Source organism: Alligator mississippiensis, chromosome 2 (genome assembly GCF_030867095.1).
Source record: "Alligator mississippiensis isolate rAllMis1 chromosome 2, rAllMis1, whole genome shotgun sequence".
Classification (NCBI taxonomy): domain Eukaryota; kingdom Metazoa; phylum Chordata; order Crocodylia; family Alligatoridae; genus Alligator; species Alligator mississippiensis.
The window spans coordinates 163035823-163284278 of NC_081825.1; the positions used below are offsets into that span (position 1 = coordinate 163035823).

Consider the following 248456-nt stretch of genomic DNA (forward strand, 5'->3'; position numbering starts at 1 on the left):
AAAGCTTTGAAAGATAATGTCTCTTTCTTGCCCGGTACCACACACACCCAGTGGTCACTGGACTGATGCCTCCATTCCCAGTCCCAATTTTAAAGATTATGATGCTTTCTGAAATTTTAAGAAATTCTGCTTTCTAATTTAAAAAGGGAAATACCATATTTACTCAAATACAAGATGAGGTTTCCCCACCAATTGGCATCCCCCTGTCTTGCAATTGCATACAAGGAAATCTCACTAAATACATTATCTACCATTAAACTGCAGCCAAAAAAACCCATGTTTTAAAAAACCCAAGGAAATGATCCTTTGGGCACAGAGGGAGATGATCCTAATGCAAGGAAAAAGAGGATAAGGGGCCAGGAGGCATCCTTGGCTGACCAGAGAAATCCTGGGCAGCCTGCGGACTAAAAGGAGAGCATATAAAAAGTGGAAACGGGGAGAGATTACCAAAGAGGAGTATACCTCCTCTGCTCGCACTTGTAGGGAGGCAGTTAGACAGGCCAAAGCTACCATGGAGCTGAGGATGGCAACCCAAGTAAAGGATAACAAAAAATTGTTTTTTAGATACATAGGGAGTAAAAGGAAGGCCCAGGGTGGAATAGGACCCCTACTAAATGGGCAGAAGCAATTGATGACAGACATGGGGGACAAGGCTGAACTCCTCAATGAGTTCTTTGCCTCAGTGTTCCTAAGCGAGGGGCAAGACAAGGTTCTCACTGGGGTTGTAGAGAGGCAACAGCAAGGCACCAGACTGTCATGCGTAGACCCTGAGATGGTGCAGAGTCACTTGGAGGAACTGGATGCCTTTAAGTTGGCAGGCCCAGATGGGCTCCATCCGAGGGTACTGAAGGCACTGGCTGACACCATTGCACAGCCACTGGCGGGAATATTTGAATACTCGTGGCACACGGGCCAGGTCCCGGAGGACTGGAAAAGGGCCAATGTGGTCCCCATTTTCAAGAAGGGGAGGAAGGAGGACCCAGGCAACTATAGGCCAGTCAGTCTCACCTCCATCCTAGGCAAAGTCTTCGAAAAAATTATCAAGGCTCACGTTTGTGAGAGCCTGGCAGGACAAATTATGCTGAGGGGAAACCAGCACGGGTTCGTAGCAGGTAGATCATGCCGGACTAATCTAGTCTCTTTTTATGACCAGGTTACAAAACACCTGGACACAGGAGTAGGGGTTGATGTCGTATACTTAGACTTCAGGAAGACCTTCGATACGGTATCCCACACCATACCGGTGAACACATTAAGAGGCTGTGACTTAGATGACTACACAGTCCAGTGGGTGGCAAATTGGCTAGAGGGTTGCACCCAGAGAGTTGTAGTGGATGGGTCGGTATCGACCTGGAAGGCTGTGGGCAGTGGGGTCCCGCAGGGCTCGGTCCTTGGACAGATACTCTTCAATATCTTCATCAGCGACTTGGATGAGGGAGTGAAGTGTACTCTGTCCAAGTTTGTGGATGACACAAAACTGTGGGGAGAGGTGGACATGCCGGAGGGCAGGGAACAACTACAAGCAGATCTGGACAGGTTGGACATATGGGCGGAAAACAACAGAATGCAATTCAACAAGGAGAAATGCAAAGTGCTGCACCTAGGGAGGAAAAATGTCCAGCTTACTTACTGCCTAGGAAATTACCTGCTTGGTGGAATGGAATTGGAAAGGGATCTTGGAGACCTAGTGGACTCCAAGATGAACATGAGTTGGCAGTGTGACGAAGCCATCAGAAAAGCTAATGGCACTTTATTGTGCATCAGCAGATGCATGACGAACAGATCCAAGGAGGTGATACTTCCTCTCTATCAGGCGCTGGTCAGACCGCAGTTGGAGTACTGCGTGCAGTTTTGGGCACCGCACGTCAAGAGGGATGTGGATAACCTGGAGAGGGTCCAGAGAAGGGCCACTCGTATGGTTAAGGGCTTACAGGCCAAGCCCTATGAGGAGAGACTAGGGCACCTGGACCTCTTCAGCCTCCGCAAGAGAAGGTTGAGAGGCGACCTTGTGGCTGCCTATAAGTTCATCACGGGAGCACAGAAGGGAATTGGTGAGGCTTTACTCACCAAGGCACCCCTGGGGGTTCAAGAAATAATGGCCACAAGCTAGCAGAGAGCAGATTTAGACTGGACATTAGGAAGAACTTCTTCACAGTTAGAGTAGCCAAGGTCTGGAATGGGCTCCCAAGGGAGGTGGTGCTCTCCCCTACCCTGGGGGGTCTTCAAGAGCAGGTTAGATAAGCATCTAGCTGGGGTCATCTGAACCCAGTACTCTTTCCTGCCTATGCAGGGGGTCGGACTCAATGATCTATTGAGGTCCCTTCCGACCCTAGCATCTATGAATCTATGAATCTATGTGCTCAGCAATGGAAACCAACTATGAAGCTAATGAAAAGCAGCCAGCACTGAGCATGACTTTTAAAACACATGGCCTTTATTGGGCAAACATACTAATGGGAAGGTTTTTTTAGCCCTTTAAAAATGGGCCAGTGTTCTCTCTACAGCAAACTGGCACTGGGTCTGGAGGTACTACAATAGCAGGCCAGCACCAGAAGGGCCACAGCCAGGCCTGACACCCTCCCCTCAGTGCCAAAAATATTTGATCTTAGCCAAAAAGCCACCCTAAAATTTTTATTTTTATTTTTGCAATTATATATATAATTATATATATATCTCCAGTCTCTAATCTCATTCCTTGGAGATCTCAAAATAGCAGAGACTTCCTATGCCTGAAGAAGGGTACTTGTTCACTCATCATTGTATTCATCATCCTCTCATCAACTTCGTCCTTATCTTTGTCATCTTTGTCATCCTTGCTGCTCTCTTTGGAGGGCTTGCCTCTGAAAAGTCTATGCCAGTCCCCTCTCTTCCATATGAGGTCCACCATCTCTTTCCCATGGTCTTCTCCCATCTTCCTATAGTACCAGTACATCTCACTCACTCACATTTTAATACAGCCCTTGACTGGGAAGTTTGTGCATCTGTTTATGAGCAAGTTCCTTGTCTTCCACAGGGTGTACCTGAAGCAGGAGATTAATTGGTCAAAGTGGGCTGGCAGGACCCCTTGCTGCTTAGTCAAGTGCCTGTACAAAACCACATCTCTGGTCAGGATTATGAACACTGTCACCACCAGGAGGATTACGCATACTCTCTTCCACACCTCTCTGGTGTATGGACAATCCCAGAAGAGGTGGTCTATTGTTTCTGCCTCCCCACTGGCAGGATTGCCTGGGGCAGTTAGATGGACCACTCTGCTCCTCACTGTTTTTCCATGCCCTCATGAGGAGTGCCCAGTGGGCTACCTGCCTGTTCAAGTCTCTGTGCTCCTTCTTCAGGTCCTTGTGGAAAATTCACTCCCACACGGCCTGGCAGCAGTCACAAGCTAGTAGGTCCATGGGCAATATGCTATCTCTTGCCCTTACCACCTCCTGCATCTTGTGGTGGTTTGCCAGCATCACTGGGGCATCATGGTGCAGTTTATATTTGTCCCAGAGCATTTCAGGATCCTTTAGAACCATAGGAACTCTATGGGCTCACATGGGTCATTGTGTACAGCCCCCACTGTTGCAGTAGTTGCCCTGAAAAATACTTTACAAACTGTGAGGCAGAGCCATATTGCTACCCAGAGCATCCACAGGTGACAGATAATGGAATGACCTTCAGGGAAAGTTAGCTGTGAAATAAGCAGGAGTAACTCTAATGAATAAGCAGTCATGGACGAAGCAGCAGCAACGTCACCTGCATGTGGTGAGGACAGCAGACAGCAATGGTTTCCCTCCTGAAAAGCCACGTATATCCTTTGACAGTGCTGTGACATGGTGAGTACAGGTCGCCACTATAACAAGTCTGCCCGGCCTCCAGCCATGGGTCTACAAGTCCTCAACAATGGAGCAAGTGGAAGATGTTACAATCAAAATGACTGCAAAGGCAGATGAAGGCTGCAGTGGAACAAGATTCCCAGTTGTCTGGTCTCCTTGCCATTGAATCAAGGTCCCATTCTGTCAAAAGCCACTTGGAAGCTGATGTGCACAGGAGTCTTCCATGAAAACAGAAGCTAATCATCCTCGACTGTGAGGGATTGCCAAAGACTTTACAAAGCAGGCTGTTTTGGATTCTGACCCTGTTGCCAATTTGCAAATCTGTCTCACCTACTTGGCCTAGAGGAACAGAAAGATGTCTGGCACTCCTCTGACTAAGCTAGTGCATCCCATCTCAATAAGATGCATGGTAGGAGCCATTAAACATAGTCCCCTTCACTGCCAACTCTTTCAAGTTATGGTGAGCTATTACATGCCATACAGTTTGATCTCCTCTTCACTCTCTTCACAGCTTAACTGTGCCTTTCTTTCCCATTCCCAATGATTCCTGTTTCTTCACCAGCCTTAAATGCCTGGCAAACATCACCAAACAAGGCCCCGACACTTGACCCAGAATCCCCCTGTTGCTACTGCTTTCAGTCTGTTACATGATTAGTGTGGCACCACTTTTCATAAGGTGAAGCCAGACCAGATTGCCCTACACCCTTGGGCACATCCAAACACATGCACATGTGTGGCTTGCAACACTGCAGATCCATTTGTGGCACGGCAAACCACACACACCACACACACAGGTATTCACCACACTGCTAATTTGCAGTGCAGTGGGGTTTTTTGATACCAGGAGATCCTGGTGTCAAAAAATCCCGCGCCAGAAAAAAGTGAGGTGGTGTGTGTGGCGGCAGCATGTACTGCCTGAAACTGGGGCCTAGGTGGCCAGAGGCACACTCCAACTCCCAGCCAAGCTCTATGCTCCCAGATTGCGGCTGCTGCTGCTGCCCCAGAAAGCCCCCAGGACCCCAGGTAAGGCTTCTGGGGCTAGCCCAGTTACTGGCCCAGCTTCCCCTACCCCACCTAAAGCATTTTCCCCATGCTAACCCTACATGTAGGGGCATGCACTGGGGCAAAAAGGAGCAGCACAAATTTGTGTTGCTGCTTTTTTCCCTGCAGTAAGTGCATACCCCTGCTCATAGGGACATGGCCTATCTGTATGTAATTGTTTGGAGTATCTCAGGACTCGTGATAAGAACACTTGGTTCTGGCCGTGAGTGGAGATGAATTAGAACATGGATCCTTTGTGGCAGGTATGTGGAGTGTACACACATACTGAGTTGTGCTGATTTGTGGGATCACCATGCCTTGAAATACTGTTGATTCTGGTGGGCCCCAGCTGAATGAACTATGTGATAAACTGTGTCTTCTGCTTTGGACTAATATCATGTATAGTTTGTACTGCATATAACTGGGTGTATCTACATGAGATGTTTACTGTGGAGCTGACTAATTAGCTACGCAGTAAACATCTCAGGGTCTACACTTTCACCTCTATTAGGGTGCAGGAAACTAATAACTCTACAGCAGGGTAGTACTTCTAAATAGAATCATAGAAACATAGAAAATTAGAGTTGAAACGGACCTCAGGAGGTCATCTAGTCTAACCATCTGCTCAAAGCAGGACCACCCCCAACTAGATCATCCCAGCCAAGGCTTTAATACATGTACTACCCTGCTGCAGAGTTTTTTTGTGTACAGCAGCACACATGTAGACACTGATACAGCTGGCTGGAGCTCAAGGGTGCTTCTGTGTGGGGTTTGCCTGCTGGCTAATCGAGTACTGAAGCACCCTCATGCCCCAGGCAGCCCCTCCACAGCACATTAAGTCTGGTTGGAGCAGCTCAGAGCTAGCAAGCTGATCCCCAGGGCCCCCTGCCAGCTGGGACTTCTCCAACCTGGCTCCACGTGCTGCACATGGATATATTCCAGAGCTGATTGCTCCAGAGTTAATCACTCATGTGTGGACAGTCACATGACACACCCGGAAGCAAAAAACTCCAGAGCAATAAGCTCTGGATTATTCATGTCCACTCATTGTACATGTAGATGTTCAGTAGCCCAGTAGATTGCCCAGTAAATGCTAAAGTGCTTCTCAAAAGTGTGTTTATAAAGTACCTGTGCTAAAACCTGCAGCAGTTTAAAAAAAAGAGACATGCACATCTACACAAAACACTTAATGAGCAGAAGACTAATTCTACTGCGCATTAGTGTGGCAGGCAAAGCCCGTGCTAATACGCTAATGTGCAGTAGATTGTCTAATGCTCAATAGCATCACAAAAAAACTGTTCAGCTGTGCTAATGTGCAGTAGCACTGATTACAATGCATTAATTTAGTACCTGTCATTACAGGTACTAAACTTAATGTTTCATAATTACAGCACATTAATGAACATGTAGATGCGCCTAACATGCATCAATTCTGGATGAGCTAAGTGGACACTGTATGCAAATTGCTAGAGCCATGTTTAATTTCAAGGTTATTGTTTTCAAATTTGCTTCTCACTTCTATGTGCTCAGGGAGAGCAGGGTCTGACAAAAAGAAGAGGGGGAAAAGGCTATTAGGGGAAAAAGTTGGAGGGAAACAGAGATTATAGGGCTATCTGATCCCCTAGATTTATTTCCTTGCTGTAGCAGTGGGAAGGGAACATATTCAAGACAAACCTCCAATAATTGGATTCTATACCTGGAAAATTATAACAAAATTATACATTTTCCATATATAGAATATAATTATTGGGAGGTCATCTTATAGTCATGTAAATATATGATAATAGTTAAGCAGGTTTTGTTTTTAAAACAGAACGCCACTTGGAATGAAACAGGGAAACTTCTCTATTGTTAAAAAAAATAATCTATCATCTGAAGAAGGCTTGATGAAGTCTCACTGATCATAATGCAGTTGTCAGGCAAGGAAATAAACCTTTGTCCATCCTTAAGGAATTCACAAAAAATGCAATACTTAAAGATAAGCCAATAATTGCAATGCTGGCATTAAACTTGTAAGTATCTTACCTCATCATCAAAAATAGGGTTGATGTTAGCACTTTAGGAAAATCCATGATTAAGTTAGTGTGAAAGTGCTTATTAGTAGGTTACTGAAATACTCTAGCAACTAGGATAAAAGCAGCCTCAGCAAGCAAATGGAGATGAAGTACTGTAATTTTCTATCAGTCACTGTCTGGTTGAGTTTAATAGAAATCACATTTGAAAACCTCTTATTAACATTTGCTTTAGCATTCTCTTTTTGTTTCTTTTTAGTTTTTCCTCCCAGACAACATCTTTGAGTGCTAAGCGTTTTTATTGTATGTGAAATTGTTCAGTGTTCTACTAAGAGAAGAAAGAATTTGCATTTTGTTTCATACATTGTATATAAAGGCAAAACCTCAAAATTTAACAATAGAACAAATAAGTTCATTGGAACATAACCTATTCCACTGGTGCCTGTGGAAATCTCTGTTCTCATGAAAGAAGCAAGGGGTTTTTGGTAATATATTATTGGACAAATTGGACTAATGGGTGTTCTGAAGAAATTTATGCCCAAAGCATGTCTAATATCTCTCCCAGTGATACAATTGATCCAATAAAAGATATCACCAAAGAAACTCTTGGTTCTCATGTATTTCCTGGACCATCATGGCTACAGAAACACTTCAATCTCTTCTCATGAGAGACAGCTACCAAAGCTAGTCATTGCATCAATCCTACAATAACTGTCTCAGGCTTACAAAAGCTCATGGTATACACCTCTGATTTAGTCTATGAGGTGCAAATCTACACTGCCTTCTGCCAGACTCAGTTTGGCAAGCTAGGGATTTAGGTTCATGTTAGTATAAAGCATAGAGTTGGGAAGACATTAAAAATATGAGGATCTCAGAATTCTTTTGATTGATTTACCCAAGTTTCCAGCAGCTGGATAGACCTGTAAACATGCTCCAACAGTCCAACTGGTGAAAAAAACTTCCAATAGGATGTTTTTTGTCAAAAGATGTTGTTCAATTGAGCTTGAAATTTTCTGTGAAAAGGGTCAATTACAAAGTGCAATTGGAGTTGCAGCTAGAAAGGGATACGAAGGGTAACAAGAAGGGTTTTTACAAATATTTTAGCAATAAGAGGAAGATCAGGGAAAGTGTGGGTCCCTTACTGAATGGGGGAGGCAATTTAGTGACAGATGATGTGGAAAAGGCTGAAGTTCTTTTTTACCTCAGTTTTCACAGGAAAGATTAGCTCCCAGACTACTGCACCTGGCAGCACAGTTTGGAAAGCAGGTGCACAGCCATTAGTGGTGAAAGAACAGGTTAGAGACTATTTTAAAAAGTTGGATGTGTACAAGTCCATGGGGCTGGATGTGATGTGGCCAAGGGCACTGAAGAAATAGGGTGATGTGATGGTAGAGCCACTGACCATTATCTTTGAAAACTTATGGTGATTGGAAGAAGTCCCAGATAATTGGAAAAGGGCAAATATCTTTAAGAAAGGGAAGAAAGAGGATCCAAGGAACTACATACTGGTCATTCTCACCTCAGTCCCTGGAAAATTCATGGAACAGGTCCTTAAGGAATCCATTTCTAAGCAGTTAGAAGATAAGAAGGTGATTAGGAACAGTCAGCATGGATTCACCAAGGACAAGTCATGCCTGACCAACCTGCCTTCTATGATGAGATGACTGGCTCTGTGGACACAAGGAGCACAGTGAATGTGATATACCTTGACTTTAGCAAGGCTTTTCATACCATCTCCCACAACATTCCTGCAAGCAGTCTAAGGAAATATGTGTTAGATGAATCGACTGGAAGGTGGATAGAAAACTGGCTGGATCATCAGGCTCAAAGGGTAGTAATCAATGGCTCAATGTCTAGCTGGCAGCCAATATCAAGTGGAGTGCCCCAGGGGTCAGTCCTGGTATCAGTTTTCTTCAATATATTCATCAACGACCTGGAAGATGGGATGGAGTGCACCCTCAGCAAGTTTGCATAAGATACCAAGGTGGGAGGAGTAGTAGATACACTAGAGGGTAGGGCTAGGATTCAGAGAGACCTTGACAAATTGGAGGACTGGACCAGAAGAAATCTCATGAGGCTCAATAAGGACAAATGCAAGGTCCTGAAGTTAGAAAAGAACAATCCCATGCACCAGTACAGGCTGGGGATCAACTGGATAAGCAGTAGCTTTGCAGAAAAGGACCTGGGGGTTACAGTAGTCAAGCAGATAAATATGAACCAATAGTGAGCTCTTCTTGCAAAGAAAGCAATAGCATACTGGACTGCATGCCAGCAGATCAAGGCAAGTGATTCTTCCCCTCTATTTGGCACTGGTGAGGCCACATCTGGAGTACTGTGACCAGGTTTGGGCCCCCCACTTCAGAAAGGATGTAGACAAATTGGAGAGAGTCCAGCAGAGGGCAATGCAAATAGTTAGAGACTTGGGACATGTGACTTAAGAGGAGCTGCTGCAGGAACTGGGTTTATTTAGTCTGGAGAAGAGAAGACTGAGCACAGATTTAATAACAGCCTTCACAGTGAAAGGTAATTCCAGAGAGGATGAAGCTAGACTGTTCTCAGTGGTGGCAGATGACAGAAGAAGAATAAATGGTTTCAAGTTGCTGCAAGGGAAGTTTAGGTTAGATATTAGGAAAAATTCTCTCACCAGGAGGGTAAGAAAGCACTGGAACAGGCTACCCAGAGAGGTTGTGGAATTTCCATCCTTGGAGGTTTTTAAGACCTGGGCAGACAAGCCTCGGCTGGGATGATATAGTTGGGGGTGGCCCTACTTTGAGCAGGGGGTTGGACTCCTGAGGCCCCTTCCAACCCTAATTGTCTATGATTCTATACCAACAAATTAGTTGACTGGCTTAACAAAAGTTTAATCTATCAGACTAATAACTTGATTGCCTCTATAACTTTTGAAAATGGGACTTGGACATTTTTTTTTTAATTCTACCTAGGAGATTGTATACAAAAATACAAAAAGCAGCACCAATATACATGTCACTATTCTGAAAAGATGGAATACAAGAATAAAAATGTGCCATTGTTACGAATGGATTTCGAATATGTTCTTTTCCTTGAGTGGCTCATGGTTTCCCAAAAGTATAGATTGCTGACTTGGTGCATCTGTGCCCCACAGATACATGTCACCATCCAACAGAAGAAGAAAAAGGCTGATCCTTAGTGTGACAAGAGAGAGGTACCTCCCAGAATCCTCTTTCCTGTCAGCTCCCTGCTCCTGTCTTCTCATACACTCCCAAGAGTGCAGGGGAAACAAGGATTACTATTGTGAGCGGCTTTGCCCAAATGCATGCTAAATTAAGCCTTCTTGAACACTCCTGACTGCTTGGGACAGGCTTCATAATCCATTCATTTGCAAAAAAAACCAAAAAACCCTGAATTTTGTTTATTGTGAGAACCATAACTTTGATTTTAGTATATTTCTAATGTCAGCCATCATAACAGGGTTATTTGCATAAGGTGAGGAGGAGGGAATGGGGGTTGTTTTAGGGATATGTGGTATTTATGAGAAGGGATCCTGGTTTTCTCTGTTTAAAAAAAATCACAAATTCTCTGATTAAAAAACCCAAAATCCACATTTTTCTGTGATTAAAATGAAACACCACTATATATATATAGGTATCAGTTTACACAATGTTTTATTGATACATTTACAATTTTATAGCAATTTGGCAGCCTGCCAGTGCCTCAATCATAATACTGAATTCTAAATACCTATATATTTTGGGATTTGATTTTGGTTTTTTTATCAGTCAGAGCTCCCCCTACCCCCTTCTCTCACCAGGATGGGAGTCCAGCTGTGGCTGTCTGCCTCCTCCTTCCCACCCACCCCCTTTGGCTCTGAGCTGCCCCAATATACTGGTACCCTACCCCTGCCTATGCCGCTGTCCCTCACTCCCAAGCCAAACCCGCCCCCCTTCCCCAGCCTGCTGGTGCCCCTCACTCCTGACCCACAGCCCCCTGGCTCTGCCAGTGCCTCTCACTCCTGACCCATAATCTCCTGACCTACTGCTGCTCTTCACTCCCAACCCACAGCCCCCTGGCCCTGCCAGTGCCCTTCACTCCTGACCCACAACCCCGCTGCCCCCAGGCTCCAACCTCCCCAGTGTATCAAGAAGAGGGAGGGTATGTGGTGAAAGGAGGGTGTGGGCACAGGTGACACGTGGGGGGGACGGGAGGGCACAGGCAATGCATGGAGGCAGGCACAGATGATACATAGGGAGGGCATGTGCCCCCCCCCACAGATTTCTGCACCCACAGTGGGGTGCAGGGCGTGGGGCTGCAGCCTGGCCAGACTAGCTCCAGGCAGGAGTCGCCTCTGCAGTTCAGCAGGTGGGACCCAGCATGGAAGGGAGCACCATGCCACCATGACCTCCAAGTCTGCCAGCTAGCCCCATACTGAAGCACCCTTGTGCCACAGCTGCCCCTCCATAGCACATTGAGCTGAGCAGGAGTAGCCCCAAGTTAGCAGGCTGAACCCCTGCCAAGGGTGTGCCACTCTGGTTCAACATGCTGCAGTCCCTGGTGCATGTGTAAATGCTGTGCCTGGGAGCAATACATTCCAGCACACATTGCACTGGAGTTTATTCTATCAAATTACTTTCATGTATAGATTTGCTCTGTGTTGCAGTAAAATCCAACTCACAGCAAGAGCTGGTAAGAGCAATGGCCATTTCTCAGCAACATTTCCTCAGAATATCTTCTCAAATATGTATCCAGTTGACACTTCCTGTAACTGCAATTGCCATATAGTGGCAACATAGCACCTAAGGCACTGACACTGATGCTAAGTGGCATCAACTGTACTAGCTTTCTAGCATTTCAGGGTAGAGCTAGTTGGTTTTGCAGTTCAGCTCTAGATGGCAGTATATCTACAGTCAAGAAGCAAAAGAAAAAAATGATTTCAGACTTCATGGGAGGATACTTGCCCTTGGTAGCACCACAGACACTTGAGCGATTCAGCTGTGCTCAGTCAATAGAATTCGAAACTGATTTGGCTAATTTGACCTGAGACACGAAATAAAGCGCAGTCTACAAATGCCTCCAAAGATGGGGCTCTGCTACACAATTTATGGCAATGGGGGATTGCTCTCAGGCTTTCCCTCTAGCTTGCTTCTTTGGCCTTTTGGCTACGGCAAGTGAAACTAGGGGGCATCTGAACTCCAAGGCCGCCAGGCTTGGGGCTTGCATGTAGGATGCCTGCCATGGATTTGGAAGTATCAGAAGCCCCAGACTGAAGAGTCTGAGAGGTAGGATACTTACCAGAGGTAGTGGCATATACACTTGAATGATTGAGCTCTGCTTAGTTTAAATTTGGAAATGATTTGACCTTGGGAGCTAAATAAAAAAATGTTTTCTTGTGGTGGGTTCCCATCAGCATGTTTGCCCCATATGGGCCCTCTATTTTATAGTCATGCTCAGTTAATCCACCTCAAAGTTGGTTTCCATTACTGAGCACATGCTGCTTTTAACAACAGTTCAAAGATAGGCAATGTATTTAATGTGGTATCCTTGTAAGTGAATGTAAGCTGAAAGGCTTGTTTCTCCATGCTGATTGGGGAAAAAAGGCTCCTCTTATATTTGAGTAAATACAGTATTGTAGCTGGGATAAAGTTAGACAAGCTTTCAAATGTGAATGTAAGACATTCTTCCCTGAAAAAGCTTCTCTAGCTTTATCCCAACTACATAGTTAGTCTAATAAAAGATGGCACCCTAAGAAATCCTTGTCTCCAGAATCCATGCAACAGTTCTTTTAGTTCTGACATTCCTAACCTTCTATTTCCTGGATAAGAGAAAAAGGCGAAGACAGCTAGAACTAACAGAAAATAGCTTTTATTTTTCCTAACAGTAGGACAATGAGACAGGGAATGAAAACATTTCCCATAATGTTCCCTCACATCCTTGTTCTAACAAACTTTTCAGGATATGCTGCAAAGCTTATCTCTTCTCTCAAAATTAAAGGGTTTGCTGTGGCTGGTTGTGAGCTTATTCTGTCATTTTATAGTTAGGATGCTTCTGTGTACAGTGTTTAAAAAATCTTGCTGTAACAGGTGCCGGGCCCCAGGGGTAGTCATGACACCCTCTGGCAGTCGCAGCTCCCGCTGCACCCCAGCTTTCTGGATATCCTCCCCTTCTTCCTGCCTCCCACACCTTGCTGTAAACATTTAACTTGGAAGCAAACCAGGGATCCCAGAGTGAGCCTTTCTATACCAACAGCCTATGCTCTAGTAAGCAAATAACCTTAAGGCAGGGGCGGGCAATTATTTTTGGCCGCTTACTGAGTTTTGGCAAGCCATTGAGGGCCACGTGATAGGCAGCCAGGGGCAAATATATATTAATTTTCTTAATTTTTAGGGGATCCGTGGGCTGGATAGAATGGCCTGGCTGGCCGCATCTGGCCCGCGGGCCACATTTTGCCCACCCCTCCCTTAAGAGCTAATTTCATGGCCTCAAACCTTCCCTGTAGCCACACCCATGCCTCACAGATGTTACCATAAATCATACACTGGGCCTGATAGCCCAGTCTGTCAATCAATTAATCCATTTAACCTGCCAGGCCCCTGGCCCTGGGCAAGACTCTCTTCTCTCCAGGCCCCTTGTGCCTGCCCTAGGCTTCAGCCCCTCTCCAGGTGTTACCCCACTTGGCTTAAGCCTAGTTGGCTCTACAGTGGCCTAAGACTTCTGCATTTTGGGCCCCTGGCCCTATCTCCACCCTGCTTTGGCTAGACTTCAGTCTCTCTCTCTCTCTCTCTCTCTCTCTCTCCCCCTCTCCAGGTTGAAACTTGCTTCCTGGTCCCCACATACGTGCACCTTGCCCAACCACTGACAGGGCTGAAAGCAGTCATGTGTCACTCAAGCACTGCTGGGTCTCTAGTCCACTAGTCCCAACCCAAACCACCAGTATAAAACCCCAAACTGAAAGCAAACACCCTGGCTATAACTGAAAGACTCCAAGCCTATGGAATGTATAACAAGCTTCGCTGCTGCCCTGGCTCACATTCCCTAGTGTAACAGAGCCTGGGACTCTCTGTTCCTTTAAAGGTAAAAGCAGCCCAGCCAGGGAGCTCTGCAGACCAGGCAGGGCACAGCATGAGACAATTAGCAGGCACCTTCCAGCAGCCCCGGGAAGTCTGCTGACTAGAGGGGGGCAGAGCCCTGGGAGCATATAAGCCTGACACTTGGGCTAGCAGGCTAGTTTCTCCCTGGAAGCTGCAAGGCAATGGGATCCTGCCCAGGATAGCTACCTGGGGATGCCAGGCTGACTGCTATGATGCCTGTAAGAACAGTGAGAATTGGAGAGCTCACAAGGAGCCCAGACTGGAAGGTATGCTAGCTGAGAAGTGAGGAAAGGTTTTCCCTCTTAAAGGGGCAGAGGGCTGTTTCCCTGTTACATTATGTTATGTTACGTTATATTATGTTATAGCCTGGGGGGTTATGTTTATGTTGTATTTACACTCGTGGTTAGGGTTGGGACTATATGGGCAGTATAAGGAGGTCCCATTAGTACCCGAGGGGCACACAAACATCTTGAGACCTGCCAGGGGCAGGCTCAATGCACAAGTGACTGTTGAGCTCAGAAAGGGGCCTGGTGCCCGAGAGGGGCACAGCCACACAGGGGCCTGGGACCCAACAGACAGGAGCCTGGGGCACAGTGCCTGGAGGGGACAAACTAGAGCAAGTGCCTCAAAGCCAGGCCCAGGCTAAAAGGCCTAACAAGAGGAGAGGGGTGGAGGCTGAAGCCCCAATAAGTGAACAATGTTACAATAACACCTGAGAGGCTTGGGGCATGGAGTAGGGAGGATTGGAGCCATGCAATTAGCCCATAAGGCTTTAGGTGCCTGAGACCAGCACAGCCATAGAGACACCCAGTGAGGGGCCCAGGACTAGTAGAGGCCAGTGCGGGTCCAGTTGAACTATAATCATTATTATTATATTTCCATCATGGCATGGTGGGCAAGAAGGGAAGGTGCTCTAGTGGTGGAGCAAGCCACAGTTGCAGAGTTATCATGGCGCGTAACAGCCACCCCAGGACCCTGACATGATACACCTGGCAACCCTTCACTGCCTTACTTGGACCCCTGGCAGCTCAGGAGTCATCCGAGTACTCTCCTGCAGCCTTCCCAGTCAGGAGCTCCTTCCCCTGCAGCTTACAGGGCCAGCCTGACTGATTGGGCTCAGACACTGGCTGCATCTGCCTCCTCTGTCCTGCCCTATCTGGTCATGTGACTCTGTAGGCACTCACAGCGCTCCCCTTCTGTGTCTGCTTACCTTCCTGCTCTTAGCTCCACTGTCTGCAGCCCTTTGCTTCTGGGCTGCCTCCCCATGTGCCTTGGTGAAGTTTATTGCCCTGTCTCTACTCCCTGGGTGAGTTACCCTCCCAGGGTTGACCTATATCTGTATCTAGCAGTCTGTCTGTTTATGGGCAGCCAGTGCATTAGCCAGCTTCCTGACTGCCAGTCTTCCTTGATCCAGCTCGATCTGCTACAGCAGTGGTCTCCAACATTTTTAAGTAGGAGATCACCCTTGGCATTTAAAAACAACCCAAGATCTACCGTGCACTGCTAGTCCAAAAAATGGGACCCTACAAATTGGGTTACACAAATGAGAAAGTAAGAAGCAGAATCTGACCGTTAATAAGTTAGGTTCTTCCATGTTTTAACGAATTGGGGCTCTCCTGTCCCCTAGCTTTGCTGCCAGTCTAAACTGCCCTACCAGTTTGCTTACTGATAATAATAGAGATTTATTGAGGAACCTACATTTATGGGGAAAATGTAGTCCCTACCCCTGCAATTGTTTTTTTGCAGAAGGACCCCTGAACATATGCTGAGATCCCCAATGTGGATTAAAATGGCTTGCAAAAAAAACAAATCACAACAGAAGGATGTGTCCTCAATAAGTAGAATGTCACTGGTAACTGGTAGAATTGCTAGTGTTGCAAGTTTGCAGTGCTTGTGTTTTTAATTATATGAAAGGAAACACAGCTATAACAATCTTAATGAAGTGATGAAAAACATGCTAAAGTACATGCAATATAGAGCCATATTGATCACGTTATGGTCAGATTTTCCATTCATTGACTGATTACATTAGTTCCTTAACCAGCACCCTGGATTGCTCAGAAAGACCTGTAACAGAACAAAAAATAAACCATGACTGGAAGAAAAGAAGTCTCTACTGTTGAATCTGAAGTGTGGCTCTTTCATAAGGTATAGATTTTTTCAGAATACCCATACTCCATAGTAAACAGGGAACCCTCCACAGGCATCTAGTGCTTGGAGACAAATTTGGTTATAAAAATAGATTAAATGGAAAGACACTGAGACTTCTTTATGTTAAATTTTGTTCTTCTGCTGTGTAACCAAGATATAACCTGACAAACCCGGATTCCATTTCCTCAGAAGTGCTTTGTATGCCTGTCTGTGGCCCCATTTAACACGTTTATATTGATGCACCAGGACTAGCATGCTGCCCAGTATTTCATTTGTATGTTTTGGGAAGTGTGAAGATTTCAGAACTACTGCTGAATTGGAGCAAAACAGTTTAACTAACATGTTTAATTTGCAAGAATTGCCAAATTTTTGGAAACTAAATTCTTGCAGCAATTGTTCAAGTGCCTCTAAAGTTCAGTGTCAGAAAACAGAATGCATCTGTTTCCTCCATGAATCGTCATGTAGTAGTACATTGTGGTCTAGTCACAGCAAACAAACCAAATTAGTCTGTTAGAATCCACATCTCATATATTTTATTTCATCATTTCATGGTGTTTAATTTCTCTCAAACATGGCTCCCAAGCAAACTATTTAAAAAATAGTTTAAAACAACTGAAAGCATTTGTTTCCAGAAAGGGGCCCATCAGTAGAATGCTATCAGAAATATTCTTGATTATCAGGGATTTGGGTTTTCCCTGACAAAAAAAATCACAAATCCTCTGATAAAAAAATGTGCATATTCTCTGATAAACCCCCCCAAATCCACAATTTAAATGAAACACCACTATAGATGTATGTATGTATGTATCAATTGAACACAATGTTTTATTGATATATTTACCATTGTAAAGCAATTTGGAAGCCTACCACTGCCTCCATAACCATAGTAAAATAAATTCTAAGTATCTATATGTTTTGGTATTTAATTTTGGGTTTTTTATCATAGAAAATCAGAGCTCACCCTGCCCTCTTAGCTCACTAGGACACAGGTCCAGGCCCCTTACTCCCAAGCCACAGCCCCTCAGCCCTGCTGGTGTCCCTCATCCCCTACCCACAGTCCCTTACCCCTCCCCCAGCTCTGTAGGAGGGGGCACCCTGCTACCAGGGCTACAGTACAAGGGACCTGGATCCACAGCCCCCTACCCCCTGCAACAGCCTTTGTGCCCTGGCTGCTGCCCTCAGGAGGCTGCTGTGGCCCAAGCAGGGAGCCTGGGTCTCCCTCGGGCAGCATGGCCCGAGCAAAGCCTATAGGGATGGGTGGGGGGGTGTTGCAGGCTGCCTGCTGCAGGCTTGGGCAGGAGGGTGGGACCTCCTCACCACTGTGTGCACTCCTGGGGAGGCAGGGACTCATGCCTCCCAGATCTATGTGCGGGGCAGGTGTGGGGGTTAGGTGCAGGCTGCCCACTGTGGGCTTGGGCTCCCCACTCTGCTACCCTCTCCGGGGGCCTCTGTGACCCAGCAAGCAGGACCCAGCACAGCAGGGCAGAGCAGGGCTGAGTGGGAAGGCTCCTTGCCATGGTGAGACCCACGTTGCCCTGGCAAAAGAGCAGCTCCCACAGGTTAAGTCTGGTGGGGTGCCCCCTGCCTGACAGGCCACTTCCTCCCACTCCCCCCAGCCCCTTACAGGCTGTAACTCTGCCAGCCGGCAGAGAGCTCTTTGCAAAACAGCAAAATCCACGTGTTTTTCTGTCAAAATGAAAAATCATTGTTTTTTCTCTGGTAAAAAGGAAAATCTGTGGTTTTTTCCATGTGTGATGATAGGGAGTACACACTTCCTGAGTAACCCAAGATCCCTGGTTGATTCAGAATGGACCGAGCAGAGAGTCCCAGGAAAAAAGGAAAACTTACCTTCAGGGCTGGGAGAGCCAGAGCTGCGGCAACACGCGACGCCACCACTGTGATTTTTAAAGACCCCTGTCAATTAACCTAGGCAGTGCCCGGCTGATGAGGTTAGGCACAGTTGCCACTGCAGGGAATTTAAAAAGCACTCAGAGTACCAGTGGGGAGCAGGGGGAGAGGAACTGCCTCCTGGCCAGCAGAGGCCAAGGCAGGAGCGGCCTCAAGATACTGGGCCAGGGAGGCACTTGAGCCACAGGTACCCTGCTAGCCCAGGGCAGGAAAGCCCTACCAGTGATGAGGGGAGACAACAGCTCCAACACTGTTCAGGGACTATTCCTTGAAAAAGGGAGTAAGGGACACTCATTCACTCATTCAGGGGCTTATTGAGCCTGGAATAGACAGTCCATCCAGAGTGGAGGCTTTTTTGTTTCCTTAGTATTATTTCTTTTGACTGAAGTTGGTAAGGCCACAAAGCCAGGGTACCTGTGCCTCTGAGTTAGGGCCAGTCATGAGCCTACCTCTCAGAGTGCCAAGGGTAGGCATACGGCCAAGCAGGGCAATAGAGACTGTATAGACGGAGGCAGCAACCCCTGAGAGGTCAATGTTGGGTCAACAGCCAGCAACCACTGGAGGATCGGACAAGGCCAGAGGTGCCGCAAATGTCTTCAATGCCTCAACACCGATGGTTTGTGTGTGGCCAGGGTGTAGGAGAGGTGGAGCCCCAATGTCAACCACATCCAAACCATGAGTACCCCTAACAGGGACCTCTGTACTGACATCACTGAACCCCTCCTTAGAATAATATTAACACCAAGTCATGGCAAATGAGGGGAGGAGAGCTCACTTTGGGTACTCTCAAAGTCGGTCGCTGGTTAGGCTGTGGTGCAACACCATGGGAAACAGAAAACTCAGATCCCTGTTGATTATACATGATCTAGAAATAATCTAACTATGAACTTCATAACAGTTTGGCCTTTGAAAGGCTATTAGGAGTAATAAGCAGTCAAAACTCGCTATTATATTTTTCTCACTAACATAAAAGTATGATTTTGAATATAAGCAGGAAGCAGATATGTTTAAGTAGGTGACATTTTACATGTCAGTTTGTATTACTTAGTCAAATACAGGTTCATCTGCTAAGAAGGTTTACCTGGCTAAAGACAAGGTGACGGGATGGAAAACCTGTGATTGAGCAAAGAACAGAAACATGTGCAAGCTTGTCCTACAGTGATTTGCTGCTCCAGGTTTCTAGTCTTAAACCTCTGTTAAAGACATGAGTCATAGTCTGCCTTAGTGGTACTGGTGCAATCCTCATGAAGTCATCATGTGCTGTATTTTCATGAAAAGTTACTGGTGAGATTTTCCTGCAATTTGAGGTGAGACTGTCCTCCTTTCTCATGCATCCTGATTAATCCATGGAATTAGAATAGTTTTTTCACAAGAATATTGTTGTTGTATGTTTGGAGAGAACAACATTAACACCAGTAGAAAGAGTTTTAGCATATAGTAAAGAAGCCAAGATACTTTAATTTCAGTAACTTCAAAGGAATTGCTGTAGCCATAGTGGTGTCTGACATTTTCAGATCATATTGGATCGTATCAGTATGCATGGGGGTGGATTTATCTAGGTCGTGGTGATGAAAGGCGTTGGAGTTTCATGTTTCAGCAACTTCCGGGTTTATTTTCCTGCTTAGCATTTCTGTTTCAACTTGTGCTGTTTCAATTTGTAATCAGAACATCTTTCTGGAGTGGAGCAGGGAGTTCTTTTTTCCATTTGTATAAAGTTCTATTTTTTTAGCCAATAACCAGTAAGGTTGTGTTGTTTTGTCACAGAAAATTTCGACAAAAAGTCAAGGATGAGTCATGGATTAAACCTGGCCTTATCTATTCTGGTTTCAGGGTTATTTTACACTCTCAGAGCACTCCTGAGTGAAAACAGTGCTTCAAGGCCAGACTGTTGATAGCAAGCAGCTAAAAGGAGCTGCTTCTTGCAAGCTGGCAAAACACTTGGTGGTAGCAGTTCAGTTTTTATGCTTGATGTGGTAGGTATTTGAGGCACCCATAACATTGATTTTGCAGGTCATCATGGTGCCAAGAAGAGAAGGAGAGCTTTGCCATTTAACAGAAGCAGGGACAGGAGCTTTGTTGCTTAGTTTTCTGTTGGCCTTTCTGCAAGAAAAAAGAAATAGGAGGGGTATATTTAAAAGACACTCCTTAGATATTCCATATAAGGGAAGAGAGGAGATATGACAGAGTGAAATTGCTCACTAGCAATTGTAATTCTCCCCTCCGGCCTTTTTCTCCCATTTCTGTCTTATCCGTCTTTCTAGTTTATTGTTGATTACCTTACAATGTTTCTCATCTGTTCAGGGACAACCCAGCCCATTTTTTATGATGAAGGAATTATTAAAATCTTGTTATGCCTCTTGCTGGCCAGCAGGTGGAGTCCAATGAGCTCAGAGCAAAAAAAAAACCCCCAAAAACTCCAACAGAAAACAGTTGTAAAATGGGTGTGGGGGGGACGAGAGGGAGAGAAGTTAGTTGTATTCTGACTAGGGGGACAGGCATAATTATCGATAAGTAGTAGGGCTTCCTTTTCTGAATACTACTAATCTATACTGCAGATTGTGGTATAAGGATGCAGTTAGAGGAGCTAGATAATAATGTGCTTATTTTCAGGACCCAGGCTCTATCTAGAGTTCTGAGTGATTATACAAGATTATGCAGGAAACCCAATAACGAACCCAAATCCCAATGTATGTTCCAGATACCAGACTAGCCTCACAGGACAGCTGAGGCTAGTAACACCGATTATTAAAGTCACCCAATACACCCCATTATAGAAAGTGTTTTCAGTTCCTTACAAGTTTTGCAAATTTTAGTTGCTTAGGCTGAAATGTTCCCAGCTCAGTGTCTGTATCAGGCTAACTTCTTTGGGGGAAAAAGAGACAAGATTGTAGGAGGAAAATGAGGCTAAGGAAACAGGATAAACCTGCTCTAAGGATGAAAATGGATTGTACATAGGGTGATCACCTTTTCAAAATGCAAAAGTGGGACATATATCATTTCTAAAAAATCAAAGGGTAGGTATTGTATATGCACACATTTTATTTTCTATATTTAATAATGATCATTAAAAATTAAATATAAACTTACTAATGTGTCTTGTTCTTTACTGGGGTGTACTTGGTAGCCGTGTTAGTCTGAGACAAAAAGACATACAAAAAACTAGAACTCTTCATAGTTTCATAGTTGGTAGGGTCAGAAGGGACCTGAGCAGATCATCAAGTCCGACCCCCTGCCATGGGCAGGAAAGAATTCTGGGGTCAAATGACCCCTGCAAGGTGTCTATCTAGCCTTCTTTTAAAGACCTCCAGAGTAGGAGCAAGCACCACTTCCCTTGGAAGTTTGTTCCAGATCCTAGCCACCCTGACAGTAAAGTAGTGCCTCCTGATATCTAGCCTGAATCTACTTGCAGTCAACTTATGACCGTTATTCTTTGTTACTCCAGTAGTGCTCAGGGGGAACAGGGACTCTCCCATTGCCTGCTGGTCTCCTTTGGCCAGTTTACAGACGGCCACCAGATCCCCTCTCAGCCTTCTCTTGTGGAGGCTGAACAGGTTCAGGTCTCATAGCCTCCCCTCGTAGGGCCTGCCCTGCTGCCCCCTGATCATGCGAGTGGCCCTCCTCTGGACCCTCTCGATGTTGTCTGCATCCCTCCTGAAGTGCGGCACCCAGAACTGGATGCAGTACTCCAGCTGCGGCCTGACCAATGTCATATAGAGGGGGAGGATCACCTCCTTGGACCTGCTCGTGATCCATCTGTGGATGCATGACAAGGTGTAGTTAGCCTTCCTGACTGAGTCCCCACATTGGCAGCCCATGTTCATCTGGGAGTCTATAACGACTCCAAGATCCTTTTCTGCCTCTGTACTGACGAGAAGGGAGTTCCCCAGCCTGTAGGTATGCTGCTGGTTCTTTCTCCCCAGGTGCAGTGCCCTGCACTTGTCGGTATTGATTGTCTTGGTTCCAAAATGATACTTTTGTAACCAGGGCGGTACTCTAAGAGGTACCCCCTCTCCAATTGGAGGGATCGAAGCAGGTGCACAAGCACTGTGGGAGATGTAGGGACTCTCCTCCCCCTATAGAGCAGAGCCAGACCACCAATGGGGACTTAACCATATACCTTTTAATGAAAGAACAGTACTGGGAACATAACAGGCATAAACCAGGGGGTATAGGGGACACTACAATGCCCCAAGGGGCAGGATTCAACAAAGGTAAACACTTACAATCATGGACAAAAGACAGGGTTAACAAAATATAAAACACAAACAGCAGAACAAACAATACTGGTTGGGGAAATACAAAAAGGCACAAAATACAAAATGTCAACTGTAGGAAATAAAGGACCTAGGTACCTGGAGGGGGAGAAAGGGGGAAAATACAATGGCCCCTTTCCACTGCAAGAAGATTTTCTCCTTGTCAGCTCACTCACCCCAAGTCATCCCAGCTGGAACTTGAGCTCAGATCTCCCACATGGTAGGCAAAAAAAAGCTACCACACAGCCACTAGGGCCAGTACCACCTCCGAAGTGCTACGGGTCTTGACCTTCCCAGAGCCCCAGCCTCACGTCACGCTGCCTGGCCTCTTATTGGAGGAGCGGGAAGCAGAGCTGGGAACCTCTCGGGTCGCTGCTCAGATCCTTGCTAGATCTGGGGAGCCTCTCCTGCTGGCCACAGACTCTGGTAGGTGATGCTAGAGCCCAGCGGGGAGCCTCTCCTGCCGCCTGCACACCGCACTGCTGTGGGTCCAACTGCTGTCTGCAGGTCCCACTCCTTCAGGTTCTTCTGGGGCAACTGCTCCCACCCTGCTGCCCAGCTCTTGCCAGCTCTTTGAAGCTCCTTCCTTGTGGTCCCTCACTGGTCTCTCCCTTGAGTCAGCTGCACTGACCCTTTTATCCCCCTCCAGGTGACCCCAGGGGCCAATCAGGGAACATGGACAGTGAGTCTCTGGGGCCTGATTGGTGAGGAAAGGGAATCCCAAGTCCTCCAATCATCTTTTACCCCTTCAAAACCCCTGGGCCAAAATATTACCAGATTGGTGTGGAAAGGGAATCCCAAGTTCTCCAATCATCTTTTGCCCTTTCAAAACTCCTGGGCTAAGTAGCTGCCAGCTAGCCCGTCACACCTTTTATTAGACCAACTGGAAAATGGCAAGAAAATTGTCCTTTTCTGCAGGCTTTCGGGATCAAATTCCCTTCGTCAGGCTCTGGGAAAAGTGTAGATGGCACAAGATGGTAAAAAGTCCCCATAAGTAGGAAATAAACTTCATTTTTGCACAGAGGGAGCTGAAAATGGAAGGCTGTCCCTCTGGGTCCATGAGAACATCTTTGTGAGCTGTGTTGAGTAGCTCTTTGATGTGTTGATCAGGTAGAATTCCTTCCCTGGAGGTGTCAGATGGCAGCCAGAGAGGTGAAAAAACTTCCTTGTTGTTCTGCAATGAAGTTTAAGATCCAAAATCAGCTAAAATTAGGCATCTTCCATGTTTCAGGGGTGTACTTGGTAGCCATGTTGGTCTGAGACAAAAAGACATACAAAAAACTAGAACTCTTGGTTCCAAAATGATACCTTTTATTAGACCAACTGGAAAATGGCAAGAAAATTGTCCTTTTCTGAGAGCTTTCAGTTTCAAAGTCCCTTCGTCAGGCTCTGGGAAAAGTCTTCCATCTTCAGCTCCCTCTGTGCAAAAATGAAGTTTATTTCCTAGCTATGGGGACTTTTTACCATCTTATACCATCTACACTTTTCCCAGAGCCTGATGAAGGGACTTTGATCCCAAAAGCTTGCAGAAAAGGACAATTTTCTTGCCATTTTCCAGTCAGTCTAATAAACGGTATCATTTTAGAACCAAGAGTTCTAGTTTTTTGTATGTATTTTTGTTCTTTACAGGACTTTAATCCACCAGATTGTTTTGCAAAAGTTTTGTGTTTTTTGTGGTAAAAAGGTACAGTTCTGTGGCAAATGTAAAAAAACAAATAAATAAATCCAGAAGTGTTCATTATTATTTAAATATGTGCTTCCTGTCGGATCTTGCAGATTCCAAGAGTTTGCATCCCCAAAACAAATTTGTTTCATGCACTGTTTTATGATACTGGGACAATAAATTGACATTGGCTACACCACATATCTATAATTCTGGGTCTGTGTTAGCATTGTGAATGATGCAGTAGAGGTGGGGCTGTGCACTACACTATAGTTGCTATGGTTTGACAGTTGCTAAGTGGTAAATATGAACTGTGTCAAGAGGAATCCGTGGCAAATGCTGTCCTGGAGTCGTTCAGCCTGGGACCAGAACTGCATATTTACATGTCAGGACTGTGCCGCCCAATTGGGGACAGGTGGTCACATTAATTGTACAGGGATTGTGTAGGGTCTGTAGAATCCCTGTTTCATTTGTTTCAGAATTTTAGAGATGTGTAATGCAGGGGTGAACAACATTTTGTCACCTTAGTCAAAATTTTGTCACAGTAGTTTGAAGCTTGCAACCTGGCCCTCTGCAGGGAAATGAAAAATAGGCGTGAGAGCAGCAGGGAGGGCTGTGGAGAGGGGTGCACGTGGCTCAGGACACATGGCTCAGGACACCTATGTGCTGCCCAGTCCTTTGTGCTGCCCCCAGCTGAATCCAACCTCTTCATGGACCAGCTACAACCCAAGGGCCATAGGTTGCCAACCCCTGAGTGAAACAGGGGATTGTCAGAGGAGACAGGCCAGGGTCAGGGTTGCCAGTTACATTCTGGATCATGGGCAACTGGTGCCTCTTGAGTCTGGTGGGGCACCCACAGAAGTCGCTGGTGGCATTGGTGGTGGGGACAGGACTGGTGAGTACCCACAGAAGCTGCTGGCAGTGGCAGCAGCAGGGATGGGGCTGGTGAGCACCCACAGAAGCCGCTGGCAGGGGCTGGCAAGCACCTGCAGAAGCCACTGGCAGCATCGGCGGCATGGACAGCCCTGTCAGGGCAGGCACATGCGCCCCCCCCCTCCCCCCCACCCCCACCCCATGCCTCCCCTACCAGTCTCTATGTTTTGGATGCTTGTATCCTTGCCTGTGTCACAGAGTTCCTGTCACCATGCTGTGTCACTTAAATGAACATCACTTAAACCAGTATTTTCTCAAGTGGTCAGTGTTCCTCATTTTGGGTACTATACTTGAAACACTGCGGTGTGATTTGCTAAAGCAATCATAACTGAAAATGAAGAAAATAGGAGGTGTAGTATGAACATGTAAAGAGCTATGTAAACCTAACTACTGTGAAAAATTAAATCTTAAGTGTCTCAGCCTGAGCACTCAGAATTAGTCTATACTTGTTATCTTATTCTCTCACTGCTTCAGTGCCCCATCCATAAAATGAAGATGATACTATCCCCTTTCTTCCTGCAGGTGTTGTGGAAAGAATTTCATTAATACTTGTGGGATGCTCAGACATAATAGTGATGAATGCCACAAAAAAGCCCATGAGGAACTGAGTAAGTCTGTCTTCACAGCAGCATTTCAATAATAAGTAAAGCATGAGGCATACTGAAGCAAATACATATTGAACAATAACAGTAAAGCTAAGTTCTGAATCTCTACTTATTCAGTGAGAACTGTCATCCTATGGACCACCAAGCAGTGCTAAATTTAGCAAAAATATGCAGCAATGGTTGTGAGGTTGTACTGATCAATTGTATTTACTTAACAACATAGGGCTAAGCAGAATAGGAGTCATAGTTGGACTACTATCACTTTGGAAGACATTTAGAAGTAATTAGGGCTACTTGACTACCTATTTTCCTTCCAGGTTACTAGGAAAAAGGCAGAAACCTATGAAGTATTGATCAGAATACTTGAGTATTAGCTTGAGCTGTGATTTATGGTCTGATCCTATATAGTGCAGTTGGTCAAAAATCTCCTACTGACTTCAGTGAGTATTGAATTGAGTCTTTGCTGCTGGTATGGTATTTGGTAGTGGTGCATCACTCCCTTTTCTCTCTAGGGAAGGAAAGAACGAAATAAAGAACCATGTTATAGAGATGCGTATCTGAGGCACATGCTTCCTGCGGCTATTCTTCCTTACACACCACTCACAATCAGAGACTTGTGCCTAAAGTTAAGTTAGCCCTTAAGAAATGCCAGATAATTTCTAGCATTTTGAACTAGCTAAATTACTGACTTGTCTAGAAGTATGTATGATAATTTCCAGGTCTCCAACAAATCCTGCTGGAGTACTGTATGTAGTCCTGTAGGTTCTTAAATAATGTACATCGTAGCATGTATGGCTTCAGGTGCCTACATCAATGAGATAACAGCATACTTTTATTTATAAAATGCTATATGCACTCAGGTAGGTGTTCAAGGAGCTATGTAATATCATGAAAACAGTACTGGAATGAATTAGTAGGGACCAAGGGACTGAGATATTGTAAGAATAAAATCTTCATGGCCTATTTAACTAAATCATAGTAGAGAGATCCCTGAATGGTAAGGGGAGTCTAAACACAGAAAGTTGATGTGTCACTTTATCATGAACAAATGTCCAAAATGCTGAGCATGGGGAAATTCAGAGTTTCTACCTACTGGGCCAGATCTTCATGTCCATGAACACTGCAAATAGCCAAGCTAGGTAGCAGCCAGAGATGCCAGAGGTTCCTGAGAAGGGTCCCCTTTAGGTTATATAGTATCTGCAGTCATCTGCAGTGCTACTAGCTCTTTGTAAATGTTTTATAAAGCACTCAATCCTAGAGGCATGCTAGTTGAGCCCCATTTTGCTTCTTTTTTATTTAAGTTTCTAGTCCTCATGTTTGCAGAGAAAAGCTTGAATTTATGACCCATGGACAGGATGGAGAGGCCAACCTGTGGCACAGATTCCACTAATGGCACAGGCAGCTTCTGTGTATGGCACAAGGCAGACTGAGGAGGGAGCAGGCAGTAGAGCAGCAGATAGGACAGAAAGCGGAGTAGGAGATCAAGCAGGGAGCACAGGGCAGGAAGCAGAAAACAGAGGATGAGATTGCGCAGGGAGCACAGAACAGGGAGCAGGAAGCTGAGCAGTAGATTGGGCAGAGGAGGTAGATGAGAGTGGCACTCAGGGAAGATGCAGAGCTAATTTTTAGCACACCTGGCAAAAAGATTAGCCCCCACTACTCTAAAGGCTGAAAAGCTAGAAGGCAAATAAAAAGAACACTTTTTAAAATAATGATTCTAAAGCCAATCCCATGATTTTGAGAAGCTGACACATAATTTTGGAATGCTTAGGATAGCTACTGAAACTATTAGCTCAGTGAACTCAACTAAGGTGCAGGGGCACCCAGGGATGCCTCAAGATAAGCAGATAAGAGTAGGCTCAGACTCAGTCCCTGATTAGGTGTTCCCCCGCCCCTACTGCACAGCCCCTCTGGAAGGAGGTAGATACTGTATGTTGGGATATGTTGGGTTTTGAAATGGGGTGCCACTCAAGTCACAAAAGTTATGGAGGGGTATCTTAAGTCTAATGAGAGATACTTTGAATCTACTGAGCAGTGCCTTGAGTCTAAAAAGGTAGAAAACCACTGAAACAAAGTGCTGCCTGTGCACAGTAGTACTTAAAGATATATGTTGACTCTTCTGGGCCTGATCAAGTTTTGGAACAGGCTCCCTAAAGAAGTTGTGGAATCTCCATCCTTGAAAATTTTCAAAAGCAGGTTAGCCAGACACTTGGCTGGGATGATCTTGCCCTGAGCAGGGGACTGGACTAAATGAGCTTGTGAGGTCCCTTCTAGTCCTACTTTCCTATAAGCCTATGATATCTGGGATCTTTCATATTGCAAAATGAAGTGCTCGGCATGGAATGCACCCCTTGTGCAGCTTCCCAATGCTGTCTGTTCATTCTTGTACATTAGAACCACACAAATTGCATTTGTCAGGAAGTGCTCCAAGGCTGCAGAGCTTTTTCCTTAATCACCAGCTCTGCTCCCATTTAAATCAATAAAAATTTGCCACTAATTAAAATAAAAATAGCAATGAGTCCTCACCATGCTATCTAAAGGAGTGCCTTTGGGCACAGCAGGTTGTTGGCAATATAGCATTGTAAATGTGCCTAGAGGGTTTACTAGTCATGCCAAAATCTTTCTTAGAAACCTACATTCTCAGGCTGCAGCTGGAGTACTGCAGCCAGTTTTGGGCACCGCACTTCAAGAGGGATGTGGATAACCTGGAAAGGGTTCAGAGGTTAAAGGCTGACAGGAAAAACTCTATGAGGACCGACTGAGAAACCAGAATCTCCATAGCCTCTGCAAGAGAAGGCTGAGAGGTGATCTTGTGGCCGTCTACAAACTCATTGGGGGAGGACAGCAGGAAATAGGGGATACAATGTTTACCAAGGCGTCCATTGGGGTTACTAGAAACAATGGCCACAAACTGAAGGAGAGCAAATTTAGATTGGACATCAGTAAAAAATAGTTTACAGTGAGGGTTGCCCAAATATGGACTACGCTTCCAAGGGAGGTGGTGGTGTCCCCTTCCTTGGAGGTATTTAAGAGGAGATTGGACAAACACCTGGCTGGGGATATCTGACCCAGCACTCTTTCCTGCCTGGGGCAGGGGGTTGGACTTGATGATCTAATAGGTCCCATCCAACCCCTAAAAATCTATGAAATCTATGAACTCTATAAATAAAACAAAATTAAGACTTTAAATTTCCATTTTCCTACCTTCAGGTCAGTGGCATACACACAAAAAAACAAAAATGGCCTGGTTCTGACCCTCACTACTTCCCATCCAACTTGCTGTTCACAAGCAACAAAATGAAAAACTGAATATGGAACCAGAATGAGGAGAACCCATACATAGTCCCTTTCTGTGCACAGTAAAACAAAGAAACTGTGCTCTCCCTCATCACGGATCCTCTTTCTAATAGGTATGTACCCATGTAATTGTTACCTTGTTCCTATTCTCCCATCTTTTGGTCTAATCTACCTGTTGCGTCTTTTTATACCCAATTCTCATGATTTTATCTCACAATACCTTATTTTTAAAAGCTTTACTGATGCAGAGCAAAAATTGGAAATAAGAGTTTTAGGAGCTCAAAAAAAATAGGGTAAATAAAACAACCCCAAAGTTGTCATGAGGTAAGGGAGGAAATGTAAGAAATGATGATTCAACCTCAGTCACTAGCTCTTTTCAATAAAAGTCACAGACATGACATTAAGCACTACTCTTTGACTACTTCCTTTATCTGCTGCCTACGAGTAGGTCATTTAGTGATCAACATTTCAAAGAGATTTCCTGTAACTGTTTTACTAAGAAGGCAGAACTTATTTGCAAAAGTGTGCTAATAAATGTGTTGATAATACAAGGTTTGGCAGTATTGTCAATAAAGAAAAGGTTTGGAATATCATACAGGAAGAACTGGAGGATCATGAAGACTCAATCCAGAGTAATAGAAATAGGATTAAATTCAACACTATTGTACAGAGCAACATCCAGAACTGGACTGGTAAGTCTAATATCACAGTGCTGCAAAGTGTTTTTATTCTTTATTGTGCCTGCCTTTTCCTTAGACTGAAAGAAGAATGCACTTCCTTCAAAAACTTATCCAAGTCTATCCCAACCATTCACTTGGTCCAAAACAAGAATTCACCCACAAAAATCCTTGCTCCTTCCTTGTTTCCTATACTGTCACAACTACAACATCACTCCAACACTGCTAGCAGTTCCTAAGTAGTCCATATCTTTTGCGCCTTGGGCCTGTGGGAAGCAAGTCACCTGGAGAACCATTGCAGGGTCCTAGTTTACTTTCCAAAGGGAATATACACATGTAAATAACTTATTCACAGTAGATCATTTATAACTTGCAGAATTTCTGGGAGAATTATTATGAACATCTCCCATCTTCCCTCCCCATAGAGAAAGAGAAGAGGAAAAGAGATGGTCTGCACGAAATTTCAGCAGCCGCTGCATTTCAGAGGTGTTTTGGCCCGTTTTGGCACCCGAAACACCACATCCAAAATGAAATGGAAGGCTCTGGAACATCTCCGAAACCAAATGAAACCATCCAAAATGTTTCAGAAATGTTTCAGATGTTTTGGAATGCTTCGGAGGTGCCCCCAGGGAATAGTCCGGCACAGCCCCACAGCTCTCCTTTTAAAGTGCCAGGAGGCTGGGGCTGGGCAGGGGATGAGGCTTCTCCCCTGCTGGGGCAGAGGTAGGCACAGCTGGAGGAGCTGCAGGAGAAGCCCCCATGGCTGCCATCCCTGGCTCCATCCCCTTCCCAGCCCCAGTCTCCGGCCACTAAAAATAAAATTTTTTTTAAACCCCCACACTTACTGGATACAGGGCCTCTGGAGGCTTATGGCAGAGACCCCCATGTCATGTGGCGCAGTGGGGAGCAGCAGGGATCATCCCCCTGCCTGACACCTGCACAGCAGCTGTCGCATCACATGGGTGTAGCGCAGCTTATCAGGGTACCGCGTGCTGTCTGGGAGCTGAGGTGACTCCAGCAGTCAGCTGCAGCCCGGCACCGCTCACCCCCAGTGTCCCCAGCTCCCAGACAGCATGCAGTGCCCTGCTGAGCTGTGCTGCACCTGTGCCATAGGACAGCTGCTGTGCAGGTGCCAGGCAGGGGAGGCCATCCCTGCTGCCCCCCCCCACTGCCCTGTACTGTGCAGGGGGGCTCTGCCACAAGCTCTCAGAGGCTCTGATCACTGCTGCTGCAGTCAGTGAGTGCAGGACTTTTTTTTTTTTTAAGTGCTGGGAGGCTGGGGCCTGGCAGAGGATGGGACTGGGCAGGGCATTCATGGGGACTTCTCCTGGGCCTCCCCCAACCAGGGCAGAGGCAGGCACAGTCAGAGGAGCCATGGGAGACCTTGCAGCCACCCGGCCGTGCCTGCCTCTCCTGGGCTGATCTGAATCTCTGAATCAGCACTGAAACTCGGAAATAGATTCAGCCAAATCAAAACAGAACAGTGATCCAAAACACTGAAATGAATCACTGTCCTCCAAAACGGTTGAATCCAAAACAGAAACAAAATATAGCCGTTTCACACGGCCCTAAAAAAGAGTATCTAACCCTGACATCCATAGGTCCCACATTAGCTTGACTAGTTCAGTCTTCAGCCCCAGAACATAATATACCTCACCTTATGCTAGAGATTCAACAGCAGTCACAGTTCCCAAAAGAATGTCCAAGACTCCTCCGCAGGTGTTCAAGGAGAGAAGAGAAGTCTTGGCTTGTGTAGATTCCATCTCCCAGCTCTATCCAAGACACTTTCAGGTACGTTATCCTAAATTTAGCATGCATTAGGGAGTGCGCCTATACCTGTGCACCCTTAATGTGCTTTAAAAATGGCAAATTTAGGTGCAAATAGTTAAAGCGCATTAATGAATGTGTAGACACATTAAAGCATTAATGCTCTTTAATGTCTGCACATGTAGATGCCTACCTAAACCCGCTTAATGCATATTAAGTTAATGTGTATTAAATTTAGACATGCTTAAATGCATGTGTAGACATGCCCAAAGTGTTGGAATTTAAGGGGGTTTACAGACATGCTCCAGGAGGTGGGAGAGGGGGGCACTTTAATTAGTGCAGGTCCAAAAGCTGTGCTAATTAAAAGTGCCTGGAGCATCACGTGTATTAGCATCCTTGCACTGAAAAATGGTGGTGGGGTGCTTTGAAATAAAGTTTGTCAAACAAGCTTTAGTTTAAAGTGCCCCACTGCCATTTTTCAGTGCAGGGACACTAATACATGTGATGCTGGAGTCTGCTGAAGCACAGTTATTTCCATGGTCTAGCAGATGTGATTAATCAAGTCTACTACAGCATGTCAGAGCAGCCTCACTGCATGTATGTAAGTGCCCTAAGTGAGGGGCGTACGTGCTGTGGCATCTATCCTTTGATACATAAGTATGCCAAGGGAAGGTCAGAGGTAAAAGTGTTGTTGGAATGTCCAGTGTGAAAGTTCTTAATCAGATTTATTTTCTAATTTCAAGAACAACAAAAAGTACATTTGGAATAAAAAATAAGTGGACACATTAGCTGTAGTTACACAGGAGAATAATATATGCTTATATATCTCTTATCTATTAAAATATCTGAGCACCCAGTAATAAAAATGCCAATCAATATGCAATTGAAAGTCCTACTTCCACCTGCTTATGATATCATATCCAGAGACTCACACCATTAAAGACTGCTTACAAAAGTTATCAATCACACTGTAACTTTAAGCACTTTACACAAAGTGCTAAGTGTCATCAAACCTAACACACGTGCAGCTCCTGTGCATGGGAGCTCAGCGCTCCCATGCATTGACAGATACCAGGTGGCAGAGGGCAATATCATCTGCTTTGTAAGCTGGCCAAGGCTCTGAAAGCCCACCCCACCCCCACTGGCTGCCCTTGCTAGTGGGATTGCTCTGGGGGCTTCTGCACCCCCAGCACCAGTGCCAGCAGGCACCAGGGACCCTCTTCCTGGGAAGGACTCAGCAAGGCTGCCCCACACCCCAATTGCTGACTCAGTCGCCCCCTGCTATCCCCCCAACTCACCCACAAGGATGTAGCTGTTAAGAAGCAGGGGCCAGTCTCTCCCTCCCTCCATGGCTGCACAGGGAAGAGAATCTCTTCCTCCTCCTTGTGGCAGACCAGGGGCATGACAGGTAACCCTCACAGGAATAGGTATACAACTTCCCTAAGGTGCTCTAAAGCAGAGTTACATGATTAAACAAGGGTTGCTTTTTCAAACAATCGTCCATTTTAGAAGCGCTCTGCAGCCATGCACATGTTTTAGGTCATGGCTGTAGAGTTCTTTCAGGAGCCAGATCATGCAAAAAATATAACTTCTGTCAGTGCCCAAAGAGAGAAAAAAAAAACCTAACCTGCCTAACTAGTTGTCCCTCTTTGTATATTTGTACATACTCTTTGCATGAAGATGAAAGCATTGCATTTGTGATGGGCTAGCTGGTAGTAATTTAGCCCAGGGGTTTTGAAAGGGTAAAAGATGATTGGAGGACTTGGGATTCCCTTTCCTCACCAATCAGGCCCCAGAGATTCACCCTCCCTGCCCCCTGATTGGCCCCTTGGGTCACCTGGAGGGGGAGAAAAGGGGCAGCGGGGCTGACTTAGGGGAGACTAGTGAGGGACCACAAGGAAGGAGCTTCAAAGAGCTGGGCCAGCAGGGCAGGAGCAGTTGCCCCAGAAGAGCCTGAAGGAGTGGGACCTGCAAGCAGCAGTTGGACCTGCAGCAGTGCGGCATGCGGCTGGCAGGAGAGGCTCCCCGCTGAGCTCCAGGATTACCTATGAGAGGCTGTGGCCAGCAGGAGAAGCTCCCCAGCTCCAGCAAGGATATGAGCAGTGATCTGAGAAGTTCCCAGCCCTGCTTCCAGCTTCTCCAGCAAGAGGCCAGGCAGTGCGACATGAGGCAGGGGCTCCGGAAAGGTCAAGATCCCTAGCAGCTTAGCATGGTATCAGCACTGGTGGCTATGTGGTAGAGTTTTTTTCCCTACTGCATGGGGAAATCTGAGTTCAAGTCCCAGCTGTGATAAATTGGTGTGAGTGAAGTAACACAAGGAAATTCTTGTTGCAGTGGAAAGAGGTCGTTGTGTTTTCCCTCTTTCCTCCCCCTTCAAGTACCTAGGCCCTATATTTCTTGTTATTTGTCACTTTTTATTTTGTGCCTTTTATATTTTGCCAACCAGTATTGTTTGTTCTGCTGTTTGTGTTTTATATCTTGTTAACCCTGTCTTTTTTGTCAACCAGATGAATGTGTTTAACCTTTGTTGAATCCTGCTCCCTCGGGGTGTTGTAGTGTCCCCTATACCCCTGGTTTATACTGGTGATGTTCCCAGTACTGTTCTCTCATTAAAAGGTATATGGTTAAGTCCCCATTAGTGATCTGGCTCTGCTCTATAGGGGGAGGAGGGTCTCTACACCTCCCACAGTGCTTTTACACCTGCTCTGATCCCTTCAATTGGAGAGGGGGTACATCTTGGAGTACTGCCCAGGTTACACATTCAAAAGCTTGTCAAATTCTATCCCAATTATGCAGTTGGTCCAATAAAAGGTATCACCCTATGAAGTCTGACTCCCTTACAACATTGAAGTCACCCAGGGTAGAAAGCAATTCAGGCTGTTTCACAGTGATATTCTGGTTGTCCAGTGTAGTTCAGGAGCTATGAGAAGGTCCATAAATATTTTGGATACTTTTCTTTTTCTTGCTACTAAATGTATCTAAAATTTAGAATGGATGATGATATGGTTAGTGATAGTCCTTGGTTCCTGAGGGATACCATTGCAGACATGGACCTGCTCCAAAAAAGTTCGGTCTGCCACCCAGATTAAATTTACCCCTGTGTCAGAGGAAAGTAGTTGTCAGCTACAGTCTTCGTCCTGAAGTATTAGGTGATATTTTAGCTATCCTGTGCCTAGGCCATCAAGCACAAGTCTGATGTATACTTTGATAGCCAATATCCTGAAGAGAACACTGAAATGTTTTGTACTAACTAGAGTTCTGAAGGTTTAATACGCAGGGGACATGTCTACATGTGAAATTAATTTGACTAAATAAACTCTAGTACAGTTCACACTGGAGTTTATTGCTCCCGGGTGCTGCGCTTACATGTGCGCCTGGGACTGCAGCTTGTTGAGCTGGGTTGGAGCAGTCCTGGCTGGCAGGGAGCCCAGGGGGTCAGCCTGACAGCTCAAGGCCTCTCTGGACCAGCTCAACATGCTGCAGAGAGGCTGGCAAGGGCACAATAGTGCTTCAACACAGGGCTAGGTAGCAGGCAGCCCCTGCACTGAACACCCTCATGCTCCAGCCAGCCCAGTCAGTATCTATACATGTGTTGCAGCACATTAAATAACACTGCCAAGGGATAGGATGTGTTAACAAGTACTAACCTACAGTGGCGTTTATTAGTTTACTGTGGCCTAATAGGGCTGCACATATAAAGACTTTACTGTGGGGCTAATTAGGCAACTTTGCAGTAATGTTATGTGTAGATGCACCCAGGTAGACCAATTGTACTGCTATAGTGCAGCTGAGAGATAATGAGGCCATGAATAAGTGAGACCAGGTCATTATCTGCCAGGAAGGGACAAAATCTCATAGCCAACTAAAAATAATAGAAGGAAATACTTGTGGATGCTGCTGTATGAGATTTTAGTATCAGCAAGGAAACCAAAAGTAATCCTAAACTACAAATTAAATTGATTGGCTGTGAGTGTGTGCTGTGGCAATTTGGCCCCGTGAACTCTGACATATGGATGTCTGTGTACCACATTCAAAATGAAGTCTGCAGTCTGGCTTATCTGATTGACTTGTGTTCTCCTTTTACTTCCATGTTGGATTGAAATTCAAAGGAGTGGTAACGGAGGCCTAAGAAAAGAGGGTTTTAAAACCTTGATGATCCTCTAATCCAGGGGTTTTCAACCTTTTTTAATAAGCATATCCCCGAGGGCTAGATGCAGAGCGGGGGGGAGGGGTTGGCAGTTGGCTAGAAGAGGAGTGATGGCAGCACAGGGTGGTGTGTGGTGTTGGCAACCTCCACGTACAAGCTTCCCCCCACCCCCATGTCCATTCGGCCAGGCAGTGCCTATGCAGCCTGCAGAGGGGTGCCACTGCCTTCACCCCACGCCCAGCCCTGCTCCTGGGAGGCGGTGGCATGGGGTGGCCGTGCTCCATCCCCACCCTCCCACACGTTCCCCCTAGGGTCTTCCCAAGTACCCCCGGGGGTATGCATACCCCTGGTTGACAACCCCTGCTTTAATCGTATAATTCCCCCCACCCCCCGCCCCATGGACAACTCAGTTTTTCAAGTCAGAACTTCTGACAAGTAGTTATGCAACCAATCATCTAGTGGGAGATTTTGAGCCCCAAAACAGGGGGGTCACCTGACAAAAGGGAGTGAAGTTTATAAACAAGGGTTTCTTTTGAGGTTTCCTCCCCTCCTGTTTCAGTCCTGAAGTCATGTGCAGGAGGGGAAGAAGAATCCTAGACACCTAATAAAGTAACTCCAAGACCTGATCAAAGGTAAGGAAACTGAGAGGAGGAAATATGTACTAGTGTTTTTATTATTTAGTATAGGGCTATTGTTTAATATATGCCATGTGTACTCTAAAGTAAAGAGCAATTGTTACATATTTTTAAAACGTTGTGTGTCTGTTTGCTATAACTATCTCACGTTCCAGGAGAGGTGAACTGTAACCTAAAATGTCCAAAAGGTAGAACACAGCCAAAAACCTATGCTAAAGTAGTGGGAAGTGTAAGGGAATTAGCACTAATTACAGGGTCTAGATCTTTCAACTCCAGAGGTTTATCTGCCACAGGACATGTAAGAAAAGGACCAATATTCTCTGACAGCAACAGACACAAACCTTTGTCTAGTGGCTGGAAACTATTCAGTCTCAGGAAGCTTAAAATCCAGGGGCAACAAGGGCGGGGGGGAGGTTTTAGAGGGCTATAGCCTCCCCAAAATTCATCTTAGTCCCCCTTTAGCCACCCCGTCCCAGTGCTGCCATCCACCCACCCTGTGCAGCTGAACCCACAAAGGTGCAGCACTCCTGGCCGGGGGGGGCTGGCCCAGGGCTAGGCTCGGCCAAACTGGGAGGCTCCACCCCTCCCAGCACTGCTGCTACCGCCACCAACCCCACACAACTGAGTCCATCCCGCTCCCACCTATTCCGGGCCCAGCACAGGCCCAGCCCCCACCTCCACCTCCGGGAAGACCAAAAAAATACAAAACAAACAAACTGGTAAACATCCAGCCAGGATTACCTAGGACATGTATCTTCAACTAAAAGAGACTATTCTCTGCTTGTAAACTCTTCAAATTGGTTTCCCCTACCCTCTTCCCAGCATCATCTATCTCTTGCCAGGGTTCAGCTTTGGCCAGGTGTTCCTTATTCATGAGCTAATCTCATTCAAGCCCTAGACTAGCCCAGTGTATAGTCCTATGTGATGAAAGGTAGCTCAGGTTTCATAGATGCTAGAGTTAGAAGGGACCTCAACAGATCATCAAGTCTGACCCCCTGCCTGGGCAGGAAAGAGTGCTGGGGTCAGATGACCCCAGCCAGATGCCTATCTAGCCTTTTCTTAAACACCCCCAAGGTAGGGGAGAGCACCACCTCCCTTGGAAGCCCATTCCAAATTCTGGCCACCCTTACTGTGAAGTTCTTCCTGATGTCCAGCCTCAATCTGCTGTCTGTCAGTTTGTGACCATTGTTCCTTGTTACCCCAAGAGGCGCCCTGGTGAACAGAGCATCTCTGATTCCTTGCTGCGCCCTGCTAATGAATTTGTAGGCAGCCACAAGATCACCTCTCAGCCTTCTCTTGTGGAGGCTGAAGAGATCAAGGTCCCTTAACCTCTCCTCATAGGGCTTGGCCTGCAAACATTTAACCGTACGAGTGGCCCTCCCCTGGATCCTCTCGAGGTTATACACGTACTTCTTAAAGTACAGCTTCCAAAACTGGACACAGTACTCCAACTGTGGTCTGACCAATGCCGCATAGAGGGGAAGTATCACCTCCTTGGTTCTATTTGTCATGCATCTGGTGATGCATGATAACGTGTGGTTAGCTTTGCTGATGATTTCATCACACATGACTCATGTTCATCTTGGAGTCCACTATGACTCTGAGATCCTTTTTCGCTTCTGTGAGGGTCATTCCCCAGCCAGTAGGTGTGCTGGATATTTTTATGCCCTAGGTGCATCATTCTGCATTTGTCCTTGTTGAACTGCATCCTATTGTGTTCTGCCCACTTTTCCAACCTGTCCAGGTCCGCCTGCAATCGTTCCCTACCCCCCAGTGTGTTCACTTCATCCTACAATTTAGTATCATCCACAAACTTAGACAGAGTACACTTCACATCCACATCCAAGTCACTGATGAAGACATTGAAGAGTACAGGTCCAAAGACCAAGCCCTGTGTGACCCCACTGCCCATATCCTTCCAAGTCCATACTAACCCATCCACCACCACGCTCTGGGTGCCATCCCCCCAAGCCAATTTGCCACCCACCGGACCATGTAATCATCTAAGTCACAGCCTCTTAATTTATTTATGAGAATGGAATGAGATACCATATCAAAGGCCTTCTAAAATCCAAGTAAATGACATCCACCTCTACTCCTGCATTTAAGCGTTTTGTGACCTGGTCATAAAAAGAAACCAGATTAGTCAGGCATGATCTCCCTGCTATGAATCCATGCTGGTTGACCTACTGCATTATTTTTCCTGCTGGACTCTCACAAATATGATCCTTAATAATTTTGTCAAAGACTTTTCCAAGGATAGAGGTGAGACTAACTGGCCTATAATTACTCAAATCCTCCTTCCCCCCCTCCTTCAAAACAGGAACCACATTGGCCCTTTTCCAGTCCCCCAGGACTTGACCAGAGTGCCACGAGCACTGAAACAGCCATGCCAGTGGTTCTGCTATAACACCAGCCAATTCCTTCAGCATCCTCAGATGCAGCTCATCCGGGCCTGCTGACTTAAACACATCCAGTCCATCCAAGTGACTGCACCAAGTCAACATCAACAGTTGGTGGGCTGGTGTCCCTCTGATGCCTAAGAACCCATTGGGAGACTTGTCTTGTCCCTTGTTCAAGAACACTGAGGTAAGAAACTCATTAAAGAGCTCAGCCTTGTCTACGCTGTCTGCTACTAATTCCTCCTGCTTGTTCAGTAGGAGTCCTATGCTGCCCTGTGCCTTCCTTTTACTCCCTATATACCTAAAAAAAAGACTTTTTGTTGTTTTTTAATTTCTGTTGCCAGTCTCAGCTCTGTAGTTGCTTTGGCCTTTCTAACTGGCTCCCTGCAAGTACAGGCCAAGTAGGTATACTTCTCCTTGGTAGCTTCCCCCTGCTTCCACTGCCTACATGCCTCTTTTTTTTTTTTTTTTTTTTGCCCTTAGGCTTCCCTGGATTCCTCTGTTTAGCCAAGGAAGTTTTTTGGCCCCTTTCCCCACTTTCCCTTTCAATGGGATTGTCTCCCTCTACGCCCGAAGGATTGTTTCCTTTAGGAACGACCACCCTTCCTGGACTCCCATCTCGCCAATACTCCTATCCTACAGTGTGTCATTGACTAAACTCCTGAGCACACTGAAGTTCGCCTTCCTAAAGTCAAGCACTTCCAGCCTACTAGTTATCTTTCCCACCCTATGCCGTATGGTGAATTCGATTGATTGATGGTCACTGTCCCCAAGGTGACCACGAATCTGCAGCTCCGCTACTAGGTCATACCCTGTAGCCAACACCAAGTCCAGCAAGGCATTCCTCCTAATGGGACCATATACCTCCTGTGTTAGGTGAAGGTCCTGTACGCAGGTTTAGAACCTACGCGAATGGTTGGATTTGACTGACTGCTCCTTCCAGCAGATGTCAGGGTAGTTTAGGTCCCCCATGACAACCACATCCCTAGACTGTATGGCCTTTAAGACCTGCCTCAAGAATTCCAAGTCTAGCTCTTCCTTTTGATGTGGTGGTCTGTAGCAGGTCCCCACCACCAAGTCCCTTTCCCCCCGACCTCCTTGTATCTTAATCCATAATACCTCAACTTTTCCCTCCTCTGATCCCATTTGATTAAAGTAGATGTACAGTGCTCCTTACAATAGAGAGCAAACCCCACCCCCCTTTCCTCCCTACTCTGTCCCATCTGTACAACCTATAGCCCTCAATGGATGCTGCCCAGTCATGGGTAGGGTCCCACTAGGTTTCCATTAGCTCCACTAAATCTAGGTTATTGTTTGCAAGCAGGAATGCCAGTTCCTCCTGCTTGTTCCCCATGCTTCTAGCATTAGTACAGAGTTAGCATTAGTCTAGTATAGAGCAGGGGTAGGCAAAGTTTTTTGGCTGGAGTGCTGAAAAAACCACATTGTCTACCTTAGAAGGTGTCGGAGTGCCAACATGCCGGAGCTCAGAGCAGCTGTTTGCAGCCTCCTGGCTGCAGCCAGCCCACAGAGCCTGGTCTGCTTGCAGCAGGGCTTGCAGCCTCCCAGTCACCTGCTGGGAGCAGGCTGGGCTCCATGGCTGGCAGCAGCTGCTTAGAGCCCAGGCTGGCGGTGGTGTGCCGAGCAAAATGGCCTTGCATGCCATGCTCGGCATGCATGCCGGGGGTTGCTGATCCCTGGTATAGGGCTTTAGCATTAGTATAGTATAGGGTTGTGCTAGCCCTGAATACATGTTTGTCCATTTTGTCTAGTGGTTACCTGCACATTTTGAAAAGAACCAGAGATAGAAATGGTAATTGTGGGACTCCACAAATTGAGGGGTCAAGTATCGGAGATGAAGGTTCCCATCACAGCTCATCAGATGCTTCCCACCCAAAAATATTTAAAGTATTATAGTGCTTTACTTATGACTTTGGGTACCTCTTTCAACCATTTCTTTTGTTTCAATAGATACATTAAGAACACCAAAAACTATTTTTAACAACTTATCTGTCTTTCTTATAGCTCTATATTGATAGAGGAACTGATTCACCCTTGCTTAACATTTCGTACTCAAGTACTGACCCATCATTCTTAAAGGTAGGAATTCAATTTCTTTATTGTAAACATCACAACTTTATCTCCACTTGATGTAAGATTCTTGTTAGAACTACCTAGAAATAGAAAAATGAGAGCATAGTTAATTAAAATATAAAAACTAGTAGTGGAATTGGTCTGGTATTATGCAAATAATAACTAGCCAAACACAATAAATATGCTTAAAATGTGTTGAATATAATGTATATACCCTAGAAACTCTTTGGTCCCCATCCCCCCAACCAAGAAAAGTCTACAGACCTTATTATTCACCCTAATACAATTTGCTCTGGGCCACAGTGATTATGCAAACAAACAGGAAACCTGTTCTAACTCAATGTCTAGTGGTTCTTCTAATATTTCTCTTCAGGTGGTATAAAGTGAGCTAGGCTACCTCCATTTTAAGAGAGTTGGCCCAGCAGGTATGTCAGGGGTGCGGCGAGATCAGGGCCAGGCAATTATTTCGGCAGGAGAGCCGTTTAGTGAGTTTTGGTAAACTGTCAAGGGCCACAAGGATAGCCCCACCCCTTGACAGGTGCCTCGCCCACTGGTCACTATCTTGGAACTGAAAGTCCCATCCCCTAACCCTCTGACCTTTGCCACCCAAAGTCCCTCACCTTCCCCCTGGAAGTACATCTTTTGGGAAGGGGGTTAGCCATCTTGGAACCAGAAAAAAACCCCAAATTATATTTTAAAAATCAAACATCTGCAATAACATATTTTTATTTTATTTTTTAAAAATATTTTTGTCCCGATTTTGTGTGTGTATGCGCTGTGTACATAGAGGTGATTGCATAATAGCTCAAAATGAAGTCTTACTCTTGTATATTGTGGTGGGGGGTGGGGAGGGGTGTGGGGGAGTTGTGTAACATCGACATCAACACTTGGGAGACCCTTGCTCAGGACCAACCAAAATGGAGGAAGGCTCTTTGGGAGGGACCACAACACTTTGAAACAGCTCGTCGACAGGCAGAAGAGGAAAAGAGGAACAGGCTAAAAGGACATCAGAACATCCAACGCAGCAACACAGTGCCCATCCCTCCTGGAAACACCCGTCCTCACTGCAACAAGATATGTGGATTTAGAATTGGGCTATGGAGCCGCCTGCGGATTCACTATTAAGAGGCTTAGAAGACAATCTTTAGCATTTGTGAGTGATCAGCCATCATCATCAGAATATATATTTACTTATATAGAGAGGCATAAATATTTTTGGAAAAAAAACCCATGCAGAAGATCCCTTGCAAGATTGGGACCTTGCGGTCTGATATTGCTTCCTCTGAAGTTAAAGACAAACCATCCATTGACTTCAACAGTAGAGGACTGGGCTGTAAGACAATGAAAGTTATCTTTTTTTTTTAAAGTAAAGTGAACCAAATCCTCCATGGAGCAGGCACAGGATATAAGTTAGAGGCTAAGTGTTAGGGGCTGAAGCTATTAATAATTTTCTTTTAAAACTCAATCTGCTCGGTTTGTTTTAACTCTTATTTCTATGCCATCATGTCTGATGTTCCAGTACTTGTTCATTCAAGTTCTGCCTGTGAGTAGCTGTGACATGGCAGCTTTTCTTTCAACTGAATCTCTCTGAAACATTTCTCATCTTTTAAATCTATATTAAACTCCTTCATTCAGAGCCCTGGGGCCAAAATCTTTATACTGTTTTTACTCCAGTGAATTCAGTGTACTAACTTTGTACTTCCACAAGGGAGTTCAGATTCCTGTCATGGGACTGAAAAACTCCTCAGAATTGATTATTTCTCTTAGAAATGCTAAAACAATGAAAGAGTTTGTGAAAAATTCCATTTTCAGAATTGCATGATGAGTCAAGAGAACAGTTTGAAAAGAGAAATTCAGGGTCTTTATCTGTAAATGATTTCAGTTCCCTTATCAAAAACACAGAGAAAAAAAATTGTGGGTCATGCGGGATTTTTGGAAACAGCCTTGAAAGTAATGCTAAATGAGTATTAGAGATGGGAATGAGCCACAAAATTTGGCTGAGGGAACGCTATCCAAACCCACATCTGGATTTTAAATTTGGTCAACCATAGATAGCCACAAGATTTCAATCCAAACCTCTGCTGAGAAGAAATTATGACACCTTTCCTCCTCTGTACCTTCCTACTGCTGTACCTCTGCAAAAATGTGATTCATCATTGATTGAATGTAGCATTTTGGCTGATTTCTGCTCCGGTTCTGGAAGAGATCCATGTTTCAGTGTTAAAGAGGCAAGATCCACAGTTTTGTACACTGGCTATTAATTCATTGTTTAAAATCTTTTTCCATCCCACTGCTGTACCCAGTCCCCTGCCATGCAGGGAGGGGCACTTGCTCAAAAGAAAGAAAAGTTTATTTCCCTCAAAAACTTCCCACTGTTGCTTGTACTTGCTCAGCTGCACCAGAAGTAAAAGAACCACCCCAGATTTTCAGGAACAGTCCCAAACATCATGGTGGTGCCAAAGCAGAATAGAAACAGTACGATTGGGTCATACTGTGCCCCTGGCTAATTAGCTTTGTCAACGCTGCATGAATGCAGCTATAGTAATTAGCGATGCCATGAAGTGGAGTTAAGTAGCTTGGATACAGAAGAGTGCCATGTAAGTACAGCTCTGCTGCTTCCGGTTCAAGAGGTTTCCCTGGGCAGAGTCCATAACACTCCAATATTGCAGCACATGATTTAAAATAGACTTTTTTTCTCTTTGTGGCAGGAGAGGATTTTCCTGTAAGTGTGGACCAGAAGAGGGGGTAAACCACTTCCAGTTCCAGAGGCCTGCAGAGCATCCTAGATTTTGCTTCATAAAAGTTCATATCAGCATCAAGACCCTCAGTATATTATCAATGATTATTTTTACTTTAAAAGGGCCAGGCAGCTGGGGAGAGAGGGGGGGTCTGTTGTGCTAAGTGCTGTACAAATGTATAGTAAATGCTAGTCTGTGCCACACAGACTATTGCAACCCCAGTTGCCCTCCAGCTCCAATGCCTCTTTTAGCATTTTTTGAGTAGATGATGCTTTAACTGGCACCATACTAAAACGGGTGCAATGTTAGCAACAGTGGGGGCAGTGCCTGCATGTTTTTAAATGCCTAGTACTTGTGCCCTCACACAGCTCCCTTTGAGCTGCAAAACGTGTTTGCTGGGGTGAGCAGTTCCTGCTCCTGTGGAAGCCAGATTGTGTTCTGGGGGGATGTAACCAGCTTCTTCCTCTCTAGGGTTTTCCCTGGGGAGGGCGGGGGGGGGGGGGTAGAGTTTCTCTCATCTGGCACTAGGGTGGCCGTCATAGAGGACAGTCCGGTTGTGCTCTATTGATACAAAGCCCTTTTTGTCCTGTATTTTCCTCCCAAAGAGGACAAATAGAGGACAAAATGGAGCGATCATTCACCAACTGTGCCCTTCACAAACTATGGTTTTATTTGTCGTACCAATTCTGGGCCTCCTTAATTAGGACAAATAGAGGACGTAAAGGTGTATCAATAGAGGACAGAGTAGCAGAAAACCTGAGTGTCCCCTATCCGGCGCAGACTGTTTCCTCTCTGGGCGGTAAGCGACTGGCCCGGGTTTGACTCCCTTCAGAAGAGGCCGGGACACCCTCCCACACCCGGGGAAGTGGAGGTAGCCCGGCTTGAACCCGGGCGGCACAAGGAGCTTGCGGGACCCTGCGGGATCCGGGACGAGCGGCTTTGCCGGGTCGCAGCAGCACCCCCTGAGGCGGTGGCGGCGGCAGGCGTCCTGCCCCCTCTCTCCCCCGGCCGCCGCCTCCGCCGCAGCCGCTCGCTTGGTCTCGAGACGTCAGCGGGAATTTCCAGCCAGGAAGTGAGAGGGGCGAGCAGCTGGGGCCGCGGAGCAGGAAGCGGCGCTGCGCGCACACACTCGGGCACACGGGCACGGCGGCGGGCGGCGCTCACAGGGCGGCGGCCGCGGGTCCCGGCCGGCCGGCGGCGGCGAGCGGCTCATGGCGCGGCGCTGAGCCCGCGACAGACGGGACGGGACGAGCGGAGCGGAGCGGAGCGGAGCGGGGGCCTCTTCCCCGCGCCCAGGCAGGGTGAGTACGCAGCTGTGCCCCGCCAGCGGGGAGCCGGGGTCACTCCGGATCGCGGGCGCGGGGCTGTGAGGAGCGGGGGGGGGGGGGTCACGTTGGCCGGGAGGGTGCCCTGAGGGCGAGGGGGGCGGGCAGCGCGCCCGGCCCGGCCCGGCCCGGCCCGCTTCCTCCCTTGGCGCAGCCCGGCCTGGGGCCGCCCCCGGCCCTGGGGAGGGAGGGGCTGTGCCCGAGCCGAGGGTCTGGGGTTGTCATCGCCGCCGCCTCTTGCTGCTGTGTATGTCTTTCTTTTTGATATTTTTATTTTGTTTTTTGCTTGTAATTGTGTAACTTCAGAAATCCCTGTGTTTAGTTGCTGTGTCATGACGCAATTTGTGGCTGCTGATCCTGGCGGCCAAGATGCACGCAGGGGTTTTCCCCCCTGCCTTCATGGGGATGCTTGTGGGGCTCTTCTGAGCCAGGTGGGAAGAGATGGGCAGGCATACAAAGCCCTGCCAAGGGTAGGGGGCAAATCAAGGGGAGAAGGAAACGCTGGATGTATTACTGGCCTCTGCCTCCTTCCACATGCCCCCCTCAGGGGGTCCTTTCTTTGGGTGGCATCTTCTACTGGACCCACTGTGTCAGTGGGATCAAGAGACACCAGCTTTTGAATATAAGGCACTCTGTTTCAGGTAATGGTCATACTGGCAGGTGGGTCAGGAAAACCAGTTCAAGTGCAGTAGTGGCACCCCTGAAGCCTGCTGCTGGCAAAGCCCAAGTGTCGCACGTGAAATGGAGCAAGCTGTGGTCTTCGCAAACTATGGTTACCTTCGTCACGCCAGTTGTGGGCCTCCTTGATTCACAGAAAACCACTACAGTGCCAGCTGTGTAGATATTCTGCATAAGGGAGGAGAAAAGGGGTGGATGCAAAGTCCTGCCAGGTACAGGAAACAAAACAGCTGAAGTGGATGCATACCACTTTTCCACCCTTTTTCTCCTCCTTTGCTCAGGATATCTATAGTTCTGGCACTGTTGCAATTTTTTTCCCTGTGGATTAAGGAGACCCAGAATTGGTACAACAAAGAAAAGCATAGTGTGTGAAGGCCACAGTTTGTGAACAATTGCTCCATTTTTGTGTGACGTTCTGGCTTTTCCTGCAACAGCCTTCAGGGGCTCTGCTGTTGTATCTGATTTGGTTTTCCTGACTAACCTGCCAGTTGAAAGTATAACTGTGACTTAAAGTGGGATACTTTGTGTTTTGAAAGCTTGTCTAACTGTATCCCAGTGATGCAGTGTGTCCAGTAGAAGATGCCTCCCAAAGAAATCTGGGCCTCTAGTGTAACTGTAAACATTGGTGGTGAAGTAGCATGGGAAAACCCTAATAGTGAGCGAGAACCATGAAAGGTCTCTGTTGCAAATACAGGGAAGATTACAAGCAGTTTTACAGCTGGTAGCTGGCAAGGGTTTAAGGGCATCCACAGTACTAGATAGAAATGAAATACTCTTTCCATGATGGAGACTAATATCTGACACTTTGTTGCTATTATAGCTGACCCTAACACATGGAAGGTTCAGTTCCACATTAGTTTTTCTGCTCTGTCATTAAATGTTTTCTTCATTTGAACATAAAGACACACACACAATTTTATGTTCAAATGAAGAAAAAAAACTTAATACTGCTTCCTCCAGGACAATGGCAAAGCAAGAAGAAAAAAAAAAAATGCAGAACTGAACCTTCCAAATATATAAAATAGATATTATTTCTTTAGCCTGGACTCCATTTTGTATACAAATACAGGCAATGGGCCTGATCCTACAAAAGCTTTTACATGTACAACTTTATTCACATGTTTAATTGTATACCCGTGTAAGTGTTTGCAGGATTGGAGCTTTACAAATAAAACCTGTCTGTTAATTCAAAAGCATATTTCTGTTTTCCAGTTTAAAAAAAAGTTAAATATTGAAGACACAAATCTTTACAAAAAAGTAAAGTTTGAGAAGAAAATAGAGATGTTATTTAACATGGCATAGAGCACAATAAGCTTCGATTAATTTGTCACTGGTTTAATTTGCCCTTTGGTTCCCTTCTCCCCCTGTTATCCAGTTCTAAAAGTTGGTCATTACCAGATAACTTGTCATTATTTCTATTCACATTGCAGTGACAAGTTAATTAGAGTTTACTGTAAATAGGAGTATTTAACTGTATGGTTTAAAAAAAAAAAAAATCCCTTTTATTGTTTTCTCTATCATTTTCTTTCCAAGACAGAAATCCGAACAGATCTTAGAGAGCATGATTCTTCATTCTGGCACATCAGATTTACACTGAAATAATGGAGTTAAAAATATGGCCTTAACATTTTTTAGCTGTTTGTTTATTGTTTTTTTTTGAAGTTCTTAAACTTTTTTTTGCTGTGTATTACAGATTCGTTTAGCTTTGTAAACATACTAGTCAGAGTTACTTTCTCTGGGTAAAAACCCATACTTTTGTAATTTGAAGAGAAGATAAAACTGTTCAGATTTGGTTCCCTGTAATCTATGTTAATGAATGATCAGTAAGTTAGTTGCTAAAATGCTGGAACAAAGCACTTTATAAAACCTGGATGCAGCCTCTCAACTACTATAAAATGTTATAGTTCAGTGACAGTGATCTCAAAGATAGTGAAATTATGACAATATTGACCAGCTAGGGATCTTCACATAATATTTTTACATGTGAATTTCCTTTACCCCTCTATTACCTTTGGTTTATTGTTTGCAAGACTGAGTAATTTAGTTATAAAAGGTTTTCAGTTTAACAAGAGAAAAGCCTTCCTTTCCTGTCCACACTCCCATTGAAAGAAAATGATCAACAGTAAAGTCAGCACAAAGTAAATTAATTTCACTAAGAAGTAATGAATAAACACTAAGCTGTTTAAGATAATGAAACCAAGAATGTGTTTTTCATTTTGGTTGGAGTTGCTTATCTGAAAAGTACGGTCTTCAGAGAAGTAATCTGCAACTGATAGAGACTGTTAACTACAAAAAAAAAAAAAAAAGTCAACAGAAGACGAGTTGAGCCATTTTAGAGTGGAAAAAGTGCTTGTGATGGAAAACAGAAAATGAGGAAGGAACTGAAAAAGCCATGGAGAGCACTATTTTAGATCCACCTTTCTAAATGTTCCTACTTTTTCAGTGCTGATTAGCAATTGTATCTTTACAAAGAACTTCAGATCTCAAAGCCAATGTTAAATGAATACTGGAGGTTTTGTGAAAAGTAAAGTTCAGCTTTCTGTTACATTGTTTTAATTACTTCCTATATGTCACTGCCTTATACAAGCTCCATGGGAAAGCCCAGAATGTGTCCTTCAGTGTACCTAGTAACACTATCTCCAGAGCACAGAACTGGAAGCTTTTGAGTTTTGAATGTTAAGAGGGTTATCAAGCATGTTCAATAATGATTGAGATTCATAAGTTCAGTTATGAACTCAGGGCCAAGTTCTTTCTTTTAGATGATACATATCTAATCTTACCATCATGATGGAGGTTGAAAAGAAAGCTGAAAAAAATATACCAATATACTTTTATTAATTTGTATTTCAGTGTTTGTTGTAAGGGATGCTGCTGTTCTGAAAAAATTCTATACTATAAGCTTTGGTCATGCTATCATTCTGTCTGTTGAATTATCATGAGCCTTGTTAGACCACTTCAACCAGAAACCAAATCTAAATAAACAAACTTCCACCCCATGGAATTATTTTATTAGCTATATCTTAACTAATTTTCAAGTCAAATGTCTCTTCATGAGCAATAGAACCTTAAAAGACTTAATTAGCCAACAAGGAAGTGTCTAAAGATAAAACTGTATCTTCAGTTTATTGATGGCTTCTTCCTGCTCCAAACACTAACATAACACCCAAAAAAAAGCTGAAAGGTTCAAGGTATAACAAATGAATTATAGATGAAAGTGACTTAAACCTGAATGCCTCTATAACCAAGGTATCTTTAGGGCCAAAAAATTGTTGGTAGGCATTAGATGAGGAAAAAAAAAATCTATTTTTAACAAAATCATATTGACATCTGTCACAGCAGGGTCCTACAGGAGGGCCGTGACCTCCTTAAGGCCCCCTTCCTCCATGCGAAGTCGGCCCAAGGGCACCCTCGGATTCTCGCCCGCCACGTCTTTGATGTTCACATAAGGTTGGGAGGCTGCCTTATGTCTCCTTGGACACAGTTATTTCTGGCCCTGTGAATTCCCGGACCCCTTATGGGTTCTGCTCTACCATGGGTGCTTCCTGGGCACCCTAGCCTTATGGGCTATGCGTGGCTCCAACCACCCCTTATACCATGCCCCAAGCCTTGCAGTTGGAATAGACATTGTTTGGTCTCTGTCTAAACTCACGCCCGCATGTCTCGGGCCTTCTCGGTACCACCGCCCATCTCTCCAGGCCTTCTCGGTACCGCCGCCCCTTCCTGGGGCTCCCTGTGCCCACTCTGGGCCTTCTCAAAATGCTGCCTCTCTCCTGGGGCTCTCCATGGCCGCACTGGGCCTTCTCAGTCAAATTGCCCACTCCTAGGGCTCTTCGTGCCCCCTTCTCTGGGGCCTTCTCTGCACTGCTGCCTTCTCCTCGGGCCTTCGTAAGTGCTGCCCCCTCTTGGGGCTCACCACGCCTGCACTGGGCTTCTCAGTAGTGCCCCCTCCTGGGGCTTGCTACTCTCTGTACCGCTACCCTCTTCTCTAGGACCTTCTCTGTACCGCCCCCTTTCTGGGGCTCACCATGCCCGCACTGGGGCTTCTCAGTAGTGCCCCCTCTCTGGGGCTCACCACACCCACACTGGGCTTCTCACTAACACCCCCACTCTGGGGCTCACCACACCCACACTGGGGCTTTTCAAACACCCCTCTCTGGGGCTGGGGTCTAAGCACCCCATAAACTGTGCCCCTACTGGCACTGGGATCCCCACACTACTGTGGGTCTCCTATGAGGCCTCCTCCAACCCCTAATAGCCTCACCCAAACCACTGGTGTAACAACAACACAAACTCAAGCCTCTTGGCTACAACTGAAATATAAGCTACCTGGCTGTAACAACATTGCTCAGACATTTTGGAGCTGCTCCCCTTTACTCTGCTAGCAGTACCTCCAGTCAGACTTCTCCTCACATCATTGCTCTAGGAGCTCCTCTCTCTCTGGCTGCTGGCAGGAAATTGCCTTTGGCTTCAGCCCCTGGGCTTTATAAGAGCCAGGACTTGCCCCTTACAGCCAGCTGACCGCTGGCAGGTGTGGGTCGTTTGCTGACTCCCGTTGTCCGGGCAACCCACAGCTGTGCTCCTTATTCCCTGCTAGGGCTCTTTCTCTAGCAGTTTCCACCCTCTAGGAGCAGGGCACCTCACTGCTCTGCGACAACATCTGTGACTAGTTCCCTTAGTCAAGCAAGGCACTGCTCACTATTTTAAGTGAACTATTTAAGTTAACATACCTTGCTAAATCAAATCCTGCTTTGACAATTTCATTTGAGAACCAAGAAATGAATAAGCCTATTGCAAATTATTCTGATTAGAGATAACATTCCTTAACTAGGATTGAGACAACCTGGTAGACCAAGAATTGTGATTAAACTTTTACTGCTATCTCTTTGCTTATTCTTTTTGTAAACATCATTGTAGTGAAACCCAGTATCAAATTAAATTTATTCCTTTAAAGCGCAAAATTATTTAGGTAAAGTACTATAAACTATATTTATCAGTTAGTCCATGAAGCAAACTTTATTTGTGTCAGCACGTTAAAAATAAAATAAGTCCCAGGTCTGATAACATTCTTTAATATCAGATTTCATGTAACTGGTAAACAGTTGGAAAGTTAATAAAATAAAACAGGAAAAAACTAGCATGATTTTTCCATTCTTATTGGAAATGTTGTGAAATACTGTATGTTTAACATGACATTGTGTGACATTAAGGACGAAAGAATTTTTGTTGTTAGTTTTTAATTAATGTTTAAATTTCAAACCATCTGAATGCTGTCTCTTGATTTTATTTCATTTTGTGTTTTTAAATGAAGGCTTCTACCCATTCAAAACCCACGTATTTTAAAAATGCTGTCATGTTGCTGCCTCAGTCTTCCAGTATTGTTTGCTGATCAGCATGGCACCATGACTAGCCAGGAGGCCAGTACTTTACATTTTCAACTTGCAAACAAATTGCCACTGAATCTGTCATCAGAACAATTACAGAAAGGAACTAATACTTTTATGGGGAGGGGGCTGTGGCCAGGTCCTGGCAGACCGCTGAGTATGACTGGGAGGAGTTTAAACCTCCACACTGGCCTGCATGGTCTCCAGCTGTGGTATGCCTGGAGGGAGAAGGGGGAAGCAGCCCTTTCCAGGCTTGTTCCCGAGTGCAAGGTGTGGCTAGATGCTAGCCCTGGACAGCAGCATGAAGTGAAGGATAAGGGGGGGGGGGACTATACCCCCTCCCCTCCCCTTTGCTACCGGCACAGGACCCCAGCCAGGGTCTGCCTAGCATTTTCTCACCCTTTGAGTGGCAGGGGGCACAGCCAGATGCTGGCCCCAGGCAGTAGCCTGAGGCTGGCATCTGGCTATGCCAGGGACGGGCAATTATTTTGGGTGGAGGGCCACTTACTGAGTTTTGGGAAGCCATCAAAGGCTGCATGACAGGCAGCCAGGAGCAGATAAATATTCATTTTGTAAATTTTTTAGGGGCCTTGCGGGCCAGAGAGAATGGCATGCAGGGGCCCCATTTTGCCCACCCCTGGGCTATGCTCTTGCCATTTGAGTGGTGGGTGGGGGGAAAAAGCCAGACAGACCTTGGCTGGGGTCCCATGGGAGGATGGGAGAAGATTGGATTAAACCTCGCTGCCCTGCCTCGCCCTGCCAGCCCCAGCCAAGGTGTGGCCACACCCCTTGCTCTCTGCTGCTGCAAGGAGCAGGACAGGCAAGGCAGAAGTAGCAGTCCCTCTCCACGCAGACCCAGGCTGGGGGTGTCATGGGCCATAGAAGGGGCTTAACCCTCCCCCCCCCCGCCTTAGCCTGCCGGCCCACACTCCTGTCTCCACTCCAGTGGAAGAAAAGTCTGGCAGGGGCTGCTCCACCCCACCAGGCAGACCAGGATGTACCCACAGCAGGGTTTTCCACCCCCACGCCCTTGTCAGCCAGCCCTCACTGCTCCGGCTAGAGAGCAGAGGGACGGGACCAAACCTGCTCTACTCAAGCAGACAGCACAGCCAAACCCAGGGCTGGAAAGCATCTTGGGATGCTGGGGGACTGTGATTTAACTTGAACCAGCAAGGGGTCTGGGACCCTTCCATAAACTGGTTAGATCTAAATCTGATACTACATTCAACCAGGTTTCTCTTAAACCAGTTTGGGCTATTTTGAAACTGGTTTATGTGCACTGAACTTCTGTTCTGTTACAGGTTTAAACCAGTTTCTGATCACTTAAATTGGTTTATTTGTAACTTCTGTCCCTAGCCCCGCTTACACAAGTAAAATAGCCACTGGTACAATGTAGTTGCTGTTTGTCAAATAAATCCAATTGTTATTAAATATTTCTCTAAACACAGTTATTGTTCCTTGTAGGAAGAGGAGGTTTTTTTCAAGAAGAGGGTGGTACCCAACAGTTTCTATGGGGAGGAGTTGTGCGCTGTAAGCACTTTTGAAAATCTGGCCTGTAGTCTCCGTTAGCTATTTTATTTCCTGAAGTGATTTTATTACAGACTTTCTGTAGTTCATAATTTTATAGATTTGAGGCTAGACAGCCCTTCTGTCTAACAGTTCCTTGGTTGAAGGTAATGGTGGTGTTTAGAAGTGTATGAAGTTATTTTAAGATTCCAAATCAAGAGGAAAAGTAATTTCTGCCTAACGTAGTTTCAGCTTGAAAAGTGTACAGCCAAAATCTCCTGAGTCCTACCCAACAGAAAATAATAAGCATGTCCTTGTTATTAACAAGGAAAAGTAGATGATATTGGTATATTTAAAAACATGTGACATCATTTAGATACCTTAACATATATGTTGAGTAGGTTTGTAGGAGATTGCTGAAATGTAGCAAACTAAGTTTTTGAACTCCCAAGAACAGCACTGGCTACTGCTTTGTAATGGCATATAACACTTTTAATGGCATATAACATTTTCTTTTGGAAGACTAGCATTACTAAAACTGCGTTTTCAAAATAAAACAAAAATTAATACTGAAATAATAATTAAAGGTGCATGACAGTCTGCTAAGTTAAAATACACTGCTAATTTCACAGTTACATTCTGTAATGGGTTAGAACTAGTTTCAAATATTACAGCTGGCTCATGTCAAGTTTCAGAAATGTCACCTTCTTTTTGGTTAGTGTTTTTCTTTCCTTTCTTGTTGTTTACATGAATATCTGACACAATAAACAATAATGAAACTGATTGTGTACAAAATGCTCTTGTATATACAAAGCAATAACGCCTAATATTGAGGTTTGTAATTTCTCAGTTTCAGTAATCATGGGGTTTTTCATCTGTAACAAGAGTAGCTAGCTGCACATAAAAAGAAAAAAAAAAGAACTCTGCAACTTTACAGTATTCCCAAAGTCATGTCTCAGGAATATTTGAATGATTTCATCTTATTCTGCCATTATCAAAGAAATGTAAGAAACAATGTACATTATTAGTATTCTCTGCATTGTTCTACCAGTGATAACAATGAGGGAAGTACATGACACTGGTAGATAGATGATGGCTTTTATAATGTTTTTTACCTAGACCTGCTTGAAAAGGTGTGGACAACTATCTTTGTTAAAAAGTCAACAACTGCTTGGAGCCTTGTCAGTGACAGTGCTTCCAATCTTGCTGCACAAGGGTTAGCAAAGGAGGAATTTCTTTCCAGGGAAAAAAGGAAGCCTGGCATACAGACAACCTTTAGGTTCTAATATCAATAGGATTTTGGCTTAAATTACGAGAAGTGAATTTCTCCACATAACATTTGTCCGGTATATGGGTTGTTGAACTTTCCCTTTGTATATCTTCTCCAAATACTTGAAGATTTATGTGCATGGACTCACTTGGTCACTGGGCTGAAATGGTTACCTCTGTACAATTTCAAATTTACTTCTGGAAAACATAGATTATGTAAAGCAGAGAGAAAAATCAGCACCAAGGATGACACTGAAAGTACAGCAGAAAGAAAGAGATCCTAATGCAGAAGGAAAAGATATGGCATGGAGTATTGAGTGAGGATTGTACTGTAAAACAGCTGTTATTTATGTCTGCAGATATCACTGTTACTACAGAGTTTTTGAGCACACAATGGGCACCTTTCCAAAACCCTAGTTATCAGTAAGGAAATAAGAAGCCCGCCATAGTTCAGTGTTGTTGTGTAGTGCAAGATAATCTGTGTGTCTAGTATAACTCCTGCGATTTTCATTTCCCTTGTTTGTCTCTCTCCCTGTAATCCTTCTTATTTTAGTAAGCAAAAGAAGCCTGTTAATTAACTAGGTTAATAATTAGAGTTGCTTGGCTTTCACAGTTACTTTTAAGATCTAGAATGTACATGTAAAAATAAAGGGGTAAGCAAACCAATTTGTAAAGAAAAAAAGAACATACAGGTTTGAGCATTTCTCAACCTTGACTAAAATCATTAAGCACTAGAAAACTTGAGAAAAGACTGCTTTCAAGACATCCAGACAGATGAGGTTGATGGTTGTGGCTGTTTGTTTGTTTTCTTTTGTTTTTTTTGGCTTGATTTATTTTCTGTGGTCTGCTTCTGAAAGAGGAGATGAGATTTGTTTTTTCTCTACTAGCAAGTAGAATAAAGCAAGCTTTATATAAAGTTTTATGGAATTTATACAGGTGGTCATCTTTCTCATCAAGCGTCTAAAACTGTTCTCAGGTTTTTTGTGGCAGGGTTATGGTTATCTTTCTAAAAGTCTATGAATAGAAACTATTCCCCATTATATTATATAGACTTTCAAAGTAGTTTCTCTAGAACTCATTAATATCTGTAAAGCCTTGTTAATTCTCTCTCTGTTAAAGTCTTCTGGGTTTTTTAAACAAAGTGGACAATCTGTCCTTAAGTCGGTTGTTACAGTGAACTGAATATAAGTATATCTGACTAGGAGTAATTCCAGGAGGGATAGAATGGAAGAAATTTGTTTCTAAAATAAAATAGCAGCAGAAATTTCTGACCAGGCAGAGTTTGCAGGTTGATTCTCTGAAGAGGTCCTTAGAATCAGGTTGTATTAGTTCATTCTTAGCTGCTCTGATGTAGTTTAGGTGTTTCCAGAGGAAATTTAAAAGAGAGATGTAGATATAGACACAGACCCAGGGAGAGGGATATAAGTGTTGTTCAGCACTTTTACATGAATAGGCAGATCTTCAGGAGTTAAACCCTTAGGATGTGTTGAGGGGAAGTTGGTAGATCTGTTCTGTCTTTCTAAAACTGACCTCTAAATTACATTCAGACCAATTATACTTAAAGAGAGTGGATGAAAAGCAGAGGCTTTATCTAGGATCTTCTTAAAGGTTAGTGTAAAAGAAGCATGTATTACTTGGTGGGGGGCAGGGTTCTTTTGTTTCAGGTCCCATTGAAGGGTGGGTCCCAACCATAATTTTATTTTTATTTTTTGCTTTCACTTTCATAAATGAAGTTTAGATCATAATTAAGATTTATTTTTTAGATGTTGTCTTATTTGGAGGAATGAGATTTTACAGTGAATTAGTATAAATTGCCTATATACATCCTGTCAGCAAGGCCAGTCATGAGTTTAAAAGTGATAGATGGACATGAAGTTAAAAGAAAAAAAGTTTGAAAAGCTACATATTTGCTGGAGGAGAAGGTATTTGTAAATATTTTCTGAAACTATTGGTTAAGCAGCATCTGAATAATTATCCATCATAGATAGTTAAAGTCCACTTCCTCCCAGAAACCCATGTCAAGTTTAGCTGGAAAAATATGTTAAAAAAAAAAAAGCTTAAAAAAAAAAAAAGCCCAATACTTCCCCCCCTAGCAACAAGTCCAGTCCCAAGTGTATGCACTGAGGTGACTGCTAATATGTAGGAGGGAAATATCAAACCCAGTAGGTGTGGCTGGGTGAAATTAGCCACTATAAAAGCATAAGCTATAATGAACAAGATAGAGGAAGTATTGGTGTTGTCTGGAGGGGCAGGTCTTACTTATTTGTAATAGGAAATCACATTTAGGTCTTGTGTATACTTGGTGTTACTGGGGAATAGCATTTTAAAAACAGATAACTAAGTAGAAAGTAGTCACTCTTATGCTAGAATAAGATTATTCAGACAAGGAGTAAATTAACTTTCAAATGTAAACATGTCCCAAATCCTCAAACACCAGAAGGTATTCAAAGTGCACTCATCTACAACATTCCTTAAGCTATATTTAAGCCTTATGTGGCATATCCTGCCCTCATTTAGAATCATGGGATTTCCTCTTTGGTGTACATAGTAAATGTGTTTGCCACTTGATTATTTAATGCCAAAAAAGCCACTTCGTGTGACCTTTGATATCCTTTAATCTCCCTCCCTATTCAGCACTCCCCTTCACCTGAACCTATAAATAAATCCAAAAAAGCAAATGTTCCTCTTTGCTTTTTCAAAGTTCTAGGGTAGCCAAGCTGCTGCTTTGTCCCACAGCAACACAGAACCTCAGCATAGATGGCCTAGGCTGTAGGTGATTCATAGCAAGCTACCATGGAACTCAGATACTTAGTAGGGTTAGGTTCCACAACCCTTGCAATGGTAAGAGTTATAAACAACTGTTCAGAACTGTGAGGTGATCCCACTCTTTGGTGCAGATTTTATTTTCAAAAAGTGTTGCCTTTCCAGTCAGCAGTGTGAGGCCACATGGCTGTGTGAGCTCCAGCTGAATGGAGAATTAGCGCCCTTTGAAGTAAAAGCTGCAGCAAGCAAGTTGTGTGGCTCAGCAACCCGCTACAAATTTAGCAAGTTGCAAACCACGTGGATACAAGTGATCCAGGTTCTACTGTACCTGGCTTTCAGGGACCAAGTTCCCTTTCCATTCAGCACAGTGTTAAATGCTGTTCCTTCACTTTCTTAAGAAGAAATCAAAGGAAAATTTTGTGAGTTCCCATTCAAGGGAATAATTCAGAAATAGTGTGTTTTTGGTTGAACAATTCAGAGACTTTCAGTCCTCCTCGTTGACATTTAAGCTATCTCCTGATTTGTACCCATGGGTCAAGCTCAGTATTTCTGTCATGGTCAAGGTGCTCAATGTATCTGGGCCCAAATTATCTAAGAGCTTGTGTAAAGTTCCATGAAGATTCCTGTTGACATTTTTTTTGTTAGGTGCAATTTAAAGTTAAAGCACAGAGTTAAAGCTCATCTTTACTGGAATCAGATCTTTCCTGGGGACTGGGCCCAACTGTAGTATGAAATCCTATCGGATGCAGGACCATCAGAGGTTTCAGTGCCTTCCATTGCAAGTACAAGGTGCCTTTCTTCAGCCTGTGTTCCCTGATACAAACACATCATAACATTAAAAAAAACAAGCAAAACTTCCTAAACAAAACAATACATTGCATGTGCACCATTCCTCCTGAGAGAATGTATGAATGCACTAGGGATGTGATAGGTTAAATGTTTAAATGATAAATATATTCATACTGGTAATGAATTCCTAGTTAACATCAGCATGGGGTGCAGTCTGGTGGGGAAAGGAAGTGGCGTGGTGCCACAGGAACAGGAAGGTGGTAGGGTGGACAGGCAAGCAGGAGGAAGGGGGGGGGCAGGAGTGGGGCAAGGAGGGACTAGTTTCCATAGCTAGCCTGGTTCCTCCCTCCCAGCATGCCAGTGGCTGCAGTGGGCTGGGAAAGTTCCTTGCCTGCTATTGCTGGCCACAGCTTCACATAGGCTATGCTGTCTGGTGAGGCTTGTTGCTGCCACTTCCCTTCCTGTCAAAGGTGCCAGAGAGCAGCTCCTAGCAGCAGCTGTTTCTGAGCAAGTCTGTGCATGGCCCCTGGCTCCCCACACTACTGGGCAGGTGGCTACAACTCCTTCCCTGTGGCAGGCCAGGGCAGGGCAGGCACCAGTCAGGGACTCTGCATCAGTCAGCATGGAAGGTACATATTATCAGTTAACTATTTAACTGATATAATTAGAAGAGGTTAAATGGATAATTCCACCCCTAGAATGAACCAAACATGGTGTCACTAATATCAATCACTTAATTGATTCAAGAAAGGGTCTTGGGTCCTATAGAAATACAGGCTATGAAAGAGTGTGTAAGCTGTGTGAGGGAGCTGGAGATGGAAGGCTATCTGGGTCCATGAGAGTGTGTGAGCTGTGCTGAGTAGCTACTCAACACAGCTCACACACTCTCATGGACCCAGAGGGACAGCCTTCCATCTCTAGCTCCCTCTGTACAAAACTTAAGTTTATTTCCTATCTATAGGGACTTTTTACCATCTTATACCATCTACACTTTTCCCAGAGCCTGATGAAGGGACTTTGATTCCGAACAATCCAGGACAATTTTCTTGCCATTTTCCAGTTGGTCTAATAAAAGTGTTCTAGTTTTTTGGTTTTTGTATGTCTTTTTGTCTCAGAATAACACAACTACCAAATACACCCCTGAATTAAATGAAGAGGCACCTGTGTTTCTTTTAACAAAGAACCTTAGAATGACAGCATCTGTGTGTGCATAACCACACTGCATTACAGTATATACCCAGATTCTTATTGAACACATCTACATGAGATGCTGGCTGCGCAGTAGCCGAATAATACTGTACAGTAGCGCATCACAGAACTAACTGCTAATATGCTGTTGCACAGTATTATTAGGCTACTGCACAGTTGCATCACATAAAAGGTGTTCGTCGGCACTACTGTGCCGTAACTCTGGTTACTGCGCATTTATTTAGTACTTGATTATACAAGTACTAAATAAATGCGCAGTAACCACTGCACAATAGCATCTCATGTAGATGTACCCACTGTGAAGCAAAATATTCTTTGATCTCATGTTGGGATCTAAATGGCTAGTCCTTAGTTTATCCAATAGAAGGAAAACAAATATTTCAGTAAGGCAGTCTTAAATAACTCCTTTAGGTAAATTAAAAGCTATATTTCAAGGTATGTTTTAATTTTTAATAGGTAAGTCCTATAAATGGGAGTGGTTTGGAAAATTTGGTGCCCCTGCTTTTGTTTTAAGTCATATATGATTAAAGTTCTAAATATAGCTTCTAGATGCAACAGATATTACCAGGAAGCAGAAAAAAAGAGAAAAAATAACCACATTTCCCTCCCCATAAAGTTCTGCTGAATTAAGAATAAAGCCAGATTCACTGTTAAATTGTGGCTGTCTTGCATCATCCCAGTAAGGCAAAGCAGCTGTGACCTTTTTAGGTAGCCTGCTGAAATGGGATAGCGCAAATTAGCCAGAATGTGTTGTGAATATAACTTAGAGGGTTTACTGAAAAGCTGAGAGACATTGTTTATGAATGGGTAACTCCACAGTCTTGCAAAGGGAGATACATACCATAAAGAACAGTTAAGGCTTGCATCCTTGGCAGCTTGTCAGACTGTTTCCATCTCACTACCTGGACCCCAGGGGAGTAGATCATTTTGCTCAGTGTTTTGCTTAGGAGGAACTTGGATTAATAATTAGCTTGAAGGTGAGAGTATTTTCACCCAAATGAAAAAATGGTTTCAGAGTCTTGGAACCAATTTTCATTCCACTTCATTGTGGCAGCATAGTTTGAAGGTGCATTTACCTGGGTTGCTTACATAAGTTGGGGAAAAGCATTTCTGATGCTTACTGAAACCTTGGCCTTGAACTCTTCTGGTTATCCTTTTTTTAGCTTCTAAATTTCTAACTAGGAAGGAATCATGCCAAAAATGAATCATTAATTTATAGGAAGGTATTAGTCATAGATGAGCTATAGTCTTCATTTGATCTGTAATTGTAAAATCAAAAAAAAATCTTCTGTATAACTTTTTAATGAATTGTTTTAGAATTATCAATCGCATTAATAAAAAATAGAACAGAGACCTGTTGCATATCAAGAGTTTTCTGTACAGATACTCTACCAATTATTTTCCAAAAAAGGCTGATGATGGTAGCAAATCTTTAATATAAGCAGGAAAAATAACGTTTAGCACAGTGTCTTTCATGATGCTATGTTGTTGGCTGACGTTGTTACCATCCTGCTACAAAAAAATACTGATTATCAACCACTGCATGTGTGACAATAACTTCTATTGCTATTCATGCTATTCATTTTTGGCTGCATACTATTACCAGTTATTTGTTGTCTGACCAAAGATGTGGCATTACATGTACCCCCAATTTTAGAATTATACTTCTTCAGAGTTGGAGTTATAAGGTGAAAAATGTATTTGTACACCCAAGTGAGGATGTAGTTTCACCATAATGAACATCCTTTTCCCAAAGGGAAAGTTTCCCTGTCGTGAACGCTTTCTATTTTTTTCTTGTTTTATTTTATCTCCTTTCTTCTAGTCATAATGGATGGCTGACCATAGTTCTTTGGAGCCTGATAAGTAACCAGGTTTAATTTTTGTATTCTAATTTTCATTTTCAGTCCCCACTTCTCTAATTTATGCAAAGGTTACCCAGTGACCCATTTCCTCCTTACCGATTCTTAATCATTTCCCACATTCTTTTGTGTATCAGTAGAGTCTCACAATTAGGTTATACTTCATTGGAAAACATTCTTAATTAAAATTATGATGTAAAATGATCATCCGTTGACTCCTCCTTATCTTTCTAAAATAATTACCTTAACCCATAACGTTTGTTTGTTTATATGTTACACTCACAATGACTGTTTTCGAATTGATATGTTTCTGTAATTACAATTGTATTCTCATATATTTTTGAGAGGTGCTTTTCTTTAACATGATACACTTACAGTTCTGGCAGTTATGCCAGAAAGAATTAAGACTCCTCTTTTTTACTTCTAGGCCTTGCCACTAACTTGCTGTATGGCCCTGGGATAGTTACATAGGTTTCCAACAGTCTCAAGCAGCTTTGGGTTCTTACAGTAAGATGTCTGGGAACTGATTTTTAGAAATGCTGAGCACTTACAGCTCCCCTTGACTACTGGAATTGTGGATGCTCAGTAGGTGTGGTTTCAATTTTTCATATTGGACCTCTGGAATCAGAAATACCAAAACTGATAAACACTCTTGAAAAATTGGGCTGTTACCCTTTCTAGGCCTTAGATTTCCCAAATTTAGTTGTAGTCCTCTAGGGTACAATGAGGCTTAATTTGTGAATGCTTTAAGATTTTTTGGAAGTTTGGCTCTACCGAAGCACAAAATATTATAATTACTGGAATATATTAATAGTTTTGCAGAGGCCCAAATATGTGTGAGGTAAAAAGGGAAAGGAAAACTAATTCCTGGAATTACAGTGAAGGGATGAATTTTGATGAAGGCTTTGGCTGGGATTTTCAGTTAAATGGGTGCTGAAAGCAGAGAATCCCAGCCTCTGTCCTTATGCATTCCATTATATGTGCTGAGAAATTTTAGGAGTATTAAGACAACTAGTATTGCTGCAGTGAGATCACTAAAGCTCAGAAAAACTATCTTTGCACTATGAATACATGTGATGTGTTTTCAGTTTATAATGCAATAAAGTTGTTTTTGATACAAGTATTGTTATTGTTGCTTGATGAAAAAATGTCAGTCAGTGAACAGCCATTCTCTTTCTGCTTTCATCATTTCAGCACTTAACATGGCAGAAGATCCCTATATCATGGGAGTGTCTGATCCTCAAGTAAGTATAAGAACACTTCTTATTTGCTCAGATTATGCCAGAAATACACACATTTCTTTTCCTTGACTATCTTAGCAGTTTGTTGTGGGTTCATTCTGTATTACCTAATCATTCAAAAACCTTAACAGCATCAGCAGGATAAATATCAACATAACTTAATATCAAGATCCTGTGTCAGTAGTACGTAATTTACGCCCATGACAATTCCAGGCCTTTGACAGTACAAGTGTAAAGTGTCGTTAGTACAAAAGAGAATTTGGCCATTAGGGCTGCTTGCAAATTTTTTTTTAAAAACCCTGCTTTACCGGAAGAAGCAGCGCATTACTTCAGCCTGGCTCTGCAGCGTCTGTAAAGATTGCACGCTTCAGCAGGGCTTTTTGGCACTTTCAGCTAAAGCCGATTCAGTCAGCTGTTAAATAAAAGCACCAAAAGGCCCCACTAAAGGTCCTGATCTTTACAGATGTCGGGGAAGCAGGTTAAAGTACCACACTGCTTCTTTTGGACATGTGTGTGGCTTGGTGTGGGAATGCACTGTTTTTTAATTAAAGCTTCAGTTTTGGGGGTCTCTTATGTCTACAAGTACCCTAAGACTTTAAACAGTTTCCTGCAAGTATTATTTCCTATATCCTTGATGCACACTTACATTGAAATTCTTTCAGTGGTGCAAGCATACCAAATGTGCTAAAATAATACATAAAAGGACTCCTTTATGCAATTTTTAAGGGTTCTCGGTATGAAAGAGATCATTATAGTATATCTTCATTTACAATCATTTCAATAGGACTTGATACTTCAGAACTCTGATTTGAGTGCTGTCTGGTTACTTTGCTTATGATTCATTTAAGTGATGAGAACAGTGCATAATTGAAAGATTCCAATAATACAGGCCATTAACTCATTTTTAATGTAAATACATGGTAAATGGTTTGCATTTACCATGTGGCTGAGACCTATTCCTAGGGCAAAAACAAAGGATTATCAGACCCACACTAAAAAATAATGAGATTGGAAATGTGACTCTCTATACCTAAGTATCTCTCCACCCCACTCCCAACTGTGAGGGCTACAAATCTACCTTTTTTTAAATGAAAGTTGAGATTCTCACCTACCCACCCAACAGAAGCTTGGGATTTAAGAAAACCCCAGTTACCATGCAACTTACTGTAAATCTGCTGTGCCTGTTTTTTCCTCAAACCTGAAGATTGTACTGCATTTGAAAGCTTGTCTATCCCAACCAGGCAGTTGGTTCAATAACAGATAACATCAACAAAAACTTTGCCTCTTGCATATTTCTTGGATCATTATGGTTACATTGCTTGCTTACTAGTAAAACTTCTGGTTTACAACATTTAAGAACAGGACTAGCTTTTTTTTTTTTAAGTACATAACATATAGAAGTATGGATTAAATCCTTGTCCAGTTGAGTCTATGGCAAAACTCCTAGGCTGCTTGTATGAGCCGAGTAGTCCATGAGTTGGGGGGGGCGCCCAGGCAGCTCCTGACCCAGGTGGTCCCAGGGGGTGCCATAGCCGTGGAGGGAAGCATCAGGCCCCTGCACAGCTCAGACAGGCAGGCAGGCAGGCTCCAGGGAGGAAAAAAAAATAGATCAGGCTTGCTGCTTTTTTTTTCTCCTTCAGTGGAGCCTTCCTGCACAGGCTGCCGTCAGGTCCCACAGCCCCTGAGCTGTGTGGGGCCTGCCAAGCCCCGAGCACATCAGTTTCCAGTGCCCTGTGCACTGTTGCACTTTGTTAGGTAGCAAACTAAAACACCTCAGAGGTGTTTTATCTTGCTATGTACCAAAGTTATTTAAAGCGGAATACACCGCCGAGCGTGCAAATAGTAACACCATTAAAGTGGAATACGCTGCCGAGCATGCAAACAACAATGCAATTAAAGCAGTGCAAAAGGACATTTAAGGTTAGTAACAATTTGTTTTGGAGTTGTGGCTTAACTGTGTGAGTATACAAGCTATAGATGCTATTGCATATTGATTGCTAGGTATATAACAAATACATAAGAAGTAGTATACTGGGTCAGCCCAAAGATCCATCTAGCCTAGTATCTTGTCTCCAACGGTGGTAGAAGTCTATATGCGATATAGGATGCTATATAGGAAGAGGACTGAACTGGATAGCTCTAGAGTGATCTAACATCTATTCTATACTTTCCTTGGCATCCACCGTTATTGGTTTAGAGACAGCAGAGGAAACATCTACAACCATCTGCTCAATAGCCATTAGTAAATAGCCATAAATAAATTTATCCAGTCCTTTTTTTAATCTAGCTATGCTACCTGCCTTTACCACTTCCTGTGGCAGTGGATTCCACAAGTAAACTACATGTTGCATAAAAAAATACTTTCTCTTGATAGTTTTAAACTTGCTGCCTACTAATTTTAGCAAGTGCCCCCTAGTTCTAGTATTCTGGGACTTGGTGAACAGCAGTTTCCTATTTGCTTGGTCTAGACCTTTCATAATTTTAAAGACTTTCTATCTCATTCCACCTCAGCCTTGCCCTTTCCAAACTAAAGAGTCCTAGCCTTTTTAGTTGCTCCTTGTATGGCAACTGCTTCATACCCCTGATCATTTTGGCTGCCCACCTCTGTACCTTTTGAATTTTACTACATCTTTTCAGAGTTGTGGGGACCAGAACTGCACTCAGTATCCAAGATGTGAGTGTATCATAGATTTGTATTAAAAAGTACCTTCTAGGAAATAAAAGTGAAATAAACATTTTGATTTTATATCCATTCTTAGTGATGCCCAAAATTTTTATTGGCTTTTTTGGTTACCACTGTACATTGAGCTGACATTTTTAGAGAACCATCTACAATGATTCCAAAGTTTCTTTCCCAAGTTGTAACAGCACTGTGTATGTATAGTTGAGATTATTTTTCCCTGGATGCATGATCTTGCATTTGTTGACACTGAGGGCCCTGCTATATGTTTAAATTAAAGTTGGATAGACACCAGCTATAAAGTTGTTGCATGTTTTTGAGCACTAACTTTAAAGCTGGATGGCTCTTTTTATATCTGGATAGTCATCTTTATTGTGTGATAATTACTTTGAATGTGTGGTTGGTCTAAATTTATTGTGTGATCAACTAGTTAACTGCATAATATATGTAATGTGTAGCAAGGACCTGAAATTCATCTGCCATATTTGCCCACTATCTTAGCTTGGTGACATCTTTCTGCAGCTCTTCTCCATCAGCTTGAGACTTGACTACCTGGAATACCTTTTATTAAATCCAAAAAAAATGTTGCTTCTGTTTTTAAATTTTCTTCTAAGGTTCATAAAGGGACTATATTTATATCACTTTTCATTTTTATTTCCTAGAAGGTACTCTTTTTTCTTAGGCATATCTTCTTACTTGGAAAGAGACAAATTAATACGCTGTGGGTGCATCTACATATGCAATTAATGCGAAGCAATAAACTCCGGAGCTGTTTGAGCCCAAATAAGCTGCTCCCAGGTGCAGTGTCTACATGTGCACCTAAGACAGCAGCAATTTGAGCTGGAGTGGAACAGGCTTCTGCCTGGCTGGGCTGACCAGATGCAGTTTATATCTGCGATCAGCATTTACACATGCATTTAAGTGCAGTAAATTACTCTGCCATAAGATAGTACTGTCCCCAACAGTTTACTGTTAGTTTACTGTGCCCTAATACCAGCGCATATGTAGATGGTGACACTTTTCTGTGGAGCTTATTAGTGTACTCTACAGTAAAGTGTCCATGTAGACACACCCAATAATCACACTAGACCAATATATTCTTAATTTTTTTTAAATGTTCAAATAATTTTTTTTAAGTTGAGCCAGTAAAAGTGCTTATTTGACAGTTATTTTAACATAGTATATACCTTGGAAATACTTTTTAGCTATCAACCTTTGTTCAGTGGTTAGATCAAGGGAGCTATTGGTTGTTGGAATACATTGTCTCTATTATAGACTCTGTCTGACCTTGTGTAAGACATGTGGTGCCAAACTATCAAAAGAGATCGGCATCCAAGCTCTTTGGGATATCTAGCCTGGGGTGCATGCACTCTAACACATTGTATTGTTTATCAGCTCCATGCCTAGTACAATTATAGCATGTATTGGTGAAAATGTTAAACCCTGACTACAGTGTTCTGGTCATTGTCACCAGTAGAGCTGCACTGATTCAAACTGCATACTGCAAGAAGTGTTACTGTAGACAAGCCCTTAAACTCTGTTTTGATTTGCCTATTTGTAAAATAGGTCTAAGAATAAGTACCTGCCTTGCAGAAGTTTTGGGAATCCTAGGTAACATTTTCAGAGTCCTTGAAATCCGCAAATGAAAGATGCTGTATGCTGTAAATATATATATATGTACACACACACACACACACACACACACACACCGATATTAATAAGTATGAACTCTTTTCCAATGCAGATGTTTACAGTGGATCAATTCATGGGAATGAATGCAATATTTAATAATTCAGGTTACATTACTTCAGACATACCACTACGAGCAGGTAAGAGTCCTTGGTATATGGTCTTGGTGACTATTTCTAGTGTTATTCCAGCTGTAAAGTTATGAGGGAGGTGTTTTCTGACAGAATAATGTTAAAGAGGGTTGGTTTTCATCTAGTTATCTTGAAGATTTTAACTTTAACTTTTAACTATAAAAATGTCAAATGCTTTAAAAAAATGCTTTATGGAAACTCCTCAAAACCTACCTCACTGGTGAGACAAAGCAATGAATGATTAAATGACTTTTTGGTCTAGAATGGAAACTGAGGACTAGATCCTATTCCACCCATGCTACTAAATAATATCCTATTCCATGCTGCTCAAGTTCCTGATAAAATGTTGATAAAAAGTGGGTGGGTCCTCCTTATTGCATTCTTTGCGACTTAGCGTTAAGGCTTAAGTGCTGGCTTGTTACATAAGTAGATGCACCGATGGATTACGTAGACTCAGTTGGGGTCCCCTGATGCAAAGAAGACGTCATTGGCGGGGGGGGGGGGGGGTGGCGGCAAGCAACTGGACATGAAGCCGGGAGCAAGGAGTGGGGTGGCAAGGAGCTGGACACAGGGTGCCTCTTGCCTGCAGGGCCCCCTGTGGCCACAGCTTTCACAGGATAGGACAGGCCGGCCCTGCATATACTTGAACATGCTGGAATAGTATAATTTAGGTGCCTAATATGAAGAAAAGGCCTAGCCCTGAATGTTTTAGCCAGATAAATGTTCTGGTTGAGGAGACTGCTTTAAATGACCTACTGAATTTTTAAAGCATTTTTAGAAACCTCCAGTTTTTGTTCCCAACACAGTATAATGAATACAACTTTTCATTCTGTCTTGAACAATTTTTCACCTGTTGTAGTTGTTCTTAAGGGCATATATTTCTGACTAATAGAACCTAGAACCTGTTCAATTTCCTGTATCATTTGAATGTTTTCCTTTTTAGTGACTTCTGTGTTTCCTGTAAAGTCTAAGGCTGATGTTAAAAGTGTCTAACAGTTTCCTGAATAGAAACAGAGTTGAAAATGCAGAGGTAACCCTGGTATTTTTACCTTTGCAAACTCTGAAGGAAAAAGAGAATATTTTGTGCCAGTATGTTGATCGTTTATTCCCAGAGTGGAGCTAATTTAAGAGTGCTGTGCTCTCTTAAGAGAGATCAGGAGGAAAATATATTTATATTAACTTGTAGTGGCCAGTAATTTGTTTTTGGTTTTTTTGGGGGGGGGGGTTAAAGTGTTGTGTGTTTTCTTCCATTTTGATGTGTGTCATTTTGTTTGTTTTGTAATATATGACTTTTAATGTGAAACCAGTTCTGTGACTTTCCCCTATTTTGTTTGCTGAATTAATATATTTAGATGGTTTATGTATTGGGTACATTCAATAATGATAACAGTGTTGCGAGTAAAATCCATTCTTGAGGTTAGAATTATATATATAATATTTAACCACTATTTTTAAGGACTTAAATGATGCATACATCTTGTGTTGTTCTCTGCAGAGGTGCCAGTTTTGCCCTAACATAATAATAAATACATATTTTCTAAAATGACAGCTTTGGATTTTGTTTTAGTATTACTATTTTCTTTCCTGTGTGTCACCATTTATTGTTTAAGGTCATTAGTAATGCATTAGGAGCTGGAATACTAATAATGCAAGTAATTTTGTTTTCAAGAAAAATTATTTGTGTGTGCAGAAAAAAAGCGCAGAAGCATTAGCAAACAAATTTTACAATGTGTTTGTGTTGCAGCAGGGTTTTACAAGCACAGGATAGAATTGGCCATTAGGATCCACTTGCATAAGCTTGGAGAGTTACTGTAGCATATTCCCCTCCCCACTCCACCTCCACCCCCCTTTTTCTTTTTTCACAACTTCCCAAAGTCTTTACAGGGTGATTTTACTTATTAGTTTTAAAATTAAATAGTGGTTGTAACTCTGTATTAGTGTAGCACTCGGGGCTCTGGATTCCCTTGCAATGGTTATGTTTCTTGTATCATGTAACTTTATTTTACCTTGTGATCTTTGATTCAAGAGCAGCCAAACTCATGCCCTTCAAATGAGTCACTACAGCAACTTCAGAAATAGAAAAATGGTTTTTAGATACATTGGCCTTGTTAACAGTAGGAAAATGTCCCTTTGGAAACTGTAAGGGGGAACCCGGGGCTCAGCCAAACCATCTAACCTGTGCTAAGTACCGCTTGTTGTCTATGCCAGATATGAAATCATGTCTCCATAGAAATTCATGGCAAACCTCTCATTAACTTCTGTGGAGTCACGATTTCATTCTAAGTTTTTAAGGTATATTATGTTATTTGTTGCATTTTAAATGCACCTTTTTTCTAGTAGAGGCATACTGTTAGGCTGAGATCTCATGTACTTAGTACTGTCAATATTTGCAAGGGTGGTCATAATCAACTCTTAGGCCATAATTGTGGGTGACTAACTTAGTTTTTAGAGTAGTTTGCTCAAAAATGCCTCTCTTGCACTTCTTTTGTGGCTGTCTGCTGCTGCAAAATTGTTCAGAAGTTTGCTGCATGCAAAATGCAATGGGGGTTCAGGTTATTTATCACAAGCAAGCGTTTTATGATCAAGTTTCAGAAAGGCTGATGGCATGTGACTTCCACTAAATATGCTGTAGTGACTTAATTTTTTTAGTACTATCACCATAATGTTAAGGTATCGACTTCCTATTGTTCTTCAGATAGTGGTGTTGTCATCACTATGAATCTTTTAGCTACATTTATATGTAATTTATTTTGAGGCAAAAAATTGTATTATAACTACTGAAAGCAGGAACTAATTGTTCTTTTGTGCCCAGACAAAATAGTAGTTGTTTTTTGAGGTGGCGTTTCCAAAGATTTCAGTCAGGGCTTTAATTCAGCACCTGACAAAATCAATAGGGTATTTACTATTGATTCCAGTCCAAGTAGAGGCAGGCCACCAATGTACTTACGGAGGTCCACCCTACCTATTTGTTTTGCTTACAACAGTAGAGGCCAAATTTTTCAACAGTCATGCCACAAATTAGCTTTGCCTCCTCTTTGAGTGCCACTCCAGTCCCCTTCCCCTACTTGGCCTGCTGCTCTGCTTGGATGCTTTGCTTTCTGCTTCCTGCCCTATCTGCCCACTGATTAGCTGTGTGCCACACAGAAGCTGCCTGTGCTTCTTGCGGCACATGTGCCACACTCCGGCTTAGAACATGAGATTTGTTTCTTTATCTAAGAAAGTGGTCCTTAAATAATGGCTTAAGGAGTCTTCCTTTCCTGATAGTCTGCAAAAGATGATATGCTTTGACAACCAGATATGGAGAAGAGAGAAAGAAATGAGTCCAAGGAAGATTTTTATTTTTTCTCTTACCTGATGGCATTATGAGAGAGAAAAAAATTCAAGTATCAAAAAAACCTCACATTTACCTCTGATGCCAGTCCAGAATCTTTTGGTCATCCAGTGCACATATGTACAATGACTGTAACTAGATTGGCAAGAAATGGGTTTAATATCTAACCATGAATTACAGTATCCTGCCAGTGTAACTGAAGCGAATGACAGCTGGGGAGTTTGGGGACTTTCTGACAGTAGCTCTTTTGCACTTACTATGTCTGCTTACAATACTTAAAAACATTTACAGGTGAATGATTAATTGTTCTCTTTCAGTGCTTTGTCAGTAAGTGCTTTCTATTCCCACCTCTAAGTCAGTTTTAAGTAAAATGTGAATTGTCATTTTACAGTACGGGTGTGGTAGGATATTAGTTTGCTTCACATTCTGAAGTAATGGCATTCTGAGCAAAAAGAGAAGTAGTACATGTGTGCATGCATTTGAGCATGTAATGAAAGGGAGTGTCACAGCCCTTCTTGCTACATCTTAAATGTGTGGTTGGAGCATGTTAGTCAAGCAAGGTTAAGTTGTGCCTTTAAGACAGTGCAAACTAAGTGTCAGGGTGGCTTAAAGTCTCTGCTGTCCACGAGAGATCACCAGGAAGCATTCTGAAAGGTGCATGATGTACAGCATGCATTTAAGAGGAGCAAGATACACCTCCCCATGGGACTAGCCTATCCAGTCCAGTTTGTAGTGAAGGGGTATAGCTGTGGTTCTGCCTCCTCCTCCCTTTTTTTGGGTGAATTGCTTTTGAGTGCAAGGGGTGCAGTTTTGACTGCTCCTTACTTCCTTCTCCAAGCCCTCCACAAAACCACTCAGGAGCAGTGCAGACTTTAATGGGGTAACTTGCATTATAGGGTCTGTTGTCTTGCTTAGATCACTAACTTTGGGGGTTTTGAAAAATAAAGTTTGTACATGTTCCTCATTTTAGCTGTCAAGTGGTCCCCAGAGCGCTAAACTGTAATAAAACTGTGTGACAGCAAGGGCAGAACATAAACTTTGCTGTGGCTTGGGTGAGGGGGTGGGGGCAGAGGATGCTGGGATGCTGGTTTTCAGGGCTGAGCGTCTGAAAAGCAGGGTGCCATTTTTAGGAGGAATTTCAAAGGACCTGCACCTAGATAGTGCACCTAAATAACCCAGAACAGGGGCTGTGTTCAGCGAAAGTCCAGATCCACATAACTTAGAAGCCTGTGGGAGTTGAGTTTAATACTGCTACCTGATAACCCTCCTCAGAGGGGACAGGAACCGAACCAGCGCTGTAACAAAGGATTAAACAAATTAGCCAGGCTGTTAATTCAGAAAATCCATCATCTCTGCAACTCAGGCAGCTTTGCCAGGGGACTGGCTGAGGAGAAACCTCACAAACTCCATTCTTGGCATTGCCATGGTGGGCTATAGGGCCTGATCCACACTGAGAAGTATGTGCAGGATTGGACCCTGAGAAAGGAAGAAGTAATGTAGAAGTAGGAGGTGACAAGAAACATGAGAGTCTGACTCAAGAGTGAGAGGAGGAAGGAAAGTGAAGAAACACAGCAGTTGAAGAAGGTGTGGGGAAGTGGGACTGTGACTCAGGCAGGAGGGGAGGCAGTGGGATGTGAGGCGATAAAGCGGAAAGAGAAGCTATAGAGCTAATCAGGCTCAAAATCAAGATGCATCAGATCAAACTCTATCCAGTTTAGCTGATTGTTGACTTATAACAGAGCTTGTCCCTTGTGTATAGCAGGAATGCTTGGCAAATCGCAAGGAGGTCATTTAAGAGTTAAATTTGTTCCTGTGGGGGGGCAACACAATGACTGTGCGCTGTTTAATCTCTCAAAGTAGGGCTGAAGTAGATCTTAAGGGGTGCAAAAAAAGGTTTCTGAGGCTTTCTGAATGGGGAATGAATTTGCCTAGCCTAGTGTTCTGGGTAATATCTGCTGATGTATATTTTGGAAGTGCGGTATGGCAAAAAAAGGCTGAGATGTTTATATTTGGGGGAGGGTGGTTGATTAACATTTAAAAGCAATTTGTTTTTGAAAGAATGTACAGCAAAAAGAGCTTTCTTGGAGGCTGATGTTAGGCTCCAGAAAGTCTGTATTTCCTTCAATCACAAACCTTTCCACCATCAGTTGCAAGAGCAAGGCATGTGCCTACTGTTATACCTTCAGTAGTATAAACTTAGACCAGTATTTGCGTGTATACATAAACAGGTCAAAACAACAAACATCTTTCTTAAAATGTTTCACATCTTTGCACAATCTCCCAGGGGAGTTAATGAGAGAAACAATGACCTGCACATGACAGATGTTAGGTATGGTTTCATTTATCTCTGGAAAGAACACAGACACTATGATGATAAGAGTTTTGTAAGAACCCACAAGGAATCCTTTTAGGTATTCAAATGAACGCATCTAGGGCATTAATGCTTGTCAATCAGCTAACATTGTTTTTAAATGAATGTAATTATATTACATCAGAATTACTTGTTTGTGCAGTTGTTTTTATTTTGGTCCATCTAGTACAATAGTCTTTTATGTGTCTGAAGAAAAATATGCACAGTTTAATTGAAACACGTCATAAGTGATCATCTCTATGCGTTAGTATATCAGAGATTTATTTTGCATCCAATTAAAAGGTTTAGTCACAAAAAGTGTAGACAAGAGTTGGATTTTGTGTAAGGAGGTGAAACTTCAAGCCCATTTAGTCACACGGAAGAGACTGAATGCTGACATCATCATCTTAACCTTTCTGCATGTCTAATAGTTTCTTTTTAGTTTCATTCTCAGTATTACTCTGAGGCATATCAAGTTGTGTTCAATTCTTATATAATAAAGGGCTTAGTCTGTCTGTCTGTTCATAATGCTCTTGGAGCACTCTGATTGGTTAGTGAAACAACCAATCAGAGTGTGGCGTGCTGCCATAATGGGGGGGATGGAGAAAGGGGGGCAAGGCCAGTGGCGCTGGTGACAGCATGGGGTGCTGACAGAAGGGGATGGAAGGGACGGCAGGGAATCTTCCCCCCCCCAATCCCTGCTCCTGGGAAGTGGCAGTGGGGGGGGGGTGAGATGGGGGGGGTGCTCCTTCCCCACCTGCCTCTCCCCGCCTTCCCCGCAGTCATTCTTGATGGGCATTTCGCTAGTTTCTATATATTTATATACTGGTGTACGAACATAGTCCCTGATCCAAAAAGGGACTTGCTCCTTCTTCTGTTCCACTCTGTGTGGAGTAATGAACACTTTATCAGACCACGTAATAGGATTAAGAGCAAGCATAACTGACTAGCCTACCAGACTAGCCTACAATTAAGGCTATGCACCAGGGTGAGTGAAATCCTGAATTTTGCTTCAAGTGGTGATTTTAATGTCCTTGATTAAACTTACATGGCACAGAGCTGAGTATATTTAATATGTGAATGGGGCACTGCATTAGCCTAGCTACACTGCTTCTTGTATCCAAGATAGAGACATCAGAGCTAGATTTAATTGAACTGTGTGGCATTTTTCATTGCATCACATGCATAATCCTCCTGTTAAAATATATAAACAGTACTTGGAGCAGGGACTCCTTTTTCTCCCGGGTGAGTACTCAAACCATTAGACTTCTGAGTGATTTAAGCACTTGTGTTCTTTCTGACCCAGACTCTTTGATTTTTCTGTGCAAAGTGGAACAGCTTCAACCAGACAGATTGAGAATGTGCCATCTCTTATCACACCACAGAATAATTTATGGACTGGTGATCAGGAGGAGAGAGATGTGGGTTTGAATTTCCTCAGAAAGAGGAGAGATCTGCAACTGAGTCTCTCAAACTCTGAGTAAATCCTTTAGTCACTAATCTGTTGGATAAAAGAGAGGGCCCAACTTCTTCTGTCTATCTTTAAAAAAGAAAACAGCAGCAGTAGCATTTTGTATAATATAATCAGATTGGTATGTTGACAGAGCAAGGCTTGGGGTGGTAGGGGGAGGTAGAGGAACACCTTGTCTGGATAGTGATGAGGCAAAAACATGACAGACATTGAGCTGCACAGTAGGGCTGTGCGAAGCTGCGGTCACTGATTTGATTCAGTGGAGATTCGGCCCGATTTGGTGGTCAAATCTCCGAATCCAAATCGAATCAGGAGACCCTTTAATCTCTTCAAATTGAATCAGAACTTTTCATATCGATTCAGAGAGATTGATGATTTGGACATAGACATAACTTTTAAATGTTTTTTCTACATACCTCAAGGTACCAGGTGGCTCATGAACATTGAGATGGTAGGGTGGATGGAGCGTCCCACAGGAACATGAGGGAGATCCCCAGTGCACTCGGAGGAGGACCCGGAAGTGGACCAGAAGCACTTCTGGTCCATTCCTGGGTCCACTGCAGAGCATGTGGGGGCCCCCTTTCTGCCCCCCGGCTCAGTGACTGGTACCTCCTGGGTCTGAGGGGACACCCAGAGTCCCCCCCGTGACTGATCACCAAGCCAAGGCAGGGGGTCCCCTGTGAGCTGAGCGGTGGACCCAGAAGTGGACTGGAAGTACTTCCAGTCCACATCCGGGTCCACCGCCAAGCATGCGGGGGTGGGATGGGGCTGCACTTCTGTGGGACGCTCCACCCACCCTACCATCGCAGCATTCATGAACTGTGCCTGGTACCTTGAGGTATGTAGAAAAAACATTTAAAGCTGTGTCTGTGGCCAAATCGCTGATTCTCTGAATCAGCATTGAATCTTCAGATTCGGATTTGGCCGAATCGAATCTGAACAGTGACCCGAATCTACGAATCGAGTCATTGTCCCCTGAATCAAGCTGAATCTGAATCAAATACGGCCTGCTTCACACACCCGTACTGCACAGCCTTGTGAAAACTGAGGCGCTTCCATCCCTGTCCAAAACAGAATGTTAGGCATTAGGAGAACTTCAGTGTTGAAAATTTTGGTGCCTGCAGCTCAGGCAGTGGTGAAACAGGGGTTTTAACAATGCAATTTTGGACTTGGGGGCCTAAATTATGTTTGATTTCTTCTTCAGGCACCCAAGTCCCTTTATTCAGTCTGGGTCAGAGGGTCCCCCTGCTAGCAGGGAAAAAGTAAAACAACAGATTACTCTGTAGCTGTTAAAAATGTTTAGAGACAAAAATATTCTATTATGTTCTACAATAATGGTTTTCAAACTGTGTTCTGCAGAACCTTGGGGTTCTTCAATAGTTCATCAGGGATTCCTCAAAGAGACTAGGGGCATTAGCAGAGTAGGCTGGGAGGTGATGCGCCACCATTGCCAGGCCAGGTCACGTGGCTCCACATCAATCTTTAGGATGGGGTAGGGGTTCTGTGACAGAAGTGATATGAAAGGGTTCCATGAATTTAGGAGGTTTGAAAAACAGTGTTCTAGAATGTAAACAAAATGTTTCTTTATATATAATCTTTGAGTATCTGAGCAATCGTTTAAAAACACATAAGCGGGGAGGGTTGGGTTGCATTAGTTTTTTGGTTTTTCTCTTATTGGTTATTCTACAACTGCCTGTCCCTTTGCATAAGTGGATATTTATATTCAAAATTGTCATTGCTGACTGTTGTAATTTAAAGGTGGCATGAAGGTAACTGCTGAATCAACCAATTCGAGCAGATAAAGATGTGCTCTTAATATGTCTGCCAACTATAGTATTTATCAAGGTTCCCTTTTTTGTTTTGAAAGGAGATTTACTGTATTAAACCAAAATTGTTACTCCTTTCCAGCCACCAATACAAATGAGGGAAAGACAATGTTCATCCTGCTATGCTAAGTTCTAGTCTTCTTGCCCCCTGATGTCTGTGTCCTTCCACTTCCCCTCCCCCCCCCCCCAAGCTGCTTGTGGGATGACTCTGGCCCTGGCCCCAACATCTGGTCCAGTAGTAGTGGCAGCTGGGGCTCTGGCTTTGGGCCTGTCAGTGTCAGAGCTGAATCTGCAGTAGCTCCTCTGCCACTGCGCAGTTTGTGCCACAGTTCTGCCTTGCACCATGTTGTCTTCTCCATACACCTGCTCCCCACTTGTACCATACACCCTCACTTGCACCCTTCATGGTCTCCCCCTTGCCTGCCCGCACTTCCCCCTACCTTCAGGAGCCCGAGCCACAGAAGCTGCCTGTCGAGGGCAGTACTCAAATCTAAGATGAGTGGGTTTTTTTCCCAATGTTGAGTGGAGAAAAAAACCTCATCTTGAACTTGAGTAAATGTGGCAAGTTAAAAAAATAGGATAGTTTTTAGCTTTGCCCCATACCTGTAGGTTCTACCACATTCTTCTGTCCTACCTCATTTTGATGGTTTTGGGTGTCCTGGTAGGCTCAGCTAGACTTTTTGGAATTGGCTCCTTTCTTGACAGGGGGAATACTCAAGTGTTGACACTCCACCCAGTATACCACTCTCTTTGCAGTAGACAGTAGATCTTGATCATTTGGTTCTCTGTTATTATGTGCTCTGATAAGCAATATTAAAATTAAAATTTTAATAATTGGCCATATGAGCCAATTTGCATTGATTATTCTTTCTTTATATTAGCAGATGGACCATACTTACAAATCATAGAACAGCCTAAACAGGTAAGAGGAACACTGCATTTTCAAAATCTTTTGAGTAACTATTTCAGCACACTCTGGTCTGATAGAAGTCATAATATGAGATGAGATGAAAATATACTGAATAATGTATTTAATTTTAAGTTATTTGAACTAATAACACATGCAGTTCATTATTAGGAACTTCTTCTCACTCTTGTACGAAATCTGTTTCCTGTTTTGTTTTGTTCTCATCTCTAGACCTCTATTTAGAAGCTCTCATCTTAATTAAAAAAACAAACAAACGCTGGGATCTATTTTAAATGTATTGTACTAGACCTAGAATTCACATCTACTTAGAAATGAGCCTTAAAAGATATGATATGTTTCTGACAATAGGATATTTTCATAAGTGGATGGATAAAATATTAATAGGAAATTTGTTGTTTTTCACATTTCTTGTTAAAATGAAATTTAAAAATAATAGCTTCTCCTCACACTCCTTTCAAAACCCTCACAGAAATTTTAACTTATGACCTCTAGTCTTGGTATAAGGCACTTGAGGTATTTTTGAACCATGAAGTATATTCTTTTGTCAGACTCTTGGCAACATTTGACTAAATCAGTGGTGTTCAACCTGGGTCCATGGACTATGTCTAAGGGGTTCATGAAAGATTACTATAATCAATCAAAAGTATGTGAATACCCATGCTTACAATTCAAAAGGGTCCACACTTACATTTGAAATTTTGTAGGGATCTGCAGATGAAAAAAAGTTGAAAACCACTGGACTCTAGACCAGAAGTAAATTAAATCAAACTTTAAATGTAATTTTTGTGCAAGTGTGCAACTCTGTTAACATGGATTTCATCTTTTGGCTCTACTTGGTGAAGGTAAAGTTTGTGGGAGATGCTGGGGATGAAAACCACCTCCCAACCCAGGAGAAGGGTGCTGTGTTTTATTGCAGTTCTCCCTGTGGCCAAGTGTTGTGTTTGTGGTCTTCTTGTTAGTACTACAAAGATTAGCACATGGGTCAAGTCAGAAAATTCATATAAGCGTGTGGGTTCAGTGAGTGATGGCAGTGGGAAAGAACAGGCTGCCTGGTCAGTTGCATAGATCCAGTGGGCCTCACACAAGTGATGAAGAGTTGAATTGATTTTAATACTATCTACTGGTTGTGGTGTGGCTAGAGCTATCCCTGTACTCTGGCCCAAATTTCAGGAGTGAATTTTACAAAAAATGAAGCACTTCACTTAACTAAAGCCCAGTTAGTCACTCTGCTTTAATGCATTGAAGTGAATTTCACGTTAAAGGTCAGATCCTGTTCTACCACCTAGGGCGCATCCAGACATGTGTGGACATTTGGTTCCTCGGGAACAACTAGCAGTGGTGCACCTTGTGCTGCTGTTAGTTGTCCGTGGGGAACTCCTGTGCCACGTGTGCTCTGGCACGTGGCAATTCACCCCGTGTGGGGTACAGAATGTTGGGGCCAGTACTGGGCTGGCCCCAGCAACCTTACCTGTGGTCCTGGGAGCCTCCCAGAGCTGCAGCAGTGGTGAGCCTGCTGTGTAGAGCCTGGCCAGCAGCTGTGTGTGGCTCTGGCTTCAGGCGGTGCATGCAGCACTCTGCTTTTTTTCCCACAGGTTTTTTTGATCCCTGAATAGGATATCTAAGGGTCAAAAAAACCCTCTGCACTGCTGTCTTACTGCACATTCAGATGTTCTCCACGTTGCATGTGGTTCATAGATTCATAGATGTTAGGGTCGGAAGGGACCTCAATAGATTTCATAGATTTCATAGACATTAGGGCTGGAAGGGACCTCGGAAGATCATCGAGTCCAGCCCCCTGCCCAAAGGGCAGGTAGTCAGCTGGGGTCATAGGATCCCAGCAAGATAAGCATCCAGTTTGCTCTTGAAGGTGTCCAATGTAGGCGCTTGAACCACCTCCGGTGGCAGGTTGTTCCAGATCTTGGGGGCTCAGACAGTAAAGAAATTCTTCCTTATGTCCAGCCTGAAACAGTCTTGTAGTAGTTTATGACCGTTCAACCTAGTCGTCATCCCTTGGGGCGCTCTGGTGAACAAACGTTCCCCCAGATACTGGTGGTCACCCCTGATAAACTTATAGGTGGCCATCAGATCACCCTTGAGCTTGCGCTTTCCCAGGCTAAAGAGCTTCATGGCTCTCAGCCTGTCATCGTAGGGTCTGCCTCCCTGACCCCTGATCATGCGCGTGGCTCTTCTCTGGACTCTCTCAAGCTTCTCCACATCCTTTTTGAATTGTGGAGCCCAAAACTGGACGCAGTACTCCAGCTGCGGCCTCACCAAGGCCAAGTACAAAGGGAGAATGACGTCCCAGGATTTGCTTGAGAAGCATCTATGGATGCAAGCAAGCGTTTTGGTCGCTTTACTAGCCACAGCATTGCATTGCAGGCTCATGTTCATCTTGTGGTCAATGATGACCCCCAAGTCTCTTTCTTCCATAGTGCTAGCCAGCATAGCACTGCTGAGCCTATAAAGATCATCGAGTCCGACCCCTTGCATAGGCAGGAAAGAATGCTGGGTTTAGATGACCCCAGCTAGATGCCTATCTAACCTCCTCTTGAAGACCCCCAGGGTAGGGGAGAGCACCACCTCCCTTGGGAGCCCGTTCCAGACCTTGGCTACTCTAACTGTGAAGAAGTTCTTCCTAATGTCCAATCTAAATCTGCTCTCTGCTAGCTTATGGCCGTTATTTCTTGTAACCCCCAGGGGCGCCTTGGTGAGTAAAGCCTCACCAATTCCCTTCTGTGCCCCCGTGATGAACTTATAGGCAGCCACAAGGTTTCCTCTCAACCTTTTCTTGCGGAGGCTGAAGAAGTCCAGGTGCCCTAATCTCTCCTCATAGGGCTTGGCCTGCAAGCCCTTAACCATACGTATGGCCCTTCTCTGGACCCTCTCCAGGTTATCCACATCCCTCTTGAAGTGCGGTGCCCAAAACTGCACATGGTATTCCAACTGCAGTCTGACCAGCGCCCGATAGAGGGGAAGTATCACCTCCTTGGATCTGTTCGTCATGCATCTGCTGATGCACGATAATGTGCCATTAGTTTTTCTGATGACTTCGTCACACTGCCGATTTGTGTTCATCTTGGAGTCCACTAGGACTCCAAGATCCCTTTCCGCTTCCGTGCTTCCAAGCAGGTCATTTCCTAGGCAGTAGGTATGCTGGACATTTTTCCTCCCTAGGTGCAGCACTTTGCATTTCTCCTTGTTGAATTGCACTCTGTTGTTTTCCGCCCATATGTCCAACCTGTCCAGGTCTGCTTGTAGTTGTTCCCTTACCTCCGGTGTGTCCACCTCTCCCCACAGTTTTGTGTCATCCGCAAACTTGGACAGAGTACACTTCACTACCTCGTCCAAGTCGCTGATGAAGACATTGAAGAGTATCGGTCCAAAGACCGAGCCCTGTGGGACCCCACTGCCCACAGCCTTCCAGGTCGATACCGACCCATCCACTACGACTCTCTGGGTACGACCCTCTAGCCAATTTGCCACCCACCGGACTGTGTAATCATCCAAGTCACAGCCTCTTAACTTGTTCACCAGTATGGGGTGGGATACCATATCGAAGGCCTTCTTGAAGTCTAAGTAAACGACGTCAACCCCTACTCCTGCGTCCAGGTGTTTTGTAACCTGGTCATAAAAAGAGACTAAATTAGTCAGGCACAATCTGCCTGCTACAAACCCGTGCTGGTTTCCCCTCAGCATAATTTGTCCTACCAGGCTCTCGCAAATGTGAGCCTTGATAATTTTTTCAAAGACTTTGCCAAGGATGGAGGTGAGACTGACTGGCCTATAGTTGCCTGGGTCCTCCTTCCTCCCCTTCTTGAAAATGGGGACCACATTGGCCCTTTTCCAGTCCTCCGGGACTTGGCCCATGCGCCATGAGTGTTCAAATATTCCCGCCAGCGGCTGCTCAGTGACGTTAGCCAGTGCTTTCAGTACCCTTGGATGGAGCTCATCCGGGCCTGCTGACTTAAATGCATCCAGTTCCTCCAAGTGCCTCTGCACCATCTCAGGGTCTACACTTGGTAGCTGGTGCCCTGCTGCTGCCTCTACAATCCCAGTGAGAGCCTTGTCTTGCCCCTCACTTAGGAACACTGAGGCAAAGAACTCATTGAGGAGTTCAGCCTTGTCCCCCCGTCCGTCACCAATTGCTTATGCCCATTTAGTAGAGGTCCTATTCCACCCTGGGCCTTCTTTTTACTCCCTATATATCTGCTGCAGGCCTGTGCCGGACTCTTCCTGGGTGGCATAGACACCCGGATCTGCGTGCTGGATGGCAGCAGGCTGCTGCTGCTGGCTGGGGTCATTGGCAGGAAGAACGCCAAGCAACAGGAAGAACCCAATGATGGCGCTGGTTCCAGCTGGCAGTGGCAGCCTGCTGTCATCCCGTGTGCAGATCCGGGGGTCCACACACCCCGGGAAGAGTCCGGCACAGGCCCCCATACAACAAACCCCCAGCCCCCTGTTCGATTCCCCAGCTATCTGATCATTTCCCCAGCTCTTCCTGGGGGGTGTGGGCCCCTGGATGTCCGCATTGGGTTTCAGCGGGCTGCCACTACAGTTTCAGCAGTAGCCTGCTGAAACCACGTGTGCAGATTGGGGGCCCACGCCCCCCTGGGAAGAGCTGGGGGAAGTGATCAGAGAACTGGGAAATTGAACAGAGCTAGATGTCAATATTAGAGAGCAGTCCTTCCCCCCCCCTTCCCCCTCCCTCCTCTTCTTAGTTTCTGTTTAGCTGCAGCATGCCCAGCTTTGAAACTCGAAATGTTTCGAAACATTTCAAGTGCCCTTGTTTTGTTTTGAAGCTGTTTTGAACCCTTTTGTTTCATTTAAATGTTCCTGTTTTGAGCTTGAAACATGTTGAAACAGCTTTGAAATGAAATGCCTGTCAAAATTTCACACAGCTCTACCACATCCCACATGGCTGCACATGTCTGGATGTGGCATGATCTTCTTCCACCCTGCCCAAGTCCCTGAAGAAACAGCTCAACAGGTAGATTGGTCCTCCTCCCACTTGCTGCTTTTTATAACTCAATCTTAAGGATAAGGTGATGGCATGTTACAAAAGTAGATGTGGTAACAGCTTTTCAGGAACTTGGACAGGATGGAGTAGTATTACATCTATGTGCTTAAGTCTGCTTAGGCCCATAAGAGGTGGTAAAGGATTTGGCTCTTAGCATGTCCTGGTTACTGCTGTTTTTTCTGCGGGTATTTGAGTGAAAGTTAAACCGTGTCATTTTCATGAGGGACAGGTATTTAAACGGAAAAGACTTTGGCAGAATAGATGCTGTCGGCACTTTGATTACTCATTTGGAGAGTAACTGTGTGAGCAGCATGACTAGCTGTGGGCTGACCAACGCTTAAATTCAGAGAGATCTGGTGTCAAACATAAGTAATCTGATCTTGCCATGGAAGATTTGTTTGAGTCAGCTGCAGCCCTCTACTCTACTCTGGCAGACTCTTGCATGTGCAGGAGTCTAACTGAAAACAAGTGGGTCTCTGTGGCTGTGTGATCTGGTGCAGCACTGTTGCCTAAGGAGGGAAACCTCCCTGTCTGAAAGCATTAGAGTGATTCCCATTTGCAGTTAGATGTGAGAGTAGGAAAAAAAAAGGTTAGGTCCTCTTTCCCAGACCCCAGTCCAGCTTTCATTTTTTAGGTTTCATCATCCCTTGTATTTAAGAGATTGTAACAGTTACTTAGCACCATTTGCTTTGTAATTTTTGTTTTGTTTTGTTTTGGGTTTTTTGGCCAGAAAAATATCCCATTAAACCTATTAGATTTGACAGTTTCATTTGTTCTGGTATGTGTTTTCTTAACCACAGAATTGGAGTAGCATTTATTATTGCATAAATTATCAGTTTTTAGTGTTAACTACTGTGTGCCTTCAAGGGTCCCAGGCAAAGAATGCCATTTTTTCCTTATTCCTTACTTCTAATATGTGTGTGAGTGTAAAACAGATTATTTTATGTAGCTTTACCAATTTGTAAAAAATAATTGATGAAATAAAGGCCAAGAGCTCATAGAAGGATTTTTAATGGAGACTTTATGGCATTTAAGCATTTTAAATAGTTTTTCCACTAGTATATTTAGACAGTTTAGTTAGCTATGTTAACCATATATCTTTGCTCACCAGCTGTCTCTCCTGTTACATTTAGATAACCCTTCAGTGCCTTTAAGTCTATGATATTTTCTGTTAAAAACTATTCAATAAATGTACAGTTTTACCTTTTAAAGTAGTTGCTAATCATGTAAGGATCCCCAGAGAGAGAGAGATCTCTGTATCTGTCTATATCTGGGAATTGGCAGGATGCTGGGATCTCTGCATTTGTACTGTTCTGTTTGTACTATATACATATATTCACACACTATATGTGATCCCATAGGAAATATACTATACATGTATTTCCTCTGGGAATAAATATATAAAATCAGGGAATTGGCAGGGTGCTGGGATCTCTGCATTTCTACAGTTCCTTAGTTCTGCTCAGGGACTGCCACCATCTCCCCAGAAAGAAAGAAGGAGCTCTTTTTCACTGCCCCTAGTTCAGCAAAATATGACCTGTGGGATGAATCCAGCCCATCAGGCAATTCTATCTGGCCCGCAGGGCCTCTAAAAATGTTAGTAAATTAAAATTTATTTGCTCCTGGCTGCCAGGCAAAGATGACAGGAACTAGGGGCAGTAGGACCCAGGGGGAGCCGGCAGAACTGAACAGTCCAGCCCCACTCCCAGCCATTTTCCTGCCTTCCTGCCTCTGCACTGCTCCAACAAAACGTGGTCCCAGGCTGCATCACTGGACTGGGGAGCAGGGGCTGCACCGGTACCCTGGGGCCAGGAGTGGGAGGGGTGTTTGTATAGGCAGGGGCAGTGCGTGCATGCGTGCTTGCGTGTGTGTGTAGGCAGGGGCAGAGGGGGTGTCTGTGCATGTGTGTGTAGGGCGAGTCCCACATGCACACCTCACCATACACATGCATCCAGTCCCTTTTTGCACTGCCATACACACAGACCCCTATGCACAGACCCCTATGCACATTCCCCCAAAAACCCCATACCCACCCACACCCCACCTATTTACACACACACCCACATGCTCCCTCACCCTATACCCACACCCCCACACCAGTCCACCCCCGCAGACACACCTACACCCTCCCCAACATACCCACACACCCACGGGCCCCCACAAACCTATACCCACCCCCCACAACATATAAAAGTAAGACTTTGTTTTAAGCTATTGTGCAATCACCTCTATGTACACTACACAAACACTTGTAAATCAGGACAAAAATATGTTTGGAAATCAAATTAATAAATGTTGTAGATGTTTTCTTTTAGAATATAATTTGGTATTTTTCTGGTTCCAAGATGGCAAAACCCTTTGCTGAAAGGGATACTTCCGGGGGGCAAGGGGAGGGACTTCTGGTGGCAAACGTCAGGGGTTAGGGGGCAGGACTTCCAGTCACAAGATGGTGACCAGGAGACAGGGCACCTGTAAAGGGATGGGGTTACCCGTGCAGCCCGCGACAGCTTGCCAAAACTTGGTAAGCAGCCCTCCACCCAAAATAATTGCCCACCTCTGCCCTAGTTGATACTTGCCTGGGTCTTGTCACCTGTTTCCCTATTCCTCTGTACCTCTTCAGTTGCTGTTATGTTTTATGGGGATCTGCTCTATTATTCTGTCTTTCTACTTTTTTACTTGTTTCTTGGGTATAGCAGGATCCATGCCCACAAGTCCCTTCATGCTGGCACTGGATGAAAAGATTCTTACTGCTGATATGCATGCACAAGGGAATAAAAACGTTCAATATACACCACACTTACCTGTAGCTTTGCTTATCTAGATAAAATGTTTCCAGGGAGTGCCTCAGGAATTACAGGCTTTCACATCTCCATTTGTGGATAGTTGTGGGGGTGGACACATGATACTTGGTGCATGGATTTTTTTTTTAACCCAGGAATTTAATGTTTTTCTGCTTAATTTCCACAGAGGGGATTTCGTTTCCGATATGTATGTGAAGGGCCATCACACGGTGGACTTCCTGGGGCTTCTAGTGAAAAGAACAAAAAATCGTACCCTCAAGTCAGGGTAAGTTTGCTAATTATTTAACAAGGTGACTGTAAATGTTGTACATGGAACTCTTATATAGAATGTGTTAGCACAGCTGGGGCCAAACTTTTTGGCAGGTGTGCCACGCGTTAGTCCAGCACTCTCCCTGAGTGCCATTCCAACACCCTTTCCCTGCCTCATGTGCTGCACTGCTTTCTGCTGCCTGTCCCCTCCCTGATTTGCTGGACACCACACACAGGTTGCCTGTGCCACTTGTTGCATGCATGCTGCAAGCTGGCCACCCCTGTGTTAGCACATTGGTGTAAACCTGTGGCTGACATAATAAGGTACTAGCTATTTTTCTGTGACTAAATGAAAATCCACCCTGTTAATTAAATTAAAATCTGCTGGATTATTTTATTCTTTCATACACTACACTAACCTTGCATGTTTAAACTGCTGAATATTTGAGAACAGAAATTATCAGAACTACTATTACTTTTTCCCAAGAAGGAAGAGGGAGAGTTTTTTCAGATACTTGCTTGTGGTCACTCTTGGGGTGGTGGTTCAAAGCACATGATGTAGTTAATGCACCCAGTCTGAAATTTTTTAAAGTAAACACCATATTTTCTCAGGTACAACAAGCCCTGCAAAATAATATGCACCTTGTTTTTTGCAAGGTGGAATGAAGAAAAAAGATCTTGTAGCAAGTAACTTGAGTAGGAACAGCTAGGGAGGAGGCATGTCTGCTCATGGTTCTGCTCCCTGTGGATTGCTGTAGATTTTACTTTTGGTTTCAACAGTAAGCAGCAGAACCTGCATGTAGTGTATTTCTTGTATACAATGCACAGTGATTTCTAGGACCTGATTTTTAGGGGAAAAGTTGGGTATTGTCTGAGAGAAAATATAGTACTTAAGTTAGACTCCTACAACTTTGTCCAAATAGTCAAATAGGTGGCCAGATTTTGAAACTGCATTTAGTGACACAGCTTATAAGCAACAGTATACAGTAACCAGTAACATTTTGCTGGGCAAAATATCAGCGTACAGTAATGGAAAAATTCCTAAAATACCAAGATGCCAAATATCATATAGTCATTTTTAATAAATACTTTGCCTTTATTTTTCCCCATATACTTCTTTAGTAATCTTATTAATAGAAGTAAGAATTCTGTGTTTAACTGTTCTGAAACAAAAATCTTACGAGGTCCTTTCCAGCCCTAATCCATGTCTATGAAAATATATGTAAAGACTAAAGTTCTAATCTAGACATCACAGTTCAGTGTACATCTGCTGAACAGGACTGTGGAGCCAAGTTTTTCAAATTTGGGCACTTGAAGTTAGCCTCTTCAGTCCTTCAGTCCTTACATTGGTATCCTGATTTTTCAAGTGTTCAGTGTCAGCTGTTCCCACTGAAGTCATAGGAGGACTGACTTCCACTCTCTCAAGGTCTCTCTAGCCCCCTTTTCCAACTATGTGGTATGGAATGAAAAAGACACATAATAATGGAAAAAGCATTAAAGATGGGAGATACGCAAAGATGTGTCAAGCTTGAGCACCTGAGACAATAGTTGGAAAGTATCCTGAGCTCTGTAGAAGAATTTTGTGAGCTTGGTTATTGATCGTTTTAGTAGTGCCTCTGGGCCAAACCATTGTGGTTGCCACTCTGCAAATATAAAACCTTTTCTTGTGCAGTAAGCATTGGAGATATAAGCAATAAATTATTTGGTGTAAGCAGTAGGGCCAGTTTAAAATGGAAGTTTTCTCTGTAGAAAATATATTTTTTCATAGAGAAAAACAAAAGCTGGGTTTTTTTCCAGCTAAAAACTTTTTTTTCTTATTTTTCTGAGATTTCTAGTTATCTAGGAAAAAAACGGTTGTGAGATCAAACATTTTAATGACAGAGTTAATATGTAAAATATTGAATTCTCTGTCACCACATTCCAGTCAAAATTTTTCATTTTGCTCTACTAAGCAGCACATGCTATAACTGCAAGTCCAGAAAAAATTGTCATATATAACACACAAGCCTAATAACTGCTCCTTTTTTAAGTGTCAGGTAGGACCAAATTCTGTTATAGGATATGTGTATCTTGTTTCCATGTGTGACAAACACATTCACTGGTTGTAGGACACCTGAGGGCAGCATTTGGCCTATCCTGTTAAAAATATTCTGATTTTAAAATTGTTTGAGTAAGTAATCTCATAAGATAAGATCCTAACTCACATGACTGTCCATAGTGAGTTGTCCCTCACTGAGAGAGAGTTGCCATATTACATGACCTATAAACAATGCTGTATGGCTGTTCCTATCTTACTTTACTCCAGCCTGCCATTTGTCCATTTTTTTCCTTTTCTGTTCATGCTGATGCCTTCTATTCCATCACAATGTGGTGTCATCTTGCAGTTTCCCATTTTTTGCTGTTCAACTCCCATTATAATCAGTACAAAACACTCCTTTTCTTTTGGTTCAGGGCCATAATGTAGTATTACCTAAATAGTTTTGTCTTTACTGTATGGTCTCCTCAGCAGTCATTTTCCCTGCACAGTGGGGAAAAAGCTATATACTGTCTGATTTGAACTTTGAGTTTATGAAGTAACCTCTAATTAAGTGATTTCCAAATTGCTCATGATAGTACAACTCACAAAAATCTGAGCATTGGTATTGTTATGTGTACTTTAAGAACTGTTGTATTAAAGATTTTCAAATAAAAAGCAATCAGAACTTGTGGTAGAGGTGATATTTTGTATTAGACCAACTAGATAGTTGCAAAAAAATTTCTTTGTCTGCAAGCTTTCAGGCACTTACCCTTCTTTATGCATAGGAGAATGCAAAGATAGTAAAATTTCTCCTAGGTGGAAATGAAAATTCATATTTCACAGGAAAGTTGAAGGTATTGTAAGATCTAGGGGCTAGAAAATTTAAATTTGTGCAAATCAGGATCAGATTAAAGAGCAGTCTGTTTACTTTGAAGGTGTCGGATGGCAAGCAGGATGTTGAATTATGTTTCCTTCTGGTTATGATGTTTCATATTTCACAGGCAGATGGGGTGATGGAAGGCTCTTCTGGGCAAGGAGTTTCTCTTTGGGTTGAGGCAACTGTGTGAACATGCAAATTTGACTCCAAACAAAAGCCAAAAAGGAGCAAGGGTGTCAGCTTTCAGGTTTCCAGGCATAGGTGGCGGAAGGGGGGACTAATGTGGCTTAGCCACCCCAAATGCCGGTCAGTGGTAGGGCCACAAGGCAGCCTGGCCACGGGCTTCCGGTGGCTGCAGCAGGGGTGGAAAGGGGTGTGCAGGCAGTGGTGAGGGAGGGAGCGGGGCTAGGGCTGGGGGAGGGGCAGGCACTCAGGGTGGAGCGCAGGACTGAGCCCCGAGCAACTTGCTGGGAGGTGTGGCTCCCACCCCTGCAGCCCTTTCCCCTCCTCCCGCCCCTTCTGCCACAGACTTTCCTACCTGGGAAGGGAGGGGGGGCACATGTGCATGTGAATACACTCAGGCCCCCCAAATTTTTTTTCTTCCTCCACCTATGTTTCCAAGTGTTGAATTTTGCTTCCTTGTTGTAAAATTATGAAGTTTTCATTTCAAAATTTTCAAATGAAAAGGAAGAATTAACAGGCTCTAGCTCATGAGTTCTTTACTCTTCCCTATCCTGTCTTTTAAAGCTGAGCCCCTGTGCTGGGATCTACAGCGTACCACTGTACTGCGTACATTAGTTACTTGTGCTTTTTCCTTCCATGGCTCTTGGGAAAGACTATGGTTTAGAACAGATTTATCTCCATCATGAATTTGTGTGAGTATGAGTCAATGGAAAGTACTCAGTACTGGCTGGTATAGCCCGAGGTGTTAGTCTGATAAACAGAGATTCATCTGGGAAGCATTGATTTAACTTAGCCTAGCAAAACTATTATGAAAAATTACCAGCCCTGGCAAAAAAAATCTAATTACGTTCTCTTTCCCCAGCTGGTGGTGATAATGAAACGATGAACAATATTTGACTTTAAAGATTTAAATTTAAGATTTAAATATAAAATTACTTATCCCTATTCAGTAGGATCTTTGAATGCTAATCCAGTGTCTCTCCTTAATTATTATGAATAAAATGGCTGAACAGACGGGTGAGGTCTGTGGTAATATCGTAGATAGAGTAGGCAATGTGGAGCATGGAAGCAAACAGGTGGGAAACAAAATGCAAGGTAATCGATGCAACTAAGCAAATCTCCTTTTTTTTTTTACTGAACATAACATTTTAATTTAATCTAGACTCTCGCCCTTCCCCTTGTCTCTTTCATTGTTTGCCTTCGAATATTTTCTAGTACAAATCCCAACATGGCAACACTTTGTAGGAGAAGCTGGCAAAGGATCATGAGTGAGGTTCCTTAAGCTCCTTGCCTGTTAATGCCTGTTCTTGTTTCAAGCAGTGCCAATAAAGGCAAAGTGTTTCTCACATTTTCCTGTAAGTCTCCCTTATGTTTTGTCAGAGGCTGCTTTCCTTGGCACAACAAAGCTGAACCTGGTTGAAGGTTTTGGAACAGTTGTTCCCGCTTTATATCTTGTTCATTTACATAAAAAAACCCTGCTTTTTTACTTAGCCACTTGATGATGGTACATTTGAAGGATGGTAGTTTAACCTAGAATTATAAAAAGGTGTATTTTGTGAATTCTCTGTGCCAAATTGTGAGTTGAGGTTGATTAGTGATCAGTGCAGCTTGAGATGGAGAGGGGTGGAAACACATTTGCTTTTATTGGACTGTTGGCCTGTTTAGGACTATACCAGTCTTGAAGGCTACTCTCTCCTTTGACTACCAGTAACCCCTTCCCTGGACACTGCAACAGTCAGAGATTCCTAGGGCATAGGGTGACACTTCTGCAGCTCTTCCACTTCTCCTCCCTTCATAGATTTGACAGCCATAAGGAACCATTATATTAATCTGGTCTGGCCTTCTTTATAAAAAATATCATAGAACTTCATCCTTGAACCCTGAATTGAAACTATTACTTTCAGTTGAGCTGGTGCAGTTTTAATATAGCTTAACATATCAGGAAGGATTTACACTTACTGCAACAGTGCACCCAGAAATCAGTAATGTGTATACTGTAATAAAGAAAATCTTGTGGGCATGTGCATGTCCAGCCTCATGGAATTAGTCTCATGTGCCCATTTATATTTTTACACCAGCTATAATAATAATAATAATAAAGCAATTATCAGAGCACTGTACAGAAAATATTAAATTAGGCATGTGTGTTTGTTCACTATGGGGCATGTCCATTGCAATAAAAGCTAATTTTCAGTTACATGCATGACAGCACTGGAGAACTAACACAAGATGAACATCTGCAATTACTTTTATTTTTGTTGTCTTTATACAAGGAACCCAACACAGAAAACTGTGATGTATAAAACTTGACTGATGGCATTATAATGCTCCTAATCTTCATGTTCATAAGAATATTGCCAGATGGAGAAGAAGGTAGAGCATGTGTAGCATGCAGATAACTAAATGTAAGCCTACACATCTTTCAAGGCATTCTTACAACACAAAAGTGAAACTTTACTAGCCTATGTTATCTGTTTATTGAGACATCTGAACTGCTTTATTCGTAACTTTTTCTCTGCTTATTTTATGCACTTGGAAGGTTATCACAAGACATCCACAAGAACTGTTGTGTGGAAAATACTCATCTGTCTTGCACACTTGGTGCTTAGGCCCTGAGCCATGCAAACACACCCATAAACTCAAGTATTATTCTTGAATTGCCAAACCCACATATGATGTACTGAAAAAGGAAAGTACTAGGAAGCTTTGTATTTTTAGTCATTTGGGATGACCCTAACATACCTTGACTCTAGAAAGTGTTCCTATTAAAATTAGTGAGATTACAGACTAGTGGTTTTTTTTAAGGATTCAGTTAATGCATCTTCCTGGAGAAAAAAAGAGAATTATATGAGTTTTTTTCCAATAGAAATTGAACTCTAGCATAATTGATTATGGGATTTAAGTATACTTTAAGAGAATATTTATACCTCAGCTGCTTAATGTGAATAGTCAAACATGATTGATATTAATATCCAAGCATAAACAAAATTTGCTATAACAACTCTCTGCCTTTATTAAAATTCATTGGATCAAATTCTGCCAAGGCTTAAGTCAATGAGAGTTCTTGTATTTAAGCCACTGATGTCCTTAGACCAACATTTGGGTTCTTAAAGCTGAGAACTTAATTCTGTATGAGTAGCTAGATTTTTTTCAGGGGAACTGAAGATCTGCAACTCCCATTGATTTCAGTCAAATTGGATCACTTGTGTGCTACATTTTTAGGCATCAAGTCTGAAAATCCTAGTCTAACACTGTCAAACAAAAGCAAATTCAGACAGCTATTTAAATTATGTCCTACTTGTGTGCAATACCCAAGGCTTTCATCCTGCATATACCTATGGGTGGAAATAGCTAAAAAGAGGTCTGACAGAACTGTCCCTTCTGGTCTGAGGTGTGTTCTTTCTGGTTGCTATAAATGAAACTAATCAGCAAGTAAGGGGGATTAACAATTTTTGCTTTTTGTTTTTATGTATTCCACGTAACTTTTATGGTTAGCTTCACTATTTGCATTTTGTAGCCTACCAGGCAGTTATGCTCCCTGCTCACATGAGCAAGAGGCAAAACATCTCTAAAATAGGGAAGTGTGTTTTATAAACCCATAACATTAGCTGGAATTTGGACTTGGGAAGCAGAGAAGTAACTGAAAGTACTTTCAAACGATGTTTCAGAATTGACTAGATTTCAAATTGACTGTGTACCTTTAATCTCTAAACCAAATCTGTCACTTAAAAACGCCGTAGACTCACATTTCTATATTTGATTTAATCAGAATAGAATGCTGCTTTTTGAAATACTGGATGCAGAGAAAACTTTATAACTATACTATTCCTGGATCACCTCTTTTTTCCTGTCTTTCATTTGATCATCATTCCGTGTTAAAACTAAAATATTTGTTTATTTCCTTGTTTGTTTTGGTTTATGAACACCACAAAACAGAAATATTCTGCTGGTACAAGTGTTACTATTCTTGTCACATTTTATCTTTTTCTTTTATACTGGCACCCATTGTCTTTTATATCGGCGTCCTTTAAGTATTCAGTACCATTACATTTTATATAATTTTCTAGAAACAGTATATACAGAGTCTGTCTTGACCATATTTCTGAGCTCTTAGTATTAAGATTTGGTTAGTTTATATGTAAATTACCTGTTTTCAGATTTCAGGAGTGTAGGTTGTAGCCATGTTAGTCTAAGGACATACGCAGACAAGGTTCCTTGGGTAAATCCGATATCTTTGAGTTGGTTTAATAAAAGTTATCAGATTTACCCAAAGAATCTTGTCTGTTTTCAGATGAAATTTTGAATTAATTGTGAAATACTGTGAATGTTGTCCACAATTCAAAAGCAATATTGAAATTGAAGAAAGCTCAAAAAAGAACCATGAGAATCATGGCCTAATTTATAAAACAGGTCAGATTGGATAATCGTTGGTGGACCTTTCTGGTTTTATAATACCCGGGTGTTACATTTTTGGAAAACATTTTTTTAAAAATTTCCACTGAGGCAAATTATAAATTTATTTTGAGCTGTGTAACCAATATTAAGACTATAGTTATGTTATCACCAAAGGTAAACTTTCTGCATTCTGTACATGTCTTTGAAACTCCTTAATGTGCAGCAGTTCTACATACTGTTTCAGCGTGTTTTCTACAACTGATATAGAACTGCTTTAAACTCTTCTGGCATGCCGAGAGAGCAGACGCCTTAAAATGATAAATATTAATGTAGGTGTATAAGATCAGGGACATAAATTATAAATATTAATATAGGTATATAAGACCAGGGAATCTGCAAATGTCAAAAACAGGAAACGACAAAACCTGTTCTAGAGAGTTGTGTTACCATTGCTGCTGCTACTGAGATTTATGTAACAATTTTTATTCTCAAATCACTCTGCAAACATTAAGTAATAATCATCATACCCTCTTGAAGGTGGCAAAAATTAGTATTATTTACCTTTATTAATAAGAAAAGTGAGACAATTAAGTTGTGTATGATGATGAACAATCCAAGGCTGTAAGTCGATTCACAGAGTTAGGATTACAATTTCAGAGTTCATATTAGTTGCATTTAGCCCACAGCATACTTCCACATCAAGCATCATTATAGAATAGTACAGTCAAGCAGCAGCTGGTGCATTAAGAGTACTTTTACATATATGCATGCCTCCTGGAACAGATGTATTTAGTAGTCTGTTGGAGCAGTAGGAGGGCATTGAGCAGATGTTGAGGCTTCCAAATGCAATGAAATGGAACTGGGGTGGCAGTGAAAGGGCAAAAAGAAAGCAAGCAAGACCAGTTATAGTGAAATGGTGATTTGTGGGCATCAGTGTCTTGCCCACCTAACAAACTGAAGTAATTCATTGCAGATTTGTTCACTACCTTTAAAGTTTACCATCACCCTTTCATAGCCTTGTGGATAAAATCTACACATTCCTGTTGTACAAAAGGATTTTGCTTGAGGGTTGTTATTCATTGTTAAACATGAAGAAAGACTTACTGATAAAATTGTTAGTTAAGGAAGTCGAACTAGGGAAGGCTGTGTAAGAGATGCTGGATCTGACAAGTTTGTACTAGGTATACTTTGAAAGTTATATATATATATATAATTGATAATAGAGCTGATTAATGCAATCTGGAGAAACCTAGATGGAGATCTAAAAGATATGGAGCTGAGGATGGCAACCCAAGTAAAAGACAACAAGAAATTGTTTTTTAGATATATTGGGAGTAAAAGGAAGGCCCAGGGAGGAATAGGACCCCTGCTAAATGGGCAGAAACAATTGGTGACGGATGGGGGGACAAGGCTGAACTCCTCAATGAGTTCTTTGCCTCAGTGTTCCTAAGTGAAGGGCATGACAAGTCTCTCACTGGGGTTGTAGAGAGGCAGCAGCAAGGCACCAGACTTCCATGCATAGACCCTGAAATGGTGCAGAGTCATCTGGAAGAACTGGATGCCTTTAAGTCGGCAGGCCCGGATGAGCTCCATCCAAGGGTGCTGAAGGCACTGGCCGACATCATTGCAGAGCCACTGGCGGGAATATTTGAAACCTCATGGCGCATGGGCCAAGTCCCGGAGGACTGGAAAAGGGCCAACGTGGTCCCCATTTTCAAAAAGGGAAGGAAGGAGGACCAGGGCAACTATAGACCTGTCAGTCTCACCTCCATCCTTGGCAAAGTCTTTGAAAAAATTATCAAGGCTCACATTTGTGAGAGCCCAGCAGGACAAATTATGCTGAGGGGAAATCAGCACGGGTTCGTGGCAGGCAGATCGTGCCTGACCAATCTAGTTTCTTTTTATGACCAGGTTACGAAACGCCTGGACACAGGAGGAGGGGTGGATGTCGTATACTTAGACTTCAGGAAGGCCTTCGATATGGTATCCCACCCCATACTGGTGAACAAGTTAAGAGGCTGTGACTTGGATGACTACACAGTCCGGTGGGTGGCGAATTGGCTGGAGGGTCACACCCAGAGAGTCGTGGTGGATGGGTCGGTTTTGACCTGGAAGGGTGTGGGCAGTGGGGTCCCACAGGGCTCGGTCCTTGGACCGATACTCTTTAATGTCTTCTTCAGTGACTTGGACGAGGGATTGAAATGTACTCTGTCCAAGTTTGCAGATGACACAAAGCTATGGGGAGATGTGGACACACCGGAGGGCAGGGAACAGCTGCAAGCAGACCTGGACAAGTTGGACAAGTGGGCAGAAAACAACAGGATGCAGTTCAACAAGGAGAAATGCAAAGTGCTGCACCTAGGGAGGAAGAATGTCCAGCACACCTACAGCCTAGGGAATGACCTGCTGGGTAGCACGGAAGTGGAAAGGGATCTTGGAGTCCTAGTGGACTCCAAGATGAACATGAGTTGGCAGTGTGACGAAGCCATCAGAAAAGCCAATGGCACTTTATCGTGCATCAGCAGATGCATGACGAATAGGTCCAAGGAGGTGATACTTCCCCTCTATCGGGCGCTGGTCAGACCGCAGTTGGAGTACTGCGTGCAATTCTGGGCGCCGCAATTCAAGAGGGATGCGGATAACCTGGAGAGGGTCCAGAGAAGGGCCACTCGTATGGTTAAGGGCTTGCAGGCCAAGCCCTACGAGGAGAGACTAGAGAAACTGGATCTTTTCAGCCTCCGCAAGAGAAGGTTGAGAGGCGACCTTGTGGCTGCCTATAAGTTCATCACAGGGGCGCAGAAGGGAATTGGTGAGTATTTATTCACCAAGGTGCCCCCGGGGGTTACAAGAAATAATGGCCACAAGCTAGCAGAGAGCAGATTTAGATTGGACATTAGGAAGAACTTCTTCACAGTTAGAGTGTCCAAGGTCTGGAACGAGCTCCCAAGGGAGGTGGTGCTCTCCCCTACCCTGGGGGTCTTCAAGAGAAGGTTAGATGAGCATCTAGCTGGGGTCATCTAGACCCAGCACTCTTTCCTGCTTATGCAGGGGGTCGGACTCGATGATCTATTGAGGTCCCTTCCGACCCTAACATCTATGAATCTATGAATCTATATAATGCACAAAGTAAATCCCTTATCAATAGATAAGTAAACTAATTCCCTTATAAATATATAGTCCAGGGCCCCTCTACATGTGCAGTTAAAGGTGCAATGGGATCTAATGATGATTCACAGAGTCATGCCACATGTCACAGAGGTGCGTTGTGGGATTGCTCATTATATTCCATCATGCCTCATTGCCAGTGCAGGAGGAGCCCCAGGAAGCCCAGCAGCAGGGGCACTTCTGGGAACATGAGGCAGCGTCGGCAGCCCTGAAGCCGACAACGCTCACAGGGGGAGCAGTGTTCCCTGCACTGTCCCTGCTGCAAGCCCTATACCTTACAAAGCTCACAGGAGGGTCAACCTTCTCCTCATTGCCAGAACTGCTGCTGCTAAGGCTCATAGTGAAGGGGAGTATAGGGAATGCTGCTGCCTCTACGAGCTTTGTCAGCTGCAGGGCTGGCAACAGGTGGTGCCTCAGTTGATGGGGCCCCCAGCCACAGGGAAGTTCAATTAATGCTGTGACTAGTACAAGCTATGAAGTTATTGCACGTTTTTGTGGAATCACTTTGTAGCTTTTTGCTTCTTTTACCATGCCATTAATTATTTGAATGTGTAGCTGGATCAGAACTTAAGGCATGATTAGCTGGTTAATCATGCCTTAACTGTAGTAGCGGGGTGGGGGATCTGCTTTTAAAAACCTGCAGTTTCTAATACATAATACCACTCTTTTATAGCTACCACTTACAAATCTGTGTCAGAAGGCTAGATATTACCAGAAACTGTGGTGGAAACAGTTCTACACCAGAGATTACCAAGATCAGGCCTGTGGAGCTGTATCGTCTGGCCCACAGGGCTTCCTACAGGTCTGGAAATGTCATAGCAGGGGCAGCATGAATTGCTCCAGTTTGTTAAAAATGCCGCTGCTCGTCCTGCTGCCAAATTTCTGAATCTGTGGGGAGCCCTGTGAGCTAGAAGACATGGCTTTGAGTGCTGGATTTGATCTGTGGACCAACCCCCGCACATCTGATTCTACAGTAGTGGTACCCAGGCTTATAATTTGTCATAGCCTTGACCATGTGTAGTATAGGCTTAGGCACAGATTTAACTGTATTCTCCTGTATAATTCAGTGAGACCACAAGGGGCCTGTCCACACAAATAATATTAAACGTGTATTCAATGCTTCCAGGTGCCATGTGGGAATGCAGTGTTTTAAATTAATATAGAATTAATTTCATTTCAGATGTTTCACTGTAAAACTTCTGCCAGAGAGGGTTATTGTAATGAGAACATAACAATATTTTAAAGCAATGTAGTAGTCTTCATAATGTTGTTAATTTTCTTGACCACTTACACACTGGGCGAAACATTGTTTTTCATTTCAAACATATACCATTTTCTTTAAACTTCTTAACGTGTATTACCACCTATTGTCAGTAAAATATATTGAATGGAATTTAATCTCTAAACTAATCTAGTATAAAAGATCTAGGTAAAACATTTACCTTCATGTTAAAAAAGAAGTCGGTACTTCAACATTTTTATTTTCTTATGAATTATGTTTAATCCTGTCATTTGTGTTGTTTTTCTCTTTTAATTAAAAAAATAAATTAGAAGACTTCTGTGTGATTAAATGATTTTATCATATCAAACCATCTTATGCATGTTTCTGGAAGAAATAAATATTAATTTCCTATATGTGAATTTCTATGCTCAGATTTAGTTGTGTTATAAACTATCTGGATGAAACCAGAATCTGTTCAGTTTTTTTAAATACTGGTTGCACTTGTTCGCAGATCTGCAATTATGTTGGGCCTGCAAAAGTAATCGTTCAGTTAGTCACCAGTGGGAAGTCTGTCCACTTGCATGCACACAGTCTGGTGGGTAAATACTGTGAAGATGGAGTATGCACAGTTAATGCAGGACCAAAGGATATGGTGGTAGGGTAAGTATATTGACATGTCTGTGGCAAACATTTGTGGTGGACAGAGAATCAAATATAAAAAAAATAGTTATTCATGAGGATAAAAATATATTAGTCCTTCATTTTCTGCTCTGTTCTTTTTCTTAGCCTAAAATACAGGAGTAAATATGGTCTGTTTAACCCAGCAGATAAGCATTGGAATGTCAGAAGCAAAGATGTATCTTGAAATTATTATAATCTAGAAAATTAAGCAGATAATCATTAATAGGAATTTGGTGAGCTTAAGTCACTTTTCCTGTATTATCCAATATGTTTTTAAAATGTTTAAAAAATGTAAGTATGTTGCTTAGGAAATGAGAGAAGAATTATGAGGCAGAATTATGAGAGAAAATCTGGATATTTTAAATTCTTATCCATACTGCATTTCTTTTAAATTTGCAAGTCACCTTCAGTAGGTGTTAAGAAAACATACATGATTAAGTAAGAAATTAAAATTAAGTAGGAAATTTAAGAGGTATAAACATGCAGTCATTAAATTACTAAAAGCTGTGTACAGTTAAAGCAATAAAGACTGTACCAAAGTCATGATTAGTCTGTTCTTGTTCACTTAAAACAGTATCTTTTTGTATTCATTTAAAGTACTCAGGCTTATAAATTTGTATTTTCAGGCTTAGATCAGGTTTCAGGCTGACTGCTGTAAGTTTCATGGTCTATGGCATGTCTTTGGTGAAGATGGAAGTTTTCAAAAATTGGAGAGAGGGAGAAAAACTTTCAAGTGTCTGAAGTCTGTACCTTTTTGATGTTTAAAGCCCAATAGGCTAACCTAACTTTAATTATGTCAATTTAAATAACTTTGTTTGGATACTCTTTTTCATCTTGAAAAGGGCTTTTATTTCCCCCCTCTAACCTGTCTGGCTTTCCATGAGATAATTAGCATCATCATTCTTGTCCATATGAAAACTGGATTATTGACTCCATGGTCATGCTTCTAGATGTAACTAGTGATTTTGAATGTATCAGCAGCTTTTTTTCAATATAGGTCTTATTTTTTAATTTTCCACTCAGATTTTCCTCTACTTGCAGTGTGTGTGAATGGCCAGAACCTAGTACGGGCAACCCCTGTTTAACACTGTTTAACTTAGCGCTATTTCACTATAACGCTCATTTGAAATTGATACCTGATTTCACTTAGCGCTCAGCGAGTTTCATTATAATGCTCTTGGTTGCCACCTTGGGTCATTAAAAACAATTGCAGTCGCCATCTTGGGTTGTCAAATATTTCCAGATTTGCTTAATGCTTGGTTTTTCAGGAATCAATTGAGAGTGCTAAGCGGGGGTGCAGAACGTTTTAACCTCCTTGGACATCCCATTGCTAGTCTCAGAATTAATGTTCTCAGACAGCAAATTTTTTTTAAAGTTAGAACAGGAAATTGTGGAACAAGAAATCATCCACAGACTGTGTTATGTATGGTTTAAACAGGGACTATGGATTCTTATCCCATTACCTGGAGTAACTTTTGTGACTCATTTGTTCCTACGGTTTTTTTGCTTGTATGCCTCTTCTAATACTACCCCCCTCTCCCTTTCCCTTCCCTCATTTCTTCCCATCTTGTGTATTCAAATCACTCACTTCACTTTATAAACTACTGTATGCTTGTCCTTTGGTGAAGTGAGCACTACTTTGTGCATCTGGTGAAGTGAGCTTGAGTTCACAAAACCTTATGATCTATTTATATATCTTATTTAGTTAGTCTATAAGGTGCATATCTACCCTGCTCAGTGCCTAATAAGCATCATAATAAAAAAGTTCTTGTCCTTCAGACAGCATTATACTGGTTTCAGTTTGCTCCCAAAATCCCAAATTCCTGAGTTTGCTCATTTTTTGTCATTGCCAAAATCAAGTTGGAGCATGTAATGAGTATCAACATTTCAAAGATTTCCTAAGTTGCATCCACACCATAAGCATATGTACAAAACAAGTTACTGCTTATGCAGATGTGTAGTTCAGTGTGAAGTCATCAGGTTTGAAAAAGCTACTGAAGCACCCGCATTTGAAAATTTGCTTTTGAGAAAGCAATACTGCCTCAGTAGTCTAATGACCTTGGAGTTTTTCCACTAACTTTAGTGGTTTAAAATCAGGTTTTAAGCTCTTATGGTAACAAAGAGAAACTGCATACTGCAGCTTGTGCATAAGGAACTAAAAATGTTTCTCATGATCGTATTTTTCTAGGTTTGCAAACCTTGGAATACTTCACGTCACCAAGAAGAAAGTATTTGAAACTCTAGAAACACGCATGATAGATGCCTGTAAAAAAGGATATAATCCCGGACTCTTGGTGCATTCTGAACTTAATTATCTCCAAGTAGAAGGATGTGGAGAAAGACAATTATCAGGTAAGTGAGAAAGTATCTTTGGCTTGTATGGCACACCTGCTGAAAACTGGTTTTAGCCCTGAGAGGATTGATTCCCAGCCAGGACAAGGCCTAGGCAGAAACATCTGTTTTTAGAGGCTTGCATGCTTTTAAGGGTTGTTCTGGTGCCAACATGGAGTTAAAACCAAACTGTCTGCCAGCATTGCCACCATTACTGCCAACCATAATGTTGCTTAATAGGCTGATAGTTGGAATCATGTTGTATTGTTATTGTGAATCATCAGAACTTATTGATGGTTATAGAGAGCTCTGAAAAAAGCATATCCCCCATCATGCATTTCCTCCCCAGTTCATGCACATCCTTGCAGTCTAGAATCAGCCTTCTTTGCAGCAGTAGCATAGAGTTAATGAAGGACAGAAGGGCCAATTCCACTCTCTATGGCAAGGGTTTTCAACCTTCTTTAACAAGTGTACCCCTTCTGTCTCAGAGTTTCAGCTCATGTATCCCTTTATATTAACATTATTTGGGGGGGGCTGAGTGCACACATGTGCACATACAGCCCCCCCATCCACCCAGCAGGTAAGTAAGTGGGGGAGAGGAAAGGGCCATGCGGGTGCAGATAGAGGGCCCTGTGGTGAGGGAGGGAGTGGGGCACAGACAGGGGCAGGGGCTGGGGTGAATGGAGCCCTGGCCAAGTTAGGTCATGGGACAATCAGAAACCAGGTGGCTCATCCAGGGGCCGGGGGGGGGGGGGGGGGTGTCCCACCTCTGTGCGCACCCCGGTGGAGGCCCAGGGGGCATGTGTCCCCCTCATCTGTGCGTGGGGTGGAGGTGGCTGCCGCTGCACGCTGGATTTTGTGTGCTGCTGCAGTTGCCCAGGAGCGGTGTGATACCATGTGCGTCCCGTCGCCGGGCAGGTAGGGGGCACAGCACAGCTCAGCGGCGGCAGGCACGTGACATCACACCACTCCTGGGACAGTTGCAGTGGCGCGCAAAGCCCATGCACAGATCAAGGGGGCACATCCCCCCAGGGCCTCCACTGGGGTCCATACAATGGCGGAAGCCCCCCTGTACCCTGTATGACCTTTTTAAGTACCCCTAGGGGTACGCGTACCCCCTGTTGACAACTGCTGCTCTACAGCACAGGCCAGTAGTTGGCAAGTACCTCTTGCTTGTTGATATTCTCTCTATGGAAGGCCTGGGCTGCATGTGCCCAGAGCCACTCTTAGGCATGCTTCCTGGCAAGTGCTAGGGGCAGCTTTATGCTAGATATACGACCAGGTTTCTGGGTTTTGATGCTTGCTGAGCAGGAGCAAGTGTGGAATGAACTTCTCAGCTATGTTCCTGGGCTCTTCATGGAGGTAGTGCAGACATGTCTGTAGGGTTGGCTTCTCAGTGTAATTCTTGGTTAAACAACTGCTCTATCTTATATGGGTGAACCTTGCCCTTTTCTGTCTTACTCCTGCCTATTTTAAACTCCAGAAGACTGGGATTGTACCATTTTTAGGTCTGTGAAGTACCTGGCTTAATTTTGAGTAGGTAAATAAAAGCAGATAGATAGGGAAGTTATTTTATATGTTACAGTAAGTGCAGCATCCTATGACTTGCCCCTCCTCAAATTTCTTAATGAAAACAAAGACTTGAAGCTGCTGGTTAAGATGGTAATAACTAAATCAAAGCAGTTTTTGGTGAGATTTGTCAATACTTTTTGGAAGTAGGATTATTTTTGCATCAATTTATCTGTGCCATTGACTGGTTCCAGATCGGGAAAAAGAAATCATTCGCCAGGCAGCATTTCAGCAGACAAAAGAGATGGATCTCAGCGTGGTGCGCCTTATGTTCACAGCCTTCCTCCCTGACAGCAATGGCTGCTTCACAAGAAGACTTGATCCTGTCATATCAGATCCCATATATGACAGCAGTGAGTACAAAAGGATTGACTTTTTAAAAAATTTTTTGTAAGTACAAGTCCCACCTCCTCCCTCTTTGGAGCACAGAATATAGGAATGACTTTACTGGGTCAGACCTAGGGTCTGTCTAGTGTCCCTACTCCAAAGAGAGTAGTCAGTAGCAAAAATTGATGTGCTCGACTAGAAGCCTTTCTGCATTATCTGGTTAACAAACAAACCCTGAGTCTTGAAGTAGAATCCCAAAACAAAAACACCAGGGTATATGCTAACAACAGATACTGAGACACAGGTACCAGTGTTGTGCAAAAAACAACAAAGGTTATATGCAATTTTTTTTTAATAGCTAAATTCTATCAAAGTCTGATCTCATTGGTGTACACTTGAAGTAACTCCATGGCAGTTGGTAAAATAACTCCTAATTACATCAGTGGAAGTGAGAACAGAATGTGGTTCTGATTAATTAATTAATCCAAATATTTTCAGTATCTCCATGTAAAAACTTTTACCACTTCTGAAGTCTCTCTAATTTTTCAATACTCCTACCTACTGCTATGGATTCGGCAATAATTTGGAAAGACCATAGTAGTAATTGATGGAAGTCACTCATAGTAATTGATGGAAGTCACTCATTAGTAATTGATGGAAGTCACTCATCGTGGTGTCCTGTGACCAGTGGGGTCCCCCAGGGCTCTGTCCTTGGACCCATACTGTTCAACATCTTCATTAACGATGTGGACACTGGAGTCAGAAGCGGACTGGCCAAGTTCACCGATGACACCAAACTTTGGGGCAAAGCATCCACACCAGAAGACAGGCGGGTGATCCAGGCTGACCTGGACAGTCTCAGCAAGTGGGCGGATGAGAATCTGATGGTGTTCAACTCCGATAAATGCAAGGTTCTCCACCTTGGGAAGAAAAACCCGCAGCATCCTTATAGGCTCGGCACTGCTATGTTGGTTAGCACTATGGAAGAAAGAGACTTGGGGGTCATCATTGACCACAAGATGAACATGAGCCTGCAATGCGATGCTGCGGCTAGTAAAGCGACCAAAACACTGGCTTGCATCCATAGATGCTTCTCAAGCAAATCCCAGGACGTCATTCTCCCCCTGTACTCGGCCTTAGTGAGGCCGCAGCTGGAGTACTGCGTCCAGTTTTGGGCTCCACAATTCAAAAAGGATGTGGAGAAGCTTGAGAGAGTCCAGAGAAGAGCCACGCGCATGATCAGGGGTCAGGGAAGCAGACCCTACGATGACAGGCTGAGAGCCCTGGGGCTCTTTAGCCTGGAAAAGCGCAGGTTCAGGGGTGATCTGATGGCCACCTACAAGTTTATCAGGGGTGATCACCAGTATCTAGGCGAACGTTTGTTCACCAGAGCGCCCCAAGGGATGACGAGGACGAATGGTCACAAACTACTACAAGATCGTTTCAGGCTGGACATAAGGAAGAATTTCTTTACTGTCCGAGCCCCCAAGGTCTGGAACAGCCTGCCGCCGGAGGTTGTTCAAGCGCCTTCATTGAACACCTTCAAGATGAAACTGGATGCTTATCTTGCTGGGATCCTATGACCCCAGCTGACGTCCTGCCCTTTGGGCGGGGGGCTGGACTCGATGATCTTCCGAGGTCCCTTCCAGCCCTAATGTCTATGAAAATCTATGAAAAAAAATATAAAAGTATGTAATATGTATTACTTTCAGGCTCTGGAAAAGTCAGACTTCTGATCTGGAGTCTGAATTGAAGTACAGAACAGTATATTTAAGGAGTGTTGTTGATTTTTCTTCAGCAACTGCTACAGTTTCAGTTTGATTTCATTACTGTAATAAACATGCCAGTATAAAGCAAAATGCTGAGGGGAGGGTAGAGCACAAGTTGAACTAGCTACAGCATGCACTAAGCCACACTAAAAGGAAGCTGATGTTATCCTATGCTTTTTTCAAGTCTGAGCATCAAAGTCTACCTTCTGTTTGCGTGGAGGGTAGAAGAGGAAATGCACCTCCTTCTCTTGCTATTAAAGGTCTTATACTGATGACAGTCATTTGATAATCTGAGCCCATCAAATGAATGTTTGGGGTATTTTTTTGTTGATTTCAAAAGAACTGGGTTATATTCATTCTTTTAATGTGTTTTAAAGTAAAGTTAGTCCTTTTGAGTGGTGCCCCTGAAGTCATCCTCCACAGACCAAGTACAGCTAGTGGCAGAGAAAGCATCTGCCACACTGCCCTGGCAGTCTATCTCATACATGACCTAGAGGTACAGTGCTTTTTTATGGTGAGATGGTAGTGCTGTTCCCATGGTGCATGCAACCCTTGGCCTCTGCTAAAAGTAATGTGTCCATGTCACAAGTGGGCTTTGTGGCCAGAACCCCCAAGCTGGACAGAGATTAAAAATTCTTTTCATGTAGACTGTAGAGCAGACCCCCCCTCCCCAAGAGATTTAAGAACAAAGAGCGACTTTTCATTGGTGTTGCATTAGCACATGCCAGGAGAACAATAGAAAAAATATTATCCATTCTCACCTGTCTTTCAGCCAGTGTAGGGGTTGAGATTTTGATTCACCTCTACATTACTTTACTGCTACATTGGTAACACTGTAGTAACACTGCAGTGAGTGAAGTTCTATTGTAGTCAGGCAAAATTCTCAAGCAAGTCAGCCTCCTTTGTAGGGAATTATGAGATCAGACCTTTTCCAAGTAATGGGTTTATTCTTCTCTTTCATTAAAACAGAAATTCAGACTGTCGTGTGGATCATCTATGTGGCTTAGCTTTTATCATATTCTGTGCTTTCTCTTTAGCCTAGAGTTGTCATCAGAGAAAATGATATTTTCTTGTTTTAACTCATCCCTTTCAACAGAAGCCCCCAATGCATCCAATTTAAAGATTGTAAGAATGGACAGAACAGCAGGATGTGTGACAGGAGGAGAAGAAATTTACCTTCTCTGTGATAAGGTTCAAAAAGGTAAAGGTTCCAAACTGTCCAGTGTTTCAAGTCAACCCATTTGGTTAAAGTTATTGATGCCTTTTTCATGTAATCAGTGCATAACACTTGCAGTGATGGACTAATGTGCAGTGGGACTGAGCTACCACAGTTCCCACTGACTTCAGCCCAATTAGCAAGTTCTCAGCATTTCTGAAAATCAGGTTAGCAGTTGTTAGGATTAATAGGTGAAAAGACTTCCCACTCCAAAGTAAATGGATTTATGTTGGGGTTTGAGAAGGTTTGTGGGTCTTCTTCTCAAAGCAGCAGGCAGGGGTTAGGGTACCACCTCAGTCCCTTTAAACTTTGTATTCTAGCCCCTAAGCTGCTCATGGATTTGGTGAAACATCAGGTTTATGTAGTTCTGGACTCACTGTCCCCACCCCTGTGGCCCCCAATAGCTACAGTGACCAGTGTGAGCCGCACCTGCCCAGCTCTGCTGAAAACTGCATCTTATATATGTAGATGTCAGAGGAGCTGAACACAAGAATTACAGTGCTTGTGCAGTTTGAGACATCCCACTGACTCAGAGCAGCAAACACTACTCCTGGTATTCTGTATTTCCAGGATCAGAAACTAAATGTGGGCTTGAACACCTCATTTTAGATGCACAAATGTAAAGATATTAGCTATTGGTTGTTTACACAATTCTGGTTTCCAGCTTACATGAATGGAATTAAACATAAAAATTTGGAGATTTGAATATTTCAAGCAATAGTTTGAAACAACTGGGCTCCAATTTAGATCTGTGGTAATGTGCTTAGTTTTCCACCTGACTAAAGAGTCAACTCCTTCCCATGATGTTAGGATGATTCAAGCATTTCTGTTATTCCAAACTATGGTAAGGATGGGCATCTGTTATCTAGGGAGCAAACTGATGAAATTTTGAGAAATGTTTTTTTTCCTCCCCTCTGTACTGTAAACCCTTTTGCTTTTAAGAGGATCAAGTAAAAACATAAGATTTCTTTAAAAAAAAAAAAAAAGTATGACTAAATGGAAGCCCCAAAGTGGGGTTTCCCCTTAGCCCGTGTGGGATTTCCCCAGTCCTGTTGCCTCTGAAATCTCTGTGCTCTAAGAATGTCAATGCACAGGGCAACAGGGAGGGAAGTAGTCATTCTCAGTCTTGCTGCTGACCGAGTCAGGGTTAGGAGGAACCTCCAATGACCCTTCCCATCAAGCGCTTAGAAAATTTGATTTTTTTTTTTTTTTTTTGGGTCAGCCTAACCTCCCTCCTTCCTCAATCTCCCTATTCGCCCTCTTCCCCCTCCCACATCAAGAAAACCAAAGAAAGAGTATCCAGGGCACTCTATTTCCACTTCTCCTCAAAGAAGTTTGTGTAGAAATGGAACTTCTTTTTCTCTCCTACTGCTTTATGACATGGAAATGAAGTGCGTTGCTGGAGTGTCTTAGCTCAGGACTGTTGCTGTCATGCTTAGCTCTAGTGCAGAAGTTACGTTTTTTTGCCAAAACTTGAACAGTTCAGGTTTTGATTCAGTTTTCTGAATTTAGACTATTAGTAAAGGGAATTTTGTCTTTGATGCCGTCATGTCTTTCTTCCCTGCAGTTATTCTATATAAAGTTGCTATAGAAATTCCTTTTAACCTTGGAATAAGAAGGGGCAGAGGGTTTAATTTTCCTCTTAACTCTGTGTAAATAAACATTAACGCCAGTTTAGTCACTAGAATTATGCTGATGTAAAACTGGTGTCAGTGAAATCAGCATTAGACCTCATGTAATACTTTAATACGGTCTACCGTATTTACTCCAATATAAGACAACCTTGACTATAAAACAACCCTCCCAATAATTAGATTCTATATATGGGAAACTTACAAATTTGTTATAATTTTCCAGGTATTGAGTCTAATTATGGGAGGTTTGCCTTGAATGTATTCTCTTCCCACTACTACAGCAGGGAAAATAAATCTTCCCTTGTACTTTGCCTCCACCCAGATTTTTCCTTCTGCAGGCCTTTCTCCCCTTCCTTACAGTCGGACCCTGCTCTTCCTCAACACATGGAAGTGAGGAGTAAATTTGAAAATATTGACTTTGAAATAAACATACCTGTAACAATTTGTGTATAGTACCCACAGACTTAGTTCATCCAGAATTGATGCATTTTACCTTTTTTGAAACTGCTGCAACTTTTAACACAGGTACTCCATACACATGCTTTTAAGCAGCAGTTTTGTACCTACAAACTATGCATGGTATTAGTCCAAAGCCAAAAGGTTCATGACTTGTTGTATAGTTCTTTGGGATGGACCCCAGCAGAGTCAACAGCATTTCAGGCCATGGTGACCCACAGCTCAGCTCTGCTTAGTATGTGTGTTTACTGCAAATACCCCCACACAAAGGATCCATGTGCTAATTAGCCCCCTATTCATGACTGGAATGGGGTGTTCTTGTCACAAGTCCTGGGGTCCTCCAAAAAAAAAATATATATATGTAGATGAGGTGCAGGGCAACTGGTCTGGCTCTACCTCATCTGGAGAGTGGGGCAACACTAATAGTTTGCGATAAGCTGAGATAGGGGTCAACAGAGGGATTCTGGGTGAAGTGTTTGGAGCCCCATTTGGTGATGTTTGCCAGACATTTAAGGCTGGTGAGGAAATAGGAGTAACTGGAAATGGGAAAGAAAAGGCACTGCTCAGCTGTGGGAGTGAAGAGGATGTAGAAATGTATACAATATAGTGGCTTGCCATGACTTGGAAAAGAGTTGGTGCTAAAGAAAACTGTGCTCAGTGACTATTGCCATATATCTTATTTAGATAGGTTGACCTATCTTTGTGGTAGGCTTCTATCAGCATCTTTGCCTTTTTGGTTAAGATCAAATGTAGTGCATTTTTAATACTAAAGGCACAGTGTCAAGACTGGCTCTGGCCCTCCCGGTGCCGGACTGGTATTGCAGTACCTCCAGGCCCAGTGCCATCTTTGTCACAGAGGGAATACCCACCCATTTTATAAGGGCCACAGAAAAGGTTCCTATCAGTACGTTTGTCTACTATGGGCCATGTATTCTGTAGTAATGCTCAGTGTTGGCTGTGAATAGTCAACTTCATAGCTGGCTTCCATTACTGAGCATGTGCTGCTTTTGGCAGCAGGTTAATGATAGACAATATATTTAAAGAGATTTCCTTGTATGTGAATGTAAGATGAGGGGCTCCCCCCCACCCCCCTTTGCTGGTTGAGTGAAAGAAACCTTATCCCGTATTTGAGTAAATATGGTATATAAAGATGATGAATGTATTCTTAATGCGGCAAGTTACCACATGAAAGAAATGCTGGGTGAAATTCAGCATTAGAAAGAATTATTTTCCATTACCCTGAAATAGTTAATCTTCGCTTTGCATATGCAGTATACTTTAATACTAAGAAAAAAGTAAAATCTGAAATGAGCTGTTAGAACTGCCATGCATCATATTATTTTTGTTTTAGAAATAAAACTAGCCTAAAACCCATAATTTGTTCATTCATTTCTTCATCCATTAACTCTCTCCTAATCATTATAGATGACATTCAAATTCGTTTTTATGAGGAGGATGAAAATGGTGGAATGTGGGAAGGTTTTGGAGATTTTTCTCCTACAGATGTACATAGACAGGTAAGTGACCAACGAGCTATCACTTGTGGATGACTTTCACTTCTGTAGAGTGTTAGTTGTGTTTGCCTGAATTCACACAGAAGGCTGGGTAGATTTACACCTAACAGACTAAAATCAGAGACACATAAGCTTTTGTAAGCCTCTGCTTACTTTCTCAGATGCTATGATGAAGGAAGCCAATGGTTCATAAAAGCTTTTGCAGCTCTAATTTAGTTAGTTTGTAAGGTACAAATCTGCCCTGCCTTCTTTTAGTTCTCTAGCAACTAAAACTAGATTGGAACTATTGAGGTTAATTCCCTGAACTAATTTTTCCTGTCATTAACTTCTTTTGTTAATTCTTCTGCCTTATTTAAAGATAAATGATAGATGCAAATGAAAAATGTTAAAATCTTAATTAAAAGATATCTGTAAAATGTGGTCCCTAAATAATAAAGGGATATATAATAAGGCAAAGAACTTCCATGGCAAAAATGAGTTAACTATTTCAGGGACGCTGAGAAATCTGTTCTGGGCAGAAAAAATAACAGAGAAATACCTAATAGCCAAGTATGATGCTTTAGTATCTCTCAAGACAACTCAGCCTTTTAAAATGGACATTCAAATTTTTAATGAATTTCAAAGTAGAAATAAGAACTAAAACAGCGGTTTATATTTTTGACAGACCAGTAGTGTAACTATGGGTGGAAAACTAGGGCATGAACAATGGGCACCAGCATAGAGGGGTTGCAAGAATGGAGCTGCTGCTGCTTCTGGTCCAGCACCAATCCAGCCTCCAATGCCACTGCCATCCAGAGTGCAGAACCTTCTTGTTTACCCCTCTGTCACATCATGCAGAAATGATTTTCTTCCAAACTCCCACAAAGTTAAAAACCTTAAGATGTAAAGCAGTACCTTAATGCAAAAAACAGTGTCCCTGACAAATCTGCTGATCCATGTTGTTCACAGTTTGCTATTGTGTTCAAAACCCCCAAGTACAGAGATGTCAATATCACAAAACCAGCATCTGTATTTGTTCAACTGCGGCGGAAATCTGATCTGGAAACAAGTGAACCAAAGCCTTTTCTGTACTATCCAGAAGTCAAAGGTAATTCAATCTGTTTTCATTTGTTCATAGGGAAATATCAGAGTTGTTGAGTATTTGTGAGAAAGATAGGGCACATGTTGATCAACTTTCTTGTTTCTTTATTATCACCTTCAGAAAATTTCTTTATCACCTTCAAGGCACTTGACTACTCATGTTGAGCAGAAAACTAATCACAGCCAAGTGGGTTCAGTTAGCTATTTTATATTGGGTTACTGTGCAGTAAATGCATGAATATTTCTCTACAAAATGTTACTGCCAAGTGGTGTCCCTTATAGTAGCAATACAGTGGATGGCACTCGTTCTTGGAGTTATTACTGAAACCCTGCTAGGGCATTTTGGTTCAAATGAAATGTAGATACAAGGGGCTGACTAGTGCCGGTGTTTTGCATTTCCCCACCACCACCATTTCACTGGAATTTGAGGAATGTTCTGACCCCTTGTGTTCAATAAATAACCTGGGAACGCTTTTTGCAAAAAGAGAGCTGGTATTATTGATTATTTTTGTGTAAAAATAATGTAAGAAATTGGGTAAAGTAATTAGTTTCAGGAAACTTCAGCAGTGGATGAATATATTTTAAAGACTTTCATGCTGCAAATTAGTTTGATTGAAATATGAGATTGTGGTTAGTGTTCATATTTAATAATAGTAGGGTAGTACCTCAAATCTGAGACCCACTGTACTAGGCATTGGGTACTTTTCTGACTTTCAAATGGGTTTTATATCCCAATGCATGCCCAACTTATTGTACAGACTGGCATTCAGGGGCAGGGCTATTTCCCTGTTGAAAATGTTTGAGTAAGCTTACAAATGTCTGTTTCCTGGGCTAGATACTCTGTGGGGTCTTCTCTCTTCCTGGATGCAAGTACATTTTGTGCACATACACATATATCTATATACTGTGTATGTTTGCAAATTGTGCATTTGTATGTAGACCATTCCATATGCTGTCCCATATGGTCACCAGTTGGGTTTGGTGCTTAGACTGATGTAGCTATGCATGTAATGTCCTTATCATATTTGTCACACGCCTTTTGGGGGTGATTCTGTTTTTTATTAGGGGATATTTTCTTTTCTCAACACAGTGTCTGGACTTCCTCTTTGCTAGAATGTTTGTCACTATTCAGTGCCACCTCTTTTCATGAGTTTTGTCTTACGTATGTTTCATTTTATGATACGGGAAGTTTTTTGATTAGCTGATAAGGTGGTTTTTGATGGAGCTAAAGACTTTTGTTTAAAATATAAAATATTTAAGGCATGTTTTGCCTTCAGCTACTGAGCAGTTTGCTATTTTTATGTCCAACTTTAAACTCAGGTTTATTCTCCTGGCCTTCTGTGTTGTTTTAGTTAGGTCCTAATGTAAAAATTGCTGAATTAGCAACACAACCCTAAATGAGAGAAGTGGAAGGTCCAAGTACTTAGCATGTCTGAAAATCAAAGCGTTCAATAGTTTGACACTTATAAATCATGTGGCCATTTCTAAAATGCATTTGTCTGTCAACAAAAACTGTGCTTTTGGTTCCCAATGATAACCTTTTAAAAAATGTTTGTGTGTGATTTTCAGAAGCAACTTGGGCATTTAGGAAGCAAAAACCCATTGATTTTCATCAAGATTTAGGCTCTTAAAGTATCCATGTCACTTTTGAAACTGGCGCACAGATATTTTTGAAAATGTTACCCAATCTGTGCCACATCCTCGTCCAGTCTCCCCTATTTAAGCATAGATGCACCTGATACAATATGAGGGGTGGAATGAAAACCCGAGTGGTGCTGGTCCTACAGTCTGTCTGAGAATTTTGCTTGGTTTGTTGTTTACTCACTAGAATGTTTCACCACTGCCTACTGTACATAAAAGTCTTACTGTGTTGGAGCTGGTAAAGTTTCAGTGTTCCTGTATCACTTCAAATCAAGCTAATGGTTTTTAGTAACATGTTCAGTTCAGTATCAATGCTCTCTTCTGTCTCCATCTGGTCATTGAGAGAGAATTGAGTCATCTCTTTGTTTTTCTTTCATTCTCTTCCTTAAAACACAGACAAAGAAGAAGTGCAGAGGAAGCGACAGAAGCTGATGCCTAACTTTTCTGACAGCTATGGTGGAGGCAGTGGTGCAGGAGGTGGCGGGGGTGGAATGTATGGCGGTGGAGGAGGTGGTGCTGGCTCAGGTAAAGATAAAAAGAGAACTGACGTGAGTTTCCTTTAATACTCACGGGGGGGAGGGGGGTTTCCAAGGGTTCATTACAATAAAGTAAACTTGGGAAATATCCCACATATCAATAGATCTATGAAGCCTGATTCTCCTCTGTCATACTTACTTTGTACCAGTGTAACTCATTGCCATAATTGAGTAACTCCTGGTTTTCACTGATATGAAAAGACAGGTCAGACAAGAATATCTCCTATAATTTCTGGTTTCATATTAGCAGTCAAATAATCCCCTCATAGTTGTTTCCTTGTGGTTATATGTCACAGATGTTATTCTTCTTGCTGAGAAGGACTGGATAAAAGTCCTTCATAGCCTATCAGTGTCACTCTGAGAAATAAAGTATGGGCAGATATTTTTTTCAGGAGTGGGCTTGAATTAGTCTCTCCAGTGCTATTGTTCCTGCTGGCCTGAATAGCAAGAGACTAAAATTACTTAATTTCTCATCTGCTGATTGCCTTCTGTGATGAGATGACTAGCTCTGTAGATGAGGGGAGTGCAGTGGATGTGATAAACTGGCTGGATCATTGGGCTCAGAGGGTTGTAGTCAATGGCTTGATGTCTAGCTGGCAGCCAGTATCAAGTGGAGTGCCCCAGGGGTTGGTCCTGGGGCCAGTTTTGTTCAATATTTTCATCAGTGATCTGGAAGATGGGATGGAGTGCACCCTCAGCAAGTTTGTCAGTGACACCAAGCTGGGGGGAGTAGTAGATATGCTAGAGCATAGAGCTAGGATTCAGAGAGACCTTGATAAATTGGAGGATTGGACCAAAAGAAATCTCATAAATTTCAATTGGGATAAGTGCGAAGCCCTGCATCTAGGATGGAACAGTCCCATGTACCGGTACAAGCTGGGGACCAACTGGCTAAGCAGCAGCTCTGCAAAAAAGGCCCTGGGGGTTACAGTGGACAATAAGATGAATGATCCAACAGTGTGCCCTTGTTGCAAAGAAGGCTAATGACAGTCTGGGCTGCATTGGTAGGAGTGTTGCTATCAGATCAAGGGAAGTGATTATTCCCCTCTATTTAGCATTGGTGAGGCCACATCTGGAGTACTGTGTCCAGTTTTGGGCTCCTTACTATAGAAAGGATGTAGACAAATTGGAAAGAGTCCAGTGAAGGGCAACGAAAATGGTTAGGGGGCTGGGGTACATGACTTCTGAGGAGAGGCTGAGGGAACTGGACTTATTTATTCTGGAGAAGAGAAGACTGAAGGGGGATTTAATAGCAGCCTTCAACTACCAGAAGGGTGGTTCCAAAGAAGATGGAGCTGGACTGTTCTCAGTGGTGGCAGATTACAAAACAAGGAGAAATGTCCTCAAGTTGAGCAAGGAAAGTTTAAGTTAGATATTAGGAAAAACTTTCTCACTAGAAGGGTAATAAAGCACTGGAACAAGCTACCCAGAGAGGTTGTGGAATCTCCATCCTTGGAGCTTTTTAAGACCCGGCTATAAGAGCAAGCACAATTAGAATAATGTCAGTATAGTGTCCCTAGTACAGAAGGTGCAGAGCAGCAGTTGTCAAACACTGGTTCCTAGGTCAGTTTACCACATGGTATTTGAATACGAATCCATTGTAACTCTACTGATTAAAAATATGGTAGCAACACACCAAACCTGGTTTATGAGGTTTAGATGTGGCAAACTAGCTTTCAAGTTCCTGGAAAATGCTGGAATAGAGGATGTCACTACTCAGGCATGTAGAATCCCCTCCAGTTGCCAGGGTGGAGGGATGGAGAACTTGCATCTATTCAAGAATATCTTGTTTTTGTAGGATGGAAAAGCCAAAGAAGAAAATAGCGAGAACTGTACCTCAGATGGTACCTTGCAGGTTGAGTACATGATTCCCATATAGTGTCTGTTTTGCTTTGGAGGATAATTTTAGTGAATTTTTTTTCCCCTTTTATGTTGTTTTTAGGGTTTGGTTACCCTTCATATGGGTATACTGCTTTCGGAGGAATGCATTTCCACCCTGGTACAACAAAATCGAATACTGGAATGAAACATGGTAACAATAAAAAATAGCGTTGTTGCAATAGTACTCTTGAGTTAACCGTCTGTATTCCAGGGAGTGATTGCTGTTAGTGGCTGTTGAAGTTAGATGAGACTGGGGTGGGGGGTCTACACTGCGGTGTGCAGTATAGTATAGAGATACCCACACTAACTCTAAATGGGGCAGTTTAGGTACCAAAAGTTATGAAGCCCTAGCAACACAGACTTCGAGACAGATTAATTTACTCTGCATCTTTCTAAGCTGGGCTCAAATAGTACCAAATGCTGCGTGTGTATGTATGCACACACATCTCAGCATTTAACCACTAAAAGCTCAGTATTAGCCAACAAAATCCCTCAGTACTTTCTTAGATATTGCAGTTTCCTTTGTCCTTAGAGTAGGAGTAATTGGATGGCAAATGCTGACCTTTGAATGGGGAACTGTACGTGTTAGTGACTGGATAAGGTTATTAAGATAGGAAAACTGTCTTCCCAGGGATTAAAAATTGACTGGTGGACTGTGACTGTTGGCATTATTGCCCACTGGAGGCCAGGTTTTCAACTATAAAAGCATTTTCCCCTCCCACACTCCTTTAAAGAATACAGGAGGCTCACTGCCCTTGCCCTCCTGTTTCCTGTAAGCTGCTCTCAAGGGAAAGCAACCTGAGAGCAGCCCTTTTGTCCTTGGGAATGCCCTGACCTGGCAAATCCTTCAATGGAGTGCACAACATTTTGCAGCTGGGTAGGAGAGAAGCACATCCTCTGGTCCAAGGGAGGGAAGGGGAAACCTGTGACCACTTGAAAAATTAACAGAATGGATGTTTTTAATGCTTGTACTCTAAACAAAGAGGAATCACTTCAAATCCAAAGCACTGAGAAAACTGCCTACAGGACCAGCTGTCATATGCACCCAAGTCAATCTGGAATAACTCCATTGGCTCCCCATCACTCCAGCCTTTATATCACTGTATGTGAAATCAAAGTTCATGCCTACAGTTGCTGTTCTCTACTGATATTTTTAACTTGATCCTTCAGTTGAGAAGGTGGTAAAGAGAACATCCTAAACACTTCAGTAGTAGTTACATTTCTGTACTTTTTCTTCTTGCACAGTGAGCTCCAGATTTTGTCTTGCTAGCATTTAATGTTAAGGGGCCTGATATAATGAAGTCAGCAGATGACTTTCTAGTGAGTTCTTTGAGCTCTGTATCTTGCCAGCAGAGCATTGATTGTCCTTTGCACAAAAGGGTTAATGCTATTCATGTCTATTTTCAGGGCTTTCAAGTGATGGACATGAACAAGACAGGGAAAGCTGCAATAAGCACAGTGACAAGCAGAATGTGAAGCATGGTGGGAAAAAGGAGATCTCAGGCAGGGATGACTCCCGACTCTGTGGTAATAACGAGGAGGAGGATGCTACTTTGTCACATACAGCTCAAACAGATGAAGCCAACTCTAGGTTACAAGGTAAGCAAATAAGCTGGTTTACTTTAGACTATATTAATACCCTCTATAGGGTAGAACAGTTAAAGGTTTGGAAGCTCCACAAGTTCTTGCTCAGGGTCCACTTTTGCCAGTGTTTTTTTTTTTTCCTATGCATGTAGGATAGAAATTTGTTCTGAATTGGCAGTGGCATGGGTTCACTCCCTGTCATTCCAGTGGGCTACCAGTTCTAGTTCTAGTTTATAGATGCCTCTGGTCTACATCAGCCTCTGGGGTAATATTGCCTCTTCAGGTCAGAGGCAGATGAGATGACCTTCTTGGCCAGATTTGGCATTGATTTTACACACTGTGAGATCCTATTGCAGTCAGCAGTTAAAAATGTATAGGGACCTACTGAATTCATGGAAGAAGTAGGCTGCACAACAGCTCCTTTAATCTTGCAGGTTCTCCCATGCACCCTCCTCCCAGTTACTGATTGGTTTTGTGGCTCTAGTGACCCTGCTGCTTGCCGCTTGGCTGGCCAGGAGACAAAACAGTGTTGTATTTAAAATCATGGTTTTTGCCTCCCTGTCGATCAGGAATGAGAAGGGAGGAGGGAGGGGAGCATGCAGGGGAACCTGCAAAATTAAAGGAGCTACCACGCAGTCCACTTCTGCTGTGAATTTGGTAGGTCCCTACAAACATATAAATTGTGAATTTCTCTCCTGAAATTGTCTCTTGATATTTAGCAAGCTTAACTATCTGCAAAGAAAAAGTTTTTTATACACTAGATGTATTGCTGTGCAGTGAATAAAGTAAACAATCACATCAGCACTGCTTCATTGCAAAATCCTTCACACAAATCAGAAAAGAGGGAGAAAGGAAGAGGGAGTGGTTGACAGAAGTGTCATTATACAAGGATATGAATCCTTTAGCATGTGTAAGTTTACACGTCTGCTTTGGTAAGATTTTCTCTAACTAATTGTTTGGAAAGAGTAGGTTTTATTAAGAGTTAGATGACCTGATTTTTTTTTCCAAGGTCTAGAGCACCCATAACTCCTGTCAAGGTCAAAACTCCAAAAAATTTGGACATAAATGTTTTGGATTGTTCACTGGAAATGTGCTGCTGGTTAATGGTCAGAACAGAAATAACTGACAAGCATGGGCAGAGCTAGGGTTTTGAAAGTGGGGGTGAAGATGGTGTGATTCATCACTACATACACTCTAACTGTCACACCTCCATCTATGGGGGACCCCCGGAGCCCAAGTTTCTCCCCATAGTGCTGCCACTCATCCCAGAGAACAGACTCTGGTTGCTCTGAGGTGCTGTGATAGGACTCTGGTTGCTCTGAGGTGCTGTGATAGGAAACGATTGAGAGTTTCCTATCACAGCACCTCAGTTCTTCTGCCCTTACAGTGAACTCTGCATTTGCAGTGATCTCTCATAGCCCCAAGTCACCTCTACTTTTGGGTTATGGAAGAAATTATATATTCCCCTCTCTGCAGAGTCAGCCTGTAGTATCACTGACCCAGAAATCACTCTTTCTACCAGCAATCAGCAAGGAGACAAACAGCAAAATATACATTACATGGGATGAAAAAATTATGTACCCAAAACAGACCATTGGTTTGGAGACAGAAAAGTAAAATAAGTACAGATTCTTACCCTCTTATCTGGCTACTCCTAGCCTTTCAGGAGAGTCCTTGCCAGAGTTTTTAGAAATAAGTCTTCCTACTGATTCTACCAGTCTTGGTAACTGGGGTTCCCCCACAAAAACTTGAGATTCAAAAATAAATATTCTAACATAACTGCACCCTAAAAAGTGTCCCAGGCTAGCCCCTTAATTAGCATTATTCTCATCACCCATGAGTCACCAGAACCATCTCAAAGTTCCTAGGCACCCTAAGACATCTGTAGCTCATTCAGCTCAAGGGCCATTACTCCCACATGCCTTTTGTGTTGTAGAGTCTGCCCCCATCATAGGCAGACAATGTGCAGAGGTGCCAATCCTACCAGTGGCCCCTCCTGTCTGCTGTTGTTAGTGGCAACTGGCCTGGCCCTAGAGCACAAGGGCAAAAAATAATTTTCAGTTCTGCCTGCCCACTTCCTGAGTTCCCTGGCTAAACCATATCCCAAACCATAAAAAAATATACATAGCCAGCATAATATAATCCATACAATAGCATTAGTACAGCATAACATGGGTTTTCCAATAAGACCACACATGCCATATCAGTACAGTAATGCTAGAAAACAATGAGATGCTGTGAACCCCAAAATATAACAGAGTTCCTGACAATAACACACTTTCCTCCTGGTAAAGAAAAACTAGAAGGTTTAGTAATAGGGGCCCACGGTTATATTATTCAGTTTAAAATTGAAGCAAAAACAAATTGAACTTTATTGGAATATGCATTGGTTTGCTATACTATATATTAGGTATAAAAACACAATAAACTAGGAAAATAAAGTCATAAAAATTAAATGTATACATTATATTCAGATTCATAAAATAAAATCTAGCCACCTTGAGCATCTTGACAGTGCATCCAATGTTTCACTTAAGTTATTTCCACAGCACAGCCAGTCCATTAAGATACTTTTCACCCATTGTTAAACCAAGCCAAGATTTAGGGATCTGGCAAGGATTTTTTTGCGATCTCATTGATTGGACCAGCTGTAAAGTTGGGAGAGCTGTTGGATGAGAGCGTATATTCGATTTGGATTCAGCCTGAATCGAGGACAGTGATTCGATTTGTTGATTCAGATCACTGTCCCCAATTTGATTCGGCCAAATCTGAATCTGAAGATTCGATGCCAATTTGAAGAATCAGTGATTCGGCTATAGACACAGCTTTAAATGCTTTTTCTACTTACCTGGAGGTACTAGGTGTGGCTGCAATGCTGGGGCAGATGGAGCATCCCACAGGAGCACGGGGGGGGCCCCCTGCATGCTCGCCAGCAAGCCCAGAAGTGGATTGGAAATACTTCCTGTCCACTTCCAGGTCTGCTTGGGAGCATGTGAGGGGATCCCCCGCATCCCCCTGGCTTGGCAATCTGCCGCGGAGGGACCCTGGGTGGCCCCCCAGACCCAGGAGGCACCAATCACCAAGCTGGAGGGACGCAGGGGGGCCCCCTTGTGCACTCCCCAGCAAACCTGAAAGTGGACCAGACATGCCTCTGGTCCACTTCCAGGTCTGCTGTAAGAGCACACTGGGGACCGCCCCCCCCCCGACTCCTGTGGGATGCTCTATCTGCCCCATTATCTCAGCATTCACAAGCCATGTAGAAAAAACATTTAAAGCTGTGTCTGTGTCCAAATCATGGAATCCTTCCAAATCTCTGAATCGATTCGGAGGGTTCTGATCCAATACGATTAGGAGAGATTAAAGGGTCTTCTGATTCAGTGGCCGAATCTCCACCGAATTAAATCAGGGACCAAAGCTTCGCACAGCCCTACCAACTATGCAGCTGGTCCAAACAAAGGTATCACAAAAAATCCTTGCCTCAAGAACAGTAAATAACAACATGACTAAGATCTATAAGGTGTGGGACTGCAACAAACATTGCAGGAATATAGTGAAGAAAGCTGAAGAGATGCAAGGTCCTGGGACAACTTAAAGTACTGCCTTTAAAGGCAAGCCAGTACTTGCACTGCTGCTGTCCTGTGCCCAGATGCAGGGGGTTGGAGGGTGGAGCCCAGCTGACCATGAACATGGAAGAGCAGTCTCAGGACTCTGTGCTGCTCCACCCTGCTGGCTTCAGAGTGGGTAGTTTGCTCCCTCATTGCAGCAGCAGCACTGGCCACGTGCAAGGGAGCAGGGAAGAGAGGGTGGGACTTTTTCCAAGAGCAGCATGTACCCTGAACATTAGGAGCCCTGCTGGGGTTCCCGCAGCTTACCCTTTCCCCTTTAAATCTCTGCAGCTGCCTTCCCAACTCCCCTTTTACCGGCCCAGTCCGTTGTCCGAGGCACATCAGGCTCTCTTGGCATAACTGCCGAGTGGTTCTCAGGAGTCAAAGTGGGGGTGCATCTGTGCATTGCCACCCCTCCCCCTAGGGATCCTCCCCTGCTGATAAGGAATATGCTTTTCTGACCACATGTAACCTATGCGTCTCTTTCATGAGGAATGTTTGTTTTTTTGGTTTGGGATAGAGGAGGACATGTTATGTCATGTGCTATTATGGTTTCCTTGAACAATGTTACAAAGAGCAGTTTGTGAAATCAAGGTCAGATAGTAACAGGATTACACTAGTGAAGCCTACAAGGGATAATTGCTTGGTTTTGAGAGCCTGTAGTACCCAGAGGCCAAGGGAAGAAATTGTGGCTTGCTAGTTCTCAGTGGTTAGTGCTTTGATTAGTTCAGGTTTGGAAAGAATACAGGCAGAACTGAGTCCGCAAAGCGCATCCATTGAGTGGCTACTGTAATTTAGCAGTTGTAGACATAAGGGAATAATATATTTTCTGTGAGGTGTTTGTGAAGGATGGGGGAGAGTATAACTTATGGTTCAGGTCAAAGACGGGAAATTTAAGACCCAGGCTGTATTCCATGGCTCTGGCACAGATTGTATCCAACTTCCAAGTCACTTAAGCCCCCTGTACTTGGTTTCCTTATTTGTAAGATACTTACAGCAGGGGTGTCAAACATGCAGCTTTGGGAGGGGTGAGGAGCAGGACCTTCTGTGGCTGTAGCCAAGCATCCTGTCAAGAACTGTGGTGATGGAGTGCCAGCAACACCATGGGAAGGAGCCCCATGCCATGGCTTGTTCTCATGGCCATAGCCAAGCAGCCAAGATACCAGACCTTTTTCTGGCAGGTCTCAGACTAGAAGGGCCGGGGGTAGGGGAGGGTTCATGGGCCAGATCCGATCCACGGGGCCAGCTCTGCACCATTCATGTGGCCCATAGAACGATCCCATACTACTCATCTGACCCACAGAGCCAGATGAGTTTAACACCCCTGATTTAGGATGAGTTTGTTAATGTGTTTATAGATTGCTTAGCTTGTGAATAATGAAACTAGAAACTTAGCATTATTGTTAAAGTTCTGAAAGTGGGCTCCCTACCCAGCTGTTCTCAAACATGGTCTAGTACTATACATAATCCAGATTTATGCTTTTCCTGGGATTTTGCTTCATTATCAGACTGCAGCTCAAAACCTCTCCCCAGCAAGGTATCAGAGATGCTCTGTTCACCAGGGCACCTCTTGGGGGTAACAAGGAACAATGGTCACAAACTGACAGAGGGCAGATTTAGGCTGGACATCAGGAAGCTTCTTCATGGTGAGGGTGGCCAAAATTTGGAATGGGCTTCCAAGGTTGGTGGTGCTCTCCCCTACCCTGGGGGTCTTTGAAAGAAGGCTGGATGGGCATCTGGGTGGGGTCATCCTTTTCTGCCCAGGCAGGGGGTCGGAATCAATGATCTGTTGAGGTCCCTTCTGACCCAAGCATCTATGGATCTAAGTTGGGCTGCTCCTAGGTTTCCTCCCTACTGGCCATGTCTACATGAGCGGTGGACTGCACTGTTGTTACTGCACAGTCATTTAGTACTTGCTTAACCAAGTAGTAAACGACTGTGCTGTAACCACCATTACTGCGCAGTACCATCCCTGCATGGTTATTTTCGACGCTACTATGCAGTAGCAATGAGCTACTGCACACTAGTTTGTTACTACTATGAAATAGCATCGCCATCATAGTTTGTGCCCGGAGACACTACATCACCATAGCAATGAGCTACGGCACAATAGGTCATTGCTACTGCACCATAGCATCTCATGTAGATGAACCCACTGAGTACTCAGCTGACACTCCACTTTCTTTTTCTAGAAATCATTCTTTCTATTTGGACAAACCAGTGAATTAGCTGTGAGCCTCAGTGAGTGTAAAAGGTGCTGAATAGTGTATATTCACCCGGCAAGACTAACATCTGCCAACAGGAAATGTTTTTGGTGCCAGCCTGTTAGCCACCATACTTCTTGTGATGTTTCTGCTCATTGCATAGAGATAATTTGTAGTTGTATAATGAACATGATGATGTGTGTTGCAGATGGAGTGTTCCTGGAGAAGGCCATGCAGCTCGCTAAACGTCATGCCAATGCTCTTTTTGACTATGCTGTAACTGGAGATGTGAAGATGTTACTAGCTGTTCAGCGCCATCTCACTGCTGTCCAGGATGATAATGGTGACAAGTAAGCAGCTACTGCCTGAGGCTTAAATTGATTTTGTCCCTGAAGGCCCAAGAGCACTGTCAGCTCATTCTACATATCAACTTATGGGGTCAGTCAGGGATCATAACTGTACAAGCTTTCAACCCAGTACCTTTTTGAGCCTTTAGTTGATGTACATGCTTCAAATTACTTTGCTCTTGGGGGGCAGTGGTTCCCCATTCTCTTGAAAGAGCTGTTTTACAAAGCAGAACTCACAGTCTAGGAGAAGTATCATAACAGTTTTGTTCAGGAGTGGTAAATGTATTAATGTATTTTGCCTTTGAGATAAAAAGTAAGAGTCTGTCACAAATGCATTAATGGTCTTCAAGAAGGGCCATTATACTGGATAAGTATGGTTCTCTTGAGAATATAAAGGCCTTTGTGTCCTTCCATCTCATACTGTGATTCTTAGATTTACTGTAACAACTACTAGCTTTATCAGCTTGTTTAAGGAATTGGTGAACTGTTGGATCTTTCATGAAATGCACATGTGGTAAATCTTGACAGAGTTAAGTACAGATGCAATGTAAAATTTTAGCAACTGGGAAGACAAATGGAGAATAAAAGGCAAATGAGAAATAGCATGCTTTAAGCTCAGATTTGAAAATAGTCAATGTGGTAGAACGGTACGAGATAAGTTCCAGATGGCAAGAACTACAAACAAGACAAGTGTTTATGTAACAACAGCGAGACTAAGAGAAGGGACCGAGGTGGCCAGTGCTAGAAAAATGAAGGAAGCAGCCCAGAATTGCTGACTCCCAGCATTCAAATTTAGTGTCAGACCCCCTGAAATCCTAAAATTGAATTAGTAAGAAAAAGACCAGAGAAACCCTTATGAAATGTGGTAGGCAGTCTAGTTATAGATGATGCAGGGAAGACTGAAGCATTTAATGCCCTTTTTTTTTTTTTACTTCATTCACAAATAGAGACAGCAACTAGAGGGTGAGTACTTTTGGTAGCAAAGGTAGTGAAGGACACAAACAGCCTAGAGAAATAGAAGAATGGGGTAAGGATTACTTAGAAGCTAAATGCTTTCAAGCAGGCAGGACTAGATGTGATGCACCCTATGGTACTAAAAAAATTGAATGAGGTTATTTTGTGGTTTGCTAGTTCTGAGTGGTTAATGCCTTGATTAGTTCAAGTTTGGATAGAATACAGGCAGAACTGAGTCCATGAAGTGCATCCATTGAGTGGCTACTGTAATTTAGCAGTTCTAGACATAAGGGAATAGTATACTTTCTGTGAGGTGTTTGTGAAAGATGGGGAGAGATTATAATTTATGGTTATAATCTGAAGACACTGATAATTTTTGGACATTAAGTGAGGTCCTGGATGCTTGGAAAAGAGCAAAATGTAATTGCCCATCTTTAAGAAAAGGAAGGAGGAAGATTCGGGGAGTTACAGACCAGTCAAGTCTGACCTTGATACCTGGGAAGATCATGGAACAGGTCCTCAAGGAATCTATTGTGAAGCATCTAGAGGAGAATGTGGTAATCAGGAATAGTCAGCATGGATTGACAAAGAGCAACTTCTGCTGACCAACCTGATTTCCTTCTAGGATAAGATGATAGACTCTATGGATAGGGGGAGAGTAGATTCTTCTGCTTTAGCAAGGCTTTTGGCAGTGTTTCTCGTGACACTCATTAACAAGCTAAGGAACTACAGACTAGATAAAAGTACTGTAAGGTGGCTTTGGATGATGCTATTGAGTGCATGCTTGGCAAATTTGTGGATGATGCTGAGTTAGGTGGAGTTGTGGACACTCTGGAGGGTAGGGCTAGGATCCAAAATAACCTGAAGAGACTGGAGAAGTAGTCCACAGTCAATCAAAAGAGATTCAACAAGGATGAGTGCAAAGTCCTGCACTTGGGATGGAATAATGGCACGCACAAATACAGGCTAGGGAATGATTGGCTAGGCTGCAGTACTGTAGAGAAGGACCTCTGGGTTCTAGTGGGCTATAAGCTGAATATAAGCCAACAATGTACTCTTATTGCAAAAAAAAAAAAAAAAAAAAATGCCAATAGCATTCTGGGTTGTATTAACAGGAGTGTCACTTGTAAAACAAGGGAAGTGATTCTCCAGCACTGGTGAGGCCTCACCTGGGGTACCGTGTCAAGTTTGGAGCCCCATGTTTCAAGAAGGATGTGGACGGTTTGGAAAGAGTCCAGCACAGAGCAACAATAAATTATTATGGGCCTTCAAAGTATGACTTAAGAACAAGGAAAGGCTAGAAGAATTAGAGTTTTTCAGTCTGGAAAAGAGAAGACTGAGGGGCTTGGAGGCGGGTTGATAACAATGTTCAGATACTTGAAGGGTGATTACAGAGAAGACAGAGATAGCCACAGAGAAAAGCCTATAGGGGACAGGACTAGGAGCAGTGGCCTCAAATTTCAGCAGAGGAAATTCAGATTGGAGGTTAGGAGGAACTTTCTGACTATGAAGGTCAGGTCTGTTACCTGTAGTGTTGATACAGGCTACTTAGAGAAAACGTGAAATCTCCATCCTTAGAAGTTGTCCAGAGCAGGTTAGCACTTGGCTAGGATGGCTTAGTCAGGGATAGTCCTGCCTTCAGCAGGGGGTTGGAATAGATGATCTTGTGAAGTTCCTTCCAGCTCTGCTTTCCTATGAACCAGGAGGCTGAGACTTTTTAAAATGAAAGTTGAGATTCTAACATATATTCACATGGCTCCAGGAGCTGGGGCTTTATGTAACACTTTTTTAACTGAATACTGAAATGTATGGATAACCCAGTGAAGTATCTTAGCATGGGGGCAGTAAACTATCCCTTCTTTGCTGTCTCTCTTTTCGTAGTTATAATCTGCATGCTGGTGCTGAAGGCTGCAGGGCTGAGGGAGAACACAACAAATCCAGTTGCTTTAGTCTGAGAAAAAGATACGGTCTTGTCATGTGTGGTTGCTTACACAGCCGAAGCAGGTTTTTCCCTTTGGCATTACATCTCTATCTAACTGAATCCTCTGCTCCTTAGTCACCTTTATGAAAAGGAAGTAAAGAAAAACCCCCACAAAGTTGGGGAAATCCCCAAGGGAAACTCTGCATTAATTACAGTGTCTTGTGGAAATTTTGAATACAGGTTCTGAAAGTGTGAACATTTTCACGTTCCTCATGCTTCTAAAAAATTCCAGGCATTTTAACACTTTGCAGATTGGTTCCTCTTATCCAAAGCTTGGAGTTAGATTTAGAGTAGGAGTTACTCTCATGCCAGCCTATTCCCCTCCTATTGGTTCTCTACTAATTTTAAATGAAAATGGACTGAATTTTACTGAAAAGTTCAGAGAGGGCTGGGAAGATGACCTTTACTGTACAACATTTTTCTCTTTATTGCTGTTGCAAGTTGTGCATTTGGAGCCCAGCCATCATGACAATTCGGAGGGAAAACACCTCTTGTGTCAGCATGCACTGAATAAATCCCTTACCAAATGTTGTAAATGATTTATTTATCTGTTTCAGTGTACTTCATTTAGCAATTATCCACCTTCACGCTGAGCTGGTGGGAAACCTCTTAGAAGTGATGCAGGATTTGAATTCTGATGACATCATCAATATGAGAAATGATCTTTATCAGGTATGCTGTTATGCTAGTCTGGTTGATGTTGATGATTTAGTTGGTAAGTGTAATCTTGTGGCATGAACTGTACATTTTTAGGTGATTTTTGGTTCTTGGGGATCTGATTTTCCTCACACTATGAAGGCTTACAGAGGAAATCTAATATATTTTGTGAAAAAGGTCCATCAGAATATTTGTTTACCCACTGGAAGATAGATTGCAGCATACAGTCTTTCCTTAGAAACCACTAAAACCAGCTGACACCCTTATCACTTAAATGAAAAACGCAGTTTATGTCAGTTGGGTAGACAAGACGTGTATAAAGGCACCGTTCTTCCACACTTCCTCAGTTTTGAGAAGAACACAAAGTTGTGTTTACCATAGCCTCATATTTTAAGGACTGTGGTCAATGTTGGCTCTTAAACTCAGGGCTGTGGAGGATTCTTGGGAAGCAATTGGAGTGTAGTTCAGCAGCAGATGGGAAGGGACAGAAGTAAAGTAAGTTCAAAAAATTGCATGTTCCCTGCATGGCATGGAATAAGGCCCATGGGTAGAAGGGCATGAACAAGCAGGGGGATTGGTTAGATGGTAGTTGGGAACAGCCAAAGAAATCCATTTCCACAAACCTCAATGCTCTACAGATCCCTAAGGTCCAGCACAGCTGTTCAGCATGGACACGTGAGAGTGTCTTTGCCCCTTTCTTGCCAAGTCCTTGCTCATCCAGTCACCTCAGTAGGAGCTTGAGGAACACAGGGAAAGCAGGATCAGGCCCTTACTTTACATGCTGACATTAGGCTGCAAAACTTTTATTTTCTCTATAAGTAGTATTAACAATTCAATAGAAGAAAAAGGCATACTAGTGTGCATCTAACACTTCAGTAGCATAGAACCTTTTTCTGGGAAAAGAAAAAAAACACATTTGAAACTCAGGAAGTAATCTTATTAAAAGAGTTCTGGTGAAACAACATGTCCGTTGCTCACCTTCCTGTGGTCATTTCCTTTTGCCTTTTCCAGACCCCCTTGCACTTGGCAGTTATCACAAAACAGGCAGATGTGGTGGAAGATCTGCTGAAGGCTGGGGCTGATGTCAGTTCTCTGGATCGACATGGGAACTCTGTCTTGCATTTAGCGGCCCAGGAGGGAGATGACAACATTTTGGGCATACTCCTTAAGCACAAGAAAACCTCTCTGATGATCAACCTTTCAGATGGAGAAGGTACAGAAAGACCAGGGCCGCTTTCCATATTATCCATTGGACGAACATATTGGTCATTTACAATATCTGTTAAAAAGATTAATACAAAATTTGTACTTCTGCCTTTTATAGTGATCTCCAGTATTCAGTCTGTCCCCACTTGCTTTCACATGCATGCACAAGAGAGAAAATAATAAATATCTAGATTCATAATTTGTATGCCACTTGTGTGATGGTGATGTCAGCATGATAAATTGCAGTTCCATTTTAATTGCATTTAACTTGTATTTCTTAATTTAGTTTGGCCATTTCACTACTACTACTACTTCTGTGTACTGTCAGCCATTATTGCAAAAAATCCCATTAAGGATATGTTTCTTTTTTTTCCCTTGAAGGAAATTCCCTCTGCTCCCCAAGCAGTTAGTGGCTTGAGGAACAGATGGCCAATAATCATTCCTGTACCAGAGACCAATTTAATGTTGTTATGTTGTGACCAACTGGAACTAGAAATTTGAGCCTTTGAATGCCCGGAAAGCCAAGATTCCCCAATTCTTCAATGTTGCAATTTATTTGTATCTAACATTTCTCTCTTGGTAGATGTGAAGTATCAAAGCTAAAAATGTTGTGAATTAAAACAGCTATTTTAGGTCAGTTTTAGAGGCATCTAAAATATAAAAGGATTTTTTTTTCCTCTTATCACCATGAGTTCAGCTGCACCTGTCTCAACTAAGGCAGCATCACTTTATAGGGGGAAAGATATTGAAGTGTACCAATTAATCTGGAAGAATGCAGCACTTGGCCTGTACATTAATATAGTGTGGTACCATAATCTAGTTACCATTTGTTAGGATGACCTATATAGGCCATTCATGACTTTGAAATCGCACCCTTAAAGCACCTGTTCCAAATTTATGGACTTCTAAATCTTTTAAGACCATACCCCACTGCAGTTTACACAGACAACTGTACAGAAAAACACAAAAATACCTCATCAGATAGCTACAGTAAATTCAGTAATTTTCTGCAGTTCTGCAAATGTAGCTTTTATAAACTTTTTATCACATCATTTCCACATTTGTCAGTTTTCATATCTTGTTCTGTAGGTCTCAGTGCAATTCACATGGCAGTGCTAGCAAATAGCATGTCTTGCCTCAGGCTGCTGATTGCTGCTGGAGCTGACATCAACGCTCAGGAGCAAAAATCTGGACGAACTGCATTGCATCTGGCTGTTGAACAAGAGAACATCTCTTTGGCAGGCTGCCTTCTGCTTGAGGTAAGTGCCATGAAGATAGCTTTGGGGTGTGGGCTTTTTTTTCTCCCTGGTTCATTTCTTTTTCCAATTTAATAAGGCTTTGAAATTTGTAAGTGCTTAAATGGAACAAAATTAAAAGGTTATTGACTATTTTTTGTAGTTGCTTTGATTGCTTGCATAAGAGCCAGCACACACATTCTCAATGCTGAACAAATAATGTTAATACAGTATGCTCAGTGCAATCCTGTTTTTATAGCCTATGGCCTTGACACTGCAGGCATATGCTTAACTTTTAATGTGACTGCTAATGTGCAAAGTTAAGAACATCAGTTTTGCAGAATCAGGGCATATGTAGACAAGGTATACACACATGCACATAATACATGTGTGTGTGTGTATGCTTATACATCATTGTAGAAATAAGATGTTTTGGCTTTACACGTGATTATACATGTGGCTTTGGTGTATATTTGGATATATATAATGTGTATGTACATGTACATTATTGTACTCTCATGCTTCCACTGAAAGCAAAAAATAGAACTCTAACTGGATAGTGGTTTGGACCTCAGGATAAGCAGATGGTTGTAGAACAATGGATTCAAAGCATAGGCTTTCATACTACTCAGCTAACCTATCTAGGTTTTTTTACTGGGCATCTCATTAATGTAGGAACATACAAACATGATTTAATGTGTACAAAGCTAACATAGATGTTTCCAGTTCCTTTTGTCCTGGATTTAGGTGCTCTGTGCAGAGGACAGACTGGGCCTCATTTGAATTATTGCAGCATTTATGTAGACATGAGGGACAAACTATTATGAACAGATATGCATATTATTTTTTTCATTTTTTGTCTCTAATTAAATTTCAGGGCGACGCATATGTTGACAGCACTACATATGATGGAACCACTCCACTCCATATAGCAGCTGGAAGGGGCTCCACAAAACTGACAGCTCTTCTCAAAGCAGCAGGTATGATGATGCATATCTTTTTTAAGAGGGCAGCTTTTCTTCAGTGAACGTCACTTACTGTTAACTGTGAATTTAGATCCAAAGTTTGGGGCATTGATGCACGTGATAGATTAAATTAACGAGCAGCTCTCCTGACCTTTCAGGCACTAGACATCTGAGGTGTCACAGGCATTACAAATTGTTTAGGAAAGAGGAATTACAGTTGACCAAAGGCTCCTTAGCTCCACCTGCTGGGATACATAATGGTAGTACTGGCATTTACAACAGGAAATGTGTTTACAGTCTCACAGGCAATTAATCTTTTGTGAACTTCTGAGCTCTTATCTTTATTGGCTCTTGTATCTAAAGAAATTTCTCCCAAAATGACTTAATGTTGCATTGGTTTGTTTTTGAAATGCTTTAAAATCATAAAGGGAAATCACTCCAAGCTCATACCTTCTTTTATCCCCTATACCCCTCTCTGGGGGAATCCTGGTGGAGATTAATTGATTTAATTTTCACAGCTGTCAGGATAGAGTATCGGCTTACTGGGGTCACCCCTTTCTCTGTGCCATGCCTCATTTCTCTATTTAGGCCAGTGTTACAGGTGAATAAAAACTCATACCTCCCTCTGCAGTGCATGTTCTTTTGACAATACTCGCTACCTAGCATTTTTTTTGTCTGATTAAAAACAGGGAAGCCCCCGTTTTGTGTGATCCCAGCACAGGATCAGATGCCAGGAACTTCCAAACTTCAGTTCTTTTATGCATGTGACTTACTTCCTTTGGGGTCTTAGGTTAAATATTTTGCCTTTCTGCTGCTAATTTTCTTTCAGTATAATGCTGCACACCTATATCGAGCTCTTGCAAGGCTCACCTTTTTAGTTGGCATTTGCTTAACAAGGTGAAAAATGCTGCTATGTGGGATGAGTATATGATTTATCTTGTTTTATATCCTTTCGTCAATAGTGTAAGAAATAGTACATTTGATATCCAAATCTTAGAACATGCATTTTAAGCTCTGTTGAAAAACTGAAGTTCTAAGCCTTCTAATTCATTCATTTTCTTCATAAAGTAAATAAAAGTTGAGCCACCTGGTGGTTTGAAGAAGCATCTTCCCTTCTAGATATTTACCTGAACTTATAACTTTATCCCCAGCAGGATCCCAACTAATATACCAGTATAGAAATGTTGAACATTTAACTGAACAATTTGTCTTCGACTCAAGCCATACTAATGTCTTTACACACAGACCGTGGTGAGAATTTTCTGTTCAGATGGATCGTTCCATCTTTTGAAAGATACTTTTAACAACTGCTCTGTGACTTTCCAGGTGCAGATCCTCATGTTGAGAACTTTGAGCCATTGTTTGATCCAGAGGATGTGAAAGGCAATGATGATGAAGATGAAGGAATTGTACCTGGAACAACACCTTTGGACATGGCCACCAGCTGGGAGGCAAGTGATCTGGTCCACTTGTCAATTATTTGAACAAATGCAGGGATTCCTTGTTTTTAGTTTAATGTGAAGACTAAAGTATGTGATAGGACATATGGCACTCACCATCAGTGGTCACTTTAATTGAAAAACTTGAAACTTGTTCATTATGAAAATCCAAGGTACTGTGCCTAGCTTGTTTGGTGTTCAGTACAAATCTTAGTTCTTGCAGCAGCTCCTTTTGCAACTGGGATCCACAAACTACAGTTTTATTTATTTTTAAGAGCACGGTCTTCACAGGGAACTTTAGATTCCCAGTAGCTGCTGAAAGGAGACAGTCTACCATGGTGTCATTGTGGGCTTCACACACAAGTGGTTTACAAATTCATAAAATGGTCACACTGAAGTATTCAAAAGGAAAACCCAGAAGAGTTGATTTTAGTGGCTTGCACATATACCAAACTGTTCCAGATCCTTTTCAGAACATCAATCTGAGGATCTGTCCCTACTTTGTCTGAGGCACCTCAATGGAGATTTTTACCACAGGTTCATGTTCAGGGACTTTTGTAGTGCACGGTGAAAGTGAATTCTGTCATATCGCATACACTGGCTGCATCTGCATGAGACGCTGACTGTGCACTTGTTGCTGTGCAGTCATTTAGTGCTTGTGTATGCTTGTGTCCCTGAGTCCATGAACGGCTTTTTGGTGACACTGACTATGCAATAGCTTGTTCCTACTGTGCAGTAACATCGTGTCATGCTTCATGCCATGTGACACTACTGCGCAGTAGTAACGAACATTCATGTAGAGGCTTAAGGCAGAGGCTATGGACTTCTATAAAGTTAGGCTCCTTAATCCATGTTTCTGCAACTGAGTGAAGGGGCTGGTTTTGTGGAGACAGTCCACCAGTAAGCACAAGTGTTCAGCACTCCTAGGAATTGTGCTACCGTGTTTAAAAATCAAAATATGGATTAAGGGGCCTAACTTTAAGCAATCAAATTGAGAAGCTTCCCTCTGCATCCTGAGAACACACTGGCACTTGCCATGTGACCATGCTTAAAGACAGTTTCTCTTCATTTCATGCTTGGGCCAAGCAAGTCTTCTGCAGCACTTTTAGTCTTGCAAAGCCTGTGACAAGACAAAAAGATTGGGTAGCTGATTGAGCATTAAAAATAGAGTGGAGACTACTACTCAGACTTAATATAGAAGAAATAACAGGTCTCTTCCAGATATCAAAACTGATTTTCTTGTTTTCCACTCCACAGGTGTATGACATATTAAATGGCAAACCCTATGAATCAAAGGTGGCTTCTGATGACCTACTAGCACCAGGTTGAGTATATACAAAAGGAAAAGCTCTGACATTGCCCATCTGTTAATTATTTATTGTGCACTGACAGGGTGCTTGGCACTGTATAAAACGCAGGAGAGGCAGTTATTGCCCATCCTAGTTTGTAATGTAACAGAGAAATGCACACATCAGACATGCTACCATTGGTAGAACAAACACAATTCTTTATATAGTCGCATAAGATCCTGACTTTAGAGTTAGGAAGCTACACAGTCCTGTGTGGTCATGGCTCTGCTGCAGTGCACACAATACTTTAATACATTTCCCAATCAAAGGATTTACTCACTTTTTAGGCCAGACTTGATTGATCAAGTCTGCAGTTGCCACACTCTAGCAGACTCCAGCATCACGTGTATTAGCATATCCTGTGCTGAAGAAATGGCGGCAAGGGCACTTTAACTAAAGCTCATTGAATAAGCTTTAATTAAAGTGCCCCTGCCACCATTTTTCAGCATGGGACACTGATGCACAAGATGCTCTGGGCACTTTAATTAGAGCAGCTCTTCTCATAAAAGTACCCCGCCCCCTCTTCTCCCACCCTAGAGCATGTGTATAAAATGCCCTCAGAAACTAATTGGTTTTCAGAAAGTTGACTGTCACTTTGGGCTGCAAATAGGATTGTAATTATGTAAGCTGAAGATTAGCTTTTACTTGTGATGCACTTAGTTTCTAAGTCTCTTTTACCAGGAGATATGAAAGAGCTGAATGAAGACTCCAAGATGCAGCTGTACAAGTTATTAGAAGTACCTGACCCAAACAAAAACTGGTCTACCCTGGCACAAAACCTGGGTCTTGGAATACTCAATAATGCTTTCAGATTGAGTCCTGCACCATCAAAAACTCTGCTAGATAACTATGAGGTAATTCAGTTTTAAGAATATCCTAAAGAGTACATGTGATCCCCAGAGCTCTATGGGGGAATGTTCTCCTCCTCCACGGAGGGCGAGACTCTGTTTTGCAACATGTCTTCCATCATGCTATTTATTTTCTCTCTTCATTTTATCTTAGGTTTCTGGTGGTACAGTAAAGGAGTTAGTCGATGCCTTGAAGCAAATGGGTTACACAGAAGCAATTGAAATCATTCAGAAAGCACGATCCGTCCCACTAACTGAGTGCAGCCAGGAGAATTTTACCTCCAAGGCTCCACCACTATCACCATTTGTTCCATCCACTAAACAACAGACAGGTAAAAATAGATAGCAGTAGATTTCGTAGACATAAGGCTGGAAGGGACTTTGCGAGATCATCGGGTCCAGCCCCCTGCCCAAAGGGCAGGAAGTCAGCAAGGGTCAAATGATCCCAGCAAGATAGGCATCCAAGTGTTTTTTTAAAGTATCCAGAGTAGGTGCTTGCACCACCTCTGAGATTGCATTGAAGTTTTTTTCTTGTGATGCCAGTACAGCTTACTAGTTGTCTGTGTGCAGAACAACCCCAGTCACCTGTCTGTCTGGGAAGATGCTGGAATTTCTCATTTTAGACTTGTCAGGCCTGATGGGGTAGGGATTTAAGCAGTCTGCGCTCATTAACTGCTCACTAAAGATATCAAGATATGCAGCTTTAACATAGTAATAATAGTCACCATTGCCACAACACTTCTCACTTGCACATCTCAAAGTGCTGTAGAGAAGGTGGATAGTGCGAGTTACCCCACTTTAACAAGAGAGCCACAGAGATGCAAAGTGAATAGTCTGGCTTGTTTTGTGACCTCAGTGGCTGTGCAAAGAACAATAAAACCTAGGTCTTCTGATGCCCTGTCCATCGATCAACAGTGCCTCCTTAGCCCGGACACTTTAAGTATCCACTGGGCATGTCTACATCAGATGCTACTACACAGTCATTACTGCACATTTATTTAGTACTTGCTAGTACAAGTTGTTTACAGTGTATTTAGTACTTGCATAAACATCACTTCCTTCACTTTACTTCCTTCTGTCGCTTCCGGTTACTGTGCATTTATTTAATACTTGCTAATGCATGTACTAAATAAATGCACCGTAACCAGAATTACTATGCAGTAGCACTAGTTGAACGTCTTTTAGGTAATGCTACTGCTCAGTCATTTAATAATACTGCACAGTAGTGCATTAGCACTGTCTGTGCTGTGATCCACTACCGTGCAGTATTTTTCAGCTACTGTATAGTCAGTGTCTCATGTAGATGCACCCACTGAGAGGGAAAATGGAATAGGCAAGTTTCATTTCCATATTACAACCATTTTCTAGTTTAAGTGCTATAGTTTTACTTGTCAGGTCATATCAGACTGCACACCTCTCTCCATGTGCTTGAACAAAGCAACAAATCTAATTAGCAACACTGGTAATAAAAGAGCTTTTGCTGCTTAGCAACATTTAACAGCCCACATCCCAGGTCCAATCTGAAAACAAGCTGTTTAAAAAAAAAATCAAAATTCCATGAGCTTCTGAACAGCCTGTTGCATTTGTGCTAAACTCTCTGTGTTGTCAGCTTCACAATGAGGAAGGGTTGATTTCTGTCAGAAGAATCTTCAACTTGGGGGATGTAACTTCACCACCAATTATTCCTTTGTTCTGGCACAGATGATTATTCTGAATCCAGACTCAGATTAACAAAATGCAAATTATTTAAAGTACTTAACAAATATTTGTATATATAAAAAAAGAAAAATATGTGAAAATGCCTCATCCTGGACTCTAGTTTCACAACACTTTACACATATAAGTGTCACACATTACACTTAGGAAATGTTTTATTTAGATTATAATAAGCATTAGTATGCATTGGAAAGGCTTCTGAGCAGTCACATGGTAATGCTTACTATGATCTCAGCCCTCTGGGCAGGCCTGGAACCTGGCTGTGTGGTTGACAAACAGCTGTTGGTCAGTCCCAGCCCTCCTTCTGCACTGAAGTATTGAACTGGTTCCAGTGCAGTGCTAGGATTTTGAACCAGCTCTGGTGGGGTGGGGGACATTGCTATTTGTTAGTGCTATCCCCAGCAAAGCATTAGGACCCATGAAGATTGCTGGTATTATCTCCATGGAGCAGTTCCACAATATTACGTAACATGATCTGGAGATATTCCTTGCCTGAAGAGTGCTAACCTTACTACCATACGATAACACGTTTTCCTGCTTGAATGCACAGATGCTCATGTTTTAAGTACAGTTAACACATCTTTAGTCTAACATGAAATAAGGCTCTTAGGTCCAGAAGGCCTTTATTCTCCCACTGAGTGCTAACAGGCACTGCTCCAGGGGCATGTTAGCATTAACTTTGAGAGCAGTATAGCTGCCAGTTTAAATGCATGGAATCAAATGTACAGTAACCATGTTTTTAATCCCACCCAGACTGTACGCACTGCTAATGCCTAGTTCTCGTCTTAAGCAGCACAGTATGACAGTGCATTAAACTGCAGATACTTTGGGCACTTGTGAGGAAAAACACGTAGCACATTTTCCTGTTGCAATATTGTGCCCTAAAGTTGCACAACTTCCAGTTTTCTTTAAAAGTGCTCTTGTCTAGCCAAGTGCTTTTCATGTCTCTTTAAGGCATTATAGTGGCTTATGGTTTTAATCCAGGATGAAGAAGAATGATGTGCTCTTTTCTTTTCTTTGTTTTTCTCCCAGGTGAACTTTATGATATCAAATTCCAAGACACTGAAAGCATGTGTGATAGTGGAGTGGAGACTTCCTTCCGCAAACTTAGCTTTACTTGTTCCGAGTCCCTGAACAGCAAGTCATCAATAACACTTAGCAAAATGGCCTTGGGCTACGGCCAAGAACACTCGATACAAGGCAAAATCTAATCACTTTGCAGTATACAATTATAGAAAGCAAAATGACATTTAAAACTCTGCCTGTGTGAATTTCTCTGGGGGGATGGAAATGAGCTTACAGCAAAAAGTGCACTGGAAAAGAATCATTTGAACTGAAAGATTTGAACAAGTGGCTCATAAACATCACTTCCTTCCTTGTTTCTTAAGTATGGTTACTTGCGTTCATTTACAATCAATGTACCATAACCAGAATGCCAATAACATGTAATATAGAGCTGGATGGAAGGAACTGACTGAGTTTTCCTGGTGTCCAAGATTTTCTTTATGGATGGAAATCACTGTTTTCTTACAAGTTGGAATGACCAGCTCACTTTCATAGGAAAGGTAGGACACCCAGAGCAATTGCAAGACAAAACCTCTGACTATCCTTCTCAAAGCTTTATGGCATAGTTGCATGGAAAAGGAAGCTCATAAATGTGTTAAATAATGTCCCTTGATGCCAACTTGTTGTGATTTAAAAACAACAACAAAATGATCATGTATATTTCAATGAATGTAATTTAAACTTTACTCTGGTGCCTATCAAGTATGACATCTTCCTACTGTAAATACTGTTTTTAGACTCACCTTTTTAAAGGAGAAATTTGTGCTTTTTAAAATGCTTATTTTTATTTTACTTTTATAATAAAAAATTAAATTAAATCCTTCCTTCTCTTTTATTTCCCCTTTAATTTTGTTTTTTGTTTTTTCTGGAGAACGCAAATCTTTTCACTATTTGTTATAGGAATTGAGAATGGACAGTACAGAATCAATGCAATTAAAGAATCAGTTTCCTTAAAACAGGGAGATGAAATGGACCATTTGGTATCTTAGTAGTTTAGAGATGATGGTTCTTGCATAGATTGTCAGATACCAAAACCCCTTTACCTGGGATTCCCTAGCAGAGTTTCTCCTCAGATTCATTAATTATGAGAAAATTGTCAGGGTTGTGTGTTTTGGACTTAAGCGAAAATCAGGGCAGTTTCTGGATTCCAGAAAAAAATAATTGCCATGAATATATACCAAGTGCCACCACCAATATTCATCTCTCTCATTATGAGATAACTATAAACTATACCTGTAAACAAGAGATGCAGCTCTGATGGACTGAAAAGCTCTTGGGTCTCCTTCTGTCTTCAGGTACATGGATGGATGTCCAGCTGAGGTTAGAACCAAGGGTGAATTTGGCATCCTTAGTTTTACAATATCACTCTTGCTGATAAATTAGTAGTGCAAGGAACCAACCTACCTTTTCAGCTCAAGCTACACCTTTCTTTAATGAAGATGTCAAGAAGGATGTCTTGAGTAAAATTCATAGTCCACTCGCACTGGATTTTTAGGCATAACTCCAGTATGTTACCAGACTTTTTTGAGGTTTCTGTTATGTTGCAGCTACCAGTGATAAATGTGTTACTGCTCAGCATGCCTAGTCTGTTAGATTTGTTCCCCACCAACAGAAAGCATCTGCATCTGGATTTCTGGAAGCACTTTATGCCCGAAAGCTGCATAGTAGCTGTTCAATCAAGACAGTGATCACTAATAGAAGAGGAGTTTTCCTTTGTACCTGAATCTGTTTACATAACTCTTGCTGCAGAGGAAGTATAATGTTAAACAGGCTGAAACAGGTTTAGAGCAGATTAGTTTCTCTTATGATTTAGAAATGCAATGAGTGGGAACAGTTGCAACAGACCCACAGCAGTAGTAGGATGCTTTATGTCTTCCCTAAGGCAGGGTGGCACTTGGGTGTGGGAACACACAGGGCTAGCTGCATCCCTACAATGCTAACATCAGTATTTTCAACAGCAGTGTCCCAACCTCCTGCCCCTTCAGCCACCACAAGCCTTATTTTCAGAAACACTGAACACACGTTGCTTCCACTGATACCGAGGGAACTGTGGACAGCTAACTGATCCTGACAGGGAAGGTGGACCGATGCATCAGGCATCTCAGAATGGATAATGAAAAACTGAAGCACCCAAAAACTCAGTGAAGGTCTTGCATATTCTGGCCTTCACCTCCTGCATTCTGCGGCTGGCTCAGTTGTGCACACTGTGGCAGAACACCATCTCTGTCTCTCACCAAACTCTGCTCTGTGACAATTTGGTTAACATGGGCCCTGCAAAGGGCAGACATCCCATCTATTTAAGTAACCTGAGTTGGATACATTCCTGAGGGAGGGGGGAAACTTGCTCCCTCTGCCTACATGACTGGCATCACATAACTTGGTTAGGGGGTTACGCTCCCTGTTGTTAAGCAATGCCAACATGACTGGGAGGGGGCTAGAAACCCTGCCAGTCTGCCCAGCAACCAATGATGCATTTTAAATCGGTTGGCTGTCTCCATTGGACCAGATAATGAGGGCATAAAGGCTATAAAAGTTAAGGACTGCCCAGGAGGAGGGTCAGCTGCCATGATGAAAACTCAGAGAGAGAAGAGCTGGACCATCTGAAACTTGCTCTCTCTCTTGAAACTCATGATCAATGAACTGCCTGCCTCCAGAGGGAATCTCCACCTGCCTCTGGATGATACTTGTAAGTAAGCTACCTGAGATCTAACTAGATATATAGCTTGCAGTAACTCAGATGCATGATCGAAAGCTACCCAGTTATGCCAGTTTGCTCTATGTGATTTCTCTGATATTGCTCTACCCTGTACCCTATTTCAACCCTACTCCTTGTAACCAATAAAGTTCTCCCCTGTACCTACTGTGGGGGACCCTCCCGCTGGCAGCTGGGACAACAGCTATATTACCAGCAGTGCTGAAAACCATACGCATTACTTTATTCACCTGTATTAGTAAAGCCTTTGGGACAAGGTGTTACACTGAGCTTTCACTGGACTGTTGTTTGATGAACAAACTTGCTGATATAGGTCAAAGTGAGAATGTGATGCCAATGGGCAAGTGTAAGGCATTACTTTCAAGCATTTTCAAAATGATCATTTCCTATAACGGATCACACAGATAAATGTGTAGGATAAGGCGAGTCAATTTTTTCCCCTATTCTCTCCTCACCTCTAACTCGTTAGAAAAGACTCATTGATTCAAAAGGCTATTTGGGAAGTTTAAGGCCCTTTGGAAAAAGCTCAGTGCTGGGCAGCAAAGTGCAGTGCCCACTCATGTAAGGCTCAAAAGCTGTCTTGGATATATCCCTGCAAGCCAACTGCAAACACCAGAAGAGCCTAGCAGGCTGTGTCCAGGACATGGACTGTGTGGATCAGAGAAAAGGTTGGGGGGGGTTGGGGGTCGACAAAGAATACAGCAATGAAACCCTTAGGAACTTCATACAAACCATGTTCTCCTAACTCTTCAGGCAGGCAAAAGTGCTCCTTTGCTATCTCACAATGCTCAGATTGTACTCTGTAGGCACATCTACACAAGATGTTTACTGTGAAGTAGACTAATTAGCTATGCAGTAAACATCTTGGCATCTACACATGTGGCCCTATTAAGCCACAGGAAACTAATAAACTCCACAGCAGGTTAGTACATGTAAATACAAATACTATCCTACTACAGAGTTTATTTGTGCATAGCATCGCATGTGCAGACACTGACCCAGCTGGCTGGAGTCCAAGGGTGTTTCAGGGTGAGGGCTGCGTGCTGGCTAGCCCCACATTGAAGCATCCTTGTGCCCCAGCCAACCCCTCCGCAGCACGTTGAGCTGGGTTGGAGTGGCTCTAGGCTAGCAAACTGATCCCCATTTCCCCTGCCAGCTGGGGCTGCTCCAACCCAGCTCAGCGTGTTGTAGTCCTGGGTGCACATGTAAACTCAATGCCTGGGAGAAACTGCACTAGAGTTTATTGCATTGCATTAATATGCACATGTAGATGGCACCCAATTCCATTCAAACCCAGCAAAGAACACTACTGCTGGCTGACATTTTCCATAAGACAAATTTTTAATCATTAATACTGTCCCTTTTCAAAATGATTTTCGGGGGGGGGGGGGAGGGGGGAGTTGATATTTTTAACTTATTTTCCAATTAATATTTGTTTTTTTCCCCCCAAATTAACATGGATTTGTTTGTTTTTTATTTTGCCACTCTCATCCTGGCTCGAGGTGCTTTAGATGCATATAGTCTAAGCAACATATGTTGTCTAATCCTGGGCCCCATCCCTGGTTGCATAGGTATAGTGGTAAATATCAGGACAATATGTCAATGAGTCACTAAATCCATACCTCAGAGGGTGAAAGTAGTAGGATAGGATTCTGCCAACCCAGAGGCTGCTTTATATGTGAAGTGACAAACTGTCCACTACTGGGATTCCCGCAGGGTTAGAAGTTTGTCCCTCCTTTGGATGAAAACCCTCTTTGAGCTTTGGTTTCATGACCTTTGACACTCCTTGGCTGAGCCATTCATTTCATATCACTAAAAGATGAAGAGCTTGTAATACAGCAACACAGACAGAAGAAGAAAGAAGATGGTGCCTCTGGCAAAAATTATTTGTTCATATGACAGATAGAAAACTGATGGCATCCATAGCAATAGTGCGAAACTTCCTTAGCCTGACGAAGGGTGTTTGAACCCGAAAGCTTGCTTCCAACTATTTAAGTTGGTCTAATAAAAGATATCAGATTCACCCAAAGAACCTTGTCTGCCTATGTCCTTAGACCAACACGGCTACAACCTACACCCTTGAAATATCTCAACTCTCACCCACAAGCTCAAGCAAGCAAAAAGCCGACAAGAAGCTGCAGACCTTTACGGAACAGTTTTCTGTGTGAAAACAAAATCATGAATTCCAGCCTCGGGCTTGCTCGATGGTAAAATTGATGGAGAAGGCTTAGAACAGCCATCCTAAGAAGTACATTGGAGAAAGCAGACTGTGAGGAATTCCATTTATAAGAGACTAGAGAAAAATCTTATGCCCAGGCATCAGGAAATGGTAATATTACTAGGGCTGTGCAAAGCTTCAGGTGGTGATTCGATTCAGAGGAGATTTGGCCCGATTCAGTGGCTGAACCTCCAAATTCAAGTTGAATCGGGGGACCAATAAAAAGGTCTGAATTAATTTTAAGTTCTTCAAATTGATTTAGAAAAGATTTGGAGAGCTTCAATGATTTGGGCAGTCCCTGCCTGCTGCAGCATGAATCTGGACTCGGAGCTGGTAAGTAGGAGGAGGGGGGCTGGAGGAAGGGGGAGGGACCATGGGGGGACCCCTGCCAGGCCCCATCCCCTGCCTGCTCCCCCAGCCCCTGCCGACCCCCCACCTGCACCCCCAGCCCACCATGGCTGCCCTGCCTGCCCCAGCTCCCAGCCCTTAAAAAAAAAAAAAAAAAAAAAAGCCCGGGCTGACCAGGTGCTGCCCGGCAGGGTGGCGATCCTTGCTGCCCCCCACTCCCCCATGCTGTAGGGGGGGGCTATGCATGAGCCCCCCAACCCTTCCCCACCCATGGCTGCCCCACCTGCTCTAGCTCCAGCCCTTTAAGACAAAAAAAACCCCCAAAACCCCTGTATTTACCGGCTCCTGCAGAGGTCTCGGGGGGCTTGTGGAAGAGCCCCCCCCTCTGCAGCACAGGGCAGTGGGGGGCAGCAGGGATTGCCCCCCGCCAGGCAGGAACTGGTGAGTCCAGGGTTTGAGGGTTTTTTTTTAAACTGCTGGAGCTGGGGCAGGCGGGGCAGCCATGGGGGGGACTGGAAGAGTGAGGGGAAGGTTGGGGGGCTTGTGCAGAGCCCCCCATGCAGCGTGGGGCAGTGGAGGGCAGCAGGGATCGCCCCCCCACTGGCAGCACCCAGCGAGCTGGGGCAGGTGAGGCAGCCATTGCCAGGCTGGGAGAGCGGGCAGGAGATGGGCCTGGCTGATTCGGAGATTCAGCAGCAGCAGAATCTCCGAATCAGATTCGGCCAAATTGATTCAGGACAGTGATTCGAATCACCAAATCCAAAGCAAATACTAGCTGCTTTGCACAGGCCTAGTAATTACTACCCAAAGAGAATCTGTCACAGTTTTTTAGTCCTGCACTTCTGATTAGGCTAATCTGCACTGGAAATTACCACATCATGTAGTAGTAGGGTTGAAGTGCTACTGTAGCCAGGATGGTCCACAATATATGCAAGCAGCAAGGGATTTTGGGTGTGATATCCTTTATTGCATCAACTATATAGCGAGCGAGATGTTTGACAAGGTTGTCTTCACAAATGCCCAGATGTGAAGAAAGGCACATTGTGACCGAAAGCTCGTGTACCATTTCTCTCAATTATACAGTTGGACCAAATATAATGCCACTAAAAACCCACCCTTCCTTCTTCCAGGCAAGGACTGCTGATATACTTGTCCTGGAAATGGCATTAGTCATAGTCCCTGGTACATGGAATTCTTACTGCTGGCTTGCATGTCTTGTGGAAAGCTGGCAGCTGGGAGCATTGGGGATGAAGTGAATCTCCTCTGCTTTGTCACTCAGCACCAGTACCAGCAAACCTGGAAATTAAGTATAAAGTATATAAGGTAACTGATATTTGCCTGGGGCAAGAATTATGATGGTGGTGACTACACGGACAACCTGTGACCCACTGAAGAGCTGCCCCAAGTGCTTAACAACATGGGGCATAATTAAAAATGCTACCATGGCACTTACGAACATTAGCAGCACAGGTTAGGAACAAAAACTTGATGGAATAGTAAGAATGCTAGCTTGGATGTAACCTGTTTGTTCCATCTGTACTCACATGTCTCAAGACAGATCAGTAAGTGCTAAACACCTTTTAAACACACTGCTGTCCTCAGCCTGACCTGAGGCCAGGACAAACAGCAACTTCAAGGAGGATATGGAAGTGAGGGCAGCAGAAGTTCAAACTACACAGGTTGCTGTGGGACAGTATGATGACTTTGGTTTCATGTATACTGTCACAGAATTATAGTGAAGCAGGGCTAGAAGGGACCTCTTGAGGTCATCTAGTCCAACCCCTGCCTGAGGCAGTATCATCCCTATCCAAACCATCTCATTGCCTAACCTCTTAGCAAAACTACAGTCAACCCTGACCCAACACAAGACCTAACACCCTAACCTGCCACAGGTAAAGCAGAGGGACCCCAGCGGGCAATGCCCTGCTGCTGCAAATACTGCTAATATAGGCTCCAGAGATCCAAGGAAGAGGGCCACATTCCCTACTACAGAGAAAGGCAAAAGCCCCCTGAGTCTATACCAATCCAGGATTATCAATTAACAAGGCTCACCTCTTATCATTAAAAAATCTCTTTGCTATGCTGTATCAGCATCTTTCATCTGGAGTTCCTTAAAGCAATCAAGCACACTACAGACCCTCTGATCAGGACTAGAATTAGTTCATCCTGAATTTACTTGCACCTAGGCAACCATCAATTTTTCACTTCAGTAACTGATTCATCAGGATGTTCAGTGGCTCATTATCAGAAGGCAATTAGCACCCCTGTTACATTTTTTTGTTGGAAAATGCTGATCCAGCTCAGTGTTCTACAAGTATGCAACAAAATCCCAATAGAAACCGGGGGAGGTTTGCTGTAGAAGCTGGACTGTTAGGCAGATGCTTTGTATCCTACCAGCTTGCTCAGCCTCTCAACCTGCCTGGCAGCTGTTAAGCACCCAGACTTTCCAGCTCCTATCTCCTTGGCAGGCTCAGCAACAGGCTTCTGCAACTCAGGGAGTCCTGGGAACACTTCCAAAAGGTTCGAAACAAACTGCTTCAATCTATTTGATACATTTCCTTTTAACCAAAAGCCCAGGCTGCCCATTCAGTAAGATTTGGAACAATTCAGTTTGCGTCTTGTTATGAAATACATTTCTTCAACATTTCGGAATTTCCCCGGAATGGGAATTCCAGTTTCCAACCAGATCTGGGCATCACTGATAAGCAAATGTGTCCAGGTTTGCATGCTCTGGAGACAACAAAGAAAACTAAGGCTGTTTATTTGTTACACTTTTTAAAAAGCAGTTAAAACATTTAACCACCACCTCCTATAAACAGGAAGATAGGACAGAACAGTTGCTAGAGACCTTCAGCACCATTTACCCCTCTTTTCCTCCCTCCCCTCTTGCCTTCCACAATGACACCATATCAGGATTCAACAGGCATTGCCCTAGTCACTGTTTAGTCCCTGGTCTGGTCCTAGGGTGGTGGTTTGTGCTACCTCTTACTTAAGGCTGCGGCAATCCTGCAACTGAGGGTGCAGACCCGTCACACTTACCCTGGTGTAACCTACATCAGTTTTGCGCACCAATATAAGTTACACTGGGGTCCAAACCAGACAGAACCAGCTGTCCAAAGGGAGCTACCCTCATTAGGCACTATGGTAGCATTTTGCCACCAGTGGCAAAACACTGGTAAGATACTGTTTACACTAAGTTAGTGGTTCTCAACCTTTTCAAACTGAAGGCATCCCTTTGGAAAATGCCAGCTCTTAGTTTCCACTCAATTTTGAACTACACACAAAGGAACAGAGCAATTCTGCTAGTACGGACAACTCAAAGATCACAGCAGGTCCAAATGTTTTGGACACTATGGATTCCTATTTGAAATCTCTGGGTTTCTCCTGTGAATCACGTTTGCTAACAGTGCTAACATGTGGCACTCCATGGCACACTAGGGTGTTGCAGCACCCTGGCTGAAAATCACTGTACAAAGCAAACAGCTACCATGGGGGGACACTGATTAGAATGGTAGATTCACAACCCATATTCCACAATAATTTACAGTGAGGTACAAATATTTCTAACCTGAGGGGCAATTCAAGCCATGGATCCTCAAGAATAACTAACCCTGGTCTATAGCTATATGTTGGAACTGCACCCTTACTCATTAATATAATATCTATTAAAGGACTCAAGTTATGTCAATCTCCACCTTGCTTCTTTTCATAGTTACTGTGCTTTACCAGAAGCACTAGTTACATATATTTTCAGTTACCTAAGAAAGCAGATCTTTGAACATTATATGTATTAGCTGCAAACATATTTATATTGAACCAAACAATCAAGAATGTATGCATAACAGAGGTGGACAATACATTCTGTGGTCAGCTTCTTTTGATTGTTAGTTATGTTCAAGTTTTCCTGTTTCTATTCTGCTATTTCAACCTAAAGGAACTGAGATCCCCTCAGTAAATATCTGACAATGAAGTCAAGCAGAGTGATCTTTCAAGCTCCTTGATGCTGGTGGGCTCCCAAGGATAAAATACAACCACCTTTCTCTTCTGAGTCATGAGAAATCCATTATCATTAAACCTCCCTTTTATATTTCCAACATCCAGCCAAACAAAAGGAGCAACTGCAGCGGTTTGGAGAACAAAAATATAGTGGTCACTTTGCTGAGATATGGTGGCCTGAAAGAGAAAACAAATACAATTACTCGTTCTGTAAATGATATGTGTAATAAAAACAAATGTTTCAATCAGTTCAAAAGGTGCATGTCAGTATGATCGATACCATCTTAAAAATGTATTTGTTAAACATGATTTCTCCCTTCCCCTCCATCTGAGAATCATAGAAAGAGCTCTGGAGAAGACATCAGGAGCCCATCCAGCCCAACAACCAAAGCAAGATCATGCCTCTCTGCCGCAAGCATACCAGACAGAACACACCTAGTTACTGCTCTCATCCCAGGCAAGAGTTTTCCTAACCCATGGCTGTTTAACTTTTCTGTGGCCAGTGGCTGCACACTATACCAGCCGTATCTTTTGAGAACAGATATTGCATTACAGACATCTAACTCTCAGAACACAGAAGATAAACTTAGCAAGAGCAAAGAATATAGCTTGAGTAACTGGCACTTACACGGAGCTGTGCTTTTTCCAATCCTACTGCATCCTTCAATGATGACAGGAAGTGATAGTTGCGAGGACTGTAGAGTTCACCTTTCCCCACAAGGTAGAAGGTAACGACGCAGCTTTGCCTGGTACAGTTACCACATCTTTTCAACAAATCATTTACAGGCTCCTTGTAGATGGGGGCAGCACTCCCTGCCCTAACAGTCACATCCCCGGTAGCAAAGGTGCACAGTGGCTCCACAGAACTCCACTGGTGCACACTGACCTGTAGGGCACATTAAGTGATCAAAATGACACCTGTAAAAACATCCCCCACATACCAGATTTTTCAGTTGCTCATTCAAAGTCCCCCCTTGAGAGGGACTGAGGGAACGATCTGCCACCCCAACCCTTTAGCCCATGAGGTCTGCTGCCTCCCAGGGGCCTGTATCTGTACATCAGGGGGATGTAGCTGAGAAGATCCCAAAACTTATCTGGTCCTCTGACCAATTCCCCATGCTCCTTATCCATGTGGGCATGAATGACATGGCTCAGAGCAATCCCAGCCGCGTCATGAACAACTATAGGACTCTGGGGGCAGGGTTCAGAGGGTTGGGGGAGCAAGTGGTTTTCTCCTCAATCCTTCTGGTTATGGGTCACAGGCACAGGAAGGAGAGAAGAATTGTAGAAGTTAACAGGCTTCAGCTTCTATGACCACCGTCCACAGTTGAGAGAGAGAGAGGCGGTGATTTGTTGGGAAGAGATGGCCTCTACCTCACTCGAATGGGGAAGAAGCTCTTCTCGGCCAGAATGGCTGACCTGCTTGACCGGACTTTAAACTAAGTTTGCTGGGGGATGGGTGGATAACCACTGGTGAAAGCCCACCGAGCATCAACCACGAAATCAGAAGGTTTTCCCTGCACAAGAGAACTTTCTCTACCCCAGCCCAGGGACAGAGCTCTTCCAGGAGTGCAGAGAATCTGTCTGATGGGAGGCTCACTTTCCTGTACACAAATGCCAGGAGCCTGGGCAACAAACAGGAGGAACTGGCCCTTCTGCTAAACAGAAATGACTATGATTTCATAGGAATAACAGAGACCTGGTGGGACTCCACCTATGACTGGACCACAGGTATTGATGACTATACCTTGTACAGGACAGATCATGTTGCAAGAAAGGGCAGAGGTGTAGCTCTTTATGTGAAGGAGCAGTACACTTCCTTACAGGCAGAGATTGGCAACCAAGGAGAGTGACTTGAGACCCTCTGGGTAAGAATACGGGGAGAACATGGTGAAGGTGATATAATAGTAGGAATCTACTACAGACCTCCTAATCAGGAGCAAGAACTTGAACGTGAATTTGCTATGAAACTGGCTGAGGCTGCACGCTCTCATGCATGGTTGTCATGGGCAACTTCAACTACCCTGACATCTCATGGGAAGAGCACTCAGCCAAATCTGATTGGTTGCAACGCTTCCCCACATGCACTGTGGAACTCTATTTGTCTCAAGAAGTCTATGGGCCGACAAGAGGTAAGGTGCTGCTGGACCTGGTACTAGTCAAAGGGGATGATCTAGTGAGCAACCTGAGAATTGAAGGGAAGCTGGGAGACAGTGACCACGAGTTGATCACTTTCTCTATCCACCACAAACCTGGCAAGTCAGTCAGCAATGTGGAAGTCCTTGACTTTAGGAAAACCTACTTTCACAAGCTCAGGAGGCTAGTTGTCGAGGCCCTGAGAGGCCATAATCTGACAGGGAGGGGAGTCCGTGACGAGTGGTCACTCCTCAAGGATGCAATCCTTGAAGCACAAGAAAAGCTCATTCCAGCCCACAGAAAAAGTAGCAAGAGGGCTAGGCAACCCCCCTTGGCTCAATAGGGAACTCATGGACTTCCTGTGTGTAAAAAGAGAAGCTGATAAAGGATGGAACACAGGGAATACCACCAAGGAGGAGTATTCAGCACTGGCCTGTACCTGTAGCGAACAAATTAGGAAAGCCAAGGCTGAAAATGAGCTCAAACTGGCCACAAGAATCAAGGACAATAAAAAGTCCTTCTTCAGATTCGTGGTAGATCGGAAAAAGAAAAAAGAGCAACATTGGACCCTTGCTAAACCAAATGGGGCAGGTGATAACTGACACCCAGGAAAGTCAAAAGTCAATCTCCTTAACGATTACTTTGGGTCAGTCTTCCACTAGCCCCTGGGGATCACCCTGCCTGATAAAATGCAGGATCATCAGGAAAAGGCATGGATCTTGTGAGGGAACACCTTGAGAGGCTGGACATCCACAAGTCAGCTGGCCCGGATGGAATACACCCAAGAGTGCTAAAGGAACTGGCTGACATCATAGCATGGCCAATGGTGAAAATATTTGAGAACTTGTGGTACTCAGACAAGGTACCTGAAGATTGAAAGAGGGCCAGTGTGGTGTCTATCTTCAAGAAAGGGAGAAAGGAAGATCTGGGGAACTACAGGCCAATCCCTGGAACGATCTTGGGAAAACTCATCAAGGAAACATAGATTCATAGATGTTAGGGTCGGAAGGGACCTCAATAGATCGTCGAGTCCGACCCCCTGCATAAGTAGGAAAGAGTGCTGGGTCTAGATGACCCCAGCTAGATGCTCATCTAACCTCCTCTTGAAGACCCCCAGGGTAGGGGAGAGCACCACCTCCCTTGGGAGCCCGTTCCAGACCCTGGCCACTCTAACTGTGAAGAAGTTCTTCCTAATGTCCAGTCTAAATCTGCTCTCTGCTAGCTTGTGGCCATTATTTCTTGTAACCCCCGGGGGCGCCTTGGTGAATAAATACTCACCAATTCCCTTCTGTGCCCCCATGATGAACTTATAGGCAGCCACAAGGTCGCCTCTCAACCTTCTCTTGCGGAAGCTGAAAAGATCCAGTTTCTCTAGTCTCTCCTCGTAGGGCTTGGTCTGCAGGCCCTTAACCATACGAGTGGCCCTTCTCTGGACCCTCTCCAGGTTATCCGCATCCCTCTTGAATTGCGGCGCCCAGAATTGCACGCAGTACTCCAACTGCGGTCTGACCAGCGCCCTATAGAGGAGAAGTATCACCTCCTTGGACCTATTTGTCATGCATCTGCTGATGCACGATAAAGTGCCATTGGCTTTTTTGATGGCTTCGTCACACTGCCGACTCATGTTCATCTTGGAGTCCACTAGGACTCCAAGATCCCTTTCCACTTCCGTGCTACCCAGCAGGTCATTCCCTAGGCTGTAGATGTGCTGGACATTTTTCCTCCCTAGGTGCAGCACTTTGCATTTCTCCTTGTTGAACTGCATTCTGTTGTTTTCTGCCCACTTGTCCAACTTGTCCAGGTCTGCTTGCAGCTGTTCCCTGCCCTCCGGCGTGTCCACTTCTCCCCATAGCTTTGTGTCATCTGCAAACTTGGACAGAGTACATTTCACTCCCTCGTCCAAGTCACTGATGAAGACATTAAAGAGTATCGGTCCAAGGACCGAGCCCTGCGGGACCCCACTGCCCACACCCTTCCAGGTCGATACCGACCCATCCACGACGACTCTCTGGGTGCGACCCTACAGCCAATTCGCCACCCACCGGACTGTGTAGTCATCCAAGTCACAGCCTCTTAACTTGTTCACCAGTATGGGGTGGGATACCGTATCGAAGGCCTTCCTGAAGTCTAAGTATACAACATCCACCCCTCCTCTATTAACAACAACCATTAACAACAGGCTACCATTAACAACAGGCTAACAAAAGGCAATGCTCTGAGAGATAGCCAACATGGTTTTGTTGTGGGTAGGTCTTGCCTGACCAACCTCATTTCCTTCTACGACCAGGTGACACATCACTTGGACAAAGGAGAAGAGGTTGATATCATATATTTGGACTTCAAGGAAACCTTTGACCTGGCGTCCCATGATGTCCTCATGTTAAAATTGGGGAATTGCAGCCTCGACAACCTTACAATCCAACGGCTGGGGAAGTGGCTCCATGGACAGACCCAGAGAGTGATAGTTGATGGAACCAAATCAACATGGTGCATGTAACCAGTGGTGTCCCCCAGGGCTCCATTCTCAGATTTGTACTCTTCAATGTATTTATAAATTGATCTGGACTCTGGTGTCAGAAGCGGACTGGCTAAGTTTGCTGATGACACCAAACTATGGGAAAGTGTGGTCATCCTAGAGGATGGCTAGTGATCCAGGCCAACCTTGACAGGCTTGCAAGATGGGTGGATCAAAACCTGATGGCATTCAACACAGAGAAATGCAAGGTGTTCCACCTCGGAAGAAAAAACCCACATCACACTTACAGGCTCAGAAGTGCTATGCTCTCCAGCACCACAACTGAAAGAGACTTTCCACAAGATGAACACCGCAGCCAGCAAAGCAAACAAAACTCTGGCTTGCATCTACCAATGCATTTCAAGCAAGACCCAAGAAGTCATCCTCTCACTTTACTCAGCCTTAGTGAAGCCACAGCTAGAATACTGTATCCAGTTCTGGGCTTTCCAGTTCTGCAATTCAGAAAGGATGTGGAGAAGCTTAAGAGGATCCAGAGGAGAGCCACACACAATTAGAGGACAAGAGAGTAGGCCTTATGAGGAGAGGCCGAGAGCCATGGGACTCCTGAGCCTGGAAAAGCGTAGGCTCAGGGGCGACTTGGTGGTAGCCTATAAGTACATAAGGGGTGTGCATCAGGAACTGGGAGAACATGTTCACCAGGGCACTCCTTAGGCTGGACATAAGGAAAAACTTCTTTACTGTCCGAGTCCCCAGAGCCTGAAATAGACTTCCCCCAAAGGTGCTGCAAGTACCTACTCTGGACATTTTAAAGAAACACTTAAATGCCTATCTTGCTGGGATCATTTGACCCCAGCTGACTTCCTGCTTCTTAGGCAGGAGGTTGACCCAATGATCTTGTGAGGTCCCTTCAAGCCCTAAAAGTCTATGAAATCTATGAAAGAACCATTTTCCTGGAAGTATGTAAACTGTAAAAGTGGAAAGCAGCTTTTAAATAAATGCTGTCCTGTTACATACTGGTATTATTTGCAGATTTTGAGACCTATGAATCAGAAGATCCCAACAACCACTTGTGTGAACCTCAGTCATGTTCATCATGCCCGTTCTCCTTCCCACAATGACATTGTGAGGTAGTTCCTAGCTTGAAGAGTTTACCTTGTGAGTAGAGGAGGCAGGAACTACCCCACAATTTCATTTTACACCTGTTAAAGGACAACAGGGCCAGGAGCTGTTACTGGTCCCCAAGCAACAAGAAATGAAACTTGGCATATACAAGTCAGGCTAGGTTTGCTCCAACATGGGCATCATGCCAAATAAACTACTCTACTACCCAAATGTTGCTCTGACTTGCATCTTTGTAACACTACTGCTTTCTGTGGGGTTGCTAAAGTACAGATTAAGGAAACATTTTTAAGTGACACGCTTGCAGAGGTGGCCTTGCAACTGGAATTTAGTTACCAACTGGCTGATGCTTCACAAACCAAGAAGTAATCCAGTTTATTTGTCAGAGTTGGGTTGGTTCTGGAAGGCAGATGGTAATAAAGAGATCTTTTTTCAATAGAGGCAGCAGATTGAAACCTGAATATTCCCAGAGCAGGGATGTGTCAAGTAACAAGCTGCTATTTTTCTGTAAATCTTTTAGATACGAAGCGTATTTCAGTGGCATTCCTGTTATTTAACATGTACACTTGCACCTGTATTCCTTGACCAGTTGGGGTCCCATTGTATTAAACACTGTACAGATACATAGTAAATACAGTGCCTGCCACAAAAAGCTCACCATTTAAAATACAAAAGCATATTCCTGCTTACACTAGCACCGTGTCTGGCCCACACTGATATTCTGAATGTTTGGCTTTTGTAGAACCTGGAGCACTGGTCAGGGATGGCTAATACAGCTGGGCATGGACTTGCTGGAGCACCATTACATTTACAAGCGCTCGTTTTTCTATCCTCTTTTCCTAGCCATAGATGATCCCTTTTGAAAGGGGAAAGCTGGCACTTACTTTGAGCGTTAGCTCACAGTCTGAGTGAAGATCTGATACACCATAAATGTGCAGTACACCACCATCTTCATAGGCAACAGGCAACAATGGGGAAAAGAAATGCTGGGCAAAGTAATGGAGCATTTTCCACTTGCCACCATACTCTGAGAAGGGTTTAAAAGAACAAAAGATTCAGTCACAACCTGAGACTAGCTAGGTGCCTGGCTCCCAAGTGCCTTGTTGGCAGAGGCACCCCTTTCCCATTTTGTGGTGAACCTGGTCCATGTCCAGTTCTGGTTCAGAAGAAGGTAAGAGTCATGGTCCTGTCTCTACTAAACCTTTTCCTTTAGGACACCGTGAGGAATCTATCCCTGCACTTCCTGAAGCCCAGGGATTACAGCTATCCTTGGGCCTTATGTGGGGTTCACAGGGAAAGGTGGAAGGTTCTTCAAGGCCACACTGTGCCCTTTCCACTGACTCACACAAGGACCCTGGGCAATCTGTAGGAACAAAGAAACCAGGGGGTTGAAATGCTGCTCAAGTTCTCCCCACTAGATCTGCCAGTATAGCCCCTTATCCTGAAAATGATGCTTGTCCTTCATGCATGATGCTAATAGGAAGGTGAGAAACCTGTAGATGGAAGGGTTTGTAACACTCTCAAAGTTATTTTGAGGTTCCCAAAAAATAATCTCAACCTTTGGCTTCTGTAAGCATCAGGTCAGAAAAGAGTCCAGGTCATGTAAAGAGACAGAACAATCACAAAATGAAACTGGCACACAAGTGAACCTTGTATATGAGCCATACTGTGGGGCAAAATATGTTCTCAATCTGCTGTCAATCATGCAGTTGTAAATCCAGAGTAAGTCATTGGCTTTGATAGAGTAATTCCAGATTTACATCTGGCCAATCTTCCATTCTTTCTGGTCACATTGTTTTTGCAATTTCTTCCAGCAGAACATAATCCTGTAACAGTGAAGTGTGAATCAAAAACTATCAGACCCATGAATCTAAGCAGGCCCAAAATCAGGCAAAGTGAGTTTGCCTAGCTCAAGAAATTATACCTCTCGTTTGGGATTTAAAAAACAAAACAAAACAAAAAAAAACACTGTACAGACATTTTCTAAAATTTACTTTGACACTTGAGGTGGAGCTGCACTGCAGTACTTATGTCACTGAGAAACTTAGCTACCAACTAGCTAGAAGAAACATCATCTATTGCCTCCTCTTAAATAGCACAGTGCTGATCTGCCAGATGTGATACTAGCACACAAGTAGTTTTGTTTTCATGCTCGTTTTGAAAAATCACCTGTTTCCTCCTCCTCCCTCTCCCTCCTCCTTTTCCAAGCAGTTCAGCAATTCAATATTAGTATTTTAACTCTGTCCTTGCTCAGCCATTTAGCATAGTCATTGAGACATTGCTCAAAGCAGACGTAATCTCATAAGGATAGGGAATAATTAGTCTCGTTCTCGTTTATGGCTCTTTATTTTGTTTACTAAGTCTAAGACTCAGTGATAGAAAATATTTGTAGTAATTTTTTTTGCTATGACCAAATGTTTCTAATGTGTTTTGGTGCTTCTTCAAAAGTACTTACAGCTTTGTACATTTCTATCATGAACATTATCCTTTAGACAGCCCTGATCTCTAAGTTACGAGAGCAGGGTGTTGTCAATAAAATCAGAAACTGAAACACAGGTAAGCACTTCAGTTTGGCTCTAGCACTGCTAATTTGCATCAAAAGTAAAATCTGAGTAAGTGCTTTTGGAGGATGGCTGAGCCCAGTGGCCCATCCAGCAGCTGGCACTTCACAGAACATTTGCTAATATACAGGTCATTAGCAACTTTATTATAAACTGTTTTGCACAGACAGCATGTTGATTTGGTATAAGCACACATGGTAAGTCCTGCACCGAAGAGCCTGGAGTCTAAATGACAGCTGCACAGAAGATAGGAGAAAACTACCAAAATTCAGAGGTGGGGATAATTCTGTAGTTTGCTCATTTTTAATTACACTCTCTTCATCTGGGCCTTGCAGAAAACCTCAATGAAAAGGAGAAGGAGAAGGTTGGGACTGGCAGTAGCTGGTCTAAAACAAAGTAAAATATATGGCCACATTACTTTATTTTTGTAATCTGAAAGTCTAGAAAAGGAAAATGCTCGCATTGTATGGGATGCATCACAGGCTGGTACATGGGGGTGGGATTTCATACTGCCTCACAACTGCCATGAAACTCTGAGGTATTTTAGCTGTTGGTGCACAACAGATGCCTTTCATGCTAGGCTTCAAGCACAGCCTGCAAGCTCAGATTAAATTCTGCAGCAAGGCCCTTGAATTTTGTGGCATTCCAACACAATAGACTGCAAATGAACCATAAAGCAGCCCCTGATACTTAGTTTGATAATAAATTCAGGGTTTTTTTTGCTGAACCCACATACTCAGTTTTCAGTGTGCCAGAGATTTCTGTAAAGGCAGCAGAACTTCATCACAGAAACAATCAAGGACAAATCCAGGTATTCTAACATCTGGGAGTAAACAAGACTTTGGGCAGCTGAAACAGAATGAGAGCCAGCTCAGAACTGAGGGATAAATTCAATAACTATACTTTTCTGAAAATATAAAATCAGAAATGAAATTGTTAACAATCCTAACAGTTAAAAAAAACCACATTATTGGTTTGTTTCTACTGAAATTAGTGGAAGAATTTTACATTTACACAACTATTTCAGGCTGTTTGCAGACCCAAGCAGGTGCTGCTTACACATGCTTTGTGCTTGTAAAGGTTGACACCGCCCCCTTGGCCCCCCTCCTTTAAGCCATAAATTTTAAATCTATTTAAACAACAACAACAACTATAGCATAGAGCAGTGGCTTTCAACCTTTTTTCATTTGTAGACTTCTAAAAAATTGAAAGGGAGGTGCAGATCCCTTTGAATTATAAGTGTGGGTATTCACATACTTTTGATTGATGATAGTCATCTTTCACGGACCCCTTAAACATAGTCTATGGGCCGCCAGGGGACCGCGAACCACAGGTTAAAATCCACTGGCTTACAGGGAGCGAAGTTCTACAACATGGGGATAGAATCCTACAACTTGTTCTAAACTCAAGCAGCCCTGAGTTCAGATGAGAGAGACAAAAACCATGCATGTAGGCTATGAAACCAACATCTTAGTCCTTAAGCCTATTATCTAGACTCCTTTAAAACAGGAGACAGATTTCTTGATTTAAACTTCAGTTTAAATCAAGATTTCTTAATCAGAAGATTTCTCGATTCCCCCACCCTCAAATGGCATTGGGAAATCTAGGGAGGGAAAGGGAAATATGTGGAGGAAATGTTCCCATTATATGCCAAAAGCTGATAAACAGAAGTTATTTTAAAATCAACCTGAGGCTTATTTTCTGCGTTTAAAAGGAATTCTCGTTTAAACCTGAATTCCCCAAACTCGTACTAATCATGACATAAAGAGCAGAAGTTGCACTTTATTTAATAGCATCAAAAACCTGATGATGCGATAAGACCCTATGACTTAATATGGAATGGGACACCACTGCTACGTTCTCTGAGGTAGCTGACAGATGTGACAGTGGCACTGACAGACATAACAGTTTGTCGTGTGATCAGCCATTGAAAGCGCTTTACAGCCATGCACTGACAGAAATGCATAGCTGCAGAGCACTTTAAAAACGCCCAATCGGGCAACAATCTGAGCCCTCATTATATGAGGGTTCAGAAGGAGCTCCAAAGTGAAGTGCCTTCATTAACATATGTCAGCGTGGCTGCGAGTAGGGCTTGGCTGACACAGCTGAGCTCTGCTCTGCACACTGTCTTCAGAATGGGAAAGGGACATGAGTGAGTTTGGTCTAGGGGATTCCCCAGCCAGCGCTGGAGGGTGGGGCAGGTGGATTGGAGCCTCCCCACACCAACTGGACTCCAATCCACCCCGTCACCCCACCACTCCAGCATGGCTGGAGAAACCACAGAACAGACCTCCCTCCCCTGCCACCCCACTCTCCCATCCTGAGAGCATGGGAGCTTAGAGAGGGGAGCAGGGCTAGGGGACAGACACTGCAGACAGCCTCTCTCCCTGGATCAGCTCCAAAGGGGAGCTCAATCATACAACCCTCCCAATTCTACAGCACACATCTGTTGGATCAAGAGGGCTGGTCTAATTCATGGTACTTGCTGTAAAGCACCATGAGTTAGACTGGGGAACTGAATGTCAGTCAGCACCCTGAATGTTCTCTGAAGCCTTTTCCACCAACAGCTAGAGTAAGAGTAAATAGTTTTTCTCACCGGAGCTGGTTCTAAATTAAATCATTTCACACCATTAAATGCAACCTGAGAAATATACCACTAATTCTTTGCTCATGTCTAATCTCATTAATCTAAATCTATTATTCACTTTAATAGTCTGTGGTTTCAGCTCACCCAAGTCTATCAGTATTGGACCTGCAGTAAAATGGAGCTATCTGTTCAAGTGAAACTCTTGTTACTGAATTGGTACCTCAAGGTGACATTTGTGTAGGAAAGCAATGAAATGCCAGCTGCAGTTCAGCATTCTTCACTGAGATGTGCTGCACAGATGCCAAAACAATTAATGTAGCACAAGTGGCTACATAACTATGACCATACAATCAAAACGTAATTGCTGGTAAAAGATGCTTAGTTCTAAAGAGGCAGAGATACATGAGAATGAGGGTCTTGCATTGTGTTTTTCTTACTTTCCAGTGTAAATCTTCAATACACAAGAAAACGTATTTCATTTTAACTTTTGAGTCTCTCCCTGTTTCAAGAACACACTTGTACTTCAAATGGGAAATTATGTAAGCATGTCTATGGCATTCTGTGTATTAAAGAAAAAAAATAAAGAAAGGAGGTATTCATCAGTGGTACTACTATGCCATCTAATGAGATGCAGAAGTGTGCAAATAAATCTCTTTGAGGCGTGCAATAATTCTAGCTATTAGCATTTCAAAAATGCCTCCACCATATTGTCCAATTAAATGAATATTAAACCTTTCCTCTATCCACTGACAGAATAAAACAAAACAAAGGGACAGCTGCATCTCTGCAGAGCTTCCTTTCTGAAAATTAACATTAACACCACTATTCATAATTCAACTACTTCAGACATTTCTTATAATGATGTCAGTTCTGTACTTTAAAAAAACATGCTTTATGTTTTACACATCACACCATCTTTCTGTACATTACACCATTTTGCTAGCTTTATTTTTTAGGGAGATCCTTTATTTTGAACAAGTCTTATGAATCATAATGAAAGCCAGATAAATAAACAAACAGAGACATCATGTCTCTATTGCATGAGCTTATGAAATCCAGAGACATCAGTGTTATGGATACGGTCTTGACTGACAGCAGAATGCCTAGGAAAAATAGCACTTTGTATTTTTGTGATGCATGCACGGGGCTGAGTCTTCCAGACAGCCAAAGGATAAGCATGAAAGCGTCATTGCCAAAATACAAACACTACCTACTGGTCTCATGTTCCAGTGTAGAACCTGGACCTCTCAATTTTTTTCTAAATCAACAGAGCATTGTCTAAATATGAACTTTACATCAATGTTAAGTAGGGCTGAAACAGAACAGAATTTTTAATTTTTTAAAAATATCAACTTCCACAGAATTTGACAGGATCTTCCATCACAAAATAACAAAAATAATAACATCTGGATACAAACAATTAAGTAAAATGCATTATTCCTTTTTTTTTTTGTTTTGGCTTCCAAAATAAATACACAGGTATAAACTAGGGGTTAGCAATTATTTTGGCTGTTGCACCACTCAACAAGTTTTGGTGAGCTGTCAAGGGCTGCACACAAAATCTTTCAAAACATATCATTTAAAAAAATTATAGATAAAAAACAAATCATATATTAAAAACAAACATCTACTAGAAGATATTTAAATTTTTTATTTTTTATTTTTGTTCTCATTTTTTTTTTTAAGTAGTGTATATATAGGCAATTGCATAATAGCTCAAAATAAAGTCTTACTCTTGTATATTGTGAGGGGGACCATGGGAGGGTGTATGGAAGACTGCCTGCATGCTAGGTCCCAGGAGCTGGCCAGGGAGAGAAGGGGGAGGAGCCGGGGCAGGGGGCATGTGCAGCAGAACTCATCTGGGCAATGCAGTGCAGGTGCAGTCTACCTCCAATCCTCATTTCAGTCCACAGCTGCCCCTGTAGGCTGGGGGGAGCAGGGCTGGCTGGGATAAGCCTAGGGGGTGTGACACAGTACAGTGCAGGACATAAGGATCTACGGTCAGTTGGGGGCCCATGGCAGGGGGTGTAGCACAGTGTAAAACCACTGCGGCAGTCAAACAGGGCTGTGAAGCCTAGACTTTTTTTTTTTTTTAACCAAACTTTTTTTTACTATGATTGATGTTAAACCCCTAAATTTGAACCTAGCCCTTCTAACTGAGGCCTGGCAGCATGGCAGGGTCTGGCAGAAGAGTTACATTTACACTGTGTAAAACATATATAAGTAAAAAAATATCAGTAAAAAACAAAAATTGGCTGTTAGTAAAAAAATAAAATAAAATAAATAATTTTAAAAAAGTTATTGTGTTGACAACCCTGCTCTGTAGTAAAATTTATTGCATAGTAAGATGCAGATATATGATGGGCTCTCACAAGTGAGCTGCCTGCAGTATGCACCAGGCCACTAAATAGTGAGGGAGCTAGCTTACACTGCACAAACAGCTGCTCTAGGATGATACTGCCTAGAGCCCTAGGCCTAAAAGCAGACTTCTCCCAGAACAAAGTCTTTTATCCTTGGATCCTACAGACATACAAGCCCACTGTCCTACTTTAAGTACCTGCGAGGTATTCAGGGTGACACTTTTTGCCAGGATAATCACAGCTAATTTGCATCAATTGCCATTCAAGCTGAATGTGTAAACAATTGTCCCAGCACCTCTTCTGAGGTTTTGATAAGTCAAAGCTTGAAAAAAAATCAGCCCTGAGATAACCCCACCATCTGTTTTTCCCTAGTGGAGCAGGCACATGATATGACATTCCACATGATGGAGTTACTACACATTTCCAAGGGTAACTTTACCCTTGGTTCACAAGATTTACTATGTAATATAGCTATCGATCATAAGCTCTCTTCATTTTCATTACATAGGAAAGTTAATTTGGGACATAGTAACTACACCCCAGGAAATTATGCAATCATGCACCAGTGCAATTTGGCACATAAAATGTATGGCTAGGCAAAATTGCATAATTTTGCATAATTTAACCCAGGCGGGCTCTGCCTCCACCTCTGCAGGGATCCCAGCAGTTCAGCTGGGAGCATCATGTAGAGGCAACAAGCGCGGTGGCATGCAACTGGACAGCTGCTGAGTGGGGAGGGGAGCTCATGCCTGCAGAAGGGGGTGGGGTGAGTGTGGGGTTTGTGAGTGGGCATGGGGTTTGTGGCTATGAGTCACTGTGAGTAGGTCCCCCACCCATGGTCCACAGCCCCTGCAGCCACTGGTGGCAGCAGCAGCTGGTAGGCCCTCACAGCTGCAGCAGACAGAGCCCCCCAGCAGCATGCAGCTCCAGCTGAGTCCTGGGGGCTGCACATGGTGACCTGGAACCAACCCAGCCAGCCCATTGGCTCACACCTTCAATCCAGACCGGGCTGGCTCTGTGCCAGCACACCGGGTTTGTGATATTACAGGTCGGAGTCACGTGTTATCAGGCTGCGTGGGCTCTGTGCCTCCATACAGGGCTTGCAGCACTCCAGCAAGAAGCTGCACAAGGAGACGCAGAGCTAGCCTGGCCCAATGGCACATTACTCTGTGCCTCCACATGTGGCTTCCCACTGGAGTACTGGAAGACCTACAGAGAGGCACAAAGCCCACCCAGCCTGAGGGCGCACAGATCCTGCCTGCAGTGCTGCAAACCCCATGTGCTGGCATACAGCCAGCCTGATCTGGTCTGAAGGCACGTGCCAGGGAGGCAGGGTAGACTGGCTCCATGCCACCACATGCACGCCTGGGACTCGGCACATAATTTTGAATTTTTCTGCATATAATTTTGAATTTTTCTGCACAACATTCCCTAGGGTGTAAGTAACCGTGTCATGTGTCTATAACCAGTACTGAGTAGGGACAAGAGAAATCATATGCTATTTAACTAAAACTAAAGATTCCCAAGCAAATGCAGTCAGAGTGTCTTAGCATGTGTCAAAAGTTCCATCACTTTTTGACAAAATTATGTGAACTGTTTACAGAGATATTTTTAAGAAATAAAAGGAATATCACCATCATCTTTCAGGCTACAGATGAGCTGAATATTGGTTGTTTTACATTCATGTAGGAATATATCATCCTTTTTAAATAGCACATGTGCCTATAAAAAGATGGCTTTTCACATGCCATTGAACACACTTCATACCTTTCCAACCCCCACTCCCCATGGTACTAAAAAGGCACATCTATATCCCCACAGAAAGACTGAAAAAATGCAGTTTGGAGCTTCTAAACCAAATCACATTGGAAACCAAATGACTTAAAACAATTCTGGGATGAGATGTGGCATGGAAGATTTCAGAAAAATTGTTCTTTTCTGGGGAAGTTATGTTATGTTATGGGTATGCTGAAAACAGGGCTTATGAAGTGGGGTTCCAACCTCTACTTCAGAGCACTTAATAACACCCCCTAATGATTATGCTCATTGCTCTCCTCTTCAAGATAAAGGAATACTGTTTAAATTAGAATCATGCAAATTAAACAATGCCCTTCCTAAAAGAGACCTATACAGGATCTTAACAGTATGCTACAAAGGCTTCCAATTAGGAAGGTTTAAAGTTGTAGTTACTGTATTCAAAAGCTAAACATTAATAAAGTGGATAGGGTAAACAATTTGCTTTGTTTTTCACTCTGTTCTTTTGAAACCAGAAGAATGACAAGACTAAATAGCTTTGTGTCCCCATCTGCCAGTATCAAATTTGGTAATACAATGGCTGGAAAACAAATGGTTAAAAACATGTTTAGCACTTGGTAAAGCCATCCCAGCTATAACATTAACTAATATTTCTCATGAAAAAATATAATGAAACAATAAAATAAAAGTCAGAAGCATTATTAGTGGTGTTATGTGGTGACTGTTGCAAAACTTACCTAGGGAAGCCCATGAAGGGGCCTGCCAGATGTCATTGAGTTGCCAATACAGCGCTCCCATCGTATGTCCTTGTCCATCAATTACCTCACTTTGAGAACGACGATAGAACTCAGTTTCTGTTTTTATACATTGGGCCTGCATAACCTTGTTCAACAAATGCATTAAAAAGGTGTTATTTTTAGTTTGGCTAACTACTGTCAAGACAATTTGTACAGTAAAAGTTCTGTTAATGGGCATCTTACAAGCCAGCACGCTCAAATAACCAGCATGCCAGCTTGTAAGATAAAGTGAAACCAGAAGTGCCCACCATGGCACTTACGGTTTCTCCGAGCCCCATGGCCAAGGGCAAAGCAGCCTGTGCTGCTGAGCCTCTATGGCCTGGGGGCATAATAGTCTGTGCAGGGCCCGGCGGGACACCCCAGATGTGGTGGGAGAAGCAGCAGCCCAGGCCGCTCAATTAACTGGCATATCTTGTTATCCAGCATCCCCCATTCCCGGGGGATGCTGGATAAGAGAGCTTTTACTGTGTATAAAATATGTATGAGAGAAAAATACTTCACAGGAACTGAACAGAACTTCAGATTTAAGCCCTGAAAATGGCATCAACATGCTTAGCTCCATGCATTTCCAGCCCCTCCAGGAGCCTCATGGGCAAAATGGCACAGCTCCTTGGGCCAGATACAGTCCATGGGATGTATCTTTGACACCCGATTAACAGTCATGCATTTTCAAAGATTTTACAGTCGAAAAGGACCTATTAGGTCATTGCGTCCAACCCCCTGCCCTGGGCAGGAAAGAGTGCTGGGATCAGATGACCCCAGCCAGGTGTTTGTCCAATCTCCTCTTAAATACCTCCAAGGAAGGGGACAGCACCACCTCTCTTGGAAGCGTATTCCATATTTTGGCAGCCCTCACTGTAAAGAATTTTTTTATGATGTCCAATCTAAATTAGCAATCCTTCAATTTGTGGCCATTGTTTCTAGTTACCCTGATGGGGACCTTGGTAAACATTGTATCCCCTATTTCCTGCTGTCCCCCCCAGCAGTTTGTAGATGGCCACAAGATCACCTCTCAGCCTTCTCTTGAGGAGGCTGAAGAGATTCAGGTCCCTCAAATCAGTCCTCATAGGGTTTTTCCTGTAGGCCTTTAACCAGACAGGTGGCCCTCCTCTGAACCCTTTCCAGGTTATCCACATCCCTCCTGAAATGTGGCACCCAAAACTGGACACCATATTCCAGCTGCAACCTAACCAATACCGCATACAGGGGAAGTATCACCTCCCTAGACCTGTTTGTGATGCACCTACTTATGCAAGAAAGAGTGTGGTTAGCTTTACCTATTACTTCATCCTTTGGTGCAGGAAAGAGGAAAGGAGAGGAAATAAAGGAGCCCCTTTGTGCCCTGGTCTCTCTAGTGGAATGGGTCAGACGTACAAAATGGCCTCATATTGAGCTTGTAAATTCTTCAGGGCGGGGCCTGTGTTTCTTTGCTATGTGACTATAGCCTTGACCTGCAAGTAATGATAAATTACAGGTACCTGCCACTAGATTGTGACATGCTGTTACCTGAGTGAGGTAAATTGTATCCTTGAACTTTTTTAAGGGGTCTGCACTCTGGGGCAGCTTGAAGTGAAGTCCCGCCTGTTGAAGCATTTCATCATTACCACTGACATGGTGCTGTCGATGGAGAGATAAATTGCTCGCATAAGACCAGTCATCTGCAGAGGAAACCTTTGGGGAAAAGGCACAGAAAACTAAACAGACTGGAAAGAAACAGAGAAACATGCCAGCTCCTGATCTTGGTGAATTAGTGGTGAATTGGCTAGCGCAGAATGGCAAGGTGAAAAATATACATATGTATCAGCTGTGTGTCATCTCCTAGAATCTTTAGACTGATACTTTATATTTCTGCCATATCACTGAAATAAGGATCTCTACATAAATAAGTTCAGAACACCCTGGGGTATAAATGTCATCTCCTTTAACAGATAGCCAAAGCCAGTGAAAACACACAAACAAGAGTTGGGGGTTTTTTTTGTATCTGCATGCATTCCAAGGTTGAATTTGGCAATGAAAACTTAAGTACTCTTGTGTTCACAGTCCAAGTCAACAAGCAGAGCTAGGACTTAGATCCAGAAGGGCCTGTTTGCCAGTCACTCGCTCTCACTCTACATCAGTAAGCTTCCTTATTCAGTTCTTTAGAGAACAGAAAAAACTAATGTCCTTTCCTAAAGAGGAAGTTACACAGAGGCTACCAATCCTATAATATCAGTAATGCACATTCATAACTTCTTGTCATCTACCTCTGGAATAACACACACACAGAATAATGGTAATTTCTTGAGTGAAGAATGGTGGGATATTAGAATTCACATAATTATGGCTATTATTGTTGATTCTTTATTGTATTCATGATTTCTAAAAAACTAATTTAAATTAATTCTTTATTTTGATAGACTATAAAGTTTTTCACTGTCTGTAATTACAGAAGACAGCACTGATGTCTCAAAAAAGGGAATATATTTCACTCAGCATATTGAAGACAACATTTTGAACCCTTTAGTAAATTTTTAATCAACTCATGCTTGGATCAATATGATATGCATTTCCCATCTGACTGAATAAATGGGTGGATAGATGAAACAGAGACACACCACATCTAATCTGACTGGATAAATGAGATAGGATGTGTTGTGTGTCCCTATCTAATTAAATTATTTGCAGAGATTTGGACAGATGGATAGTGCAACCTTATCTTGCAGTAAAAAGCCAACATTAAAAGCCTGGTATGATAAATGTAGATCAATTCAGTACATTTTAGTAAAAAAACTAAAGGGATATTTGCAATGCAGGCATCACTTTAGAAGCACAGTCCACAGAAACAGTTGTCTAGAAAATACACTGTGCACACTTTAGTCAACAATTACAAGCTACAAACTAAACCGGATCAATTAGGAGTCTGATGATAATACAAAAGAGGCTCATATATTTTGGCATGGCCATCTTGCTTTTTAATACAGCAAGTGACAACATTACATACTGTTAGTTCTGATCAAAGAGATGGTAAATTGAGAGCTATTTTGGTATATGATGTTAATAGGGATGAGCAATAAGTACCTTAACATTTCAAACAGTACAAGCTTCTCTGTTTAAAGAGTCCAAGAATGTATCACTAATTGTTTAGGAAAGCAAAAACAATTTTTAAGACATTGACATTAAAATAAATTGTAGCAAGACTGTGGACTCTGACAGTTAAATAATGGCAATAGTAATAAACCATGACTGCAGATATTCACCTTGGCTGCCGTGAGAAGAACAGGTGAAAAATGTTCACCCACTCTCTCCTTCCATTACCAATATCATACCTAACATTTTCCTGTACCAAAATATGTCATTTCAGCTACTGTCAAAACATTGGAGTTTCTTGGCAAATTATTCACTTTGTAGCCCAAATTAAAAAGGGGACAGATACAGATTTGAAAGTTTTACCTTACCTTTTCCAGTGTACTGAAGGAAGGCCAGGACTGAAACCCGTACTCTGAGGCAAATCGAGCTTTAGGATATATTCTCCAGTCCCAGCAGTCCCTGGTGTAGTCATAGAAGTGAATGTCACCGTAGTGGGTATCATAAGGATTTGGGGAGAGCCAACCTTCTTTAATGGTTTCAAGACCATTGGTGGGACTAGACACAATAAAAGGACGACTTTTATCCTCCTGAGTTAAACAAAACAAACACAATAACCGTGTAACATGATTCATTTCATCATTATCTTGATATCCAAACCACATCCTAAAAAGTGAAATGACTTTGCCAAATTATTAAGTCATTGTCTAGGAAACACATTCCTTTTTTGTCTTGTCATAGGACAGCAGGGCTGGAAGGAACCACACAAGATCAACTAGTCCAGCTCCCTGACATTGATCATCTCTCATGTTTAATGTATTTTGAGCTCTGAGACCAAGTCTTACTGGGTACAATACTATTTCGTATTTCTGAAGGATTCTCTACTCTCCTCAAGCAATTTGCTATCTTTAAATGCTTCTACATTCTTAATGACAGCTATTCGCAGCAATCCTAGTGGAAAAAAGATTGAATGATCATTAATATTTGTATGCCATGACTTTTTCTTCTGTAAGTAAAATTACCATATTCGTAACATTTTTGCAATAGCAAAACTATTATTGTTTTTTAATTTTATTTTATTATTCAGCAGCCACTGAACCTTAGTTATAATGCACCTGAGGTATGCTACTACTTGTCATGGACAGATATACTGTTTGAAACACCACAAGGGCCTTTGAAGTGCTCCAAGTAGTGAGTATGTAGACATGCATAGCTGAAGTTATTAAAAAATGGCTGAAACATTTCAAAATGAACCCTCGAAAAAAAAAAATAAGGAACATTTCTGAAGTCCTTCCTGAAAAGTCTGCATGATTGAGCGGTCCTCTGGCATTCCATAGTGCTCTACTACGGGGAGGTAAAGGGGAACAAAAGGAAATGGTGCTAAAGCTCACCCAATTTGAAGTGCTTTGGAATTCTGAGCACTTCAAATATATGTCTGTCCACAGCCTTTGTTTAATGGCACTGTCATTTGCTTCTTTTTTCACCGGTTCCACATTTTAGGCCAGGTGAGACTTCAGGGTAGGCTTTCAGTATTTCTAATCATTAGCATTTAGAGCCTCTTACCAGTGTCACCTAAAATACTAAAGGGCTTAATTTGCTAATCTAACACATTTACAGTCACATTTTCAGGAAGGCAGGCCAGATATTCTCTACTCAATAGAATGGCTCCAATACAGCAAAGAACTTGGGGCACATGCTTCATTTGAGGTATGAGGAGTCCTATTCATTTGTTCTCAATGTGCAAGTGGCACTGCTTATCCCCAACCACTGAAGTCTTTATATCGGAGGTCGGCAATGTTTTTGGGCAGAGGGCCAAAAACACGCACAACCTCTACTTGTAAGATGTTGGCATGCCAAGGGCAGACAGCAGGGGAGCCACAAGGGGCCTAATCCCTGTTGTAGTAATGCAGCCCTGACCTCTTCCCCCAGGCATGCATGCCAAGCAAAATACCTTTGTTTTTTGGGTTTGTTCCCCTGCTAGAAAAACTTACCTGGAGATGCCCGAACAGACATTTGAAGGCTGCACCTCTGAAGAGCAGGGAGCTTGCAGTGCTGATGCTGTGCAGACAGAGGGCCCCTGAGCACACATCAGCATTCTCTGCAGGCTCCCTTAGTCTTCCTGGTGATAGATGACAGCAGTGTAGAGGGCAGGCCTGACTGGCTGACCCACACTGCTCAGAAACAGCTTGTGTCTCCCTGAAGCACAATTTGAGGATTGTGAAGGGGAAGTGTTCTGCTCTCTACTCAGCTGGTTTAGTAGATTCTGGTCAGTGACACACTATCTCCCTGAGGTGTGGAGAAGAAAAGCATCCTGGGATGCTAGAGGACTATGTTGTGGCTTCTTGCAGAAGAGTAAGTTGTACAGAAGAAACTGTCCCAGAAGAAACTGTCCCAGGAGTGGTTTAACTCTGGTTGTCCCCAGATTACTTTTCTGGAGCATCAATTTTTGCTCTGAGAGAAAAATCCTAAACATCTGTACACTCATGTTTTTTCCTGGAATAGCAGCAACTCTCCTACAAGAAATGGAATGTCTGTGTGTGGCTGCAAATGACTGCACCCCTACTTAACAGTTTGTCTCAAAATTCTCCTTCCTCTTCCCTCCCCATTTAATGTTTTCCTGTACTTTTTAATTTCCAGTACTAAAATGGCTCTACTAAAACTGACTGTAGTACAGATGCTCCAATAAGAACAGTGATGGGTTTTTTTTTAAATGGCATCACTTCTATTGTCTTCAGCCTACATTTTGATAGCATGGTCACAAGCACCTTCTATATTTTACCACAGCCAGATGAATTAAGGTTAGTTCAGCATGACCAGATTCTACAGTAGTCAATGCATCAGGAAGCAAGAGGAATAACAGAGTAGGAAAAGGTAGGCATGTCTACACATGCAATTAATGTGCATGAATAAACTATGCAGCAAACTGATCTGCAGTTAACAACTCCTGGGAGCAGCATCTACACATGTGCCTGAGCCAGGAGCAAACTGAGCCAGGGAGGAGCAGTTTAGGCCACGGCTACTCCTGCCCTCCCCTCCCTGCAGCAGCCAAGGGGAGCTCCAGTCACAGCTGTCCAGGTGCCAGCCCTGAGCTGGCAGCAGGCATAGGGTGGGAGGAGGGGGTCGGACCCAGGCTCTAGGTGGCTCTATCAGGTGACAGAGGAGCTACCTTAGCTATGAGGTTCCTCGAGCTAGCAGTATGGCCTCCTGCTGGCTGTACTGACCAGGACCAATTTATTCCTGGATCAGCATCTACACATGCATTGCTGGGTAGTAAATAACTTTGCAGCAGGATAGTATTTGTATTTACAAGTACTATTCTGCTGCAAAGTTAATTTACTCCAGCCAAATAGGGGTGCACATTTAGAAATTTGCTGCGCAGTTAATTAGTCTACTGCACAGTAAATGTCTTGTGTAGACACTCACGGGTATCACTTAATTTTCCAGTGGTAAAGAGAAGTTTTAATTGGAAAAATATCAGTTTTATTTTGCATTTCTCAATACCACATACAACTTTCGCTAACTGGGAAGATCAAAACATTAACCTGGAGCTCAGGAATGACTTTCTGCCCAACTATTCAGGAATGGAAGATCATGTAGAACAATCTTGTTCTGTGCTGCGGTAGCAGTGGGCAATTTGCAATGCTTCTGTGCTTTTTCTTCTCCTACCAAAACAGGACACTCAAGTCTACCATTTTACTCTTTACTGGAAATGGAGCTTCATTTTAAAAAGGATGGCCATTAGTCATGGCAGGTCTCGACTGTAGGAGGGGATTGTCAGCTGTAGAGGGGACTCCTCTGGGTGACCATGCCATCCACTCCCAGAAGAAAGTAAGTATACCAACCTGACTTCTCATTTTCTACTGGGATCTGCTGCAGGAAGACTGGGAGACACGATTCCTACTTATCATTATCATTCTACCATATTTTCTATTTCACTCATTTTTCCTTCACTCTCTGCTCAGAGGAAACAGAGGTAGGTTAAAACTTGAAAGCAACGCTTAACACCTATCTGGAAATGACTACAAAGGAACTCAATTAAAATGGAGCAAACTTCATTACTGTTACCCACAGAAAGAATTTTAGGCATGCCCCCCATTCTTTATCTAGGAGCTGTACAACTCTACTTGTGACTGAAGCTGGCCAGATATTTTTACCAGCATCTCTTCTTAGTTTGGTTTAAACTTTTGTTTTTGATATCACTAAAGGAGCGGCACCAGTGGTCACTGGTAGTCTATTACAGGTCTCAGTTTTGCATTCTGTAAACATGGAAATGAAAAAGTCTGGCAATTCGGGATTTTCCATCCATTTCACTGTAGATAGAGCTTCACTACAAATAAGTTTATTATAAGTAAGTTCCACTGTACAATAATAAAATGAAACAGAAACACTGAACTTTCCAGGACAAGGAGGAAAGCTACAAAAACTGCAACAAAAATTAGTAAAGTCAAATTACAACAGACTTTGCTGCGGAATAGATGTCTTTGTCAAAGTTTGAACAACATCTCTCTCTTTCATTAGAGGGTGAAGAAAGCTAACAATCCATTATCAGAGACCTGAAAGATGACCTCCAGCAAAATCAGAGGCAAGTAGATTTTCTCATTGTATATATTTATAAAATAAAAAAATACGGAGAATGCCCCCTGCAAGCATATTTGTTAAACACAGACAAAGTGGTGGCAAGAAAAAGAAGGGCAAGTTCCTCCTAATTCAGTTATTCTTCACACTTCCTAAAGCAACAAAGACAACAAGCATATTTTTCTCCTTCATGGATGAATTTTAAAGAAATACATGAACAAAATTGGGAGAATATAACTAGGGGAGCAAATTTATTTTCCATAAACAGGTACTCTGCCCAGACAGCAGATTTTAAAACCTTTGCTACTTTCCTCCCCCTCTTTAATCCCTGAAAAAGCTACTTACAGCAAGAACAATTTCTCGGATATTCTTCACATAAAGCATCACATAGTCTTTGACAAAAACATTCTTCTCAGCATAGGGGATAGAGAACCAGTTGTCTGCAATTGCTGCTTCATTTTCATTGTTTCCACTCCATAAAATAATGGATGGATGAGATTTTAATCTCTTTACCTGAAATAAAAATCACAGCTTCAACCTTCTAATGAAGTTAGGCCTCTTTTACATGATGCCTTTTAATACTTATAAACAAGCTGAAAATAATTTAAACACACACTTGTGGATATCTCTGCCATGTTAAATGATCTGAATAATGAAAACTATGATAGATTCTAAATGATACAGCAATATGACAGCTACAAGTATAAGGACCCAATCCTGCATACAGGCTCGTGAGCAATTTTACTCCATGACTAGCTATATTTACATCAACAATACACATTTGTGGCTGGCTTTAAAAGATGTGAATAATTGGTATTTTCATTTTAAAATGTTTCATGTGGTGGAAGACAGGAATTTTTTTAAACTTAAAAAAAAAAAACAAGCCTTGCCAACCACTCCCCCAAGAAATAAGCAAACAGACAAACAACAAAATGATGTTCAGCCTAGCAGAAAATGCAATCTTGCCTTCTCTCAAAACAAGTGCAAGTGTGGTGGGAAAAAAGGAGAAGGAACCCCATGTTATCCCTAGAATAATCTCCAACATTCTAGTGTCTACCACCCTCTACCTTGCTTCTCTACAGGTCTCACTTCTTTGGGAAAAGTAGTACTGGCACATCTACAGGCTCAAGAAACAAGCTAACTAACTCTACCAGTCATTAACAAGCTAGGGTTTGAGTATACTGAAATATGATGACTCCATGATCCTATTGAATAACATACCTGATGAGTAACTTCAGCTCTTACTGATTCTAAGTAGTTCTGGTCAGTTGGGTAAAGAGCACATGCGAACATAAAATCCTGCCAAATCTACAGGGAAAGAAAAAGGTAATACAAAAAGAAAAAAAAAAATCTCAGCAAATATTTTTCTACACTTGAACAATATATAACATTTTCAGATTGCCTAGATGTTGTTTTGAATATCATCAAAACAACTGCATTCCACAGTAGGCTCAACTCACTCATTTCTCTTCCCTACTCTCTCCAGCTCCCCAGGATAGATTTCCTTTAAATTTAGAGTTTTAAGCCATTTCCTTATCATTATGAACCACATTCTTCCATCCTTACGCATGGTCAACAGACTCTTATTCATTCAAATCAAGCAGCAATGCTAATTTAAATGGGAGGTACATGCTAATCTAAAGTAGATGTTTCAGAGTTCATAGTTTCATAGTTGTTAGGGGCTGGAAGGGACCTTACAGATCATCATGTCCAACCCCCACTGCACTTGGGTAGGAAAGACTGCTGGAATCAGATGACCCCAGCAAGATGGGCGTCAAGACGCTTTTTGAAGATTGTCAGGGTGGGTGATTGTACCACCTCTGGGGGAAGCCTGTTCCAAACCCCTGGCAGTCGACTTGTAAAGAAGTTTTTCCTTATGTCCAGCCTGAAGCGATCCTCAATCAACTTGTGCCCATTATTTCTTGTCCTCCCCTGGTGGGGCTTGGTGAACAGATGTTCCCCCAGGCCCTGATGTACATCTGTGATATACTTATAGGCTGCCACCAAGTCCCCTCTGAGTCTGCTCTTCTCCAGGCTAACAGTCTCATGTCTTTCAGCCTGTCCTCGTATGACCTGCTCTCTAGGCCTCTAATCATGTGCATGGCCCTCAATTGGACTCTCTTGAGCCTCTCCAGATCCTTCCTGAAGCACAGCACTCAGAACTGGAAGCAGAACTCCAGCTGCGGTCTCACCAAGGCCAAGTAGAGAGGGAGGATGACATCCTTAGCTTTGCTCGAGATGCCTCAGTAGATGCATGCCATTATTTGACTAGCTCTGACCCAGACTCTAGTTACAAGGTTGTACTTAGTTCTACAGTTGAACATCCTCTGCTAAGAAAATCCTGAGATCCCTGACACTTAAAGGGCAGGGTGGCATCACAGAGATTAAGTTGGATAGTATCTGACAAAGCAGGCTGTCACCTATGGAAGCTCACGCGTCTCTGAACCAGTTAATCTCCAAGGGTGCCTACAGACATGCAGGGATGCTGTTCTAACGCACTGTAACTACAGCGTATCAGAACAGACTCGATCAATCGAGTCTGCTGGAGCATGCTAATTAGCGCACTCCAGCAGCCTCCGCGTCTCATGTATTCAGAGTCCCCATGCTTCAGAATGGTAGTGGGAATGCTTTAACTAATGCTCATTAAAGCACCTCCGCCACCATTTTGAAACATGGGATGCTGAATACTCAAGAGGCTGCAGGCACTTTAATTAGAGCAGCTCTTGGAGCTGCTCTAATTAAAGTGCCTCCCCCAACCCCCAGACCACGTGTAAAGACACTCGAAGGTAACAAATTGGCTACCGAAGCTTTGCACAGCCCTTGTACCTAACTAGTTAGCTGCTGCCTGAGGGACCATCTCCCAATTCCCCACCTCTCAGTCTCCAGTTAGAGAGCCTCCTTAAATCATAACTTTAATCATCACATAAAGGGGACAACAAAGGTAAGAAAAGCATATTTTCCATCTAGTCTGTTAGTTGCACAGTCCAACAACCCCAAAAGAGCCATTTCATTAATATCCTAAAAAGAAGAAATTTAAAAAATGAAATAACTGCAATGGGACAAGGAAAATTTCCTTGTCGATCTTGGTTTTGCAGCATCTGACAAAGTAGGTTATTGTCTACAAAAGCTCATGTCCATCTGAACCAATTATTCTCTAAGATGCCAGCCACCCTTACCATATGCCTTACTTGAAGTCTCTGATTTTGAGAATCTTAACAGAACCTCTTTTCAGGGTATGAAGAGAAAGCCCTGTTGAGAAATGGTGTTTCAGAAGCCTCACTGTGGGAAAAGCCCTGCTCCAATCATGGCAACACACCTTTCTAGGCAAGAAGCCAAGAGGCCATCCAGGTAGTGCCTTTCCTGCAGTGAGATGCATTCCTTCAGCGCATCTTTCTCTGAAAGATCTGAAAAAATATCTGTTATGAATTGTGAAATCAAGAAAACGTTATGATAGAAACAAGCACAGTATTCAGTGCAGGATCAAGCCCTTAAAACTGATTAGGTTCTGTTAGAGACAGCCTAGAGCTAAATACCCTTTATTTAAAAAACACTGCATCAAAAATGTCTAACTCCGTACTCAGAATATTAGGACCAGTGAACTGTAACTTCCCTTTTCCTTGTTTTTATTGAATTACATGGCTTGACTTGGAATCATTTACAATTCTTTACAAGAAAGCAGGAAAAGCAAAGGAACAATTGATCAGCATTAAAAGTTAATCTTACCAGGTTTTCATAGAAGGCCCTCCCAAGATCAAATGTTTCAAAAGAAAGGACCCAATCTTTTAGGGTGTGAGGAAGAGGGTGCTCTTGGAGCTGCTCTAATTAAAATGCCTGCAACATCACATGTATTCAGCATCCCACACTTCAAAACGGTGGTGGGGGCATTTGAACTAAAGCTCATTTAACAAGCTTTACTTAAAGTGCCACTGCTGCTATTCTGAAGTGTGGGGACGCTGAACAGACATGACATGGAGGCTGATGGAGCATGTTAATTAGCATGCTCCGGCAGACTTGAGTCTGCTCCGATGCATGCTAATTAGCACGTCAGACCAGACATCCGGTACGTGTATAGGTGTCCTTAGGCACAAATTTAGGCTCCTACATGAGGCACTGATGTTTTAATGAGCACAGGAAAGAGAAAAAGTTGAAGGGCTTACCTAAGGGCCAAGAACCAGCAAATAAAAGAACAGCAACTGCTCAGAAGTTTTGAAAACTTTTTGCAGATGACATCAAGCTGGGTAGGGGAGTAGAACTGCTGGACTCTAGGGCTAGGATTCAGAGTGACCTAAACAAAAGGGATGGATGAATGGACCACAAGAAATCTCAAGAAGTTCAATAAGGACAAGTGCAAAGTCCTGCACGTAGGATAGAACAATCCCAGGCACAATTATAGGCTGAAAACTGACTGGCTAAGCAGCAGCTCTCCAGAAATCCTGGGAGTTACCATGGATAATAAGCTGAACAGAGACAATAGTGTGCCACTGTTGTGAAGAAGACTAACAGCAAACTGGGCTGCATCAGCAGGAGTGCTGCCAGCAAATTGACAGAAGTGATTATTCACCTCTATTTGACACTGGCAGGACTACATCTGGAGTACCATGTCCAGTTTTGAGCCCCCCACTACAGAAAGGATGTGGACAAATTGGAGAGTTCAGTGGAGAGCAACAAAAATGGTTAGGGGGTTGGGGAACATGCCTCACGAGAGGTTGAGAGAACTGGGCTTATTTAGTCTAGAGAAGACAGAGGGGTGTCCCAGGGACACCGGGGTTAGAAGGAAACCCCGAGGCAAAACCAGGGGGGAAGTAAACACTTACTTACCCCACACAGAAGCCGGAGGGAGCAGGGACACGTGTGCGGGAAAACCGCCGGCGCGATTTGTAAGCTCCGCTTACATCCAGCTGGGGCTGGGCGACGTCAGCAGGGGACGCCACCCGGCAGGAATAAAAGGTGGCCCTGGGAGCAGAGCAGGGCCGGAAGTGGGGAAAGCCCGCAGGGAACCCCGAGAACAGGACCTGCGCCCGGGGGGCCCATGTACCCAGCCCGACGGGGGAAGTTGTGGAAGCGGCGGTGAGAGCGGCAGCCGCAGCTGCAGCAGCGAGAGCCGCGCTGTTAAAGGAGCCAGCGAAGAAAGCTGCAGCTACAGCAGCGAGAGCTGCGTTCTTAAAGGAGCTGATGGAGAAGGCGGAGACGACGTCGGCGGCAAGACTAAAGAAGGCACCGGCTACGGTTCCGGTAAGGGAGCGGGCGGTGTAGCCGGTGAGGAAACTGGCAGCGGACCTGGCAAGAGAGCTGACAGACGGGCTGGCGGAAGAACCGGCAGTGGAACTGGCGAGGGAGTGAACGCCGGATACGAAACTCCCAGAGAGCAGGAGCCACGGTCCCGGAAAGTAGACACCCGGGGGAGTCGGTGGCCTTAAGCCACCTGACAGACTTTGAGCCAGGGCAGCCCGCCCAGCGGGGCTTAGGCACCTGGGTCAGATCCCGGGCTAGGCGTGATAGAAGGGCTTGACTTTCTGTTTTGTTGTTCACTTTCCTTTAGGCTCTCTCATTTTGTGTTGCGGTGGCCTCGGGTCAGTATAGGCTAGGGGTAGCAGGGAATCAGGGGGTGTGAGACCCTCAAGGCGGATTTCAGCCTGGGAAGCTGGGGTCTCCAGAGTGGGGGCCACCGGGAGGCACAGGACCGAAAACACGGTGGGGTCGCCAAAGAAAGGCCACAAGGAGACCCGCAGCAGCAGGTGGCGATTGGCTGGGGTGTAAGGAAGGTTGGAGCCCCGTGAGTGCCCGCCGAAGGCGTGACGACCCTTGAGGCGGCGTTAACGGAGACCCCCACCACTGAGGTTCCATCCGAAGTCGTGGCAGGCGAGGTTAGGGGGCCTCCCGACACCACCCGAGGTACCTTCCGGGGCCCTCTCGTAGGCTCAAGGCAAGCTAGAACAGCCACCCAAGCGAAGGCAGCTCGAGAGTGCCTAGTCGAGCAGAGGCGGGCACAAGGGGATTTAATAGCAGCCCTCAACTCCCTGAAGGGTGGTGACAAAGACAGTAGAGCTAGACTGTTCTCAGTGGTGGCAGATGACAGAACAAGGAGCAACGGTCTCAAGTTGCAGCAAGGGAAGCTTAGGTTAGAGTTTGGGAAAAATGTTCTTAATAGAAGGCTGATGAAGCACTGGAACAGGTAACCCAGAGAGGTTGGGAATTCTCCATCCTTGGAAGTTTTTAAGACACGGCTAGACAAAGCCTTGGTGGGGATGGTCCTTCTTTGAGAAGAGGGTGGAACTAGATGACATCCTGAGGTCCCTTCCAACCCGCATTTTCTATTATTCTAAAACTGAGGGAAATCACTTAGATGACTCAAATAGATATACGTGTCCAGCCTTTTTTTTTTTTTGTGGTTGCGTTTCCCATATGCATATACCAACATATAGCAGCAGGCCGTATCATATGATCTGTTAATTCAACGGTTCCCTTGTTAAAATTGTGATGCCATGTTTCTCCTACATTCTGCATTGAAGATCAAGCAGGACTTCAACATCATGAGCAACTCAAGCCTCATTCACACAAGTCACTATTTCATTAAAACACAGTTTTAGAACTCAAAGTTACCCAGCTGACATCTTCACAACATTTGTACAATGTTCTTGTTCCAGCCACTTCTACACTAATACCTCTCTCAGAAATGTCCCTTGGGGCTGATATTTTCTATACCTGGTCTCAGGCCAAAGTTGAATTATTTTTGGAAAGTTTAAGCTAAAACATTTTAGTTATTTTAAGAGGATGTTTTAAAAGAAGTAAAATCATTCTTCACACACCAGGGAAAGCATGACTACTTCCACCAGCACAAGGATTACTCAAACAGCTAGCAGTATAAAATCTAGATAAAGCAGAGTATTAAATCCTCATCAGGGGACAGATTGTGAAGTCATTACTCTCACCGTTGAGCACTTACTCAAGTACTCCCAGAGGTTTCAATCAGACTGCCTTCACATAAGTAAGTGCGTAGAGTGAGTAAAAAGGTTGACAATCTGGTTGCAAGGAAAAAATTCTCAAGTGGGGCGTGATATTCAAAATTAACATTTTTAAAGATTTTAAATTATGTATTTCTATAACGCACTTTCCTGTGTGTGCTATGAGCCTCTGTTTATACCCACTTCAAAGGATTATATTCTGTTCTGTCAGTTCTTCTATTTCACTCATTATTGCAGCATAAGAGCACCTCTCAGTAGCATATTCACTGACCTATTATCCATCATACATGGTTTATTTGTTCACTCCGGTAGGAGAATTATATACATAATGTAGCATTCTGGGTGGAGGAGGGGGTGATGGCAATGTGGAAGAGGGGAAGAAATCATTTTGTGCAAGTGCTCTAGTTCCCAATTAACTACTTTACCACAAACTGTAATGGCTCTTGCTTTCAACTCTGGAGGTCCCAGATTCAATCTCTGATTATAACCCAGATGGCAGTTGTGACATTTGCAATGATGCAGTAGAACAATATATCATTCTAAATATTTAATTACTGCTTCATGTCTTTGGCACTATAAGTGCAATTTTATATTGTGCATGGTCTATATTTTATGTTTTTTTCCACATCAATGTTTCCTCTTCAATGACAGAAATATGCATTAGGGAAATTTAAAGAACCATACCTAATAATTTAATGTTAAAGTGGAGAAATTGGAGCATACAGTCTCACACTCACACTCTCTCTCTCAAAAGTAAAAAAGTTAAAATTTACAAAAATAACTAATACTTTGGAGTAGAATCAAAATCATAGAGAAGTAGGACTAGAAGGAGCCTCCAGAGGTCATCTAGTCCAAACCCCTGCCTGAAGAAGAATCATCCCTACCCAAATCATCCCATACAAACCATGATCTAAACTCTATATAAGACTACCATCAACCCTGATACAACACTGAACTCTTAAGCACCTTTTCTGCAAGCTGAACATGCCTAGCTCATTCAGCCTCTCTTCATATGACTTACCTTCCAAGACCTTGATCATCTTTGCTGCCTGTCCCTGGATCCTCTCTAAATTCTCCATGTCCTTTTTAAAATGTGGAGCCCAGAACTGCATACAGTACTGCAGATGAAGCCTAACCAGTGTCAAGCACAGAGGCACTATCGCCACCCATGTCTTACACCTAATGCTTCTATTGATGCAATCCAAAACCACATTCGCCTTTTATGCAGCTGCATCACACTGCAGACTTGTATCAAGTCTGTGGTCTACCAAGACTCCCAAGTTCTTTTCTATAGTGCTGCCATTCAGCAAATATCACCCATTTTATATATGTATTTTTAATTATTCTTCCTCAGGTGTAGCACTTTGCATTTGTCTGTATTGAACTTCATCCTGTTAGCTCTAGCCCAACTTTCCAATCTGTTAAGATCCTTCTGAATTGCACTCATCCTCTAGTGTATTTCATAGATTCATAGATGTAGGGTCGGAGGGAACCTGAGCAGATCATCAAGTCCAACCCTCTGCACTGGGCAGGAATGAATACTGGGCTCATATGACCCCCACTAAGTTAAGCTCATATGACCCCAGTTAGGTAGTTATCAAGCCTCCTTTTAAAGACCCCTAAGGTAGGAGCCAACACTACCTTCCCTTGGAAGTTGGTTCCAGATCCTGGCCGCCCTGACTGTAAAGTAGAGCCCTCCTGATGTCTAGCCTAAACCTGCTCTCAATTAACTTGTGGCCGTTATTCCTTGTTACTCCGGGAGGCACTCAGGGGAACAGGGTCTCACCTACTCCCCTCTGGTCCCCCCTGATAAGTTTATAGATGGCCACAAGGTCCCCTCTCAGCCTTCTCTTGTGCAGGCTGAACAGGTCCAGGTCCCTTAGCCTCTCCTCGTAGGGCCTGCCCTGCTACCACTTGACTATGCAAGTGGCCCTCCTCTGGACCCTCTTGATGCTAGCCTCATCCCTCCTGAAGTGCAGTGCCCAGAACTGGACACAGTACTCCAGCTGCGGCCTGACCAGTGTCACATAGAGGGGGAGGATCACCTTCTTGGGCCTGCTTGTGATGCATCTGTGGATACATGACAAGGTGTAGTTAGCCTTGCTGACCGCGTCCTCACATTGGCAGCCCATGTTCATTTTAGAATGGATAATGACTCCAAGATCTTTTTCTGCCACTGTGCTTTCAAGAATGGAGTTCCCCAGCCTATAGGCATGCTGCTGGTTCTTCCTGCCCAAGTGCAGTACTCTGCACTTGTCAGTATTGAATCCCATCCTATTCACAGTCACCCACCCCTGTAACCTGTCCAGGTCCAGTTGTATCCTGTCCCACCCTTCTAGCATGCCCACCTCGCCCCAAATCTTGGTGTTGTCAGTGAATTTGAACAGGGAGCTATTCACCCCCTTGTCCAAGTCACTGATAAAGAAATTAAAAAGTACAGAACCAGCTTGATATTTTATGTTTGGCTGCATTGTTCTTCCAGCACATGTCCAGAAAACTGAAGTCTCCCATTGGTACCATCCTATTGCTGTTGGGTTGATTTGTCACCTACTTGAAGAGTGCCTCATCCACCTCCTCTTCCTGATTAGGTGGTCTATAATAAATTGACACCATTATATTGGTGCCGCATCTTTCACCTTTCATCTTCATCCAAGTGCATTCTGCTTTGTTGATTTTTTCTTCCTGAACCAAGGAATAAGTGTATGTGTTTTTGACATACAAGGCAACAGCATCACCCTTTCTCCCAACCCTGTCCTTCTCAAACAGTGTAACCCTTATAAGCTGATAAAAGCTGTCCCGCAAGGACTTGGTGATGTCAATCAGGTCACAGTTCTTTTCAAAGGCTGCAGTTTCCAGCTTATCTTGTTTATTCCCCATACTTCTCACATTTGTATACATGCATTGGATATAGTCTGCATTTTGACTCCTTGCTTTCCTTTTGTGCCACTTTCAGTCCTGTTGTTCTCTGGCTCTTTCCCAGAGTTGAACTACTTCCTCAAGTCCTTTCTCCTCTGGATTGTGCACTCTGTTGCTGGAGGGTTTTGATTACTACCCCCTTGGAACTTAGTTAAAAGCCCTCCTTGCCAGGTTAACCAGATGATGCCCAAAGATGCTCTTTCATGTTCTTGTCAGATGGATCTCATCACTTAATAGTAGTCCTCCTCCACCCGCTCACTGTGGAAGAAGCCAAAGCCTACACTTCAACACCACCATTGCAGCCAAGCATTCACTTCCAGAATATAACAGTCTCTGCCTGCACCCCCTACCTTCCCCAAGAAGAATCGATGAGAACACCACTTGTACTCCAAGCTTCTTAACCCTCCTGCCAAGAGCCTCACAATCACCTCTGATCTGTTTGGTGCTATTCCTGGCAATATTGTTTGTGCCTGCATGGACAAGCAGGAAGGGGTAGTGGTTCTGAGGATGAATGAGCTCTGGTAGTCTCTCTGTGACAACATGAATTCAGGCTCTAGGCAGGCAGCACACCTCCCAGGCCCCCAAATCTGGACAACAAATTGGTGTCTCTTGTTCCCTGCAGAAGGATGTCATCTACCACCATCACTCTTATCTTCCTTCTTGGTGCAGTGGTCCTGGACCCCCTGTTCTTGGGGCCTTGCACTTCCTGCTCTCTAGGCTGCTGCCTCCTCTGCCTCATGCCTGCAGATGTCCACTCCTCTGCCCTTTCCTCAGCAGAATAATTGAAAGCAATTGCAGACTTAAAATCTGCTATTCTTCAATTCTGGAGCCCCTCCTTCTTCTAGTAGTCACATGCTGCTATTTCTCCTGATTGCCCTTTGGCCTTTCTCATACCAGCCTCATGCAACTCTTGTCCTAGTAATCTTCCTGGTCCCGGATGCAATGCAGCCTGTGCTTCCAATCTTTGATCTTCTCCTTCAGAACAGGCACCATCTTACACTTGGTGCAAATGAAGTGCCCCTGACCTTCTGGGAGGAACACAAACATGGCACATCCCATACAGGTCACACAGCTGACCCAGACTCCAGTTATGTCTCCTTACCTCCCTGGACAACACTTATACTGTAGGGAGAAAAAAGGGGGAGGGGAGGGGAGGGGAGGGGAGGGGAGAAAAAGACACACCGCAAGAACCTACATGCCAAACAGCAGCACCAGGACCCTTGCCCATGCATGTGCATATGTACATACCTCCCCCACCCACAATCTCCTGTTCCCTGGCTCGCTCCTCAGGGGAACTCCCTAAGTAACATCCCTCTCTGTTTGCTGTCCTATTTGCTGCCCCAAATGTTCATTAGGGGCTGCCTTTTCATAAGGCTGCCTAGTCTAGCTCCACCCCTCAGCTACCTAAACCAGTCCTACCCAGAGAAAGCCCTGTCACTCGTTCTCTCCAGAAGGGGAAGAAAAAAAAAGAACAAAATGAGAAAGAGAGAGGAGAGAGAAGAGAAAAAAAGCCTACAACATAGGGGTGTGGGGGAAATCCCAAACACACACACCAAGTACTCGGCAAACATTCTAGCATCCATCAACTATCCTAAGTCACTCGCAGAGAAAAGACTCTTCAAAGCAGTCCCACACCTGAGCTGCTTATCCCAGAGCAATGATCCCCTTCTTACTGCTCAGTGCTCAACTTGAGATACATTAAAGGACCCCTGTTTCCGGAATGTGCCGGGCATTTGACCACCTGAAAACCATGCCCTTAAAACTTTCCAAAAACATTAATTCTTTTAAAAAATGTAGCCCAAATGCACAAGGGTAACTGCTACCTTACTATGTTTTCGAGTGGCATTTTCCTTCTCATTTTGGAATACAGTTGTGGTGTTAATTTTCTTACCATTATTCCCAGTTCATCACACATATCATAGAACTCATCTTGCTCATACACTCCTCCTCCCCACACCCGAAGTGCATTCATGTGAGCATCAACTGTGGACTGCAGGAGGCGCCTCAATCTGTCAGATAAAAACAGAACACAGTGGTAAGAGTTTTATGAAATTACACCACTGAGCTTCAGTCTGGAGAAACGTGCCCAGCTTCATAACTTTTTTCTAAAAAAAAAAAAATATCCCATACTCTTTATTATATCCAATTTGATGACTATCACAGGCAGACAAACTAAGACTTGGAACTGACAAAAACAGACTCTTTGGGCACCCCAGAAATCTGTATAGATTTGCACTGAATTGCCAAATATGAATTTCTGAAACTAAAAGTGTTCGCTCCTGTTGACATGTACTAAATGATCTAAGGAAAATCCCCATGACAGTAAACACTATGCGGCAGCTCTCTCTGAAGGATCAGACTTTAAAATAAGCAGGCAGGTTCCCAGATTATGCTCCATTTATCTACTTCACTCCTACAAACTGTTAACCCCTTTGCTCAGCAGCATAAGAATGCAGCCAGGTGCCCAGGTGCAGTGTTGACTCCCTGTTGCTGCTGCCACCACAATTGTAGAGCTGTGGCAAAAGCCAGTTTTCTCGTGCCCCTGCCCCCACCGGCACCTGAGGTGGTTGCCCCACCCTAATAACACCACTGCCTTTTTCCTTTAAATATTATCCTGCTTTTCAGATACACCTAGTATCTGAAACTCTTTCCAACCATTTTAAAGAGCTCTTAGGAACATTGTTGTTCTCTCCCAATGTTCTGCAAAGCACGATTACAAAAGTGAAAGCAGAAAGAAAACCAACAACAGCTTTTAAAAACTTATTTTAAAGCTGGACCCAATTCTTCCAGGCTTAGTCACTCTAAAGCCATGGACAGATATGTAGTGCTACAAATGTCCTACAAAGGTTATGGGGAAAGATGTGCATGCCCCTTGTAGCACTATAAAAATGTTGCTGGTTGAAACAGGAACTTCTCTGTGACACTCTTTTCTAATGCCACATGCAACGTGTGTCCAATGCATCACAGCACTACTGGAAGTCTCTTGGTCTCCCCAGCATGCCACAGCACTCCACTTTTTCCCCACTCTGAACACTGCTCCAAGGGGGAGGGAGGAAAAGCAGGGTGAACAGTCACTGAGTACAGTCCCATGGGAACGCATCCTGTCCACTCTCCTGCAGACCTGGGTGGTCAGTGAGTGCAGAACTGAGACTGTGCCATTCTGGTCCCCCAGCCACTGACAGCCTGGTCCCAGCTGGGTTGCAGCTGTCAGTAAGCACAGGTCAGGGGCCAGGACCAGGGTTGTCAGTGAGCCCAGTCCCAGCCCTGTGCTCACTGACAGCCCAATCCTGGCTGAGTTCAAGCTCTGCTTGTCATGCCCTGAATGGTATAGCAGGCTGTCAGAAAATGAGCTCCCTTGCCCTGGTGGGGGAAGGAGCAGAGCCCACAGAGGCCAAACAACGAATTATCCCTACACTAGAAAACATGCTGCAGAATGACTTTGCAGCACCTCTGTAGCACTTCTGTAGCACTCCAGTGGGAGAGGGGAAGGCAAGGAGAAAGTTTGCACGACTGTCTGTGCCTCCCAGCATTGTTGTAGCACTTCAAAGCAGTACAAGCATATCCACTGCTGAGCTGACATCTGACCAGTAAGTTATCCTACTGCAGGCAATATGACTAAAGGTAGAAGAACCAGTCCCTTGGAGGCTTCATCACCAAGACTACTAGAAATTTCTTCACCTTTTAGTCTAGTTCTGCACTCCTTCTCTCACAATGAAGAGTTCTTTGCTCATTCAGTTGCCCCATTACTGATTTCAGTGAGACCATTCAAAAAAAAAAAAAAAAATTAATGCTACTCAACCTAAATAAGGAGGGGCAGTGTAGAAGGGTGGGCTGTCCCTTTCAGGAGGAACAATCAGCCCTGTAGCAAAAGCTCAGCTGTAGGACATTTGGCCAAGGGACAGGGGTGGGCAAAATACGCCCCGTGAGCCACATCCAACCATCCAGGCCATTCTATCTGGCCTGCGGGGCCCCTAAAAATTTAGAAAATATTTGTCTGCTCCTGGCTGCCTGTCAAAGATAACAGGAGCCAGGGTCAGCAGGACCCAGGGAGAGCCTCAGCAGGATGCAGCAGCCCAGCCCTGCCCCACTCCAGGCATTTCTCTGCCTTCCTGCCCCTGCCCTGCTCCAGCACCAAGTGCATCCTGGCTCCATTGCTGGACCAGGGAGCACGGTGCCTCGCCAGTACCCCATGAAGCGTGTGTATGGGGAGGGAGTGCATGTTTGTAGGGTGAGCCCCATATGCACACACCACCATACACATGCACTCACCACCCCTTGCACTGCCATACACGCAGACCCCCACACCTACGCTCCCTCACATACCCCAGCCACCCTCTTCCCACATGCATCCCCCCACAAACCCCATACCCCCCACATCTCACATATCCACACACACCCACATGCTCCCTCACACCTATCCACCCCCTCAGACACCCACATATCTATACCCCCACAGCCCCCTACAAACCTATACCCCCCCACAATATACAAGAGTAAGACTTCATTTTAAGCTATTATATACAATCACCTCTATGTACACTACACAAATGCATGTAAACCAGGATAAAAATATTTTTTGAAAACAAATTAATAAATGTTTTAGATGTTTGCTTTTTAGAATATAATTTGGTATTTTTCTGGTTCTGAGATGGCAACCCCTTGCTGAAAGGAGCATTTCTGGGGGCAAGGGGAGGAACTTCTTGTGGCAAAGGTCAGGGGTTAGGGGCCAGGACTTCCAGTCACAAGATGGTGACCAGGGGGCATCTGTCAAGGAGCGGGACTGCACATGCAGCCCTCGACAGCTTGCCAAAACTTGGTAAGTGGTCCTCTGCCCAAAATAATTGCCTGCCCCTGCACTGGGAGCTTTAAAAAACTTCCACAAGAGAGAACAAGGGGATGGAGGAAGCAAGTTGCAAAAAGGAGCTCTTTTCTTAGTGTCCAGGAGAGAACAGAGGATTTCATTTTGTTTACTGAACTTTGGTTTGGAGAACTGGCTGAGGAACTTATAAGGAAGTGAATTTTCCTGCAGAAGCCAGAAGGCTAAATGATCTGCTTACAGACACAATCTGGCCCTTCCTAAAATATATATATATATATATATAAAGAATATTTTTTATGAATATGACTCACATATCAGAGGTGACCCTGTCCTGGAAGGAATCTGCTGGAATCCAGTTGGATCCTTTGAAGAAAATGGGGAGTCCATTGATTCTGAAGTAGAAGCTCAAACCTGATGACCCAGGTATAGGCTCCTCAACAAGTTCCACTGTTCGAAAATACACCTGGGGGATTGAAATTGGTGTATTTTTAAACAGCCAAAATAAGGAAGATATAAAGAAAGAGATCTAAACACCTATCTTTTATCTCCAAGTATTATTAGGAGGTCAATGCATTGAGCCTTTTTTAAGTAAAAGGGGGGCTTGCTAAAGAAGTCATTGAATGTGGTCTTATATCCACAACATTAAGTCGCTTTCATTTTAAGAGGAGACTAAAACTAGAAATCCCCCAAACTTTATAATTTACAAAGAGAAAGAGAATGAACGAATGAATATATGGAAAGCCCTATGAAAATAGGGCTGGAAGGATCTTCATGAAGTCATCTAGTCCAGCCCCCTGATCAAGGCAGGATCATTCCAGATTAAACCAACCCAGCCTAATATCTGTTTAACTTGCTCTTGAAAACTTCCAAGGATGGAGGTTTCACAATTCTTCTACGTAGACTGCTCCAATGCTTCACTATCTTCATTTTCAGGAAGGTCCTCCTAATCTCTAGCCTACATTTCCTTTGCTGCAGTTTAAGGCCATTTCTCCTAGCCTGTCCCCTACGGCCACAAGAAAAAGCCCATTTCCATTGCATCCTCCCTATAATCACCCTTCAGGCATTTGAAGGCTGTTAATAAAATGCTCAGCTCAAATCTGACCACATCCAAAATTTGAGCCTCATCTTTTCACTAAGATTAGTTGCCCCAGTAATGACACTTTCCCGATGGAAATCATTCTGTAATGAGAATTAAGAAGAAAACAAAAGGAGAAGAGGAAGGAGAATGAAAACGATACATGCATACTGTCAATAGCTGCAGAGGGATAGACTTCTCTGGACATCTTAGTTTATTTAAATGTGTGCTTGGCACAAGCACACCACACTGACCAGCTCTGATACATAACCACTGAGTTAATTTAAGCTATTGGGGGTCAGACAGTCATTCAACAAGTAGAGACCCAAGTGTCCATTACAACTGCACTTCCAATGTGTAGTCCAGATCATCTGTAGAAGGAAATCAGTTGATTACCATACTATAGATATAATAACTACAGAATGCAAGCTGTTTTCTTCTTTTGCTGCACATGAAAGAAGACTGAAAAGAGATGGGAACTTTTTGCCACTGTTTATACCAGCGTTGTATTGAACAATACTCTGCTTGCATCAACAAGTGTGCAGTAAAGAATTTCAGTACCATATAAAAGTGAACTGTTAATTACATCTGTAGGACTGTATGGAAAAGCAAGCCTATGTAAAAAATATACTGGATTTGTCACCAGTTTACTGAAGGAGCAGCTAGGAGACAGGAAGCCATTTTAAGCTGCTGTTCAAATGCAGAATGTTACCAGCTTGGACACCATTTCATTCAGGAAGACTGCACTTGATATTTCTCTCTTGTTTTCCTCTCTCAAATACAACTGATTTATATTTAAAATACCCATTTTGCTTTATGTGTACAAAACAGAAGTACCAATACATACGTGCTTCTTCCAATTGCTCAACATACCAGATATACAGATTTATGAAATAAAATCAAATGAGATGATGGGAGGTAACCAAGGAATAGCAGCCAGCAAACCCAAAATGACAAGCCGGTATCAGAGTCACAGCTAGAATTTGGGGATTTCCTAACTTTCAAATTTTAGCTTAAACGAACAGACCACATCTTCCTCATGACTATTTGCTGTAACATGTTCAAGACAGTAGGGTCTAGAATTGTACTGGACAATGCTAGAGGTGAGTATGTATCCCAGAAATGTACCAGTAGGAGAAAGTTTAAATAAGTGCAATTGATATACCTGACAACTGGAGTAAACTGGAGTTCAGACTAGCTTTACATGTCAAACAAAGGCTGAAATCTGAAGGACCACTGATGACGCTCACATATGCTTAAGCATTACAGTTCTTCATCTCAATCTTAGATATTGTTAGGAAAAATAACATTGTCTTGTTTAGTTTCCCTTTAGCAACTGAGGCAAGCCGTGAAAGGATTAATTTTGACCCCATGTAGAGACAATCCATAGGATTAACTGTGTGAGCAGAGATCACATATTACTCAAAGACAGACCCTCCTGGGTCACATCGATGACCAACAACATATATGTAAAAGAAAAGAAATATGGAACAATCCTGAAAGTTACAGAATAGAGCAGAATCCTACAGGAAGGTTATGCCTAAAGCAACACAAAGGCAAGGTAGAAGCGCACCATATAGATTAACTAAACCAGAGATGCATTAAGCTATTGTGAGTCACAGTGCATCTGATGCAATGAGCTGAGCACAGCACGATGCTTTGTGACAGGTGGGTGTGGGGCTTAAACCAGGGGCAGGCTTGAGGGTTGTGGGAGGAAAGGGCAGAGCCAGGGTGGGTGCAGTGGGAGGAGGCAGGGCACTGGGCAGGGCTAGGCTAGGGGCATTGCAGGAAGGGGGCTGTTCCAGGCTGGGGGGCAGTGGCAGGGCCAGATTGGGGGAACTGGTAGGGCAGGTTGGCAAGTAGTGGGAGGGGGCAGGGCCAGCCTGGCAGGGTGGAAACTTAATGGCTCTCTGATTCTACCTTGCTATCTGACTTCAGAACTTCTGACTTCAGGCTATCCCTCTGCTTGTATAAAGCTGCAAGATTTGGTTGCAGTTACATGGGCTTCAGGGTGATGCTAAACAAACCCCCACCACATCAAATTACAATACTGGCAATGCTCTTCATTCCCTGCCCTATCCCTGGTCCCCAGGGAGGATCCAAAACACTCTGCTAGTGAAACCCCACCTCATGGATCCTTGGTTCCAAGGATGGGTTGTATGAGTCTACAGGTACCCTCCCACCTCAAGGTCTGGATCTATTGCTTTATTCTTACCCTACATGGGGGCAAATTCAACACTGGCTGCCATACATGTAAGCCATCTAAGGGGGAGGGAGATGAACCTCCTTTACCCTATTTAATTTCTTTTTATCCTATTTGCATTCTTATCAGCTGATTACAGTATGATGGCCTTAGGCTTGAAGACAGGGTAGATTCGCGCCTTTATAGAAAAAGGTATATATAGAGACAGACAGACAGACAGAGAGAGCATAAGCTTTCATGAATCCAAGTTCACTTCTTTGGATACTGTGAAAGGACAGCATAGAGAAGAGTATAAAGCGGAGTGAATACTTAGAACAGTACTTCCCAACTGGTGTGCTGCAGCAATTAGTTACAATGATCTTATAAGGATGGGGATGGGAAATGCCTTAACAGTGTGCAACACAAAATGTTTATTAATCTAAGTGTGCCACGGGCTGGAAAAGGTAGGGATACACTGGCTTAGAATACAACAGGTGCGAAAGCAAGAGAGAGAGAGAGAGAGAGAGCTGTGAGAGGCATACAAGCAAAGAACCCACAGGAATAAAAGGGGTCACAAAAGCTAATCCAGGTAATGGGATAAGAATCCCTAGTCCCCGTTTAAACCATACTTAACACAATCAAGTTTGTGGCTGGTTTCTAGTTCTGCAACTTCCTGTTCAAACTAGCTTTTAAAATTTGTCTGCCTGAGAACAACAATCCTTAGGTCAGTGATGGAGTGTCCACCCACAAGCTTTTGTTTCTTTCTGCAGCTGATATCAGAACAGCGTTCATTCATTCTTGTACATAGGGATTGCTCTGTCTGTCCGAGGTGGACATTGTAAGCAGGTGACAGCATATACGACATTGGTAGAGCTGCAGGCAAATGAACCTTGGGATGCTGTATTCCTTGCTATTTGGTCCACTGATGATTAGGTCTGTCTTGATGTGAGGGCACAGCAGGCATTTGGGTCCACTGCAAAGCCTGGTGCCTCAGTGAGGATGGGAGTTACTTAATCTGTTGCTTAAGAAATGCCATTTAAGGTTGAGGGGCAGTCTATAATCCAGGACAGGTTCATCTCCAATGGCTACCTTGAGATGGTCATCCCTTTCCAGGAGGGGTTAGAGATCATAAATGACACATCTTAGGTATTCAAGCTGAGGCTAAGGCTTAGTATAGAAGCATTCCTGGAATCTGTCATGTCCTACACACAGACTTGTTCAATATAAAATGCTTAACAAACGTTTGTCTCGCTAAATGCAACACCTCTCATAACCATTAATATTTAATCAGAAAAAGAATCAACTGACAGACTAGCTAAAAATTCCCATCCTTTGTCAAAAAAATAACATCAACTATAGGAAACAAAATTTCAGTATCTGGTGATGTTCTTTCTTCGTGGCATTTAAATTAAGTTGGAAACTAAAAGGTGGGAAGAGACCCAGAGTCAAAAGTGAGGGTGACAGAATGGCAGGATGCCCCCCCTAAATTTGTGTATGGTAATACATAGAATATAAATGCCAAGATGGACTAGGGGCAAACAGGAAGGCACTGTGAAAGTAATGGGGGTGAGGAAAGAATATACAAGTTAAAAACCTTAAAGCACTAAAAAACTGACACAAAGTGCAAACAAGAGCTCTGAAGATGATGTAGAAATGAGTGCAGAGAGGGAAGGAAAGACAAAGAGTCCAGAAATAAACACAGGAGAACTAAAGAGTTTTCCATAGAAAGAAAAAGAGAATAAAAAAGGCAATAAGTTGTTCGATGTAACCAGGAAAGGACTGTGCATAATGCAAACAGCTAGACTAAAGTGTTCACACAATGAAAAAACAATTACACCCTATCCTAACCACTTGATCAGGGTTTTATGCTTCGTCTTCTGAAAAACAAATTCCAAATGGAATGATTTAAATTAACAAGAAAAAAAAAAATCTTCTTTTGGATCGTGGCTGTGTTGTAAGATATATCTGAAAGGGGATGGAAAGCAGCCAAAATCCCCTCCTATAAGAATTTCCTTGCTTTGGGCTACGCTGTTCTAAAGGTAGGTGTAAAGCAAGGCAGGAATATGCAGGAAGCAACTGCAGGTTAGAGCAGTCCCTAAAACTCCTTTAATTTGCAGAAGGGACTGCACTAATGCTAACAATGGAGAGCTGGAAATTGGATGTTGCATTTCTTAATGTGCATACATGTGTGCACACACATGCATATACTTTTCCCCCACTTCTCTACCGACCCTTATGGGGGGGGGGGGGGGGGGGAGGATATGTAATGAGTGAGAGAAGAACATTTCTAAACATGTAAATGAAATAAAGCTGTAAAAAGTAAAAGTTGCAGCAACAGATTCAAACCACAAACTTCAGAATAATCTCTCTCCTGAAACACCTAAAGTTTTTGCATCTCTGGGGAAACACCACCATTTTTCAGCCACTTCCCAGCAGAAAACCCAGTCTATTGATGTGAGAGCAAATCTTTGCCTACATTGTAGAAAAGAGTTAGAAGGGGAAGAGGTTATACATGGAGCCTTTTCCCCTCCCATGTAAAGCTAAAGAGGAGGATGCCAATCCAGAGCTCCAGCTTACTAAGGACAAAGCTGAGGCCTAACTAACAAAGTTTATGCCCTGGGCCAGCATTTTGTAAACCTGGTGGGCATTCCTGCATCCCCCACTTCCATGACCACTAGGCACTGCTGATTCCCACTGCCATCAATGATAACCAACAGGAAATTTGGCAGTGAGAAAAGCAGCAGCTGCAGCGTGGTAGGTGCAAGAGGATCCCCACACCCACCTGCTGCCACCACTCTGGTGCTGACTCCCCAAAGGGCCTCCAATTCTGGTGCCCCTTCCATTCTCAAGTCAGCACCCAGGGCTGGTGCCCCACTTGCCCATCCCTAGTTAAGCTATTAGGAAGAAGACCAGCTAATGTGCCAAGTGCGCAATGGACTAACAGAGGTGCCGTGCACTGGATAATAAACATACCTCAGTAGGTATTCTGCCATGTATTTTCCATTTCTAAAAAGGAGCCTAAAAGGGTGCGTCTGGACCACAGCCCAATGAGGCACCAAGCCCCACCCACCAACTCGCTCTCATTCCAGGAACATCAGCCCCAGAAATGAGGAGATGGGGGCATCTTAGTTTCCACATCCTCCCACCTGCTGCTTTTGTGCAACCCAGAAACATAGGTCTCAAGCTTAATGCCAGGACACCCCAAAGGCCTACTCAGTGCCTCATTTCAAGGGTTGATGTGCATTCAGCAGGAGCAGGTAGACAAGCTCTGTCTAGCACTCTGCTGCTGAAATGTAGACATGCCCTAAGTTTCCTCTGTTGCATATTCTGCCCCAGAGGTGGCAAAGCTATGTTACTCTGAAGTCAGACAGAAAGTAGGGTAAAATGGCAGCTTAGAGGCTGACTGATTCAGATAAGCTTAAGCTTTTGTAAGCAATAACCTATTTTGTCAGGGGATGCTATGAAAGGGCTGGCAGAAAGAAAATCTGTTTTTTATTTATAAATGTGTGCGTGCGCATGTGCGCGCACACACACACACACACACACACACGAAAGGAATCAGGGAGACAGGATGCCAACATCATATACACCTGTACCAATGTCACCTTGGCCATCACCTACTTATAGTGCCACTTTGCTTTGTCTACACTAGCCAAGTGGGCTAATCCCGACGCAAAAGCACAAATGGACACTGATTCCACAAACACACACAGCTGGGGGCAGAACATTTTAACCTCACTGGTAGTTTCATTGCTGACTTCAGAGTAGCTATCCCTCAATTAAAAAAAAAAATTAAAAACAACCTGGACATGAAATCAGAGACCAAGACATAACCTGCAGATTTGATCGTATTAATCAGCCTCAGGGGCCACAGTGTCTTACCCGTTATTTGGACTATCTGTTGACTCTGGTTTTCCTCCAGGTATTGCCTACCTTGTACACCTAAACTAATCTAATCAATCCACTTATTACCTCTGTTAGCTGCATCCCTTCTTCCAGGCCCTTTCCCTTCTATATAAGCTTTTCTTTCTGTCAATCCATTCTGCTGTGACAAAGTAGGTTGTTGCCTATAAAAGCTCCTGAGTCACTGAACCAGTCAGGGAACAGACATGTACATTTGGAGCCATTTCAGAAGGGTAGCAGCTGTTAGGTTCTAACTGTGACACATAGACAAGCCAAGAATCATAGCAATGCAGCAGAATCAACCAAACTTGAACCCTGGATGATGCAGTGTTAAAGTTGGTTTGGTCTTGCTATATTTGTGTCATTCCCAGCTTGTCCACAGGTAGCGATTAGAATGAAACAGCTGCTGCCCTGTGGAAATATTCCTATTTTGAAATGGCTCCAAATGTGTTTGTCTATACTCTTCATCTACCTTGCTGGTGCTCAACTTTTTTGCCCAGCAGGCTGGACTGGCAGTGCCCAGTCTGTCTGCAGGCCAAATCCAGCCAGTGCACCTGATTCAGTGCCAGGCGGGCATGGCAGGCACCATCTGGCCATGTGGAGGTTGGGGGGGGGGGGGGGGGGGAGGGAAGGGGGGAAGGCAGCCTCACAGAGGAAAGGAACTTGACTTGGTCCTTTGGAGAGCAAAAGGGGCATGGGCAGGCCTCAACCTGGCCCCACAGAGACTGCTCATAAGAGTAGGTACAACAAAGGGTAATCATTTCCATAGACTTTTTACAGTAATAAGCACTGCATTTGCAGAAGCACAGAATCCTAATTAGCTTAGCAACACAAATTAGTACTACCTAGTAAATGCACAGATTTATTTAGTGGCATCCATATGCTTATACCATATGGGTCCCAGCCTAAATTTTGTCTGAATTATTCAACAGGTTGAGGATTTGCATGTGGTTTTTTTAATGCTAAATCTTCTAGTAAGTAATGAAAAAGACTTTTTTATACAACAATTGTGTTGCAAAATCATTTACACTGGATAAAATAAGGTATCCCAAAGCTACCGAGGAGTTCAGATTTCAGATACTACGCTGCTCTAACACATTGGTTGCTGTTTTCCAACACAGCTGGTACTCCCTAGCAACTGAACTTTGCAACTCACAGCACATTACAAAGAGGTTTTTTAAAAAATGGACACAGAGCATACATAGGTTAACTGGAAGTTTCAGTTCTAAAATGTACTTTCAGTAAGTGAAGTTTATTTATGTAATTTTTAAAGCGATACAAAACCATTACAGGGAAAGTTCACGCCCATTATTGAATGTATTATGTTGTCAAGCATAGAGGTGACATAACGAATAGCTTAAACAAACAGACCTTTTAACTATGAAAATTTAAACAAATTATAAGCATCCTTCACACTTAAAATCTCCAGCTCATAATAAATTGTCTTGAAGTCTGAATCCACATGCAGGTGTTGTTAGCACAGGTGAAAGTTGCCAGCAAGTATGTTAATTAAATTATTTTGATAGCTTCAAGAAAAAAAAACCCCCATACACAACCCCTGTTTCTAAGTAACAGTCTTGCATGCAAATTAGTCTAGCAAATTGTTTTACAACACATCCTGAGAGCTGCTATTTTATGAGGTGAGCTTCCTGATGTTAGCATAGTATAAACTGTATTAAATCAAGAGAACTTGGGTACCTTTGAAAGTCTCTCAATCTTGTATCCTGCCTCCATGATGAAAGTTGTTGTCATGTAGTATCTAGTTTGGTTTCCATGACCATTAGGCCACCAAGTTTCCACTGAAGCACTCTGAAGGAGGGGAAAAAAATCCCACACACATTAGAAGATACACTTGAAACAATTTGCATGAAATTAGGTACAACTCACAACTATGGATTGAAAAGTAGCTTTTACGGGTACAAGTGGCAGAGAGAGAGTACAAGCAGGGCCCAACCAGGGTCGCTGCTTACCCCAGCACCTAGAGACCTAGATGTATGCAGTGTAACAATCCCCCGACTCTGGAGGCACCAAAAGGCAAGTGGGATGCCTCCCACCTTCCACTCACTTTATTACCTTAAGGGGAAAAAAAATGAAAAAGGGAACCAGCTAGAGACTCCAGCTAGTAGGAAGAACTGCACATACAACTAAATGCAGAGACCTACATACATTCAGAGAACTTTCGACAGTTCTGATTGGACTTTTTATACCTTGTGCTGCTTGCTTGCACTCACCCTCCCTCCTTTCCTTGCAATCCTTTCACCTCAGCTTTAGTCTGCATATGCTTCTCAGGCACACTTCTTCCCTGCTCTCCCTCTTCTCATCCTCTTCTCTTTCCATGCATCTTTTCGGGGATGCCCAAGATACATCTACCAGAGCCATGTCATCCAGTCTGCGGAGGATCCCAACAGGTCCAGAAATTTGACAGCATGGAGAGCAATGGCAGCACTCACTCTCCTTCTTGCCCAGAATGGGGGGCTATGTTATCTAGCTTGCAGAGCTGCAGGTTAGAAATTTGGTAGGAGGAAGAGAGGTGGCTGCCATAGCTCTGGGAAACACAGTAATTAATACTGCCAAAGTCCAGCCCCGTAGGTCAGATGACATGGCTCTGTGCTTCACATCTGGCCCCCGCACCACTAATACGGCCCACATGGGCCAGATGAGTTTGACACCACTGATGAAGATGATCCCCTTCAAACAAGCCTTCCCCTCCCCAACAAAAAAAAAAATCCTGCAGAACAAAGGGTGAGATTACATATTACAAACAGATCATGTTAAGAGCACTTAAAACTTAAATGATCACACATTAAGAGTCATTAACAAGTGCTAAGTGTCCTTTAGGTGACTTAGCTGCATCACTTTGGGTGAGGATTATCTGTGACCTGGGCTACCTAGCTTGAGTTCACCTGAGATAAAACCACCAATTTGAAGTCCTCCAGTATCCCAGGAGGCACTGCTCCCAGGTGGACTAGCCATCATCCAGGAATCTATGGCCCTGAACTGACAGCTGGGAACAACTAGACAACACGTGGATGGGGTGAGTGGGGAAGGAGGGAAAGGAGTAAAAGGGGTAGAGGAGCCAGGGGGAAGGGTTGGGGGGGGGGGATGCTGCTGCCTCCTCTCCCCCAAATTGGTCCCTCCACCTCAGACCACTCCCCTGCCACCCTAATTGTTCCTACTACCCCCATTAGTTCCCCCACCCTCTGGATCGCTGCTCTCCCATCCCAAGAGTGCTGGAGGTGGGTTCCCCCTCCCTGCCTACTCTTGGGTTCCTGGCAGACCATGCCACCCCAATGCACCCAGATCTAGCCCCCACCAGACCCTGCAACTGAAGGGGAGGCACAGGGAAGGAGGTGGGGCAAGGAGCTGCCAGACAGCTTTGGGCCCTGGTAGGGAATGGATCCATGTGCATGGGGTAGCACAGGCTGCACAAAGCCCAGGAGCAGGTAGGAAGGGGAACCCCCCCTTCCCCCACTGCTGCATAGAAGAAACCTATTGCAAGGTGGAGGGGAGATCCAGGAGATCCAGGAGCTGATGGGGAACAGGGGAGAGAGTGATCCAAGTGGCATGGGGGGCCTTTCCCCCCCTCCTCCCTGGCCTATACTGTGGCTAGAGAGCTGATGAGCAGGGCAGGCATGGAGGGAATTTGCAACCCCTAGCCATGCCCCTGCTCACCAGCCCTCCAGCAGCATGTTTGAGTAGCATACATTAGAGAGGGTATTAACCCTAAATGTGTGACTGATGATCACTAGCATTAGTTAACTTTAACATATACTCTCACCCATATATAACATTTCCTGTTTTCACACTGATCTCTCTGCCACTGAATTATACCTTTCCATTTTGTATCTGGCTTGCAAATTTATGTTATAAATTCTTCAGTCTATCTACTACTGCGTGTCTGCATGCACATGCATGTAAACATAGTGCTCATTTATGGTTGAACCTTGCCACTGAAACATGAATAACAAAAATAATTCTCACTGAATGCCAATAGTACTTACACATCTAACAGGCACATGTACCTTTGGAAAAATCTTCCATATTTGGCAGTGAATATTTACTACCTATCACCTTTACAAGTGTCATGCTAGCAATATGTTGGTTGCACTAACCAGGTTCAATTAAATCAAGTTTTTAAATTAAATGAAAGGCTCTTTCTCCATCCCAGACTTCAGAACTTTGAATTTTCCCTTCATATTGTTATTTAAATCAATTACTTGTATTTACTAATTTAAACATTTTGGAAAATAGGGAAAAGCAACCTCCTCTGCTATCACCACGTAATTTATTAATCTCCTTCTGCTTTCATAGTCAGACAGAATGAGATTTAGAGCATCCATTTCATCCAATTATATCTTCATTCCAGTAACCAACTACTGTGGGCTACTCAGTAGCCGATTCAGGACATGAGGAGTGAGCAAAAGTCATAGAATAGTTACTAGGTCAGAGAACAGTTCAACAATATAATTTGCTACAAGCCTTCCTATCAAAAGCAGTCATGAAGCCAAAAACATTTCTTCTTCTGTAATCTGGAATTATCTCAAGCATTTGTATGCAAGTACTAATCAAGAAACTCAAGGAATAAAAATTGAAGCATAGAAGTCATACTGTGCTGTATCAAATATGGAGTGGCTCTAGAAGCCTATGCACAACTGGAGTTTTCTTATTGGCTATTAATGATCTCATGCCTATGCTCATCTATTAACTGATAAGAAAAACAAATTATAAAAGCAAGAAAACATGTTGTTCAGCAAAATTCAGGGAGCTTATATACCCCAGATGGTTACAGTCCATTTGAATAGTTTCAGTCCTAGAACATCCGCTGAAATGAGCTCTTGACTAGAAAGATATTTCTGGCCTGGATTTATTGTTTAGCATACACCAGGCATATCTGTTACATAGAGTATTGCCCCACATTTGCTCAAATGCATGAAAGCATATTGCAGGGTATCTTGTAAAACCAGCTGCTGCGAATTCAAGCAGCAAAGACCTTTGTGGAAGAATAATAATAAAATTGTTGCCTTTGTACCAAGGGCAGTGTTTCCCCACAAAGTCATGGATAAATTTTGCTAACAAGTTTCTTCCCAAACAGAAAATTAATAAAGGTTAATCATTTAAATTATCACATCATAGTATGCACACTAGTGCAGACATAAAACAGGTAAAGGCTAAGGGCTTTGTCACAGGTTACCTGTATAATGCCAGAAATCTGTGGAATGTTGTCATGTCATAAAGTTGGGGCAGTTTTAGAGCAGCCACAGGTGAAGGCTTCGTGTAGTTTCTGACCCGCATAACTAGATGAACTGTCAAGTGGGGGCATGGAGACAATAGCCAAGTAGGAGGATGGGAGGGAGGCCTGTAGCTCAGAAGCTGCTTCTCCAGGGCTATCTGGTCTCACTGAAACTGAGGAGATGCAGCTCTGCATTGAGAGTGGGGCCCCTGGGCCTTAAACCCCAGCAGCCCCACTCTCAGCACAGAGTGGCTGCAGCTTGGTGATACCAGAGAGTTCAGGAAAGCTGCTTGGTCTCTGGTCTTGCTGAGTTATGGCTGCTCCTGTCAGCACAGAGCCTGAGTCAGTGTCAGCGAGACCACAGAGATCTCAGGAAGCAGCTTTCCCCAGGACTCTCTGGTCTCACTGAAACAGACAGCAGCTCCATACTGACAGCAGGGCCATCAGGCTTATGCCCTGGCAATGCTGCTCTCAGCACAGAGCGTGACAAGGCCAAATTGCCCCAGGGAAGCAACTTGGTCTCACAGAGGTGTGACAGCTCTGTGCTGAGAGCAGGCCTGCCAGGACTTAAGCCCAATGGCCCCTCTCGCAGCTTGGAGCCGCTGTGACAGTTTCAGCAGGAACCAGAATGCCACAAGGAAGCTGCTTCCCCAGGGCTCTCTGTTCTCACTGCAACTGACAGCGGTGAGCCCGCTCTCAGTGTGGAGCCACAGCTTGGCTAGACCAGAGACCCCAAGGGAAGCAAATTTCCCCGGGTCTCTCTGGCCTCACTCAAGTTAAGCCTCCCTGTAGCAAGACCAGTGGCCAGGGTAAGCAGTCTTCCCCAGCTCCATGGTCTCTCTGAAATTAAGCTGCTCAAAGAAGTTCTTCTCAGCTGCAAGGGAGGGCTGGGGGAGGGAACCATTAGACTTTTGGAAGGCAGAAATGGGTAGAGTGACTGGGAGCTGTGCATCCTGGGATGCTGGAGGAATGAAAGTAAGTGTTTTACCTTCCCTGACCGTTCAAACAATACCCTGGAATGGCACACACAAAACATTTCCAAGATATAGCTCCTTTTGAGTGGCTTATCTTTAAAATATTTAGGCGGTACTTATGATGGTTTAACCCCCTTTAATGGTCAAATGCTCTTATTTTAAGAAACTTTATGCCAGCTTTAAGGTAGCCTGTGACAAAGCCCTAATACCTATTTTAAATTAATTTGTTTTAAATGTTGGTACTTTCTCACATGACCTTCTGCTAGATATCCACAGCAGTCAAAAGGTCATATTCCATGAGATGTCTGTGAGTCCATTTTAAAACAAAACAGTGAAATCAATTCCCCCCTCTAGCAATCTATCCAGGCCCAGATACCCTTTCCCTTGTCCAAAATAGACAATACCATCAGCTCCTGCTCTGGTCAGCCACTTCCAGGACATAGCACAGTGAAGCCACGTCTGCTGCTGTCAGGTACATATTTGCAAAGTCAGCTTCGCTAGGGTCCAGCTCTCTGGGCAGGAAGCCCAGAGCAAAGAAAAACGCTCGAAGTCCTGGCTCCCTGTTGCATACCCTGGGCTCATCCAATCTAGGCCTAAAACATCTTGGTGCAGCGCTAGGCTTTGTGCATGACCTTCCATTCTTTCACTTACAATTTAATGCAATTCATAAAAAAGTAAAAAAGGAGTGCTAAACTTTAATATCCTACCTCCTTATTGAAGAGTTTTGGTTTGGTTTGGGTTTGTTTGGTTTTTTTAAGGGGGGGGGAAGCAGTCCTGCTTTCACTTATGTTAAAGGTATAATCTGGATCCTAGTTTTGTTATGTCTCTGTTTTTAAAGAACTTCAATTTTGTTCCACAAACAAGGGGGGTTTATCACAAATGGGAGACAGCCATCGGGCTTTTTCAAGTGCAATAATCCTCCACTACAGCCTTTTTCTCAGGAAAAAGCTGTTTCAGAGTATTGTGGTGGCATGGTTTTCTTCTAACTCTGTCTCCTGTGATTTGCACAGACTGAGAATAACAGTTACAATTTTTTTTTAAAAGCTGCTATGTTTAATCATTATTGGTAACGAACTGCTGCAGCATATAGTTGTTTGTTTCGGATGGGATGGGATGGGATTGGACTGAACTGAATTGAAGGAGTTTGTCATTCATGTAAAAAAACCCATAAAATAAAAACTCTCTCCTGTTCAGTATTTTCTTCCATCTACTGACACACCCAAACTTTGATATGCTTGGGTCATACCGACCATGTGACTATTTAAAAGCAATGCAAAACACAACACAAGTTACTTGTTTTCCTGTTCCTTCACTAGTGTGTAAGGGGCTGAGGTGGGACACGTGCTAAGGCACGTGGTTGACAGCCCAGAGGTCACAAATTCCAGGCCAGAACAGAAACACTCATGGTGCAGCCCTGTCAGGTTCCAATCAGTCTGCAAAATCTGCTAAATACCTTGTCACAAAGACAAGAAAAGGAAAAAGAAAGGATAAAAAAGCAAAAAGTATCCATCTTTTATATCTGTGTACAGATGTGATGTGGTCCAATAGAGGATTATTACACATAAAATGGTTTTATTTCAAAATTGCTGTTACTTTCTGAAACACCCTTAATATTATTGAATTAACTAGGCCTTATCGCGGGCAGGCCCAAAGAGATTCTTTTCACCTGAAGCCTTTCAGCACTGGGACTTAAATCCATTTACCCTTCTTCAATTGTGTTCCTTATTTCCTTTGGAGCCCTTCACTTCTGACATTTCACCTGTCCTTAAGATTCCCTCGACTCCAAAAAATTAATTCAGAGCTGGCAAAAGGACATGCAAATCCAATGGCTCTGCACCCACTACACTGCCCTCCAAAACCCTACACTGGACCCTTTTTTGCCCTTACTGATGCAAAGGGATCACTACAAAAGAAGCACCTAAAGAAATACTTCCACCACTCTTCGTATAAACCAAGCATATCAGTACCCCAAGTACTTCAGTCCCAATCAGCCCAGTAAATGATGCAGTAAGGCAAAAAATATTTAGAGCCACAGGCCCATCTACTTCTGTTCCATCTGACAGTAAGTACCAGTGGTTTCAGAGGACAAAAGAAAGAATCCCATTGTAGGCAAATATAGAAAAGGCTGTCCCCAGTATAGGTCATACCAAGAGTGAGTTTGAGGACTAACACCATTTTGGACCCAGCAGAAGTGAGAGATGACTTGACTTCTGTATCAATCTTTAAGAGGGGAAAAATGCCACAATATTTCATTCACAAACATCTTTTTGACTCAGTGGAATCAGATGCAAGAGGCTAAAAGGGCTGCTCTCTGGCCCTGACAAGGGTGAGGAAGTGTTAACAGAGCACAGAACAGGAAAAGGAAAATTAAAATGGAGATAGACATGTTGCATACTGTTTCATAAACACAGCAGGAAACCTTTTGTAGTTGTAACAGTTTAAGATTTGTCCCCTTACCTTGTTGATGTTTATGAGCAGCACAATGCTATCTTCCCCAGGATGAAGCTTTACAGTATGTATCTGCTGTGTTTGCAGCTTGGGAATGTTCACTGTCATGAGACCAGCAACTGGCTTTGAGCTGACTACATCAAAAACAGACTCTATTTCAAGACTCCACTGCTGAGCACTCTTCACTAATGCAAAGTTGCAGGGGAGGAAAAAAGGTGGGGGGGAAGAATTTATATTTTATATACATAAAGAAAATACATCTCATTCACACACACAGACACTTCCACATATACTCATTCCTATTAAAGATTAATAGGATTCTTATAATCATATCCTGTTAAAGACTAAACTCCCTATGAAATGTAACTCAAGCTTGATTTTGAAGTAAACTGATGAGGTCTTCATTGTTTAGTGCAAATGGCAGTTCTGAAGGGATTAATTCGTAGCCACTAGGCTCCCGGTCCAGGATCCAGGCATCACTCCTGATGCTGGGAGAGAGGAGTTTGGGCTTTCCCTCCCTACTCCCGGTTCTGCATCTTACATTCACCCCTAGGGGTGGGGTAGAGCAGCATGGCCCACAGGCCTCAGGAAGTTTTTAGTGCAGAAACACCTGTGCAGTGTGGCACAGCTCAGGAAGGCCAGCCAAGCAAGGGGCCTGCACCGTGTGGCTCAGAGGGCGCACAGTCCCCAGTCATTCAGAAATGGGACAGGCCCGGTTTAGTGTATTTAATACACATGTTTATATTTGCTGTTCAGAAGAGGATTATGCAAAGCAACAGATGTTGCCTAAGTTACTGCCTTCTCATTCCTAAACCATCTTTAAGTTCTGAACACATCAGAGCACACATGAGAAAACAGGAGCCCATTCATTTTTTATTATTACTGGAGAAAGGGCTTTATACATCTAATTCTCCCAGCCATTATATTTTCTTTCAGCCCTCTAAAAGAAAATATAATGCTATAGCATAGAGGGCTATGCTCGTATATGAGCATAGCCCTAATTGGCAAGATCGTAATCACAAGGTAACACAGCCACTTTTATCTATCAAGCAAAAACAATATTAACAGGAAATGAGCCAAGTTCATACCCTGTGTCCCCAGACTAAGTGAATGGATTTACACTACAGAACACCATATTGTCAAGTCTATATGTGATGGGTCAAATTTGTTTCTCCTGTCACTCAAGTGTGCTCGAGGGAACACACTAATGATCGAAGGCGTCTCTCTTCTCTGCCCTCCAGGTATTTCTCACTTCAAGAGTGACTTGCTAAAAAGGTGTTGGGGGTCAAGGGGGTACCATCAATGAATGTTTGCTCAGCCTTCCTGTTAATGTATTTAAGTTATTAAAGGACAAATAAAGCTTCCCTAACCCTTTATTCTGCATACTACAGCTGAATCTGTGCTGAAACAAAGGCAAATCAAACGGGAACTTGTCCTTTTTATTATTACATGAAATGTTGCAAGCCTAAAACATGCTGCTACTTTTTGTTTCTTTTCCTCACCATCTACCTCCTTCCTTCCCACCTCCAGTAATGGAACAATGCAAGAACCACTGAAAAACAGAAGTAGAGAAGCTCTGTTTACATTAATTGTTAATCATCATTTCCTCTCTTCACATACATGTGAAATCTCTACTTCCTTTTGACAACTAAACTGTATTATCTCCATTTCAGTTTGAGATACAAAAGAAGGCAGTACCTTCCAACACTAACAAAGGAAATTTGTTCTTGGAGTAAATTCATTGGCTTGTAGAATTCATTGGAATGAATTTGATCCTTAGTTTACCTACACTTGCCAAGATGATTGAACAAGAGGCCCTATTTACAGATATGCTGATCTTCCCCTATTCCAGCTGAGGTCAACGAAAGCTGTGAGAAAAATCAAATTCACAGAAACTATAGCACCTTCCAGCTCTTCCTTTCCACTCCTCTGCTGCAGGAAGCCAAGCAAGCCCATTCCTGAACCATGGGCACAGAAAACAGGAACAAAGATTCCTTTACTTGCCCAGTGGTCAGAAGACTAGGACACAACAATCTGGCAAGCAAAACAAGTGACTGTGTTGTTTAAACATGGCACAAGTCATTTACTTTTCAAATTTCAAGCTCTTTCAGTATTAATAAAGATCTTTTTAGGTTGAAATGGTGAAGCAACACCTGCTGAATGAGACATCTGCCTCCCATAAGCCAGCCCTTGACTACCAGCAGATGGCGTTGTGAAGATGTGGAAAGGACCAGGCAGCGCTTATTGTATCTGAACTTGACTGAGTCTGCAGAGTCTATGCTGAGACTTTCAGTGAGAATTCCAGTCACCTGAATTCTGGGCGAGACACGGAGCTATTTCAGGAAGCTTTATAAGTGATATCTTCCCCTTTTATTCATGCGTATATCTTTACTCCAAAGGGATGAAACTGCACCTACTGCAAAAGGGCACATGGACTATTCTCTACTCTGCTGAAAATGCATTTAACCTGTAGCAGGGGACAGTTACAGGTAGTCTGCAATGGAGCATATGACACATGCAGGAAGTTTAAATAGAAAACTAACTACTTTTGCTCAGCTTTGACTATCTTCAGTATGAATGGAAGGCAAGCAAATGTCTGAGCCAAAAAAGAAAACCATTTAGGTGGGCTAGGTGGCCAACATGCTGTGGGACCTCCTCTCAAACTGCAGTTTCAGACAAATAATGCTTGAACAGCATGGTTGTTCTTCTGTCTCAGTCTCTATCTGGAGTCTTGAAAATGTAACAATTGAAAGTTTGTTCACTCTGCAAAGAATGATAGCTCCAACAACAGCAGCCTTTGTCTGTCTGTCTTTAAATGAAAGGGTATAAGTCAGTACGTTAATATAAATTTGCTCTCCAAAACAGAACAGAGGTAAAAGTATTGTTATATGAAACAAATGCATTGGTTGCTCTGTGCAAAAAAAATTCTGCATTCTGAACTTGTACTAGTTTCCACATTATAATTTATAATGGAGTAGTGCCAAGCATATATAAAAGTTAGATATGGCCTTTATCATGGTGGCATACATATACAAAGACAAACAGTCCCTTCCTCAAATTGCTAACTAACTCAGTTCAAATTAGAACTGCTGCATTTCCCAAATGAAACAAGAACAAAGGACAATATCATCAGCACTTACCATAGCTGGGGATATAACTGAAGTAAATCAGGCGACAGATGTTATAAGCTTCAATCCTAGCATCTTTCCAGATTCCTTGGGTGGGAAAAGAAGGACCCCAGTCCCAACTAAATGAACACTGTTCCTGGAATGCAGAGACACGTATCATAAACTATATTCTGCACATACTGATACATGTTTCTGGTTAAAAAAAAAAATAGAGGACCTTTATAGAAGCGAGCTAATGTCCATAAATAATATATGAATGTGTGCTAACGAAAAGGTACTCCAGTTCTTAGTAACTGAAAAAAGGACAAATGCTACCTTGTTTTTATTCCTCCTTAGTTAAAATTCAGCTATTAATTCAAACAGTGAAAAATCTGTATTAAAAAAAGTCCTTTTTAAAAAAAAGAATGATAGCAAAAAAAAAGCAACAGCAAAAACTAGCAGTTGCTTTCAGAACAACTCTAATTTATCTTAAAAAAATTAAAAAAAAATTAAAAAAATCAACTTTTAACTGTAAATGAAAATGATAAAAATAAGGAATGACACACTGATAGATAAAGGTATTTCTAATCATTTGAAGAGAAACTGTCAACTTAAATATCACATGAATCTGAAAGGGTTTTACTTCCTGTATTATTGCCAACAACAGCTAAGATTAGTATGAACTGAAGAGATTATATATGGAATGCCCAAATGTTTGAAGAAGGGTGTTTGTGCCTAAAAGCTTGCAAAGAACAATTTTTCCAACTATTTAGTTGGTCTAATAAAAGATGTTACATTTACCCAAAGAACCTAGTCTGCCTATGTCCTTAGACCAACACCCCCGTGTTTGTTTGGTGCACTTTGTATATGCACAGGTTCACAGGTTTTTTGCCTTTTGTTTGCATGCATGGTTCTTTCATGCAGCAACAAAGGAAACACGTGTTTCGGAAACAGCTAACTGTGACTGTAATACCACAGAAACTGACAGAATTAAATACTCCTAGCCAGCCCTAATACCTGGACCTGTTTTCATTTATTTTTGAAAAATGGAAGAGATTCCTCATTGACAGAGCCCCTTTAAGGCCTCTAATTAGCTGACCTCCAAGACTTCCTACCCCAGCTTCCAATGCAAACACAATAGATCTTGTTAAAGTCTAGTACAGTGACCTACAGTTCTAAATTTGGAGACTAATAACTTACAGCTGAGGCATACTAATTTTGGCAAACCACACTGCACTAATCTAGTCTATTCCATGCATCACAGGAGTCAGTTTGCCAGCCTATCAAGTTGCAAAACCTCCTTCTGGGAAGCAAGCGCTGTACCCATTTCAAGTTTAAAAGCTGGGACAACTAGTTCTTAGAAAACTACTGTAATTGGGACCAATTTTTTTAAACTGTATCACTGACTGTCAGGTTTCATTAATACAATAACTTGTGAAATACAGGGAACTCTAAGTAACCATGAGAGGAATATGCTCAAATCATTAAAAGGTACCTTTTCAGTCAAAAGCTTGGGGACTTTGACCACAAGACTCACATTAAGGTTCAAATTAGTCTACCATATTTCATGTTGAACTTCAGACATACAAAGGGTTTCCCAATAGTTTCCAATGGCAAGAACCAGGCTAACTTTAAAAATGTCCAAGGGTGTTTGTTTACTTTCAAATGCGACAGCTCTGCTGTTGTACCCATATGTCTGGATTGAAAAACATCTTAGAAAATGTTTAGAGTAATTTGCAAGTCAAGTCATGCAACTCCTTTGAGGAAAAGCGCTAGGGTACTTTCATAAGGCTTATGACTATAAATATATAGCCCAGTAAAGTATTAAAATCACTCCAAGCAATTTCAACTCTATAAATAGGACTACAGCTGTTCAAGCTCCTTCCCCCAAGTCCCCGCATTAATTTTGAAGAAACATAGTGGAAATAACACATGGACTCTGAAGAATTAAACTCTCCAAATTTAAGATAACGTTCATTGTAAATAAGTGGATCTTTCTCCCCTCCTTAAATATTAAATTGAAACTAAAACAATGGTATTCAAGGTGGGCTCACAGCTTAGTGCTTTACTCTGCCATGGCCCTCATCACAGTCATCATCTCAGCTTTCTGATATGATGGATGATAACAGTGGAGACAACATCTTTATCTCAAGAAAGGAAAAAAAAAGGTAGTTCTATGGGGAACATGGCACCATTCCTCTGCATTGACATGTTCTAGAGGAAATCATTTCTAGTTACAGGTCAAAATAATTCTAGCTAGGTTGTTTGGTGAAGGCTATTTTACAGTACATGGGTCACTTAAAGGAAAAAATGTTTAAGCTGTCACAAGCAAGCAATAAAAAAAAAAAAGTAAAGAATTCTGAAAATTACTTTCAGTATTGTGTCTTCTTACTGCAAGGCCCTTTCAAAATTAGGAAATCAATAAAAATAAGTTCTGCCATATTTATGAGTGAGTCGAGACTCAAATTCATGTATCCTAGCTTCATGCTAGTTTGTAATTTTTACTGAATACATATTTATATCATGCTTCATGACACCATAAGAAAAAAAGTATGGTCTGTATTAGCTAATGCTTTTCATTTTTCAGTACATGCCAGAGCTGTTCAGTATAAATAGCACAGCACATGAACAATGGCAAACACTCACAAAGCTGCTTGGCTGAGATTTTCATAGTCTTGGCAATAAACTCTGGTTCTCATGACAGCTCACTCCATTGTCAATATTCCCTCCTAAACTCGCCCACTGGATAAAATCACAATGATTGCTTATTCTCTGCCCCCACCCTTATAACTGTCAGTCTTGTCCCTGGCATCTCTTCAAAGATTGCTTTTTTAAAAAATTATATAGCTACCCTAGGTTTTTATGCCTCTAATACATTCAAAGTGTTGGTTTACAGGATGATTTCCTATGAAACATGAGCTGATACATGGGCAGATCTAGGATTTTGAAAAGTGGGGTGCAAATAGTGCAGTGCATTATCACAACACACATTTTTCTCCAGTTAAAAGGAAACTGGAAACTTTACTGATAGGCTAGCGTCCTCAGGCTACAGTATTCAGTTTAAGATTGAAGCAAGAACAAGATGTTACTGGAATGTGCATTAATTCCTTTATCATATATTATGTATTAAAACACACAAGCCATTAGCACAAATAATCAAAAAATGTTGTTTCTTTAGTCCCACAGTCATTCAAGGTACATCTCTTTCAGATTCATAAAACAAAATCAAGCCTTCTTGAGCATCCTGACAGCCTATCCCATGCTTCACTAAAAGTTATTTCTATACCCGAGTTAATGTTTTCAGCTAAAGTTAAAAACAGTCTGCAGGACTGTGAAATAGGAGTTACATTACCAGGAGCAGTTAACGGACAGCAGAATTGCAGAACAAAGGATAACTTGATTAGTTGAACCATTAAAGACCATTAAAAAGGAGAGATGGTCATTAACAGCAATGGAATGGAGAGTTTAGAAGGAATCAGGTGTATTATAATGAGCCAGGACCTCAATTAACTCTCTCCTCCTGCCTGAATTAGGGATGTAAAATAATTTAAGTAATTACCCATTTAAACTCTTCCAATGATATCAGTTAAATGGTTAACCAATGACACATCTTAGCATGTGTATGCATGCATGCGAGCTTTCTTTTTCACAGCTCCTTCTTTAACCTGTGGTGCGCTGCAGGGAGAGGGAGAAGGAGATGGAGCGGCATGCTGTGACTAATCCTCCCTCCCTCCCCCTCTTCCAAAGGCAGCAGCACTGCAGGGAGAAAGAGACAGAACTGCATGCTGTAACTAGCTGCCTTCCTGGGGCACCGTGCCCCTTCCCTTCTTCACTGGACTGTGTCTGGTGCTAAACATTAACTGTAATGGATTAATGGTATAAATAAACTTACCATTTAACATTTCACATCCCTAGCCCGAACAGAAATGCTGCTGCCACTACCAAACAGCTGGCTTTAAACCTTGGGTGGAGCAGGACTAAAATGAGGAGTGCAACTGCACTCATGCATGCCCATACCTAGTTATGAAATGGCACTGCAAATTTAAAATACATCTATTATGATATGACATCATACTTTTCCTTGCTTCTCAAGCCACATGACATAAAGAAATCTTCTCTTACCTTTCTGATGAAATTAACATGACATTCTCCTTTCTGTACTGGGGGAGGGCACTCTGGAGGTACTTGGTATGCTTTGTGATATCTGCTCTTCTCAGCTGCGTATGAAATGGCCGATAAGAAACGGACCTCAATAAAATTGACCTTCTTGATCACACTAGTAATATCAAAGCTCTGCATTGGGGAAAAATACAGCATATCACTTGAGTTTAATTGCTTGACATATACAGATACACAGCTGCTGTGTTTTGTTTTTATTTTAGTTTTACTTAATAGTTTAGTTACTATTTAGATTTTTTATTTTAGTTGGGTTGACTTGTTTTTATTATTTGATATATGTTTGCCGTATTCACAAGCTGAAGTTCTGGAAGACATGCAATACTTCACAGACTGAAGAGAGAAAAGACACACTAAATTGAAGTCCTATGTGTAGTTCTTTCTGAGCAGATTACTCTGCCCACATAGGCTGCGTCCACACGAGAATGCACATGTGCGCTGTTGTATCCCAAAGGTGGCAGAAACCACCACAAGAGAAACACAAGACAAAACGTTCTCTGTGCTGCATATCTGCAGCCTGAACTCTAAATTTGGTACCAGGGAATGCCAGTATTAAAAAAAAAAAAAAAAAAACAAAACCCAACGCACTGGAATAAAGTAGCATGGGGGGTGCTCTTGGAGCATGGCCAGAAGCAACTGGAGGCTGGGTCCTCCAAGGAGATACTGTGGCAGTCAGCCAGAGTGTCTCTACAGGGCTGCTACATCCCACTCCTGCTCCAGCATGCTGCCTCAGTATGGGGGTGTGGAGTTTATTTTATTACGATTGGGGTAGTGGTAGGCTTCCAAATTGCGTTAAAATGGTAAATATATCAATAAAACATTGTGCTCAACTGATACTTATATGTGTAGTGGTGTTTCATTTTAATAACAGAAAAAAAGTGGGTTCTGCAGTTTTTAAATCAGAGAATTTGGGATTTTTAAACAGAGAAAACCAGAATCCCTGATGGCAAGACAAGCAGTGGGACCTGGGGAGAGAAGCCTGCCCAGGGCTGGCCTTGGGAACCCAGCTGGAAGCCCCACATGGTCAGGTCATCACGCTCTGACAGTTCAAAATGAGCCACTGCAATGAGTACATCTTCTGGGTTACAGCTGCCCAGATGACCAGAGCAGGGGCAATGGAAGACATGACAGCAGTGCTGTACGAAGGCCACCTGTGCAGCCACAGCCCACAGGTGCAGAAAGCTCTGCTGCAGTGCCCGTACCACAGCGCAGATGGCAGTATAAACTCCATCTGGGGATGGCAGGTGCACAACCATGGGGCTCCAGGTCCAAGGGGGCAGATGCTGTCTTAGGTATCAGCAGGTCACAGCTAGGCAGCCGCCCCCACTGCCAAACTGCTGCAGTGGGCAGAGGGTGCAGAGGCCACTCTAGGTCAGGGCTACTGCAGCAGTCTGGCTGGCACAGGGGGCTAGTATTCCCAGATACCAACAGGCTGGGCCTCAGAAGCTTCTGAGGACAAGTAGCCCTGAGCTGCTCGTCAGGGTAGCTTTTTATAAGATCTGGGAAGAGCTGGGCAGGGTCAGTTTGCCCCAAATGGCACAATTTACCCCACATTAAAATGCACATTCAGGCATGTGTGCTGAGGCACAAATCTCCAGCACAAATTTGGGCTGCTATTTGAGTTTCTGTAAGCAAACATGCCTGCATGCACCCACAGAGTCCCACTGAAGTCAATGGGACTCTGCATGGATTCACTTGTATAGAATTGCTTGCAAGATTAGGATACGAGATTATTTTTTTGGTTGCCCATTCCTACCCAAAACCCCAACAGAAACCTGCTCTTTTTAGTTTAGTTCAGTGGTGCCTTTTTGTCTAGTAGGCTGGATGGGCAGTGCTGGGTCCCTCCCTCCAGATTTGTTCAGTGGTCCTAATCCAGCACCCAGAGCAGGTGCAGCAGGCACCACCCAGCCATGCAGAGGAGTGCAGGGGCAGGCCATCCCCAATGCGACCCCACAGAGGAAAGGAGCTTGACCTGGCTCCACAGGGGAAAGGGAGCGTGGCCTAGCCCTAACCCAGCCCCACAGAGGAAATGGGGCATGGCCCAGCCCCAACCCATCCTACAGAGAAGGGGGTGTGGTCCAGTCCCTATCCAGAAATGGCAAGGTGGGGAGAGTAGGGAGTGTAAACTGGCTCTGCAAAGAAAGGGCAGGGCTTGGAAATTTGGCAGTGGGGAAGGTGGCCATATTAATGGCAACTGATCCCCCACTGCCAAATTTCCAGACCCATGGGGATTCCCAGGGGCCAGGCAAAATGGCTCCACAGGCCACATTTGGCCCACAGGCCAGAGGTTGAGCACCCCTGGTCTAGTCCAGTGAGCTCACTCATACCAAAGTCCTTCAGACTAAAATTTCACTGCCTGTGCAGCTACCAAATAGATTTAGCAGAGAGCTGTTTTTCACAAAAATGCCGTCAGCAACGCCTGCAGGCAGTCGCTGCTTGCCACCCCACCACCAGCACTGCCACAAGTGGCATGGCAGGAAGGACAACTGTGTGAGCTGTGCATCAGATCCTATCACACCTTTACCTGCAGGTCTAGAGGGGCCCATATAAAACTCTGATGCCCTCCATTCCCTTCTCTGAAATACACAGATACAGCTCAATACTTGCCCAAAACAGAGATGCTAAAGACTCACTATAAGATAGCATTATGAAGGAGGTCTCCATATGTGGATGTACAGGATGTATGTTCGGTTTCAAAATCTCACTCTGTTGCTATCCCTGCCCTTCAGTTTACTCCCACTTGGTAAAAGAGAGGTATCAAGGATTGTTATGAATGTTTTTCCTATAGCATTCGTGGCACACTGGATATGCATTCTTGAATTTTTATAAAGAGCAAGTACTTTTGCCACCCTCCATTAGTAGCCACAGTAGCTTTTGACCCAGCCACAGATAACCACAAAATAAACAGCATCAAAAGCAGCTTCCTCAGTGTAGTTGTGCTGGTATTTTTTTTTTTTAAGACAGAGCTAGTAAATAAGGAAACAGTCATAGTCATGCAAACTTAGATCCAATCCTAATCAGTTTAATTCTGCTTTTACACTATGAGCTGTTTCATAAGCTGGTTGCAGATAGCAAAATACCAAAATGCACTTGCAGAAAAAAATGCAAAATAATACTAACTGTATAGCATCTGCCATCTGCAGTGTGTCACAAGATTTTCAAGTATAATTAATTACAACTCCACAGCAGCCCTGTGATGGAGATGAGAATTATTCTTCCTTTTTGACAGATGGGGAAGCCAACACACAAAAAAGCTAAATGATCTATCTAACATCACACTAAGTGCCAGGCAGAGCCAGAAAAAAAACAAACAAACCCATATGCCCCGAGTCCTAGTGCCATGCCTCAACTATAAAACCTTTATTTCTTTAAGGCCAGAAACATAAATGCCAAAAGATAGAGAGATTTTCCCAGCTTAATTCTCCAGCTGTATAGTAGAAGTTAAATTTCCTTTCTCTGTTCTTTGTCTGTTTCATCTATTTCATTTGTAAGCTCCTTGGGGCAGGGACAAGCATACATTGAAAAGCTACAAAATTATTTGGTTTGAATATATCAAGCCTGTAACCATTCAGAATCAAATCCTGCCATACTGATACAGACTAGGTCTCCAGAGACACAGTGTGTTATCCAAAGGTCTGGGAATTAGCTACTATACATAAAAAGGAGAAAAAACTATGCAAACATTTATAAAGGCTTTGTACTGCTTGTACTTATACTTCAATATTGACATGTAAACCAGCAGCATCATAATACCAGTTAGTAAGCAGATTTACAGGTAATGTAACAGATTGAAATTTAAGGGGTTTTGGAGCTGTAACAAATTCTGACTCATTATTAGCTGAACTGATGCTTTTGGGAAAGCTCTTCTAGTTTTGCACCTACATAAAAGTCAAAAAAATCCTGGTCCCAATGGTCATCAAGCAGGGCGGGGCATTGTCCCCAGAGGCCAGTCGAATGGGTGGGGAGAACGACCGATCAAAGTGTGCAAAAGCAAAACCATAAGTCCCACCACGGCACTTCTGGTTTCGCCACTGTGACCCAAGTCCTACCAGTTGAGAAACACTGGTTTAGATCATGAAATGTTTGTTTTAAGGTCTAATTCTGATACTTCTGAAAGCCCAAATATACCTACTTTTCCCCAAAGGTGGCATACCCACATGCAGGGGCATGTGCTTGCGGTGACAAAAAAAAAAAAGTAGTGGCACAAATTTGTTACCACTACTTTTTGCTGCTGTGCATGCCCCTGCACATGCACTTTGATGCGGGGTAAAATGCCCTGCTTTGGGAAAACTTTTGTTTCCCTGCTTTGCCTAGCTCCTGGCACGCTGAAGCTGGAGCACAACTAAAGGAGAGATGCTCTGGCTGGGAGCCAGAGCATCTCCTGAGAGGACTAAGCCTCTGTGTCTGGCAGCACATGGTCCTGTGGTGCTTTTTTTCACAGCATTTTTGGGGGCTTTTTGCTACAGGGATTTCCTGGTAACAAACTTTGTCCCTGCACTGCAAATTTGCAGTGTGGGGCACATTTTAACATGCCAGACATGTGGTTTGTGGAGCCACAAAGAGGTTTGTGGCCCTACAAACTGCATGTGCCTCTACATCTGGATCTGGCCAAAAAGTCTGGCTTTTATGAACTTCTCTCACCTAAGAAAAACTTTTTAAGGTGTATTACATACCAAGTCTAGTCCTCAACGCTTTTGTCTAGATCAGGGGTTCTCAAAGTTTTATGCCGCAGCCCGGCAAACCACAGCCCAGAAATGGCTGCAGCCTGGCAAATTGTAGCCCAACAATCAGAGCCGACCATGGCCAGAATTTCCAACTGGCAGAAAGGTAAGGATACACCCATCCCCTGGGCAGCGGGGTTGGACCAAACACTGCGCTGCTGTGGGCCCTGCAGAAGGAGCCGCAGCCTCTCCGCCCGGCTCTGGCGGGCCGCAGTTTGCCAGTCCGCAGCCACTTCTGGTCCGACAGCTGACCGTGCTGCGGACCAGCACTGACCCGCCATGGCCGGGCATCAGAGTGCAGCCCAGGGATTAAGAACCCCTGGTGTAGATCAAACGCACTGAAACTCCTTAGCAGAGAAGCACTTTGAAACAGCAATAGAAGCACCTTCAGAAATAACTGAATTACTCACGTATCTGTTGAACATGTTGTCTGTTCTTCCAACAGTGACATTATTGACCAGGATTTGTGCTACTGTATCTACTCCCTCAAAAACCAAATTCACTTTCTGCCATTTGCTACAGAAGATGACACAGGAATGTGAAATTATTAGGATACTCTGAATTAACTGCACATGCAATATAAATACTGAGAATGCCACAATGTCTTGACCAGCAGCTGTTTTAACAGCTTCCGTAAGAGTCAGTGTAACTACATCTTTGTCAAGTCAAATTAATATGAGAGTTTATACACCCACAATACAGCAAAACCTCCCATGTCCAACAGGTAGCAAATGGATGGGTGCAGCTCTGTTATGTGGCAGTTGGCAATTCGAGAAATATATTTTCACACAGGAAAAGTCTTGAAAAAGAAACTCACCGAATGCTAATAAACTGCTTCATGGCCATATGATATTATGCAACCTGATTTACTACATCATAAAGTAACAAGCATGCAGTTTAAAATCCACTTAACCACCATTTCTGCAGGGAAGATAGTAAAGAACTAATCTTAACAAAATATATTTTTCTAGCATACCTGACATCAAAAGGAGTTTCAAATGTCCTGCTGTAAGTCCAGTTATCCAGGGAGATCCATCTGTAGGCAAGGTCATTAAATCTGTAGTAAGGGTCCTAACAAAAGAAGGGAGTAGTGTTACAAAATTAGATTTATGCCAGCATTCATTAAATGAGCGTATTTTCTTTGAGATATTTTCCAAGTGTGCAATCCAGTCATCCTGTTTTAGTTAGCTTTAGGAGCTCTGATATTTTTCTCCAGTCTTTGGAAGTAGTATGTGAAAGCAACAGCAGTGATATGGTTTCACATTGACTATACAGGTCAAACCCTGCCTGCAGTATTCTCTCATGTTTAAAGTACAAAGGGCCAAATCCTGCTCTTTTCACTAGGAAAACTGCTCTGTTACATACTGTAAAAACTCAATAAAATGTAGCAATTTAAAACAAGAAAGAGAAAAGTGGAACCACTGTCAATGACAAAGAATAGTAGGGCAGACTATAGGGCCAGGAAGTTTTGAGAACTCTATAATAAACTACGGTGACAAATCTCTATTGTATAGCAGTAACATCTCCAGAGATCCTCGCCAATCGTTCTTTCTGTGGTAAGAAGACACAAATTTTATTTTGGCAGACGAAAAGGAAAGGAAAAGTATTTGGCTTGTTGAGCAAAATTTAAACAGTCTGCTATATTATTCTTCCAAAAAGACAGTTATGTGAAGTATTACTCTAGAACACATGTATATTTCCCTCTTAGTCACAATACTCACTTAAAATAATAAAATCCAGTCATCATAATTCCTTTCCCCTTCCTTTTGCCTAATGAATCCTTTCCCTCTATTGGGTCACACTATACTTTAAACTTAGCCAAGGTGACCCAGTATGGTAGTACAGGGAACGTGTGGGGACCCGATACTCTACTGCTGTGTACCTTGTATAGCTATCTACATCTGTGCAAAGCCAATAAAAAAAGTCTCATGTTGAAGGCTAATATCCTTCCCATGTTCAGAGTATAAAACTATCAGCCACTGACCCTGTTAATCTCAATCTTCGCAGATATCTAAAACAAAAAGAGCCATCTCTGTTGCACTAGAAAAAGCACAGTGGCATCATTTCTCATCTACATTTCAAAGTGCTTCTGACAAGAATTCTTCTTTGGGCCTGCGTGCCAGAATATTTGTTCAGGCTTTTTTATTTTCCTGCTTCAGCTCAATTTTTCTCCTTAATTTGTGCTTCACTATAAATGTTAATAGTCCTTCTGGACTTGATTTTCTTTGAAAAGGATCTTCTTATATCTATCTGGTATCTTGAATTAATTTTTTTTCTTAGATCCAGCCAATTTATACATAGCCCCAGTCAGGGGGCAGGTTGTAACCACAGTACTCAAGGATCACCAAAACCATATGCAAGTCAAACAGTACAGTCGCTGGGCGAGCGGAGGACAGACACATAGACACACACAAAGATGCAGACGCACACATATCCATCACTGGCCTGCACTGTCGCCGCTGCCACACCCCACACTGCCTCATGCCCGCCAAACTGCGTGCCACACATCACCAGCCCGCAAAGCCACATGTGTAACCAGCTATGAGAAAGCTGTGCGGGAGGCGGCAGCAGCAGCACGGGATAGTGACGGTGGCAGCCGTCACGTGCAAGCCCCCCAACCTGTCTAGCCTGCCAGGCAGCACATGTGCGGCCTGCAGAGGAGCACCACTGCCCTCACTCCCCTCCCTCCCCCACACCTTCCTCTTGGGAGTGGGCACAGAGAGCAAGTTGAGGTGGGCGGCAGGGAGGCACTACAGTGTACTGCATGAGGCCAGTGGCACCCAGCCCACTCCTTCCCCTCTCCTGGCTAAGAAGCAAAGTAGGGGAAGGCGCTGGGGGAGATGCTACTGCTGAGTCCCAGGGCGCGCTCCATCCCCACCTGCCTGCCCACTTCTTTGTACCCTCTATGGCCTTTCTAAGTACCCCTAAAGGTACGCATACCCCCAGTTGACAACCCCTGCTGTAAGGAGTAACAATTGTTACTAATGGGCAGCGCAGTAGTCCTGGGTGCCAAACTTACGAGGGGACACAGCCCCACACTTAGTAGCATGTGGGGGAAGCAAGTGAGGCACCAGGGCAGCCCCCTGGAGAGCTCACAATGCAGGGCTGCATCAACCCAGCTGCAGCAGCTCAAGCTTATGCTGCTACAGTAGCTGCCACAGCAGTAGCAGCTGCCACCAAAGTTCATAGGGCCAGGGCAGGTAATACTCCACTCTTCTACCCCATTCACACACTCCACAGTTGGCATTTTCCTCCTCCCTGTCCAAGGAGATTGCTATGCCTCTGTGTCCTACAGTTCCTAACCAAAAACAATTATGAACCCACGCCTAACTGGTTACACTTTGGAGCTGTTCAATTCTTATGAGTGTCCACTTTCTAAGACACTAGCAGGTTCTTTAAGTTTCTTTCCCTGTTAAACTGGGAATTTATATTTATATATTTATAAACTTTGAGCAGCAGAATGTAATAGAGGGATTTAATTCAAATGTCAGATTCTTTATATTCATTTGTCTGCATATCTCAAACTAACTCTGTGAATGCCTTCTTTTAAGTAACTGACTTAATCTCTTCTACAGTTTCAAAGAATTTAATTAAGATAAATGGTTTTATCCAGGATAAACCACAGCAGGATTCACTGCTTAAATGAAATTTAAATGAAATTCACCCATAAATGAAAGTCTCTACCCTCTATAAACTGAGTCAAGACTCTTTTTCTATAAGTCACTTTGGTCCCTACCATGAGCAGATACACTCTTAAAAGAGATCTTCTCATAAATCTCAACAAAGTATTAAATAGGAGAAATTATAACCGAAATAACCATTATTTGTTTGTGTTCCATTTTGTGTTTTTAATTTTTCTTCTCCTTTCATGACTAATGAAAGTCGGAGCTAAAAATCTGGATACTTTTGTTTGCATTTAATCCTTGGTCCCCTATCCAGGGGGACCAATTCCATATCCAGTCCTCATCACTCTCCTGCCCCTGCTGCAGTTCAAGGCAAAGATCGGGCTTAAAAGTCACCTATGTATCCACACAAAACAGCTTCCACCCCCTCCTTTCTCTTTCCTTTTTCTTTCTTCTCCTTTCTCCTTTTTTGTTTCCTTTCTCTTTTCTCCCTGCCTTTTTCTTTCCCACTTCTTTTCTTTCTTCTTCCCTGCCCCCCACCCCCACAAATGCAGTCGTCTTCGCCCACAAAGGACATCACACACACAATCCTTGGTCCCCTAAGGCAGGGGTCAGCAGCCTTTTGTTGGCATGGGCCCCCTTTGCAACTGAGAGCCCACCGCAAACCACAAGTCTCAACTTCCCAGAGTGGCCAGCTGCCTGCATTTACCCTTGCCATTAATCCCTATCCCTCTGCAGCAAAGGTAAGCACAGACATGGCAGAGCAGCAGGCTCTGCAGCAAAGGGGAAGAGCTGCATAGTACAGCTCCATGCCACCAATCCCCCATGCCAGACTAGGCCTCTGAGCGCCCGATCAGACCTCTTTATGAGCCACAGTTTGCTGACCCCTGAAGCGTAAGGCATACCAAAGCAGCACACAGGACTCAGTCCAAATGTCATCCCTCAACTGGCTTCAAGAGAAAATTATTAAGATCTGGCCTACCATTTCTTCCTATCTTCTTTATTAAAAAAATTCAGTCATCTTCAAGATAAAAACTTGGTATCAAGCTTGAAATAGATCAAAAATTTTGAAAAGCGGGTGCAAATGGTTTGCCCCACCATCACATACAGAAGCCATGGCAGATTTGCCCCTTATAAACTAATCGGGGGGGTCACATATAACATCACCACATAGGATAAGACAAATTTTTTCTCCAATTAACCCAGGGGCAGGCAATTATTTTGGCTGGAAGGGCACAAAGTTGTGGTGAGCTGTCGAGGGCCACAAGAGTAGTCTCACCTCCTGGTCACCATCTTAGAACCAGAAATCTCGCCCTCTAACCCCTGACCTTTGCCACCTGAAGTCCCTCCCTGTGCCCCCAGAAATACTCCTTTTGGGAAGGGTGTTTGTCATCTTGGAACTGGAAAAATTATATACTAAAAATCAAACACTGACAATAACATATTTTTATTTTTAAAAATATTCTTGCCCTGATTTGTGTGCATTTGTGTGGTGTATATAGAGGTGATTGCATAATAGCTCAACATTAAATCTTATTCTTGTATATTGTGGAGAGTGTTGGGGGGTATGAGTGGGTGAGCTTTGGGGTTTGTGAGGGACTGTGGGGGGGTGTATGTGGGGTGCGGGAGAGGGTGTAAGGGTATGTGCAGATGTGGGTGGGTAGGTATGGAGGGTTTGTGGGGGGCTGTGGGGTGCGTGGAAGGGAAGGGGGAGGAGGCTGGAGGTGTGTATGTGGCGGGTATGTGGATGCGAGTGTGTGGTGGGGTGTGTGCACATATCAGTGAGCTGGGCTCCACCCAGAGGCACAGAGGTTTGTGTGTGTGGGGGTGCACGTGGGGAGGGGTGTGGGGGGTGAAGTGTTTGTGGGGTATGCGACTGTATGTGGGGGAGGGTGTGGTTGTGAGGAGGGTGGGGTGTTCATGGGAGCCCCCCCCACACACACACCCCCTAAGCTGATCAGCACCTACCCCTGCCCTGCAGCAGCCTGGAGCCCGCGTGCCCTGCGGTGCCTCCCCGCCACCACCAACAGCACCCAGCCCCACCCCACCCCCACCTTGGACTCACCCTAGCAAGAGGAGATAAGCCAGAACCTGTGGGCACAACCCTGACCCCAACCCACCTCACACCTGCTCTGCACTGCCTGCTTGTGGTACCTCCTGCCACCCCCTGCACAAGCAGCAGGGCTGGGGCAGTTCCGTGGCTGGACTGCCTTTCTAGGCAGCCCAAGTGGCAGCTGCTCCATCCAGCTACTGCTTCCCCAGGCCCCAGTACCATGGTACCAGTGGGGATCAATGCTTCACAGTCCTGACCCAGCCCGCCTGGCGTCTACTCCCAAGTCACCCACCCAGGCTCAGCCACAGCAGTAGCGGTGGCTGCTGGGCAAAAACTGTTGTTCTGCACTGGGGAAAAGCAGCCCCTCTCCCTTGCCACTGCCAGGCCCTTCCTGCTGCAGCTGCCCGAAGCCTGCACTGGCCTGCCCTGCACCTTCACTGCTGATCAACACTTCTGGGCTGCCCAGCAGGGCAGCAGTGGCAGCACAAAGCAGCTCCAGGGCAGCCCAGCACAGGCTCTGGGCTGCTGCAGCAGCAAGGGCCTGGCAGCAGCGAAGGGGAGGGGCTGCTTTTGCCCTGCGCTGAGCAAGAGTTTCTGCCTGGCCACCACCACTGCTGAGCTTGAGTAGGTGAGTTTGGACCAGGCACAGGGTGGTCCGGGTCAGAGCCATGCAGTACGGGTCTCTACCAGCACCGTGGGGCTGAGTCCAGGCAGTGGCGGCAGCCAGAAGGAGCCACCACCACCTGGGCTAACTATAAAGGCAGTCCAGCCAGAGCCGCCCCAGCCTCGCTGCCTGCCCTGGGGGCAGCAGGATGTGCCACAGCTAGATGATTCCTGGGCCAGGCAGGACCAAGGGACCTGCCACAGGCTGGACAAAGACCCTCCATGGGCATGATCCGGCCTGCGGGCCATATTTTGCCCACCTCTGAGTTGACCAGAAACTAGAAGCTTTACTAATATGGTAGGGCTCTAGCACTAGTTAAAGATCAAAAGCGAAAACAAATATAAATGTAATGGGATGTACACTAACTTGGCTAGATTATCTATTCTGTTGAAAAAAAATAGGCAAAAATACTCAAAAGAGAATTCTTCATTAGTTTCTTAGACATTACAGTTAAATGTACATCTCACTCAGATTCCTAAAACAAAATCTAGCCTTCTTGAGTGTCTTGACAGTGCTTTTAATACTTCACTGTCAGTCATTTGGTTACCTGAGTTAATATTATCACACCCGAGTCAAAATTTTTAACTAGAGCTAAAAACAGTCTGCAGGACTATGAAACAGAGTACCAGGATTGGCTAACAAACAGAAATATTACAGATGAAAAGATAGTTTCAATAGTGGAACACCAAGACCATTAAAAAAAAGAGGGTCATTTCCACCTGTGGAATAAGGAGAGCTTAGCAGCATTCAAGCAGGTTTGCTCCCGCTCAAATCCTGAGGACACGTGTCCCCCCGGACAAACCACTTGTGGCTCTGTCCTACATCCCTCCCCACCCTAGCTGGACAGCACCTCCCCTAGCCCCAGCCCCATTCCCATTCCCTCCCTCACCGCAGGGTCCCTAATCTGCCTCCGCCCCCCCTTCCCCAACACCAGACTTGCCAGCTGGAGGCAACTCTTCAAGCTGAAGAGCTGCGTATCGGAAATCGGATCAGTATCAGCCGATATTGCCTCCTTAAAAATAGGCTATCAGTATCAGCCCCAAAAATCTCTAATCGGTGCACCGATAGATATCAAATATAGCAAAATGCACATGAAAAACCTGAAGATCAATAAGTATTCATGCAAGTTATTCAGCCAATAATTTTGAACAAAACTATTCAAGAAAATTAAGCTTCTGCCAAGATGTTCCATTAACAGAAGGAAGCATAATACACAATTTATGTTCTCAATTATTTGGTCAGATCAAACATGCTGGAAGATGTTCATATCTGAACAGGCTGCATTTAATTTTATTTGGTTCTCATTTAATGAAATGATTTGTTAAAGTTTATAGTAAAGTTTGTGCCAAAACGTTTATATATTAAAACTATGCAACAAGAACCTCTTCAGTTACAATGGCATAGATATTACACATATATCCAGACATTTTCCTGCAGTGCTTTGTGCAGGAGGATGGGAGGAGTATTAAAAAATCATCAATTTTCCATGTTAATGAAACATGTTATAATTTTCTGCTTAGAATAGCAATAGTATTTGAGATTGTGCCATTTACTTGATCAAAGCTCTCACAATCAAACTTCTCACTCTGCTTTGGTTCATAGCAGAATCATGTAGCCTAGTACCTCATAGAACCTAAACCACCTCAAGCATCAGCAGTACAATTTGGACCCGTCAGCCAGTAGTCTGACTCCAGCTTGTTTTGGAAGAAACTCAGAGGTGCTGCCTATTGCTTGATGCCCAAATAACACATGATCCAAAATACCCAACATTTCATCTAGAGGTCACCAGAATTCTGTTGTCTTTTTGGCCAAAGGCCTGTCATTTGTGCCACATCAAAAAGTTTAATAGATATTTGATTCCACTATCCATATCTAATGCATTTCTAACCAGTAGTGCACGTAGGGGTGGGGGACTGGGGTACAGACCCAGATGCTAACTTGTAAAGGGCACCAATCTACACATGTGCCTACGGCACCATTACTGTGCCATCATTTAGGACTTCCTTTTGGAAGTCCTAAATGATGGTGCAGTAACAGCTCATACTGCGCTGTTACAGTGGTGCACAATTATTTCTAGCTAAGTTGCCATAGCAATGCGCCATAGCGAGGGAGCGCATTGCTATGGCGATGTAGCATCTCGTGCAGATGTGCCCACTGTGTACAACAAGGGCTTTCAACCATTTTTAATAAGTGTACCCCTTCGGACTCAAAGTTTCACCTCCTGTAGCCCTTTATATTTTTTCCTGTTTTTAAGGGGGGGCAGATTGAGGCCCCCACAGTGAGGGAGGGAGTGGGGCTGGAATGGGATATAGGATGGAGCCACAAGCGTCCCATAAGGCGGGGCACAGGACAGAGCCATGAGCAGTTCATCCGGGGGGGCACGAGGAGGGGAGGTGGCTCCCACCACAGCGCACACCCTAGGAGGGCACCGGGGGGGGGTCGCCCCCAAATCTGCACATAGGACAGGGTGGGTTGCCATGGAGCAGGGAGTGGGCCACAGGATGGCTCCTGCTGCTACGTGCAATCCTGGGAGGACATGGGAGGCATATGCCCCCAGATATGCACATGGGGCAGAGTGGGCTGCAGCTGTGGCTGGGGCAGCACCAGGCTCTTCCTGGTGGGAAGCTGGGCCAGACTGAGCTCAGGACAGGCTGCAGTGGCATTGGGAGGTGGGGGTTGGGGGACTACGACAAATTCTGGAGTGGCTGCAGCCCTCCCCCAATAGCATTGCTCCCGTAGGCCCCACATCTGCTGCCACCTGCCCCAAGTGCAGCCCAGCCCAATCCCCAGCCAGGAAGAGCCTGGTGCCATCCCAACCCCAGCCCACCCCACCCTGCCCTGCATGCAGATCCAGGAGCTCATGCCCGGCATTCTCTCTTGTGGGTTCACATAGTAGCAGGTGCTGCCCCCAGAGCTGTCCTGTGCTCCTCCCTGGCTGGGTAGTCCCTGCCCCAGTCCCTCCTCCACCGCGAGAGCCTTGATCTGCTCCCACCCTACCACTGCCCCCAAAAGAGTCTTACCAGCCGAACTCAGTTGCTTTCCATGTGGCCGGGCTGTTCTCCCCACCTGCATGCTGTACTGTGGCTGAGCACATGGCATTTATCAGCCACATCCGTTCTGTGTGTCCCCCATGACCCTCATAAGTATTCCTAGGGGTACACATACCCCCAGTTGATAACGACTGGTGTACAACAAGACTTTGACTATAGGGGGAAGGGGAAGGAGTCAGTCACAGCCAGTGAGTCAGCAGGGAGCTTACAAGGGGACCAGTAGCCCCAGCCCCTTGTCAGCTTCATGGCCCCCCCAACCTCCACAGGAGATCCCACTGTTGCAGGGGTGGGGACAGATCTTGGTGTGTTTGGGAGCCAAGGGGTTAATGAGGCTCCTTCCTCTCTCACAGCTGAAGTCAATCAGTCTGAGTGCTGGTAGCAAAAGAAATTGGTGGCACTGGGTGAGGAGGGATGGAGACTGACAAAGTGACTGGATCTACTGGAACACAAGCTCCACATTACCTAGGGTTCAAACCTTATTAGTTATGCCTCTGTTTCTAGGCCTTCTCCTGGATTTTCAAGGATAAGATGCTTTTTTTTTTTAAATAGATTTGACTTAAGGCTGAAAGATATTGTATGATTTGTTTGTTTTTTCACTAGAACTTTTGGCTGGCTTGTCTTTTACTTTGAAAATAACAAAAGTATAGTAAAGTTCCCACAATTCTGCATTCTGATGAATGACCTCCAAGTGGGACTCATACCACCTGTTCTGTTACCTCTAACAACTCACTGCAGGACTGAAGTTGCTGAATATTCAAAGATTTCTTTTCTCCAGAAGGTTTTAGAGCTGTGATGGTTCACTGGGTTAATAGAAAACGCAGAGCATTAAACAACAAGACTAAAACACTCCTCCCTTCTCAACTGCTCAATTTTTTTCTCAGGACTTCTGAGGTCACTATTGTGCCAGCTCTCTCACATTGTAGACCGTCTTGGTAGAGATGCACTGATATATCGGTTGCACATTGGATCGGCGCTGATAAAAGGAAATTAACATTACTGGCAATTGGCTTTTTTTGGCTGGTGTAGTCAATAATGTCACCGATAAATGCCACGTGCTTTCATGCAGCTGCAGCATGCATGCAGCCAGGAATGCAGCCGGGCAGTGTGGAAAGCAGCATCCAACTGGTAAGTCTGCAGGGGGGAAGAAGCATAGGGAAAGGAAGATATGTGGGGGAGGGCAGATAGAGGCCCCCATGATGAGGGAGAGAGTGGGGCAGGGGCAGAAGCAGGCACTGCCCAGCCAGGATGGTGAATGCAACGCTGGGGCCAGGACGGAGCTGCGGGCAGCTCATCCAGGGGCAACAGGAAGGTAGGAGGGGGGGAGTTACTCACCACCGCTGTGCACACCCCCGGGGGAGGCATGTGCTCCCCAGATTTGTACGCAGGCCAAGAGCCAGCTGCCTGCTGTGGGTTCGAGGCCAGGGGTTGTGCTGGCCTCTTCCTGGCAAGGGGGCTGGGCTAGGGCTGTGCTCAGGGTGGGCAGCAGCAGCACTGGGAGGGGTGGTTACAGAGTAAGCTACGGCTACCCCAAATCACTGCAACCTCCCGCCTGCCCTTCCCCTCCCCACCCCCCAACTTACCAGCAGGACGCTGCTCTCTAAGCTGCCAGGCTGCATATCAGCTATCAGATCAGTATCAGTCAATATGGCTGGTTAATAATCGACCAAAAAAATCTTTATTGGTGCACCCCTACTTCTTGGTTACACCTTTAGGTATAAATAAGTAGAAAAAAAAATAAAAACTTTGTTTTGGGGGGAAATGTTCTGGCCTCCTTTAGATGGTATAAAAATAAGAATTGAGCACAAAGACTTTTTTTCCCCTTTTTACAGGTCATTTATAAGTCTGGATCTCAGCTTGTCTTTTTACCAAAGCAGAACATGGATATGGAATCCCCCTCCCCAAACCCTTACCTCCTGCTTTGCCAGACCTTTACAGTACAGCTAGGAGACTGTATCCCATCTGTGAGATATGCTTAAGTGATATCTTTCTAATTTTTGTGGTATATTATACTGAAGCCAAAGCCTACTGAAATCAATGGTAGTTTTTCCACCAACTTAGAATTTGGATCAGGCCCTAAAAAGACTTCTACTTTTTGTTGTTTTTTCTGACCTCCAGATCTTTACATTTATCTTTCACTCCTTCCCATAATAATATTTTGTCTCCTTACAAATTCCTGGTGATTTAAACAACGGCAAAAAAAAGACAAAAGTTGGTTTCTTTCATAGTATTCTAGTTTTATTCTAACGCAATTTGAAACAGCCTTGCATGGTCATACCACATGAACCTACTTTGCAATATTTTATATACAAAAAGAATTCCACTAACATTATGAAAGAACATTATTTTAAAGCAGGGGTATTGAACAAAGGCCATGGAGATGTTCCATCCAGCTGTTAGGCTGCCAGTGGGCCAGGGAGTTTGGTGGCATGGCCAGCAATGGGTATGGCCTGCCACAGAATCCAGGCCCATACAACCTACTGCATGTGGTCCACCAGCACGCCTCTTCCACCATGGCATGTAGACACCTGGCCAGCTGCTGCCACCACTGTAGTGGCTGCCACTGCCACCCTGTGCCCTTGGTTAGATTCAGGAGGAACCCTGTAGTCAGGATCTAGCCCAGGGCACATAGTGATGTCACAAACCTGTCTTGCAGTTTCTTGAGGTTGTTTTACTGATATGGCATGTATAGCCTCTACAGATAGGCAAAAATCAAGCTACGCTCAGCCTTATTGTTCTTATATCTATATGCATTATGGTATTTGATACAACATGTATTTATTTCTTGCATGTTATAACTGATCCAGAATTGTACAACATGACAATGTTTTTCAAGTGATAAACAAGGAGTTGGCACCTGGGAAAGGCTGAAAGGCAAAGCCTAAATGGCTGAAGAGCAGTAATTGCTTAGAAGTAGCATCTGACAGGAGTGTGCTTACTCATGACTAGGCACAGGTAGTTTGACACACCTGTTCTAAGTGCTGTTTCACAATATGCAGATATATAATAGTACTGTAAATAACCTCCAAAACACTGGAGATTAAGTAATACAATACAGATATTTACAAATATTTATCTGTTCTTATAGACTAGAGGTTAGCAACCTACAGCCAGTGGACTGATCTGGCCTGTGTAGCCAATTTATCCAGCCCACAAAGCTGGGGGCGGGGCAGCTTCGAGAGCATTTTGGCACCAGTTTTTCAATAGGTAGAAGCAGCAACAGAAACACTAGAGGCTGGTGGGGAAGGAGAGGTGCAGTGACTGTGGCTCTGGCTCCCACTCCAGCATGCTGCTCAATATTGTTTTTATATTCTATTTAAAAATCAATGGACATTTCTCCATCTATTTTAAGTCATGATTCATTCAAAAAAAATAGATTTTAATGTTTTAAATTACATTTGAACTTACAGACCTTCATTGGTAGTCACAGTTTCCTTCTGGCTGTTGAACTGGTCACAACAAATTTCAACCCAAATGCTAGAGCACCCATGTTAAGAGAAAACTATGTATTTAGATTAGCCCACTCATGCAACCTAACCTGAAAGAAGTACCTCATAGTTAACATAGTAGTTGATTAGGTGGTTGGGAGAAATCAGTTATGAGAAAATGCCAAGGCAAATTAAACAGTATTATTTTACATGAACTGCTAATCCACTGCTGAAGATGGGTTTAATTTTCAGAACTGTAAAAGTAACACACACAACATCTTAGCTTAAGTCTCCACATAGCCCACAAGTCTCCTTCCTCAGGTCACTTGATGCCTGAAAGCTATCAGACAGCCCTCCCAACTACATGGTTTGTTCAATTAAAAATTTACCAAAAAGACCTCACCTCAAGCACAAAGTTCTCATTCATAATTTACTATATTTACTTGAATATAAGTTGACCCCCCCCAATAATTAGATTCCATATATGTGCAATTTATAAAATGTGTTAGTTTTCCAGGTGTTGAATCTAATTATTGGAGGTTTGCCTTGTATTTATCCCCCTCCCATCCGTACAGCAGGGAAAAGAAAATCTGGGGGAGTCAGGTAGCCCCTATACTCCCATCATCTTTTTCCCCCCCTGCAGTCCCTTCTTGATTCCCTCTTACTGTCAAACCCTGCTCTCCCTGAGCATATGGAAATGAGGGACAAATTTGACAACACTGACTTTAAAATAAACATGCCTGTAGTAATTTACATATAGGCAAATTACAATGGGTACCCATAGAGTTAGTCCATCCAGAATTGATGCATTTCACCTTTTTTTGCAACTGCTACAAGTTTTAGCATAGATACTCCATAAATACACTTTTTAGCAGCATTTTTATACCTACTTATTATATACAGCATAAACTATGTGCAAAATTTGTCCAGAGCCAAAAGGCTCATGATTCACAACACCATTCAGTGGGCTAGGTCCCAGCAGAGTTAAAAGCATTTCAAGCATTGGTGACCCACGGCTCAGCACTACTTTGTATGTGTGTGTACTCCAGCTACCCCCCACAAAAGATCCATCTTCTGTTTAGCTCTGCACCCATGGAGTCCTGGGATGCTCCAAAAATGTACACGCTGATGAGGCACAGGGCAACCTGGTCTGGCTCCACCTCACAGAGGGTGGGGTCACACTAAACATATGCAACAGCCTGAAAAAGGGGCAACAAAGGGGTTCTGGGTGAACTGTTTGGAGCCCCATTTTATGTTTGCCAGACATTTAAGTCTGGTGAAGAAACAGGAATCACTAGACATGGGAAAGAAAGGAGCAGCTCAGCTGTGGGAATAAAGAAGTAAAAATGTATGCAGTATAGTGGTTCACCATGACAAGAGTTAGAACAAAGGGGGACTGAGTACAAATGAATACTACCATATATCTTATGCAGGCAGGCTGTACTAACATGCTTGTGGTACATTCCCTTCAATAGGGTTATCCAATATGAGTTATGTGTTTTTATAACCATGTTCAATCTTGGTTGCATCTAAGCAACCTTCATATTTGGTTTCAACTATTGACTACATGGCTGCTTTTGGCTGCAATTGAATGATAGACAATGTATTTAATGTGGTATCCTTATATGCAAATGTAATATGAGGAGCTACCCCCAGTGTTAACTAAGGGGGGAACGTGTCTTGTATTTGAGTAAATATGGTACTTGGCTCACTAAGACCCAAGATGATAGTGGGACGATTGTTCCCTTACTAAAACTTTTTTAGACAGAATTGTTTCCTCAAATTATTTTTCTCCAGTAAGACAGAAGGACCAAAGTCTATTTATTACTAACATCAGGTTATAGTTTTGTAGCACTTGAGACTAATTGAAACTTGTGACATCATAACAATTTTACTGAAATTTCTCCTATGCCTATTTAAGTATATGTTTATGCCTTCTTTAAAAATTGCAAATGTAAATAGTCAATAATATTATTAATATAATAATATTAAGGTGGGTTTTGCTCTCTGAGGAGCTCCTCAGACAGTCTTGTCAAATAAAACACAGCCTTTTAAAGAAACAAAACAAGCAAATGGATTATCTCCTTTGCTCCAACTGATCCTGCAACCAAGCTAGTTCCAAACATTCTGGCACCTGCCTTTCCTTTGAACTAAACTAGTGTGCAGGCAACCCAGTGTTTCTCTACACACTGCCTGTGCTTTTGTGCTTGGGAGAGGTCACTCCAGCTTCACAGAAAAGCTGATGTTCAATGAGCAAATGCCTCACTTAACACAAATCTATTGTCTTGCAAGACAGACAGATGCCTATCTATCTACCTTTATGTTCCAGACACTGGGAAAAATGACACTGGGAGGAAACTCCCTTTGGCTCTAGCCCCACACAGCAACCTGGCCTCTCCGTGTAACAAGTGGCTTACAGCCCACACAACTTGCTTCCTCTTCTGTTCTCTCCCCTGGAGTTTTAAGCTCCCTGTGGAACATTCCCACATTGTTCAGAAGTCTCAACTAGACTCTCTCAACAAGGCTAACTTTTCCATCCTCAAGGCACAAACCTCCCTGGAACACAGACACCTTGATTCTGCAGGTGTCATACATAGCCCAACCATTGGCAAAAATGTTAAAAAACTTGTGGCACTCAGGTGAGATACTTGAAGACTAGAAGAAGGCCAATGTGGTACCCATCTTCAAGAAAGGGTGGAAAGTAGATCCTGGGAATTATGGGCCAATCAGCTTGACCTCAATCCCCAGTAAGATTCTGGAGAAAATGATCAAAAAGACCCTTCTTGATAAGCTGGCTGATGGCAACATCCTGAGGGACAGCCAGCACGGGTTTGTCATGGGTAGGTCTTGCCTGACCAAGCTCATCTCGTTCTATGACCAGGTGACATATCACCTGGACAAGGGAGAAGAGACTGACATCATATATCTAGACTTTAAAAAAGCCTTTGATCTGGTGTCCCACGATGTCCTTGTGGAAAAATTGGCCAACTGTGGCCTCGGCTACACCACAGTCTGATGGCTGGGAAATTTGGCTCCGAGGTTGGACCCAGAAAGTAGTAGTTGATGGAAGCGAATCATTATGGCGCCCCATGACCAGTGGTGTCCCCCAAGGCTCTGTCCTTGGACTGGTTCTCTTTAACATCTTTATCAATAATGTGGACACTGGTGTCAGACGCGCACTGGCCAAGTTCGCCAATGACACAAAACTTTGGGGCATAGTGTCCACACCTGACGATAGGCTAGTGATCCAGGCTGACTTGGATAAGCTTAGTAAGTGGGCGGATATAAATCTGATGATGTTCAATACCAAAAAGTGTAAGGTACTCCACCTTGGGGAAAAAAAACCTGCAGCATACTTATAGGCTCGGCAGTGCTACACTCGCTAGCACCAAGGCTGAAAGAGACTTGGGGGTCATGACTGACCACAAGATGAACATGAGCCACCATGATGTTGCAGATGGTAAAGCAAACAAAACTCTGGCTTGCACCCATAGATGCTTCAAGTAAATCTCGGGATGTCATTCTCCCGCTGCATTTGGCCTTGGTGAGGCCACAGCTGGAGTACTGCATCCAATTCTGGGTTTCACAATTCAAGAAAGATGTGGACAAGCTTGAGAGAGTCCGGAGGAGAGCCACGCACATGATCAGAGGGCAAGAGAATAGGCCTTATGAGAAACTGAGAGCCATGGGACTCTTCAGCCTAGAAAAGTGCAGGCTCAGGGGTGACCTGGTGTCTGCCTATAAGTACATAAGGGGTGTGCATCAGGATCTGGGAGAATGTCTGTTCACTAGAGCGCCCCAAGGAATAACAAGGACCAACGGTCATAAATTCCTCCATGACTGTTTTAGGCTGGACACAAGGAAAAACTTCTTTACTGTCGGAGCCCCCAAGGCCTGGAGTAGACTGCCTCCAGAAGTGATGCAGGCACCTACTCTGGACTCATTCCAGAAACGTTTGGATGCTTATCTTGCTGCGATCCTTTGACCCTAGCTGACTTCCTGCCCCTGGGGCAGGGGACTGGACTTGATGATCTTCAAGGTCCCTTCCAGCCCTAATGTCTGTGATTCCTGCTCCACTCAAACTTGAAAACAAAATTGCCCAGAAGGGCCAGCTATGTTTCTAGTCAGGTAGAACTAAAGAAATCAACTGACTTCAAGACTCATTATTAGCTACTTGATTCCTGATGAGTTCTTCACTCCACAATGTTAACAACCCTTGATCTTCCACTGATCAAGCTATCCTTTCTTCTACCACTATCCTGTCTGTTGCCTATGCCAGATGTTTCTCTTGCTCACCTCCCAGCATGCCCAATAAAGGTGTGCCACTACCTAGAAAGTTGTATAGGGGGCTTTACTCTCAAGAGATTTGAATCCACAACAAAAAAGGCCAAGCAGTACAATGCCATTGTGGTCACAGGCAGGAGGGAATTGCCAAAGTAAAGTGAAGAGGTAAGTTACTGGAGTGACCCTTTCCTGGGTTATTCACTAAGCAGATAATGGAGGCTGAACAAGGAGCACAACCAGGGTGGTATAAGATTGGGCGTGGGAAGATCCACAAGCGCTGATTACTTCAGATAGGAATGCTGCCAGTGGCTGGAGTGAGTCCATGGCAGTCCTATAATTTGCCCATGTTAGAGTCTATCAATCCAGGATCTAAACTGAGCTACTTGGAGATAATTATGCATTGGTAAGAAGCCTAGCAGTCTATTTGCCCAACAGCTAAAAATCTGAAGATGTATCTGAAGATATCTAACACCTGGTGCATTTGAAAAAGGAAGAGTTCACCAACATAGATTATGTGAGCCAGGGAGAAAAGTCACCTCTGGCAAGAAAATTAATATCCAGGCTGGGAATGAACTCCCCCTCCCCTCAACAGAAGAGATGTTCCTCCTAGTTTAAGCATACTCTACATACTCTACAAAGACAGCAAGTGGTTCATGAACAATGGCATTTGCTGTCCCATACATTTTAATTCTTACCAATTTTGCTCATATATTTCACATGTCTGAAATCACACAGAATAATCTTTGCTTTTGTCAGGAGTTTTTAGACATCTAGCACAGTGACAGTCACTCGGGCTTTCTTCACTGGGAGCAGACATCAATTCTAGGACATGGAGAGAAAAGAGCTTAAGAAGGAAAAAGAAAAAACCCATCATGCTCAAATTTGCAAATTTAGATGCCTGAAATCAAACTCTTAAATCCGTATTTAGGCACTTAAAAAGTGGCATGAATTTCAGTGGTAATGAGAATGTCAATAAATAGCAAAGAGCCAGAAGGTACTCTGCACAGAAAATTCAGGCTGTTTGTTATGTGCCTCAATAAGGGATTAATTTTAAGCACCTACATTTGAAAAGCAGCTGGTACTGAGAATTTCACATCACAGAAGACTCAACCCAGCACAAGCAGATGAGCTTCACTTGGCACACACTTCTCTTTCTCCCACAGCCCTTTTACATAAAAAAATTAAAAAAAAAAAAGATGCAGATGCATTGAAGAGTTATTTTCTCTCCCAACCATCTTAGCTCATTTCCATGAAGAGCAGCCAGTATGTGACATGATTAGGTAAACAGGAACTGGTTAAGACTCAGTTGGAGAACTCAAACATCATTGTGGATACCAAAACCTTTTAAGATGTTCCTTGGATTTGTGTTCTTGTGGTTGTGTTGGTAAAAACTAAAAATGTGATTTAAAAATTATTTAGGTAAACTGGTGCAAAAGGCTGCGTAAACATTTATTTTGGTTAGCCAAGCTTGTCTATTCTAAGCTGATTAGACACAGGTGTCAGACCAAAATAAGCCTCTGTAAATTTAAACTAAAAGCATCCACAAAGAGTTCTGCATCAGCTTAATCAGTCCACTGGCAAGTCAAGATTGTACAGGCTGACTGAAGTTACTAGGGTCCAGGCAGATACAGAATTTACTCCATATGCATAAACTTAGTATAACCAGGGACTAAGCTCAGAAAAACAGACTACTGCTCAAAGCTACTGAAATAATTTAACTGAATTACTGTTAACTGGCTAACAAACAAACATCCTGTCTCATTTCAAGCTTTCTACCACAACACTACCCTACAAATGTGAGTCAGTGTACCAATCATAGCTTCCATTGACACTGAATGATTTATTCACACCATTACTGTAACTTAGCAGCATCAACAAAGAAAAGAGTTAAATTATGTATAGCCCCTTAGAGAGAAAGTCACAATACTTTCCACTGAACCTTAGCACATAATACCATAAGGTGGGTAAGAAATGCATTTCCTTTGAGAAGTTTTATGTTTTTGCTTTAGAGCCTCACTAAGAACATAAAACCCCCCACATATTTAAATATAGTTTAGTTGTATTGAACCAACTAATCAGAAGAGCATTTAAGGAGACACAGGGATCTGTCAAATATAAACCCATAGCTCTTATATGGTTTACACCGCTTACTATTTCTTCCCAACTTTCCCACTAGTACTAGATTTTCCAATATAAGCTAAATATACTAAAATTGCCTTATCCCAGAACAGAACTTCTTGCCTCCATACACCTCTCCAACTTCTGTTTGATTCCTAAACTCATTGCTTAGGGTTAAGTTCAAGAGATTTTAAAAGCAGAGACCGGCAGGTGTAAAAATATACGTGTACGAATTAATAGCATTTTAAAATGAAATCTGCAATGTACAAAGAATACAGAATGAGGCCTGTGGTGATACCAAGTTATCCAAGTTTGATATACAGAGGTAATACATTTTGTTACTACATATAGCAAAGCAGCACTTTGCTGTTTGTACCAGTATTGTATTTTGCCTCGTTTTCCTGTAAAGCACATTTCACTTTCAGCTACATCCTATTTTCTTCTTTACCAGACATTAAGATTGGCAGACTTTTTCTTCATTTGATAGTAGTGCCATTAGGCCTTATCTTTCTCCTATTGAATAAAGAAGCAGCTCTGCTATCAGACTACAGCAGGTGTGCTCAATGCCTGGCCCACAGAACTGTGTCATCTGGCTCTCCATAGTCAGTAAATTTGGCAATGAGCTAGCGATGGCAGCTAACTACTGCTCCCATGCTACTGAATTTCCAGACTGTGGGGAGCTGTGGGCTGGATAAAGTGGCCTGTGCACCAGGTTGTGCCAGCAAATGAGGCTGGCCCAAAGCTCAGCCACATCCATAGGGCCAAGCCAGCATGTGGGCTGAGCCAGTGTGTGGCTGCATCCAACCCCGTGCCACTCAACTGGTCCTCGGAGGGCAGGGGAAACATTGGGTGCCACCCACTTATAGAATGAAGATTTAGGGCAGGATCATAACACTGTTACAAAAAAGAGTAACTATCTACTGAAATCTGAAGGGGAAAAGAAGCAGGGATGAAAGTGCAAATTTTCCAAAGTCTGAATATCATTTGCTATTAATATTAAAGTTTAAAAAAAAAACCCAAAACCTATTCATAGGTAGGGACCTACCTAATTCACGGAGGCTGCCTCCGGATTTCAGGGTCCCGGCACAGCGTCGGGCGCCGTTTTCATGATGGAGCTTGGCACCCCCCATACACACACACTCCGATTGGCTGAGGGGCCCTGAAAGTCCCACCCTTCCCCGGAGATTGACCAAGGGACCCTGACACATGCTCACCTGTCAATGGGGAGGGGGCACCATGCTCTGTCTTGAAAATCTCCGCCCCCGGTCCTTGCCCCTTCCCCTTCGGGAAGCCAGGGCTCCCTGCCTCTGTTAGCAGCTCCCTTCTACCCCGCTTCTCCCTTCTTGCGGCCCCCGCGGCTCTCAAAAGGAGCGGGCCTTTTTCACCTACCCAATCTGCCCTGTCTGAACAGACCGTGAAGTCACGAAGGCAGCGGGGCCCTCCTCACAGCGCACCGTGACAGCCAGCCGGCCTTCCTCGTCTACAGCCACCGGCCCTCCTCGGTAACCGGCCACACAGGAGCCCACCCCTCTGCAACGCCACTCGGATCCCCTCCTCCGCCCCATCTCCTACTCGGCTGTCCGCTCCCTGCTCCCCACCCCCAGCTCCGCTCCCCGCCCCGCGGTACCTGCACGAGGCCGCCGCGCAGCAGCGCGGTGTGCACGCAGCCTGGCACCGCCCCGCGCAGCGACACCGACCCGTTGCCGTTGCTCAGCTGCCACAGGCCCGCCAGGCTGAGCCCCGCCAGCCCGCGCCCGGCCGCCAGCAGCAGAAGCAGGAGCAGCGCCCCCCTCCCCGCCAGCGCCATCCTGCGCGCCGCGCCGGCCCGGGCAACACGGGGTTAACGGCGGGAAAGGGGTCACGAGCCAGTAGCGGCTCAGTTGCGCGGGGTGTGGGGGCAGCGCTCTGCAGGGCGCATGCGCCGCTGCGGAGGTCCTCCTAGCCTGCGTCACAGAGAGGGAGGGCGAACGAAGGGCTGTGCCCTGTCCCCAGCGGGGCCACCTCGGCTGGGTCATCTCCACCGCCGGGCTTTATCCAGCCGAGTCTTAGACAGCTCCACGGATGGAGATAGCACTACTCTATTATTCTTCCCTAGGTTAACAAAAAAAAAAAAATCGAGAAAAAGCGTGTTGTTTTGGGGGGTTTTTTAAGGTCTGCCACAGGCACCTCGAGTCTAAAAAAAAAAAGGCGAGGAGCCCCTCTGGCTCATCCAGAAGAGCTGCCAAGAGCCCTCATGGGGCGCTAGGACAGAAAGCAGCTACAGGACAGGGGCCCAGGGGAATCAAGAGACTTCACTATGTCACAGCAGCTCCAGTCAGAAGGAAAGCTGGGTACCTGTTTCTCCAGAACTATATTCCTGCTGGCGCAGCAGTAGGTGAATGAGAACGAGTGCACGGGCTCTCAAAAGGCCTCGACAAGGTGCCTTCTTCAAAAGGTAGAGAACAGCATCTTGAGCTGAGAGATCTGGGTCCCATTCCTAGCGCTGCTGTGGAAGACAAGAGCAAGGCAACATGAGCGTCCCGTCTGCCTCGCTTATCTTGGAAACAGAAATGAGGCAAGTTCATCCATAGAGCAGCACAGGAACTGAAGGAAGCCCAGGCCTAGACCCAGTTTGGCTCCTGACACAGTCCTGTGGGTTGTGTGAGCCCCTGTTCCTGCATCAGTAAGCCTAGTGCACAGTGCAGTTGCTCTCGAATTACCAAGGCTTGTCCCAACCCTGAGTAGCCTCTTGTGTTAGCAGAGCCCTTCTCTTTCCCGGGAGGGCTTTGCTATGGCCCTTAGCACAGACACACATCAATCTAGACCAGTAACTTCCAGGGCAGTACAAGATCTTCTGCACCACTGCAGCAGGAAGATGTGGTTAGCCATGTTAGGCTGAAGTCAAGTAGAAGGCAGGGTAGATTTGCACTTTATAGACTAACCAAGTAGATACATACCTATAAGCCTCTCATGCTCATACATGTAGATATATATAGGTATAGGCTAAACAAAGTAGATATAAGGTTTATACCGTGACAGGTTTAATTCTCCTGGACTAGGGACAGGAAACATTGTGCCTGTGTTTGTCCCAGAACAGAAGAGTCCTGGGATTATCATGTACACGCATACCCCCTCCAATCAGGATTTAGTGAACGGCTGAATACACGGCTGCTTTTCTCCCATTGAGTCTACAAAGCAATCCCAGGACACCTGTTCAGGCCATCTTTCTGGGACATGTTCCAAAACAAACTCTTACCGCTTCTTGTCCTGGAAACCTTTTCAGGATTTGTCCCAGGATGACAAAAATGTTTGAATGATTCTACTTTTTCCCCAGGACTGTGATCCAGATGTAGCCACTGCACAAGTGAAAAAATATTGTTAAAGTTCACAACTAACAAATCTGAAGACTGTAGGATGTGGAATCCTAACAGCTCTAGCATCTGTAGCAATCACCACCATGACAATATGTCTCTGAATCTTACTCTGAAGTAGCATACTCAGCCTTTTCAGACTGATAACTCTCTAAGTAAACAATATTTGCAACCCAATCTTATATTGTAAGATTGAAAAAAAATGTACTGGTCATAAGCTTATATAATTTAATTGGGTATTTCAAGATATTGATGGAAGTTACTCAGCCTAGGAAAGGTAAAAGGTGGTGAGAGTGAGATTCATGACCTACCAACTCAACTTTCATGGCACCTGTGGGATGAATCACTACCCGCTGTTAAGAAGTATTGATTTAGGTCAGGGCATTACTCACTGCAAGCCCCTTATGTCCACATTGACCAGAAGAGAGTTGCTCAAATTTGGATGGGTGTGGCTTCACACAGTGCAAGGCTTTCAGTAAAAGCTACAGGAAAAGCAGTGGAAAACATTACGCTGCAGAAATCTTTCCAGAAAAAACAACAAATTAAAAAAAAAAAGTCAGTTTTCTGAAGTAAAGATATATATTGATGTAACCAGTAACATATTCTATAATTAAACTTCTCATTGCAATTGAGCATACACAACTTTCTCTGATATCTGTCAACCAAAATTAAAGACATCCAGTGTAGTCCATCATTGGAGGACTGTTTCCACCAATATATTTTCTTGCATTTTACACAGTATAATATTAAATAGGCTATGTGTGGGGCTTTTACCCCTTTTATTTTGCACATTTAAGAATGTTCTTGTCCAGAAGAAAGATCCTGCAGAATGAATTCAGCATAATCAGAACGGCTCATTAAATTACTATGTTCCTAGGCAAAATTTGAAATACATCATGTACTATGGATTAGTGCACTAGCAAAGAGAGCATTCCTAGCTAACGCCCTATAACAAAAAACAGAGTAAAACAGCAATTTATTTTTCTGTGTGAAGTGCAGAAGGATGTTGAAGTAGTATTTTATTCTTAGTGTGTGGGCCGGGAGCGGTCCGAGGCTTTCGGGGGCGCACAGCGGGCTGTGGCCAGCAGCCCTGGCACGTGGGTCGGGGAATTCGGTCGGCACGGCGGACTAGAATTAGGCACGGACGCGTAGCGGTTGATTAAAGATTATTTTACTTATACCGTAGATGGTCGCGGTGCAGGCAGGAAAAACTTCGCTTAAGTTGCAGTTACAAACGAAAAGAAAACTCGCTTGAACAAGACCCGTAGAAAACTCGAGCCTCTTGAACCCGGACAGAGCTCTGGATACCACGATGAGAGTCCAAAAGGTGACTCTCCACGAAAGCGCGCAGGGAAGGGTACGTTGAGGGATCAGGCGGTGACGGGGAGAGGCTAGAGGTTGATCAGGCCCCTGTATCCTCCTCTAAGGCACACGCGGGGTTTGTTAAGCTCCACAGCGCTTAGAGTTCTCCATGAGATGAATGTGGAGTCCTCTTAAATGAGGTCCTCCCCGGAGATCTCCAACTTGGGCGGAAACCACTCAAGCCTCTTATACGGCTAGCAAGCCAATTGCTAGCCGACACGTGGGAATAATTTAGAAACAGCCAATAGTGGGACACAAATTTACATACGGGTGGCAGGAACTCCTTTGCACCGGGGTTTTCTCTATGCAACTGAGAATTGCACCATGCAAAGAAAGCTCCTCATGGCGGGAAATAATTCTGCAGTGCTGAAGCACACACACACAATCATACCCTTTGGGTCATGACACTTAGGTATCCAAATTCTCTCTGAAGGAGTATTATTAGGGGATAGGTTCAAGTACCCTATTCCTATTGTACAGTATTTTACTTCATAAATAATTCCACTGAAGTTAAAGAGACTAGTAAGGTGCTTCCTTATCAGATTTATGATATCTTAAATCTGACTATAAGAATGAGAAATCAGTGACCTGGCAGTAACTGGAATACTTCAAGAAGTTTTGTCTATATGCTAGCTTGACCAAGCGTAAGCACATGCCAGTTTGTTTTACCTTAAGAAGGTGGTCTAGGATCCAAAGTGTTGATGTTTCACAGGGTGGTAAGGATTTTCTTCTACACCAAGAGAATCTTGATCACTAAGTAGGTCTTTCCTGGGTTAATCAAGATGCCACATCCAGGTGAGGAGTAGTATCACTCTAAACTCAACAGCTATCCAGCATTCAGGTGATGATTATCTCTGCTCCTGGATGTGTTACATCCTGGGCTTTTAAGAGGCACAGAACATCCAGAGGGGAAGGAGCTATCTCAGCTGCTAAGGCTATCAAAATCTGTGTGACTGAGTCATCTTGTCTTGCAAAACACTCTGAGGATCAGAGAGTAATTGTACAGCAACCTCCTGTTTAGGGGAACAGGCACACACATAGTGATCATAGGCTCAGGCCATCCTAGAAAATTTGCTGCTACTTGTTGGCTTGTATTGTAATCAGGTCCACTCAGAGAAAGGCCTTTTTCTGAACAGAAGTGAAGGACTGAGACTGAGCATTTTCCTGAAGCATGGAATTCTCCCAGGCAGATCCCAAGTCCCTCTGCTCTCTGGAGCTGCTATGGGCCCTTCTCAAGGTCGATGGTAGAATCTTGGGGCTTTTATACATGTGCTCGGGGTAGGAGGGGTACCCTAATTAAAGCACCCAGAGCATGTATTAGTGTCCCTGTGCTGAAATATGGCAGTGGGGGCACTTTAATTAAAGCTCCTCCGATTTAACTAAAGCTCCTCCCCCACGGTCATTTTTCAGCACAGGGATGCTAACACATGAGACCCTGGAGTATGGCAATTACCATGGCCCAGCAGACTTAACTTAATTGAGTCAACTCTGCACTGGAATTACAGCATGTCAGAGCAGACTTGCTGCACGTGTATAGGCACCCTTGGTGACCTTGAAAAGCCCACTGTGTATCTTAAACGTTTAGAAGAAACTTAATACCCAGTAAAACAAGCAACAAACTAAGATCTATTAAAAGTACGCTGACCCCGGAACTCGCTTTGCTCTATTTACTAGTCGCAGCAGCACATTGAAGGCTCGTGTTCATTTTGTGGTCAATCATAACCCCCAATTTCCTTTTGTCCGTAGCGCTAGCCAGCGTAGCACTGCTGAGCCTATAAGCATGCTGTGGGTTTTCTTCCCAAGGTGAAGAACCTTTCGTTTTTCAGTGTAAACACCATCAGGTTCTCGTCCGCCCATGAATCACCCTAGAACAGTGGTCACCAACTGACTCAGAGTCTCTTGGAGTCTATCTAAGGCTGGGGTAGAGGGCTGAGCATGTGCGTGTATGCATGCACATACCCAACCCTGAGCCCAGAAGGTCAATCCGTAGGGGAGGGAAGGGACAGGGGCCTGACCGAGGCCCTGGTGGTGAGGAACAGAGTACTGCAGAGGCAGGAGCAGGGGTAAATTGAGTGGGGCCCTTGCTGGGTGGGTGGCAGGATCAAGCCCAGGCAGCTCACCCAGGAGTACAAGGGGGGCTGCCACCATTGTGCCCACACCAGTGGAGACCCCGGGGGCATGTGCCACCTCCCACCTGTACAGGCTGGGCACATGTACGCTCTGCGTCCCAAGCCACACTCTTCACAGCAACAGTCTGGGCTGCACTGCACTGCAGTGTGGTAGGGTCAGGCAGCGGCACTGGGAGTGGGGGAGCTACAGCAAATTTTTGGGTGCCCCACGTAGCCCCACTTCCAGCCTGCAGTGGCAACCAGCCCAGCCAGCATGCAGATCTGGGGGCATACACCCCCCCAAACCAACTAAGAGCTTCTCTCATCACTCCAAAATCTGGAAGTGGGCAATGTGTGCAAAAACTAGGACAGTTGTGCTGCACTGATATAAGACAAAACTTGCACTTGAATGACTTAACCCAGTTCAATCACACCAGTGCAAGCCCCATTTCACATCAAAGCAGCATATGTAAATTGGAAGGGTATACCATTTTCATTCCACTCGTGTAGGAAAAGAAGTCCTTAAAGTAGACAAGCCCACCAGTTATTTTTTTGGATGTCTTGGGTGTAGAAAACTACAGCTAAATTGATTATGTAAGGAGACCCCTTTGTGGGCTGGTATAAAGGCCATAGGGCAATACTGTAGTGCTACTATTTAACCCTGGACTCTCAGGGAATGGGCAAAGAGGGAATAGATTTCATACATTATCCTAAGCTCAATTTAAATATAGCAATGCTCCTGCATAAATTGCAAAGTGCATCACTGATACAAAGTTTAATTTATAGCATCTTAACCAAGATATGTAACAAGAATTACAAACAACTGGCCTATGATAGCCTTACAGATGTTCACAAAATGTAAGTCGTATTTTATGATTTTTTAATTGTTCATGATGACAAGTTTTGAGTGTTTATTTCTGTCTCAGAAATATCTAGATAATGTGTAGGAGAGAAATTATTGCCATGTGCAAGTGTCCATAAGGATTGCTATGTGCAGGGAAGTGCAAAATAGAAAGTCATATTTTAACTTGCATAGAAAGTAGCAACAAATGCCTTGATTATGGCCTTTTAAAACTAGCTATTCTGGGCCAACTTTTTATATTTGTGTGCATTTGTAAAGGCTGCACCAATAATTGGTTCATTTTTAGTTTATTTAGTGTAAGTGTAAGTTGGCCACCCCACAAATCTTAATTAGAGATGGACTCAAACCATGAGATTTAGATTTCAAAGGGTCTCCTTCACCACAGGCTCTGGGTTGTTTGAAGCAAGAGCTCAATTCAAGGTCATCTCTTATTTTAATGTTCAGTGCAAAGATTGAAAGCCCCTAGGCTCTAGATCATGTTCTTTGTGGTGTTTTGTTGCCTTCTTACTCCTTAGAAACATGTTAATGCATTCTCTCGCTCTCACAATTAATTCATATCCTTTAGATTATAGCAGATACTTTTGGCTCTTTCAAACTTTTCTAAACATTTTGAAACCCCTTATCAGCCTTCACAACGTTGACTAGTGTTTTGTATCTTCTGTCTCTCTCATAGTTGAGGAAATTGCCACACTCCACACCAAGTGTCCACACTGTCTGGGGACATAAACTCTTACTAAGTTCCTCAGGCCTGTTACTAAAACTTACTGGAAATGTGCTGGTGGTGAAATTGATTCTGTGACAGTTACAGAGTGCATGCAATTGGGATGGCAGTATGAAACAGCTGGTTAACCTTTAGCCTAAAGCTTAAATTTGTGTAGGTCAGTTATCTATGCCAATAAAAAAATAAATAAATAAAAATGTGCAATTTGTCCCTGCAGATGTAAGTACTCAAATTGCTCTTTCCAGAGAGGACCCATTCAGTCTTATTCATGCTATTCAATTCTCTTGGAGCTTTGCCACTGAAATCACAACATACCAGCCAGACTAAAATAAGAGCATGTAGTGTATATCTACCCAGCCATTTCTAATTCACAGATAATTCTTCCTTTAATACAGATCAAAAATTCCCATATTTTCCTTGATGGGAAATGTAAAAAAAGCACATGTAAACACTGATGCACTATAAGATTAAACAAAAGATCATCTTTAGGTTAGCAAAGATGCCTGAGAAGAAATCAGTCATTCCAGTTCTATTCCTAGCCCTACTCAGTCTTTTTTGTAACAAGTTGGCAAAGTCAAGTCTTGATCAGTACTTCAGTTTCCTGAAACATAAGTGGGTATAATTTACCTATTTCCTGGGCAGTATGAAGCTCATTGCAACATACTCTGCTCGTATCTTTTATGTAAAAACATTTCAGGATCTGCTAAATGCAGGCATATAGAAAATGATTATAACCTTGACATACATGAGATAACTCAGTCTTACTTGAAACTTTGCAGTCTCAAGAATCACTTTTAATAGGTTAGAAATTGCATTTGAGATCCTACAAGAAAAGCCAAAAGATCTTAAACCACTACTGAGTTAGTTATCCAGGTTGTAGCTGTACCAATCAAGAGGCAAAAGGAATTGGAACTCGTGGCAGAGGTGGTATCTTTTATTGGCTCAACTAGATATTTGCAAAATGTTCTCTTTATTTGCACGCTTTTGGGCACAGGCACCCTTCTTCAGGCATAGGAGAGTGCAAAGATTGTAAAAGTTTTCCTAGATAGAAATGAAAATTCTAGCACCCGGTGAGTGGGGGGCTTCCCCCCCAAAGAGCCAGGAGCTGGGGCCGAGCAGCCATGGGGGGGGGGCACTCAGAGGGCCTGGGGGAGCAGGCAGGGGTGGGCCCTGGCAGGGGTCCCCCCCCAGTCCCCTTCCCCCTCCTCCAGCTCTGCCCCCCCTCCCACTCCAGCACAGAGTCCAGGTCCAGCTCCCTGCAGCAGCGAGTGGGGACTGCCTGAAATGATTCGGAGAGCTTCAAATCAATTCACACCTTTTAATTGGTCTCCCGATTCAATTTGGTGGCCAAATCTCTGAATCCAAATCGGGCTGAATCGCCTCCAAATCAAAATAGTCACCTGAAGCTTTGCACAGCCCTAATATCTAGTTGATCTAATAAAAGATATCACCTCTGCCATGAGTTCTGATTCCTACCAAGTTAGTTAGCATTAAAGTCCCAGTTACAAATTGGGCCAAACTAAGGCCCTGTCTAGATCAGAGACATTTTTACTACAGTTACTACAGTGCAGACCCCTCATGTGGCCATTCTGTATCCATAAAGAATGATGCAACTCAATCCAGCAAGACATACCGACACATTTATCATGCATAGACACGAGTTAAGGAATTTGGCTGTTATGCTTGTTTAAACAGTAAAACACTGGAAATCTAAACTTGTGTATAAAGCTCTGAGTACATGAATGACTTAAAACAAAACACTTTTGCTTAGTCATAAGTTGGAGAAAAGATGCAACTGTTCATAAGATCATAACAAACAGTTATAAGAACTGGAAATACAATTTAATTCAACCCCCTTTGAAATGCAATTCAATTCAATTCCTCTGTTCTTCAAGTTATTTTCTTTTAAGCATAGACCAAAAGTAAGAATGCTTCTGTGCATTTGAAGTGAGAAAAACATTATTTTTTGTTGTTAATTTTAAGTAAAATAGTAAACTTGGGTATCTGAAAATAATTCAGGCTCTTCTTTAATCTCACTCCTGACTGGAGAAACATGCCTGTACCAATTAAAAATCCCACAGCTTCTTTTAATAAAAAATCTATTTACAAATGCATGTTTCCATGGCATGCCAGATAAACCTTCAGGCTCATGAACCCATAAATAATCTTTTGCTCTCAAACTGTCTATAGATGACAACTACTATAAATTGTATGATAGTATAGAAAAGTAGATTTCCCAGTGACAGGAAAGTGGGGAAAGGGCAAAGGCAGTCTTTGAGAAATAGTAGAAAAGTGTTTGACATTAGACCCACTGAAAGTGTTACACAGAACTCTACCTTTTAATGAGCTGTGGTTACATTTACAGGTCCACTTACAAAGTTATTTCTCTTATCTGTTTTATCCAATCCCATGTTCTGGGCTAGATCTGATGTAAGCTGTTATGACTTGATGCATTGACAATGAAAATACTGCTTCAGTGTTCAGAACCGTGCTCCTTGAATGGAACCAATCAAGTACAAGTGAGTGGATAATTTTGCCAGTGACTTTCTGAATTACCATTTGATTTGACACAGCATACTATGAAAGGGTTTAAAGTATTGATAATTCATTTTACTTGGCAAAATCATTTGTAATTGAATTCTCACTATACGCATTCACCTACCCTGTGAACCCTGCAAATCTAGTCTTGGTCATGAAGAATCATGGAAGATGTACTTTTGCAGCTGGCCACATCAGAACTTGTTTTAACCACACTGTGGAGGAAAGTCACATTGGTTCATTGAAATTGCCCTTCGAGTGTAATTGCCAGGCCTGTTTATTGAGAGAAGTCATTGAGAAATACATGGTAAAAATCCTAGTAGTATTTTTAGGCATGAGCTTTTCTTGGAAAGGCATTTATTACGTATACAAGGTCTCTCTCTTTTTTTTTTTTCTTGTTTATCCCAGTGACCTCGCAGCAGTTATACATAACCTTGTGACCACAAGCTACAATTATGGCAGTTTCCTCATAGCAGAACTTTTTCAGCACAGCTTATCTGCTAATTGCAGCTTGTTCAAAAGGCAAAACATAGCCATTCTGTGCACTGAATACACCCCATGTTCTTTATACCACGTATTAAATGTGTATATTTCTTAAAACCTTCAAATGGAGACTGCTGGCAATATTTAAACCTCTACTTTAAATCTATCCTGACATATCCATGTTCATACTACCAGATCTGTGAACACATCTCTCTTTACCCACTTATCCTATTTCATCCATTTTGTGTGTGCATATATATTCCAAAGATGGAGATTATACACACAGTTTTGAAAAAAAAAGCTTTAAAAACTGTGTATTACACACACACTTCCTTCAACCCTCTTCCTTCTCTTGTGTATAGATTTCCCTCAGCAACCACAGGGGTTAGGTTCCTAAAAGTTCCCGTGGTTGGCAAAACAGGTAGGACTGGGGGAGCAGGGGCTGTGGGTGGCAGGTGAGGGGAGAGTGAGAAGCTTGAACAGGGCCAGGAGGGAATTTTCAGACAGTACTCCCCCCCCGCCCGGTCTCAGAAGCATGGATACTCAAAACCGTGGTTGGTGTGGGACACCGGTATTAAATCATATAAATTTAGGGTTGGAAGGGACCTCAGGGAGTCACTTAGTCCATTCCCCGGCTCAAAGTAGGACCATCCCCAACTAGATCATCCCAGCTAAGGCTTTGTCTATCTGGGTCTTAAAAACCTCCAAAGATGGACATTCCACCTCTCTGGGGAGCTTGTTCCAGTCCACTACCCTCCTAGTGAAGAAGTTTTTCCTGTTATCTAACATAAACTTCCCTTGCTGCGACTTGAGACCACTGCTCCTTGTTCTGTCATCTGCCATCACTGAGAACAGTCTAGCTCAGGAGTGGGCAATTATTTCTGTCGGAGGGTCACTTCCCAAGTTTTGGCAAGCTGTTGAGGGCTGCATTGGTAGCCCTGCCCCTTGACAGGTGCCCTGTCCCCTGGTCACCATCTTGTGACTGGAAGTCTTGCCCCTGACCTTTGCCACCAGAAGTCCCTCCCCTTATCCCTGGAAATACTCCTTTCAGCACAGGGCTTTGCCATCTTGGAACCAAAGAAAAAATACAAGAATTTTTTTTTTTTTAAGAATATAAGTCTGTAACATTCATTAATACTTTTGTCCTGATTTACATGTGTTTGTGTAGTGTACATAGAGGCTTAAAATCAAGTCTTACACTTATATGTTGTGGTGGGGTTGGGTAGTCTGGGGGGCTGTGTGTGTGGATATGTGGGGTGTGGATGGGTATGGGGTTTGTGGAGGGCTGTGTGGGGGGGGTCTGCATGTATGGCAGTGCAAGAGGTTGTGGGTACATGGGTACAGTAGGGGGGGTGTGTGCATGTGTGGGAGACTCACCCTAAGACCACACACCCACCCACAGTCTCTCCCTCATTGCTCTCTCTCTCCTCCCCCCCCCATTTCAAGGGCATGCACACGTGCACCCTCTTGCTCCTCGCCCCAGGGTGCCTGCACAGTCCTGTGCTCCCGCAGTCCGGTGATGCAGCTGGAGGCCATGTGGTGCTGGAGCAGCCAGTAGCATGCAGGGGACCAGTGAAAGCTGTGGCAGGCAGAGACTTCTGGTTGGGAGGGATGGGGCCAGGCTGGACTTGCTGGTGTGACTCCTGTCAGCTCCCCCTGGGTGGTACTGCTCCTGGCTCCTGTCATCTTTGACAGTCACCCAGGAGCAGATAAATAAAATTTAGAAAATGTATTTTAGGGGCCCTGATAGAATGGCCTGGCAGGCCAGATCCGGCCCTCAGCCCGTATTTTGCCCACCTCTGGTCTAGCTCCATCCTCTTTGGAACCATCCTTCAGGTAGTTGAAGGTTGTTACTACATCCCTGCTCAGTCTTCTCTTGTCCAAACTAAACAAGCCCAGTTCCCTGAGCCTTTCCTCATATCAGCTCCTTCCTTGACCCCAAATTATTCCAGAGCACTCTGTGGCTTCAAAGAGTTCCAGCAGCATTGTTTTTTCTCTAAGCAGATGCACCTTCTTCAATCAGCCAAGGCTTTCTCCAGCTTCTTGCATCTGTACTGTACCTCATCGTTAGCATCAGCAGTCCCTGCCATTACAGCAAGTTGCACCAAAAGTGCCACAAGATGTTGCTCCAAAACACAGTCAAGTTCAGGCAGCCTCTAGGCAGATTCCTAGTCAGACCAGGAAGCACCAATCCAGACATAGAAAGAAGGGATACCTACTTCCCTGTGCAGGAGAAGAAAAAAAAAAAGTGTTGTGACAGTAGGAGAGGGGACAAATGAAGTAGCAATGTAATGGAAATAAAAGTAGTAAAGTGAGTTCTGGTTGGTCAAACAAAATCATTCTTGTAGCTGTGTCTCCAGACCTGTGAAGCAAGGATGTACAGTTCTAGCAAAACCAATAGCAACTTGCCTGTTTGTCTTCCTGTTTTGCTATAGCATAACCTTCCACTCTAAAAATCAAGTTAACTGGATAATATTTAAATATCACACCACCACATTTCTAGGAAATAGCTTATAGTCAGACTTAAGAGCGAAGTAGAACATACCCTTCACAAGCCTCTTTACTCATTTGCATAGCAAAACTCAGAATGCTTTTCTAGCTTAGTTATGGAAGAGCCTTAGGAAGGGTAAGCAATACCAAAAATGTTTTGCAGGTTGACCGCATTTTCTTTGTTCCATGAGAGATTACTCATAATATTTTTCTAAACTACAAAGCAAGTTTAACCGAATGGGTTTTGCTTCTTTTACATTTGCTAGAAAGCATAATAAAAGTAACAACGATTAGCTTTTTCAACACAAATACATAGTATAAAGAACTGAAAAACTGGGAATTAAATAATCAGCTAAATGATATTACAGAAATAAAGCCTGTTTAAATTTAAGTGAGTCTTACACAGAAAAAGGGACATGCCTTGCCTAGGTAAGACCTCTCAAGAAAGTTAAATCCTACCTTTAAAATTGCTTAAGTGGTTTACTTAATCTGCTTTAACAAAATCTATGCGGACATATGCAGGGGCAGATGGGGGGTGGGAGAGGGGTGGAGGATGTAGTGCGCAGGTACACCTGCATTTCAGTCTTAACACACCACAGGAGAAGCAGTCAAGGATTTTAAGTCCCCCAAACAAACAAAATTTCCCCCTCCCTTCTATTCTGCACTCAGCAGCATGTCCCTTCCCGTCCCCCCTTTCCTTGCCCAATTCAGCCAGTCTCTGGCTACCCAGTGGTGGAGGAGCTCTTGGCTGACAAGTCTTCTGTGGTGTTCCCTGCCAGGCTGGGAGCAGCTGGGGGGGGGGGGGGGGGCGGGGAGGAGGAGGAAGGAAGGGAACCCACCTACTGCCACCACTTTCTCTTGTTGAGCCTGGCTGCAGTGAACAGTAGAACCACAGGGGCTCTGTAACCCTCCCCACCCCAGTTCAGTTGGGGACAGCAACAGCAGCAGGTGGGTAAGGGGAGCAGGTATGGGAGGGAAAGGAAGAGGCCACTGAAAACAGAGAGGATTGAGTGTGGGGAGTGAAACTTACCTGTTTGAGGGACTTAAAAAAAAAGTCCCTGGCTGCTGCTGCTTTGGCGATGTTGGCCCATCCTGGTTTGGGGGGGGGGGGGGGGAGGCTGGGAGCCAGGGTGCATCCCCCCTGCAGCACAGGTTGTAGCTCCTGTACTCATCCCCCCCACCCTTTGTGAAATCTTGGATCCATCCGTAGATACACATTCAGAATTAGAACAATCTTAATTCAATGTAGACTGAAGTCATTTTGGAAATGAAATATACCAAAATCAAGTTTATGGACACTTTAATGTGGAATAAAAATTAGGGTCCAGATGAGGGTTTAAAGAAGTGGTGTCTGAGCTTTTGGCCCCGTGGACCAGATGAGTGGCATGGGGCTGGTCCATAGGCCATGTCAGGCCCCATGGGGCTTGGCACCACCCCCTGCATCAGGATCAGTACCGCTGCGCTTCCACTGCCCAGTTTCCAGACCCATGGGGAGCCACATAGCCCTTTGTGACCTGTCATCCAAGCTGTAGTAAGGAAATTGAACCAATTCACATATAAAAAAAAATAAATCAAGTTGGCTTACCTGAGTGACACTGTGCAAATAAACTGCAACCCATTACCCTTAGGAAATAAGGGTCAGAAACAAGAGTAATAAAAGCAACTGGCAATAGAATAGTAGCTAAAGGCCTATCAATTAATTTTTACTTTAAATCTTTTTCCAAGCAACACAAAGTATACACCAAAGTATAAACTTATGACAGATTTTGCCAGCATATTTAAATTATTTAGTTTATACCAGTGTAATATTCCTGTGTAAAGATGCCTTAGGAATAGATTAGGAAGGACTACCTTACTTCTGTCAATGATATTTCTCTGATAAAACTACATGAGTGGACAGAATCAGTCTTCATTTTTTGAAACAGAAAGCAAGTACCTAACAGGCTAATTATGAAGGCAATCTTTCTATCACAAAAGAATTTATAATCCAATATACAGACAATGCTATGCAGCCTAAATAGAGGGAACTGCTACTATATAAGAACTATAATAGAATGGTTCTGCAAACAGATGCATCTACAAAAGCATGTTTCTTTTTTGCTATGTCTAGTAGAAATGTTTGTGGGATAATGCAGCAGCTTTACAGATCTATTCTAATGGGGTGTTGCCCTTTTCAGAGCACATGGTGGGATTTGCTGCTTATAGAATAGTCTGCAATATCCTTGAAACAAAGCAGTCCTCTTTAAACAGCATGCACTTCACTAACATACATTATAATCCAATTGGATAATGCATTTTTATTGGGTTTGTCATCTATGCCTTTAAAAAAAAATACTTTCAAAACTTCACCATTTCACATTTTAATAGATGGGCTGTGGGATTCATATCATCAGAGTCATTTGGCCTCAGATAGAAAGGCTTGAGAGTGGACAATTGCTGCTTTTTTTTTTTTTTTTTTTTTAGGGGGGGAGGGGGAAAATCAGTGGGTTGTGTGTACATACACACAAGCAGGTCATGGGATGCAATATTGTAATGTGTTTCTCAAATTGAAAAAATTATGTATGCAACTGCCGGTAAATTTAATGAAGACAATTGTTACTAGAAGGATCTCTTTTAAAGGAGTTTAAAAGTTTAAGTTATTGACTGGGTGGGGGAGAATGGGAGATGTGTTCCCAAGCACTAGGTTTTCCTTCAGGTCAGGACCGCCACTTACTCTACAGGATTATCAACCAGTGACATACTATGAATTATCTTCTTGCTTCCCTCTCATGGACTAAGTAATGCCTTCATAAAAGCCCTGTTAGGGATGGGGAACTTAGTATCTTACAAAGAATTAATTTTGCATTTCTTTCTGCAATGAAAGGATGTTCTTTTCTTAATGCAGTAAGAAAGGAACAAGAAAATCCCACACTTCTTAACAGGATCTCCTCAGCTAAAAGTATCTTTGTATTCCAATGAACCTACACTTAGTTATCAGAGCAAAGTTAAAAATGGGGTCTGAGGAAAGTCTTTTAATTAAGGAAGCAAAAACCTTCTCTGGAAAAAAATTAATTCACTACATTGATGGCCTATCTTTGCTATTTATCTCTATACACCTGTGAAAGGAAAGACGTAATAGAACACATAGGAAACTGTGGACCCTTGGGGTGGATATAGCATCCTGCAGCAACCACTTAGAAGCATAAAAGACTTGAACAGAGCCAGGAGTTGAGCTTTCACCCTAGTCATACAGCTCAGAAGTCAGTCATGAGTTGCATTTGCTGCTGTATGTGGCTATAGGAACTTCTATTTGGATCAGCAACAAAAAACAATGCAATACGGAAGCACTGAGGTGTCTGTGACCAAAGGAAGTATGGTTTCAAGAAAAACCTGGGATTCTTGTGTCAGACACCCTGGAGTGGAATGTTAACACATCCCCTATGCATTTGGACCAATCTATCAACATTCTCTAAATTCAAAACACAGCCTGTTAAGATTCATATCATTACGAGACGCAAGCAGTACCTTTAGTTAGAACAGGCCCACTCTGTTAATGTCCAGTATTCTCTCTCATTAAAGCTCACGTTCAACAGAAAGCCCAAAGGAGAACAAAACATCTAAGAGGAAAGGCAGGATCCCATCCCATATAAAGCTATGATCTGAGTTCTTTTCCCAAAGCTCCAGAAGGATCAAGTTGTACAGGGGGGCCAGAGTTAGAAAGCAGTCCATCTACCTGCCTCTAAATCGGTTAGAAGAGCGAACAGATACTTGTCCACTCAGTCAACAATGCTGTACAAGTTTTGTACTTCTAACCTTACTAAAAAGTTGCATACTACATCATTGCAGCATTGCATATACTTTATTTCCCAGCTGAAAGAGGCTGAAGGCAGGAATTAGAATACTGGATTCACAACACCCAGGGTTCTAGTTATATTTATAGTGTGCATATACTCTCATTCACAGCTCTGAAGAAAAATTAGCTCACATTTAAGAATAGCCAAACACCTTCTCCCAAAAGGTGAGCTAGTACAACTGCTCCAAGTCTCATAGCCAAGTAAAGACTGAATAAAAATAAACTGCTGTTCTGAAAAACATGCATATTGGCAGAAAGAAACTGGTTTCTTTGTTTCAAAATCACAATGGCCAGTACTCACTGGAGCATTGAATAAGAAACAGATCACAGCATCCCACAATCACTGAGGAATGATGTCATTCCCCTTTATTTAGGAGAGAATGCTGGACTCTAGCAGTTGCCCTATCAATCCAGGAAATACAAGAACAAAACAGGCAAGTAGGGATGTTTGAAAGTAAAGACCTGCAACAGATTAGTCTTAAATGATTTGTGCAGAAGTATATGGGGGTGGGTGAGAGGCATGAAAACCAGTGTACAGGCGTATAGCACATTCAAGTTGGAAGACAGGTTAAGACAGTAAAGATATTATTGTTAATGCAGGAGGGTATACAACAAAAGCCTGGTTAAGAACACTGGATGTCAAAACTCTAAAAACAGCTTGTAAACATCACACACCAACAAATTTACCACATTAATAAACCAGAATTCTCTCCAATATAATTGTTGGTCTTCAAATAAAAATTATTCTGGTTTCATAAAACAATAGTAGAACACTACAATAAACCATCAGCTGTTTGATGAACTCTCTCATCACTACCATCTTTCATACTCTTATAAAAGGAGCAGTTTTTAATAGAATGTTAGCAATAAAGATTTTACCTTCAGATTCACCTCAGCAAACTTCTGATCCATTCTGTTTTAGTCCTTTTTAATGTCATATATTAGTATCGCTTTGAGCAGTTTATATACAATTCAGATATAATCAAAGCAGAAATACAAATAAAATTTCCTTATTAAATACCTAAAGGGAATCTTGACTTCATCTCAAGCCATCAGTCTCTTAGCAGTCTATTACAACAGCAGACCTACAGATAGTTTTTGTTTGATCCACTTACCACAACTAATGAATGCAACTATTAGAATCATTGGTTTTTTTTCCAACACCAGATGGGACATACAGTAATTAATAAAATTGCTAGTGTTGCCAACGGAGTAAAAAAAGCAAAGAGGGTAACATAAGGATATGTAGATCTCTGGCTTTGGATATCCCAACTAGTTTTTTAGGAAGACTGATTTCTTGCAGAGAAAACCCATGATTAAATATCTAATGGGTAGAGCTTCAACATCCAGGGATAGGAAAACTGTCTAGCTAACCGTCCTTAGCCATTAGTTAAAACTTAGTCCAACTTCTCCCCAGAAATAGAAAATTTGAATATAAAGTTTCTATATTTAAAAAGAAAAAATTTACAGTACCTACAGAAAAAGAGAACTAAACATTTATTTTCTATAATAAAGAAAATGTTCTAGTTTGTCTGGGAAAGGAAATTCAGTATTTCCAAATGTCTAGTGCCTAAATGTGGAAACTATTCTTGTTTTTTTTATTTCCCAAGCTTAGTTTAAACATAAATCTTAGTGCCTACTCAACACATTCTTTTTGCATCTCCAATAATGTCTTTTATATCTCATTAAATATCTGCTGCATTCATTCAATGTTAAATATTCTTTAAAAAAAACAAAAAAAAACCTAACCTGGCATTTTTAGTTAAAACAAACCCAAAAAGGTCTTATGTACAGAAATTATGTCCTTGTAAATGTGCATTTATTTTTCTTTCTTCTTTAATTGAGTTATGGGTGTACCTTTTATTCAAGGTCATCTTATATTTGAAGAAATACAGCATTTATTATATTTTAAAATAACACACTATTATATAACATGCTATTGCAGTAAATAAAATTCAAGACAGCTAACCAACTACTGCAAGGATTTAGTCCAAAACTCACTTAAGTACATATTGATTTCAATGGATTTTGGATCAAATTTATTTATACCTATGCAAATAATTACAACATGGAATTAAAGCTAATATTGGGAGGTATCACCTTTTTCCCTAATTATGGTATGTGGATTTTTCCAGACAATTCATGAACTCCTTTTTTATGTTTTATTTTTATGAAAGCCATGAGAAGGTAAGATTAATATGCAACTGTATTTTTAGAAATGGTCTTAATTTAACTTCAGGATGCAGGGACCAATTCCATTCTTGAATGCATAATCTTGACATTAGCCTCAAATAGAACTAGCCAGGCAACAATTTCATCTTGTGAAAAAATAAAGCTTTACGAAAAGGTTTCATACTGAATCACGGCAAATAAGTCACAGTAAAAAAACCCCCAGAAACAAAAAACAACAAACCCTAACTTTTTGCTGACATGATATTCTATAACATTTTGTTTTTGAGCACCAAAACTTGCCTGCTGGTTTATGAAATAAGTATGCTCTCAAAGTCTCAGCTCTGTAGCAGGCAATGACTCTCATCAGAAGTTATCAAAACTGATGCTTTCATGGGACACCGACAAGTTGGCATTGTTGGAAGAAAAGTGTCTCAACAGAAAATTTCTGACCAGCATTTTTTTGTTTCATTTGGCACAGTGTTTCTTCTCTGCAACGCAACTAACATGGCTTCCACCAGTAGCTCTTTGTTGCTTATGGAGACAGATTCAGGGCCTACTTATTTTTTTCTTGCAAAGTATTTCAGTCCCTTCTCACCTCATCGTCTCCAAATCAGATACTGGATCTGTCTAACAAGTTCTGGTCAGAGTCTTCCAACCAGATTACTACATGAAGTTAGTTCTTGCTACTCCTAGACCAAGAACTTCGTTATACCCCAAAAGGCTAAAAAATATCAAAGTTCTGATCTTGTATACTATCATA

General features: G+C 43.4%; 2 protein-coding genes and 1 long non-coding RNA gene across 8 annotated transcripts; 1 reads left to right on the forward strand and 2 right to left on the reverse strand.

Moving 5' to 3' along the window:
- Positions 1 to 16883: 16883 nt before the first annotated feature.
- On the reverse strand, positions 16884 to 32603 carry LOC132248634 (uncharacterized). The gene is made up of 2 exons (XR_009459950.1): positions 32488 to 32603; positions 16884 to 20094 (listed from the first exon to the last, which is right to left on the reverse strand). It is a non-coding gene; the product is annotated as an uncharacterized LOC132248634 (long non-coding RNA).
- An 11661-nt stretch (positions 32604 to 44264) lies between these two features.
- On the forward strand, positions 44265 to 134162 carry NFKB1 (nuclear factor kappa B subunit 1). 5 transcript variants are annotated; one of them, XM_006272722.4, is made up of 24 exons: positions 44265 to 44503; positions 61176 to 61225; positions 65647 to 65731; positions 75582 to 75622; positions 83613 to 83711; positions 96066 to 96214; positions 98424 to 98587; positions 100330 to 100488; positions 103328 to 103432; positions 106963 to 107054; positions 108000 to 108138; positions 110169 to 110297; positions 112251 to 112340; positions 113597 to 113788; positions 119791 to 119932; positions 123422 to 123536; positions 124533 to 124734; positions 125817 to 125986; positions 126840 to 126942; positions 128254 to 128378; positions 129624 to 129690; positions 130400 to 130569; positions 130718 to 130895; positions 133312 to 134162. In XM_006272722.4, exons 2-24 carry the CDS (start codon positions 61184 to 61186, stop codon positions 133488 to 133490), a joined length of 2937 nt encoding a protein of 978 aa, XP_006272784.2. In that variant the 5' UTR covers positions 44265 to 44503; positions 61176 to 61183; the 3' UTR covers positions 133491 to 134162. The 5 variants fall into 5 exon arrangements, with proteins under 5 accessions (XP_006272784.2, XP_014455556.1, XP_006272783.2 ...); XM_014600070.3 differs by having other exon boundaries at positions 44340 to 44503; positions 130397 to 130569; XM_006272721.4 differs by having other exon boundaries at positions 44340 to 44503; positions 75585 to 75622; positions 130397 to 130569.
- A 7205-nt stretch (positions 134163 to 141367) lies between these two features.
- Positions 141368 to 229679, reverse strand: MANBA (mannosidase beta). 2 transcript variants are annotated; one of them, XM_006272749.4, is made up of 17 exons: positions 229406 to 229679; positions 209538 to 209632; positions 208972 to 209077; positions 203787 to 203957; positions 199698 to 199821; positions 196567 to 196742; positions 189604 to 189714; positions 181057 to 181208; positions 177818 to 177935; positions 167270 to 167356; positions 166394 to 166561; positions 161845 to 162063; positions 159917 to 160081; positions 158351 to 158495; positions 149235 to 149377; positions 143248 to 143505; positions 141368 to 142796 (listed from the first exon to the last, which is right to left on the reverse strand). In XM_006272749.4, the coding sequence occupies exons 1-17, from the start codon at positions 229583 to 229585 to the stop codon at positions 142572 to 142574; spliced, it is 2643 nt and encodes an 880-aa protein (XP_006272811.2). In that variant the 5' UTR covers positions 229586 to 229679; the 3' UTR covers positions 141368 to 142571. The 2 variants fall into 2 exon arrangements, with proteins under 2 accessions (XP_006272811.2, XP_019343596.2); XM_019488051.2 differs by lacking the exons at positions 177818 to 177935; positions 181057 to 181208.
- Between the last annotated feature and the right edge of the window lie 18777 nt (positions 229680 to 248456).

Bases quoted from the DNA above. Each gene is read 5' to 3' on its own strand.
- NFKB1 (XM_014600070.3), top strand. From the start codon at position 61,184: ATGGCAGAAGATCCCTATATCATGGGAGTGTCTGATCCTCAA. The intron at 83,712-96,065 runs GTAAGTTTGCTA...ACTTGTTCGCAG, and splicing joins AATCGTACCCTCAAGTCAGG to ATCTGCAATTATGTTGGGCC. The intron at 130,896-133,311 runs GTAAAAATAGAT...TTTTTCTCCCAG, and splicing joins ATCCACTAAACAACAGACAG to GTGAACTTTATGATATCAAA.
- MANBA (XM_006272749.4), bottom strand. From the start codon at position 229,585: ATGGCGCTGGCGGGGAGGGGGGCGCTGCTCCTGCTTCTGCTGCTGGCG. The intron at 189,715-196,566 runs GTAAGGGGACAA...CCCCTCCTTCAG, and splicing joins TGCTCATAAACATCAACAAG to AGTGCTTCAGTGGAAACTTG. The intron at 166,562-167,269 runs GTATGTTATTCA...TTTTTATTTCAG, and splicing joins GAGCTGAAGTTACTCATCAG to GTAAAGAGATTAAAATCTCA.